A 286,158-nucleotide genomic window follows, 5' to 3' on the forward strand; every position below is an offset into this window, starting at 1 on the left:
CTATACCATACACAGCTCATGGCAACCCCAGATCCTTAAACCACTGAGGGAGGCCAGGGATCAAACCCGCATCCTCATGGATACTCATCGGATTTGGAACCTGCTGAGCCACAACGGAAACTCCTGGAAAGATCCCTTTGGCTCAGTGGAGGACACACTGCGGAGCCCAGGAGGGAAGCAGGAGACCCTAGGAGAGGAGATACTGGTACTTTGGACCAGAAGGAGGTAGTGGGTTGGAGACAAGGGGGTTGGCGATGGGTTGAGGCAGGGGAGGGGCCCCTGCCCCAGAGCCTTCCCCCAGCACTAAGGGCTGGGAGCAACTTCCTGGGCCCAGCAGGAGTCAGGTGGGGCTGGCAAAGAGCTGCTCAGTATATAAATATCTTTAATGAATAAATAGAAGTGCTTTTAGGGCTGGCGGAGTCGTATCATTTCCACCTGCCGTAAAATTTCATTAGAAGCAGGCGCTGCAGGGGGAGAGGAATGGCTGCAATAAATCTGCCCGCCCACCCTCAGGCCCTGCCTCCGCACTGAGCTGACGCAGCATCACTCCCGGGAGAGTCCAGACGCCCCTTCTTCCTGGGCCTTCCTGGGGCTCAGGGGCATCTGGTCCTTCCCTGCCCCGGCCCTACGGCCTGAACGGGCAAGAGGCAGCAGTGGGCAAGGACACGTGTCTTGCCGCTTGAAATCCAGGGGCCTCCATGTCCTTTGCTGGAAAATGGGCGCAATTCCTATCCCCCACGTTCACCCTTCCCCTGGCTGCAAGGACTTTACTCTCTCCTCATCAAACGCAGGTTAGATGGGTTTCAGAGGAAGCAGCAGCAGCACCGCTGAACTGCTGGAGCCACAGAGCTGGGGGAAAGCTGAACTTGGGGTCAATTTCACAAATGAGAGAACAGGCCCCAAGAGAGTCGGTGACTGTCATAAGGTCTTACAGGATCTGCGGACCCAGCCCTCCAAAACTACCCTCGTGTTGGCTACATTACTTAGCACCAACCAAATGTCTGACTCCTTGAGTGCTCCCTTCACGTCTGTGATGTAGTGACTGTCATTGTTCCATTTTGCAGATGAGAACACTGAGGCCTAAAGAGAGCTAGGACCCGGGTCCCCCCCATCAGTTAGTGACAGCCAGATGGGAGTCCTTGTCTCCAGCCTAAACAGTAGCCTTTTCCTGCTTTATTCAAGCAGGGTAGGGCTGGGATTGTTTTCCTGAGCTCTTCAAAGGGCTGGGCTGGAAATTTTGCCGAGCACCTGCTATATGCCAGGGGGTCTCTGAACTGGAGGCCACTGTCCCCACACCTTGCTGCATCCCTGTAGCATCTTCCAAGGTGCCATGCTCACCTCCAGTTTACAAATAAGAAAAGGAAGTATAGCCAGATCAAGGAATTTGCTCAAGGTCACACAGCTGTCACTGATGCTGGCCCTGGCTGCCACCGCCCAAGACCGGAGATCCTCAGACCCCTCCCTTGGCCCCACTGCCCCCTCCCCCAGCCAGTGGGTGTAAGGCCAAGAAGCCTGGCCAAACAGACAGACCCAGCTGGCACCTTGCCCATGTCCATGGTTATCAATTAAGCCCATTACATGGCCCTGGAAGGACACGTCCTGAGCCAGCTGCCTTCTCTCCCACCTGACTCCCGCCCTCTTGGGAACAAGGCCTGAGGGCAGATTCTTCCTTTTAGCAGCTGCAAGCAGAAGTCTCTGTAACTGGGGAAGATCAAAAGATGTACAAACAAGTTTCACCGCCTGGCCCCATGGACCCACCTGGGCAGCAAGCACAGGGTGTGGATGCGAGAGACAGGCTACCTGGATGCCAATCTAGCCCTGCTGCTCCTGAGCTGTGTGGCCCTGAGTGGGTCACTGCACCTCCCTGAGCCTCAGTTTGCTCATCTACAAAATGGGGCGGGAGAGCTAGACAACAGCACTCTGTCTCCACTGGCAACAAGCTGATCCTCAGAAAGTGCTTGAGCGACCATAGTGTGTTGATCAGCACGTCATCCTCCCCGAGTCCCTTATCTTCTTGGGTCTTCTTGTTCACCTTCCCCACTGGACTGTGAGCTGACTCATCTTTGTTGATACTTTCCAGAATGAAGGCGCAAACCCATGGGGGCGTCCATCCATCCATCGTGGATACCCAAGCCAAGGTCCTTTAGGAGCAGACAGTGAGCCCTGAGCCTACACAACAAGTTTCCCATTAAAGAGTTGGGGGCTTGAACCAAAGTGCTGTGGGTGGGCCTGAGCACGTGTCCAGCCACTGCTTACAGGCCGGCACTGATGCTCCGGCCCCCACCCTTCTTTCTCTGTGACCTGCCCCCCTCCCACTTCCCCAAAGCCCTGCTGATTCTACTCACTCCCGGAGACCAGCTCGCTCCCTGGGAAGCAGGAGCTCAAGCTCAGTAGGCTCCCAGACCCTGAGACACAGAGACAAAAAAGACAAGATGAGAGAGAGGGCGAGGCAGATACAACCTGAGCCCCATCAGCTAAAGTGTGACCAGCAATGGTGCCGAGAACCCCACACACTCTTCCTCCAGTCCTGAGGCCCCCAGCTCCTCTTCCATCCCCTTCCTGCCTTCCCCAGTCCCCCAGGGAGCCTCCCCAGAGCCCCCTCCTCTCCAGAGCTGTGATTCATCCATTTCTGCTCTGCTCTGCCCAGTGTGGGGCCTGCCACCCCGGAAGCGCTCCCATAATATTTCCTCGGCAGATATTTTCTGAGCACTTACTATATGCCAGAGCCCATGGAGAGAGAGAACCAACAAGGCAGGCTTTTGCCCTGCTGCCTTCCAAGAAGTAAGCAAGCAAGGCATAAACCAGCAAGGCAGCTTGAGATGGTGCGAGGAGCTGTAAAAATAAAAAATAGAAGAGTGCCTAGAAGGAAGGGCTTCTATTGTGGTCTGGATGCTCAGCCTTCTGAGGAGGTAATGTTGGAGTTGGGAGAGGATTGAGCAGAGCAGCTGCCAGGGGAAGTTGGGAATAAGATTCTAGACAGAGGAAATAGCAAGTGCAAAGGCCCTGGGGCAGGCTTGTGGTTTACCTATTGAGGAACAGCCAGATGCACCATATGAATGAGGAGGAGAGTGGGAGGAGATGAGCCTGCAGAGCGAGACAGGGACCAGACCATACAGGGCCTGGTCAGCCACAGTAAGGGGTTTGAATGGTTTCCCACATGAAATGGGAAGCTATTAGAGAATTTTGGGGGTTTTTTAGTTTTTTTTTTCTTTTTCTTTTTTCCTTTGTAGGGCCACGTCTATGGCATATGGAGGTTCCTAGCCTAGGGGTTGAATTGGAGCTGCAGCAGCCAGCCTGTGCCACAATCACAGCAAAGTCAGATCCGAGCTGAGTCTGCGACCTACACCATAACTCACGGCAATGCTGGCTCGTTAACCCACTGAGCGAGGCCAGGGATCAAACGCCCAACCTCATGGTTACTAGTCAAATTTGTGTCCGCTGCGCCACAGTGGGAACTCCACATTGGAGCGTTTTAAGCAGAGGAGGGGATTTTGGTTGACTGAGTCATGGAAGCAGGGAGGGGATGGGTGGGAGGATGAGAGGAGGAATGACGGGGTAAGGGCAGAGACTGGGGTTCTGGCCCCCTGCCTGGAGGAAGCACCACGTGTGGGGCAGGATCTGGGCCCTCCTGGTCCTCTGCGTCCCTCTGGCCCACTGTCTGGAGTGGCGCCACCCAGCCCGGGCTCACAACCATCAGAACAATCAAGCAGCAGACACAAAGGCCGTTTGAGTCAGGGCGGGCAGCCGTGGGAAGATCTGATCGGAGTTGTGTCTGGGAAGGTCCCTGCCACTTCCTGGAGGAGAGAGCGGAGGCCCAGGAATAAAAGGGAGTGGAATTTCCCCAGGTAAGAAGACAGGAGGGGCCTCCAGGAGCAGACTTGAGCGGGCAGTGGCGGGGAGGCCAGAAAGAGTCAGCTCTGAGCTGGGGGCCTGACAGACCCAAATCCAATTAGTTGTCACCACAGCCCTGTGAAGGGCCAGCTGCTGTCCCTGTTCTTGGGTTTTTTGTTTGGTTGTTTTTTGTTGTTTTTTTTTTTTGGTTTTTTATTGGCCGTACCTGTGGCATGAGGAAGTTCCCAGGCTAGGGATCAAACCTGCGCCACAGCAGCAACCCAAGCCACAGCAGTGATATCGCCCAATCATTATCCCACTGTGCCACCAGGGAACTCCTGTCCCCATGTTATAGATGGGAAAACCCAAGCTCAGAAAAGGCTGGACAGTCACAGGCTATTCCAGGTGAGAGCTGAGACTTGCCCTCAGAGAATGGTCAGTAAAATACACCCCAACATTCTTATGGGAAACAAGGAGCCTACTTGGAAGGTGAGGGGGGAGTGGGAGGAGGGTACCATCTAAGATACACAAAAACACCCGTAAGTGGGCAGAGTAGCTCATTCTCCTTGAGGCATCATGCAGGGCATCGTGGAGGAGGTGGCATTTGAACTCAACTGTGAAAGGTGGGGAGTTGGGTGGAGAAGAGGAAGGGGCAGGAGAGGAGAGGTGGCAGAGGGATGAGCAGGGCAAAGGCCCAGAGGGTGAAAAGCATTGGAGGAAGTGCAACTGCTCCAGGGTGGCCGGGCTGGGAGGCAGGCAGGAGCCAGATTAGGACTGCGCCAATGCCAAGGCCAAGTGTTTTTACTCTTCTTGGATGGCCTGGAAGGGCCCTGGGAGGGTTTGGAACCAGAGAGAGGCAGGTCATGCACTGCAGGATTCTGAAAGCCTCTCCTGTTTTGTGCACAGGTCAGGAGGCTGGAGGCGCAGGGGAGAGGCTGGACTGGTTCTGTAGTCCAGGCAGACGTGCCGGTGGCTTCAGGCAGGGCGGTGACCTTGAGGGTGGAGAGGAGGAGACGGCCTGAGAGCTATTACGGAATTAGAGTGGGCGGGGCTTGAGGCTCGACTTGGGGGGGGGGGGGACGCCACAGCAGAGCTGGGTCCCTGGCCTGAGACTAAAGCCATTCATTTGTGCATCTACCCATCTCCAACCATCCAGCCACCCACCTGCCCACTTACCCTTCCCTCCGTCCAACACGCAGCAGTCCCATCTCTGGGCCAGTCCGGCTATGTTTTGCCGGGGATGGGGGGCTGGGATAAAATGGCTTGTCTAACGGGGAGCCCATCATAACAGGAGGCAGTCACAGCCCAGTGTGCGGAGCACCTGTGAAGAGGGAGACAAAGACAGAAGGAGGGGCGGGGGGGGGCGTGGGGAGAGGAGCAAGGGGCTCAGCACAGCCCAGCTCCACTTCAGGACGGTGGGTCTGCAATGTCATTGTCCCAGACAAAGGACAGTACATTATTAGTGTTATTAATTATCATTAATCTAATTAAACGGCAATTACAATTAAGAACACAGTGATAAAAATGCCACCTTGGATTTCAATGCCTCTTTTCCTCCGGCATCCGGGTGAGTGATGCTTCAGGAGCCTAGCCCCCCTCTCCCCTGCCCCCGTGGCACCATCTCCATTTCTTGGGCCACAAAGTCCCAACTGAGGGGTCACAGAGTCACACTCCCCTCCTTCTACAGGAGGCAGACAAACTGAGGACCAGGGAGGGGAAGCCAGGGCTGCCTGCAAATCTGTGGTGAAGGTGAATTTAAGCCAAAAAAAAAAACAAAACAAAAAACATTCCCGCTGCTGCCCAACTCAGCCCATCCCCATCAGCCTTCTTCCTTTTTTTTTTTTTTTTTTTCCGGGAAAAATAGCTGTCAGAGGCAGCCATCGTGTTACTGATTAAACAAGGCAAATTCTATCGGAACAGAATCAGAGACACCCCTGGACACCTAATTACACAGGCTGGAAGGAGGAGCGCGGTGGGGAAATAGAAATCTGAGCAAACGGGGCAGCAAGCCAGCGGAGGCGCCCTCCCCATCACCAGGGCGTCATCTCCCCCTCGGCCTTCTTGAATAATCCCCCTGCTCCCCAGGAAGGGGCTCCCCAGCTGGGGTTCACACACCGCCCCCAGAGAGCTAGAGACCACCTGGAGCTTGTGCGCTCTGGGCTGGAGCAGCAACGCCTCTCAGAGCCTCCTCCAGAACCCCACGGAAAACTGGTGTCCTTTCAGGTCTCCGGCTGGGGCCATCGGGGCTGGGCTGGAGCCCACACAGGCCTGGCCCCAGAGTTCTGGCCCAGACAGGACCCAGGGCTCTGTCTAGATGCCACCCCAGGGGTACCGCCCCTCCTCCAGCCACCCCCCCAAGAGGGCCCTCCGGGAGATGTTGTGCCATCAGCAGGGTTAGATGCAGAGGGCGGGCTTTCCTGAGATCCTGCAGTTAGAGATGGAGCAGGATTGTGAACACGTGAGGGCAGAGCCCTCGTCTAATTCCATATCCGGGTCCCCTGCATTGACAGGCACCAGGGCAGACCCTAAGGGGTGGGTGAATTCCAAGTTCATTCTGCCATCCTTAGCAGCCTCACCTGTGTCCCTGCTGGGCTCTGGGGAGACGGAAAGGGACCAAAGAAACATCTCTGATCCAGAGGAACCCGTGAGTGGGGGAGACAGGCGGGAAGCTAAACAACCCAAGGAAGAGGGTGGAGTGAGGTTATTTCAGATAGAAAGAGGTGCGATCAGAGATCCCGTGTGGCTCAGTGGGTTAAGGATCCAGTGTTGTCACTGCAATGGCTTGTGTTTGATCCCCGGCCTGGCCACTTCCACGTGCCACCAGAGCAACCAAAAAAAGAAAAGGAAAAGAAATAGGTGAGATGGAGAAGATAAGGTAGTAAGAGTAAAGAGTGAGTTAGAGGAGTTCCTACTGTGGCATAACAGGATCGGCAGCATCTTGGGAGCGCTGGGGCAAGGGTTCAATCCCCGGCCCGACCCATTGGGTTGGGGGTCCAGCTTTGCCAAAGCTGTGGCTTAGGTGGCGACTACAGCTTGGATCTGATCCCTGGCCCAGGAGCGCCCCATGCCGTGGGACAGCCGAAAATGAAGGAGGAAAAAAAAAAGAGCAAGCTAGAGTGTGTGTATCTGGGGTGGGGGAGTTCTACTTGAGATGAGACAGTTCTGGGGGGCCTCTCCGAGGAGGCGATATTCAAGCCGAGATCTGAAAGGGGAGCAGAGGTGGCCAAGGGCGGAACCAGAGGAAAGCTTTGGGCTGAAGGAGCAGCGAGTACGAACAGAATGAAGCAGGGGGTGGATGTAAATGAGTGGGAGAGGAGTTCCTGTCGTGGCGCAGTGGTTAACGAATCCGACTAGGAACCATGAGGTTGCGGGTTCGATCCCTGGCCTTGCTCAGTGGGTTAAGGATCCGGTGTTGCTGTGAGCTGTGGTGTAGGTTGCAGACGCGGCTCGGATCCTGCGTTGCTGTGGCTCTGGCGTAGGCCGGTGGCTACAGCTCCGATTGGACCCCTAGCCTGGGAACCTCCATATGCCGCGGGAGCGGCCCAAGAAATAGCAACAACAACAACAACAACAAAAAAGACAAAAAAAAAAAAACAAAAACAAATGAGTGGGAGAACCGAGAATGGGGCTGCCAGCTGGAGGGGGTCTCCTGAGAGAAGACAGGCCAGGAGCCCTGGCCTGGGGCCAAGCAGGTGTCCCCTCGCCCCCTGCATCCTTGATGGCCCACAGGCCCCAGCGTCGGCCTTCCCTCCACCTCCCCTCTCCCACCGCCCCCTCGAGAGGCTGCCTCCAAGGTGACTTGCTCATCAGATCCTGCAGGTGTTATCGGTGCACCATTAATAATCATTACCCCCCAGCTGCCTCCCCGGCTTTCACTTTCCACCTTAATGTAGGTCAAGGGGCCTAAGAAAAAACTCACTGGCCTTTTTCCGAGTCTCGGGTTCCCCTCCCGAGGGTTCTGCCTCTTCCAGGGCCCGGACTTCGGTCATCACACCTCGTCGTGACCTGGAACAAGCTACTCCTTCCCTTACTGACCTTGGCCTCCCCTTCTCGAGCACAGAAATGGGGCGCTATCCCCACCCCCGGGCACCACATCACTTCCCACCCATCACCCACAGCCACCCACAGCCACAGCAGGATGGAGAGGCCTCTTACCCCACCCCCACCTGTGCAGATGTAGAAACAGGGCCTAGGATGGGCCCTGCGGCTTGGCCTCGGCCGGAGTCACACAGCCAGTAAGTGATGCGGTGGGATTAAGACTCAGGCCCAGGCTGCGATTAGACAGTAGCGATGTTTCCACTGGAATTTCCCCATCCTTGTGGCTGCCCTGCGGTTATGTAAGAATATATCTTTGTTTTAGAAAATGCACACAATATTTGAAGGTAATGGTGTATTCCACACCATGCTTGCAACTTTTCTGTAAATTGGAGATTAGTTTAAAAATTAAAAATAACTCGAGTTCCCATTGTGGGTCAGTGGACTAAGAACTTGACTATTATCCATGAGGATGGGGCTTCAATCCCTGGCCTTAACTGTGGGTTAAGGATCTGGCGTTGCCATGAGCTGTGGTGTAGGTCACAGATGCGGCTTGGATCCTGCATGGCTGTGGTGTAGGCTGGCAGCTGTAGCTCCAATTTGACCCCCTAGCCTGGGTAGCTCCATATGCAGCAGGTGCAGCCCTAAAAAGAAAACAAATTTTTTTAATTTAAAACATTTAAAATGCATAAACAAAAATCAAACAAACAAAGCCTGTGTTCCTCCCACCCTGGGCTCGGTGTCCAGGCACAGCTGGCCAGGCTGCCGCTGTGGAAACAGAAGCTCACTTTGGAAACAGAAGCTCAGAGTTGTCCAGTCATTTTCTGAGGCCACACAGCCAGCAAGGGAAGTGATGCCTTCTGGGGGATGGGGGTGGGGGGCGCTCCCCCTCTAGTGAGGGGGAAGAACCAGAGAGAGGGGAGCACAAAGGTGGGGGGCGCTGGGGATTTGCAGCTTAAGGGAGCCAGCAGGCAAAGCCTCTGGGGGATGCGGGGTGGGTGGTGGATGCCAGGCTGCTGGCGACCAGGGTACGTGGTACCCCCACCCCTGCCCTTTAGAGCCCTCGGCCCTCACCAGGCTCCCACCATGGTCAAGGGCCGATTGATCCTCCACGGTCCCTGGAGCTGATCCCACACCCGCACCTTGAGCTGCTGCGTGTTTTCTTGTCTCTGATTGTAAACAGATTTGACTAAAGAGGTAAATTAGAAGTTAATTAGAGAGAACATGATTGATGAGGCAGTTTGCTGTGATTGGGAGGCGTGGAAAGGCTGGGGCTCCCTGCTCGGAGGCCAGGGAGGAGGGGGGCCGGGGGACAATTCACAGGCCCATGGATCCAGAGGGGGCACCTGGCATGGTGAGGCGCCCACCCAAGGCTGCCCTTTCTCCTAGGCTCCAGGGTCAAGGCCAAGGCTCCTCTGTGGCACAAGGGCCCAGGTAAGCACTCCGTGGACCCTGTCAGTGGGGGTCAGGCCCTCGCTGGACCCGGAAGCAGCTCACTTGTCCCAAGTGTGGCCTGAACTTGCATCTTCCAAGCATGGGCTGGGCTGGGGAAGATGCTGACGCTTCCCAAACACTTACAGGGCTCCAGGCTCTGCGCAGCTTCTCAGAGCCTTGCAAGGTCTAGGCTATATCTCTGTGTTCTACGCAAGGTTCTCTGGGAGATTCAGAGTTAAACCAACTTGCCCGAGCTCACACAGCTCATATGGATGGAGCTGAGACAAATTGACCTCTAGAGTCTGTATCTTTCCTAGGTCCCAGCTGTGTGTCTGGTCATTGTTCAACTTTCCAGGCCGTGCAGGGGTCCTCTCTACAGCACCCCCTGCTTACATACCTCTGGCAATGGTGAGCTCACTTCCTCCCAAGGCAGGCCGTCCAGCAGCAGGACAGCTCTGACTGTGGGAACATTTGTCCTTGTGTGGAGATTATCTAACTCCCTCCAGCTGCACCTCCAGGCCACAGCTCAGCCACTTGCCTGCTTCCTTCACAGAACAAACTCCCAGAATGAGAACTAACTTTAAAGTAGGAGTTCCCCAATGAGATTCGGGTAAAGCACAGGGAACTATGTCTAATCACTTGTGATGGAGCAGGATGGAGGATAATGTTAGAAAAAGAATGTATGTATATGTATGTATGTATGACTGGGGCACTTTGCTGTACAGCAGAAACTGCCAGAACATTGTAAATTAACTATAATAAAAAATAAACACATACATATATACATACGTAAAGGAGGAGTTCCCATTGTGGCTCAGTAGGTTAAGAAACCGGCATAGTGTCCCTGAGTATGCGGGACTGATACCTGGCCTCACTCAGTGGGTTAAGGAACCAGTGTTGCTGCAAGCTGCAGCTCAGGTCACAGAAGTGGCTCGGATCTGGCATTGCTGTGGCTGTGGTGTAAGCTGCTCCAATTCAAACCCCAGCCTGAGAACCTCCCTGTGCCATGGGTGTGGCCCTAAAAAGAAAAAAGTCACCTCACCCAATTTTCTCATTCTTCTGGGGAAACTGAGGCCCAGCCAGGGACCAAACCCCCAGAGTGATATAGTGAAGGGGTATCAATGCAGGACCTGGGTTCCCCTAAATACTGCCATCAGTCCCTCCCCCCATGCCCACCCCTTCTGCTCCCCAAGCCAAAGAGTCAACTCTTCATTCCTTTATCCATTGCTGCCTTGTCATTCATTCAATCTGCACGGTTCACTCTAGGCTCAGAGAATGTGAGGGAGGAGAACCAGACTGAGCCCTTGGGGTGCTCAAGCCCAGTTAGGGGTGGCAGGGCTGGCTGCAGAGGAGCGGGGTGAGGGGCTAGGAGAGGCTGAGGGGGACAGCGGGTCCCCGCAGGAAGTGGCACTAGAGCCCAGCTCTGGAGAAGGTGTGAGATCGGTTCCAGCAGTGGAGAACTCTGGTGGGAGGGAGCAGCGTGCATTCTAGAAACTGCCAGGTTGGACAGAAACTGCCAAGGGGCCTGTGGGCGAGTGGAAGTGAGGGAGAGCTGGTGGGAGGTGGGGTCACAGAAGGACGCAGTTAGGATTTAGTGTACGTGGTAGGGAGGTGGGAAGTGTTGAGAGTTTTAAGTAGGGGAGATTGACCGGATTTGCATTTGTAAAAGCAAAAACCTCTGGCTTTTGTGGGGAAAAAAAAAAAAAACCCTCTGGCTTGGTGAAGGGCGGAGGTGGTGGGCCTGGGAGAGTCTGGGGCTCCTGCAGCTGTGGGTGGGGTGAGTGAGCACAGAGAGAAGTGGGGGTTTGGGGGCAGGGCTTGGGGATGGAGCCCAGACTTGAGGGGAAGATGGGGCTTGGGACGGGGGTGGGGCTTGTCCTGGGTTTGAGGAACTTTTCCAGAGGAGGTGGGCTCTGGACAGGGGACGCCTGTGTCAGAGATGACCAGAGCCAGAGCCAGACTTGAGCGTCCCCCGAAGCTAATGAACCCACTCGGGTGAAAACACGTGGTCAGCAGGCCTGCCTCGTCCTGAAACCCTTTTCTGTTTTCAGTCAGTGTCCCTCCAAAAAGGGCCAGAAGAGGAGTTCCCATGGTGGCTCAGCAGGTTAAGAACCTGACAAGTATCCATGAGGACGTGGGTTTGATCCCTGGCCTCCCTCGGTGGGTTAAAAGATCCTGCATTGCTGTGGCTGTAGCGAAGGCTGGCAGCGGCAGCTCTGATTCAACACTTTGCCTGGGAACTTCATGCGCCTCAGGTGCGGCCCTCAAAGGAAAAAACAAAATAAATAAAAAATAGAAAGAGACAGAAGAGTCCAGGACAGGGCTAGGGGAGACCAGGGTTGGATGGAGCAGAGCAAACCATTCCCTACCCCAGTCTAGGCTTTCAGTGCCAGCTGGCTAGTGGCCACATGGCCTGGTCACTGGCCTCACCCTCCTTGTGTCAGTAGAGCTGGAAGCCTCCTGAGGACCTTGAGGTCTGTCACCCTTCCTCACTCCTCAGGCATCTCAGGACCTGAGCTGGAGCCCACCTGGGGAATGTCCACTGAATCAGACTGGCGACGTGGGAGAGCGGGCCTCACTGCTGCTGTTACTGAGTTGTGATCCACCAGATGCTGTAGTAAGTGATGGGTGTTTGGTTCACTAACAGCCCTTTGTGATAAGCTCTGTTTGTGTACCCATTCTACAGATGAGGAAACAGAGGTTCAGAGAGGGAAAGGGCCCGAGGTCACACAGCCCAAAAGAGGCAGAGTTGGGATCTAAACCCAGAGCCGGCTGCCTCTTGAGAGGTGGGCAGAGCCTTCCTAGCCTCGCTGGGGTTGGGTTGGGGAGTGAGATGGAACCCCTGCTTGGGGGCGGTGGGGCCTCACACACCTCACCGGGTTGAGGGGATGGGATCATGGGAGGAAGGACTGGGGATCCTTAGAAACCAACTTTCCAGGAACTGGAGAAGCAGGAACAGAGACTAACTCTTGGATGCAGGCAATGGCAAGGCCAAGGTGGAACCAAGGCCCCTAAGACACATGTTGTAGTCTGTGAACACAGGCTGGAAGAAGAATTTCCGGACTCATATCAGGATGAAAAGAAGAGTTTATTGAGAACAGAGGTGCTGCTGGCATAGCAGGACAACTTCCTGATGATCGCAGAGAGCTGATGCTGAGCGCCTGGTCATGTCGGTTTTTATAACCCAGGGAGGGAAGTCTCACGATACACCTGCTGACCTGCTGATTGGTTGGGGAAAGAGGGGTCTTATGATACACTTGCTGGTTGGTTGGGGGGGTATAAGGCCCTATAGAGGTGGGGTGAGGAGTGGGACACATACCTTTCCTAGTAGGGGCCAGGAAGGAGTAGGCCTGGTCGCTCAAGGTCGAGGAGGGGGCATTACAACGAGACAGGTGGGGTGATGATAGGATGTAGTAATTCTTGTCTTGGCCAGAGGCCCCTTGAAGGGGCCTTGAAGCCCAACAATACACCCCTGACCTGTGGCTAGAGGTGGCCTCCTTGAGGACACAGGCCTTCCAGCCTGGTCAATGCTGGGGCTTCTGCTTCCTCTGGCCGTGAATGGCCAGTGAGATGCAGGGTGAAAGTTGTGATGGAGGGGGCAGGGCCCTGGGAGTCCCTGCCTTCCCCTGGGGCTCAGTTTCCCCAGTGTACCATGGGACAGGGCAATGAGATGATGTCCAGAGTCCCTGACAGCCATGGTCATCCGAGAGAGAGCCAGGACAAGCAAATCGAGAACTAGCAGTTACTGAGCCTCTCTGTGCCAAGGGCTGAAGAAGGGTGTTTCATGCACATCTCACTTAATTTTCATGACACACAGTCAAACAGGGATCATCATCTCCACTTTATTTTTTTTAATCTTTTTCCAGGGCCGCACCCACAGCATATGGAGGTTCCCAGGCTAGGGGTCCAATCTGAGCTACAGCTGCCGGCCTATACCACAGCCACAGCAACTCAGGATCCGAGCCGCGTCTGCGACCTACACCACAGCTCACAGCAACACCGGATCCTTAACCCACTGAGCAAGGCCAGGGATCGAACCCGAAACCTTATGGTTCCTAGTTGGATTTATTAACCACTGAGCCACGACGGGAACTCCCATCTCCACTTTAGACAGGAGGAAATAGGCTCAGAAAGGTTGGGGAGCTTTCTCAGGATCACACAGCTGGGATGGGGTGAGACCGACTTCAAAGCTGCCTCTGTCTGACTTCAAATGAGGCCAGTGTCTATTCTGCTACAAATGGCCCTGCCCGTGGATATGAGCGTGGGTGTCCCACGGGAACTGCAGCTTCGAAGATGTTGGAGCAGGTGAGGCTCAGGGGAGAGGGGTAGATCGAGAGACGGAAGTAAAGCGTAGTGAATGTGGGTAGAATTCAGCAAGAATCAGCCAATGTCTGTCTCTGGCCAAGTTTCTTCATTATAAAATGGGGATCAGAGTCCCTGTTGTGGCTCAGTGGGCTAAGAACCCAACTAGTTTCCATGAGGGTGCAGGTTTGATCCCTGGTCTCGTTCCGTGGCTTAAGGATCCGGCATTGCTGCAAGCTGCGGTGCAAGTCTTGGATGCAGCTTGGATCAGGTATTGCTGTGGCTGTGGCATAGGACCAGCGGTTGCAGTTCCGTTTCAACCTCTAGCCTGGGAACTTCCATATGACGCAAGTATGGCCATAGAAAAAGAAAAAAATAAATATAATGGGGATTATCATAGCACCCTCTCTCTGGGTGGTTTAAATGAGATGATAAAGCCATAAGCACAATGCCTATTTGTTAAACAGATGCCAGGATATATCTCACCTGCTCTTGCAACAGCCCTAGGGAACCTTGGAAGGCTCTATAGCAAAGATCGAGTTATAGGCTCCCATCCTAGAGACAGCAAAAGCTGTGGTGCTGGGAGGAAGGCTGCCAGAGGTGACTGAAAATTCAGGGGACGAGGGCGTGATTAGCTGCCAGCATGCCTGACTCCCAGGTCCAACTGATGGGGGCTTCAAGTCCCCGCTGGGAAGGAGTGGGCCAGGCTGACCCTGTCCCCTGCAACCAACTGAGATTTTGGACCCAAATAATGACCTTGGAATTGAAGAGACCTTCTTGTGGTTGACAGCTCAGGCCCTAGAGACAGGTAACCCAGTGGCCACCAGCTGTGTCACCTTTAGCACACCTCTGATTCCTCTAAGTTTCAGGTTCCTCATCACTAAACAGGGGTGCCAGTGGTGTGACTTCATGAAGTCACTATGGCTTCGAGGAGGACAGTGAACTCTGCACTCAGCTCAGTGCCCAGCAGGGCCAACGCAGGGCATGTTCCTTCCTATCGGGAGTCAGGGAGAGCCAAGCTGGATCCCAGATCTGCACTTCCCAGCTAGAAGACTTCCGTGCCTCTCGGGCCTCAGTTTCCTCACCAGTAAAATGGGCATGCAGTACCTACTTCTCACTGTGGTGAGGATTTAATGAAAAAACAGGGTGAGCACATGGCATGCGAACTGGCACCTACTCTAGGCTCTCAGCCAACCACAGCTGTGGGTCATGATAACACAGAAGGAATAACCCCGCCCAGGTTGTGTGTACCCAGTTCCACTTTGCCCCTGAGAGCTGGGCCCTGCAGAGCAAAGTCATGAGCAAAACCAGCTTGGCCCCTCCCTTGAGGACGCCCCGGCCTGTGGGAAGACTGGCGCAAACAGGTTTGAGAAATCACATTTGTGTGTTTGTTCCATAGTTAGTTCTTGAGCACCAGCATCCTGGCTGGAGAATACATCAGTCACCGCCCTAGTTCTCATGGGGTTCCCCTTGCAGAGAGGATGACAGAGAGTCAAGAAGCATACACGTGATGTGGCAGATAATGGGCAGTGTTCAGAAACACAGAGAAAGGTGAGGGGCTCCAGAGTGGCGGGGACTGCAGTTTTAGATTTTAGACAATCGGGGGAATATTTGATTACAGGCTGGACGATCTGAGAAAACCATTCCAGGAAAATAGCAAGTGCAAAGGCCCTGAGGCAGGAGGGTTTCTAGAGTGTCTGAGGCCAGTGTGGCCAGAGCAGGGGAGGTGAGGGGGCAGCCCAATCACGAGGGATCCTGTGAAGTGTGGTGAGCGTCTGAGTGAGAAGATAGGTGCTGTGAAGAAAAGTCCCCAGCAGGGTCCTGGTCGTGGTCCCTGGGGTCCAACTCTGATGCAGAGCACATGGCAGGCACATTTGGAAAACAGCAAGGGAAGCAAACAAAGGCACTCTGGTGGCAGAGGGAGTGACCAGGGGCACAGACAGGAAAACATGGGGGGCGGGTTTCTGCCTTCAAATACCTGAAAGGCACAGGGTCCTCTTGTGACGTGATGTGCTAAGTCTCGCGATAATGACGGAGGCGTCCGTGGTAACTGACACACAGGGCAGAGAGCAAAGGCTTTCCATGTGCCTTCCCCTCTGGTCCTAAAATAGCCCCCTGAGACTGGCTCTTTCATTTCCACTTTACAAGTGAGGTCACTGAGACTCACAAGGCTTTGGTGACTGATCCAAAGCCACTTGTAAGTAAATGGCTGAGCTGGATCTTGAGCCAGACCTGGGGCTGCCTTTTCCAATAGACCGTGCCCTTCAGAGATGAAGGACCCACCTCTGGGGCTACCAGGCTCTCTGTGATGGAGGAGGTTCCAGAAGAGGTGAACCCAGAGCCTAGAGGGGGCAGCAGGCTGGGACAGGCTCTGTCGGCCTTGAGGATGCAGTGGGGACATGATCGCCGTCATTTCCCACGTATAAGAGCTCACAGTCGAGCAGGAGAGAGAGATACTAAATAGCAAGTTACACAACAAATTACTTAATTGAAATTGTGAGGAGTTCCTGTCGTGGCTCAGCTGTAATGAATCCGACTAGTATCCACAAGGACACAGGTTTGATCCCCGGCCTCACTCAGTGGGTTAAGGGTCCGGCGTTGCCATGAGCTGCGGTGTAGGTCGCTTATGCAGCTCGGATCTGCATTGCTATGCTGTAGGCTGGCAACTGCAGCTCTGATTTGACCCTTACCCTGGGAACGTCCATATGCCACAGATGTGGCCCTAAAAAGACAAAAGAAAAAAAAAAAGAAATTGTAATGTGTTCCATTTTTGCTGCCACTCTAGTGCTGGGGCCCTGCTTCATCTCCAAAGCCCAGGAGGAGGCTGGGCGACTCCCTCCCACGGGCTCCCTCTGCTCAGCAGCAGGAAATCTCAAAAATGCATCGTGACCTAGAGGAGGAAACTCAGAGGGAAATAACTGCTGAGGGTTCGGGCTCATGTGGGCAAGCCCAGCTCTTGCTGCCATCTGGCTGAGCCTCAGCAGAAGCCTGGGGCAGCGGACCTTGGCCCCAGCCACTGTGTGACTTCAGCCCAGTCGCTTCACCTCTCTGAGCCTCAGGGGTCTATAAGATGGGGTGAACACTGCCTGTCTCCCAGACCTGATGTGGGGATTTAATGAGATCAGTCGCAGCGCCTGGCATACCTTAAGCGCTCAATAGATGTCCTCCCCTCCCCCTGTGTGGCATCCATGGAAATATCAGCCCTAGACCTCCCCTTGGAGAGGTCCAGCTCCTCATGGGCTGCTAGGGTAGTCACGCATCACACAGGACTATTGAGCATCAGAAATGCGGCCAGTCGGAATTGAGGTGCCGCACCAGTGTGAAATAGACACTGGGCTCCAACGACTTATCCACAAGAGGAAGGTAAGATATCTCATGAATGTTTTATAGTGAAGTGACACTATTTGGGTGTTACATGAAACAGATCATTAAATTAATTTAGCCTTTTTTTTTTTTTTTTTTTTGTCCACTCTGTGGCATATGCAGTTCTGGGCCAGGGATCAGATCAGAGCTGTAGTTGTGACCTAAGCCACTGCTGTGGCAACGCCAGATCCTTAACCCACTGTACTGAGCTGGGTATTGAACCTGCACTCCAAGGCTCCCAAGATGCTGCCGATCCCACTGTGCCCCAGTGGGAACTCCCTACCTGTTTCTTTTTATTTTATTGCGGCTACTAGAACATTTAAATTTATACATGCAGCTCACATTTGATTTCTATTGGACAGCATTGGCCTAGCTAATTACTCACAGCCATGGAATATTTAGACTGGCATTCACCATGCCATTGAAGTCATTTAAGGATTTTTAAAAACACTCCCACAAGCAGAGCCTCGAAATTGGCAGAGACCCTGCTGTCCTGTCGTGTTTAATAAGCACCCGGTTTGCAGGGTGAAGGGCCCTAGGAACCCCGTCTCTCTGATGCAATTAATTGCCTTTGATGGAGATTATCATTAGGCTCCTTGCTGGGACAACACAGATCCGCATCTCATGCATGTTTCCTTGGCCTTGACAGAGTGCAGTTAATGGGCTTGGGTTCAAACTTGAGGACCAAGGCCTAGAAGGGTTCTCTGGCTCTCAGAGAAGCCCCTCCTTTGGGAAGACCCCAGAGTGGGATGTCTTTGGAGGAGCTGCTTGGCTGCAGAGGTGATGATGGATTTTGTCTGCCTGCCTCAGGCAGTGACACATGGAATAAAGGCCCTAGCTGGAGTCAGGAGCCCTGGGTCCCTGGCCTGCCTCTGCCATTTCCTCCCTGTGAGATCCTAGGCTTCTCCTCATCCCTCTCTGGACTTCAGCTCCCCCATTGATATAATGAAGCAATGGTGGTTGATCTTTTCCCTTTTTTTTGGCTGCGCCCAAGGCATAAGGAAGTTCCTAGGCCAGGGATTGAACTTGTGCCATAGCAGTGACCTGAACCACAGCAATGGCAATGCTGAATCCTTAACCCACTGAGCCACCAGGGGACTCCCAGTGGTGGTCCATTCTTGAGGACCCACCTCTGTTAAAAAACAAAAAAATGGAGATATTTTGGAGTTCCCTCATGGCTCAGAGGGTTAGGGATCTGGTATTTTCACTGCCATGGCTCTAGTTATAGCTGTGGTGCAGGTTCAGTTCCTGGCCTGGGAATTTCCACATGCTGTGGGCACAGCCCCCCCACCCCCCAAAAGGAGATATTTTAAATTCTAAGGTTTTTTTGGTCTTTTTAGGGCCACACCTGCGGCATAAGGCAGCCCAGCCACAGCAATGCCAGATCCAAGCTGCAGCTGCCACCTACGTCACGGCTTGCAGCAACACTGAGTGAAGACAGAGAAGTGAAGACCCACATCCTTACCGACACTATGTCAGGTTCTTAACCCACTGAGCCACAATAGGAACTCCACCTGGGGAATTTTCTAAAAGCCTGATAATGAGGCCTAGCCTCAATGAAACCAGTTGAGTCAGAATCTCTAGGGTGTGGTCAGAGCATTATTTTTTTAAAGCTCCTGAAGTCAACCCAGTGTACATTCAAGGGGTACCCCAGTCCCAAATCAACTCTAAAAGCCTCCAGATGGACATATGGGGGAAAAGGGAACTTGTGAGGCTCAGAGAAGGTGAGTAACTTGCCCAAGATCACACAGCAAGGTGACGGTAGAACCAGGCCCTGAACCCAGGCCTCTTTTCTGAGCCTGGGCCAATTTCTCTCCTGAGGCTGCATCTCCTTTTATAAACCAGAGCCCAGGCAGGCAATGCCTACAGTATTTCACTTTAATAATATTGGAAAATGGTACAGTCAGGGCCACCACCATGATGGGGTGGGAGCCGCGGTGGCGATTAGTAGAGCTGTAAGTCTTTTGCTTTATCCAAATCTTGGGCAGTAATTTAGGAAATTTAATTAAAGGGGGAGAAATGAGGACACCTCGAGCTCCTTGCCTCGTGTTATAATGAGTGAAATATACCGGGCTGTAAAAGGAAACGCTGTCTGAGACGCAGCTCCGATGGTTTATTGCCAAGTTTTATTCGCTGATGTAAACGTAGTCGCTGGAAACCGGAGCTCTATTAACGCACATATTTTCACCCATCCGGGGCCCCTCCTGCTCCCCCTTTCCCTCTGGGTTTGTTCACCCACCTCCTCGGGTCAGCCCTGGTGTTTCTGGGCATGTGTCTGCCAAGTCTGGCTTTCCCTGCCGGTTTCATAGCCTCCCATGGCAGATAAGAGTTTAATAGAATTCCATGGCTCCTCTGAGCTCAGTAATGCATTCTGGAAATTAGGCGGCTACATACTGAAGCCATTGTTCCCCCTTATAAATGGGCCCCTCCAAGCCAGTGACCGTGGGGGCTCTGATAAGCTCTCATGAAGCCGTGCTCCACATGTTATTGGTGTGTTAAAAGGTGCAACTCGGGGCTCAATTGCTCATTGTTAGGGGCTGATACATTCAAGTAGTTTCTCCATGAATCAGGCAGCTTAGGTATTTCCCCCGGACTGGCATTGATAGATGAGCAGAAGGAAGCCATTTAGACGGCACTATATAGGGCCCTGGCCCACACGGTGAATGATTTCCAATGCCTGGTTTAATTTATTTTTAAATGAAATTTGTTATTGATTCTGGATTAAAAGGACAAATCTTACGGCTGTTACCACTGACAAAGCCATGGTGCTCAAGTGACACCTCGCAAGGAGGAAAGGGAGGGTGGCCTCCCTGAGTCAAGGGGAGGGTGGGGACTCTCCAGGGAGCTTAGGTCAGAGGTGGGGGGCAGTGCCAGCTCCCCTGCCTTGGGCAGTGGCGGGGATGAGGGGGACTTTGAAAAGATCATCTTTCCTGGCTGAAATACTTAAGGTGATGTTTGCCTTCTGAGCTTCATTTGGGTAAAAGAACTCGCAGTGATATTTGCCTCCTGGCATCCACGTGACCACTAGATGCTTGTTTAATTGCCTCCAGGGATGGGAAGCGAACTACCTCCTGGAGCACTCCCAGAGTGAAAGGAATGACAACAGTCAACCCACCCTAGCGAATTCCTAGAGACGGTTTCCTGGAATAGTTTTCGTTTACCTTGTGCCACCACTAGGCTCTCAGCTTCCACAGTGTCTGCCATTGGCACTTGGTTTGCAGAGCAGAAAGGAGGCAGAATTACACAGAAGAGGAATGTGGGCTGAGGATGCATCCTTTCACATCCGGCCTCAGCCCTGCCTCCCTTTGCAACCTTGTATGGTTGCTTTATCTCTCTGCGCTTCAGTGTCCTTATCTGAAAAAGAAGGAAGGTAATAATAGTGGCTGGAAGGGTTGTTGCATGAATTCTATGAGATCATGGACGTAAATGCGATTTGTAAACTGTAAAGTTCAGTTCAGGTGCTGCAGGAAATACGAATAGGGGAGTATGGTATATTGGGAGAGCCCTGAGCTGCAAGACAGAGGTCCTGGATCCAGTTCTGTCATGGTTGACAGTGTGACTGAGGAATTCACTCATCCTCTCTGGGTCATAATTTCCTAAACTGGGTGGATCGAACTAGATGTTCATGGGTATTGTGCCAAGAGTGTCGGCTCTGGATTCAACCCGACTGTGGCTCAGCAATTGTCGTGTGAGACATTGGGGAAGATACTCTCTCTGAGCATCTGTATACCTATCTGTAAATAATAATAATAATAGCCAACACATATATGGCTAGGTATTTACTATATATCACTATTTACTAGGTACTACTATTTACTGTGCGCCAGGCAATGTTCTAATTTTCCATGAAGCAAGTCATTTAATCCTCACAATAATCTTGTGATGAAGGTATTATTATCTTTATTTTTCAGATGAGGAGGCTCAGGCACTGAAAGGCAAAGTAAATTATTTAAGGTCACATAGCTAGCAGGTGGCAGGAATCAAAACTACAGTTCACACTTATAACCACACGCTTCTATCCTATATGGATTTGGTAGTTCTGAGGATTAGGTGGGATAACTAAAGTTCTGATCACAGTGCTGGGTAGATAGTAATGAGGCAACAGGGTCAGGGATCGGGAGAAGGCAGCAGGCATTTCTTCCTGTGGGGGACTCAGACTGGACCTTGGCCAATGGAAGTCTCAGCTAGACAGAGGGGAAGGCATGCATGTGGAGAGGGAAGCACTGGGAAAGATATGATGGACATGATGAAGCTGGAGCATGCATGTTCGGGGCAGGGGGCGGGGGGACTTGGGGAGAATGATGCCTGGGGCAGAATGTACTGCAGGAAGTGAGGCTGGGACCTTGAATGCAAGCCAGAGATGTTAGGATTCTCTAAGAAACGGTCATTGGAGGGTTTTGAGCAAAGCCATTACAGCATGAACCTTTCAAATTCATAAAATCCTGGGAGGCCTGTCCTTGAAGGAACCTCAGAGATTAAGGGGTTTTATCCCATCCCAGACTATGAGAAGAAAGGATTCTTGAAGGTCAGCCAGTGGGCTAGTGACAGAGGCAGAAGGCACCCTGACCTTATTCCTCTGCAGCCCCCAAGCAAAGTCTCTTGTTTTCTCTCTTCTAATCTCTCTCTCTCCTTGTTGCCTTGCCTGTGTACCCTTCTCTCCAATCTGAGGTTTAAGAGGAGAAAGCCCTGGGTTTGAGCCCTATTTCTGCCATCACATTCTCCTGGGAAGGCCTCAGGCTGGGATTGAAAGAATCCTGGGTTTCAGTCTTGGCGTTGCTTTGTGATTTGAAGTTTCTGTTTCTCCATCTTTATAATGGGAACAATGGAGCCCATTTCACTGGGTCAAGTGAATTAAAGAATGAGGAAATGCTTTGGTAGAGTCCAAGATGCCTGGCCATCCCAGGATAGCCTAAATACCACTTCTGTGTGAGAAGGAAATGAGAAGAGGGTTAATTATGGGAAAAAAACAAAAACAAAAACAAAAACAAAAAAACCCTACCCTTCTTCCAGAGAACATGGGCCAGAAGGAGCTAGGATGACGACGGGGATTTGTCTGTGGTGTTGAAGGCAGTGGGAAGCCGCTGGTCCTTTGGGAGCTGACAGTTGTGCTCAAACAGTATTTGCAAGTGCGCTACATTTCGGAATGCTGTCCGTAGTTTCAAATAAACCACAGGCCGCATCTGGTGTGCTGCCGGCCATAATGTTGGAAAGAGATATGCGAGGACAAGAGTAAAGACGAGGGGTAGGAGGACTCTAACCTCGGGCTCTAACCTCATTCTCAAAGTTGGGGTGCTGCCCACAACGCTGGACCCACCTGTGGTCTGGAGAGAGATGTGGGCGGCCTTCGGCGCTGGCTCCCAAGCGGCGAGGGCGGGGGAGGAAGTCAGATCTGTCCATGGTGCTGAATCCTCGCCTCTAGGAGCCCGCGGAGATGCGGTCGGTGAGGTTGAGAAGATGGGTGTCGGAGTTGGCACTGTCCTCCTCCGTAGTGCTGAAACCTCGGCGGACAGGGCCGGGTCGGGAACGACACCTGGGGCAGCACAAGGGACGAGAGCAGGAGGGACCCTGCCCGGAAGTCAGGGACTTCGCCCCAGACTCGCTGTGGGGTCTCAGAGAAGCTCCTTTTTCTGATTTAATGTGGTTAATTTTCTTTTAAATGAGGTCACAGGTCCACCTTGTGTCTGTACTTAAGATTTGTCCCAACAGACCTGTAAAACATCCAGAGAAGGAAGTGGAGCCTCTTGGAATCCTGCTCTTGGGAATCAAAGTGGCTTCGTTCACCATCACCTCCTGCCCCCTCACCTCCCGCCCAACATCCCACTAGGCCCATCTGTCCGAGGAAGGGAGCCCTGCAGTCCAGAAGAGGGCGACCCAGTCCACTGCGCAGGGCCCAGCATCTCTAAGCTGGAAGGAGACTCAGCAACTGTCCTGCCTCACCCCACTACACAGACACGAAAGAAAACTGAGTCCCAGAGAGGAGAATAGCAGTAATAAATACTGAGCTCCTCCCAAGAGGTCGGCATTATGCTTAGCGCTTTACATACACGATTTCCTTAATCCTCACCAGGACCCTTGATTCCCATTTCTCAGATGAAGCCCTTGAAGCTCAGGCAGGGGTAGACTCCCGGACACGATCACACAGGGAGCCAAAGGCTGCGGCAGGGCTCTAACCAGGTCTCCTGGGCCTCAGCCCAGATTCCCACCCTATCTCACCCTCACCTCCACCCAGTTCTCAAGAGGCGACCGCCTGACCCCGGCAGCGCCCTGCTGGCAAAGTTGAGGAGACCCTCCTGAGCGCGCTGGGTCTGGCGGCTTGGTCAGTTGGTTTTTCTCTTAGCTCGCTGGAGGGCATTTCTGTTTCCGAAGTCAGTGGTATTATGCTTTGCCGGAACCGGGTCCCTGGTGTGGCTCCCTCCACCCCATCCCGCCCCCACCTGCGTTCCCTGACCGGGGAAGTTGCGGGTACCGCTTTAAAAATCCCAGCCTGGGCAAAACTTTGATGATAAATCAAGCGGCAGATCCCTCCGCCGCCGCCTCCTCTGGGCGGGCGGGAGGGAGTGGGAGGGAGGGGGTGCGGCGGCAGCGGCGCCGAGCGGAGTGGCCTTCCGCGGAAGGGAAGAGTCCCGCAGTCGGAGGCGGCCGGCTGGGCGTGCGCTCGCTACCCGCAGCCGAGGCTGGGCCGGAGCCGGGAGAGGACTGGGGCCAGGGCCGTGCCGGGTTCAGCGGGCGAGGGGCAGCGGCCGCAGCCGGGCAGCCAGGCCGCACCGGGCAGGGGACGGCGGGCGCAGGGTCTGCGGTTTCCTGAGCCCTGATGTGAGGCGGCGGCGCCCCCAGCCCGAGCGCGCACCATGGGGGCCCCGCTCGCCGTGGCGCTGGGCGCCCTCCACTACCTGGCACTTTTCCTGCAACTCGGCGGCGCCACGCGGCCCTCCGGCCACGCGCCGTGGGACAACCACGTCTCCGGCCACGGTGAGTTGGGTCATTGCCCCCGCGGACTTCCTCACCAAACCCCACCCTGGGCCGCGTCGCTCCAACTTGGCCGTCCCCAGGCTCGAACCCGCGCTGGCCGTGGCGGGAGTTCCGGGGCGCCCCCTGCCGGGTCTGTGGACCAGCCCTGGCCCTCTGGACACCCCTGCGGAGGAGGGGGCACCCCGGGTGCACCCTCGATCCCACTCTCACGGAGGGTTCCCTCCTCCCACCCTCGTGCCGATACACACACCTCCACGGCCATACAGATAACCACAGCCACCGCCACACGGCCACACTTACTGCTTTCTCACACTCACAACTCCTACTCTCACACATCTCAGACACCTTCTCAGATCCCCCTCCGCACTCATGTGCCCACTACACGCACACAGCAGGCACTCGGGCTGGAGGGCTCACACCCTGCCAGCTGGCACCCAGGCGCACAACTCTTGCCTGCCTGCCTGCCTGCAGACACACTGGCAGATACACTTATGAACACACTTTGCTCTCCCACCCCTCTCTGGCCATCTGCCTTTTCCCTTTGTAGGTTTAACCCCACAGCTATCCTTGCCCCCTCCCTCTCCACTGCTGCCCCTTATACCACTGGGAAAGGTCCTGGGGGACGGAAAACCTGCCTCTCAAGAACTAGCCTGGGCTGCAGCTGCCCCTGTCAGGTGGCTGGCATCTCAGGGACGAAGGCTTGGTGGGAGCCCCTTGAAGACACTGGAATAGTTGGCATTGCTGCTTTCAGACAGAGGCATGGAAGGGGAAGAGGGATGCCAAGGGCTTTTGTCTGCCTCTGGGGGTGGGCAGGAAGCCCCTGCTATCCTTCTGCAGGGTACCCACCCATCCTCATCTCTGACCCTGGAGGACTGAAAGGTGGGAAATCTCAACTCAGCCACCGTGGAAGCCAGAGAGCAAGCCAACATTCCCAGCACTGGTTGCCTGAGTGTCAGAAGCTCCTTCTAGCCCCAGAGGAGCCTAAGTTGGCAGTTGAGTTGGACTGTCTGAAGCTGGCAGCTGTGGGGGCTCTCCCTGCCCCTGTGAGCTAGGCTCCTTCCCGTACAGGCTCCTTCCTGAAAACAGAGACCCTTCTTCCATCCGTGTCTTCCCTGTAAGGGCTTCCAGTCTGGTAGGGGAGGTTGCAGCACCAGTGCTGGGCACTGTGTGCCCAGGGCTGGGGAAGAGGTTTTCACAAAGGGCAGAGAACTGGGTGGTTTATTCTGATGGAAAAGAGTGAGGGCTGGAGGGGGGTGGTGGTAGGTAATCAGAGAAGGCTTTGCTGGGGCGTGACGCATGTGCGGAGCTGCTCCAGAGAGTAGGGGGCTTCCAAAGCCCTTCTCAGGGTCTCCGCTTTGGGGGAACCATGACGCCTTGCACCCATATTCCTTACCATGATAGATAGTAACTGCTCCGTGTAGCATCTTTGCACCCTTCGTATCCCTTATCTCATTTCTTCCAACCTGGCTGGCGCTGTGGTAAATAGGGGAAGGGTTATTTTGATCCTGAGTTTACAGATAGAGAAACCAAGGCTCAGAGAGGTGAAGGCACTTGCCCAAGGTCACACAGCGAGTGAGTGCTTGAGCCAGGACTGGCCTCAGGGTCTGTCAGGCAAAGACAGTGCTTTTTCCAGGACATTCATCTCCCTGTCACATTCCCTCCCATTCAAGGGAAACTGGGAATTCCTCCTTCCGCTCCCCTCCTGGCTCCGCTCAGTTCCTTGGCACGGCTGGAACTTACACTGGGAGGGTTTTCCAAGGAAGGGCTTTCCTGAGTTTGCGGTCCCGAGAGATACGAGGACTGGGGCTCTGAGGTTTGTGGTCATCCTGTGCCTGGAGAATCGGACCCTGGGGGATTTGGGTGCCACTCTGTCATTCCTGAAGCCCCGAGGTGGCCCCTCCCCCTGCAGGGCAGCAGGGTTTGCCCTTTGTGTGGCAGTCTCCACCTCCCCCCTGGTGCCAGGGGTGCTTGGGGCACAGTTCTGCCCCACTGGCTGTAATGGCCCTGCTGAACCCTGGGGATGTACAGCCAAGGCCCAGGGGAGGGGCTGGATGGGAAGGACGCAGCACTGGCTGCATGGGAGCCTGGTTCCTCTGGCTGACCCACTGTGCAGTTCTGGGCAAGTGAGTCAACCCTCTAAGGCTCCTTCTGTCCCTCTAGGAATGAGGAGACCGGGCTGCTCTGCAGGGGCCAGGCGGCCATCTCCCAACACTGCCAGGTTCAAAGTCACCAAGTAGTAAATGCCGAGGAGCCCCCACTGCTGCCCCTCGGCCGGGCCATGTGCCCGCCACCACAGGAAGGGTTTGGAGCCACTCACTTAATCACAAAAAGAAACTGTTATTAATGATAGTGAGACACGGCGGATAAGTGGGTCATGTCTAATAAGCCGTTTGTGTTCAGGAGGAGAATACCAATTTGATAAAAGCTGTGTGTGCTGAAAAAGCCCAGAAATTGCTGTTTAGCAGATTGGAGCCTGATCGTTTCATTATTCCTGGGCTCCGCGTGTCCTCAGCTGATTCAGGATATGTGGCTGGGTTAGGGAGGTGTCTCCGTGTCTTGGGTGGGGGTGGGAAGCTGAAAGTGGGGACTCCCAGGGAGAGGCTCGCTGACCCCAGCGCTTGGCAGCCACTCGCCTCTCCAGCTCAGTCTGAACCCAGAACAGCCCAGCCCAGCCCAGCTTCTGGGCTTCTGCCTGCCCGCCTGCCCCAGGGCTTGTCACACGAAAAGCCCGTGGTCAGAGGCGTCCACAAGGACACCTGTCTCGCTTCCCATCTCCCTGCTACCGTTACTTGGCGCACTTCGCAAAGGGCTTTTTAAAGGAGTGAATGAGGAGTGAGTGGGTCCTGCCTCTTAGGGAGACAACAGGAAGTGGGCGACTGGGGTAGTGACGATCAGTGTCCGTGCCTGTTAGGTATTCGATTAATGGCAGCTCCTTTGATTTGTCCTTATCAGACAGGGTTAGTTGATTGCCATCAAGCGTGGGAGAAAAGGGAGCTGACGTTTATGAACTGCCTACTGTGTGCTGAATGCCACCAAATGCCTTGCTGTTGTTAACCCACTAAGGACAATGTTATTCATTCAAGGCTGGTGTTGGACATATGAGGAAAGTGAGGTTCAGGGAGGGTCAGTGACGTGCCCAAGGTCACTGAGCTTGTACAGAGAGCGGGGGTGCTGTGCCTACAATGAAGTGTGTCTGGCAGTTCTGGGCCAGGCTTGGCCAGTCATGTGAGGGGATTCCTTCCTCTGCCTAGCCCTGGCCAAGCGACTCCCTTCCAGCTGCCCAGAGAACTGGTAAGGCCATGGGTTCCACTAAAAGGAACCAGCAGCTCAGAAAGGTGATGGGGTCTTGCAGAGGCCACATGCAAATTAGAAATAGAAGCTGGATTAGACTCCTTCCCCCGGATCCTTTTCAGATCTTGTCCAGGGCAGGGGTCTGGAAGGTAGGGATCTTTTTGAGAATCTTGGTGGATCTCCTACACTGAAATCACCCAGATCCTGGGGGGCCTTTCCAGACACATTGGCCAAAATGATTATTGATGGTCTCCTGGAATCTGCATTTCCCGCCCCCCCCAATTTTTGGCTGCCCTGCAACGTATGGAGTTCCTGGGCCAGGGATCAGACCTGAGCCACAGTCATGACCTAAGCTACAGCTGTGGCAATGCCGGATTCTCAACCCACTGTGCCAGGCCAGGGATCAAACCCTCCAGCCGGTGCTCCCAAGAGGCCACCAATCCCATTGAACCTCAGTGGGAACTCTTGGAATCCACGTTTTAATAAGCTCCCTGGATGATTATCAAGCAGCCTGGAGTTAGGGAGCCCCTGCTTTAGGTATTCACCCCTCCCTGATGAGACCTGTAGGGATGGGAAGCTGTCTGGTGTCGAGGGCTGCTGGATTGGTCAGGTTTTGCAAGTGGGGAAGAGGTCCAGGCTGGAACAGGTACGTGGACCCTTAGAAGAGCCCCAGGAAGCCTCACACTGCAGCAAACATCCATCCTCCCGCCCCTGCCCTTACATCCACACTCGCACACACACCCCCCTGGCCAGCACCTTCAATTATTAATACACCTCAATGCAGACAAAGATCCCCGCTTGGCCCAGTGCTTTGTCCACTGAGTGATTCACTGTCCTGAGGTTTTTCTCTGTTGCCAGGAGGGAGCAGCAGGGCGCTGGGGGAGGGGGTGGGGGCCGGCGGGCCATTTGGCGAACAGCCTGGGCACTGAAAAATAACTGGCTTTCTCGCGTCCCTTACCGTACTGCTGGGTCCCTCCTCGTCAAGAAGCTGGCTGGGAGATGGGGACAATTGAGTGCTGTCTTCCGAAGGTTATGATGTTAAAAACGTGTTCGCCGTTGTCTCGGGTGTTGGTGATTATTCTATCAATTACGCCCGTAAACACTCCGCCTTGGGCTGAGGCTTCCCCGGCCTCCTGTGGGGAATCGGCCCTCGCAAGCGGTTTTCCCAGAGTCCTTCACACCAATTGCTTTTGACACTTTGCCTATCAGCGGCTCCCTCGGCCTTTTCCCCAAGCAAGGGGAGCCTCGGGCAGCCAGGAGGACGGGGAATTTGGCTCACTGCCACAGTGACAGCATGGGTATTCGGGGAAGTCTCTTGGCGACAAACAAGCGGGCAGGGTCTGGGGAGTGCCAGGAGAGTGGTCCCTTCTGAGCCACCAGGTGCTCAGGCCAAGCCAGCAGGGCCTCTGGGACCATCTCCTTCTACCCATCTCACAGAGGGGAAGACCAAAGCCACAGGTGAGGGACCATGTGCCCAAATTGCCCAGGAGCTTGGCACTAGGCTTTTGGGATTGTCTGACCCAACTTGGTCCAAGGAGAGCGGAACTTATGCAGAAGCAAATGTTTGTTGTCACACCAGGGCCTTAAATGGCATTGTCTCTTTTGATCCTCACAAGAATCCAAAGCGGGAGCTTCCCTTGTCGCTCAGCAGTAACAAACCCGACCAGTATCCATGAGGATGCGGGTTCGATCCCTGACCTTGCCCAGTGGGTTAAGCATTGGGCGTTGCCATGAGCTGTGGTGTAGGTTGCAGACGCAGGTCAGATCTAGCATTGCTGTGGCTGTGGCGTAGGCCGGCAGCTGTAGCTCCAATTAAACCCGTGGCCTGGGAACTTCCATATGGAAGGTGCAGCCCTAAAAAGCAAAAAAAAAAAAAAAAAAAAGAAAGAAATAAAAAAAGCAAAAAGCAAAAAAGAAAAGATCCCAAAAGGGAGGGGACTTTCCCTGGTCCCTTGTATTCTTGAGAAAACTGAGACTCCATCAGGTTAAGAGCCTTGCCCAAGGTCATGCACCTAGCAAGCAGTGGCGCCCAGACTGGAGCCGGAATGCGGCTCCAGGGCAAATGATCACGGTGCTCTTATGTCCTAGAGAGGAGGAGGGAGAGGCCTGAGGTCACACGCCTTGGCCCCGTGGTGGAAGGAGCGTGGTGACCTCTGTGTTCCTCGTCCGGCTGTGCAGCAGCAGACGTGGCAACCCCCAGACCAGGACCCTGCCTCAGTGCCTTTCCAGCTTCCTTTGGAGGCTGAGAAAATCAGATGGGACAGGAGAGGAAGTACGAGGTGTGAACAGTGACAGTGGCACCCGCATGAGAGGTAGGTGTCAGAGAGAGGGGGAAGTTATATGAAGCCAGCCCACCTCCTGGTGCTTAGCCATGACCTTGGACTTTAGGGACTAAACCAGCTGTTGAAGGGGCTGTCTCCCAGCCCCAAACGGAGTTCGGGACCAGCTGGGCTCACAGGGGGCCAGTGTCCCAGCACTCTCCCCACCCCCATTGGAATGACCAGGGATCCAGGGTGGGGGCAGGTCAGATTCCCTCGTGTTCTGGTACCCAGCACAGTGCCAGCCCAGGGAGGTGTCAGGAATGACTGAATGGGTGGCCAGGAGGATGAGGCAAAGGTCTAAAGTCTGAATTCTTAAACTTTTGTTCATTCCAAGTCAATGTAGTTTTAAACATTCACATAATTTTATTTTCATAAGAATTCCATGTTTTGGAGTTCCCGTCGTGGCTCAGTGGTTAATGAATCCGACTAGGAACCATTAGGTTGTGGGTTCGATCCCTGGCCTCACTCAGCGGGTTAAGGATCTGGGGTTGCCTTGAGCTGTGCTGTAGGTAGCAGATGCGGCTCAGATCCCACATTGCTGTGGCTCTGGCGTAGGCCGGTGGCTGCAGCTCCGATTAGACCCCTAACCTGGGAACCTCCATACGCAGCGGGAGCAGCCCTGGAAAAGACAAAAAGACAAAAAAAAAAAAAAAATTCCATGTTTTTGGTAGAAAAATCACGAAACTAGAGCCTTCCTCATCTTTACCAACCATAACAAGGACCTCCTGGGGTGGGTAAGTCTGATTTTACCTTGCCGTGCATGGACCTGGGCCCACCCCCCCTTGGGGTGCCCGTGAGATGCTGTGCCCCTGAGGTAATGGGGCCCCCGGTGTGTCCTCTTCTCCCGATGAGACCCTTCCAACAGTAAAGGGGCAGTGGTCTCACTGGGGCACGAAATCAACCCTGTAGCAGTTGGTAACCCTGGGAGCCCTCTGGTACCTGCTGCTGTGGAGAGAGGAGGTGGGGTGGGGGGGGGTAGGGGCTGCTGCTCCTTTAGGTCCCCCAGCCCACTGCTGTGTCCTCCCCCTCCCCCAATTCCTGAAGCCAGCAGCAGAATCTGCTCCTCCATCCCCAATAGAAAACTTTTTTCAGGAGTTTCCATTGTGGCTCAGTTGGTTAAGAACTTGACTAGTATCCATGAGGATGTGGGTTCGATCCCTGGCCTCACTCAGTGGGTTAAAGATCGGCATTGTCACAAGCTGCAGCATGGGTTGCAGATGTGGCTCAGATCTGGTGTTGTTGTGGTTGTGGTGTAGGTCGGCAGATGCAGCTCTGATTCACCCCCTAGCCGGGGAACTTACGTATGCTGAGGATGCGGCCCTAAAAAGACAAAACAAACAAACAAACAAACAAAAACAACAAAACAAATGCTTCTTCAAGAAACCCCAGGGGAGTTCCCTCTGTGGTGCAATGGGATCGATGGTGTCTCTGGAGTGCAGGTTCAATCCCTGGCCCAGCACAGTGGGTTAAGGATCCAGCATTGACACGGCTGAGGCACATGTCGCAGCATCGGCTTGGATCTGATTCCTGGCCCAGGAATTCATATGCCTCTGGTCAGCCAAAAGAGAAAAAAAGAAAGAAAGAAAGAAAGAAACAAACAAACCCAGGGCCCTCAGCAAGATTGGGTCGTACCTGAGAGATCATTTTAGGCAGAACCTAGGCAAACCTCTTACATTTTAATAGTTATGCATTTATTTTAATGTGGATTGGAAAAATATAAGCAGCACATCAAAACCGTGATTTCACAGATATGATTGCTTAGGATGAGGCTAACGGGGATATTAAAACACAGTGGGTTATTTTACAGAAACACATTATGGACATAATAGTGCGGGAGGCACACAGGTGTGCCTGTGTGTGGGGATGACTGGCCTTGGGGGCTGCTGGCCTCCTACAGGCCACCCCCTCCCATCTCAGACTGCCTACCTCCCTCCTGGGAGCCGCGGGCCTAACAGGGGCTGCTGCTCGTATTGGAAGCTTGATCATTCATTCATCCCTTCATTCCTTCAACACCTCTCTATTGAGAACAGGCTGTGTACCGGGCTCTTTTAGCCCCTGGGGACATGTCCATGAAAAAGACAGATAAGGTTCTTGTTCAGGCAACTAAGCTTATAAAATACCTATAAGTATAGATTGTGATAAGAGTTAAGAAGCAGAGACCATGTTCCGCCTAGAGAAGGGCACCCATTCCTGGAGCAGCGAAGGTATTGGAGAGTGAGCTCCTCATCACAAGAGGTATGCAAGCAGGACCTGGCCGCGTCTGAGCTGGGGATGTGACAGAGGGGGTTCCTGCCTTCTTTCCCAAAGGAGCAAAGACTGGTAAAGTGGGCAGAGAAGCCAGAACACAGTGGGTGGTTCGTAAGGATGTTTCACACAGCGGTTTAGTGGTGGTGCTGGGACAAGGGCCGAGATGGGAGGAGCCTGGCCCCACACAGGGGATGTGCCAGGGGTGGGGCCTTCCCTGCTGCCTGCGTTGAGGGGTGGGGATAGTGATCCCTTTGTCTTTCAGTGCCAGAGTTGGGGTGGGGAAACGACCCTGGGCTTTTATCTCCCCACCCCCTGCTTCCGCCTTCTGTGTGGTTTGGCAGATCCCTGTCCCTCTCTGGGCCTCAGTTTCCCCACCTGAACCATGCTGAGTTCTCCTAAGCTCTAAGCATCTAGAATTGCTCCATCCATATCCTCCCACATGCTGTCCTTTGTCCCCCAAGTAACAGGCAAACATGGAGCTGGGGGTGGCACTTAACTCTCACTGGCCTTTCAGGCTCAGATCCAAAACACCAGCCAGCGCTCGTCGGGGATTTTCTCTGTGGCTGCCACTTCCCCCACCTCCTCTCATCTGATCCTTGCCCCCTAAGCCCCGTGAGGACGGTGCTCTCATTTTACAGACAAGGATACTGAGGCTTGAGGGGTGATGTGACTTACGTGAGGACACACAGATGTTGGATGGCAGAGCCAAGCCTGAGCCCAGCTCGTGGAACTGCAGAAATGGGGTTCTTAACCCAGTCACCCATCGCCTCCTGGCTGCCAGGCAATCTGGGAGTGTGGGCAGGTGTCTTGTCCCACAGTGGTGTCCTGGCTTCATTGGATCCTCTCAAGGTCCATGATGCAAAATGCAGAGAAGGCCCGAGTCTGGAGGAAGGAGCCTGGGGCTGAAAGTCTAGGCTCCTGGACCCAAGTCCAGGATAGTCAGTGGAGAGCAGAGAGACCTGGGGGCACGCAGGGGATCCCGGGCACACCTGTCTGGGTGCTCCTCGAGGGGCTGCTGTTTTGGTCTAAGCCTGAGTCTGGAAGGAGCATTTGGGGTTTGATCACGTGTGGTTGGAGCTGCCATGGGGAGGGGGTGAAGGGGCCTGGTGGTCCTTTAGTAGACTGGCCTGAGGGGCCAGGCTGGACCCTCTGCCTTTGCTTCAGTACCAGCTCCCCCGCCCCTCCAGCTGCCCCACCCGCTCTGTGCTGGTGCCCTTGGGATGTGAGGTATAGAGGCTCTGGGAGCATCTGGAAGGTTTGAGCTGGAGCTGGGAGGGGGGGCCTCCCTCAGAGCCATCAACTGGGGGGCTGGCAGTGCCCATCTGTGGCAATACTCCGCCTGCCTTCTCCCTCTGAGTTTCTCTCGTCGGGTTTGTCTCTCTTGTTCGATCTCTATCTCTGTCTTTCCATCTCTCTCCATCTTTCTTTGTCTCTTTTCCCCTGTCCGCTATATCCCACTCCCTCCCTCTGCTCATCTCTCCCACCTCGGTCCTCCCTTTCCCTCTGTCTCCCTGCGCGCGCGCACACACACACACACACACACACACACACCTCTTCAGATGACATCTCAGGATTACACATACACGGATTCTGTGAATCATGACACCCACACAGAGCAGGTGCCCAAGAAATGTCAGTTGAATGAGTGAAGCGAATAAACGAATGAATGACCACGTGGGGAAGCTAAAAAGGACACTGGACCTTGTCTAGACTAGCAGTTCCTGATGTTTTGGGAGGTCACGATCCTCTTGAGGATTTGGCGCAAACTGGATTATTGCCTCAGAAAAATCCCACCTGATTTTGTCCGGTTTCAGAGGGTTTGTTGAGGCCGCTGAAGCCCAGCTGTGGCCCTCGGGGGGAGCAGACCTCATTTCACCAGGGGTGGGTAACCTAGGTCCAGAGAGGAGCCAGGGCTGGCCTTGGGACACAGGGCCTGGAGTCCTGCCCTCCCCCAGAAGGATACCCGGCGGAGCGGGCTGAAGCTGGGGGAGCTTGGTCTCCATCCGCAGGCAGGGGCAGCCTTGGAAGGTGCCTGAGTCGGGGAGGCACGGGGAGTGGCTGATGTTTGGGTGGCAACGGCCCTGGGAGTTGAAGGGGCTGAGTTTCTGGGCTTATAGGATGCTGGGGCTGGAGCGACCAGGGGATGATGGAGACGTGGGCGCTTAGGGAGATGGGAGCTGGTGTCTGTGCTTACGTGCATGCATGTGTGCGTGCGTGTGTGTGTGTGTGTGTGTGTGTGTGCGCGCGCGCGCAAGTACACAGGCTTCCCTGGCTTCCTTTCTCGTGCTTGAACACACCAGCTCCTTCCTCCTCAGAACCTTTCCCTGAGCGATTTCCCCCTTGGCAGCCTCACTTCCTGCCTCTCTGCCTTCGGGTTCCCTCTGCTGCATGAACCTCTTCAGAGAGGCCTGGGACCTCCAGTCAGAGCTTCGTCATGAGTGCCCAGCGGGCACCCCAACCACCCATCAATGTGCCCATCTGGCCCAGGAGGAGACTGGGGCTTAGAGAGGGCCTGGGCCCCCACTCCTAGTTCAAAGCGAGGGAGCAGTGCCCAAACTTTATTTCCTCCAGCCTGGCATGTTAAGGGTGTCTCTTGGGATCAGGGAGGGCCTGGACTGAACCCCTCCCCTCCTTCTCCAGAAACCTCAGGCTCGGTTCCTGGCTGAGAGCGAGGAGGACCAGAGAGAGCAGACGGCAGGGTGTCGGTTTTGCTTTGTGAGGTTTTAAAAAAATCATTTCCGACCTCAGAGGCGGCAGCAATTACGGCTGGCTCGCTGGGGAGCTGTTTGCCGCCTGTCATCGGCCCCAGGAAAGGGTCCCTAATGGAGGCCCGGCGGCCGGAGCACATGGTAGTGGAAATAGTGCTCAAAACAAAGCCACACTAATGGTCTCAGGCAGGCAGGGAGGGGGAGGGGGAGGGGGAGGGCAGGCCAGCAGACAGCTGATGGGAGGGACTCTGGGGCGGGAGCCCTGAGTCTCCGCAGAGGGTCTCATGTCCCCCCCTGGAGGCCCCAGCAGTGGTCCAGCCAGGTGCTAGGGGCCCAAACCCCACCCCAGCTCTGCTGCTTTCTGTTAAATCCCCTCGGGGCCCGGGGGAACAGTAAGTGCAAAGGCCCCGGGGTAGGGCAGAACCCCTTCAGCTAGGGATCATTTGGTTCTAGAATAGTCCTCGTGTTTGAAATTGTCAGGCCAAGGCTAGTGTTCTAGATGAGGGCAAGGGGGGCAGGAGCTGGAGCAAGACCTCCCTGAGAGGTAGCAGGAGTGGCGCCCTGACCACTGTCATGATAACGGCCCACGGAGCCCACCTTGGGCCAGACGTTTACAGATCTGTACGCTGGGGCCGAATCCCCACAATACCTATTTTACAGATGAGGGAACGGGCTCAGAGACTTGCCCACTTCAAGGAAGCGCAGCTGGGTTTCAAATCCAGGTCAGCCTGACTCTAGAGTCCACGTTTCTTGCTGTAGGTTTGGACTTCTCCAACACAATGGAGCAGGAGTAGGAGGGGCTGGGATGGGGACAGGAATGAGGTCCCCAGGGGGGCTGCATTTAACTCAGACCGGGTGCTGACCTGGGCGACAGGAGGAGGGGAGCTCTCTGCCCTGCTGGGTACCCCCAGAAGCTCTGCCCTGGAGCATCCCTGGGGGCTGCCTCAGTTTCTCGCCTCCTGTCGCTCCCTGCACCTGGCTTTCAGGTACCCTCATCTCTGCCTCTCGCCTTCTCTGTTCTGCGTGGCCCTGGCCCTCGCTGGCTCCACCCTTGGTACCTCCCAACACCTCTTACTTTTCTTTCCCCTTCTCAGTGGATCTGGGGATGCTGCTTTCCGAGGTTCTGGGGCAACCACCCCTCCTTATGGCTGATTCAGTCTCCCTCTGCTTCCTCCATTCACCCTCTCCTTGCCTCTGGCAGGCAACAGGGATGGGTACCTGCCTGGGCTTTGAGATCAGACACTCTTGGGCTCAAGTCCTGGCCCGCACTCGACCTCTCTGAGCCTTACTAGCCATCAGTGCAGTGGGCTCAGCCCACTGGCTTTGCAGGATGTGCAGGTGAGGACGGAAAAGAAGTGGTGCCTGCAGAAGCAGGGTTCGCCTCCTCCCATGTCTGGCTCCCCTACCCTGTCCCTGGATCCCTATTCCTCCCACACTTGCCTTTCTCTCTCCCAAACCCCTTCATCCCCTGTGGCCCAGACATGTGGGAAGAGGAGGTGGGAATTCCACTGGGGAAATCTGTTCAACTCCCACAATCCTGCAAGTGCCAGAATACTTTCGCTCTCCTTAAATCTCCCTAGATTTGTAATTCCACTGCTGTCCCCTTCAATATGTGCTGGTGGCCTTGGGAGGCACCCTGCCCCCAGCTGCAGGTGCCGGCACTGCCCGGCGGGCTGTGGCAGAGCTGCCTGGCAGGGGGACCTGGGCAAGTCCCCCCTTCCTGTGCCTCAGTTTCCTCATCTGTAAGCAGAGGAGGAGGCCAGCGGCTACTTCCCAGGTTGTGTTGGAAATTCAGGGAGGTATTTTATTAAAGAAATACCTCTATAAAAAGGAATGAAAGCTGATCTATGCTACAATGTGGATGAACCTTGCAAATATGCTAAGTGAAAAAGCCAGTCCCCAAAGACCGAATATCCGCTGATTCCATTTCTGTGAAATATGCGAAGTAGGCCAATCCTTAGAGACAGGATGTAGCTTGGTGGTTGCCAGGGGCTCGGGGCTGGGGAGTCAATGCTTAATGGGCACAGGGTTTCCTTTTGGGGTGATGAAAATGGGAGGCTAGATAGAAGTTGCGCCAATGCCACTGACTTGTACATTTTTATTTATTTATTTATTTATTTATTGTTCCTTCTTGGGCCACACCTGTGGCATATGGAGATTCCCAGGCTAGGGGTCTAATCAGAGCTGTAGCTGCTGGCTCATGCCACAGCCACAGCAACTCGGGATCCGAGCCACATCTGCAACCTATACCACAGCTCACGGCAATGCCGGATCCTTAACCCACTGAGCAAGGCCAGGGATCAAACCTGAAACCTCATGGTTCCTAGTCAGATTCGTTTCCACTGCGCCACCACGGGAACTCCCAAATGAACCTATTTATAAAACAGAAGCAGACTCACAAACTTAGAAAACAAACTTATGGTTACCAAAGGGGAAAGGTTGGGAGGAGGAATAAATTAGGAATTTGGGATTAACACACACACACACACACACACACACACACACACACACACTATATATATATATATATAAAATAGATAACCCACAAGGACCTGCTGTAGAGCACAGGGACCTCTACTCAGTATTCTGTAATAATCTATGTGGGAAAAGAATCTGAAAAAGAATGGATATGTGCATGTATATAACTGAATAACTTTGCTCTATACCTGAAACTAACACAACATTGTAAATCAAGTACATGCCAATATAAAATAGAAATTAATTGAAAAAAGTGTAAGGAAGAATATTTAAAAAAATAAAAATAAAACCCACCCACTTTACCGTTCTCACTTAAATATAAAATAAAATGGTTAATTTTATGCGAATTTCACTTCCATTATAAATAAATAAATAAATAAATAAAAACAGCTTTATGGAGTTCCCGTCACGGCTCAGTGGTTAACGAATCCGACTAGGAATCATGAGGTTGCGGGTTCGATCCCTGGCCTCGTTCAGTGGGTTGAGGATCCGGCGTTGCTGTGACCTGTGGTGTAGGTCGCAGACCGACCTGACCAGGATCCCGCGTTGCTGTGGCTCTGGCATAGGCCGGCGGCTACAGCTCTGATTAGACTCCTAGCCTGTGAATCTCCATATGCCGCAGGTGCAGCCCTAGAAAAGACAAAAAAATAAAAAAATAAAAAACACAACTTTATAAGCACATAGTTGATATCAGGCTGTTCACTTTATAAATGTTAAGGCCTTTAATCTTTGCAACAGTCCTTTGAGGTGGTCGTGATCATTATTCCCATTTTACAGATGAGGAAACTGAGGTATGGCATACTTAGCATATAGTGCTCGAAAGTGTTGGCGGGTCTAATTGTCATTGGATGGGCAATCAGCCTGGGCTGGGTAGAGACCCTACTGGGGTGATTGTGCTTTTGTGTCTCTAAAACTCAGCAGTGAGTGGGTGTTGAGGCCCTGCTGTGCCCTGAACACTGAAACAGGCTCCTCATCTTCATTAGTTCAGTTAATCCTTAAAATAAGCCTTTAAGCAATGACACGTGTGAGAACCGAAGCCCAGAGAAGTGAAGTGACTTATACAAAGCCACACAGCAAATCTGGGCGGAGCCCCAGCTTGCTTCCCCCACCCCCGCCCCCTCGCCACTCTGTAAATCCTGGGCTTCAGCCTTCCCCAGTCCCTCTCTCTCCTCGTGATCCCCCTCCCCTTTGGCTGACACATCCACACTCCAATGCGTGAGGTCTACGGAAGGAGCCTGAGGCTGCAGAGATGAAGGCATCTCCCATCAGAGCAGACGGAGGCCCTTGTCGAGGGGTTCTCCCCATGCAGGAGAGTAAACAGCTCCCCCACCAAAGGCAACATTTCTTTGATGTCTCCTCTTTCATTCAAAATGCATGAATTCTGTATTCTATGCCATAATATATTCATGTTTGTTTTAATACAAAAATAATGTTCTTCCCCATGTGGGGGGAGGGAAACGGATGCCTCGAGAAGTCACTTCCCGGCTTTGAGCAGCACAGCTGCAAGGAAGCCCTCTGTTCATCTCTTTCACTCTGTGAGCTCCAATTCATGTCTCCTCCATCCAGAAATGGGTCCTGTCCATGCACAAGGCACAGGGAACCTTGGGGCAAATCAGGATGCTGCTCGGAGCAGGTGAATGACAGGAAAGGCGTCTGGGTCTACAGGCCAGAGCGAGCAAGGTCTTGGAGGTGCCGACTAAAGATGAATTATGGGACTGGGCCAGTGGCCCAGGGAGCCAGAGCCAGCGATGGTGGTGGAGGTGACAGCCCACTGGTGTCCACACATCAGCTGGACCCGCCTCCCAAGCCCTTCTAATCAAGAAGAAAATCTGCTTGGGGAGTTCCTGGGGTGGCTTAGCAGTCACGAACCCAACTAATATCCATGAGGACGTGGGTTCGATCCCTGGCCTTGCTCAGTGGGTTAAAGATCCAGCATTGCTGTGAGCTATGGTGTAGGTCACAGGTGTGGCTCAGATCCCACGTTGCTGTGGCTGTGGCCTAGGCCAGCATCTGGAGCTGTGATTTGACCCCTAGCCTGGGAACCTCCATATGCCATAGGTGTGGCCCTGATAAGAAAAAAAAAGAAAGTCTGCTTGGTGCTGCTCTGAATTTAACGCCTAACTCTTACCAGTCTCCTCTGTTAATGAGAGGAAACGGGGACTGAGGCTTGTAGCCTTCAGCACACAGCCTTCCCTGGTTAGAATTTACGAAAAGCTGTTTGGTTTTCATAGTGTTTATTTTTACAGTTACCCTCTCTTTATGGCAAGTGATGCTGATTTTCCATTTATGGCAGTAATAAAGATCTCCTTTTAAGCCGAATTTATTTAAGTAAAAAGGGAAAGATGCTTTGAAAGTAAATACTAAATAATAGTGCAGGTGGTACAGGGATTCTGCAGAAATGGTAAAAGCGGTCCCAAAAGTTTGGAATTGGGAAATTCTTTGGTATGCCCTTTCCTGTCCTGAGACCCCTGGCTGTGCAGACTCCACTCAGTGTTCAAGTTCAATCATGTCTCCTCCTTCTAGAAGCCCTCCTGGATTCCCCAGGGAGACACAGGCCTGCCTTTTCCTCTCCTCACACATGCATGTCCATCCAGAGCTTCTGCATACAGCTATGCCCTGCACATCTCTTGGGAGCACTGTAATCCATGGCTACGTGAATGGTGCACAGCCTGAACAACTGTATGTGCCGAGCCAGGCCCAGTCCCAGCTGCTGTGCAAACAACAGTCACTGGTCTGTGTGTTTGCTGCTCCCGTGGAGTATGGGCCCTTTGAGGGTCAGGGCCTGGCTGAGCCTCTTGGGAAGCCCCTCACCAGACCTGGCCCAGGGTTGGGGTCCATGAAAGTTGATCTTTTTCATTCCTTCTGCCCAGAAAACTTGAGCCCCAACTGTATGCTCCGGCCCCCATCTTTCCAATAAGGCACACTGCCGTCCCTTAAGCTTTTGTACAAAATGCACACACACACTCTCTCTCTCTCTCTCTTTTTTTTTCTCCTGCTTGCAGCAGCTTGATGTGGGATCTCAGTTCCCAGACCAGGGATTGAATCTGGGCCGCAGTGGTGGAAGCACCAAGTCCTAGGGACTCCCCACCTTCCACTTGTTGCGAAGAGGAGAACTTGTCCACTCCAAGATGAAACAGCCTTATAACTCAGACCTCAATCCCTCTTGCTGCAGGTCGCCTGCCAGGGGCCCAGGGCTGCCCAGAGGGAACCCAGAGAACCCTGGGTGCCTCCCCTGGCCCATCTAGGGGCAGGCGCTCAGGGTTCCCTTTCACCGCCAGGCTTCCCGGTCCCCAGGGTCTTTCCCTCCCCACTTCCTTAGGTTTTCCTCTTCTGGACCTTTACATCGCCTATTTCGGGAGCTCTGAAATTCACCTATGAGCTGAGGCTTCCTTGTGAACACTCCCTGGGCAGCCCTTCCCCTATTCTGCCTCCCAGCTGGGAGTTCAGGTGGCCTCAAGCCTTCCTGACCCTGTGGCACACACCCTTTTGGCCCCAGCACCGTGCTGAGCTGGGCACAGAGCAGGCCTCCTGGAAATGGCCCCCAGCTCTTCATACTTTTGAGCTGAAGGGGAGAGGGAGCTCCGTGAGGACTCAGGTTTGGGTGAGGAAATTCTGCACTTGGCCTTGAGATTGAAATCTTTGTCTCTTCATGCTCTGTGATCTCAGGCAGTGACCCTGGGGACCTCCCTCTGTGAAAAGCGCTGCTAATAAATAGCACCACCTCGTCACGTCTCTGGGAGGATGCAGCGGGGTCCTGGGCACAGTGCCTGCCACATCGGGGGGTTTCCTTCAACACCAGGGCAGGGGACTGGCCCTGATGGCCCCCAGGTTCTCTGAGCTTCGGTTTCCCCACCTGTGATAAAGGGACAGTGACCCCTGCCCTGCAAGGTCACTGGGAGAATACTTGGGAACAGGCACTTCAACTTGCTGGCTCCTAGGGGGCCTCTAGTCGGAAAGATGATGCCGCAGCATTGATGGATGGTGCTGGTCCCCGGGCTTCAAGGGTGCAGGGTTGCTGCTGGTGAAGCAGCCACAGCCCTTCCTGGAATCGTCAGCCTTTCCTTATTGCCCTGTTCATTCTTGGTTGCATTTCTTTTCTTTCTTTTTTTTTTTTTTTCTTTTACTTTTTAGGGCAGCACCCAAGTCACATGAAGATTCCCAGGCTAGGGGTGGAATCAGAGCTACAGCTGCCAGCCTACACCACAGCCACAGCAATGCCAGATCCAAGCCACATCTGCAACCCATGCTGCAGCTTGTGGCAATGCTGGATCTTTAACCCACTGAGTGAGGCTGGGGATCGAACCCGTAACCTCATGGTTCCTAGCTGGATTCCTTTCCGCTGCGCCACGAGGAGAACTCCTCTTGGTCGCATTTCACATGAGAACTTTATTTCAGAGAGACTCCAGCCTGCCTGTCAGTTTGCTGGGCAGCCCCTCGGCTGGGCCCAGTGGGCCAGGCTGGCCTTGGGCACTGGTGATCCTGAGGACCTATGGGATCCAGAGGGAGGGAGAGAGGGGAAGGCTGCCCAGCTGGGGATCAAGACCTCCCTGGTTATGTTCATATGTCGACTCTTATGGGTGCAGCTCCCCACCCATAATCTGGCACACAGCAGGTGCCCAATAAATGTTGCATGAATGAATGACAGGGTGAATGAATGAATGATGCCCATGTCTCATTTTTTTTTCTTACGGTTTCCAACTTAAGTCCTTTGAGTTCTTGCCGAACCTTCCTTTCTCACTTTGTTCATTCATTCATTCATTCACTCATTCATTCATTCAGCACATGCCTGACAGCGTCTCCCATGTGCTGGCTCCATCCTGAGCAATGCAGGAGCCCTGCCCTGGGGGAGCTCCCAGGTGGGGGAGACATAGACACCCCAATACCTGCCATCTAACACTCCAGTGGGCCAGTGAGAGGAGGGCTCCCACCCCAGCCTAGTTCTCTGCCTTCCGCCTGAGCTGCTGCATGAGTCTTGTGTCATAACAGCAGAGTGTTCATGAACACCTACTAAGTGCCTGGTGTTGTTCTAGCTGCCAGGATGCGGCAGTAAACAAAACAGACCAAAATCTCCTACCTTCGAGGGGCTCCCCCTCTAGGTGGAAGATGGACAGTGAATGAGAGAAATAAGTGAGAATATAGTATGTTAATAAATGGTAAGGGAGAATACAAGGGAAAGGGGGATTGAGGGGAGCAGGGAAGACACAGGTGGTGATATTTGAAAGAGATGAGGGGGCCCCATGGATGTGGGGGCAGGGGGAGCATCCCAGGCACAAGTCCAGGGACATTTTTTTTGCATGAAAACCTCTGCTGCAGGGCTGGGAAGCCATGGGAGGCGGGCTTTTAAAATTGTGGTAAAATACCCATAATGAAAAATTTACCATTTTCATTTTTTTGTGTGTGTCTTTTTAGGGCCACCCCTGCAGCATATGGAGGTTTCCACGCTGGGGTCAAATCGGAGCTGGAGCCATCACCTATGCCACAGCCACAGCAACACCCGATTGCAGCTACGGCTGCAACCTACATCACAGCTCATGGCAACGCTGGATCCTTAACCCACTGAGCAAGGCCAGGGATGGAAACTGCCTCCTCATGGATGCTAGTCAGATTCGTTTCTGCTGAACCACAATGGGAACTCCCCATTTTAATTATTTTAAGTGTGCAGTTCAGAGGCATCCAATACATTCAGGTTGCTGTGCAACCATCACCACTATCCACTTCCAGTTTCATGGTCTCAAAGTGAAACTCTGTACGCATTAAACAATAGTTCTCCCTTTCTCCCTCCACCATCGGTTACCATTCTGCTTTCTGTCGCTGTGAATCTGACTTCTCTCAGAACCTCAGAGAAGTGGCATCATATAGTATTTATCCTTTTGTGACTGGCTTTTTTCACTTAGCGTAATGTCCTCAGGGGTCATCCATATTGGAGCATGTGTCAGAACTGCCTTCCTTTTTAAAGACTGAATAATAGTCCATTATATGGAGGCACTGATTTTGTTTATCCATTCATCATTGGCAGTTTTGAGCAGGCAGTGACAGCATGTCCTGGCAAGAGATGGGGCCAGGGCTAGAGGTGATCAAGGGGCCCTCTCTATCCTCTGACTAGATCCAGCTCTGCCTTGGTGCCCCTAACTAGGAGGTGCCCACTAGTCCCCAAGGGGAATCCGGCTTGCACTCTGACAAAGACTGATGGGTGGGCTGGGGTCCAGTCCCCAAAGGCTTCCTGGAAGAGGCCATCACCAATCAGAAAGATTGGAAGGGCAGTGAAGGACGTGCAGAGGGAGGAAGGAGATTTAGGGCTGGACCAGAGGGTCTGGGATGGGGAACCTGAGCTCAGAGATGGAGGGAGGTGGGGGCTGTGCTGTGGCTGCCTTGGTGGGCAAGCCCCTCCCCCACCCCGACCTGCATGAATCCCGCTGACTTGGCAGGGGTGGCTGTTGGGGACAAATGAGGAAAGAGAGGAGCTAAGTAAGGACTGATGGATGAGCGGCCTCGTGGTCCAGATGTGAGTGAAATACAGATGTTGCATCCACTGCATAATCTGATGCGGCTACAAAGAAGCACCTTTTAAAAATATTTCTGGAGATGTGGAATGTTGAGCTAGAGAGTGAGAGAAGGGAGGGCAATTTGTCGAGCACCTACTATGTGCTGGGCATGAGGTATGTGTTGCCTTGTGTAGCCCTGCCCTTCATCCTCTCATGCTTCCCTTCTTTCAGCAAAAGAAACTGAGGCTCAGAGAGGGAGAGGAGCTTGTCTAGGTCACACAGCTAGGGGCTAGAAGAAACAGGATTCCAATCTGGGCCTGAGGCCAAGCCCTGCAAGTTTATGCTGAACGAGGGCCTCAAAGGTCCGGAAAAAGGTCAGGGTCTTGCTCTTGAAGGGCAGGCAAGATCTTCTGGGTCATCTCCTGCGTCTCCCAGAAGCCAAACTCAGTGACTCAGGCCAGGGCCATGTGCTGTTTCCAGCAGATGATGCCCTGATAGCCAGGCCTGGGGTTAATTCACACATTGCTCCCCCAATTAAAAAGAAGAAGATGTTGCATTCAGTCAAGCCCCTTTTTCCTTCTCCTGCAGAAGCCTAATTTGTCGAAAGCCATTTTAATTGTCTGCCCAGTGAGCCCAGCCCTGCTCAGGCCCCGGGGCTGGAGAGCGCAATTGCATCCTTCTCAAAAATCTATAATTATACTGGCCTCCCTGGGGACAGCCTGTGAGGAGTTACCTGAACAGGGAGGGAGGGCTCAGAGGTGGGAGGAAGTCAAATAGGAGAGAGGATTTTCATGTCCCAGATTTAGTGGGGATGCTGACGGGGAGATGAGGGGGAAGGTTAGAGGTGCATGGTCTAGAAGTTATGGGCTCCCACTCCTGAGTCCTCTAGAACGGGGTTCAAATGTAATCACTTCCTCTGTGGCCTTGGGCAAGTCACTCCACTTCTCTGAGCCTCAGCTTCCCCATCTGAAAAATGGGGATGCTAATGACACCTACCCCATGGCCTCCTGGTGGGGGCATCAGAAAATGTGTGTGCAGAGCTTGGCACATACCCAACAGCTACTCCATATTTCTTAGAGACCATCCTCATTGTCATGGTTTCATCGAAATTAATGTGGATCAAGAGGTCCCGTCGTGGAAACGAATCTGACTAGTATTCACAAGGATGCAGGTTCAATCCCTGGCCTTGCTCAGCTGGTGAAGGATCTGGCATTGTCGTGAGCTGTGTGTAGGTCGCAGATGTGACTTGGATCTGGTGTTGCTGTGGCTGTGGTGTCGGCTGGCAGCTGCAGCTCCAATTCAGCCCCTAGCCTGGAAACTTCCACATGCCACAGGTACGGCCCTAAAAAGAAAAAAAAAAATTAACATGGATTTTGTGCTGATGCTGTGTCCTCATGACAGAATCTAGAGAGGGAGCAAGAACCTCTTGGCCATTAGAGCTGTGCACTTTGAGTGGAGGCGGGAGGAACGGAGCTCCCCATCTCTGGAGGTGTGCAAATGGGATGCAGACATGTGGAGCCTGGTGGCTGAAGTTTACATGATAATTCAGACCAAATTCTGATGGGGGCTGATGGATGCTGGGGTCTTCGTCACACCTGCTGGTCAGATCTAGGTTCAAAATTCAGCTCCATGTGAATGCTGGGCAAATTGTGTCACCTTTCTGAGCCTCATTTTCCTCGTCTGTCAAATGGGAAGTGAGTGGATTAGAAACTTAGAGTCAGTGTCTGCATAGCGCTAGGCATGCATTAGGCGCTCAATAAATGCTGTGGATTATTCTTATTTAAGCAAAGCTCCCTGGGTTTCCCTCCTCCTCCTTGGCTCACACCATCCCTCTTCTCCGCCTTGGCTTGTCAGTTTCCACCCATCCTTCAGGGCCTGGCTGACACGCCACCACCTCCTCACAGCTTGCCATCTTCTCCCAAGTGCAAGGGACCCCTCCCCTTCCCAATGGCTGAGGCACTTTCCCCCTTAGGATGTCTGAGCTGGTGGGGGTCTCAGACCATGAGGACTAACGCCCATTGTATAGAGGAGCAAACGGAGGCTCAGAGAGGGGGAGAACTTCTCTCAAGGTCACACAGCAAGTCTTGGCAGAAACAAGCTCAGTCCCTCCTCTCAGGCTCCCAGGCCTGCAGGCCTGTGTTTCTGGGTGGGGGAGGGGGAGAGGGGAGGGTTCCTTGGAGCAGAGCCTTCATGCTGCTCCCTCTGAACAGGGAGACTCAGGAATGCCATCAAATGCCAAGAGCCTCGGTTTTCCCACTTGTCCTGAGGACGCGTTGCCCCCTTGACCACCGAGGATGGAGCCAGTGGGATCTGAGGGGGTCTTCTCCCCACCCCCACCAAGCACCTTCTGGCAGGGTCTGAGGGGACCAGGGCCCACTATGGGGAGGGAGAGCTGGTGGCTGCACCTACAGCCAATTCTCCTGGCTCCGGATTCTCTCTCCATCCTCCCAGCCAATGCCCCTCTACCCTCCAGCTCAGGACCGTTTGGCCCACCTGGGACCAGGGGGAAGCAACACCTCCTCCTGGAAGCCTCCCGTGATTCCCTCTGTACCTGCCCAGGCCTTTGCACCCAGAATCACCCAGACTCCCTACCCAGGGCAGCTCCAGGGCAAGTTGGCTATTTGGGACTGTTCTTTTTAAAGAAAGAGCCCTACCACCAAAGAGAGTTTAAATTCTCTGGGAAGAGCATGGCCTTCAGAGACAGGCCTGGGTTCAAATCCAAGCTCTGCCATGTGGCCTTGGAAGGGTGTCCTATGCTGGGCCTGGGCTGCCTCCTCTGGGGCATGGGGACATGTGAGGGGGAGGGGAGCTGAGGCTGGCACAGAGTCACCACCTGCCACGATGCCCGCCGTATGTGGCAACTGAGCAGTGGGAATGTGGCTAGTCTAAATTGGGTTGTGTTGTAATCATGTAAAATACATGCTGGAGTTCCAAGACTTCGCACAAAAAGGAATGTAAAATATCTCATTAATAATTTTTATACATGTTAAAATAATTTTTTGATAGCTTGGGTTAAATAAAATAAATGATTAAAATTAATTTCACCTGTTAAAAAAATTTTTTTTAGTTCCTTTTTAAAATGTGGCTACAGAAAATTGAAAATTTCGCATGTCCCTTGCACGCACGGTTTGCATTTTGTCTGTCGAACGGCACCCTCTAGGTGACTGTTACTGGGGTTCAGGCATGGGGAGAGGTGCTGGCTGGGTGCTGGGGGCCTCCCCCAAGGCTGCTGGGGGCGGAGAGGGCCTGGCCGTGGACTCAGAGCCTGGAGCCTGACCTTGCAGACCCTGGGCTGCTGTGTAGCCCCAGGCCAGATATTGCCCTCTCTGAACCTCTCTTTCTGCATCAGTAAGAAGAGCTGGTGAGGTGTTCCCACTGTGGCGCAGGAGGCTAAGACTCTGACTGCATTGGCTCAGGTCTCTGTGGAGGCATGGCTTCAGTTCCTGGCCCGGTATAGTGGATTAAAAGATCTGGAGTTGCTGCAGCTGCAGCATAGGTCTTGGCTGTGACTTGGATTCAGTCCGTGGCCCAAGAACTTCCATATGCTGCAGGTGCAACCATTAGAAAAAACCAAAAGTCTGGTGGGCCCAGGTCAAGGGGGTTTCAGTCAGCTGGCCAGGGGCTGTGGGCAGGAGGAGGCTGAGTGTGGGTAGATGGAGGCCAGCACCACCCTAGGTCACCCCGATGAACCTCCCCCGCCACGACAGCCCCCCTCTGCCCTTCCTTTCACCCATGAGAGCCCCCTGTACCATTTCCCATCCTCCTGTTGGACAGATGTCCTTCCCTCACTCAACGCAACTCTGGGAGGAGAAGCGCTGTGGCCAAGTCACGGGCCACGTTCCAGGGCTGGCTCTGCCCCTCCTCGCTGGGTGATCCTGGGATGGGCAAGCCCTGCCCCCAGGAGCTCTGGAACCACTTTCTCCATTTGCAGGAGGGAAAATGGTGGGTACTTCCTGATTTCTGTGGCTCAGGCAGTGGCACCTGGAGGGGACAGCTGTGTCCCTCTTGGCCAGGAGGGTCACCCCACTGGTTACCTCTGATCCAACTAGGGGGCCTCGCCCCTCTCCTCCTTCCCCTCATTGCAAAGGGAGGCTTTGGGGGGGCAGGGGCCTGGATCAGAGCAGAAAACCCCTGTCTCAGAGCTGGGGGCCAATGGCTCACTCTGATCACCTCCTAGCCCCTCCTGGTGGCTCAGGTCCTCAGTGGCCCCCTTCAGTCCCACTCCAGCTGGCAAGTCAGCATCAGGAAAGGCACGGAGGGCTGGGCCTGGCCCAGGACACTCAGACCAGGACCCTCTTCCCTCTGGACCCTGCCCCATCACTTACCAGCCATGTCTCTTCATTCGTTTATCCAAGAAGGTGTTTATTGAGCACCTACTATGTGCCAAGCACTGTTCCTACTATGTGCCAAGACAAGACAGGCACAGCCTCTGCCTCCTGAAAGGGAGAGCAGACTATAAACATAAATAAAATAAGTGTATCAGCCATGCTGTCCAGCTTAGTAGCCATTATCTACAAATGGTCATTTCCACTTAAATTTAAATGAATTTAAATAAAGTAAAGCTGGAGTTCCTGTCGTGGCGCAGTGGTTAACGAATCCGACTAGGAACCATGAGGTTGTGGGTTCGATCCCTGGCCTTGCTCAGCGGGTTAAGGATCTGGCGTTGCCGTGAGCTGTGGTGTAGGTTGCAGACACGGCTCAGATCCTGCGCTGCTGTGGCTCTGGCGTAGGTGGGTGGCTACAGCTCCGATTAGACCCCTAGCCTGGGAACCTCCATATGCTGAGGGAGAGCGGCCCAAGAAAAGGCAAAAAGACCAAATAAATAAATAAATAAATAAAGCTTAAAATTCAGTTCCTCATTCACGCCAGCCATATTTCAGCTGTTCAACAGATAGATGTGGCTGGTGGCTACTCTCTGAGCTCAGTTATAGAACATTTTTCTCATTGCAGAAAGTTCTAGCAGTCAGCACTAATAGTTCGTTGGCAGAGAAGAGGGATTCGAAGCACTGGGTTGGGGTGAGAGATGCAGTTTTAAGTGAGGTGACAATTGAGCAGAGTCCTGAAGCAGGGGAGGGAGGGAGCCATGTGGGGATCTGGAGGAAGAGCGTTCGAGGCAGAGGAGACAGCAAGTGCAAAGGTCCTGGGGTAGGATCTCAGCTGGAATGTTCAAGGAACAGCGAGGAGGCCTTGGGTCAGGAATGGAGTGAGTGAGGGGGAAATAGAAGCTGACAAAACAGGGAGTGGCCTGCACACGGAGGGCCTGTCAGCCATGGGAAAGGCTTTGGTTTTTACTCTTAAGGCAAGGGCGCCATGAACGTTTTGAGGAAAGAGACAGAGATTAGTATTTTGCTGAATTCCCTCTGGCTGCTGTGTTGAAAATGGTCAAGAAGGACAGGTGGCGAGGGTGGGGGGGCAGTGAGGAGGGTACCCCGCTATTACGGGTGGAGCTGGTTGCGGCCGGCCCAGTGTGGGGCAGAGGAAGGGGGAGAGGGGGCCGGATTCCGGATCAGTTCTGGAGGCAGAACTCATGGGTTCCCCAGAGGCCGAACTGGGGGATAGAAGAGAAGGAAGGAGAGAGGGAAGTGTGACTCTACAGTTTGGGGCCTGGGCACCCGGAAGGCAAAGGGGGGATGGGCAGGTACCCTTCTCCAAGAGCCATTTGTCCCCCGCCCACTGGGAATAAGGACAGCCCCAGCTCTCAGATGACCGAACACCACACCTGGCACGGGTTCACGAACTCAAACAACATCCATTTTTCTTTTTCTTTTTCTTTTTTTTTTTTTGCCATTTCTTGGGCTGCTCCCATGGCATATGGAGGTTCCCAGGCTAGGGGTCTAATCAGAGCTGCAGCCACCAGCCTACGCCAGAGCCACAGCAACACCAGATCCCAGCAGCATCTGCAACCTACACCACAGCTCACAGCAATGCTGGATCCTTAACCCGCTGAGTGAGGCCAGGGATCGAACCCGCAACCTCATGGTTCCTAGTCGGATTTGCTAACCACTGCACCATGACGGGAACTCCAACATCCATTTTTCTTAAACGGGTTTGTTATGCAAGAGCAGCCAGTCCCTCCCAAACCTCAGAGACCGTGGGCCGCCTGAACCCGTGACCTTGGAGATCAGGGATGGTGCAGACTTTCTCGGAGCCCAGAAGCTGGAGTCAAGCTCCACTTGGAAACCCTAGATGGAGAGTAGAAAGAGCAGGAGCGGGTCGGTCGATCCCTCGGGATCTTGGGGAGGAGATGGAGGCAGGCGGCCCCCAGAGGAGGTTCTGCTTCCTCCTGCCCTGAGCCCAGCTGGGTCGGGAAGGGCTGGGAGGGACCCTTGGGGGCTGTGAGGTGGGCATGTCTGCCCGCGGGTGGGGGTACCTGGCAGGCTGTGGCTGCAAGGTGGGCATGTGGGGAACTGATGGAGGCACATTCTGTGGGTGACCTGCCGTTGCCAGGCGTCTTTCGGGGATGAGATAATCTCTCCTGAGAAGAGGAAGGAATTCTAATTACATCTCAGGACAGTATTTGTTTGGAGAGACAGAGACAGAACATATGGCGGGGAGCGGTGCTGGGCCGCGTTTACCTGGCCGCCTGGCAGGGGTGGCGGGGGTGGGGCTCCTGCTGGGTCTGGGGAACTGCCTGCTTGGGGATTTGGTGTAGAAACTGAACCCTGCTTGGGGGAAGGGAGGCCCATGTGGCTCCCACCGCTCCCTGGGGACCTGAGAAGATGAGGAATGTATCACTGGCTCAGGATACCTACCGGGTGCCGGGAAGTGTGTAGCCAGGGGGAGCTCTGGTCCCTGTTCTCATGCAGCTGTGACCAGCAGTGAATGCAGTGAAGAGATGCTGGGAGGTGGGGAGTTGCAGGAAACCCACCCAGAGGGCAGGGAAGGGCTCTCTGAGGGGCCAAGTTGAGCTGAGCTTTGAGTGACTTTCCAGACAAAGAGGGACCAAGGAAAGAACATTCCAGGCTTTGGGAATGGCTGGGGGCGGGGGCAAAAGCAAGGTGGGAAAGTGAGACACAGTCACAGGATAGATTGGAGATCCTGGGAGGAGGCGGGCAGGGCCACCAGCCTGGTCCGGAGGAGACCAGGGAGGGTTCTGGGTGGTGGTGGCCGGGTCTGATTTGGTTTTGCAAAGACAGTGATGAATGCTGTTCACTGGGGTTGGAATAACCCAGGGCGAGGACAGCTGGAAGGAATCTGGAAGAATGGATGAAAATGGCATTTTCCTCCCTGGCCTCCTGGCCTCCTTGTTCCCACCCTCCAACCAAGCCCTCCCTGACCAGTGATGTGTCCATGACTCCCTTCTCGAGAATTCTGTAGTGCCCGGGCTCCGGGATCAAGGCCCAGCTCTCGTGGGCCATACCACGCTCCAGGACCTACTCCTTCTTCTCCCAGTTGTGCCGGCTGCTGGCGCCCAGCCCCCTGCCCAGCCTTGTGGAGCTTGTCAAGATGCCCCTCTCGAAGCCAGGCCACCAGCCCTACCCGCAGGCCTGGCTGCTCCACTCTGTCCACCTCTGCACCCCTCGCCCGGCCCCGTGCCGCCCGCCTTCCTGTCTCCTGAGCCCCGACCTCTCCTCCCCTGGTTTCTCCGAACAGCGCTGTTCACAGAGACGCCCCACGACATGACGGCGCGGACGGGCGAGGATGTGGAGATGGCTTGCTCCTTCCGCGGCAGCGGCTCCCCCTCCTACTCGCTGGAGATCCAGTGGTGGTACGTGCGGAGCCACAGGGATTGGACGGACAAGCAGGCGTGGGCCTCGAACCAGGTACGGCCCCTGGGGAGACCTCCGGAGCTGGGCTGGGAGAATCCTGCCCATGCACCCCCTGGGGAGGGATGTGTCTGCCCCTCATCTCCTCTGAGGGGTACGGGCCCCAGCTCTTTGTCATCTGTGGCTCCAAGCTGTCCTTCTCCCTTCTTTCTGGAATGGAGGCCTGTAGGGAGAGGGGGACGGGGGCAGGGCTAGGCAGAGCACTTGGGGTGGGCGCATGGAGAAGGACCCTCCAAGGAGCACAGAGTCCCTCCCTTCATGTACAGGTGGGGAAACTGAGGCCAGATGGACAGAGGCTGGCTCCAGGTTACCAGGCCAGGCAGGTGTCCTGACTCGCCTTCCATTACTTCTCTGAGTCACGTGGGCAGTTGTTTCCCAAAGAGGCAGCATTCTTGCTGCGTTTTGTCACACACAAATGTGCACACATGCCCTTCCACGTACCTGCAGATATGCAAGGCAACCCAACCAGGGCACACGCATTCACCTCTACACACGTGCACACTCACGTGGACACAGCGCGGGGTGGGGGGCACGAGCTATCCGTGTCCCTGCCCACATGCCAGGCAAGCACCATCCCCTGCCACCAGCTCACTGCCAACTGCCACCCCCTGCAACACTGCCCGAGGGTTTTCTCTGGACAAGAGGCCCTGCAGGCCGGCAGGGCAGGCTGGAAAAGCGCTCCATCAATGATGGACGGGCATTGGAAGGTACATACCCAGCTCCCTCGCCCCTTGGCTGGGATAACTGAAGAGTATTCTACCCTCTTTCCCCCACGTGCCTGGCGGGAGTAATTTCCAGTTGCCCACGGTGGTAACTGGCTTGATGACATGTTACCATGATTGGCTTCCTTCCCTCTTTTGTTCCCCTCCCTCCCTCACTCTCCTCCTGATGTTTTTTTGGGTTCATCTCCCAGATAAACCACACACTTGAATCTTTGTCTTAAGGTCTGTTTCTGAGGGAACTCAAACGACGACACTCTCATTCTGACATTGACGTATGCACAAATAGCATGCAAATACGTATCTGTCTACCTCTTCACGTATGAACACACATGACACCTTCGTTTGCACTTATGAGCACGCTCACGTTCTTGCGTGTTGCGTGAAATGACATCGAACGTATTTGCAAATGCATATGAAGCTTCTCTGGCTCCTGGGGTGTCAACTTCCCAGCACACCGGCTTAGAGGACTTGGATGGTCGAGAAAACCTTAGGCAAAAAGTTACAGTCTTTACCGTTGAAAGCCTGTGGGGTCAGCCTGCAGGGGAGGGTATACGGGCAGGGCTCCGACAGCACCTGCTGCGAACATGCCAGGAAACATGGCACATTCACACACAGAGAGAGAGGCGCGAGTGTACCAACACATCAAGCTGACTCATTATTTTTGCCTGTTCACATGTGTGCACGCCATATATCCCCAAAGATCCTACATATATGAATGCATAGCACACGCACAGTCAGCTTGACAGGCATCTCCTTTATCTTTGCTCTGACTCTCCCCCATCCCCTGAGTGGACACAGAGTGGAGGGACCCCCAACTCCAGACCCTATGGTCCCCAGAGCATCACCTGCCGTCTTGAGAATCCTAGCTGTTGCTCGTATCCCCACCCAGTGATGCTAATGCCTTGTCTCTGCTTTCTCCACCCTCCTGCTCCCAACAGCTAAAAGCATCTCAGCAGGAAGACGCAGGGAAGGACGCAACCAAAATAAGTGTGAGTTTTGATAATGACTTCTCACAAGGGCTTTAATGGAGGACACAGCTGAAATTAAAAAAAAAAAAAAATTGGTCTAGTTCAGCGGGGAGCTTGGGCAAGAAGATGGAGAAAAAAAGGAAAAAAAGAAGGGGAAAAAATTGTCCTGGCTCTGTTTTTTAAAAGCCAGAGATTTTTCAAGTTCATTGAATGACAGCACAAACAAATGATGGGAGAGAAAAGATGCAGTCTCTCCTTCCAGGGCCAAGGCTGTGTGCCTCCCTGAAGCTTCGTGTCTGGCTTGGTGGCGTTTTTTATTTGGAGAACCGACAGGGTCTAATGTGACTGAGCCAGCTTTTTTCAGCCCATCACGAATGACTGCTGCGGCATCTCATGGCCATTTGGGTCATCTGGCTCCGGACGTGAGGTGGGACAGGGGAACTCCAGCCAAAGGACTGCAGGACTGGCCAGGCTTTCTAATGCCTTACTCATTTTAGCGTTGCTACGTGTCTCTAGGGAAGGGCAAGCATCTGCCCATTGTATAGGTGGGGCAACTGAGGCATAGAGGGGTCAAAGCCTGGCTAGAGGTCATGACTAGACTGAGCTGCCTTGAGCTTTTCATCTCCAGGCTCTGTTGGAGCCCAGTAAGATGGTCGGGGACACCCACGGGATGCTCAGAGAGCGACGGTTTTCGTGGGGCCTGGAAGAGGCAGGCAGGGTTGAGAAAAGAGATGAAAGGGACTGAGTAGAGGGGACTGGCCTAGCGACACGGGGACTGGGACCAGGCTGGGTTCGTGCGTGGGGCCTGCGGTCAGCCTGGCAGGAGGCTGAAAGTCCTCCACCCACACGCTCAGAAGACGCAGGTGCCCGAGAGGGTGTAGGTGTCCACGTGTGCAAGTGACCTCCAAATTCATGCTTTTCCTTATTTTTTTTTCAATACACATCCTCTCATATACTTTTTCTTTCTTCTTTTGACCACCCCGCGGCATATGGAGTTCCAGGGCCAGGGATCAGATCTGAGGCATAGTTGCGACCTAAGCCACAGTTGCGGCAACACCGGATCCTTAACCCACTACGCTGGGCCAGGGGATCAAACCTGCGTCCCAGTGCTCCCAAGACGCTGCCAATCCCATTGCGCTACAGTGAGAACTCTTCGTTTTGTTTTTATTTTATTTTATTTTATTTTATTTTATTTTACTTTACTTTATTTTAGTATTAGAGCCTTACCTGCAGCACATGGAAGTTCCCAGGCTAGGGGTCAGATCAGAGCTGCAGCTGCCAGCCTGCATCACAGCCATAGTAACACCAGATCCAAGGCGCATCTGGGACCTATGCTGAAACTCAAGGCAATGCTGGATCCTTAACCCACTGAGGCCAGGGATTGAACTCGCATCCTCATGGCTACTAATCGGATTCTTAACCTGCTGAGACACAACGGGAACTCCTTATTTTATTTTTTAAGCTTTATTATAGTTGATTTACAGTGCTCTGTCAATTTCAGCTGTACAGGAAAGTGACCCAGTTATATATATGTATACATTCTTCTTCTCGTATTATCTTCCATCCCGTTCTATCACAAGTGATCGAATATAGGTCCCTCTACTATACAGCAGGACCTCATTGCTTATCCATTCTCAATGTAATACTTTGCATCTCAAATTCACGCTTTTCTGCTGCTCTTTTCAAAGCCCTTCAAAGACTTGTGGGGCAGCTCAGGTCCCCAAGGCCAGTTAGACAGAGAAGGCCCCCAAGCAGAAGTCACAGTGTAAAGAGTGGGCAGCAGGAGGCATGAGGTGCCGTGCCAGGCTGTGGAAGTGGCAGAGTAGAGGCTCAGGCAGGAGGTGGGCAGATGACAGAAAGAGAGCCTTCAAAGCGCCGTTTGTGTAGCCTGCCCTGGACCTCTCTGAGTTGGGATCTGGAAATTTGAGCCATTTCCAGCTCAGGGCAGCTGCTGGTTCATCCCCTCTAAACCCCTGGCCCTTCATCCTCACCCTCATCCTCTGCCAAAGGCAGACCCGTACGTAATACCACGTTTCTTGCCCAAATACCCTTCAGTTAAGCCCTGGCAGGTAGAGCTCTGTGTGTATACACCCATTCATTGCAACTCTCTCGCCAAAGATTTTTGTTTGGGGTTTAAGGAGCGTCTCAGGCAAAGGATAGAATAATCTAATTGACTTAGAGGATTAGCATTCGAGGCTGCCGGGCCCCACGTGAGGGGAATGTGAAGATGCTAATTAGTTAAATAAAATAAATGTGCTCACCATGATGTGTGATCCGCACTCCCCCACCCCGCAGCCCCTGCGATGCCCCCACCAGCTGGGGTTCTGGGGCTCCCGTTAGGAAGCTCACAGATGGACAGACCCAGCTCCCCATGGTGAATGTGACTTCTTAAATACACGGATGCACAGTTAGTGTGCACCTGCCGCTTAGGAGAAGGCACAGACTCTTCTCCGTGGCCTTTGAGGTTCTGTGGGATTCATTCTGCTCACCATGTGGGCTATCTCGTCGTTCTTGACCTGGCTCCCCTTCCCCTCCCAACTCTGGCTTAGCAGCCTCCGCTCCCTTCCTACCTCCTGGCCTTTGCACAGGCCAGTCCCTCTGCCTGGAAAACCATTCCCCTCTCTTCCTTCAGGGCTCAGCTCATCAAGCCCCCCATGACCCCGAGACTCGGCCGGCACCCCTTGCTTCTCCCTGCTGGCCACATCTCTGTGTGTACTTAGCCATGCGTGTGAGCATTTGTTTCATGCCCGCCTTCCCTGGAGATCGTGGGACTGGGACAGTGCCTGCCTGCCTGAGTGTTACATTTCCAGAGCCTGGCACAGTGCCTGGCAGGTAGTCGGTGCCCAATAAATATTTATCGAACAACCATCTCTCTCTTTCTCACACACACACACACACACACACACACACACACACACACACAGCCAGGACAATGGCAGTGTAAAGCCAGATGCAGATTTCTGATACACGGACATGCCAACATGATGTGCGACGTGCCTGTGCAGAGGACTCATGTGGGATCAGGGGACCTGGGGAACACAGGCCCTGAATCTGCCGGAGCCAAAGAGAAAGGAGCTCCCGTCATGGCTCAGTGGAAACGAATCTGACTAGTATCCATGAGGATGCAGGACCGATCCCTGGCCTCACTCAGTGGGTTAAGGATCCGGTGTTGCTGTGAGCAGTGGTGTAGGTGGCAGGCTCGGCTCAGATCTGGCCTTGCTGTGGCTGTGGTGTAGGCCGGAGGCTACATCCGATTTGACCTCTGGCCTGGGAGCCTCCGTGTGCTGTGCAGTCCTAAAGAGACAAAAAACAAACAAACAAACAAACCCAACTCAGAGCCTCCTCACAGGCAGATCATTTATTTCAGAGAACAGGCATCTATGATGATGACGAAGATTATAATAATAATAAAAGCAGCTAACAATTTATTGAGTGCCTACCATATATCAGGAACCATGATGAGTCTTTACATGAATTATCTCATTTAACTTGGGGGCCTAGGGAAGAACCCCCCTGCCTTAAAAATATCTCTCTTAAGAACTCCCTTGGGAGCTTTTTTTTTTTTAAATCAATAGTTATTATTTTATATCATGCATCTTGCTGACAAGAAAATAAACAATGCTCATTGCAATAAAACCATCTCGAAATATTACCATACATAATTCTTAAACATTCCTGACAGCTGGTTCTTGGCATGTATGTAAAGTACTTAAAACAAATCATATAGTCAAATATTAGGCAAATAATTTAATGACAGAACATGAGAATTTCTTTAAACACAGTATTTCAAGTTTCTATTTTCTTTTGACTGTACCTGAAACATGCGGAAGTTCCCTGCTAGGCATCCAAGCTGCGCCACAGCAGTGCCCAAGCCACAGCAGTGACAAGGCCAGATCCTTAACCCACTGAACCACTGGGGAACTCCCAAGTTACTATATTTTTGTCTGGAGTACAGATCTGAAGTGGTACAAAAAGTATATGCTGAGGATTCCACCATCAGGGCCTCGTTCCTTCGGCTTGGGCAAATTCTGCTTACGTCCATTTTCAAGTTCTGGTAGTTCTTCTTTTGACATAACCGAAGGTTAACTTCCTTTAACTAGTTTTGCAAGTAGAGATGATTCTCCAACATCATAATTTTAAAAGAAGGTGAAATTCTCCACACACACTTTCTTTCCCAGGGGGCTCACCTGCCTTCATCACCGTTAGTCCCTCTTTTGATCTAACTGAAGTCCTTTATGCTGTAGATTCAGTTCATGTACCTGTTTCAGTTCAAAACAGCCATGGGTAGCCTGAGTCTTATATACATGTGGCCCTAGTGCTCCAGCTGACTTATCCTAACCCTTGCCTCTTCTCCAGCCAAGCCCTAAAAGCCAGGAACAGCCAAAGAGTCCTTAGGAAGCACACTGCAGCCCCATCCCCAAATCCCAATAAATAGTTAAAAGGCAGCATCATTTATCAGATCAACTGAAAGGCCGTGTAGGTTAAGCCCCTGCCTGCTCTGCCAGGCTGTCGCACACATGTGGCACACATATGGATCCTGCATGTTTTCAGGTGGAGGTGGGGTAGGGGCTGGGACCACGGGAGCAGCACACAAGGTCTGCATCCTTCATGAAGGAGTAACAGGCCAGGCAGTGGGTCATGATGTACTACAACTTTATTTTCTGCAGTAGACATTTCTGTATTTTCTTGAAATTCCTGCAGTGATCCACAGCATACATAGAGCGTGGAACTCTGAAGTCTGAAAGGGAGGCGGGATTCACGGGCAAAATCACTCCATTCACCTTAAAACATCCACAGAGCAGCCAGCCTTTGGCTGGGGGCTGCAAAGATTACTCTGTGAAGGCCGTGGTCACACACACCCAGTCCCTGCCCTCAGTGTTCTCCCAGTCAGTGTGGGGGATGGATGTTAACCAACTAATTGCACATGATAAAATATAAAATTACAACCGTGGCCATCGAAATGAGAAAGCGTGCAGCCAGTAACAGGGGATCGGACTTGGTCTAGGGGGTCTGGAGGGCTTCCTGGAAGAGGGGCTATTTGAAGTGAGCACTGAAGTGTAAAGGGGTTGACTAGGAGTGAGGGGAACTTCTCTGAGTATCTGTTGGAGGAACTGCTGGAGGCTGGTGTTGCCCAGGGGAGGTAAAGATGAGACCCCCTGGGTCCCCCCAGTCGCCCCTGCCAGGAGCCATCAAAGGGAGGGTTCTAAGTTGGGGGCATTTGGGAAAGATCTGTCTGGCTGTCCCGGGAGGATGGATTGGAAGGGGCCAGAGTGGCTTTGGAGAGATCGGAAAGGAGCTGGAGTGATGATGATCCAGATGAGAGGGGCTGAGAGTCACCCTGGCTGGTGCAGGGGGACCTGGATTTTGGAGAGAAGGGAAGGGGGCGCAGTGCCATTTAGAGGGAGGATCAGTGGGATTCCGAGATGGATTATGCCAGAGGTTGAAAAGAGCAGGGGGGTGATGCCTGGGAGGGTCTGGCTGGGGTGGGTGAGGCTTTCTGGGGCACAGATTTGGGGAGCCTCTGAGTTGGGTTCTGGACATACCAAGGGGCTGCTGAAGTGGCTGTGACTGATGCAGGCATGGGGGTGGCAGAGCTCCGAGCAGGCCCCGGCACGGGTGGGGACCATCTGACCCCTATTCCACACCCAGCAGCCTCCCCGGGCCACCACATCACCTTTAGGCTGAGGCCACACGTAGGAAAGGTCTGGCACCATGGATGCAAATGGGCCCATTTTTCCGGGCATAGCTCAGGAGAAAGATCCCAGCCTGCGCATCTGATGGTCTGTGGCCTCCTGCCGTGTCCAGAAAGGCTTGGGCCGTGGGCAAGTAGGGAGGTGGCTGAGCTTGGTCATGGCGTGGACTGGCCTTGTCTCTTTCAGCATAATTAGGTGCTTAATTGCACCGCTAAGGCCTGTCGATGCCTCTGCCGAAGTGATTATGATTTACAGCCAGGCCGCCACGTGGGGGTCTCTTGGCCTCAAAGCCTCTCTCTGGTTGTGGCTGGAGGGCTGGGCTGCAGGATTTTTCTGCCCAGTTTGTGAATGATGAAATCCAACAGGTTGCTCCACCACCCCCAAGAAGCGGGGGCAGGATGGTGGGCCCCCTCCCACAGAATATACTTCCGAGAGAGGCTAGGCTTCCTCATGATGTGGAGGGCTGGGGGAGTTAGGGAATAAGGGGGGAGGCATGGAAAAGACAGGCATGTAGTTTACTGGTTCTGGGGGGCTCCCTAGAGATGTGGTTAAGGTCCGGTCTCTTGTCATCAGCTGGGTGGCCTTGGGCAAACCACTTCATCTCTCTGGGCCTCCGTCTCCTGACCCATGCAATGGGTACCCTGGCAATGCTTCCATTGTGAGGTTATTGTGAGGTTTAGGTTATGATGCTTTAGTGTACCATCTCACAAGGGTCAAGCACTCCGTAAACACTAGCCACCAGCACTACTGCTACTGTCGTTACCGTTAGCCTTTGCGTTCTCTGGATGGCGCTTAAAAGCGCAGACCCCTGGGGCTGGGCGGAGCAGTGTCTAATGTGTGCCCTCGCCCTTTGTCCTATTGGAAACCAGCTCCCTGGGGTGCTTGATAATAGTTGTGAGGTCTGGGTTCTCCTGGAGCCCGTGTGGGCATTGCTGGGGTTCCGCTGGTTCACAGCGGAATCCCCAGTGCCCAGTTCAGAACGGGCATGCGGCTCACTAAGTGTGTGTTGAAAGACTGGATGAATCTAGCCCAAGCAAACCAAGGCCAGGCTGCTGGGGACTTATCAGGGTCAGAACCAGCCTCCCAGCACTGCCTGCCGTGCTCCCTGTCACTCTCCTCCTCTCCAAGTGGGGAAGGCCACAGGCTTTCTGGCAGAGGGGTGACAAGGTAGGAGAGAGCTTGAGCTCCAGGCCTTGGCCTCTAGGTTGGGGCTGGGAAGGGTGGGCCATGCTTGGTGCTCCCTCCCTAACGCTGCTCCCAGCGCTTCGCATTATTACTCCATTAGCGCCTTGTAGGGTTGACAAATGAAGGATAATTAATATCCGTGAGGGAAACAGATGTTGAGGTAATTCGCTCCCCGCTGCGCATTTGCAACAGCATCTCCTAACTCGCCTGAGAGCAGGGCAGGGCTGCAGGACCTCCCCGTGCACTTGGTCAGAGGTGGTGGAATGGGCTCTGATGGCCTCCAGCTGGGCTGGCCCCGTGCTGGGGAGGGGGTGTCCCAGCGGGGAGAGTCTCCCACTGCTGGCTCTCGGGAAAGTCTGCCTCTGTCCCACCTCCTGCCCCCTGGTGGGCCATGATCCCTGTCTGCCTGCTTCTCATGGGGGATGAGGACCAGGCAGGGAGACTCAGGATAAGGGAGGCTGGGCCAGGCTCGTTGCAGCTGCCCACCGCCCTCTTCCCTTCTGGAGCCTGGCAAGCCCCCTGCAGCCCTGCCAACTCTGGGTGACCCTCTGTGGGTCTGTCACAGCATTTGGAGGGTTAAAGTGCATGGAGGCAACCTGGGTTCAAGTCCCCTGCTCTGCCACTCACTGACTCAGTCAGTGCCCATGAGGAAGCCACTTCTTCTAGAGCCTTGGCTTCACCATCTGTAAAGTGGGTGTGGTCACGTATATGTGATCTAAAATTAGAGAGCATGAAAGCTGGGTAGCACTTCACTTGGAGAAAGGAGGGACTAAAGTAAGTCCTTTTGGTTTTTTTTTTTCTTCTTATTTTCTGGCTGCCCTGGGGCATATGGCATTCCCCAGCTAGGGATGATTCCAAGCCGCATTTTCGACCTATGCCGCAGCTGCAGCAAGCCTGGGTCCTGGCACTGGGCTGGGGATCGAACCTGCATCCTGGTGCTGTAGAGACACTTCCGATCCCATTGTACCACAGCAGGAACTCTGAGAGGGAGTTCATTCATTTAACAAATATTTTTGGAGTTCCCATTTGGCTCATTGTGTTGAGAACCTGAGTAGTATCCTTGAGGACTCAGGTTCAATCCCTGGACTCACTCAGTGGGTTAAGGATATGGCATTGCCGCAAGCTGCAGTGTAGGTCACAGATGTGGCTCAGACCTGGCATTGCTGTGACTGTAGCTGTGGCATAAGCCGGCAGCTGCAGCTGAGATTCAACCCCTAGCCTGGGAACTTCCAAGTGCCAAGGGTGTGGCCCGAAAAAGAAATTATCATTATTATTATTTACAGGATACCAGGCCCTGCGATGGTCACTAAGATGGAACAAAATAACTATCATCCCTGCCCTCATGGAGTTTATAGTTTAGCCAGAGAGAGAAACAAAAATCAAGTAAAGAGACAAATCATTCTCAAAATGTGATAATTGCTAGGAAAGAAATAAACAAGGAGTTGTGATCGAAGGCTTCTTGGAGGAGGTGATGTTTGAGAATGAATGGCAGTCAAGGAGGTGATGGGGGACAGTACCCAGATGGAGACCAGCAGAGTCCGCGAGGTCAGAGAGAGCTTGGCATCTGGGAAGAAAGGGCCAAGGAAGCCAGAGCAGATTAGAGGGGTGATTTTTTTTTTTTTTTTTTTTTTTTTGCCACAGCATGCGATGGTTTGATATGGGATCTCAGTTCCCAGACCAGCAACCAAATCCAGGGCCACAGTAGTGAAAGCACTGAGTCCTAACCACTAGACCACCAGGGAACTCCCCGGTGGGATGACTGGACACCATGTGTGTGGGTGCCCGGCTGCATGGTGACTGTCCTCTTTCTCGTCCTGTCCTCTTCACTGCAAGGGTGATCAGCAGGGGTGTCCTCCTCCAGAATTTGAGGTGTGGTAGGAATAGGCAGGCTGGTTGTCTGTCCCCATCACTTCCCCAGGGAGAGGGACTCGTAGGGTTCAGGACTAGGCCACAGGTCTGAGGCCCACTCAGCTCTGTCCTGGCCCTGGCGCACCTGCACTGACAGCTGGTGGTGAGATTGTTGGGCACAGTGGGCAGCAGCTGGCAGTTGGGGACTGTTCTCCCCTGTTCTGTCTAGGTGGGGTGAGGGCTGCGGGAGGTGAGGCAGAGTTTCTTTTGGCCCTAAGAAAGAAAAGGGGCCAGGGAATATGGAAGCCCCATCACGCCCCCCCCCCCCCCCAGTCCTTTGGCCTAACTCTTCCTTTTTTTTTTTGGCTGTGACTGCGGCATTCCCAAGTCGGGAATGGAACCCGTACCACAGCAACGACTCAAGCCACAGCAGTGATAGCACCAATCTTTACCCCCCTGGGCCACCAGAGAAACTCCAACTCCTTCCTAATTTTTTTTTAAAAGCTTTTTATTTGAATCACAAACCCATAGAAAGTTGCAAAAAAGAGATGACTCCCCTGTCCCCTTTACCCAGCTACCCTGGTGCTTGCTATATTTTATATGACTGGCCAACTGCCTTTTTGCTCTTAATTGAACAAAAACCTCAGGGTAGCTTTCTGTTTGTGGTAGATGTATTCCTAAGAGCTCTAATCTGAAAACTCCCCAAATGTCCATCAACTGATGGCTGGATAAACAAGCTGTGGGATGTCCACAGGATGGAATACTACACTGCAGTACAAAAGCGCAAACCGAGCCGAGAAACATGGAGAAGTCTCGCTGATACGATGTTGTGTGAAAGGAGCCACACACCAGGGAGTGCCAGAACAGGGACACTGATCTAGGGCAACAGATGGCAGCGTAGCGTGTAACCCTGTGGGTGTGAGCACTGACGAGGAAGGGCCACAAGGGTGTGAGTGCCCCAATGCCTTGCTTTGGATGGTGGTCACACCAGCATACACACGAGTAAAATTTTACGAAGCTGTGTGCACCTTTCTGCATATCAATTAAACTTCAATTTTAAGTAAAATTAAAAAAGAGACCTATCAAACACCCCAAAGCCAGAGTAGAGATAATAGCACACTCTTGCTTTCCCCCCAATGGAGTGGACAGCCTTTATTTTTTAAAAGAAATAAAGCTAAGGATTCACTTTGCAGTCTCCCCCAGGTCCATGGCCCTTCCCTGGTCCTCACCCTAGAAACAACCAGGGCTGTCAGGCCACTGTATTTTGTTTGCACACACACGTCTCCAAAGCCAGGGGAGAGGATTTTCATGTGTTTCTTTTTTCTTTTTTAATTTAATTAATGAATTTATTACATTTATAGTTGTACAGTGATCATCAGAACATGTATTTCTTTAGAGAAATGGCATCACACTGGAGGAGTTTTGCTATGAGATCTTTTCACTCCCTGCGTGTCCCTGAGCTCTAACAAGCCTGGTTTTGTTTGTTTGTTTATTTGTTTTGCCACACTCGCAGTGTATAGGAGTTCCAGGCCAGGGATAGAGTCCCAGCCGCAACATCGACTTAGCCAAGCTGCGGGGCAATGCGGGATCCTTAACCCACTGCACTGGGCCGGTGTTCCAACCCGTGCCTGCGCAGTGACCTGTAGCTTGTTCTTTTTAACTGCTGCGCAGTATTCCACTGAATGAACCAACTACCAGCCCATTTATCCAACCTGTTGATGGATATTGACCTTGCCGCTGCTTTTGTGCTGTTGAACTCCGTGTGCCCTCGTGAGTGTGTCTCTGGGACCCCCCCACCCACAAGGTGAGCCCTGGGGCACCCTGCCGACAGGTTACCGTCTCTCTGTCGCCCCCAGGTGGTCAAGGTCGTGGGTAGCAACATCTCCCACAAGCTGCGCCTGTCACGGGTGAAGCCCACCGACGAAGGCACCTATGAGTGTCGCGTCATCGACTTCAGCGATGGCAAGGCCCGGCACCACAAGGTCAAGGCCTACCTGCGGGTGCAGCCGGGAGAGAACTCTGTCCTGCACCTGCCCGAGGCCCCGCCTGCCGCGCCCGCCCCGCCGCCTCCCAAGCCGGGCAAGGAGCTGCGGAAGCGCTCGGTGGACGAGGAGGCCTGCAGCCTCTAAACTGATGCCCACCCCGCCACCAGCCTGCCCCGTGCCCCTACGCCAGTACCGAGTGCATGAGGAGCCGCTGGACCGCTGGGGACGGGACTGCCTGGGTCCAGCTGCCTCCCCATCCCCGAGACCGCCCGTGGCCCCCACTTCGGCCCTCCGCCCACCACCCCTTGGCTCAGCATGTAAGCCCCGCCCAACCCTTCCCCTTCAGACCCTTGCTGGTGACCTGGCTCGGAGAAGGTGGCCCCAGGGCACCTAGGGGACAACTGCCTTGAACGCTGAGGTGGGGCATCAGGCCGGGGCCAGGCTGCCCCTTTTCTGTCACCAGCTTCAGTAGAGTCCAGTGTTTCGCTTTGCTTGCTTGTCCTCCATCCCGTCCCAGCCGGGGCCTCCCAGCCTTACTCTCTCTCCCTCCTACCCTCCCCTGCTTGGACCTGGGGGTGTGGACAGTGACCCCTCCCCAAGTTTGGACTTCAGTCTTCTGACCAGAACTAGGGCCTCTTCTCTGGCAAAGACCTGGGGCCCCAAGCCCCCAAGACAACCATGGCTTGTTGGCAGGGTCGCTCATAGGTGACCTGGGAGCAGAGGGAGACCCCTCACTGCCTCCTGGTGGGTCCTCCGTGTTCAGCCTCCTTACACTGAGAAACAGCTCCCTGTCCCACTCCCTGGGACCAGGGATCAGCCCCTTCACATGGTAAGTTGGAAAGAGGGCCTTTCCGCCTCTGACCCCATGGCCCCACGCAGAGTTTCGCACCAGCAGGACCCCTTCACGGGTCTTTGAGGCTCTCCCAGGAGCCACCTCTGCCAGCTCCTAACATCCCAGCCCCCTCCTAGGACCCATGCCAAACCCACCCAAGGGCCTGGGGCTGTTGGGAGCCAAGCCCCCCCCCACCCATCCCCTCACAATTCCTGATGGGGGGCACCCACCCTCTGGTGATTTGTAAATATCTCTACTGGGCCCAACACCCCCTCAAAACTGGCTCAGAGCTCAGGCTGCCCCTCAGCGATGGAGTTGGGGGTGTGGGAGAGGCCGAGGGCTTTGCCTAGGGGTATTTGGGTAACCCTGTACACATGATCCATCCGTGACTACCAGCCAACCTGAATAAAGTGGTTTAAAAAACCTCCAGGCAGTGTCCTTCTGGAGCATTTGTGTCTGGGAGCAGTGCTGCTGGAGAGGGGGAGGCCAGGAGGGCTGGGCTGCCCACACCCACGCCTCGATCAGCATCTTCCTGCTTCTACTCTCCACCCCCCAAGCACAGAACAAGTGGGAATGGCGCAAGGATAAGGTGAAGGGAAACCAGACTTTGTCCAGCGCCAATCCAAGTATCAGGCACTTGACTCATTCTCAGATTCTGAAATAATTACACATACAGAAGAGAGCATGAGACATGTTTACAGTTTTGTGAGTACATAAACAACCAAGCAAGTAGGGGTGAGCCACCTTACCAAACAGCACCCCAGAACTGGACCCCCCTGCCCAGCCCGTGTGTCTTCTAGATCACCCCCCTCCTCCCTCTTGGAGGTCACCATCACCCTGATTTTTTTTTTTTTTTTTTTTTGCTTCTTAGGGACACACTGGCAGCATATGGAGGTTCCCAGGCTAGGCCAAATCAGAGCTGTAGGCGCTGGCCACAGCCACAGCCACAGCCGCAGCCACAGCAACGGGGGATCAGAGCTGCATCTGTGACATACATCACAGCTCACGCCACCCGGATTCTTAACCCACTGAGTGAGGCCAGGGATCGAACTCGAATTCTCACGGATACTAGTCAAGTTCTTAACCCACTGAGCCACATCAGGATCTCCCCACCCTGTTTTTTAAGGTCATCCCATTCGTAATGTTCCTTTTACCATTTTACGACCTATGTGTACATATATATGTCATCTTAAACAATATAGTTGAGTCTTGTTTACACTTTTGAACTTTATATTCACAGAATCATACGGTAGCTATTCCTGCACACACTGCTATAATCGTGAGATTCATCCATGTTGTTACATGTGTCTAATTTGTCCATTGTTATTACTGCCTGACTATCCTCCAACGTATCAACTTATTTATCCATTCTGCTGTTGACAAGAATTTGTGTTCCCATTTGGTTGCATGATAATCCATAACACTGCCCCAAGCACATGAGCATGATATTCTTAGTGGTGGACTGGCCAGGTCAGAGGTTTAGACACTGCCCTTTAGGGATCTCATTTTTCTCCCCTGAAATACCACCATTCCCATATTGCAGTTAAGGAAACAGGCTCAGAGAAGTTAAGTAGCTCCCCCAAGGTCACACAGCTATTGAAATTTGCTATGCCAATCCTGGCCCCCACTCCCATTGTGCCCTGGGCTCTGGACGCCCTTTGGCTCATCCCAGCCAAGAGTTCCACCTGCCACAGTCCTGCTGAGAATCTGCCTGAGGGCGTGTTGGTCTGGGATCAAGACTTTGGAGCCAGTATGGCCAGCTGGCGCCTCCTTTTGTGTCTCTCCAGAAACCACAGGCATCACTCATCCCAAGCCTGGGGCATCTGCCTGTCCTGGAGCTCCCCTGCCAGCCAGACGAACTAGCCTCTCTCAAGGGCAGGGACCAGGAACTGTTGAAATGGTGACTGACATTGGCTGAGCACTAAGTGTGCCCCAGGCACTGTGCCAGCCGCCATAGCGGTCCCAAAGGGAGGTGTGTATCCTCAGTTTTGAGATGAGGAAATTGAAGTTCAGAGAAGAGTGACTGGAGGCTGGCTGGCTGGATGAGGACATGAATAAACTGGGCTATGAAGCAGGCAGGGCTCTGGACTTGGTATAGAATCCAGGTATCCCTGAGGCTGTATGGCCTATGACCTGTGGTCCTCTCAGGCCAGCAGGCAGTCTTAATTCAATGAATATGGTCCTTCCAGAAACCCCCAAATGCAAGGCAGGCCCCGAAAATCCTAGGTCCCTCTGGGAAAGTCTGGGGGGTATAGGCTTCTGCTAGTGTGATAACAATACTTACAGGTCTGATAGATGCAACTACAGATTCTCATACTAACTGAAGTAAGTCAGAAAGAGAAAGACAAATACCCTAGGATATCACTTATATGTGGAATCTAAAATATGGCACAAATTAGAGTTCCCATTGTGGCTCAGAGGAAATGAATCTGTCTATCATCCATGAGGACTCAGGTTCGATCCCTGGCCTCGCTCAGTGGGTTAAGGATCTGGTGTTGCCATGAACTGTGATGTAGGTTGCAGATGCAGCTCAGATCTGGCATTGCTGTGGCTGTGGTGTAGGCCAGCAGCTACATCTCCAATTTGACCCCTAGCCTGGGAAACTCCATAAGCCACAGGTGTGGCCCTAAAAAGACAAAAATAAAATAAAATAAAATGAAATAAAATAAAATAAAATAAAATATAGCACAAATGAATCTATCTACAGAACAGAAACACGCACAGATATGGAGAACAGACTTGTGGTTGCCAAGGGGGAATGGGGGAGGGATTCGGATGGACTGGGAGTTTGGGACTAGCAGATGCAAACTATTATATTTAGAATGGATAAGGAATGAGGCCCTACCGTATAGCACAGGGAACTATATCCAATCTCTTGTGATAGACTACGATGGAAGATAACATGAGAAAAAGAATGTATATATATGTATGACCAGGTCACTTTGCCGTACAACAGAAATTTGCACAACACTGTAAGTCAACTATACATTAATTTATAAAAAAGTAAATAAAATAAATTAAAAAAATACTTATAGGTCCTGAGTACCTACTATGCACAAGTAAAGGGCTTTCCAGAGGTTCCACGGGATCTCATTTCACTCTCCCAAGGGCCTGTGTCTCATCTCTGGTCCCCTCCCCCTTTGGAGGGTTCCCCTACGGCTTGGAGGTATTTTTCTTGCTCCTTTGGGAATGCAGCCCAGGGGAGAGGACAGTGCATGGTTAGAATCCTGCCTCTGCCCACACTTGTTTCAGGACCCCAGGAAAGGCTCTTCCCCTCTCTGAGCCTCAGTTTCTCTTTCTGTAGAATGGGGGTGTTCCCAGGGAAATGCAAATCAAAATCATAATGAAATAACAGCTTCAGGCATTTGACTCTTCATTCAGATGGCAAGAATCAAAAAGACAGAAGAACAAGCATTGGCAAAGATGTGAAGAAATTACAACCCTCATACACCGTTGGTGGGATTGTAAAATGATGCAGCCGCTTGGGAAAAACAGTCTGACAGTTTCTCCGAATGTTAAACATAGAGTTACCACACGATCCAGCAATTCCACTCCTAGGTATATACACAAGAGAACTAAAAACGCATATCCACACAAAAACTCGTACATGAATATTCGTTCATAGCAGTGTTATTTCTTTTTTTTTTTTTTCTCTTTTGTCTTTTTTAGGGCCTCACCCGAGGCACATGGACGTTCCCAGGCTAGGGGTCTAAATTGGAGCTGTAGCTGCTGGCCTACACCACAGCCACAGCCATGCCAGATCCAAGCTGCATCTGCGACCTACACCACAGCTCACGGCAACGCCAGATCCTTAATCCACTGAGCAAGGTCAGGGATCAAACCCTCAACCTCATGGTTACTAGTTGGGTTTGCCAACCACTGAACCATGATGGGAACTGCATTTTTTTGTTTGTTTTTTGTCTTTTGTCTTCTTTAGCAGTGTTTTTTCTAAATAATAGCCTCGAAATGGAAAAAACCCAAATAGCCATCAACTGATGAATGGATGAATAAAACGTGGTGTATCCAGACAATGCAATATTGTTTGGCAATAAAAAAGAATGAAGTACTTATACATGCTATACCATGGATTATTCTAAGTGATAATCAAAACATTATTCTACGTGAACGAAGCCAGATACAAAAGGTTACATATGGTATGATTCCATTCATATGAAATGTCTAAGAATAGAAAAATCTATGGAAACAACAGATTGGTAGTTGCCAGGGCTGGCGGGGAAGGAAAGTGGGGAGTGACTGCTAATGGGTACGGGGTTCTTTTGAGGGTGACAGAAATGTTCTAAGATTGATTGGGGTGATGAACACACAACTCCCTAAATAAAAAAAAAAATCACTGAAATCTTAGTATCGTACACTTTGCCTGGGTGCATTGTACAGTATCTGAATTACATCTCAATAAAGCTGTCGAAGGAAACAAGATCCTCTTAACGATAGCACAGGGACCAAGTGCCCACAGCAGGCGCATGGCAGGCACTTGGAAAATTCTGGCTCCTATTGATATGATTTTTATGTGGAAGACAAAGCAGATTTGTGCTGGCCTCAGAGCAGAGCTGGGGGTAGCAGCCTGGGATGTGTGGCCAGGGAGAAGGAGAGAAACAGAGGACCTGGGAGAGGGAAGTTCCTGAAGGGAGTATCCAGGCCCTGTCCTGAAGACTCAGAATCTCCCCCCGCCCGCCCCCGCCGCTGCACCCCCAGTTAGTCGCTCTGCAGCATAAGAATAAGCCTGGGTGGCAGGGGAGAAGAGGTTCTCATTATAAATTCAGATGTCCAGCCCTCCTCGGCCTTCAGATCGGTCCCCACCCACATCTATGGCTAGTGACCCTGGTGACTCTCATGCTTGGGAATGACTCCAAGGCCTCCAGCTCCCTTGGTCCCCAAGGCCCTCTACCCAACCAGCCCAAGTCCTACCCACCCTGGCTGCTTGGGTGCCCTCAGGTGTGGTCCCTCACACTGTCAACCCTATCCCAGAACTTCCCTTTCCATCCACTGCTAGATGGGAATGGGGGGCACTGCAAGCATCAGGCCTCTGCTCCCCTGTTCTCAATCCTTCATTGTGGATTTAGCATGTGAGGCAAGGATACCCCATTTTAGATGGTGGGAGAATGTCCAGTAAGCTGTAACCCAGGGGCTGGACCCTCCAGTGCAGGGCAGGCCTGACCACACTCCAAGTCCCTAGTAAGCGCTGGCTCTGTGATTAGGTACTAGAAGGGCAGTGCAGAGCCATCCCAGCAGTTCCGTGAGAACCCAGCTTGGGGCAGGGGATGACAGGATCCGGTCCAGGAGGGGAGAGAAGGAACTCAGGAACTCCATCAGGGACCCCGGAAATGGGTGGGGTCCCCTGCCTTCTTGAGGCCCACACATCACCCAAACCCAGGGCCATCTGACTCACAGAAGCTTGTGAGCAACCCAGATATAGGGCTTTACCCATAAAGGTTCTGATTTGGTCATCTAGAGCCAAAAATCTCTCTGCCCAACAGGATTCTGATGGAGGTGGCCAGTGGAGTATAGTTAGAGAATTTTTTTCTTTTTAGGGCTGCACCTGCATCATATGGAAGTTCCCAGGCTAGGGGTTGAATTGGAGCTGTATCTGCGACCTATGCCATCGCTCATGGCAACATCAGATCCTTAATCTAGTGAGTGAGGCCAGGGATCGAACCTGCATCCTCATCCTCAGGTCAGGTTCGTGACTCACTGAGCCACAACGGAAACTCCCTAGTTAGAGGAATATTGCACTATATGATTCTTTAAAGAAGCAGACACACATAACTAAAAAATACATATACTTTTTATAAAAATGGGTGTTCATTTCACTTAACCACAGGCCTTGCTTCTTACCTGCTCTCATTTTCTATCTCATTTTTGCTGCTGACTTAAGAGCATTTCAGCACAATAACCCTAACCACTTACCTCCTGATGGACGTCTAAACTATTTCTAATGATTTGCTCTTACAGGTAATGATTATCTAAGTATGGCTCTAAGAACAGCTTGGCACTCTTGGGGTATTTCAAAGTGTGTGGAAAATTCTTAAGCACGGAATTGCTAGCACCAGATAGTCTATCAGATCACCCTCCCCAAACAAACTTGACTATCTTTTTTTTTTTTTTGCTTTTTAGGGCCATACCTGTGGCATATAAATGTTCCCAGGTGTTCCCGGGTTGAATCAGAGTCACAGCTGCCGGCCTGCAACACTGCCACAGCAACGCAGGATCCGAGTCACGTCTGTAGCCTATACCAGCGCTCATGGCAACACTGGATCCTAAACCCACTGAGTGAGGCCAGGGATCGAACCTGCAACCTCATGATTCCTAGTTGGATTTATTTCCACTGTGCCATGATGGGAACTCCCCAAACTTGACTATCTTAAAACTTTTTTGGAATAAGGAATCAGGGCACATGATATGAATTTTAAAAGTTCCAAAGAGTATGTATATACAGAGAACTGCATTCTGTTCGCACCTATCTATCCCAATTCCTCCTGGACACAATTACCCTTAAGAAGTTCTTAACTCTCCTTTCAGTTATAGTCTGTGTGCGTGTGTATATGTGTATGTGTGTGTATGTGTTTAAATACACGGATAATAGCGTGTGTGTGTGTTTCAATACATGGATAATAGCATGATATACACAGTTCTGCACCTTGCTTTTTCCACCTGCCTTGGCAATGGTTCTACATGGGTTTTTTATTGGCTGTAGAATAGCCAATGATATGGATGAACCACGATGTATGTAGCCATTCCCCTAGGGGTGAACATTGAGGCCATGTCCAATCTCATGCTGTTATAAACAATGTTTATTGTGAATTTCCTAGATTATAAATCTGTGAATACATATGCAAACATGTCTGTAGGATAAATATTTAAAAGTTTATCTAGAATTGCTGAGTCAAAGAGTTTGTGCATTTTAAATTTTCAAAAATATTGCACAATTGATCTCCACAGAAGTAGGATCAACTTATACCCTACAAGCTGTGTCTATGAGAGTGACCCTGTTTGCTGATTCCCCACTTTCGCCAATCCTGTTATCGAAGGTTTCGTTCCTGGTCAATCTGGTTGAAATGGGATCTCATGGTAGTTTCAATTTGGTTTTTCTTATGAGTGAAACTGAGCATCTTTTTGCTTATTTAAGAGCCATCTGTATTCCCTTTTCTGTGAACTGACAATTCATAGTCTTTGCGCATTTTCCTATTGATTGTCATTTTATTGATTAGTAGGAGCTCTTTGTGAGATGAATTGCAAATATTTTAATCAGTCGTTTGGCTTTGTTTTTGGTGTTTTTCCCCTCTCAAACTTTTTTAAAAATTGTAAAATTAATAGATTAATTATATCTGTTAATTGTAAAAATTGTATAATTAATAGATTAATTATATCTATTAATCTTTTATTTTCTCATTTCTGCATTAGGTTCGTTTCTTTCTTTCTTTTCTTTCTTCCTTTCTTTCTTTCTTCCTTTCTTTCTTTCTTTCTTTCTTCCTTTCTTTCTTATTTCCTCCTTTCTCTCTCTCTCTCTCTTTCTGGCTGCACCCAGGGCATATGAAAGTTCCCAGGCTAGGGGCCAAATAGGAGCTGCAACTACTGGCCTACTCCATGGCCACAGTGATGCCAGGTCATAGCCACGTCTGGGACCTACACCACAGTTCATGGCAATGCAGCTCATGGCAATGCTGGATCCTTAACCCACTGAGCGAGGCCAGGGATTGAACCCATGTCCACATGGATACTAGTTGGGTTCATTACCGCTGAGCCACAACAAAAACTCCAAGTGCCATAGGTTTCTGCGTATTAATTTTGTACCTAACCAACTTATTGAATTATTGCTTGTAATAGTTTTTCATTTGATATCTTCAAGTAAGATTATCTTCCTCATTTCTTTCTAATCTACATTCACTTTATTTATTTCTCTTGTCTAATTGCATTGGCCAATACCTCCAAGATAATGTTAAATTACAGAACTCATAGAGGACATCTTTGCCCTGCTTTTAGCTTTAAGGTGAGTGCTTCTCAGGTTTACAATGCTAGCTTTTAAATATGTCCAGAGTCTCCTGTGAATGATTTAGGAAACTCAAGCCTTATTAATGAAATACCCAAACACTTCAGGATGAATGCCTATTTCAAGTAGGCACTATCCAAGCCAGGTTCCAAGAACATGCCCATTCCACTTCTTGAAAAAAAAAAAAAAAGGAAAAAATTTCTGGACCTTCAGGTACAGCTCTGCAAAATCAACAGGTATGGCATTTAGAGCATGGACTTTGGGGTCTGATAGACATGGATTTGAATCTCAGCTCTACCACTTCTGAGGTATGTAGTGTTAGGGCCACCTCCTTTTCCTGAACCTCAAAGTTTCTTTGGGGAGCTTAAGGGGACACTGTGAGCTCAGCATTTAGCACACTAAGATTGTTCTCATTCACCAGCATGGAGGAGGGCAGGGCCTAGGAATCTGCATTACTAACGCAAGAAAGTCTATGAGCTGGTGGAATATCACACGTGCATAACAAGTTGTCTGAAAAGAGCTCCACCAAGCTGAGAGCTGTGGTCACTTCTAAGGAGTGGGATAGAAGGGATATACCCCAGTAGCCTGAATATTTGTAAAGGGCAAGTTTTATATCTGTAACTTGAAATTCATACAAATATTTAAAGAAAACCAACAACAACAACAACAAAGAAGTAAATAAAAGGGGGAATGTAAGATGCTAAGGTTGGCAGGAATCCTAGTATGTCTGAGTCCCCTTGACAAGGTCTCTTGCTCCAGTGATGAGAATTGCTCTCCCTCTGAAGGAAGCCCCACCGTGCACGGAGCAGACCCTAGAGTCAAGTTCACCCCACTCCTCCTCTATCCTACTCTCCAGCTCTCTTGCCACTCCTACTTCTTTTTTTTGCTTGTGTTAGTCCTGATTTAGTTTAGATATCCACACTCCTTTGAGGCCACTTATCTCAGTAAAGACTTGCCTACTCCCAGACTCAGTGTGTGCATCATAATTAATCTAAGCCAGGAGCTCTTCATGCGGAGTCTGTAGACTACCTCTAACAAAGGTCCGTGGATGGAATGCATGGAATTCACAAACTTGCATTGGGGACAAAAAACAAACAAACAAAAAAACACAACTATGTCTTTATTTTCACTAACCTCCAACTGAAAATTTAGCATTTCCTTCTATTATGAATGTAAGCAACAAACCACAGTATTATTAGCAGTAACTTGTGAAATCACAAGTCACCAATGGAAATCACAAATATTTTCATATCACAAAACAGTGTTTACAGATATCTCAGATTATTGTTTACACTCATCACTACTTAAAAATTATGGTTGTTATTAGATCCGCTGCAAGATTTTTGTTATTTAATGCACTAATATAGAAACAATTAATTCTATATCACTTAAATATATGTATTTTGAAAACTGCATTTCAGTATAATTGGTTTCTTTTGTAATTCTGTCATTTTGTTTTGTGCAGTTAAACAGAGTGTTCTGGGAAGGGGCTCGTAGGTTTCACCAGAATTTCCAAGGGGTCCATGGCACAGAAGAGGCGAATAAACCCTAGTCTAAGCTAACGCTGGCAATTCCATTATCCTAGCTGTAGATTACCTTAGGAAGTGTCATGTGACCTAGTGCATCATATTCACAATGAGATGCAAGGGGACATCTCTTGGAGGGAGAGTGGAGTCCCTCTTGAGAAAGGTTTCTTAAGTGGAGACATGAGGAAGTCATATGTTCTTCCTCTGTTACTTAGTGGCTAAGCATGTGAGCTGGGAATTCCTTCCACCATTGGGCAGCCATGTGGACAGCAGCTGATCCACTTGAGTTGCAGAAAAGACTGATGGGAGAAGCCTGAATCTTTGAGGATGCGGTTGATCTGATGAATTAGCCAGATAGGAACCTCCCTACCCTTACGATTTAAGCCATTGGGTCAATTGTCTTTCACTTGCAGACAAGAGCGCATTCTCTAATCCGCCACGCTACGTTTGTTCTCCCATGTTTCCCACACTTGGCCCTAAGCATTCCTGGAGAAAGGACCCAGCTCCTTCCTCCATCTGACCCTTATTTAGATTGGTCAGATCTTCTTTCTTCAAGGCTGAACATCTTCAGGTCCTTCAAATGGACTCATGTGACATGGTTTTGAGACCTTTAACTACCACTGACATGTATGTCTACCCAGGTCAGTGGTTCTCAAACTCTAGCATCCATTGGAATCATGTTAATGTTTGTTAACATCAGCTTGTTAAACCACCCTTTGAGTTTCAGATTGAGTAAGGCTGGAGTGGATCCCAATACTTGCCTGCCTACCTGCCTGCCTGCCATCCTTCCTTCCTTCCTTCCTTCCTTCCTTCCTTCCTTCTTTCCCTCCTTCCCTCCTTCCTTTCTTTCTGTTTTTATCTTTTGAGGGCCGACCCATGGCATATGGATGTTCCCAGGCTAGGGGTGGAATCTGAGCTGTGCCAGCCTATGCCACATCCACAGCAACGCTGGATCTGACCCTCATCTTTGATCTGCACCACAGCTCACGGCAACACCAGATCCTTAACCCACTAAGCAAGGCCAGGGATCGAACCCCCTCTTCATGGATACTAGTCAGGTTTGTTAACCACTGAGGAAACTCCTAGTTTGCATTTTCTAACAAATTCCCAGATGCTGCTGAGGCTGTTGGGAGCCAGAGTTTGAGAATCAACGGTCTAGGTCCCTATAAAAACACGGCTTTCAAAAATGAAACCACTACTCAAGGAGGGATCCAGCTAGTGCTAAGCAGAGCAAAATTAACACCTTGCTCAATTCCAATAGCATGCTCCTATTACTGCGGCCCAAATTACAAATTGCTTTTTCAGACTGTTGACCTCTATGTCACCCAAACTCTGAAAACTGTATCATACATGTGGCTCCTAAACTTTCTCCCTGTGTCTTCGTTTGTACTTATTATGTGCCAAGCGCTTTAAGGAGTTATCTCATTTAATTCTCAGGACAACTTTGAAGTGGGCAGCTATCTCTTTTGGGGAGACGGATGCCCAGAGAAATAAAGACAAACAATACTCAAGGTCACCTAGCTGGTAAATAAGTGAAGGACCCAGGATTTGGGGCTGATTATAGAACTCTTCGATTAAGAACGCTCCTCCTGCTTAACAGCACCAATTAGTCAGCTGCCCTTTGGGGCCAAGGCAAATTTACCTAATTGTACCTCATCCAGCTCATTTCTCTTCCTTGTCTACAAGGTCATCAAATGTGATTTCTGTCAAATTCCCCAGGTTTCTGAAGCCTCCAATATGTCTTTCACCCATAACTCAGCCCTTTCACTGCCTGCTCCTGCTGCCCCCAAGAGAAGGAGGTTAGGCTTGCTAACCTGAGCCACATGAGTTAGGTTTCTAAAAGTGTTAACTGTGGGCACATTTTAATAAAGGCCATTTTCTAGGCTACAGCTACATGAATGGTTCTAATTTAATATGCAAATGTACAACCAGTGATTTAGGATGTGCTGGGCCTTTATTGTTCTAGTTGCAGTTATGTTGATTTAGCCCACAGCTTTATAATTAATAATTTAATAAGCCACTTTATTTTTTAATCTCCCTTTGTCCTCATGCCTCATCCTTTTCTACTTTAAGGGACAGGTCTGTGTGAAGATTGAGTTTAATGAAGGATCAATCCTTGAATAAGTGTAGTGGCAAAAAGTCTCCCTTGAAATACTAGAAAAAGCTTTAAGTGCATGAGTTTTCATTTTCTTGATGCGATTCTTGGTTGCATCATAAATATGATGGCTCAGTTTATCCTCAGTAGTGCTTTTACCCTTCTGTTCTATATTTCTTGATATAAACATTGTTAGACAAGTTTTTTTTTTTTTGATGTGTATTTGCCTGGGATATCTTTTTCTATTTTCAACATTTCTGTGTCACTCTCTTAGGTACAAATCCTATACACAGCTTGTACTGAATTTTGATTTTTTAAAAATTTCATCTGGCGGTCTCTGTCTTTAACAGGTAAGTTTAATCCACTTACATTTATTGTGACTACTGATTTAATTGGACTTATTTTCTACCATCTTATTTTGAGTGTATGTTTGTGTTTTCTATTACCATGAGATTTTTTGAGGGGTGGAGAGGGAAGGACCATATATGATTACTTTAATTTTTTTTCTTTTCCTCTTTTTTTTTTTTTTTTTTTTTTTGGTCTTTTCTAGGGCCGTACTCTTGGCATATGGAGGTTCCCAGGCTAGGGATCTAGTCGGAGCTGTAGCCGCCGGCCTACACCACAGCCTCAGCAACGAGGGATCCAAGCCACAACTGCAACCTACACCACAGCTCACGGCAATGCTGGATCCTTAACCCACTGAGCTTAAGGGATAGAACCTGTAGCCTCATGGTTCCTAGTCAGATTTAACCACTGAGCCACAACAGGAACTCCTAATTTTTTTCTTTCTTGACTTTTGATATGTAGCATTCTTTAGTACCTCATCCGTTTTTCTTTCCACAGATCTGAAAGCTATGTATCACATTCCTTTCAGCAGTTTCATTTTAATTTTTAGCATACTTACTTATATATTTTCCTAACAGTATATAAAGTTTTCAGTGTCTCTATTTTCCTCTTGACAACACCAACTCTGTGTAACTACCAACTGAACTACCCTCCTCCCCGTCATCCTTGTTATTGTCTAGAATTTTAGTTCCACTGTTTATCATAAACATTGTTTATATTATCAGAAATTATTTAGAGTCATCAATACATGTAACCAATTTCTGTACTTAATGTTTTCCTTCTTTCACTTTCCCTTTTGCTGAAATACATGATTTAGTAATTTTTTCAGTGAGGGTACAGGTGGTGAACTCTCTTAAGCTATGAAAGCCTGAAAATATCTGTAATTTGATTTGTTTTTTCAGTGTTCATCTAGCTGTGTATTGAGGGAGGTTGATCGTTTTTTCCCTCTGCATGATAGGATATCATTTCATACACTGCTGTTGATGAGAAATCTGCCATCAGCTCAATTGGTTTTCTTTTGTAGGTAATTTGTCTTTATTCTCTGTAACTCTTTTTTTTTTTTTTTTTTTTTGGTCTATTCTAGGGCTGCACCTGTGGCATATGGAGGTTCCCAGGCTAGGAGTCGAATCAGAGCTGTAGCTGCTGGCCTATGCCACAGCCACAACAACACCAGATCCGAGCTGTGTCTGCGACCTACACCACGGCTCACGTCAATGCTGGATCCTTAACCCACCGAGCGAGGCCAGGGATTGAACCCAAAACCTCATGATTCCTAGTCGGATTTGTTAACCACTGAGTCATGATGGGAACTCCTATTCTTTGTAGCTTAAGATTTTTCTCTTTATTTTTGACATGCTACTCTATCATCACAATATTTCTGGTTGAGATTTATTTTTAAACATTCTAATTAGCACAGGGTATGCGTTTTTCATCTGAGGACTTTCTTTTTAATTCTGAAGCATTCTTAGTCACCATTTCTTAAATGCTGTATCTCCATTACATCCTTTATTCTATCCTTCTGGAATTTCTATTACACATATATTGGAATCTTTCTGTCTACTCATTATGTCTTAACTGCGCTTTCATATTTTCCATTTCTTTATCTCTCTGTGCTGCTTTCTGGGTGAATTACTCAGGAATATCTTTCAATTCACCAAATGTCTCTTCAACTGTGTTTTATGTATCCCATTTGAATGCACTTCAATAATGATACTTCTCATTTTTTTCAGATTTCTAATGGTTTCTTTTTCAGATCAAGAGCTAATTCTGTTTTTGTTTCATGACTTTTTCTTTTTATAAGGTATTCTTTCCTTTACCTTTGTTAGGATCCCAAACCCTTAACATAATTTACTGATTGCTTTACTATTTGCACTTATTATGAGCAAATTCATCTGTTAAGAGTTGGGTTTGTTGGCTGTCTCTATTAGTTTTCTTCAAGTGCTTTAGAACTTTCGTTTGCAAGACTATTTTTAAAAGGAACAATTCTGTCTATTTTCTTTCTCTGCATTTCTCTAAACCCAGAGCCTCAGGACCCTCATCCCAAACTGGGCTCCCTACTGGCAGCTGAGGATTCCCAGTTTTGGGTGCTATCAGAGATGTCCTGGATGCAGTAAATGAGTCAAGGTGGTATAGCTCAGGTCCCAATTACCAGACCTGCATCTGCGTCTCTCCATCACCCAAGCAGAGTTTTAAGCAATGAGTCTGATGCAAGACCTCCACTTCTTGAAGAACCCTTTTGGTTTTGAATTCCTGGTCATTTTTGCCTGTTTCCAGGTGAGCAGGTCTGAGGCTTTAGTCTCCATTTATCTCTGTATTTCTACTCCCTTAAGTTATCGTATTTGTGAGTGTGACTATGTAATTTTATTTAATTAAAAATATAATTCATAGGAGTTCCTGTTGTGGCTCAGTGGGTTAGGAACATGACTAGTATCCATGACAATGTGGGTTTGATTCCTTGGCCTTGCTCAGTGGATTAAGCATCTGGTGCTGCTGTGAGCTGTGGTGCAGGCTGCAGTCGCGGCTCAGATCCAGCGTTGCTGTGGCTGTGGTGTAGGCCAGCAGCTGCAGCTCTGATCCGACCCCTAGCCTGGGAACTTCCATATGCTGCAGGTGTGGCCCTAAAAAGTAAAATAAATATAATAAATATGTGTGTGTGTGTTTATGCGTATAACTTATTGCCATAGTGTATAAACAGATTATTTTTTCCACGCTAATTCATGGATGGTGTGGTTAAATTTCCTTACATTGGTTTTATTAAGGTAGATATGATTTATGTACAATAAAAGTACATACTTACAGTGTATCATATGGGCATTCCTGTTGTGGCTCAGTGAGTTTAGAACCCAACTAGTATCCAGGAGGATGCAGGTTTGATCCCTGGCCTCGTTCAGTGGGTTAAGGATCCAGCGTTGTCACAATCTGTGGTGTAGGTCACAGATGCAGTTCAAATCTGGCATTGCTGTGGCTGTGGTGTAGGCTGGCAGCTGCAGCTCTGATTTCACCCCTAGCCTGAGAACTTCCATATGCCACGGGTGTGGCCCTAAAAAAAGACCAAAAAATGTAAAATTTGAAACAGTCATATAATTGCAATTAAATGATAGATGCATAGTCATCACCATTATAACAAAGAAAAGAGTAATTTCATCACCCCTCAAGCTTCCTTTGTACCCCTTTGCTATCAATCGCCTTCCCCAAACCCCAGCCCCAGATAACCACTGATCTACCTTCTATGGTTAGTTTTGCCTTTCCAAAAATTTCATATAAATTGAATCAGACAGTATATACTCTTACGTTTGGCTTCTCTCACTAAGCATACTGATTCTGAGATTTATTCATATTGTGTATACCAGTACTTCATTTGTTTTTACTGTTGAGTATACTCTGTTACATGGATATATCACCATTTGTTGACCCATTCGTCTATTGACAGACATTTGGGTTGCTTCTAGTCAGGGCTATTATATACAAGCCTGCCGTGAACATTCCTACACAAATCTTTGTATAGATATGTTTTCACTTCTCTTGGGTAAATACGTAAGAGCGGGAATCCTGGTCAGTACGGTAAGTGTATGTTTAACATTATAAGAAACAACCAAACTGTTTTTCAAAGTGGCTGCACCATTTTTCATTCCCATCTGCAATGTATGAGAGTTCTGGTTGAGGAGCAGGTTATTTTTAAAGCATGAACTCAATGCCATCTTCACTGAAGGTGACTGTAAAAACACTTTAGAGTGTACACTGAGCTATAAAATGCCAGGAATGGTAATGAGTGCTCAGTGAGGGCACAGACTTTTACTGTCTGGTGTACTGCTGCATCCCCAGTGTCTAGCACCGGTCCTGGCTCATGGCATTCACTCAATAAATGAATCAATAAATAAAGATTTGTCCCTGACAGCATTAACAACTTTTTTTTTTTTTTGTCTTTTGTCTTTTTTTGTTGTTGTTGTTATTGTTGCTATTTCTTGGGCCGCTCCCACGGCATATGGAGGTTCCCAGGCTAGGGGTTGAATCGGAGCTGTAGCAACCGGCCTACGCCAGAGCCACAGCAACGCGGGATCCGAGCCGCGTCTGCAACCTATACCACAGCTCACGGCAACGCCGGATCGTTAACCCACTGAGCAAGGGCAGGGACCGAACCCGCAACCTCACGGTTCCTAGTCGGATTCATTAACCACTGCGCCACGACGGGAACTCCCTTTTTTTTTTTTGGCTGCACCCACGGCATGCAAAAGTTCCCAGACAGGGATCGAACCCAAGCCACAGCAGCGACAATGAGCCACAGCAGTGACAATGCCATATACTTAACCTCTAGATCACCAGGGAACACTCATTGACAGCTTTTAAGCATTGGGTCAAAGTTTGGACCAACTGCATCTTATTTAACGGAAGGAAGTTTTTTGGAATCATGTTTTCTCCTTCCTTAAATTTCACTTGTTTTGAACTAGTTAGCATTTCTCTCCCTTTCAATTCATTACACAAAAGGAAATCAGGCTGGTGGGTAAGGAGGTGTCTCACTCAGCCCTGCCACTCAGACCAGCCTCTTTGGCTTCTCCCTCAAGGCTTTCTTTTCCAGCTACCGAGGGTGGGGAGCAGTTGAAGGATGGTGCCTTCAGAGGAGGGGGAGTTAATGATGGAATCTGTAGATGGGCCCACACGGCTGACCTCCCTGGGACTTGAGGTGCTGCCTGCTGGTGACCTGCCTGAGTAAGAGCCGATGGGCCCGGTGACTGAGCTGGGTGAAAAGAGTTGGGTCCACTTGGCTGTCCTTCCCACCGTTCATCAGGTGTCCAAAAACTTGGCAGCCTATAGGGGTTAGGGCATGACCCAGAGCTGTGAGTCCAATACAGTAGTCACTAGCCACATGTATGTATTTAAAGCCAAACTAATAAACTAAAATATTTAGTTCCCCAGTTGTACCAGCCACATTGCAAGGGCTCAGTAGACACCCGTGGCCAGTGGCCATTATATTGGCTAGTGCAGACATAAAACGTTTCCATCACTGAAGGAAGTTCTATTAGACAGTGCTACCCCGCAAGAAAGACACCTCAGGTAGAAGTACACAGGCAGAGGACTAAGAAGAGGCAAGTGATGGGTTGATGTACATCAGACCAGGCAGACCCCAGCTGGGCCACCATGGTCCATGGGCCCCACACTCTGGGAGGGAAGCAAAGGAGAGAGAGGAAGGTGTCCAGGCAAGGGTGCAGTGGTGGGGGGAGAAACATATCTGTGTCTTGTTTAAAGGATGTTTTAGTATGGTTTCCTCCAGAAGCAAACGCTAGGAGGAAAACCTAAGGGCCAATAATTTACAGGGTTGGGGTGGGGGAGGTGATCCCAGAAAGTACCAGTGGGGAGTGAGGCAGTGAGATGGGGAAAGTGCATGGTCCAGCAAGTGTCCGCTGTGAGCAAGTGGGACTCCACCCTACTGGGAAACCCTGGCAGCTAGTGTAGAGCACACTCTGCAAAGTCATCCTACCCCAGGGCTGGGGAAGCTGTGGTTTTTGTACATTAACTTCCATCTGTCATTGGCTGAAGGCTGCTCCCAGGGTGTTAATTTGCCAGGACTTCTGGTCTGTCTTACCTGTAGAAGGTCCTCAGGCAAAGAGCTGCAAACAGGAGCAGCTGGAAGTTAGCTGGAGCACAGTGAGTGGGGAAGACCTGAAGGAAGTGGGCTAGGCACACCTATCTGCTACAAAGGAGAAAACCAACATCCTTAACCCCAGCCTCATCTCACACACACACACACACACAAGCTCTTTGCAACCGCTCACACTGGCCTCTTCCTTTTCCTCAGACTCATCCTGCTCCCTCCCACCACAGGACCTTTGCACATGCTGTTCTGGGGATGTCTGAAGCTCTCTGCTACTCTTTCCCATCCCCTTTCTTCTAGTCAAGTCCTAGTTATTCTTTAGACCTTGGCTCAAGCATCCCTTCCTCTAGGTAGCCTTCTATGAAGGACACCCCACCCCCAACCCAGGACAAGAACAAGTCTGCAATATCACACTGTTCCAGCTCCCTGTCCTATAAGTGTATCATTATATATTTGTTAGGTTAGTTGAATAAATCTGTCTTCCAATATGACACACAGTAGGTCCCCAAGAAATATATGTGGAGTGAATGAATGAAAAATAAAGGAATGAATGAATGAATTCCAGTTTGGCTGACTAAGACTCTCAGTAGCCAGAGAGAGAATTTACCAGCTAAAGACCCCAGAAAGAGAAGGAGGCTAATTAGCAATTCATTAGGATCCATTTTCACTTCTGTAGTCAATGCTAATCACTTGTTTGTTTAAAACAAGAAGTTCTGAACTCATTAAATCCATTAGTAAATGAAAATGTTTCTCAGGAAAGTCTGGCCTCCCACAACGGAGTGTAAATTCTAGGGCGCACCCTCTACTTGGTATAGATTTGCCAGAAGTCAGGAAAGCAGGTGCTCGACAATCTGGAATTACCCTGGGTGAGGACCTCCTTCACAGCAGGACCTTAGGAACCTGCTCTTTCAGCCCTCTGAGCTCAGTGTCCCCCTCTGTACAATGGGCACAACATTCAATCGCATGGCTAGTTGTGAAGATTACAGGGAGCCAGCCATGTAGCCAGGAATGTCAGCTCACACCTTGGTGTTTTCCTCCCTGATGGCCGGTAGAGGGTCTACTTTGAGGATGGAGCTACCAGGCAGCTCCACTGCACTGAACTCCTTCCATCTTCTTAACATACAGGCTCCTCTCTCTTCCTAAGTAGCCCACTTCAAGGTTCCCAGGCCATGTTGGGCTCACCCTGGCCTTGCATTATTAGCTCATTTAATCCTCACAGCAAGAAGGATTTGTGGATGTGAAAACTGAGCTTGGAGAGAAGAGGCAACTGCCCATAATTTATTCTCTCCAAGCTGAGCTGTCTCCTCCAGGAAGCCCATTTTTGATCCTCAAGGCAGAAATGGGCTCTCCCCAGTCCATGCTCCATCAGATGGGTCTGCCGGGCCTGAGTCTCACTCATCCTCATGTTCCCAGGGGTCTGGTATGCTGCAGAAGTGGAGCATCCACCTGTGTCTGAGTACCAGCCTCAGTGCTCAGTGCTTCTCCTGCGTTAAATCACTGAGTCCTCACAAAAACTGTATAGGGCAAGCTACTATTATCATACCCCATCTTACTGATGAGGAAATTGATGCTTTAGATGTCACCTGCCTAGAAGGTGCATAAACGGCAAAGGCAATCTGTCTTTGGAGACCATGCACGTCGCCACCTCAGAGGACTGTCTTGCCCCCACAACAGGTGTCAGGACTGCTGGAGGGGAGGACTTGGGGTGGCTGGCAACGGTGAGCCCTGCCCTCCATCCAGACAGAGCCTGCACAAATGCTAAAGAAAACCAGTTCTCTGGGGCAGTGCTACCAACGTACTCCTCAGGCACCTGCTGCGTGCCCGCTGGAAGTAGAGTTGGGTCTACCTTTGGGGTACTGAACCGACCTGCCTCCCTTCCCAGAGTTTCACCCTTTTGTTCAGCCTTATTGTTGATTGTTTCCACGTCCCATCCCCGTGAGCTGCACACTGTACCTGTGGTTCCCTCTGCTCAGAGGGGCTCTTTATTTTGTGTCCAAGGGGGAAATATTGCAAAGCAGCTTGGATGGCCTCTCCATGCAGCCTCCTAGCTTCCTTTCAGTTCAGCCTCTCTGCTGCCACTTACACCTCTAAGGTATCCTCATCGTGAGGACCAGCTCCTACACAGCACTGCCCAGGGGCCAGGCCCTGAGTCTATACTTCATTCTCACCATGCTCTAATTCTCACCATGCTCTCGGGGAGGTATTATCTTTATTCCATTTTGTCAAAGCTCAGAGCAATGAAGGGACTTGCCCAAGGCAGTAAGGTCAGGATTCAAATGTCTGTGTCCAGAGGCCATGCTCTTAACTGCTGCTTCCAACCTCTTCCTATCCAGACTTTATTGCTGCCTTCTCAAGATTGTCTTGTCTTCTCTGAGCCTGACTCCTAGGAGACAGCATTTATGTCTTTTTTTTGTGTGTGTCTTTTTAGGGCCACACCCACGGCATATGGAAATTTCCAGGCTGGGGGTCGAATCAGAGCTGTAGCCACCAGCCCACTCTACAGACACAGCATTTCGGGATCCAAGCTGAGTCTTCGACACACACCACAGCTCACGGCAATGCCGGATCCTTAATCCACCGAGCGAGGCCAGGGATTGAAGCTATGTCCTCACGGATACTGGTCGGGTTTGTTAACTGCTGAGCCACGATGGGAACTCCCAGCATTTATGTCTTTTTGTCTCTGGGCTGGCACATAAAAGCCTCAAAAGGAGTTCCCGTTGTGGCTCAGTGGGTTAGTAACCCAACTAGCATCCATGAGGATGTGGGTTCAGTCCCTGGCCTTGTTCAGTGGGTTAAGGATCTGGCGTTGCTGCAAGCTGCGGTGTAGGTCACAGATGCGGCTCAGATCTGCTATTGCTGTGGCTGTGATGTAAGCCAGCAGCTGCAGCTCTGATTCAACCCCCAACCTGGGAAGTTCCATATGCTGCAGGCAGGTATGGCCCTAAAAAAGAAAAAAAGCCTCAAAACGTGCTCGTTGAACTGAAGTTTCCAAGTTGCAGATTTTGGATTCTGTTGCAGAAATCTGATATAATTGATCACGTAACTCATTATGTGATGTTAGCAGTCTTAGGTTTGAATGAATCCTATCTTTGCCCTTTATTTGGTGCCTGTCTTCCTAACAGTGAGAGGAAGGCACAAGCCACAGCCCTGTCCAAGGTGCTGAAGATGCAGTCAAGCTTGTGAGTCCTCCCTGGTGGGGGTGGGGGTGGGGGCAGTGCTGGGGCAGAGAGCAACATGCAATGCCCAGAGAGTGCTGAGCGTGTCTCAAATTCTACCTGGGAAGTCAGGAAAAACTTTGAGGCTCAACCTGCTTCTCTTGGGGTTCTGAGGGGCTTAGATGAGCTGGGGCACAGAAGGGAGATGGTCTTCCTTCATGCACGCTGGGGCTGTGGGTGGCTGCCTACACAGCAAACAACCCATCCCCTGAAGATCCTCTCCAAGATCCCTTTCCTTATTTGGCTTAAGAAATGCCTCCTTAACCCCTAGCCTGTTTCCCCATGAGAAATGCAAAGCACAAGATAGGGAACCCAGATAATGTCAGGCTATCACCAAAATGTGAGTTTACCGTAGAATTATAGACACACAAATGTCTTATATTTTATTGCTTTTTAGGGCTGAATCTGTGGCATTGGAGGTTCCCAGACTAGGGGTGGAATTGGAGCTGCAGCTGATGGCCTACACCACCAGCCACAGTGACTCCAGATATAAGCTATGTCTATGACCTACACCACAGCTGACGGCAATGCCGGATCCTTAATCTACTGAGTGAGGCCAGGGATAGACCCCATGTCCTTATGGATACTGGTTGGGTTCATTACTGCTGAGCCACAACGGGAACTCCACAAAAGTCTTACATTTTAATAATAACTTTTTTTTTGGTGAATGAATAATTTACACATGTATATGGCTAAAAAATGTGAAGAGTTATAAAGGGGATGATGTAAAAGACTTCTCATCACTGATCCTGCTACCCTTCCTAGAGGTGGCCATTTGGGTGTTCGTTCAGAGAAATTCTGCACAAAAAGTACCCCTGACCCCCCATAAATAGTAGCATTGTTCTGCTTGCCTTTTTCTTTAATAATATATCTTGGAGATATACACAGAGAACTAGCTCTTTCTTTTTAAAGGCTACTTGGCACATTACATGTTAGTAAGGCACTGGTTTAGCCAGGACTCTCTGGATGGACCTCCAGGGTGTTTCCATTTTTCTTCTCTCTTTTTTTTTTCCCCCCGCTCCTGTGGCATGTGGAAGTTCCCAGGCCAGGGATCAAACCTGTGCCACAGCAGTGATCCAAGCTGCCTGCTGCAGTGACAATGCTGGATCCTTAACCTGCTGCGCCACAAGAGAATGCCTCTGATTTTTTTTTTTTTTTTTTTTTTTGTCTTTTTGTTGTTGTTGTTGCTATTTCTTGGGCCACTCCCGCGGCATATGGAGATTCCCAGGCTAGGGGTCCAATCGGAGCTGTAGCCACCGGCCTACGCCAGAGCTACAGCAACACGGGATCCGAGCCGCGTCTGCAACCTACACCACAGCTCACGGCAACGCCAGATCGTTAACCCACTGAGCAAGGGCAGGGACCGAACCCACAACCTCATGGTTCCTAGTCGGATTCGTTAACCACTGCGCCACGACGGGAACTCCTGATTTTTTTTTTATTAATGCAAACAGTGTTTCAATGAACAGTTTGTTCATCATCTTTGCATGTAGGCAAGGAAATTCCTTAAAACAGGATTGCTGAGTCAAAGGGTAGGTGCCTTTAAAATTCTGAAAGCCATTGTTGTTTCAATCATTCCATTATACGGATGCACCACAGTTCATTTAACCAGTCCATCCCTCCCCAACCTTCCCTCTCTCCGCAACCCCTTCTGCTTTCTTTTCAATTCTATATTTACTTTTAGAAAACAGTTAACAGTAACATCTTATGACTTCGGATGTACCATTGTTCAGAACAGTTCACTAGAATTTCTGTTTTGGGAGGGGGCGAGGGGGTGTTTTAGTTTCTTCTGGATGGACATTTAAGTCATATGATTAGGTTTTTCCCTATCTTTTGCTCCCAGTCTCTTGAAATATTAATATAAAGCATTAGGCATAATGCCTAGCACATGGCATAATACAGGGCACTCAGTATTTGTGAGTTTCTGGGAATCAGAAACAACCTTGCGGTGACCTGCCTGTGCATGCCTTACACATTTGTGCCCAAGCGTGAGTATTTAATTCTTAGGGGCAGAATTGCTGGTCAAAAGGGCTGTACATTTAAATTTGCAAGATACGGGCCAACTGACCTCCAGAGAACTTGCACCTCCAGAGAACGTATATTCCTGTTTTTCCACATATTTGCCAACCCTTTAGTATCAAATCACCGTTTAGGGGGTGGAGCAATGCTTGGAGACTGACTGCTTCAAACCCTCTACCAGGTAAAGGGAAACTGAGGCCCTGGGGAGGAAGAGGGACCGAGCAACGTCCCCTGTGAACTGTAGTGCAGTGAGAGCTCCATTTCCGTCCTCTTTGTCCTCTTCTAGGGGACTGGGTAGTGTCCTGGGTGGCATGTGTGAGAACGCCCGGTGGGGTCCCCAAGGTAAGAAAGGATGGGAAAATGGGGCAAAGAAGAGCTGGGGTGCACCAAGATCTGTGTCCACGGCTTGATGTGGGATCTCAGTTCCCGGACAAGGGACGGAACCCGGGCGACAGCGGTGAAAGCGCCAAGTTCTAACCCCTAGACCACCAGGGAACTCCCATGTTTTATTTCTTAAAAAAAAACTTCTGACTTTTTCCATGACTTCTCTCTGTTGCCAACGCCCCTCCCCCCACAAACATCCTTTCCCTTGGAAACGGCCTCTGAGACTCTGAAAAGTGCTCTCCTCACTTGTGAGCCCGTCTGTGTGGGAGGACGCCGAGGACGTGAGGGTACTGATTGAGAGAGCAGGTGGAGACCCGGGAGCTGCTGTGCAAAAAGAATGGCAAATTACATAAGGAGGGAAAGCGGAAGGGGGCGGTGGAGCCAGTGCTTTTTTAACCCTTTCGTGCTGCGAAAGCAGGCAGCCCTGGACGCTGGGAGATGGCTGCAGCCAGAGACATTCTCATAAAGGGCTTGTGCTGACGGCTTTGAAAAGAGGACAGCATGGCTCCCTCCTCGCCCTTTGCAGACAGGCTTTGTACTCTGGGTAAAAGTGTTGGAAAAGGTAGAACAGCGCCTAATCTAGGAGATGATTCCTGTGGGAAATCAGGCTGCTTTTCTGGTGTAATTTGAAAAGCCACTGCCTCGAAACTTGTGTGTGTGTGTGGGGGGGGGTGCGGAGGGGGTGCAGAGAGAAGAATGCCATTTATAAAGCAATCAGTGCTTCGACAGAGTCAGCCATCACTCAGAATTATTTTCCAAAATTTGGCCTCTCTTCCTTACTCTGGAGGAAAGGCAGCACAGGCACTGTGCTTCCAATCAAGGCCGACACAGAGGCTGGGGTAAGTCACACAAAGGGAGAGGAGCCCTGCTCTGTTCATCACAGCGGGAGCTGCAGAAAATCATTTCTAGGGCTTCTCAACTCCTCCGAACGAGCCAGAGGAAGCCTCATCAGAGGTTGCATTCATCTCACTTCTTACTTTTAAACTTTAAAGCACATATTTATGTGCCTCAGGTTGCCCATGAACCACGGCATGTCAAACAGTTTGGGGTTGATGGAAGAGGTACATTTTCTCGTCCTGGGACTTTCAGAAACACAATTTCATCACCAGGCTCTCTCCCTTCCAATTCCTCCTGTGCGCTGCCACGGGATGACTATTCCTAAAATGCTGCTTTCAGTACATTATTCACCCGTTCAAGAACTGTCCGAGGCCACCTCTTGATCTCTTAAGGCTGGGATTCCCCAGGTTGACAGTCAGGGCCTTTTATCCATGTGGCCACAGAGATCACCACTTCCCCCCTTCCCACCAAACCAGTGCACAAGGCAGGGAATGCCTTTTTTTTTTTTGCCCCCCCCCCCCCCTCCCGCCAGCTTGCATCTCTTCGTGGTAACCAAACACGGTGCTTCCTTTTAGGGGAAAGCCACTCCACCCCAACTCTCTCTACATATGGTTTGGGTCAAGTGACCTGACACCAGACCTGGCCATGAGAATGTAGATCAGGGCTTGGCAAACTAAAGCCCCAGGGCAAAAATAATGCCCCCACCCCGCCAGTCCGTCTTAAAAGGCTCTGGAGAATAATTTTTACATTTCTACAAGGTTATAAAAAAAATCAAATACTGATCATAAGTTCTCCTTGTGACTCAGTGGGTTAAGAACCCAGTTAGTATTCATGAGGATATGAGTTCAATCCCTGGCCTCGCTCAGTGCGTTAAGGATCTGGTGTTGCCATGAGCTGTGGTTGCAGTTGCAGCTCAGATCTGGGATTGCTGTGGTTGCGGCATAGGCCAGGCAGCTGCAGCTCCGATCGACCCCTAGCCTGGGAACTTCCATATGCTGTTGGTGCGGCCATAAAAAGAAAAAAAAAAAAAAAATCAAAGAACAGGATAATATAGAGAACCTATGCCCGCAAAGCTTAAAATATGCCACCTGGCCCTTTATAGATAAAGTTTGCCTACACCTGCTTGGCTGCACAATGCTGGGTTTGGTGGCGGAGGAATGGATGCGCTGAGGGGTCTGGAGCCAGCTAGGCCCATTGGTCATGAGAGCCCAGACTTTTTGCTCAAGCCAGTTTGAGTTGGGTCTGTCAGTTGCAAGGGAGGGGTTATGATGAGCACAGATACAGGCAGGTATGTCCCCATGCCTTTAGGCCTGTTATTTCCTTATCTGGAATGCCTTTATCCTCTTTGCCTGCCAAAAGCCTGGTGGTTGTATCAGGATCTTTTTTTTTTTTTTTCCTTTCCATTTTAGCGCCACACATGCAGCATATGGAAGTTCCCAGGCTAGGGGTCAAATTGAACCTGCAGCTGGCGGCCTACACCACAGCTCACGGTAACGCTGGATCCCCAACCCACTGGGTGAGACCAAGGATCGAACTTGCATCCTCATGGATACTAGTCAGGTTCTTATCCCAGTGAGCCACAAGAGGAACTCCTGTTTTACCAGGATCTTATCTCCTCCTCTGCTGCGGTCCCTTGTAGCTCCCGGGTAGTTCATTCTGAGACCTGGTCATCTGCTTCCTCAGCTATAACTGCATCCCTTGGAGGCATAAGTATTGCATCCTTAACAAAGCCACAAGCCATGGGATGGGTGCGGCGGGGGTGGGGGAAAGAAAAGCATGTTGTCCAGCCCTGGGCACTAAGCTAAAGACCACAGACAGCGCAGCAATTATTCCAAAAGAGGCATAGGCAATGGCTCCATTTTAGAGATGGGAAAATGAAGGAAAGCAACTCGCCTGAGGTCATGCCGTTTCTAAGAGGTAGTGTCAGAGATCACCCCCAGCTTGGACGAACTCTAGATCCACGTTTTTTCCACCATATGGTGCCTCCTGAGGGCCACATCCAACTCTTCCCTGGGAGCCATCTCTATACTTCCCTGCATCCTGCAGGACCGCCCCCCCCACCCATCTCAACCTGAAATGCAAGGCCTCTCAGGACCTGCCTGCTAATCCCTCACCTGCTACCCCTAATTCCAGCCACACCAGCCACTCAGAATACTCAGGGGCCACCCTGAATGAAGGCAGAAACCTCACTGCACCGGCGAGTTTTAATAGGGGGATATGATCACTTTGTGAAGCCTACGTTAACAAGGACTAGATGGAGTCTGCTGGACAGGTTCAAAATTAAAGTTGCCTGAATATAATAATAACTGCGGAGGCACTCTAATTAGTTTTTTTTTTTTTTTTTTTTGATCAAGTGCAACAATCTGCCTGCAGGAATTTGAAAGCAACTCAAGATGTCTTAACTCTTTGAGGAAGACACAGGGTTTTGGAACATTACGGCAAATCCTCCCACGCAGATGATCTCCTGGAGGGCTTCCCCAGAGCCCGAGTGGCACCGCGACACAGGGTGGGTGTGCATGTGACCCCTGCCCCTAGGCACACTGTCTCAGCCTGCCACACCCGGGCGCCCTGGGAAGGAAGGCAGGCCACTCGAATCTCACCGGGAGCCAGGTCATGCTCGACAAGTCACGCCACCTCTCTGACCCGTTTTCTCATTTGTCAGGACCTAGAGATTGAATTAGTCTATCACTTTGGGTCCCCAGTGGAATTAGGAAGAGCGCTCTGTGAATCTTCTCTACAATCCCCTCAATTAAAGGGCATTTCCTCCCTTTCCCAAAGGAAATCATCTCAGAATTTTAAAAGTGGAAGAGAGTTAAGTGATTATTTCTCTCTTTCAGGGTTCCTTAACCTGGAGTCCCTGCAGGGTCATAGGTGAAGTCTCTGAAATTGTACAGAGGATTTTGCGAGGTCAGCTAAGCGGACCAACCCAGTGGGAGATGGAGACGGTGTCTGACTTCAGTCTTGGAGGAGGCAGTGCCTTCCTGGGGGTGACAGGGGAGGAATGTGTCGAGGGAGTGGGTCCTCAGATTGCATCTGATTCCCAGAGGATCCCCAAATCCCCAAAGATGACAAGCAATCTCTCTGGTCCAGTCTCTCCACTTTACAGGTGGGAGGACTGAGGCCCAAAGAGAGGGGGGTACCCCTGATGACTCCATGACAGAGCCAGACCGTAAGAACCAGCTGGATGTCCCATTGCCCTTGCTGGGAAGGCCCCAAAAGGAAAGGAGTGGGGCCCCTCTGGAACTGGCTGAGGACACTTGTTCCAATATATCCCCATGCCAGCCATTTTCTGCTTCTGTTTTTGGGGTTTTTTTTTGAGAGCTTGGGGATTATCTATGTCACTGGAGGGAATTACTGAGTTACTGCCTCAGCACGCATTTGGTGGGAGTGTTCATCATTCTTGCTCGTGCATCCTTCAGCACGGGTGCGTGCGTGTGTGCGAGTGCGAGTGCGTGTGCATGTGCGTGTGTGTAGCTGTGTACCTAAATTTACATAACCGGTGGATTTTAAGTCTCCCAGCTAGAAAAATCAAGTGTTGATCTTGTCTTTTCTACACAAACTCCCTCAAGGTTATCGCGTGGTTAATGAAGGGACCCAAGTCAGTAGCTCCAGGCAAGCCAGCATGACGGGGCTGGAACAGCCCTGCTCTGCAATCCCTAATGAACAAGTGGGTCCAGGCGAGGCTCACCAACGGCTGCCAACATCCTAAGAAGAGATGAGACAAAATATACTTCCTGATGGAAGTAAATGATACCACCTATGGGGGAGCGATGCCAAAAAACAAAAACAAAAACATCAAACCTGATCAAGCCTTTAGTTCTGTCTCCTCATTTACAGGAAATACAGGTGACAGAAGGAGACTGTGAAATGACCCCCACAGGGATGTCATCAGTAAATCCAGACTGTGGGAAATGCTGTAGAATAAATGACCTTGTTTTCTCAACAAAAAACTTGCCGGAAAAAGAAGAGAGAGGTGGAGGGCAAATCTATAAATTAAGAGAGATTTATTAAGGGACATATCGATAATGGCAATGTACACAACTTGTTTGCATCCTGATTCAAACATACTGGGAAAATTTAAACACTGACTGAATACAGTATTAAAGGACTATTGTTACATTTTCTAGGTGTGATAATGCTAATCCGGTGGTACGTTTTAAAGACAGCTTTGGGGGGGTTCCTGCCGTGGCTCAGTGGAAATGAATCTGACTAGCATCCGTGAGGATGCAGGTTTGATCCCTGGCCTTGCTCAGTGGGTTGAGGATCCGGCGTTGCTGTGAGTTGTGGTATAGGTCGCAGATGCGGCTCGGATCTGGTGTTGCTGTGGCTGTGGCACACGCCGGCAACTACAGCTCTGATTGGATCCCTAGCCTGGGAACCTCCATGTGCCATGGGTGTGGGCCTAAAATTAAACAAGTTTAGATATGACACCTGGAACTTGCTTCAGAATAACCCAGGGGATGGCTGAGGGTGCAGGGGAAACAGAAGGGGCAGATGAAGGCTGGCTATACGCAGGTAACAGGTGCAGCTGGCTTATGGGCACACAGGGCTTCGATACACCATTAGCCATGATAGAAAGGTAAAAAATACCTGAGAGGTATCCAAAGAATTGTCATGTATATTTGCCTTTGGAGAGGGAAACTCGATGTTTCACGAATGAGGACAGGGAGACTGATTCTCCATTGTTTCGAATGGCTTGGATTTTGCATCATGACTTTGTATTTTGCATCATGACTTTTCATTCATGAACATAAGCATACTTCTCCCCCCACTGCCTTTTTGGGCACCCTGTGGCATATGGGCTTCCCAGGACAGGGATCGGATCCCAGCTGCAGTTGCAACCTAAACTGCAGCTGTAGCAACGTGGATCCTTAACCCACTGTGCCAGGCTGGGGATCAAACCTATGTCCCAGCGCTCCCAAGATGCCACTGATCCCGTTGTGCCATAACGGGAACTACTACTATAAACTTACCTAAAAAACAAACAAACAAACAAAACTCAATTTAAATAACAAACTTCAAAGTGAGATCGTGATCATACTTTTCCTCCAAGAAGTGCCTTTATTTCATTTTCTTCCAAAGCACAGGTGAGGTTCCAGCTCCTGATTTGAGAATGCAGTCTGTGCTGCAGGCCAGTGTTCTGAGATCTCCTGGATGTGTGATCCTTCCATGTGGTCCTCAGGCATTCAGAAGACACACAAGATGCGTGGTACAGGCCTCTGCCCCACGTGTCCTCAAGTTCTCGGGTGTGGGTGTGTATGTGGGGTGGCCTTTGAGGCAGCCAGGGCCGCAGAGATGGTAAGCGAAGGAGTTAAGCCCTTAGAGCTGCCAGACAATGTCATTTGAAAACACCAGGTATGAAATATAAATAAGTCAGCTACTTTCCTTCAATCCAATTTCTAAGCAGTTGTGTGATCGATCAATTTATAAATCGATCGGCTGTCTAATCCACCTTGGCAGTCTTCTCTGCTGCTGCTACCACCGCCCTCGGCCAGGGTGGGGTCGGCCCCATGTCTTTCGTCCTTGGCAGGGAGGAAGGGATGAGGTCACGGCAGCTGTTGGAGCAGGAGGAGCACATTGGCTGTGTATGGGTTCTGGGGGCTGGTGGACCCCCGCAGCTGCACCGGGTGGAGGCTGGGGTGGGGAGGTGTGAACTCCTCTGGGCAGTAAAGTTCGTTCAGGAGGAACCAGGTGGAGTCTGGGTCTACCTTCATCAAGTGGAGGAAAACGCTGTGGAGAGATGGAAGAAAAGGAGTGTGGGGGCACGCCGGGGGTGGCGGGGGGGCGCTGGTGCTCTTACCCAAGAGCTGCCTCTTGAGCTATTTGGGAAAAAGCTGATAATCGCATCACTAAGCACAGCAGCACAAACCCCACTTTGCATCGTAAGACAGGGCCATGAGGATGGTCCCAAAGCCTAACAGCAAGAGAGGTAAAGAGTTTCATATTTGTTGACATAGAGAAGGAAAGTAATTAGTCTGAGCAGAACAATATTGACATCAAACAAGCTCTTAGCAAATAAACTGGTTAAATTCTGGGCTGTAAGGCAGTTTCCAGAAGGATGAAAACAGGCAGGGCCCACCCCTCATTACAGGATGCACTCATCTCACAGACAAGCCCCGGGGCAGGGCCCCCCTGTCCTGCGTGGGGAGCCTGGACAAACCCTCAACTGCTGAGTCCAGGTCCTTCTCTCCGACCCACCAGCATGCTGCTGAATTTGGCAGCTGGCCCTTTTCTGGCCCCCGAGAGCCAAGGATTCCCGGTGGTCTGGATACGCTGGGACAGGGATCAGGCCCAGATGCTATCCTGTGGGAGGACCAGCTGAGCCCTGTCCTGTGACCTTTAGCAGAGGCAGAACACTGGTGCCCTATATACACATGAACAGAGCTGAAGGACCAGGGCCACCCTACACGTGCACCTGCCACAGGTGAGGTTCTTTATTTGTCTCAGCCTGAACTGCAGGATCACGGTCTTTTTTATCTTCTCACATCCATTTCTTTTTTTCTTTTTGTATTTTCTAGGGCTGCACCCACGGCATATGGAGGTTCCCAGGCTAGAGGTCTAATCGGAGCTGTAGCCATCGGCCTACACAAGAGCCACAGCAACATGGGCTCTAAGCCGCATCTGCAACCTACACCACAGCTCACGGCAACGCCGGATCCTTAACCCACTGAGCAAGGCCAGGGATCGAACCCGCAACCTCATGGTTCCTAGTCGGATTCGTTAACCACTGAGCCACGACAGGAACTTCATCACATCCATTTCTCAATGATGCCCAGGGTGACCACACCGGGCAATCCAAGTGTAAACATCACACACGTGTGATGCAGCAGTTCAGAGCCTGGCTTTTCAACCTCAGGAAGGCTGAGGCCCTCCCCTCGCTGGGCGGCTCTCTCGCCCCCCCTCCCCAAATCTTAGCTCACGCTGTCACCTGTGTAGAGGGCAGGCTTCTTGCACCACTTGGTCTAGGTGCCTGCCCTTTAATTTAATCTTTCAGGGCACCTTTCACTGCATTTATTACCTGCCTGTTTATTGACCACTTCCCTTCCTCACAAGAACAAGCCCGAAGGCAGGGACCACATCTGTGTGGTTCATTAGCACCTAGCACGGCACATGGTAAACACTCGACCAATACCTGACTGAACGGGTTTCATATTTTATTTATTTACTTATTGCTTTTTAGAGCCACACCCAGGGCACATGGAAGTTCCCAGGTGAAGGGCTGAATCGGAGCTGCAGGTGCCAGCCAACACCACAGCCACAGCCACTCGGGATCCGAGCCATGTCTGCGACCTACACCACAGCTCAGGGCAATGCCAGATCCTTAACCCACTGAGTGAAGCCAGGGATCCAACCTGTATCCTCATGGATACGAGTTGGGTTCGTTCCTGCGGAGCCACAACAGGAACTCCTCATATTTGAAAAGTGACTTATTACACTACACACGAATGGCTTCGGACGACGCCCCTCTTTGAAACAGCTCCATTCTGTAAAATAACCTAGTCCACTGCTTACCATCAAGGAAGGACCAAAACATGTTATGCTAGCAGGAGTCAGGTTACCGCAGACGGCACTAGCTGTGTGTCTTGTCTCCATCTCTCTTTCCTCATTTCTAAAAATGGGGGGTGCACTTCACCCAGGGTTCTGGGGAGTTTCAATGAGAAAACAGAGGTCCAGTCCTCCCCGGGGCCCACCACACAGCAAGCCCTGTGCACCCACGGACAGCAGACGGAATCTACTTGCTGGATCACACATTTCAGTCTGGATGACCATTCCTAGCAGCCTCTCTCATAGTGCTGGGCATCGAACAGGAACTTGAATGCTTGCTAAATGCAGCTAAATGCTGTTTTTTAATGTCATTCACTGAAAAGCCTGTGCCCACAGGGGATGTGGGTTTTACCCGGGTGAAGCCAGTTTTCCTTTCTTCCTTGGGTTTAGCAGACACATGCTAAGAAGGCGAGGGAGGCATTTTGAAAAATTTTCTGGTCTGCTTTGTGCCTGAACAATTTAAGTTTTCTTTACTTAGGATAATCTTGAGTTTACAACCTCAGCGGTGGTTGCTGGGGAAGTGATTAGAATATTCTAATTCACCGTTTCCACTTCACCGCAGAAAGGAGATGGGGCCTGCGTGGGAGACAATTTTTGTTTAAAAACAAAAATATCTTTGATAATTAGAGTGGCAGGGGAAATTATGAAAAAATGTACCCAAAATGGGAGATTTCTATTTACACGTGACACAGTTGAGAGTTTTCCCTGGTGCCAAAGACTGTTAGCATGCAAATGGTTTCATTTGATTTTTTTTTTTTTTTTCCTTTTCAAGAACTGGAACAATTCCTCAAGCTACAGCATGGGCGCACTCTCAGCTTCAAGGAGTATTTTGATCTAGGCAAGACCCAGCAAAGTGGTGCTACGGCCCAGTTCAGACACAGCTCTGCTCTGACTTATGAGGCACAGAAACGATGCCATGTTCATTTTCGGCGTCCTTTTTAACTGCTAGATGCGGGTGTTGTATTCTTTGGCAGGAAAGGAAAAGGAAGGAAGCCATTCTCTTTGCCCTTTGCGATGCCTAAATAAAATGCTAAGAGGGAGGCAAAGGAAAAATCACGTGCAAAGTTCGCCCTCTTTTAGTTAGCAAGAGCCAAACTCCCGGAGGAATTATTTTGGGTCTCATTTCTGGGCTCTTAGAGGGTCTTTCTGAGATTCTCCAGAATGGCAGGCGGCAACACAAGTTTCCTCCCCACCTCTGCGGCTGGGAGCAAATTATTTTGCCTCTGTGAACCTATTTCCTTTTTCTCCAAAGGAAAATGATCACACCCGCCCCACCTTCCTCACAGGTTTGTTCCGAGGCTCTAAGGAGATGAGGTGCAGGAAAACACTTTGAAGTGTATAATGAAAACACTGTTCCTTCCAGAAAGAGAGTGTGTCTGTGTCTAAGGAATAATTATCACTACCAACCCTGGCAGCACTGCCACACCATGGAAAATTCTCAGACGCTTCAAAAAGGGCAGAACATTTGTCTTTTGTTTCAGTCATAATTTCCTTCATACTGACTTGGTAGGGGTCCTAATTCTCAGCCATGGGGGTTGTAATTTGGCCCATTATTTTCAGGAAGAAACGAATGCAGTATGCTTTACCCTCTGCACGCCCGAGGTCGGGAGAAATGCCATGCCACGCGACCAGGTGGCCGGTAGGTGTATGCTCTTGCTTGGCAAAAGGCATGCGGCAGCAAACACCGACAAATTCCAAACCCGGGCCCTTGTTCACTCTGAGGCCCTGGGAGCTGAGCCTCTGGGAGCTGAGCTGAGCCTGGGCCCTAGGAGCTCCTCTCTGAGGACTCGGCAGCCCAGCTTCACTCCAAACTCCAGTACCACCTCGCACTTCGTTGTGGGGTCAGTTCCTGCCCTTCCCGAGCTGGGGAGATAGGGCTCCCAGAGAGCCAAGGACAGAAGGCTGCAGACCCAGAAAGCATCCTCTTGCATGATCAGAAGCCAGAAGACAAAGGCAGGACCTCCGCTTTGAAGTGACTGGAGTAACTGCCCGGAAAATGTTCCTCATACATCTTGAGATGTGGTTGAGATGGCTGCTGAACATGCCAAATGGCCAACTCCATCTTTTTTCAAACCCAAACAGAAACACTTAAAAAAAAAAAAAAAAAAAATATATATATATATGTGTGTGTGCATGTGTGTACACCATTTAACTCCTGAACAAAAATTTCTTTCTCCTTCCCCCAGGCCCAAATCAGTGGCTCCAGGGAGCAGAGTTATCAGGAGATTATCTGGTCCCCAGAGTTTCGGGAGGCACTCAGCTGTGCCTCTTGCCTCTGAGTGTCCTGAGGCGAGTGATTATCTCTCAATAACCTGTGGGGCCGTGTAGCTTAAATGATAACTTGACTTTAAAAAATTTAGAACTCGCCGTTAGGCAGTTTCTAAGCAACCTCTGTTTCCATGGCAAAGAAGCCTGGTGTTTATACTGATTTTTCACTTAAAATGCGGTTTTATTGAATTTCACTTCATGCAGGCAGCCATTTCCCCGCACTTCAGCCCTATCTACAATTGACGGGTATCAGTAAGTACCTAATAAACTCCAGACACCAAACCAACAGAAGCGACTCATTCCTTTACGATCAATATCAGGTGTGCCCGAGTGACAGAGCTGGAGGGGAGGGAGCCTGGGGAGCTGGGACACGCTGTGCTAGGATGTGGTTGGCCGGGTCTGGGACCATCTCTGCATGGTTCACCAAATGTTTCCTGGCACCTGGTCCCACCCAGGCACTGGGTTAGGTGTGTGGGACACAAAGGTGGGAAGCCGAGGCTCTGGCCTCAGGGCTCCCTGCCTGGTGGGGAGGAAAGCCTGTTCCCAGAGGCTCATGATGCATCGTGCAGATAGCCAGGCTCAAGTCACGAGTGGGCCAGAGCCGGGGAAGGGCTTTGAGGGACCACGGCAAGTCACTTCTCTGTGCATCAATCAGACTCGTTCTAAGCCCCTTCTAGCTCCCACACTCCTCAGCAGTTCTCAGGCATGGGGACCGGATCGTGGGCCCTTCCACCCAAATGTGGCAAAACCAAAAAGACACCCCTCTGCTGAAGAGGCACATATCACAGTGTGTCCTCACCATCTTGGGCTGGACAACGTCTGCTCAAGGGGAGCTCCCAAAAACCCAGCCAATCGAGGCCCAGCAAAGCTAAATAAACTGTAACTGAAATTCAGAGCCTCTAGCTCTCCTGGGTGACAGGCTATTCTTTCTCTGTCAATTACTTGCTTGAGGGAGCTGCTGCTCCTTGTCTCTTTCTGGATTTATAAAATGCTCTCATGAGCTGTCTTCGTAAATGCCAGGGGTAAGGGACTTGCGGCTTTGTGACGTTTATTTATTTATTTATTGGGGATATCTGAAGGAGTTATTCAGGGTGTCTCCTTAGGAACACGATACAGGTTGTCTCTGTATGGGCATGACTAAACGCAATCGGAGAATAAACTCACCTGTTGGAAAGCAGGCGCATCGGCAAAGCTGCTTTGGCTTCCCTGTCGTTCCCTTTCTGGGAGAACAGCCTCCACGCTCTTCTTTTCTCCGGCCATCCCTTCTCCCATGACTCCTACATGCTGATGCTACAAATGAGGCTGTGTGTTTCCTTTTAAATAAACGGATGCTCGGGGTGTCGACGTGTCCGAGCCAGCAAGCAGTGGGGCGATGCTTCCATACTCGGTAATTTACTCTAATGGGTCTCGGTTCATTGGGTAACCAGTATTTCAAGCCTGTCCTTTCTTGCTATTGAATTTAGCGATCTTCCTCTGCATGGAGGCCTTTTTTTTTTGTTGTTTCTAAATGTTGGAAATGGAGGATTATGACTTGAAGCAACAATTTACTCTCCAAATGAATACTGCCAATTACCTCTGCAGCTATACATACTTGTTCGACTCAACTATATTTACCTGTTCACAGACATCCATCTATAGATAGCCAACCTGCACACTTGCACAGAGACGAATATTAAAAATATTTAAATGCAACGGGGAAGGGTTTAAAACCATAAACACCAATGGAAGCTTGCGATGCTAATTGAGTCCCTAAAGTACCACAAGACAAAGTATCATAGATGCAGCGGAATGACTTCATTGCTTTGTGCATATTTAAAAAGATATGGCACTGAGAGGCCCAATCTGTTACTGACAATTCAAAAATAAGCCAGAACCGAGAAGGGTTTAAATCCCACTGGGGTAGGATTTAAAAGCAGCCCTTTCCATCTGGCCAGCTCTCCCCCTTCCAGGCCCCACCCCCAGCCTAGATCCTACGGCAGTGACAGTGACAACGCTGCTGGGTGCGGATCTCAAAGTGGCCCTGGCCGTCTGTGCGCTCAGGCCACGTGCCGAGTTTTCCGGTCCTCCCTGGAAGATTCACACCCTTGAAGATAAAGACATCTCGCGGCAGCCTACCTGTTTTGCACCCCCCACCTCACCCCCGGCCAACCCCAAACTGTTTTCCTGTAGCCCACACTTTGGCAATAAGCCAGCAGCCTCCACTGATGGAACCATACGAAATTGCTCTAGGAAATGTTACTTCTGTTTCTACTGCAAGGACATTAGGAATGATCAGCCACAATGGTACTCAGGGTTCCTCTAAGCTGACCCATGGGGAAGTTTCCTTAGGATTCAGTACCAAGGGAATTTCAGAGCTGTGGTTCCTTCTGAGAAGCTTTCTTACTCCAGTAATGACTGGAAGTTTCAGCAGATGTGTTTCTCTCTTTGCCTTGTCTGTTAGGAAGCCCAGAGCTATGCTGCAGGCTCATCTCTGGCAGAGGTGCGGAGTTCAAAGCCTGCATTTTGTGTATTAACCTCAATTCTGGCTTCACCTTGTTTTCTGTCTTATTTTTTTTTTCCTTAAAAAAAATCTTTACTTCCTATTTACCTTGTTGCAGACACTTCAGTTTATACGATGCTCTAGGTCTTTTCTGGAGTAAGGAGGAAGTTTAAATAATGAGAATGACTATTGCTGATTGACTTTTCACTCTGGGCTGACATTCTGTGCTAAAGACATATTCATGACTTTGTGATAATTTTATCAGGGGTTAAAAAGATATGCTTATTCTAGTCTTGTAGATGAGGAAATTGAGACTTTAAGAAGGAAATTAACTGACCCAAGGTGACACTACTACTGAGCAGTGATGTGAGGCCAACTCTACCTTGGTCTTTACCTCTGAACTCTCGACACAGTACCAGGCTTGTAATAAGAGGCTCTAATCATCTTTTACATAAATACACATAGAAGACAATTGAGGCTATGCCCCCAGCTGCTTTACTTGGCACTGAGATTGTCGCATTTCTCTCCTGCTTCTTAGGTATTCAGGTCAGCCCACAGACCCTGCCAAGGAATGAAATGGCCACCCTGTGGTCAGCCAAGGCTTTTGATATCTGAAATCCACTTTGCGCAGGTGGTCCCACTACCAGGCTTGATCTCCCATCAGAAGCATCCTGGTTCCCAACCCAGCACAGTACAAATAAGTGCATGCACGCCCCACTCCTGGCTTTCCCACTGGGTGGGAAAACTGATGACCCTGGCAGATTATCAGTCACATGACAACACCAAGGAAGCAGGGAAAGATTGGGAGCATTTAAGTAGCCAGAGGTCCTTGCCTTCAGATCCGAAACCCAACAACTCACTTGGTTTGTAATCTGCGTGGCAGATGTCTCTTATCTTTGACACCAGGAAATCATGCCTATACATGCATAGTGAACAGCTACAGATCTGCGTGTGTTTTTAGAACAATGAGCCTTGAAAAGAAAAGCAGCAATGCCTGTCAAAAGATGGATAATAGGAAAGCTAACTACGTGGGTCTGGATTTGTCAACTATTAATCAAATGTCAAAAGGGAAAATATTAGGAGTGCCCTCGTTTTCATGCTGGATGCAATCCGAAGGGGAAACAGCTTTGCAGCCCAAGCTGAAACAAACTGCCCACACCATTTAGGGGGATGAGCTACTAATTTCAAGCTCAGCTGAACTAACGGATCACCTCTGTGGCTCCTGATCCGTTCAAATATAATAGGCCCGTGTGTGGGTAAAGAGAGGAGTTGGGGCTCTGACGGGGATGAAATGAATGAGCCAAAGCCAGTCTGAGTTCGTCCAGAGTTTGAAGGCAGCGGCTGGGTCTTTGATGGGCTGGGATCCTACTGCTAGAAAGAAAGCCAGGAAGTCAGTCAGTAAATGAACCTTCAAACTTGGTCCTGACTTCTCATGCAAAAGGCGGTAGGAGAGGTGGAACGATTAACATGAAAAGGATCCTTCTGGGGTGAGAACCCGTGTTCACAGTTCGGTAAAGATGAAGCAGGCTTCCAACAGGAAATACCACGCCCAGGTGCATATGTGTACATGTCACATATGTACACAATATATTTGGCAAATTTATACGTCTCCCACATGGGTTTGTATACAAGTATAAATATATCTCCAAAAGGTAAGCATCATGAGGGCAGAGGCTTCCTCTCTCTTGCTCCCCTCTATTTTCGGTGCCTAGGACAGCGCTGGGCACACAGCAGCTCCTCAGCCAATCAGGAGAAGGAATGAACGCGAGTGGATTCTCTTACACATGAATGCAATTCATGTGCATGATGATTCTGGAGGAAGGTGTTATCACCAGGCCCAGTTTATAGAGGAAGGAAATGAGGCGCAAGGAAACCCAGCAATTTGCTCAATCAAGGTCACAGAATCAGTAAGAACCTAGGTTTGACCACTTCCAAGACTGGTGCCCTTTGGCCATGTATACAACGGCCAAGAGAGGAAGATGGGAGGGCCCTCTTCCTTCGCCACAGCACCCGGTACCTGCACAGCCAGCACTCCCTGCTGGCACCCTGCATGCCCACCTGGGTTCTGGGCTTGGCAGGTGGTGGCAGGACTAGGGGGTGGAGACCAATAGGCCTAAAAGCATTGTTTCTCCATCGTTGGCCATGGACTTCAACTTTTTAAAAGCAAGTACTGCCTAGTTTATTTCCTTTTAGCCCCAGGGTGGAAGGCTCACTGAATGATTTAAGACTCCATGCAAAACACGGAGAGCCTTAGAGGCTGCTCAAGAGAGAGGAGTGTGGTTTTAATGGAGTTGGGTTGAAGCAGGCTTGGAACGTGTACTGGTTTGAAGGGAAAACACAGAAACGTGGGGAATATGCTCTCATCTCAAATTCCTTTCATGTAAGGGAAGGAAAAGCTCCATGGCCAGAAAGGCACAGAACTGTGGAGGCCCGCAGCATGCTGGGAAGTATCTCAGAGGCTTCCAGGGCCACTGGAGAATTTACATCAGTTAAGTTTTCCTCTGCATGGTTGAGATGGGGGCATGCCTGATGTTTTGTAATCCAGTGCTTACTTTCAGGGACTTGGCCTTATTTGCTGACCCCTCTTCCCACACCCCAAATACGGTTTTCTCATTTGCTACCCACGGAAGTTATTCAACGAGGTGGACTCTGGGGGGAGCTGGCATTGTTTTCTTGCATAGCCAGTTAACAGTGACACCTGGTGGTAACAAACAGCAAGGTTATACCCTGCTTTTACCCTCCCCCCGCAACCCGCCCCCAACCAAGTTGCAAGATTTATGTCCCTCCTTACAAGGCACATTCACTAGATAAAAGCATTAAACTGGAATGGCATCTCCGTTCTTAGCATTTACAGCCTCAGTTATATCAACCACCCCCTGATCAATTTCCATTTCTAGAGTTTACAGCCTGGATGTAAAAGCCTGCCACAAAGGCTATATTTAATACGACAAATTAAAAAAGCAAACACAGGCTTGGTCATTCTTTGGAGCCAGGAGAAGCAAACAGGAGGAAGGAGAAAGCCAACCAGAATGCATACAAAGAGGAACCTTCACGAAGCTGTTGAAGAGTCTGCCTCCATTACCACGTGAAGGAGGCTGCCCCGCAGAGGTCACAGCCCTCACCTGCCAGGCCTCCAGACACATCTGCCCACCCGCCTCCTTTCAGATGCTGGAAGCCTCAGAGCTGCCACCTGCCCTCGAAGGTCTCCCACCAGCCCCACCACATCCAAGCAAGCCAGTCATCTATCTGCCCAAGGTCACTGGAGTCCCCGCCCCTGAGGGCGTTGGGGTGTCTCTGGGAGGCTCTGGCTTTTACTGGTTCTTCAGCTCTACGGAGCCGAAGCTTGAGTGTCTGTGACCCTCTGGGCTATAGAACCCCCTCTTGCACCCCAGCAAAGAACACCCAGCCTTCTCTTCTCCCATGAGTGGGTGGGGGGTGTCACTGAGGGCTGTGTGGGAAATGCTGAGGGGCAGGGGTGGGAGCAGGGCGCTGGGGAGGGGGCTTCTGCAGTGGTTCAGGTCAGAGATGAGGGTGGCCTGGCCCAGCAGTTTGGAGGTGAAGAGAAACGGACAGTCTGAAGAGAGATTTCGCAAGTTATGAGGACAGGCTTCACTTCTGGAGCGGATGTGGCACGTGCAGGAAAGAGGAGAATTCAGGACAAACACTTGGATGGATGTGCGTCCGTCGGCTGAGCTGGAGCCTCTGTCTCACCCGGGGCATCTCATTTCTTAGTCCCTGGAGGTCTGACTGTTTTAAAACTAATCGGCCCACCCATCTCCCTCTCTTCACTCGTAATGAGACTCACAAAGAGACCAGGTTTCCTATTGTCTCAGGTTTCTTCTCCCATTTGGAGAGCTTATTAATTTCTGAATCAAGATGCCAAATCAGCTCCTGATCAAGGACAACATGGATTTTTTTCCCCTGGACTTCAAAATAAGTTTGCCGATGATGTGTACGTGAAGCAATCAGCCTTATGCTCCCTCCTCGCCCAGCCCAGCAGCGTCAGAGGGAGGTCATCTGACTCAACCCCGAAAGGAAGGCGGTGGAGCAAACAAAGGGCGCTGCTGCTGTCAAGCAGTCAGACTGCGTTCTCCTCCTCCCCAGGCACCTGGAATTTCAACTCAAGAGTCAGCAAGGTCTAATTTGGGTTTCATTGCTTTCAGTGGCAAAAAAATAAATACATAAATAAAAATAAAAAGATAATGAATTCTGAATATTAGCTTGTTTGATGGGTCTAAACTTGAAGATGGGTGTGGGAAAAGTAGCACGGGCCAGGGAATGAGAAAATCAGATCTTCGGGGCTCTTCGGGCATCCAGAAGAACTGACCTCAGGATGGATTCGTCATGTTCGTGAGTGTGCCTAAAATCACAGCACAGTGAGCTCAGGGACACTGCTCGGGGGAGGACCACTTTCACCTGGAGTAAGAATGGGGACAAGAAGCTACTTGGGATGTGCTCTTATGCTCAAGAAAACATGACTGATTCTGGGCCTAGGGGATGTGACAAGAAAGAGACAGAAAGAAAAAAGGGAACTGGGCACATCAAGGGCCCAAAATTGCAAAGGACGATAAATCAATTCAAAGAGATATTTCCACGCTCCCAGAGAGTTGCAAGGTTTATAACGGAGCAAGTCGGCTGTCCTCCTTTCATAGATGGAGCAGCCCTTCAACCCTTCAGATGACGAGATGACACCCACCCCAGCAAGGAAGGGCGACTGGACCAAGTGGGCGGGACTGTTTCTCTGCCCAGGGATGTGGAGCTGCAGGGTCCAGAGCAGCAGGCAGGGCCAGGCTGGACGGGCCGGCTTCTGCCCCAGCTGCAGACAGCCAGGGACAGCAGTTCCAGGGCAGCAGGCTGCTCCTGGCTAGGAGAGTTGGGGATGGGGGGGACACGGTGCATTTGGGGGCTCAAGTCTGGGGAATGCTCCTATGCTCAGAGTTTTAGCTTTTGATAAGTATCCTTTAGGACTCAGGGAACCAGACATAGCTTCTTCTGTTAGAGGTGGTACAGCTATTCTTTGATAAGCAAAACCCTTGGAAATTGGAATCACATAATTTCAGAGTTGAAAAGGCCCTTTAAATCATTAGCCCAATGGTTTTGAATGTTTCCTGGTTCACAGATTCCTATAATAATCTGTGATAATTCCTCATTCATCATTGGATGAATGATGTAGACTCCGCCTGGAAAAAGACACGTATACGTCGGCTTGCACACACACAAGTCTGCACACAATCTGTGAGAGTTCACTGCATCTGATGCCCATTAAGATGCTCCGTGGAGCCAAGGCTTGCCAGATCTATAACCCAAATGCTTTCGCTTTGCAGATGAGGGAGCAGAGGCCCAGAGAGGTGCCAGGGTCATCTGGGCATTAGAAGAGTAGCAAGAGGGCCTAGGAGCAGATCACCCTCCACTCAGGAGAGTGTTTTGTCCTCTGCGCGACACCATCTTTCTGCTTTGTGCCCCTCTGGAAGTGCTGCTGATGCTGCAGCAGAAGAAAAGGTTACTTGCAAAGAGAAATGCGTCTTGTAAAAATACCATCTCTAGATGGTGGCACAGTTAAAGAAATCATCTTAACCTGGCAAGAAGAGAGAGAAGAGAAAAGAGATGCCTCAACTTGGCTCGCCATTAGCAAATCATCTATAATTTAGGACAAACGTAAAGAGATGCGAGTGATCAAGCAGACGTACCTCCTGGCAGCCTCTTGTAATTTCACGGGCTGTTTGGCGCTGAGGTAAATCAAGCAGGCATCCGCCACTTTATTCAGGTCACCCTCACCTGCAGAGAGGAAAAAACAAAACAAGCATTGGCCCTTGGACTTCATTGGGGATGAGCAGTAACCAACTGCTGTCTGATGAAACTGGAGCAGCTAGGCAAGATGCCATGGGCTCTGCCCTCCATCCCTGAGTCAAAACCCAGCAACGTAAAAGGATAAATGAGGCCAAAGTGAGACGGAAGGACGTGTACATGAAGGGAGATGAGAGGAGCTGGGCTAAGCAAAGAGGGCACGGGTGGGGGTGAGACAGAGTGCACAGTGTGTGTCCGGGTGAGACTGGCTGGTACCTACCTAGGTCCAGTCGCTCACAGAGGGGGCCCAGGCCCTGCAAGACGGCCAGCTGCAACTTGAAGGCCAGTGTGTGGGAGTAAACTGGTCCAGCCCTGGAACTGACGGGAGCCTGGCTGACTAAGGAGCCAGTCAGCCTTGGCAGGACATCTTTGCAGAACCGGCTCCTTAGAAAATCGCCACACTTGCCTCCCAGGGTTTGCAAAACCTGTGGAAACAGCCCCCAACCTGGTGACTGAACATTGCCAAGGCAGCGACTGCGTTAAAAGAATGTTTGGTAATTCAATTTCATCGAGGTCTCTGCTTGAAAAAAAAAAAAAAATAGAATTACTGCTGTTAATTCCTTGCCCATGGTTTGTGATTCTGACAGTTATGAATTTGGAGGTCTCTGCTCCCAAGGCATGGCTGCTTCTATCCATAAATACAGATTACATAAAGAATAATTCAGAGGAATCTTGGGTTGGATGAATAATCAGTTTAATACCTAGGTTTCCCTCCCTTTTTTGATAAAAAAGAAGAAGAGGAAGAAGAGCTTAACGCAGTTCGCATAGATCATCTCTTGAATCTTCCCAACATCCCGGGAGGAAAGACTGGCGCTTTTAGCTAGCTGAACACACATAATCAGGCCCAGCAGCTGAGGCCCAGCTCAGCGGCTGCCCTGTGCGGGCACCGGGAGGCAGTGGCTGGCCGAGGTCCTCAGCTGGGTCAGGGCAGGTCCCCGGTGGCAGAGCTGAGTCAGAGTTCCTGCGTTCCACGGCACAGTCTCTTACGTACATCACCCTCATTCCGTCTTTCACAACAGGCAGCTGCTTTGCATGTCTCATTTTAAACTTTCTCTAGCAGAACATATTGAAAGGTTTTGCCCCGCTGCACAAGACTGAGTATACATGATAATAGGAATTTCTTTAAAAATTGGTAAGCAAGGCATATCCAGCACAGAAGGCATTTGCCGACTTTGTGGAGAATAATGCACTTATTTCAGGACCCTCAGCTGGCACTATGGACTTCAAGGGTCACCAATGTGTTTGGGAGCAGAAAAGAGGCAAGAGTTACAGGGCACATATCTTTATATTTTCTCATTTTTTACACTTGCTGTCATTTCAGATAACCTACTAACTACGTGTGTGTGTGTGTCACTGTGTACTTTGCTTTGGAAAAAAATATTAACAATTTTATGTTTTATGCCAAGTATATAAGTTGCATTCTGGGCTTCATTTTATCTTTTCATTTCTGGCCACCCTGCAGCATATGGCGTTCCTGGGCCAGGGATCAGACCGAGCCACAATTGTGACCTATGCCACAGCTGTGCAACACCAGAGCCTTAACCCACTATGCTGGGCTGAGGACTGAACCTGCAACCCAGCACTCCCAAGACGTTGGCTGGTTCTGTGGCACCATAGCGGGAACTCCTGGGCTTCACTGTATATCCCTACATATCTCTTTTCTTTTTTTTTTTTTTTTTGCCTCATCTTGTTCACCCACTTCTAATTTATGTTAGCTTGCTTGCCACGGTAAATGTATCCCTGTAAGTTGCCTTAAATGCTTTTTAGAAGAAGGAAGGATATAAATAAATAAGCCAAAAGCTGTGTGCTGACGTAGGCCCAACTAAGTCAGGAAGAATACCTTCCACAGGCAGCTTCGAGCCTGTCAAAGCATTTCACCAAACGGTCCCATTTTATCTTTAACAACTCTGAGAAAGGTGGGACAGGTGTTCACGGGCTTTGCCCAGAGTCACCTGTCTGGGGAGAGGACGCCCCCACTGCCAGAACCATGACCTCTTCACCTTGAACATGGGTGTGGACTCACAGATTTGGGTTCTGTCACTTACTAGCTGTGTGATCTTGAGAAAGTTCCTTAACTTCTCTGGGCTTGTTTCCTCCCTGGTCAAAAACAGGGATAATAGGATCTACCTTGCAAGGCTGTTGTAAGGAAATGAGCTCATGTGTGGGGAAGTGCCAAGCATGCTGCCTGATGTATATTAGGTGCTCAATAAACACTGGCAGCTCTTTTTACCTGCTAGTTTCCTCTGCTTCAGATTCAAAAGGAAGCTGAATTTTTTTTTCCTCTTTGCACTTTTCTTATTTATTTTTTTATATTTTCTTTAAGGCATAGGACATCGCAATGAGATAAAAAGAGAGGCAAGACACTGCAAAGCTCGGTGCTCCCTCCCCTCCATCCCCATGACTGACGGTGGTGGGACATAATTGTGGTACCTTGAAAGCTCTGAGCACCGCCAGAGGGTCATCGTTTGTAAGTCGGTGCACGAGTGAGGGCCAGGCCCGATGAGCCAAGGGAAGGAGCTGGTTCTTGTGGGACTGCAGAACAACCACACACAGGTCCAGCACATCCATGACCTGAAAGAAAAGGGGACATGATTTCCTTTTCGTTTCAAGATTTCCTTCAAGACCATAAAGGCTTGAAATCAGATATCTGAGATTGACTCACCATTTTATTTTTTTGCTTTTTTTTTTGTCTTTTGTCTTTTTGTTGTTGTTGTTATTGTTGTTGTTGTTGTTGTTGCTATTTCTTGGGCCGCTCCCGTGGCATATGGAGGTTCCCAGGCTAGGGGTCCAATCGGAGCTGTAGCCACCGGCCTACGCCAGAGCCACAGCAACGCGGGATCCGAGCCGCGTCTTCAACCTACACCACAGCTCACGGCAACGCCGGATCGTTAACCCACTGAGCAAGAGCAGGGACCAAACCCGCAACCTCATGGTTCCTAGTTGGATTCGTTAACCGCTGTGCCACGACGGGAACTCCTATTTTTTTGCTTTTTAAGGCTGCACCCGTGGCATTTGGAGGTTCCCAGACTAGGGGCTGAATTGGAGCTACAGCTGCTGGCCTGAGCCAGAGCCACAGCCACGCCAGATCTGAGCTGCGTCTGCGACCTACACCACAGCTCACGGCAATGCCAGATCGTTAACCCACTGAGCAGGGCCAGGGACTGAACCTGCAACCTCATGGTTCCTAGTTGGATTTGTTTCCACTGTGCCACGACAGGAACTCCAAGTCACCATTTTAAAAGAATAAAACTTAAAAATTCATTAGCCAAATAAATACTTAGAGTCCAGACCATAAGCCAAGCCCTGGCTAGGTACTGAGCTGGGGACACACAGGGACAGAATACATGTTTCCTTGCCTTCACGGGGCTTATGGTCAACTGGGGAAAGACCTTAGATAACACTTAAGTAAAGGGATGCTTACCAGTTGTGACAAGTGGCAGGAAGGAGAGTAAAAGCAGAAACACAAAGAAACTGAAGGGAGGGATCTACAGCATACGGACCATTGGGAGGGTTTCTCTGAGGAAGTGACTTCTACACGGAGACGTACAGGATGAGTAGGATCTGGCCCCATGATGAGTGAGAGTGTTCCCAGGACTGAGCGTAACGAGGAAGGCCGAGAGGTGGGCGAGCTTGCGGTACCCAGGAAACTAAAGCAGGGCAGCGCCATGGAAATGACCAGGAAAAGTGACAGGATACAATTCCTGCTTTAAAAAGGTCATTCTGGCTGCTGAATGGAGAAGGGACTTGAGGTGGGAGCGAGAAGAGGTGAGGTGGTCCTTGAGGAAGCCACGGTGCACGTCCACGCGAGAAGGGGAGAGTTGAGCAGCCAGGGGGTGGTGGCAGAGGCAGCAGAGTGAGGGGTTTGAGATCTGATTCGGAGATGAAGTGGCTTAAACTGCTGAAGGACTCGCTCTTGGGGAGATGAAGAGAGATCTCAAAAGGCACTGCTGGGTTCAGGCTTAGCAACTGAATAGACGCAGGTGTGGCTTAAGGAGCCCGGAGCTACAACAGGAGGAGGAGGAGATGATCGGAGAGTGGGTGGCAGCGAGTTCCGGCACCTCTAAACGGGGCGGTCAGGAGGCAGCTGGGTTACCCATCAATCTCAGAAGAAAGGTCTGGGGTAGGCTGGATGTAAACTGGGTTTTTTTTACCTTCCCCGAAAATATGTTCCGCTCACCGAAGACAGACAGACGCCTGCCTCAGGGCAGTGATCACCATGTGACCAGTGCAGGCTTCCCGGAGCAGATGAGGGTGCCTGTCTGGGTCAGGAAGACAGGGAGGTCTGCGGTAAAGCCCTACTGCGTGTCTATATGTGCTGGTCACGTGGAGATGGGGAGAGACACAAAGAACAAAACAGGCCCTGCCCTTGAGGGCTGAACAGGTAGGCAGAGGAGTAAGAGGGACCTCAGGACACCGTGGGGAGCAGCACAGTATGGTGGGAGTGGCTTTGGTATCTCTGACTGGCTTTGGATTTGAGCTCTGTCCCTAACTGGGCAAGCTATGCTTCAGTGAATCAAGGACACACATTTGCCTCCTCTGCCTGGAATGTCCCCCCCCCCCCCCGCCCTTTGCCCCTGCATGGCTGGCTCCTTCTCAGCCTTTAAGTCTTGGCTTAAACATTATTACCCGACAACCTGGTCTCAACCAGAATGTAAGCTCCCTCTTATGTAACAGGGTTTGGTAGAGTAGTTTCCCAAAATATGTTAATTACATGGATGAATTTTCCATCACAGAACTTGCTTATGAGCTTCACAGCGTTTGTTCCATGCAGATGTGTGTATCTGTGTATCACCCCTTTGCCCTCAAGAGATAGGAAGTTTCACGAAGGCAGGGACAGGTCTGCTTTGCTTCCTTCTATGTACCGTCTGCCTGACCTGGAGCAGTCCTCAATAAGCACTTAATGAATACTAAATGAATGAGTGTGGATGCCAAGCCTCACGGCCGCTTTCTGTTTACAGTCAACAACCCTGTGAGATGTCATCATCCCATCTCCACCTTACAGAGGGAGAAGCTCACACTCAAAAAGGTGAACTCGGCTAGTAAAGGGCAGAGCCAGGATTTGAACTCAGGTGTGCAAGTCTGACTCCATTGTCGATGCTCTCAATAGCTACAGTGTGTACGTGGCTGCTACAAAGCTTCCACAAGAGGGAGGATACTTTGCCAGTGTATCAACTGGACACTGCCAAAGAAAGGCACCTGGAAAACGCCTCCTGAATGAAACAACAAAGCTAAGGAGTCTCTCTGGGAAGACTAAACAGACTCTGCGAAGCCCAGACACTGCGGTTTGAGGTAATCCTTGGATCGGGGTCTCCCAGCCCATCTCCCCTGCCCAGGGCAAAGTGCCCTGACCGTTATCAGTAAGGCACGAGGTGGCTGCTTTGCACTCCTGCTTGGGGGTAGGGAGGAGTGGCCAGGCTGTGCTTTCCTTTGGGTGTAAGATCTTCCCCCAGGTGATTCTGAGACCTGGGCCCCTTATACTCAAGCCCTCCCCACTGTCCTGTTATTAGAGTCACTAGCATATAGTTTAAGCCCTTGCTGATGGGGAAACTGCTTCAGAAACTGCCAGCAAACAAGAATGTAAAAGTATTGGTGTTTGGCCTCAGATGAAAATGGAAACAGAAACAGAGATGAGGGCTAGTGTCAGGCTTGGAAGAATGACCACTTTAAAGTATTAGAACCAGTGCCCCACATTAAGTCAGCTCAGAAAATGATATCCTTTCCAAAGCAGATGACTTTTTTTCCCCTTGGAGAGTCAATGAATCTCCAAAACTTTATGACTTTTAATTCCACAAAGGGGACTCGGCTCCCTTTGGGCATCTGGGCTGATACCAAAGACGTAAGACTGGCACCCCACAGGTAAATTCCTCCCGAGGGCTTCTCCTGGCCGCCACACATGCAGGGGGAGATAAGGGCAGCTACTTGCTCGTCCCTGCGGTCACTGCCGCCCAGACCCAACCTTGGTCCTGCTGCGCGGTGAAGGCAGGGGAAGGGCCGCACACTGACCTTCAAGCGGATTTTCAGGTTTTTATCTGACATCAAGTGGATGCAGCGCTCCATCACGTCCGTGGCTATCTGGATCTGCACTGGCAGTGGTGGCTCCACATGGGGACCAAGGTCATTTTCATCCACTTCGGGAGGGTCTGACTGCTCCTCTGGGGGAAAAAACATATGTGGAGGCAGGGTTTTATGGAAGATGCCCCACCTCAGTTATCTCTCAACCTCAGATCAGGAATAGGATGAGAAGGGAAAATGTCTAAGAACTGATTTGAAGGAAATCATATAAAATTTGGGTCAAGCTATTCACTAAAGCATTACCTGTAATAGCTAAAAACTGGGGGGAACCTCTCCAGGTCTACTCAACGGTGATATAAATTATGGCACACATATCCGTACAATGAAGGGCATGTTATGAGGCCCTGAAAATTTGTATCTGCCAAGGGCTTTAATGACAAGAAAGGCTTAGGAAATAACACTGTGATAGAAAGGCAGGATACGAAACTGCTACACAGTGTGAGCACTATTATATAAAGACTTATGTAAAGATGGGAGGAAGCACAAAATATCAACAGAGATGGGGTCATAAGAAAATAGTTTTTATTTTTTCCCCCACATCCTTGGTCTTTTCGAAGCTGCCATTAATAAATATTTAAAATAAAAACCTAAGAGGGCAAGGTTCTAACTTGAAGCCCTGGTTCCCTGGCTGGTCTTTGGCCCTCTACTCTCTTGCCTTTCCTCTTGACTCATCCTTTGACCAAAGGGGGTCCACGCCTGTCCTGTCCCTCAGCCCGTAAGACCTTGAGGGCCAGGACCCATGGATCAGGGTCTCCCAGCCTGCCACCCCTGACCAGGGCAAAGTCCCCTGGTCACTATCAGAAAGGCACGGAGGTCATCTTTGCATGAGAGGTAACGCAAGGGCAACTTGGTACAATACACAGAGATGGGGTTTGGTCAAAGGACCTAAGTCTTGCCTCCACCTCCTATTAGCAACTCCCCTCATCTCGTATCACCTCATCTGAAAAAAAGGGATAAGGCGTGTATACCTCATTTGTTTGTTGACAGAGTTAAATGACATGAATGTCATCAACTATTATCATTTTTTTCACTGTCTGGAGTGCTGCATGGCACAAGATAGGTGTAAGTTTGTAAATTAAAACAACAAAAAGACGTGAGTGTTGCATGAAACCCAGGCCCAAATCCCTCCCCTGAAATTTTGCCTCTATCTGCTAATAGCTTCCAGCCTCCCCCTCACCCCACTACCAGCTGTGCTCATCTCCACTGAGCTGAGCATTGCTCCCCTACCTTTTTCCCATTTCAGTTTCCTCTGCTGGAAAAAAAGAATCTTATAGTAGAGGACACACCTGTCTCTGACAGATGCTGAAAAGATAAATGAAAATGTGCTTGCAGAATGCTTGGATTTCTTGGAGAAAGGGACCTCAGATACATAAGGCGTATCTTTTATTGTAGTTAAAATAAAAAACCCGTGTCAAACCAATATCAATCCAAACATTCCTTATAATGCCAAGTGTGTGGTGTGTACTTGATGAATGATAATTATAAGAACGATAAGGCTTTGCTTTTCCTTCTAGAGGAGGATTTGTTTTTGAAATTCACCTACTGCGGAATGTTTGAGGGATGTGGATTTTGTTATTGGAAGAAAGATTTGATTCATTCAGTCTACTCCTAGCAAACATTAACTAGAACCAGAAGATCCTAATCGTGAAAGAATGGATTCAGTGACAGTGTTAGAATTTCAAATGAGAATGGCAAATCTGGATTACAGGGGATCAAGATGCTGCCTCTTCTTCGGGGTTTCTAGGCTTGGGTGAGGGGTGCAGTTTATGCAGAGGATTGGGTTGGCTCAAGAAACAAAACTAAGAAGAAAAAGTTTGATAGATTTCTGATCAGAAAATCCTGTTCTTGGAGAGAATAACAGCTTAGCTCTGTATAAGTCATTATTTGGGCCCTGTGACGCTTCCCTGCTATTTAGAAGGAATTTGTTGTAGTTAGTTGCACTGAACTATTTTCCGTTACCGTGGAAGTATTGGCTTCAGTTCACCAGAGTCTCAGAGTAGAGATCGCCAAAAAAAAAAAAAGGAAAAAAAAGAAAGGAAGAAATCTGCTCGATTCCAACCTAACAAACTAATTTGGGACTCAGTTCGATTTAGGATAGGTCTGAGACCACCAAGCTCATTATGACTTGGCATTTTATATTTGCAGAGGAGATTCTAATAATTTATTAATCCTTCCGTGACCTGAAGCTCCAGATTGAGCTTGTGAATAAAACAACAGGCCAGAGCTTCAACTAGCCTGAACTCCTTTCTCCTTTATCATATAAATTGGTAAGAAAAACACTGACATCTCCTTCTACCAATAAATAAAATAAATGACCAAAGCATAGGAGTAGACTATGGGCATGAGAAAAAATTGTTAGGGAAGATGCATATATAAAGAAATCTTCCTAGTAGTCAAAGAAATGCAAAGTAAAATAATAAGAACTATTTTAAATTAGCAAGAAGTAAAACTGGTAATAGCCAATGTTGGCAAGGTTGTGGTAAAACTAGTGTTAATCCTGCACGGCTGAAGGGAAGGTGTAAATGAGCACAACCTTTCCGGAAGGCAATTTGGCAAGCATAAGATATTGTTCATCTCCTTGACCTAGAAAATCCCACTTCTGGGATTTCTAACGAAATATGCAAAAGGAAAAGGTCACGTGCACAGATTCATCCACTGCGGCACTGTTTATTAGAGGGAAAAGCTAGAAGCAACCTAAACGTCCCACAAGGGAATAGATACTTAGTAGCAGCTATTAAAACATTAATTATGAAAGCTCCATAGCAACATGAAGAGTTCCTTATTATATAACTACATGCAGAAAGGGTATAATACATTTAAACGGTGGCTGCAACCACATAAAAATAGGTCTGCAATAGAAAAGACAGAAAAAGACTACATACAAAGTGAGAAGGCTTATGTTAGCACGGTGGGATTATGAGTGACCTTTTTTGTTTCCAAACTTTCTCTAATATTTGTTTTTACAAGAACTTGCTTCAAAAAGAAAAACACAGGAGTTCCTGTCGTGGCGCAGTGGTTAACGAATCCGACTAGGAACCATGAGGTTGCAGGTTCAATCCCTGGCCTTGCTCAGTGGGTTAAGGATCTGGCATTGCTGTGAGCTGTGGCGTAGGTTGCAGACGCGGCTCGGATCCCGAGTTGCTGTGGCTGTGGTGTAGGCCAGTGGCTACAGCTCTGATTGGACCCCTAGCCTGGGACCCTCCATATGCTGCGAGAGGGGCCCAAGAAATGGCAAAAAGACAAAAAGAAAAAAAAAAAAAAGAAAAACACAGCCGAAGCCACAATACATAATGGTTACCTTCTTCATTATCAAAATCCGAAACATTTCCTTCTGCCACATCCTTTTCCTTGAGGTAGTTCAGCACAAACTGTTCAATGCCTTCGGCTGTTGTGACGTCAAGTCCATTCTCAAGACGTGCTGGCCTTTGGCTCAAATGACTTCCCTCCTCTCCTAGACTTTGCTCTCGGAGATCACCTGCATCTGGGAACCACTGGGCTGTAAATAAAGTATTACAAGGATCACCACGGTCATTGCCAATAGGCACTGGTGCTTTCCAAGCAGAACAAGCTCTCTGCCATGGCCTGCATGGCCCCCACAGGAGCCTGTCCTCCCTGTCTCTCCAACCTCCTCTTCTAACCACCACCAGCTGCCTCTTAACGGGCCATCTTCCAGGTCCTCCGATGCGCCAGGTGTCCTGCCCCAGAACGTTTGCGTATGCTGTTCTCACTGTCTGGAACACTTTTGCCCCCTATGTCATATCTAGCCAATTCCAATCTACTTTTCACGTCTCAATACGCTTGGCCCAGTAAAGCTATCCCTTGACCACCCCCACCCCCCATCTAACTTAAGTCTCCTATATGGTGTCTCAAATAGTACCAAGTTCAAGCCTTTCATTTAAACTTACCACAGTTTATAATTACTATATTTACTTTGTACGTATTGTGTCTGAATCTCCCCATTAGACCCTGTGCTCAACTAATCACCGATGGAAAGCCAATATGCCCAGCATAGAGTGGGTGCTCAAAATATATGCTGAGTGAATAGACAGGCTAGACCGGAGAACAGCTACAAGTGACAAGATTCTGAGTGCAGGATACACACTGCTCATGAGCAGAAGAGAGACTCTGAGAGCCTTGAGAAAGGATAGTCTTACACAGGTATTTGATATAAAATGCTTCCAAAGGCTGGCATTTTCTCTCCAAAGCTTTTCCTTCTTCAGTGATGCGCCAAGACTTCTGATGTGTCACCACAGGATAAACCTTAAACATTACTGAACCAGGGGCTTTCAAACTGTGCCTTGAGGAGCCCCACTACTCTGCAGGAATGTCTCAGGGTCATGACAGGGAAGGCACCAAGAAACAGAAGGCTAAAGGGTGGGAAGAGGGTTTCTATGCCTTCTTTAACCAGCACTGCTTTAATTTTAACTCTTTTTGTATACTGGGGTCCCCGAGGGCTTCGTTTCAAAAGGGCTCTTAATACTTGGAAGCATTGAAGTTCCCGTCGTGGCGCAGTGGTTAACGAATCCAACTAGGAACTATGAGGTTTCGGGTTTGATCCCTGGCCTTGCTCAGTGTGTTAAGGATCTGGCGTTGCCGTGAGCTGTGGTGTGGGTCGCAGACGCGGCTCGGATCCTGTGGTGCTGTGGCTCTGGCGTAGGCCAGTGGCTACAGCTCTGATTAGACCCCTAGTCTGGGAACCTCCATATGCCGCAGGAGCGGCCCAAGAAATAGCAAAAAGACAAAAAAAAAAAAATTCTTGGAAGCATGAAACAACAAAAAAAACCCACAGCCTGAATCTTGGCCCTCCTTCTGCAGGCAGCAGGGGAAAAAGTCACTGATGACCTTTGGCACCTGCTAATCTCCTTTCTATCAAGGAGCATTTGCACAGAGCCAGAGCAAGAGCAGATGGGATATGTCAGGGTCAGCAAATGGGAGCAGCACAGAGCTAGCGCTGGACCTGAGAGCCTTCAGACCAGTATCTGGAGGTTCTTACATGAAGGGATCAATCAATCCGTTTCCTCAACGCCCCATCCCCAGAAGTAAATCTGTTCTAACTATCCTCTGAGGGATTGCACTTCCAATGGGTTAAAGCCAGAGCCCAGCATTTACTCCGCTACAAGTAGACACGCTGCAAAGGCTATTTTCTAGATTTAAGGCTAGTGTCAGACATTAAAAAGTCTCTGCTCACAAATGGCTTTTAAACATATGAAAAGAAGCTCAACCTCACTCTTACAGCAAATTAAACTATAATAAGGTGCAATTTTTCTCCTACTGGATTAGCAAAGATCAAAAAGCTAGGCAATATATACTGTGGGTGAGGGTACGGCAAAACTGGCACTCTCTTACATGGCTGAGGGGAGTTTAAATTGGTACAACCTCCTGGCAGAGCATTTTGAAACCAGCAAAGATTTAAACCTAAGACCATCTAAGCCAGCAATTATCTTAGGAATCTACCCTACTGATATTCTTAGATATGTTCAAAATGACCTACAAAACACTCACTGCAGCATTTTTTGGGGGGGGTGTGCAGAAGATTGGAAACAGGAGTTCCCACTGTGGCACAACAGGATCGGTGGAATCTCTGGAGCATCAGGACGCAGGTTTGATCCCTGGCCTGGCACAGTGGGTTAAGGATCCTGCATTGCTGCAGGTGCAGTGTAGGTTGCAACTGCAGCTCAGATCTGAGTCCTGGCCTAGGAACTCCATGTGCCAAGGAGAGGCCAACAAAGCAAAACAAATAAAATCCAGAATCAATCAAAATGCCCACCAAGAAAGGACTGCTTCAATTATGGTGCAGCCACAATAGAGGACACCACGTGGCCATCAAAACAATGTGGCGGCCCTGTATGCATGGATGCGGCACAATCTCTAAGTACTGAGGTAGGTGGCATAGACGCTTTCTCATTTTCAAAGCCACACAGTTTTTTTGTTATTATAAATAATCAGCCAAACAGAAGTTGGTGCTAAGGCAGTAATTCAACTGACGGTTCTTGCCTCATTGTGGTACCTAAGGCTTTTTTTAGTCAATGCTTGTGAAACAATGTATTTATGGTGACTCAATTTCCTAAAAGACATAGTGGGTTCTTTTAAAACCTTCTGGAAGTTATCTGAGACAACACTTCCACTTCCATCTTTTTTTTTTTTTTTTGTCTTTTTGCCTTTTCTAGGGCTGCTCCCTCGGCATATGGAGGTTTCCAGGCTAGGGGTCCAATCGGAGCTACAGCTGCCAGCCTACGCCAGAGCCACAGCAATGCGGGATCCGAGCCGCGTCTGCGACCCACACCACAGCTCACGGCAACACCAGATCCTTAACCCACTGAGCAAGGCCAGGGGTTGAACCTGCAACCTCATGGTTCCTAGTCAGATTCGTTAACCACTGCGCCACGACGGGAACTCCTCCACTTCCATCTTCAAAGAGCGACCATTAGCTAGACAACTTGATGACAAAGGAAATGCTAGCATACCGTGCTCCTTGGATTTGTACATGACTGATTAACCCTCCCCCGCAATCCCGTACTACTTATCATTCAAAATGCAAGTGCAATCTGGGTTATTTCAAAATTTTCAGAAAAGCTGTCTCCAATTTTGCCGCTTTTCCTAGGCTGCTCTTAAGTTAAGCTTAACCATCCTCAACTCCTTCTCTGTAATTTAAAGAAAAGGTGCTACACAGGACTCCCCCTTAGAGATGACTAAAGATGTTAGCAATCCAAGGCAATTCAATTTTCAAGGCCCAATCTGAGATAGCTCCTGAAAGGAAATATCTAACAGGCCTTTTCTTAATATTATTTTTTAAAAAACTCAAATTGATATGTAGTAGAGTTCTCCAAACCACTAACAGGGGAAGTCTGGGGTATATTTGGACCAAGGAAGCCATTCGTAGTCTAACACATATAAGGAATCAGCCAGTCTTAGGAGTTTCCCATAAGGGCAGGGACCAAGTTCCTCTTGGTCACTGCTGCCATGTTTGTGGCTAGTCTGTGCACAGGCTTCTGAGCGGTTTGCAAAATATACCCCAACTCTTTCCCTGGGTCTACGAGATCCGGTGGGATTCGTCCTCACCTTCCAATTTCATCTTGTATCTCTCTCCACAATGACCCCTCGTCCATTCTTCAAAGACCCCCACGCCCTTTCTTCCCACCAGGGCTTTGTACATGCTGTTCCCTTTGCTCAAATATTCCTAAAAACCATAAAAAGGACTTGACAACTCCATATGTACCGATGGGCCCTTCTCAGCCTTCGGCTCTAGTGTCACTTCCTTAGAGGGCCTCCCTGAACACTTCGTTACTGTCCCTGTTAGTCTCCTGCAGCAGCAAGCAAGTTCCTTGAGTTTATGCATCTTGATCTTGTTCACGGCTGTATCCTCAATACTGAGCACAGCCTGTGACATATGGCAGGCACTCTTAACTGAAAGGACGAATGTGTGAATGTTGATGAAGGAAGGAAAGAACACCGGAAGTGGTATCAGTTATAGGGCCGAGGGCTGTTCAGTCACCCTCTGTGAGAAACTTTCCTACATGCTCTTAGATTTTCAGCTGTCAAAATTTGGCCAGCAACCTTTCTACCTAATTTGGTGGTTGTTAGCAGTACTGAAATAGATACTGAAGATATGCTCTTTAGAGAAAAGGAACTGGGTACACAGCTTTATATATATATTTATATAATAATACATATAATATATTTTATTATTCAAGGACTGATTATCCCGCTGAGGGATTCTTTTCCTTATAGTCCAAAACTTTCCCTTTATTTGCGGGGGGTGGGGGGTGAGGTGCTGTGCCTGTGGCATATTCTAGGAAGTTCCCAGGCCAGGGATCTACAAATCTGCCATTTCAATGTGGCTAACACCTCCAACAGACACCCAACAGGGTCAAAGGAAAGGAGAGAAATTCAAACCATCTCATATAATTAAAAGGTTAAAAGAAAGTTTCTAGACCTACTCTGCCCAACATGGCATTCACTAGACACATGTGACTATTTAAACAAAAATAAAAAATTCAGTTCCTCAGCTGCACTAGCCACATGTGGCAGTTATAGTGGACAGAACAGATAAAGAACATTTCCATCATCACAGAAAGTTCTTTTGGACAGTACTTTTCTAGAGGACGTGTGGACTAAATAATTCTTGTTAGTCTGGTTTTCCATTAGCATAGATACCGCTAACTCTAAATAGCATCAGAAGCCAGTTTGTTATACTGAAAAGAACAAAATTGCCATAAATTCTGACTTACTCCTTACTAATTGTGTGACCCTGGCTAAATAGGAGTTCACAGAGCCTAGTTCGCCTTCGCCGAAAATTAAAATAATGCTTATATTTAGCCTGCAGGATTTATCTTCCTGGCATGGAGCAAGAGCTCAAAAAGTATTAAAATTACTAAAAGTTAAAAAAGCAATAAGCAGTGCAACCCTACCATAACATGTAGGACCAGACATTGACCTATTCAAATAATGCCCTCCATAGCATAACCACAAAAGAAGAAAAAAATAAGCTTAGGCAAACAAAGATACTAGTCCTATCCCCCAGTTAGCATTAAACAAAAAAAGGGGTCTCAAGGTACCTAATGCTGCCAGCAGGGCGTGCAGGACACTGACAAAGGAAGTAGCTCTCTTATCATAAAATTGGTCCAGAGTGGCCAAGACATCCTGAACCACATCTGCCACCAAAGGAAGCAGGCTAGCATCTGAGTTCTGCAGCATGACTTCCAAGACCTTCGGGGTGTGGGGGTGGAGAGACAGATGACGCAGATTTAAAGAGATGCCATTCACCAAATAGTCTGAATTCTGATTGATCAGGTGCTGCAGGGAGTCATAGTCACAAGCGTGGCAGATGTCCATCATGGCGCTGGTGGCCGCCTGACTGATGAGCAGGGTCTGGTCTCCAGCCTTCTCCAGTACTGGATAGAGGGCTGACATCAAGAGCAAACGGAAGTCTTTTCCTAGTGCATGTGCAAAGTGGCCGATCCCTTCCAACTGGATGCATATTTGCCAGATGTTGCTGTTCATGGAGCAGATCGTGGGACCTGGCTTTGAGAAGGCAGGAGAAGAGGTGGCCTGGCAGGTGTGTGCACCAGATGTGAGGGCCTGAAGGCCTGACTGCTTCACCATCAGCTCCTCCCCCACTTCTTCGGCCTCCATGCAAGTGACCAAATACCAGTTCTCCTGGCTCGTGTATTCTTCAAGTATCGATGTCACGATCTCTCTCAGTTCCTCTGGGCTTGTTTTAATGTGTTTTTCGTGAAGATTCTCCACCCCCAACCCAGCAGCCCCTGCAACCAGCTCGTTAAGGATCATGGCGGCCTGTTTCCGGTACGCCACGGACTCGCGGTACAGTTCCATAAAGTGATCCACAAGCAAGTAGAGGTCCCCATAGAAACCAAGAAGCTGACAAACCTGCCTCAGGAGCAGGAAAACCCGCTCGTCGGTGAAGAAGCGGAAGTATCTCCTCTGGATCGGAGTCCATTGCCCTGCAGCTGGAGTCTCTGGAGAAGCGTGCAGGTGCTCGGGGTTCCAACGCCGCTCTTCAACGATTTTGATGTCAGCCACGTCTAATTCTAGAACTTGGATAAGAGCTTTGGAAAGGCGCTGGAGATGGGCCACAGAGTTGAGGACAAAGTTCACCTTGGGGCCCAGGAGTTTCAGGTACCCCAATAACAAGGAGAGAGTGGAGACTCTGCCCTGGTCGTCTTGGGAGTTCATCAGGCGGGGGAGGGATGTGGCCAGGGAATGCAGGTTTTCTGACAAGATGTCAGCAAAGGCTCTGCTGCCCACCACGACCTTCGCATCGGCAAAACGTCTCAGCACTTTACTGCACTGGGCTTGGACGTCGGGACTCTCGTCGTTTAGCAGACTCACCAGGGCCTTCAGAAGGGGACCGGCCGACTCCACCAGTGACTGACTGCACTTCAAAAGAAGGGCCTCGACAAGGTCTATCAGCTCCAGCCTCACCTTCCAGTGTGGGTGAACGGAAACACACTCAGTTATCTTTTTAATAAGGACAGTCAACTTGTCACCGGTGTTTTTTACCCAGCTGGCTTCCCTGTGAACCATCAGCTCTGCAACTCTGTGCTCCGCAGCAGGCTTTGCTTGGACCTCTGACACTCTTGTGAGCTGTTCATCAGCCATAATGAAGCTCACGGTCTCGTAGAAGATCTTTAGGGAAGACATGACAATGCTGTGCCCTTGTTTAAAGTCTCCTGTGATGATCCTGGTCAGGGCAGTTGCGATTCCAGGTAGGAAAGAAGCAAACAAATCCCCCAGCTGCTTCTGCTCAAGCTCATCCCAGGACCTCGGATGGCCTTGACAGTCACACTGAAAGAGGAGAACCTGTAAACATTTCAGGGCAGCCATTTTAATCTGTCTGGATTTCTCCTGCTCTGCTAGGCCTAAGAGTAAAGATACAGCAAATCCTAAACGAGGCAGAACGGAGGGTTCATAAAAAGACAGAATGATGTCCCCGTAGGCCGCGTGCATTAATGTGCTAAGGCCCTGGATCACCGCCAGTTTCAACTCCTCTGACACAGCAGCGGGTTTTTGGGAGCTGGGCGAATACAGGCAAGCAGACAGCTCCGAAAAGAGTTCCTGGAGAAGTTCTTGCTCCTTCACACACGTCGAAGAGAGGACAAAGGTGATGCACTCCACCACGCTCTGGATCAAGCGTTCTCTTTTGGGACCTGGGGTCTTCAGGGTAAATCGCAAAGGGAAGAGGATGTACTGCTGAAGTTCCTGAAGGGCAGAGTCACTCACGGCTTGCAACTGTGCCTGCAGGTGCGCCACATTCTCCACGGTCTGCGCCTTTGTGAGCTGAACACAGACAGGACGCAAGACGCCGAAGGCCTCCTCCGGAGTATCAAAAACCGCCATGGTGCAACAGCCTTCCTTTCACTGAGGAAACATCCTGCAGGCTGGAGGAAGGAAACTTTTCAGTGAAGAAGGGCCAAGCTCAGAGCAAATACGGAGGGAACTCGCACACATTCATGCAACAGAGGGCTTATGTGCCGGTCACCACACAAGGTGCCAGGGGGCAATGGAACAGAACAGAGCTGGTTCCTAATCTCAGGGAGCCCCCAGTCCAAGGCGGGGAGCAAATGGACAGTTATAACAGTCTGTTAAGAATTAGGACAGGCCTGGAGTTCCTGTCATGGTTCAGTGGTTAACGAATCTGACTAGGAACCATGAGGTTGCGGGGTCAATCCCTGGCCTTGCTCAGTGGGTTAAGGATCCGGTGTTGCTGTGAGCTGTGGTGTAGGCTGCAGACACGGCTTGGATCCCACGCTGCTGTGGCTCTGGCGTAGGCCGGTGGCTACAGCTCCAACTGGACCCCTAGCTTGGGAACCTCCGTATGCCGCGGGAGCAGCCCAAGAGATGGCAAAAAGAAAAAAAAAAAAAAGAATTAGGACAGGCCTGTGCTTACGGTCCTACACGAGTGGAAGACCTAAGTGTCACAACCCTGGGAAAGCCAGCGTAGGTTTTGCAGGAGGAAGATGCTTGAGCAGGACTCAAGGGAGGAGTGACCAGGAACCTGTGGGCTATTCTACAGAGCATGGATTTTAACCTGTGGGAGTGATGGAGAGCCACTGAAGGTTCTGTCTCTTTTAACGTGAGGTATAAGAGACACAGAATGAAATGCGCTAGTCTTAACATACAGCTCAGTATATTTTAATGTATGCAGAGGCCCATGGAGCCACTGCCAAAGCAAGATAAAGAATACTTCCAGTGCCCTGGAAGGCTCCCTTGTGCCCTTCTGCAATCAATTCCCATTTCCCCTGCCCAGAGGTAACCAATACTCTGACTTTTACCACCATGGACTAGTCTTGCCTATTCTTGTCATGGAAAGGTTTTAAAAAAAGGGAGTGATAGGATTGACTTTATGCACTGAAAAGACCCCCTGGCAGCTAGTAATATGGGAGAAGACTCAGAACTGGGTGAGACTGAAAGCAAAACAAAATGAAAGAGAGGGGCCGGAGAAATGGGAAAATCAGGAGGGCATGCTATCACAGAAATCATGGGAGACGAGAGGTTTGAGCAGGATGGAGAGGTGGACGGCAGGCAGTGAAAGGTGACAGGTTTATAGGTAAGCGAAGGAATTGAGCAACTTTACACAAGAGAGGCTATTTTCTCTGTGAGGGGAAATGCAAAGTCATGGGCTGACAGTGAACAAGAAGGGGGGTAAACAGAGGGCTTGAGGAGAGAAATAAAAGTCTCAAATATTCCCTTTGGGGAAGCAAGGCATGCTGGGAAGACATAAAAGTATAGCCCAAGGGTACTAAGGACTGAGCTGAAGCTGGAGACCATAAATGTGAACAACTGTAAAACTGGCATTGGATGGAGGCTTAGCGTTCAACTGGTTTGGAAGTCTTTCTCTCTCTGCCTCTATTTACTGGGGGCTTCTGAACAGATGATAAGAAAGTTTTTGTTGCTTCTCCTTGTCCCTAGTAGGGCTGGGCAGCTGAGCGGTGGCTGGTGGGTGTGGCCAAGACCTGCCCAGCTCAGAGAGAGAGCTGGTGCTGGATTCCCCCTCTGGGTCAGGAGGAGGCTCCAAGTGCGACAATCAGGCTCTGATACCTTGGACAGAGTCTGGTTCAGAGAGCTTCACAAAAGCAAGGGGGATGCTGGTCTGTGAGGTTCCTTGGCGGTGGGGGGGACTATCTCCTGGTCTCTGTGACCCTCAAGAAGCCAGGGAAGAGATGAGGCTCAAATCTCCCCTACTCCAGGCTAGCAAAATGCCTGGGGTGGATGCCAGAAAGCTAGGCCAGAGAATTCTAACGCCCCATCAGCACTGGCTCACACACTGATGACTCAGAGGCTGCTGGGCCACCCCCCTGCCTGAGGTACTAGCAGTTGTAACAACAGAAGGAAAGGAAGTAACCACTTAACAGGACACTCAGCAGTCAGAAGCAAGAAAAGCAAACAGCGCAGCTTTGAGGTGGTGACTCTCAGACCAAAAGAACCACTAAAGGAGACAGATAAAAATTTGAAAAACAGTAAGACCAGTAAGGAAATTCAATTATGACAATAGATATATCTTAAAATTTTAAAAACATGTCTTTCCACACACACACACACACACACACACACACACACACACACACACACACACACACAAAGATGGTTAACTGCTGAGATCCAATTAGTGGCCTGGAAGATCTGGTAGAGCTATCTCACAACTCCGAGCAGAAATACAAAGAGACGGAAAAAGTGAGACTTGGAGGACAGATCTGGGAGAACCCATATATAAATAGCTGGGAATTCTGGAAGCAAAAAAAGGGAACAGATGGAGGAGCTAAAACAAATAAATAACTGAAACACCTTCCTGAGCTGCAAAAAGATTTACCTGTAGATTGAAAATACTGAAGGATACACACCTAGTCATGTTCTGGTAAAATTCCTGTACCCTAAAAGATAAAGGTGGGAATCATATATGCTTTCAGGCGGAAACAGCAAATAATTTAGAAAGACCAGCTTTGGCCTTCTCTTTGCAATAGAAGACCATGGAATACCATTTACTGACTGCGAATAAAGAACTGTGGTCCCCAACCCCCATGTACAAGAAGAGATTCGCCTGTCAGGGTGAGAGAGCCAAAGGCCAGGATTCAGAGAGGGTGGCACCACATGCCCTATCAGAGGACTCCATTTAAACAAGAAGCCGTTCAAAATAGACCTAAAATGGGAAGAGGAATAAAGGAAACATTGCTGAGTAACTTCTTTTTTTCATGTTAGCGAGGAAAACTTTCTTCAAATAAAACGTTGAAGTGGAAGCCCAGCATGTCAAATAGATAAAATCAGAGGGTCTGGTTAAAGCTGGGGTGAGGGCAACGGCCTGGGGCTCTCTTTCTCTCTTATTCATCTCAGGAGTTTCAAGAGGATAACCTGAACTATGTTCTTAGATTACATGACGAAAACTGTAATAGGGCTAATGAAGCGAGGACACCACAGCCTGTCCCAAACTGAACTTACCTGCTTGTTCTTCTGTATTCCCTTTGAGATTTATGGTCCTCCCCTGGCCTAGGAACCTTAGACTCTCTGCTTTCTTTCACCTCCCTCTTAATGACACTGTTAAGTGGCACTTCTGCCCTTCAGCATCTTATTGTTGATGACAATAATCATCTATTTAATACTGGACTGATTATAAGTTTCTTCTCTGGGCACCCCTGCCTTGTGTGCTTGTTTTTTTGTTTTTTTTTTTTTTTTTTTTTTTTTTTTTTTTGTGGCTGCGCCCACAGCATGCAGAAGTTCCTGGGCCAGGTATTGAACCTGTATCACAGCAGTGACTATGCCAGATCCTTAACCCACTGCACTGCCAGGGAACTCCTGCTTGCCCCTCTTGAATCCACATTTCACACTGACATCAAAGTAATTTTTTTAAAACAAAAATCTGGATCATTCTTCCCCATGCTTAAAATTCTTCAACGGCTCTTTGGAGCCTACGTAAAGTACAAACGTCTTTTTGTCACGGCATACAGGTCCCTTCACTATCAGGCCCCTGCCTATCTCATCAACCTCATTTCTCACTACTTCGCCTCTTGAACTTGAAACTGCAACCATGTGAAATGATAAAGCTTGGAATTTCCTAAACAGGTGGTGCGATTTCACATTCACCTCCTTTCTCCTTCCACTACATATACTGCTGTTACAGTATTTAGAATCCCGAATTATTTTGTGTATGCCTGTTTTACCTACTTTAGACTGGGCAGTCCTACGTGTGGAACCTACAAGGGCATCTAGCACATGACAAGCACTCAAAAACAGCTGCACAAGATTCTCCTTTCAAGCAGGATACAGTAGGGAATGGCAGCCAATACCGATGACAACTGGAGAAATCCAGATAAATTATAAATATCTTCTTAAAGCACCAAATAGTTGTAGAAGCAACAAGGACCAGACAAACTAACACTTAAGTAAAGGATGAGGGGTCACAGCAAGTCACCAATTCACAGCTGTTTTTGTATTTTTCCTTTGGTGTATTTGCTGATCTTGGACATGGCTCAGGATTACAGCTGAAGGCTGTCACTGAGGAAAAAGGAACCAAAATGCTTTTAATGTGGTCATATAGGACTGGAGTCCTAGATGCAAAACCAAAGTCTTCAGGGATCTCAAAATATAGGATTTCTGAGATAAGGCTGCTGCTGGGAGACAAATGGCTGAGAAATGTCCAAACAAATGAAATACATCAACCCACTAACTCAACCTCAAGTTGACAATACAAAGAGAAACACACACAGACACACCATAGTCGAACGGCTGAACACCCCAAAATAAAGAGAAAAATCAAAAGCAATGCAGCAACAGAATTGACAGACAACTTCTCTAAAGAAATGATGAAATCCGGGCAACAATAAAATGACATCTTTAGAGGACTGAAAGAAATAACTGCCAACCTTGAATTTTACACCCTACAAAAACATCTTTCAAAACTGAAGGTAAGAAGTTCCTGTCATGGCTCAGTGGAAACGGCATCCGAGAGGACGCAGTTGTGGCTGTGGGCTGTGGCACAGGCCAGCAGCTCTAGTTCCGATTTGACCCCTAACCTGGGAGCCTCCACATGCCATGGTTCGGCCCTAAAAAGACAAAGACAAAACAAAACAAAACAAAACAAACAAACTGAAAGTAAAATGCAAGACCGTAATGCACAAGAGGTGCATGGATGGTGTAAAAACAGTTAAATGTATTAGGAGTCTAGTGGTATCAAGAAATGGGAAAAAAAAATCTGTGTTAGACTCTAATATGTCAAGAATCATGTTGAAATCTATACAGTAAACTCCAAAAGAACTGTTTGAAAAAAAATCTACTTGACAAGTTAAGAGAGTAGTAAAAATGGGATAATAACTATTTTTGATTAATCCAAAAGAAGATGAAAAATGAGAAAAAAAGAAGCAAAACCAGTGGGTCAAACATAAAGCAAATATTTTATTTTATTTATTTTTATTTTTATTTTTTTTGTCTTTTTGCCATTTCTTGGGCTGCTCCCGCGGCATATGCAGGTTCCCAGGCTAGGGGTCTAATTGGAGCTGTAGCTGCCAGCCTATGCCAGAGCCATAGCAGCGTGGGATCCAAGCCATGTCTGCGACCTACACCACAGCTCATGGCAACGCCGGATCCTTAACCCACTGAGCAAGGGCAGGGATCGAACTCACAACCTCATGGTTTCTAGTCGGATTTGTTAACCACTGCGCCAAGACGGGAACTCCAAAGCAAATATTTTAGAAGATGGTAGACAGAAGCCCAACCAAAACACTGATGACATTAATTCAGAGTTTTCAGCACCGGCACTAATGACATTTAGGGCTGGATAATGACTGGTTCGTGGAGGGCTGTCCTGTGCACTCTAAGATCTTTAGCAGTATCTCTGGCCCCTGTCCCCAACATGCCAGTACCACTCCCCCAAGACTGGCAACCAAAAACGTCTAGAGATATTTCCAGATGTCCTGTGGAAGGCAAAAAATGCCCTGGATGAAAACTACTGCTACAGAGTTAACATAATCCCAATCAAAACCCCAGCTGTATTCTTGCAGAAAGTTACAAGATGATTCTAAAATTGATATGGGAGGAATTCCTGTCGTGGCTCAGTGGTTAACGAATCCGACTAGGAACCACTGGTTGCAGATTTGATCCCTGGCCTTGCTCAGTGGGTTAAGGATCTGGCGCTACAGCTCTGATTCCATCCCTAGCCTGGGTACCTCCATATGCCTTGGGTGTGGCCCTAGAAAAAGACAAAAAAAAAAAAAAAATTGCTATGGGAATACAAACCACTTCAAAAGAGCAAAGATCATCTTGAAGAAGAGGAATTAAATTGGTAAATTGTAGTAGTAGAAGTGATTTCAAAATGTACCATCATATTAAAATAATTAAAGGCAGTGTGTTATTGGCAAAAAGAAAGACAAAAGGAAGAGAATAGAGTCCAGAAATAGTCTCCACATACACAACAGAGATTCCATATGTAGGCTCATATACCTGACAAAAGTGACACCAAAATGAACTGGAGGAAAAGCATGGTCTATTCTATTTTTATGGCTGCAGCCATGAAATATGGAAGTTCCTGGGGCAGGGACTGAATCCAAGGCACAGTTGTGACCTACACCGCAGATCCTTAACCCACTGTGTTGGGCCAGGGATTGAACCTGCTCCTCTGCAGCAACCTGAGCTGCTAAAGTTGGATTCTTAACCCACTGCACCACAGTGGGAACTCCAAGAATGGTCTTTTCAATTACTATGCCACTTGGCTACCTACCTGAAAAAAATACATAGGTCTTGATTATATCACATACTAGATTTAAATGTGAAACGTCAAACAATAACACTTTCTGAAAAAAACAAAGAACATCTTGGTAATCTTGGAGTAGGCAAAGATTTCTTAAACAGGACACAGAAAAGAGCTAACCATAAAAAAAAAAAAAGATAAATTGGACTACACTGAAAATTAAGAACTTCTGTTCATCAAAAGACACCATTAAGAGTGGAGACAACCAAGATCTTCTACACATCATTAGGAAAAAGACAATCCAACAGAAACATGAACAAGAACTTGAACAAGCATACCACGATAATAAACACATGCAAAGACATTAGCACCATTAGTCAGTAAAATGCAATTTAAAACCGTAATAAAATACCACCACATACCCACCAGAAGGGCTAAGCCGAAAAAAAGGAAAAAAAAAGGAAAAAAATACTAGGCATTGGCAAGGGTATAAAGCAATTAGGACTCTTGTTCAGTGCTGGTAAGAGTGTAATTGGTACAACTACTTTGGAAAGTACTTCTGCAATATCTACTAAGGACATACGCTCTATGACCTATAACTCCGTTCTTTGATATATACCCAACAGAAACGCATAAATAAATTTACCAAAGGATGTGTTCTGGAGTACACTATCCATAGTGCCCCCGCAGAGAAACTCCCCAAACACGCATCTGTGGTAGAACGGATAAACTGCAGCAGTTTCCCAAAGGGACACTCTACAGATGAAGACTCACCACAATTGGAGATTTTCAAAAGAATGGGTTAGGGGTTCAGAAATATATAAACCAGCTCTCTGTAAGGAAGACAGTACAACAAATTGCTACTCTGGCATGACTATAAAAGGCAATCATATATCGTTATGGGATGGCCATGAAATCACGCCTGGGTGACAATACGTCAATTATAGAAGGAATTGTTTAGAGATTTAGAAGCTTAGGAGTCCCAGATTCTACTCTTATAAAATGCAACCCTAATTATTTAAACTGGCACTGCAGAGTTTGATGTTTATATAACTGACAGCAACAGGGCCATTCCAGCCCAGAAAGTGATACCAACAGGAGGCATTCAGAACAAGTTGATTCTCTAGGTGAACAGAGAAAACAACCCAGGTTTAGCTGTGGCAGGCGGTGACTGAATAAACCAGTTCTTGACTCTAAACCTTTCCTGGTTCAGCGTCCCCCTATGGTGGTCACAGAAAGCAGTCACTGGGGAGGTGGCAGACGACACCTGCAATTGGAGGGCTTTAAGTGAACCCATTCCCCTGGCACCCTCTTCACTTCCTCCCCTTCTCTTTCTGCCTTGTCACAGGGATGCGTAAGATCCCAGGGCCATGGCACACAGGTGGTGAAGACATGGGACATTCTGTATAAGACGAGGTTCTGTACTTTAAGACACTTAAAAGATAAGATGGTAGACACAAGGTACAATCAACAAGTGGAAAAGGGAGGGAAAAAACCCAGAGAAGGAGGACAGGAATTTAGAAAACGCATGAAGACCAACAGGGAAGTGTTCATGGAGGGAGGAGGCTTTGTGTTGAGGAGGGGGGACTGCATACTTGGGGTTGCGTGGGAAGACTGTTCAAGGTACAATGCCTGTCTCAAGCAAAGGTCGGAAGGCAGAAAAGTCATAGCACCTAATCTAGATGGAGATGAGAGGGAGATGCCATCACGGCAAATGAGCCAGGCCTCACACAGAGGTGACGTTCTGATGAGGCTGCCTATTTGGGGCCTTAGTACTTGATACATCATCAAGGCTCTCACCTTTCAGGGGTTTACTCCCAGGTGAATTCTGAGTGAGGCTTCCCTGATTAGCCCTCTTTAAAATTGCAACCCCTTCTCACTCCTTGCCCAGCCTTTAAAATTGTCCTCCATGGCACTGACAACCACCTGTCAAACCAGGTTATCCACCTCTTTGTTTACTGTCTCTGTCCTTTCACAAGAATATAGGCTCTATGAGGCCCAGTGATGTTTGACAAGTTTCTTCATTGCTTCTGGCAAAGAGCAGGTATTCAATAGACACTTATTGAATCGACAGTCAGAGACCAAGGTCTGGTTCTCTTATTTGGGGGAGCTTTGATATTGGCTACGTCTATTTGGGGGAGCTTTGGCATCGGCTACATCTGAACTGGATTCTGGGTAAAAACCACTATACTTGTCTCCTCTTGGAGATGAATTATTCCTTTAGGTAGTTGATCTCATCCTTCATGGAAGGATCTTGCTCAATTCCTTCTCAGGTGACAACTGCAGTTCTAGATTTTGGCTGTATGCCAGCCTATTTTTAGACTATTGCCAGGATAGGGACAGAAGGAGTATGAAAACAGGAATCTGACAGTCTGGCCTCTAGTCCTGGCTTTTACAGTATCTGGCTGTGTAGTTTCCATGTATTTCAGTTTCTTGAACATAAAATAAACTTGGTGGGTAAGATGACCTCTAAAACTTCTAACTTTGAATAACTGGCATATAGCAGGAAGACTGGGTTTAGATTCCAGAGACAGGAGTTTAGGTATAAGAATTACCAACCCAAGTTTTTTTAAATTTTATTTTCCCTTTTTTTTAAAACAATCGCACCTGTGGCACACGGAAATTCCTGGGCTAAGGGTTGAATTGGAGCTGCAACTGAGGCCTACATCACAGCCACAGCAATACCAGATGTGAACTGCATCTATGACCTAAGCTGCAGCTTGCGCCAATGCCAGATCATTAACCCACTGAGTGAGGCCAGGGATCGAACGTGCATCCTCACAGAGACAATGTTGGGTTCTTAACCTGCTGAGCCACAATAGCAACCCTGCCAACACAAGTTCTTGAATAGAAGGAAGAGAGCTAATACTTGTTGAAAGAAACCTACTATACACTGCGTAATGAGCTAGATATTTTATGTGCATAAGTTCCTCATCCACAAGCTGAGTAACACAAGGATCAGGGAGATTAAGTGATGCCCAAGGTCATATAGCAAGCAATGGCAGACCTGGGGTCAGACCTGGGACTCACCTCGGCCTGTGTGACTCCAAAGACTGTATGTACTCCTCTCACTATACCAGAGGTTTCCAACCCAATTGTTTATCAGAACCAAGGAGAAGCAATTTAAGTGCAGATTCCTGGGTTCCACACCAGATCTACTCAATCAGAATCTATATTGGGGGTGGGATGGGACAGGTTACTTTCGGGAATCTATTTTACAGGTTTGCAAGGTCAGGAGTTCCCGCTGTGGTTCAGCTGGTTAATGATCCGGCTTGTCTCTGTGGCATTGCTGGTTTGATACCCAGCCCAGCGCAGTGGGTTAAGGATCTGGCATTGCTACAGCTGTGGCATAAGTCCCAGATGTGGCTCAGGTTTGACCCCTGGCCCAGGAACTTCCATATGCTACAGGTGTTGCTGAAAAAGGAAAAAAAAAGTTTGCAAGGTCAGTCCAATGATCTATGAAATTGATGAGAGTACCATAGATCTCAAATATTCTTACCACACACACAAAAAGGGTAATTTTGTGAGGTGATGGGGGTGTTAACCAACCTTATTTTGTTAATCATTCTCAATATAAATGTGATTATGTGTATCAAATCATTATATTGTACATCTTAAATTTTCATAATGTTGTATGTCAATTCTATCTCAATAAAGATGGGGTGGGAGTTTCTGTTGTGGCTCAGCGGGTTAAGAATCCAATTAATATCCATGAGGATGTGAGTTCGATCCCTGGCCTGGATAAGTGGGTTAAGGATCTGGCACTGCTATAAGCTGCAGCATAGGCTGGCAGCTGCAGCTCCGATTCGATCCCCTAGCCCAGGAACTTCCATTAGCCACAGGTGTGGCCATAAAAAAACAAAAACAAAACCAGAACAAACAGAAAACAAAAATTAAACTGCAGACTTAAGCTCTAACATATCAATAATTACATGAAATGTAAAAGGTCTAAATACACCAATAAAAAACAGACTGTCAGAGTTGATCAAAAAATATAAACTAACCATATACTGTTTACAAGAAATTCACTTCAAACATAACTATATATCAGGTTGAAAGGAAAAAATATTACCTTGCCATCATCAATCAAAGGAAAAATAAGAGTATCTATATATATATATTTTTTTTTTTATAGAAAGTTTTTTTTTTTTGTCTTTTTTTGCTATTTCTTGGGCCGCTCCCACGGCATATGGAGGTTCCCAGGCTAGGGGTTGAATCGGAGCTGCAGCCACCAGCCTACGCCAGAGCCACAGCAACGCGGGATCCGAGCTGCGTCTGCAACCTACACCACAGCTCACGGCAATGCCGGATCCTTAACCCACTGAGCAAGGGCAGGGACCGAACCTGCAACCTCATGGTTCCTAGTCGGATTCGTTAACCACTGCGCCACGACGGGAACTCCCAAGAGTATCTATATTAATATCAGATAAAGTAGACTTCAGAGTAAAGAAAAAAAAATGCCACCACCAAGAAGGAACATATATAAGGATTAAGGGTAAATCTATCAGGAAGACATAAAAATTTTAAGTGTGTATGCACAAAAGGACAGAGACACAAAATGTGTGAAGCAAAAATGGATAAAATTGAAAGGAAAGGTATACCCTAGTATGGGTGGTGACTTCAACGTGACTCTCTAAACAACTGATAGAACTGGACAGAAAATCAGCAAGAATAACAGAAGAGCTCAGTAACAGCAGCTCATATTTACATAATCAACATTCACAGAATACTATGACCACAACAGCAGGATATACATTCTTTTCAAGTGTCCACGGAATCCACACCAAGGTATCTTGGGCCACAAAACAAACCTCAATAAATTTTAAAAGAACCAAAGTCCTACAGAGTTTGGTCCCAATCACAATGGAACCAAACTAGAAATTACTAACAGAGAAATAAAAGGAAAATCTCCACATACCTGGAAACAAAGCAACACATTTCTAAATAATCCATAGATCAAGGAAGAAATGTCATGCGAAATTTTAAAAAAATACATGGAAATGAATGAAAAGTTTAACATATCAAAATTTGTAGGACACAGATATAGCCAGGCTGAGAGGGAAATTTATAGTACTACATATTAGAAAAGAGGAAAGCTCTCAAATTAATAATCTAAACACTCACAGTAAGAAGCTAGAAAAAGATGAGCAAAATCCAGACCAAGCAGAAGGAAGATGTAATAAAGATTAGAGCAGAAATTGAATTTGAAAACAGAAAACAAAAGAGAAAAATCAATGAAACAAAGAATTGGTTCTTTGGAAAGATCAATAAAATTGATAGATTTCTAGCAAGACTGATGGGGGTGGGGGGAGGAAGAGGGAAAGAGAAAAAGGGAGAGGGAGGGGGCAGAGAGAAAGAGAGAGATTACCAATATCAGCAATGAGACAGCACTACGGACTGTAGACACCAAGGTATAATACAGGAGTACCACAAATAACATTACACGCTTACATTTGACAGATGAAATGATGAATTTCTCAAAACACAAATTATCACAATTCACACAATGTGAAATAGATTATTGAATGGCCTTATAAGGAAACCGTATTTATTGTTTAAAAACTCCCAGATTTAGGAAGGAAGGAAGGGAGGGAGGGGAAAGGGAGAAAGGAAGGAAGGAAGGAAAAAGGAAGGAAGGAAGGAAGAAGGAAGGAAGGAGGGGAAACCTTCAGGCTCAGATGAAAGAAAATTAACTGAAAGGCTCACTGAAAGAAAATTAACACCAATTCCACACAATCTTCTAGAAACGGAAGAGGAAGAAAGAAGAAACGCTTTCCAATCCATTTTATGAAGCTAGTATTACCTGAATAACGAAACCCACCAAAGATAATATCAAAAAAATTTAAAAACTACAGACCAATTTCCCTCATGAATACAGGTGCCAAAATCCTAAACAAAACATTAGGAATTTAATTTAGCAGTATATAAAAAGAATTATACACCATGACAAAGTAGGATTTACTCCAGGAATGTTAAGGCTGGCTCAATATTTGAAAATCAGCAGTGTAATAATATTAAGAGGCAAAAGAGGTTAAAAAAAAAAAAAATCACATGATTGTATCATCCTCACCTTTCTGAACCTTTTTTTTTTTTTTTTGTCTTTTTAGGGCCACACCCATGGCATATAGAAGTTTCCAGGCTAAGGGTCAATTTGGAGCTACAGCTGCTGGCCTATGCCACAGCCACAGCCACACCAGATTTGAGCTGCGTCTGCCACCTACACCACGGCTCATGGCAACACCAGATCCTTAAACGACTGAGTGAGCCCAGGGATGGAAGCTGTGTCCTCATGGATACTAGTCTAATTATTTCTGCTGAGCCACAAAGGGAACTCCCCGAACTCTAAATTTTGAAGTGTCCTAATTCTTAGTCACTGGGCCCCTTTTCTTTCTATACATAGTCCCCCTATGACTCCTACAAGTATATCTCCCTTCTAGATCTCTCCCTTCAATTTGAGACCCACAAACGCAATTGCCTATGAGACTTCTCTACTTGGATAGGCATTTCCAATTAGACATATACGAATCTAAATTCCTGCTCTTCCTCCCCAAACCAGCTCTTCCTGTAAATGCAAACTCCATTCTTATGGTTGTTTATGCTAAAACCCTTAGGGCCATATATGTTCTTGTTTCCTTTATGCCTCACATCTATCCTGTCAGCAAATCCTGTGATCGCTTCCTCTAAAATATCCCCAGAATCTGACCCTTTCTCATTAGGTCCACCCTGGTCTGAGTCTTCCTTACACCTGGCTCATCACAACAGCAGCTGAAATGGTCTTCCTGCTTCTACCCTTACACCATTACTGTCTATTCTTTACTTAAAGGCCATATGCCCCTCTTTGCTCAAAACCATCCAATGGGAGGGTCAGTTGTGGCGAAGTGGAAACGAATCCAACTAGTATTCATGAGGATGTGGGTTCAATCCTTGGCTTTGCAGAGTGGGTCTAGGATCTGGTGTTGCCGTGTGAGCTGTGGTGTAGGGCACAGATGAGACTTGGATCCCGCATTGCTGTGGCTGTGGCATAGGGTGGCAGCTGCAGCTCCAATTTGACCTCTAGCCTGGGAACCTCCATATGCTGCAAATGTGGCCCTGAAAAGCAAAAAAAACAAAACAAAACAAAACCCCCAAAACAAAAAATGAACCCCAACAACTATCCAATAAACTCTCATTTCAAGTAATAGCTGAAATCCTTACTGTTGTCCAGAGTTTCCCACATGATGTGGTCCCTGGCAAATTTTCTGATCTCACTTCCAGCCTTCTGGTTCACATCCCTCCAGCTGTCCACCTTGCTGGTCCTTGAAAATGCCAACAGTCTGACCTCAGGACTCTGCACTTGCCTTTCCCTCAGCCTGGAACAACATTCCACCACGCAGCACATGGCTGGTTCTCTCATGTCTTTCAAGGCTCTGATCAAATGTCACTATGGCAGCGAGGCCTTCTTTGACCAGCATATATAACAGATGCTTAGCTGCTTTTAATCATATGCCTCATCCCTTTCACTCTCCTTTAATTTTATTCAAGGTACTTATAACTTTCGGGCTTATTTTATACATGCGTGTTTATCTTCCCCTGAAGAAAGTAAGCTTCTGAGGGTTCTGTCTGTTGCCCTAGAACGGTGCTTTATATGTAGGTGCTCAAAAATTACTGGCTGAATGAATAAATGAACCACTCACTGCCTCACAGTGAAGAATTTGTGGATAAGATAAACTTGATTTGATTCCTGGTTCTGTCATTTCTTTTGTCCAGGTGACAGTGAGTTCTCACTCATGTATTACGTTTTCTCACCTATCAAATGTGATCACAGCCCCCTACCCCAAAAGGATTAAATAAAAGAATATATGCAATGTGCTTAATACACAGCAACCTGGTATAAAAGTACTCAGTATATAACACTATTACTTAATACAGAAAGATGGTCTAGATTTGGACTCAAAGGCCCTAGGTTATAATTATGACTGTGTGATTTTAGGCTATTCACTTCTTTTATACTAATTCACTCAATCAGCTATGAGTCAGCTGCTGGAGTAAAGAAGACAGTCCCTTCCCTCTAATCTTCATTACATGAACTTGGGTCGGTCACCTTAACCTTTTTCAGCCTCACTTTCCACATCTGTCAAATGGAAATAATATAATACCCATCTCATAGTTTTGTTGAGGATTAAGTGAGTTACTATGTAAAAAGAGCAGCTGCTCACTTATGTTGGCTTTGATTGTGATGATTCTAGTCTGGCGGAGTAAAAGCATCTAAGCAAAGGACTACAATACAGTGCAGTAAGAGCAACAACAGGCACCAACTAGAACAGTGTCTCCTAACTGGAATCTGCCCACAACAATCAGTTCCCCTAGGATCAAGACATTTTAAAACTCTGTTATGTCTACAAGAACCTAACTCCTGCCACCACCCTGCTGCAGTTTAGACAAATTTTTCTGATTTGACAACTGGGATTTAAAACTTTTTAAAAATAGGAAATGGGCTCAGTCTCAAATAGTGTTTCTGGAAGGTCAGTGAACCCACTGACTTCCTTACCTTCCTCTCCCCAAGTTAACATTTTACTTAAATTGAAGCAACAGTCCAAAGGACCCCCAGAGGGCAAAGACGGTTTGTAGTCCCCTGAAAACACCAGCCAAGAGCCTAGAGCCCCGAAGTGTATTTTATGGCGGTGCTCTCACAGACTAACATCAGAACTGGCCATTAAAGGCTGGTCCTGGAGGCCGAGCGGGAGCCCACAAGCTGAGGAGGGGGACGTCACCTTTGTAGAAAGAACAGCAAGAGCTAAAGAGTGAAGGCGTGAAAAGTGCACGTGGGTGGCGTGGAAGAACCAAAAAGCTTTTTGTGGGGGGCACCCAGAGAGCAAGACATGTATGGAGGAAAAGTGCGGGCTAGGGCCTGCCAGGTGAGGGAGAAATTCATCCCATCCCCAGGTCATGATCTCTCCACCTCAGGATTCCCCTCTAAGGGCTCCAGCTTGCGGGGCTCCCTCTAGATCGCGCCACTCTCTTCCCTTACCTCGTCTTCCAGCCTTTCCCTCACTCTCCCGCCTCCTCCGCCCCGCCGGAAGTGACGCGTAACTCGCGCGCCGCACCGCTCCGCGCCAGAAAGGTTCCGCGATAGCGGGAGAAAGGGTGCCAGGGCGACTCACTGCGCCTGTGTGCGGGCGCGAGCGGTCAAAGCGCTTTCCGGAGGCCGCCGAAGTGCTCTCGTTTCCCGGTCTGTCGCTTTTGGAGTGCCCCGAGCGAGATTTAGAGAGGTCTACACCACCGGAGCGGTGTTTTTCTACACTCTGACTCCTCTTGGTGCCCCGCCACTCCGGCGCTTGCCCTTTGACCCCGCTGTGGCGGTGGGGTGAGAGGTCGGTGGCCATCTTGTGGAGGCGGCGCGGGCGGCTGTTACTGCGGAGACCCATCCCCTCCCCCTCCTGGCACCCCCGCTGTCTCTCAGTCTGTAAAGAGTCGTGCAGGCCGTCAGGTGAGGCCCCGGCCTCGTGCCGTCACTCTTCCCGCCGCTCTGGGCGGCCTAGGCCGCTCCTTGCCGGGCCTCACCGCCGCCACCATGTCCTCCTTCTCCGAGTCTGCGTTAGAGAAGAAGCTCTCGGAGCTGAGCAACTCTCAGCAGAGCGTGCAGACCCTCTCCCTGTGGCTCATCCACCACCGCAAGCACGCAGGACCCATCGTCTCAGTGTGGCACCGTGAGCTCCGCAAAGGTAAACACCCCCTCCACCCATTTGGGTCCTCCCCACGGGCTGTCTTCTCCCCCACCCACTCCTTAGGCCCCTCTAGCTTTTTAGTTGAACCTGGCTTTCCGGGCCTGGGCCTCTGAGTGACTGCTCTTCTGAGGTTGAAAACTGTGTTATCCACATTTCTCGGAGAAGGAAATCAAGTCCGGGAAGGTACTTGTCTGAGGTTCCACCGACCAGAGCTCAGGACTCTCGGTTCACCCAGCCGTTTTTCCCTCCGGCTTCTCCTGACACTTGTGACTATTATTCTCTCGGCAGCGTTGAGCGCCTGGTGGAGGGTACAGGCCCTAGCCTGTCGTGTGCTAGACTCTTGCTGGGCATTTGGAGTAAGACCGCCTAGACAGAGTCCTGGCTCAGCCACTTGCGATCTGAGTGATATCGGGCAAGTTTCTTCTCCCTTTGCCTCTATTTTCTCATCTGTCAAAGGAGGACAAGGGTAGCTGCCACTTACAGAGACTTTGTTCTGTGCAAGTCACTATGCTAGGACCTTGCATATCTCCTGGCACTTAGTCCTCAGCACTGCCTTGGGAAGTGGGTACAATCACTGCCATTATAGAGAAGTTAAGGGGCCCCACCACCTAGACCTTGTCTCTCAGTTTCTCCTCTTCATTTCTCATGCAACTCTTCATTGGTTCGAGACCCTGCTCAGGATCTGACAGTCATTGATTGAGTTCAGCCTGTTATATGCCAGGCGCTGGTTTGGGAGCTTGATAGCATGTTGGCTGCAGAGGCCAACTGCCTGGAATCTGGGTCCAATTTTGCCATTTACTAAGCCCCCGAGGTTTAACCTCTCTCTTCCTCAGTTTCCTGATCTGTAAACTGGAGATGATGATAACTGCTATTTATGTGCCTTTGTTCTGTGCCAGGTGCAGTACTGATATCTTTACATATATTGTCATTTTTTATTTATTTTCTTTATTTTATTTTGTCTTTTTAGGGCCGCACCCGCAGCATATGGAGGTTCCCAGGCTAGGAGTCTAATTGGAGCGGTAGCTGGCCTATGCCATAGCCACAGCAACACTAGATCCAATCTGAGCCACATTTGCGACCTACACCGCAGCTCACAGCAACGCCCGATCCTTAACCCACTGAGCAAGGCCAGGGATCAAACCTGCAACCTTCTGGTTCTTAGTGGGATTCATTTCTGCTGCGCCATGATGGGAACTCCACATTGTCATCTTTTAAATTCTCAGAGTTGTATAAAGTAGGAGCTTGGCAGGTGAGAAAAAAATGGAGGCTCAATCAGCCTGTGGTGTGGAGTAAACAGATAATCCAAGTGAACGCCTAGCATGTGTCAGGCACAGTGTAGGCACTGGATTAATAAAAGCGAGGTGGGATACTGATTACTCAGTGTGGGGCATGTTTTTTGCCTCAAGTTGCTTGCAGTCTGGTCGGGGAGGATGGCCATCTACACGGCTATCTGAAACGCCAGTGAGTTCCGTAGCAGAAAGCTGAGAAGATGAAGCTTAGCGCTGTTTTGGACAGCCTGTGTGTGGTAGGCCCATGAGAGCTTAGGAAGTAACTTTACATGTGTTCTCTGCTATCCGTGAGGTTGGGGTGTCACTCTGTCTTACAGATGAGGAAACTCAAGTGACTAAGTGGTATTTTCAAGGCCTTAGAGCCACAGAGGCTCAGACTACATCAGATTGGCAGACCCAAAATCCAGTATTTTTTCAGTTCTAGTCCTCTGGCAGACATGCCTCAAATATTATATGCTTTACTGTGGTGAGGGTCCTTTCAAGCACTAGGTGGTTGGGGGATAGAGCCTGGGGCTCCCAGAACCTCCCTCATGTACCCCCTTGTGCCATTCAGATATTTCTGTCATCAGAGTTGTGGGGAAAATTTTTGAAGTGCCTCTACAGGATCCTCTGATAGGATCTCAGAGGCAGGTCAGAGGCTATCTCAAATGTCTTCTTTTGTGAGGTCTTCTTGATTCCCCACATCACCCTATTTGAGTTATCAAAAGTAGCAATTTAAAGAGTACTTTTGTTTATGAAGCTCCTTTAACCCTAATATCATCTCGGGGAACCTTATGTTGTAAATAGGCCAGCATTATTATTCCCATTTTATAGATGAGAAGATATGAGGAGATTAAATATTTTGTTAAGGAGTATATAGTTGGGACATAAGCCCAGAGTTCTCTGACGCCAAAACTTTTTTTTCAAGTATCCAGTGCATCAGTGCACTTAATACTTCAACTCTACCTGTAGTGCTTTTGTTTATTAGAATTAACCAGCATTTATTTCATTCATACTAGTTATGTCTCTTTCATAGAGGGAGAAACTAGACCCTCTAGTTGTAATGTGCACAGCATTTAACAGTGCCTGTTACAAAGTTAAAAAATAGGAGTGGAGTTCTCTTGTGGCACAGTAAGTTAAGTATCCAGCAATGTCACTGCAGTGCCCTGGGTTGCTGCCACTGCTGTGACGCAGGTTTGATCCCTGGCCCACGTGCCATGGGCATACCATTCCCCTCAAGAAAAAAAAAGTGCCTTAGGAGTTAAATTATGGTCTCTGACATTATTTGCTTGGCTGAGTAAAGGATCCAGGCAGCACTGTCTAATAGAGCTTTCTGTGTTGAGAGACGTGCTTTCTGTGTGTGCTGTTCAACAATGTCTCCTCTTCCCACGAGCACCTGAAATGTGACTAAGGAGGTAAAGTTTCAAATAAATACAATTGAAAATTCAGATCCTGGAGTTCCCGTTGTGGCTCAGTGGTTAACGAATCCCACTAGGAACCATGAGGTTTCGGGTTCGATCCCTGGCCTTGCTTAGTGGGTTAAGGATCCGGCGTTGCCATTAGCTATGGTGTAGGCTGGCACCTACAGCTCCGATTAGACCCCTAGCCTGGGAACCTCCATATGCTGCGGGTGCAGCCCTAGAAAAAAAAAAAGAAAAGAAAGAAAGAAAATTCAGATGCTGAGTTTTTTGTTAGCCACGAATTAAGTGTTCAGTCACCACATGTGGCTAGTGGCTACCAAGTTGGGCAGTGAGGAGCTGGAGGACAGTCTTCCAAGAATCGGTGTACAGTTGCCTGATACCCAGACGTCCTTCATGAAGTGAAAATGCCCCTGCACTAAAGTGGGAAAAAGATTCTGTGCTCTAATATTCGAATTGACCAGCCCCTTAGTTTCTAACCCACACTGTGTCTTTAAAAGTAGACATTTCTATCTATAGTCAAGTCATTTCCCTAAAGATGTTCACAGATGGTCTCTGATTTGCCTCCAAATATTTATGAGACTTTAGAATTTTTTCCTGCTTAAATACTACTGCTATTCCTGATGTGTTATTTTCTTTCTATTTCCTAGGAATAATTCTTAATTTATCCCTTTGGGCTCTATTCTAGGTAGAACTTCTCCCCTTCTTTTTAGAGCAGCTTGGTGTAAAATGGTCTTAGATGAACATTTTTTAGTAGTGTTTTTGTATCTTGGCTTGAATGCAGGTAAATAGGCCTTAAAAAACAACAACAGCAACAACAAAAACTTCTTTAAATGTCAAAACCAGCTGAACAAGTGAAAAATTTTGCTCAGATGGTTTTTTCAACTTTGCACAATAACTGTTTCAACCAGTTTAGAATGGGCCTGGGTAGGGAGTGAATGGATCTATACTGTCATATTGGAAAGACATTTGAACAAGTGAGTTATCACCCAGGACTGGAGTAGATAGAGGGCATGTGTGTTGTGCGTATTATGACTGTGTGTGTTCACGTGCTCTAGGACTTTGTCATATTACCCTTACACACACGGTGCTTATGTTGACTGTTCAGGATGCTGGATGTGGAGGGGATAAAGTTAACGTAAATAAATTCCTTTTGCTAAGTTAGAGAGTGATAAAAGTTAATTGGCGTTATCGATAGTGAAAACCTTGGCTCTCGGCTGTCACATTTGTACTACTGCAAAATGTATCAGGTCTTGAGTGGCCAAACTGATACTTTACAATATGGATTCTGGAGGTTGTTTTGTTTTTTTTATTTTTCTGGGGCTGGGGATGGAACCTGCCCCACAGCAGCAACACTAGCCACAGCAGTGGCAGTGCCTTAGTTGTTGAGCCACCAGGGAATTCTGGGTTCTGGGTTTCTAAACATAAAGTATAGCAATTATTTAAAGCTTTACTTAGTCTGATTTGCTTTTTTTGAAGTTTAGTTTTACTTTTGAATCTGCTAACTTTCATGGCATTATAGATTGGGTAGTGTAACTTGCTGTACCATCCTAGAACAAGGTTTGCTTTTAAAAAAAGCTTTTTGCAATAATCATACCTCTACAGCAACAGTAGGATATTGTAGCTATTGTTCTGCTTTTGACTAATAATTAGAATAGTTAAAGATAGCTCCAGGTTTTCAGCATTCTTATCAGTTGGCCATCTAAACTAGGTTATTACCAGAAGGTTAATACAATTCAAGATATCTATATTTAATTTTATGAGCACTTTAAGTCATCAGTTTAAACTATAACATGCTTTAAAAATCTTGTTTTTAACTTGAATTATCCTCCTATAGCTACATTTTAAAATGTCAGCTCTTATGCCTGCTGTGTCAGAATTTATACTGCTGTGTGCATTTCAAAAGAAACAGAAATGGAGAAAGCAATGGAGTAAGGACTAGTAATTCAGATGTGTAAAGGTTGACATAAGGCTTGATGAGTTTTTCGGGTACTTTAGCATTGGAGGAAACTTAATGTTTTGAACTACCTGGTTGTGTTCTTATTTATATTTTTTAAAAGAAAACTGGGACCAAAAATAGTGATGTAAGTTATGGTTGAGAAGTTATATGCATAGAAGTCAAGAAATTCAGTGGTGTTCCCCTAAGCAACTGTAACTCAGACATATTGCATGAGGTTTTTATGGTTTAATATATGATATCATCTAGAGTAATAGGAAATACTATGTTTAGTAAGTATAAGAGAGAAGAATTATGGTTTTTGTGGGAGCCATAATTTTGCATATCCAGGTTTCAGAGGGGTGTAAATTTCAGTGATCATGTAGCATTAATATATGTTTGTGTTTGAGATAAATATCCATTGGTGCATCTAGAGATTCCTCTGGGTTGTAGAGTTGGTATCATTGACTGATTATGATTATTGGAATGTTCAAAGAGAAATTATTGGTCTAGAAGCATGAATTACAAGAATCTTTTTTAAAATTAAAACCTAGCTCAGCCTTTTAGTATGTGGTATTTGATAATTAACAGTGAGTTAGAAATGTTCATCTTTGCGATAGAATAAATGAAAACCGTGGTCTTAACATGTCTTCTGGAGAATATTGACTGCTTATCCTTTAGGAGTTTTCTTTGGATTATCTTCGTTTTTACTGCCAATTTATTACCCTGGTTAAAATAACAGAGAAATTAAAATGGCTCATGCTTGTTTTTTGTTTTTTCGAAATTGTATTCTCAGACTTGTTTTATTAGAGACCTCCAGGAGTTCCTTAAATTGTTTTTTCAAACATAGCAGTCTTGACCTCAAGTAGATAATGTTATCTCAGTGTTCTTTAGGAATAGCTTAGGGCAAAAGAATTGTGGGTTGAGAATTTCTTTGGTATAAGTTAAATTATCTTTTCTTTTTTTCCAGCCAAATCAAATAGAAAGCTTACTTTTCTGTACTTAGCCAACGATGTCATCCAGAACAGTAAAAGGAAAGGACCTGAATTCACTAGAGAATTTGAATCTGTCCTTGTGGATGCTTTTTCTCATGTTGCCAGGTATGTTTTTTCGTTTTTTTGTTGTTGTCAAATGCATTATTTTTTCCTCTTTTTTATTCTTTGTGGTTTTTTGAGTTTTTTGCGTGTATGTGAGTGAAAGCCTTTGTAACTTGACAACTTCATACTTTAAAAAGATATGCCCTATCGAGAGTGTTGCAGAGGCCAAATTATGGGTTTATATTTTGCCTGGGCCCTTGAGAACTATCTCAGATATGTACATATTTTGATGTGTTGAAGGAACTCAGTCTAGCACTTGAAATACATCTTTTCTCCTAGATGTACACAGTATTGAATTTATTTCTTGAATATGGTATTTTTCTTGGTTTGGCTAAGTTGTCTCATTAGCTTATAGTCAGAAAACAAAGCTAAATAGTACAAAAGAACTTTGCAGTTACAAAACCTTAATAGCAGGAAATTAGTTGCTTATGCTTTCGTTTCTTACTTAATTCCTTCTGGATGTCTGGAAGTCTAACTTAAAATAGTCATCATTACTGTAGCCGCAAAGGTAGTAATTATTAATGTGCAAAGTAGGTATTTGGCTCTGTCATATTAAGTCTCTGCTACTATTGTGTTTTGTGACAGAGAGCATGGGAGCATAGAGCATACATATAGCTGATATCACAGTGTATGCATTTGATTTAAAGTTTTATAAATCATTTTTACTCATTTAAAAACAAATTGCTTTTTGTAGACATAAGTTAGTTGTCCAGAAGGAGCAAAGAGAAATTATTTTTTACTGGAATATTACTAAATGAGCATATAAAACTAAACATCTTTGCCAAAGAAAACTGGAAGAGTGAGAAGGAGACTAGTGGGTTAAAGAAAAATTGTTAGGGCTACAGTGTGAGTGAAAGACCTTGAATGTGAAAATAAGCCTGGCATTCCATGAAAGCTTTGGGAAAGTTTGAAGGAATGAAATGAGAAATGCAAAAGATTTTTAAGAAATGACATTTAGCTTTATAGAGATGGAAAAAAGATTTTTGTCAGTGTGCTCTAGTCCCCCCCCCCTTTTTTTTGGTGAACATAGATAATAAAAAAGCAGGTGTGTTAAGAACTTGAAAAAAATACTGAATCCTCATAATAGAAAGTAAGCTTAGAACAGATACTAGAGTTGCCACCTGAAATTGGAGACGGGCTTTGTCTTGTTTTGAGGAGATTTAGTTCACAGTTTCTCAGATGTTGGCTGTAGTTCTGCCTCCGACATGGTCTGAGTAGCCTTGGAAGTGTTACTTAGCTTTTTGGGCCCAAGTTTCCTAATTGGTTAAAAGTGAATGTCACCACCTGTCTCATTAGAGTTGCTGTGAGGCTAAAGTAAAACACCAGTGCCCAAGCTCCAGTCTTCACTCATTCATGGACTCAGTATACTAAATTATAAACTGTGAAGAGAAGGACCATTTCTTTTTTGTTCTTTGCTGTATCCCGGGCACCTCGTAGAGTATCTGGCACAGAGCTGCTGGGTTACTTAGCTTAGGGAACACCATTTTTTTTTTTTTTTTTTTTAGTCTTTTTGTCTTTTTTGTTGTTGTTGTTGCTATCTCTTGGGCCGCTTCTGCGGCATATGGAGGTTCCCAGGCTAGGGGTTGAATCGGAGCTGTAGCCACCGGCCTACGCCAGAGCCACAGCAACGCGGGATCCGAGCCGTGTCTGCAACCTACACCACAGCTCACGGCAACGCCGGATCGTTAACCCACTGAGCAAGGGCAGGGACCGAACGCGAGACCTCATGGTTCCTAGTCGGATTCGTTAACCACTGCGCCACGACGGGAACTCCTGGGAACACCATTTAAATAGTCTTGATGTGACTGATGTCCCAGGAGCTGAGCAACATTGTGGTCTGCCCTGGTACCGAGTAAGAAGTGGTTGTTGAATGAGTTCATTAATTTAGGGTATAGGAAATTGAGTAAAATAATTTCCTATAAGGATAGTAAATATAATATTTTTACTTAAATACTGAACAATAATTACTAGCTGCACCCAAACCAAAAAAGCGTAAGTAGAAAGGGGTAGGAAAAAGAGGATGAGCAATATGAGGATTAAAAATTCTTTTTCTATTTGGTTTTATCTTAAAACCTTGGGAGGCATGACAAAAGTGGCAAATTCTGTGGCATTGTGGGCAAAATAGACCTGGTCCCTTTAAATTAAAAGAAAAAAATAGCCCTGGAGTTCCCGTTGTGGCTCAGTGGTTAACGAATCTGACTAGGAACCATGAGGTTGCAGGTTCGATCCCCGGCCTTGCTCAGTGGGTTGAGGATCCAGCGTTGCTGTGAGCTGTGTTATTATGCATAGATAAAATTTTCACAAATTTTCTCCTTTCATAAATGTAGCAATATGACATCTTTCTAGCTCTCATTTCATGTAACCTTTGGAATATATCTCAACTTAGAAAAATAAAGTCAGTTTAAAAGCTATATTTTCATACTAGGCTTATATTCTAGTTGTAGACACGGCTTGAATCTGGTGTTGCTGTGGCTCTGGTGTAGGCGGGTGGCTACAGTTCCAATTGGACCCCTAGCCTGGGAACCTCCATATGCCGTGGGAGCGGCCCTAGAAGAGGCAAAAAAAAAAAAAAAAAAAAATAGCCCTGCTACCTTTCGTTTTTGCATTTTTCTTATTCTTTTAAAATCCTGTTTGGGTATTGTATTCAAGATCCCCATGTTTCTGAGCTCCCTCCCCATCCCCACCCCCATTATTAGAATAGAAAGTCCATCCACACCATTTCAATCCTGATGACCTTATCAGCAGTAAGAAGTACTCTTTGTACAGTTTTTCTGTGGCCAACTGATGAACAAAGATAGCGGACCCATTAGTATTGACCAAAATTGACTAGGAATCTCTACAATAATTTCCTCCTAACTCCTCTCTCAAACCTTATGCCCCTTAGGAAAAAACAACAAACTTCTCAAGTCAGAGAATGCTGCCAAGCTCATAGGGTGGACTTAATTTGAACAGCAGTTTAAATAACCAGACTTTAAACTTACTTTCCACACAAAGGTCTTCTTGTTTGTTTTCTCAGTTGGGAGATAGTTGTACATTTCATTTTTCCTTCAAGATGTTATTGAGTGCCTTTTTTGTTGTGAAGTACTGATCTACACACTAGGAGGGCAGCAGTGAACACGGCTGGCAAGGACAGAATGAACAAGCTACTTTGAGAGGGTGATAATGTGGACATAATAAAATAGAGTAATGTTCTGGAGTGGGATTTCTTCTAGTGTGGTGAAGGAAGGAAGTGACATTTGAGGTAATCATGCGAAGTAGGAACAGCTATTAAAAAGAACCTAAGGTAGACATAATCTTGGCATGTTACGAAGATCAGGATGAAAGCCATTGTGGTTAGAACACAGTGAGCAAAGGGGAAAGTGGCATCCAGATGAGATCAGAGAGGTGGGCAGGTGGCAGTCACATATGCCTTGAAAACCTTGGGAGAGAGTTAGGATTTGTTTTGATGGGATGACAGTGAGGGGTTTTAAATATAGGGAATGATATATTCCAAATAGCTTGTCAAAAGATCCTTCCAGCTTGGGGTAGAGAATGGATTATAAAGGCCAAGGGGCATGAGTCTGGAGGGTATGGCTCTAATTTAGGCTGGAAATGACATTGGCTATAATCTGAAACAAGATAATAGCTTTATTGAATGTTTATTTTATGGGTAGATTTGTGTGTCTCCTTCCCACCGCATCTACCATGTAAAACTGATATGATTCCTTGGAATTGAATGGGAGCTGATAGTGAGGGAAAGGAGAAATCAAAGACTATTTCTAGGTTTTTGACATAAATAAGTGGATGGCTGATGGTCCTGTTTACTGAGATGGAGATTGGGGAAAAGATGTGGTAGAAGAAATAAAGACTTTTTTTGGCCATATTAGGTTGAGGTGGTTAATGGATATTCTAAGGGGTGATGCCAGATAGCCAGATGAATGAAATAGTCTGAAGCTCAGTAGGAAATAAATTTCTGAAGACATAAATTTGGAGTTATCACCATATACATATTTATTTCCTGTGATGTCATGGGTCCTCAAGACCACTGCCAGGTTTGGTGACTTGCTAGGAGGACTCACAGGACTCAGTGTATAGATACAGTACAGTGAACGGATACAAAGCAGAATTAGCGAAGGGAAAAGGTACAAGGGCTGAAGTCCCAAGGAGACCAGCGTAAACTTCCAAGAGTCCTCTCAGAGTGGAGTCACACAAGACACATAATACCCCCCCAATTTCTTTTCTTTTCTTTTCTTTTATCTTCTTGTCTTTTTAGGGCCAGCGTAAACTTCCAAGAGTCCTCTCAGAGTGGAGTCACACAAGACACATAATACCCCCCCCAATTTCTTTTCTTTTCTTTTCTTTTCTTTTCTTTTCTTTTATCTTCTTGTCTTTTTAGGGCCGCACTTGTGGCATGCAGAGGTTCCCAGGCTAGGGGTTGAATCGGAGCTGTAGCTGCCACAACAGCCACAACAATGCATGAACTGAGCCACGTCTCTGACCTGCACCACAGCTCACAGCAGCACCGGCTTCTTAACCCACTGAGAGAGGCCATGGATTGAACCTGCATCCACATGGCTACTAGTCAGGTTTGTTAACCACTGAGCCACAACGGGAACTCCTCTTTTTAGGGCCACACCTGCAGCATATGGAAGTTTCTAGGCTAGGGGTCAAATCAGAGCAGCAGCTGCTGGCCTGCACTACAGCCACAGCTGCAGCCACACCAGATCTGAGCTGCATCTCCAGCCTACACTGCATCTTGTGGTAATGCCAGATCCTTAACCCACTGAGCGAAGCCAGGGATCGAATCCATGTCCTCATGGATACTAGTCAGGTTCTTAACCTGCTGAGCCACAGTGGGAACTCCAGTTCCTCCCCCATTGAATTATGACAACACGTGAAGTCTTAGCTACCTGAGAAGCCCATTAGAGTTTAGTACATAGGGGTTTTATTGGGGTTGGTTAGTTAGGAAATGGTGGGAACACTCCTGAAATCCACATTCCCAGATACCAGTCAAGGGCCAACCTTGTAAAGCAGGCCTTTCTCAGGCCAGCAGTCTCAGGCCTGCTCTGCTAACTCTTTTCTGCACAATTGCAAAAGACTGTTTCTGCTCCACCTTTACATGAGGTACCGTTGGAAATGGTGAGGATGCTTAGAATTTCTGCCCTGAGTAGGCCTGCTGTGCCCAGAATGAGAGAAACAAACAAATCATAGTGGGTATACCAAGGCAGTGCCATTAGAGCTGCAGAGGAAGAAAAAGTCCTTTAGCCAGCTCAGCCTTCAGGTATCCAGTTGACACCCCAGGCAGCAGCTCTATGTGTATATAATACACACGTTTTGCTTTTTAGATCAATTTTAAGTGATCAAATTTATAATTAATTAGAATCAAGGCACATACTGAGTTGTGTTCCATGTAACACGTTATATATGTACTTTCACTTTATTCATTGGTAAGTGACAAAGAATTTTTTTTGGTGTTTTTTCATTTAAAGAGATGTTAATTTAGAATGGAGTTAGTACAACTTGAAAAGATAGCTCCTTCTGTCATAAAATGACTTAACTGCTTTAGCAGTATCCAGTTCCAGGTGCTAAAGTGACTTCCACTTCATTGGAGCTACTTTATGACAAAACCTCACCAGTGAAAGGATTGCTTGACTATTGTGTCTATATCTTTGGAACTTAGCTGGCAAACTTTGATTTACTGTAGTGCTGAAAGAATTAGCTTATCATGGTTAGTTATTTTCACTAAACTAGAGCTCCCCTTTTGGCTTTAGCCTTTAGTGGTGAATGTCTTCTGGTCATAGCAGGTTTGAGCATCAGTATCCACTGTCAGTAATATGGCTGCAGCTCTACTCACAGTCAGGTCTGTCCGTCCGTGTCCTGTGTCCTGTGTGTCGTACACCCCCCCACCCCCGTCAGTCTTAAGCCCCAAATAGTCTCAGGGATGGTAGTTGGTGGTTGGTGTATGGTGCTTGGGTAGGTGTTGTGCCCCTCCCAACCCTTTTCTTTTTTCTTTTTTTTTCTTTTTTTTGTCTTTTTGCCATTTCTTGCGCCGCTCCCGTGGCATATGGAGGTTCCCAGGTTAGGGGTCCAATCAGAGCTGTAGCCGCCGGCCTACGCCAGAGCCACAGCAACGCTGGATCCTTAACCCACTGAGTAAGGCCAGGGATCAAACCCGAAACCTCATGGTTCCTAGTCCGATTCTGTTAACTGCTGAGCCACGACGGGAACTCCCTTCCCAACCCTTTTAACTAAGTACTTGATTAGAGTTTGTTGTCATAATTGGTTTCTCTTTTAAGAGAATTTGCAGAGAACTGATTTTATGCTAAAGGTACCAACCAGTTCTGATTAGTTGTGATTTTGTTACTGTAGTTACAACAAACTACTTTGTTTTATTTTTTCTGAAGGTACATTTGATCACATTAGGGACTTCCCAGTGCCTTCAGGATAAAGGCCACACACTTAATATGACATTCAGGGTCCTCTATAATCTAATTCCACTCTGTCCCTTCAGATTCTTCTGCTCTTTCCACACACTCCCCATATACTTCAGCCACTTGAATGACTCACAGCTTCTTCCTCCTCCCTTGTTCTGGGGGTTCCATTCATAGGCATATGCCCCAGTGGCAGGAAGTGCTGAGTAGAAAATACTTAGGGATGAGATTGTGAGATGGAAAGGTGAGGGGCTGCTGGGTCAAGCCCTAGAGGTTAGGACCTAGCCCTTGTTCTTTGTATTCCAAGCACAGTAGTTGATAAACCTCAATAAATGAGGTGAGTACTTAGTTGATATCTGACATGATTGACCTTGATGTAGTAAAATGACTGTTGAAAATTAATTGTATGGCCTACTGAAACCTATCTGAGAATTTAAACAAAAAAAAAATCATGGGAGTTCCCGTCTGGCGCAGCGGTTGACGAATCCGACTGGGAACCATGAGGTTGCGGGTTCGATCCCTGCCCCTGCTCAGTGGGTTAACGATCCGGCGTTGCCGTGGGCTGTGGTGTAGGTTGCAGATGCGGCTCGGATCCCGTGTTGCTGTGGCTCTGGCGTAGGCCAGCGGCTACAGCTCCGATTAGACCCCTAGCCTGGGAACCTCCATATGCCACGAGAGTGGCCCAAAGAAATAGCAAAATGACAAAAAAAAAAAAAAAAAAATCATGATTAAATATTTGTTGGCTTGTTCTAGGGCATGTTGCATTGAGGGGAAAAAGACAAATCCCTGCCCTTGTGGAAATTACATTCAAATGGAAAGAGAAGGAGATCCCGTTGTGGCTCAGCGGAAACGAATCTGACTAGGAACCATGAGGTTTTGGGTTCGATCCCTGGCCTTGCTCAGTGGGCTTAGAATCCGGCATTGCCATGAGCTGTGGTGTAGGTCACAGATGCGGCTTGGATCTGACATTGCTGTGGCTCTGGCGTAGGCCAGTGGCTACAGCTCTAATTTGACCCCTAGCCTGGGAACCTCCATATGCTGTGGGTGTGGCCCTAAAAAGAAAAGAAAAAAAAATGGAAAGAGAGTATAAACAACAGCTACCTGTGTAGTGTATCAGAAGAGAAATTATATGGAGACAAATTAAGTAATAGTGTGATTTTAAGTAGCAAGATTAGAAAAGGAGTCACTGAAAAGGTGCTGTGTGAATAAATATAGATCTGAAGGAGAGCAAAGAAGCCTTGCCTGGCCTAAGCCTTTAGCTGTCTGGGGAAATTTGTGGTTCCTGGCGAAGTGAACAATGGCAAAGTGAACTATAAGTGCAAAGGCCCTGAGGCAGGAGGGCCAGGAAGCTGTTGTGGAGGGAGTGAGGGTAGGAAGTGAGGTCAGAGAAATAATGGGCTGGGTTGAGAATCGCTTTTTAGGCTTTATTGGGACTTTGATTTTATTCTGAGGGAGAAGGGGAAGAGTCTTTGGATGTTTTGAGCAAAGGAGTGACATGATCTACCTTAAACAGACAGAGTAGTTAGAATTGTATTTTCCAGACTTGGGAAGAGATGGGTGGAATACAGGGTATAAACAGGGAGACCAGTAATAAGGCTATTGCAGTAATCAGGCAAGAGATGATAGTGGCTTGGATCAAGCACTTAGCAGAGAAAGAGGTGAGAAGTAATTTGTTTCTAGGTATTTTTGAAGGTGGAATAAAGGTTGTTTTTATTTTTTGTTTTTTTGCTTTTTAGGGCTGCACTTGTGGCATATGGAGGTTCCCAGGCTGAGGGTCAAATTAGAACTGTCGCTGCCGGCCTACACCACAGCCACAGCAACGGGGGATCCGAGCTGCCTCTGTGACCTATACCACAGCACATGGCAACGCTGGATCCTTAACCCACTGAGCGAGGCTGGAGATCGAACCCGAGTACTCATGGATACTTGTCAGGTTCGTTATCCACTGAGCCACAACGGGAACTTCAAGGTTTTTTTGTTGTTGTTGTTGTTGTTTTTTTTGTTTTTTTTTTTTTAATCATGAATATTAGGGTTATCTCTTTTTAAGTTTTATAAACTATCAGTGGACATTTTTTCCCTTTTTTCATCACCCTGACCTCTGACTTTTAAAAAAAGATTTAACGAAAGGATAACTCATTTGTATGTACCCTGATTTACTTAGTACTTTGGCCCCAAACAATTTAGTGAAATTTGCCACTAGTAATTCAGAAGTAATAGTTTGCCACTAATAATTCATAAGTCATACAGTCTGACCAGATTAGGCAGAAACCTCAGCTCATCCTGAGTGTTAACATAAGTTTTATTTATTTATTTATTTATTTTTTTGTCTTTTTGCTATTTCTTGGGCCGCTCCTGCGGCATATGGAGGTTCCCAGGCTAGGGGTCGAATCGGAGGTGTAGCCACCGGCCTACGCCAGAGCCACAGCAACGCGGGATCCGAGCCGCGTCTGCAACCTACACCACAGCTCACGGCAACGCAGGATCCTTAACCCACTGAGCAAGGGCAGGGACCAAACCCGCAACTTCATGGTTCCTAGTCGAATTCGTTAACCACTGCGCCACAACGGGAACTCCTAACATAAGTTTTAGAAAAGTGCTGTCAGGGCTGGGGTGGATGAAACTCCCATTTGAGTTGCATTTGGTATGGTTTCTTGTTGAATGAAGTTCCTATTAAAGGTATTGCCTTAGATACTAAATGTTAGGGTAGCCCTTCCTGTCTCAGCTCCCTCACTGTAAGATCATTGACATCTAGACGGTCTCACAAAACCCGAGCAATTCATAGTAGCACAGTGGAGGTGAGGGAAGAATTCTTTTTCCTTTCGGAAAGTTCCCCCATGCTTCTACTTGTGATCTGACATTTTATGTAAGCAACTGTTTCACACTGAGCTCAAGTTATGGTCATATCACTGAAAAATATCCTGTTTTAAGAGGGTAATGTCAGGGGGAAAAACCCTTCTAGCTTCTTTCAGATATAAATTCTAAAGGACTGTATTATGCCTGGTGTGTTCTAAGATTATCTGCTAGATGCCTTTATGTGAACCTAGAATATAGAGAACCTGGAATATAGACCTAGCCCTGAATTAATTATGAAGTAATGAGTTTGAAGTTGAGATCAGTCTTGACATACATGTGTGTACGATTATATTTATACCTGTTAGAGATGTTGTTGTTTAAGCATTGATGAGTTATTGTGAATTTATCCCCCATTTTAAATATTTGGTTTTAATCTTTTTTTTTCTATCCTTAAGTTTTGGCCTACTTCAGTTTCCAGCAGTGTGTCTGGCACTAGATTTTAATTAATGCCTTCTAAAAAGCAAGCTGTCGCTATTGAAATGATTGATTTTTGAGAATTCTGTTGATAAAAGTCAACCTTTGGCTTTTTGCCCTATTTGCCCCATCTTTCAAGGAGGATAAAAGACATGGATTACTTTTATAACATAATTCTTCTCTCTTCTGTAAATACCACAGGAAGAACGTAGTGTCTGGTTAAGTTTTGAATATCTATTAATTACAGTATGTACCTTACGCTTCCTTCTGTTTTTAAATATGTAAATCATTTAGTCAGTTGTTGATTTCTTTTTTTTTTTTCTTAAGTAAATCTGTCCTAATTAAAAACAAAAAATCTTAAGCTTATATATATCTTTTCATCTTTTCTGGGCAGAGAGGCAGATGAAGGCTGTAAAAAACCTTTAGAAAGATTGCTGAACATCTGGCAAGAAAGAAGTGTGTATGGCGGCGAGTTCATACAGCAGCTGAAGCTGTCTATGGAGGACTCCAAGAGCCCTCCCCCCAAAGGTAGAAACATCACCACATGTTTACAGCTCTTGGTCTTTGCCTACTTTCGAATCACATTTGAAAAGCTGCAGTGGGGGTTGCTGTGAACCACCAGCGATTGTATGATTCTTCAGAGAAAGATGATCATAAATGATGGTGAGAATTTATGTAGTGCTTGCAGCGTGAAAGCCTGGTTCTAGTATTCATGCTCTTCATCATTTCATACCCTGCCTTCTGCTCTGTATTCTCCTTGGTTCGCTTCTGCCTTTCGGAGACTTTCCCTGCACAGGGGAAAGGAACAACAACATTGTTTAGCGTTCTGGGAAACTAGAAGGACCTAGGCTAAGGTTTGGTCCTAGCCTTGCCACTACTACAGGATCTTGGATAAGCCCTTTCGCCCTTGCAAAACCTGGTTCTATTAGATACTGATGTAGTTTGAGGACATACTTTTGATGGTTGCTAGCTTGCTGTCTAAAATTGATTTTGGTCTTTGCTGAACCCACAATATCCTCAAGTAGTGTGGACATGTATGTGTATAAATTTTTTTCCTTCTTGAGAGCTGTCTTATTTTTTTCTTTAAAGAGGAAAAAGATCAAATGTTATTTGGTCCTTTGGCTTCTGGTTAGTTGTGGTTTAATTCTAGGTGGCATGACATGTTTCTAAGCTGCAGGTCTGATCTGACTACACACATATTCATTGCCTGGAGGATCAAGTCCAAGTACTTACATAGTATTTAAGACCCTTTGTACTGTGAACTACTTTACTTTTCTGGGTTCTTCTGCCATTTCCTCACCTGTACCATATTCTTTGGCCATTCCCAACAATTTTCCCTCTGAATGTTCTGTTGGTACCCCTTCCTTTGCACCTGTGTTGCCTCTGCCTAAAATGTCCTTCTGTCCCCTTTGTGTGGTGAACTCATTTTTAAAGAATGCTGCTCTCATTCTGACTTCTCTGTTTGCTTGTCTGGGCACATGTAGCCATTCCCTCTATGTTCCTCTGATACTTTGCACACACCTCTGCAGTAGAGTATAACCATAATTAGCACAGTGATAATGTCATTCATTCATAAGTCTTTATTGTATACCTTTCATGATCTCTTCCAGGTCTGAGTATATAGGCATCTTAAGGTCAGGTAAATTTCCTGTGAAACTAGAGGTTTCTAAGAACGATATAACTGCTTTCAGACTGCAGATCATTATTGTTTTACTTGGAGTTGATAGAAAACAATTTTGAGGTCACTCTGGAAAGCAGCATGTTTCCTACCTTGGATTCTGGCAGTGTTTGTTTTGTGTCTTTTGGAGGTATTCTGCACAGTGTTGGGGAATTACCCAGTATTCTTTTCTTTCCTCTGACTTCAAGTTCATTGGTAAACAGTGCTGATTTTTTTAAAAACACCTTTGGGCAAGTAGGAGAGTTCTGAAGGACGACATTTGAAGCTAAGTGTTGAATTTCAATTAAACAAGCATTTGCCAGACATGTGCTTTGGGTTAACAGCTATGCTAGATGGGATAGGAAAGAGCAGGAGAGGAGTGAGAATTGTTCTACACTCAGGGAGCAGTCAGACAAATTAGTAGATTCAAAAAGAGCTCTGTTGAGTCTCTTTTTTTTTTCTTTTTTTTTTTTTTTTTTTGATGAGCATCTAGATTTGTTAACAACAGTAGAGGCAGTATTCTTCTAATGTGGAGGATAATGCTGATCTAGAGATAATTTTTCTTTCTCTAGTTTATAACGATGAAAACACGTATCAAAAGGTTCCAATGTGTGTATTAGTCTCAGCTAACTCGTTCTGTCTTCTTTGGACCTGAGTTATCAGAATATTTCACACAGTCCTTTCAAAATATTGATGAGTTTTCCAGAAGTTTATTTCCAAATTTAAATAGTCCTTTTATATTTCAGCCTTAATTCACGGGTAATTTTTTGTCTTTGGACAACTTTCGGAGAGTATGAACTGAGGAATTTTGTTTTAGAATTGGAGTTTTCTTGAGTTTGTATACCCATCTCCCTAGGTACAAGACCCAGGTGTTCTAAAGTTGTCTCTGTTCTGGGAATACTTAAGCTGTTGATTGTCTGAGTGGAACTTCATTATTGACTTGAGTCCCACATAAATTACACAGTATCCTGTAGTTGTGGCCTTGAGAAAGGAAAGGTAGATACAAAAGAAATAACATCTACTGAGCACCTATTCAACACCAGCCTCTCTGCTAGCTGCTTTTCATGTTATTTTAGATCCTTACAACTACTCTGTATTTGGTATTTTTTCAGATGAAGATATTAAGGCTCAAGGATTTCCCTTAACCTGTTGGTGATGCAGTGGCTTAAGAATCCAACCGCAGCATCTCTGGTTGCTGTGGAGATGCAGGTTTGATCCCCGGTGCAGTGGGTTAAGGATCTGACATTGCTGCAAGTGTGGTGGAAGCTTATAGCTGTGGCTCGGATTTTGATCCCTGGCCTGGGAATTTCCATATGCCGCTAGTGCAGCCAAAAAAAAAAAAAAGATATTAAAGCTCAAAAGGGTTTAGTAATTTTTTCCAAGATATAATTGATAAGTAGAGAATTCAAATCCAGGTCTGTATAACTTAAAAGCCTATATCCTTTCTTTTTTTTTTTTTTTCATTTTTTAAAGTTTTATTGAAATATAGTTGATTTACAATGTTGTGATAATTTCTGCTGTACAACAAAGTGATCAGTTATGTTTACACATGTCCATTCTTTTTCATATTCTTTTCCCATATAGATTATCACAGAATATTGGATAGAGTTCTCTGTGCTGTACAGCAGGTCCTCTTTGGCCAGTCATTCCATGTACCAGAGTGTGCATGTGCCAATCCAAGCCCCTAGTCCAACCTCCCCTCCTCCAAGCTGTCCCCCTTTGGTAACAGTAAGTTTGTTTTCAAAGTCTGTGAATCTCTTTGTCTTCTGCAAATTAAGTTCGTTAGTATCTTTTAAAAGCCTGTTCTCTTCCTACACAGTATTCCTTGATAATCTAAATGGAAGAAGAATCAGAGAGAATGGATGTGTATATATGTATGACTGAATCACTTTGTTGTAGAGCAGAAATTATCACAGCCTTTTAAATTAACTATACTTCAATAAAACTTTGAAAAAATAAAGCCTGTGTTCTCTACACCATATTTTTTCCTTGAAAGCACAGAGAGTCAGTAGACTTGAATTCGGGCATCAACTCATGAGCAGTTCACTCAGCTTTCCTGGCCCTTGGTATAGTTAGATTAGCTATTCAGAGCAAGGGTTTGAAATTGGACTTCCAAGGTATGAAACCCAATTCTGTCACTTCCAAGCTGTGTGAGCTTGGGCATGGCATTTGACCTCTCTGAGCCTCAAGTTTCTTACTGTACAGTATGACTGTTATAGTAATACCTCATAGGGCTATGTGAGGATTACTTGAGATAACGTAGGTAAGATGGTATTAGTGTGATCATATGACTTCTATTTGGCAGCCCCCCTCCCAGTTCTAATATCTAATCTCCTTTTCTAAATATAAATAGCAAAAGTCAGAGGAGACTTGTTGGTCTTTTCAGCCCCCCGGGTTTTATGCAAGGGCAGAGAGCATGGTGGTTAGCAGCAAAGGCTCTTGGCCCAGCTTCCCGGGTTGAGGTGGCCATTCAGTTCAGTGAGATGATAAATATGTACAAGTAGATGCTTTCAGAACTGTCCCTTAAGTGCCAGCCGTTTCTTTGTTGCAGATCTTTTTCTCTCTACAAGTAAAGGTTAATGTGCTTTTTTAAAAAAACTTCCCATATTTTGAGGGAGGGAACAAAGAATGAGGGAACTTTTGCAAACAATATGTCTTTAGTCTTTTTTCATTATAAAAGTAATATAAAATCTATGAGTTTTGTTTTGTTTTGTTTTCCCTTCAATCGTGGAAATTTCAGTTGGCTCCTTTGGAAGATCCAGTTTTACAAATAGATGACTATGTTTTGTAACATGATTTGGGATCTTTCAGTCTAACTTTTTACCTTAAAATTGGTTTCACAGTCTGCCACAGTGTCTGAAATTCACCAAGGTCGTGTCTCTAAGGGGCATACCATAAACCCTTAGGTAACCAGATTACTTGAAGATTAACTGGGTACAAGGCCCCTTGGAGACACAGGGACATGTTGGAAGATAGAACAGAATGTGTGCAGTATGAGGACAGAAGGATTTTGGCCCCTGTAGTGTTTGCCCTGCCTGTTAATACAGTGATTGAGGGAGTAAGCAAGGGGGTGTAGCTCCTGTGGTCAGAGCGGAAGGTACCTGATCTGAAATCCAGACACAGCAATGGGACTGGTAGATTTTCTCAGTCATTTTAACGGCTGTCTGACTAGACTGAGAATCCTGGATATCCTCACTGCTAACTCTGTACAGACATGCAGGAGAGAGTCACCAGCCCACGTGGGTGAAGGGAAGCAGGGATGGTCATTTCTGGCACAGCACTAGGGCTTTCCAAGTGCCTTGCTTCTTCTGCTTTCAAGAGGTTTCAGAGTCAGATGTGTTGACACCTTGTTGGGTATTAGAGGGATATAAAGGAACAAGTCACTTAATGTTTGCATCAGAGAGGTAAGGCCAGTGGCCATGCAAAATGGCAAGGGCCAAGTGTGCTTAGAGAGGCCCATGCACTTGCGGGAGTCCAGGGAGGTGATGATTGCAAGAGGGAGTACTCAAGGTGATTCTACCATAACCATTACCCAGTAGGCTTTGAACTTAGGTGGCCTTTCCAGGATTTTGAATAGAGGCATGATGGAGTGAGAGCTCTGCTTTAGGAAGATAGAAGAGTGTAGTCTAAGTTGGAAAAAAGTGACTGGTGGCAGGGAGCCCAATTGGGACAGTGGTTTGGACAAGGCATGAGAAAGGATAGGTGGCTGATAAGCTTTGGGAAGGAGCAGAAGGAGGAGATGGGGGAGAATTCCTTATAGGTGTGGAACTGCTGGAATTTGGGACTTGGGAAGAGATTCTGGCTCCAAGACACTGTACTTAGAAGATGGGACCAGTGAAAGTGTTCATAATGGAGTAGGGCTAGGAGAGACCTGGAAAAGTAAGACGATAAAGGTTACTTCCTATTGTACCCTTATGGAAGACATCAGGATGGCAGAGGACAGAAATGCCCTCCAATTATTTTTGTCAGTTTGATTTCAGACTTGTATTGCTTCAGGTGAGTGACAGTGTGAATTGGTAAAAAGAACTGCAGGTTAGGAGGCAGAAGACTTTTGCTGTGGGACCCACACTTAGACTAACGAGCCCTCTGACTTTGAACAAACCACAGCCTGTGGGCTTTGACATTCTCATGAAAAATGAGGTGGGAAACAGTGGGAAAAGCAAAGACATGGGTCTGTCTCAGGCCCTCCGCTGCTGAAATTCAGTGATTCTGAGTGTCTGAGGTCTTTAGTGATGTGTGGTTTTCATGTATAATAATTTCTCTCTGAGAGTTTAAAATCTGCAGGATTCAAGTTTTATAATTTTTTCTACCTTCTTTAGTGTATTTAAAAATTACATTTTTTGAGCATTCTTCTAGGTGTTTGGAAGTGAGCAAAACTATATACGTGTGTGTGTGTGTGTATATTATTATCTTTTTCTCTTGTGCTTACATTCTAGTGGCCCCTCATCAGACATGGCTGCTTTCATTAGTGTCATACCACACACTACACATGAATTAGGCAGCCACTGTGTGCAAAGTACTTCAAGATGTTTCTTATGCAAATTATATCCTTATAGAGTTTCTCTTTGAAGAATACAACAGTCCTTGCTTTGCATAGTAGTACAGGACTGTAAAAATGACCATTCAAGCTGAAACTGCAAAATGATCTTAATAATCAGTGGGAAGAATTACAGTTATTCTGTGACTTAGAAAATTTTTTGTCAAAGAATTAAAAACTCACTGTTCATTACAGTTGTATAGAGAAACAACTGTAAAGTTCAGACTTATTTAGCATGCTTTAGCATAAATTAGAAACATGGTGAATTAAAGTATTTCTGTTACAAACTTGTCAAGAGCAGTTTGAACAAAGCTTGTTGCATCTTCTCCATCTTTGTCATACTCCTTCCTAAGTTGTGGATCAGCTTCTAACATTTTATCCTTTGCTTTCAGTGTTGTGATGTATCTCTGTTAGTTCCTTAAAAGTGAAGTTTTGGGTCAGCACCACTTCTTCCAGGACACTGTCATCCTTTTCATCACAGCCACTTGCTTCATTTAGGGTGATAAGTTGGCCTTCACTCAGTTCCTCTGGCTCCAGTCTCAAGAAGTCATGGCATGAGATTCCTGGAGTGGCACAGTGGAAACGAATCTGACTAGGAACCATGAGGTTGCGGGTTCGATCCCTGCCCTTGCTCAGTGGGTTAAGGATCCAGCATTGCTGTGAGCTGTGGTGTAGGTTGCAGACGCTCCTTTGGATCTGGTGTGGCTGTGGCTGTGGCATAGGCGAGCGGCTACAGCTCCAATTAGACCCCTAGGGTGGGAACTTCCATATGCCGCAGGTGTGGGCCTAAAAAGACAAAAAATAAAAATAAAATAAAATAAAATAAAATAGAAGTCATGGCAGTGCCAGTATCCCCACAGCCAGCTGTTTCTTCTACAGCTCCATTTATGTTACTTTTGAATTTCATTTCCAGCATTAATTTTGGTTTTAGTTTCTTTGTTGCTCTCTCATCTCTGATAGTCAATTCCCTGTTTTGATTATTCAGTTTCATAGAATGTCATGTGGATTTGTCACTGGGAGGCAAACAACACAACTAGTTTGCTGTCTGTGTATGAACTGAATAACAGAGGTGCAGTGACCAATTACTGACCTTGAAAGAAGTGATGTGGTCACTAATCTTGATGCGCTTCTATCATTTACGTAATGATTTGTGGGCTGAAGTTAGCAGCGAAGTTTGTTTTCTATGCAGTTACTTAGAGTAAATATGCCGTGGTAAATTTGAACTTTGTTGTTGGGGGAATGGTGGTGTTTAACCAAACCATGGTAATAAATCTGTGCATAATAGAGTAGCACAAAGACAGGACTGCCAGTAATGCAAGTGCTACTGTTTCTTTTCTTTAGTAGAACAGACGAACAAAAACATTAAGAAAAAAATAAAGCCCTCAGTATTGACTTGGTTTTCATGTCAAACAACGTTTGGTCAGTTAATGTGTAAGGTAGAAAACAGGAACTACATCCTTGGCTCCAGAAGAAAACATTTCGTTAAGCGGGAAGTGTACATTATTCTGTTTATAACTCAGAGTTCTGAGGCAGGTGGACGGTGTCCCCTCATTTGACAGATGAAAAGAAAACTGTGCTGCTGAGTAAGTTAAGAGCAGTGGAAAGAGCACAGATTTTGAAGTCATACCTTTACATGAGGTATTTAGCTTCTCTGGGTCTTCATTTTCTTACCTATAACATGGAGATACTACATCTTAGGATTGTTGGGAGGATCAAATGTAAAGAAACTATTGCAGTGCTTTCCCATATTAGGTGTCCAGTAGTTTCTTACTTTTCAAACCTGTATTTCTCATTTGGTTTTATGTCCCTCATTTGTTTGACATTTATTTTATATTGTCCAATTTAATGCAAAAGGAATGATTTTGGAATTATCACTCTGTCATAACAGTTTAAAATTACACGGTACAGATAATTTAAAAACTGTAACCTGTTAGCCTCAAAAGTGGTCAATTTAAATAAAAATGGTGCCTTAGTTTCTCCTGTGGCACAGCAGGTTAAGGATCCATCTTCGTTACTGCAGTGGCTTGGGTGATTGCTGAGGGGCAGGTTTGATCCCTGGCCCAGGAACTTCCACATGCCACTAGTGTGTCACCCCCCCCCGCCCCCAAAAAATGACTTAAGTAATTTCTGTCAGTAGTATGTCCTAATGCCCGATAATGGTTATTTTAAAATTCAAGGTAATACTTTGTTTTGTTTATAGATCAATAGTTTAAACTGGTTTTTTTTTTAGGGCCACACTAGGGGTATGTGGAGGTTCCTAGGCTAGGGGTTGAATCCAAGCTACAGCTCCCGGGCTACGCCACAGCCACAGCAATGCAGGATCCAAGCCATGTCTTCGACCTACACCATAGCTCATGGCAATGCCGGATCCTTCACCCACTGAGTGAGGGGATCAAACCCTCAACCTCATGGTTCCTAGTCAGACTTGTTTCTGCTGTGCCATGATGGGGACTCCTGTTTTTAGAGTTTTTGATACGGTTTTATTGTTGGGCTTCTCTCTACTACTTGTTTTCTGAAATGATCCTGGAAAGCTTAAAGTATCTCATTTTATACATGGTACATTTCCTACAAACCATCAGCTTACTTCATTATATTCTGATGTTGTTTCTTACCATTTTACTTCTCCTGTTAACTCTTTTTGAAGATAATAAGCTTTTTAATGAAATGCATTAGTTAGGTAAGTTTCACTTCTAAATTTTTTTTTCAGTAGTAGTTTTCCAGTGAGTCAGTATGAAATGACAGACTAAGGCCATTTTGATTCTTTTCAGTAATGTGGGGAACAACCACTGATTCAAAGTAACTGTTGTAATGGTTAACATTAAGCCGTCTCTGGAAATGTGTACACCCCTTCTACCCTTTTTTGCATGTGACCCATTGTGCATAGCATTTGACTCTTAGCTATACAGGCTGTAGTGACCCATATTTGTCACTTTTTTCTTTGCTTTAGCAACGGAGGAGAAGAAATCTCTGAAGCGAACTTTTCAGCAGATACAAGAGGAAGAGGATGACGACTATCCTGGAAGCTACTCTCCCCAAGATCCTTCTGCAGGACCCCTCTTGGTATGTCCTGACCCCAGAGAGTAGGGCAGAGTGGCTTGACTTGACCACTAGTTGAAGATGCTGGCCACAAGGTGGCGCCAGTAACCAATAGTGTGGACTCACCAGAGTCTGGCACTGGGTGCAAGATCCATCTAGTGGCGCGTGCCAGATAGCAGGCTTGATTTTGTCTTTGCATACCCTGACTCTGGGATGGATTTGTGTTTTACAGAGTATTTGGAAGGCAGCCATGCTCACCACTATACCGCCAGTGTGTACAGAGTACTTGGATTTGGCTTTTCTTAATTTCTGGAAGTTGAAAATATTCTTAAAAAAATAGACTCTTGTAAAGGGATAGATAATGTCACAAAGACATTCAAAAGCCCTCCATGTGGCTTATCTCCAATAGCGTGATTGTTTCTAAGTAAACAACAAATTAGTTTCTTTTTTTTTTTTTTTAATATATATTTTTTTTATTTTCCCACTGTACAGCAAGGGGGTCAGGTTATCCTTACATGTATACATTACAATTACATTTTTCCCCCCACCCTTTCTTCTGTTGCAACATGAGTATCTAGACAAAGTTCTCAATGCTATTCAGCAGGATCTCCTTGTAAATCTATTCTAAGTTATATCTGATAAGCCCAAGCTCCCAATCCCTCCCACTCCCCCCCCTCTCCCATCAGGCAGCCACAAGTCTCTTCTCCAAGTCCATGATTTTCTTTTCTGAGGAGATGTTCATTTGTGCTGGATATTAGATTCCAGTTATAAGTGATATCATATGGTGTTTGTCTTTGTCTTTCTGGCTCATTTCACTCAGTATGAGGTTCTCTAGTTCCATCCATGTTGCTGCAAATGGCATTATGTCATTCTTTTTTATGGCTGAGTAGTATTCCATTGTGTATATATACCACCTCTTCCGAATCCAATCATCTGTCGATGGACATTTGGGTTGTTTCCATGTCCTGGCTATTGTGAATAGTGCTGCAATGAACATGCGGGTGCACGTGTCTCTTTTAAGTAGAGCTTTGTCCGGATAGATGCCCAAGAGTGGGATTGCGGGGTCATATGGAAGTTCTATGTATAGATTTCTAAGGTATCTCCAAACTGTTCTCCATAGTGGCTGTACCAGTTTCCATTCCCACCAACAGTGCAAGAGGGTTCCCTTTTCTCCACAGCCCCTCCAGCACTTGTTATTTGTGGATTTATTAATGATGGCCATTCTGACTGGTGTGAGGTGATATCTCATGGTAGTTTTGATTTGCATTTCTCTTATAATCAGTGATGTTGAGCATTTTTTCACGTGTTTGTTGGCCATCTGACAAATTAGTTTCTAAGGACAGTCTGTTTAGCAGTGACAAATTTGCTATGCTGTAATGTATTTAAATATTAAAATAGGAAGCTAGCATTTACTGAGTTTTTAGCCATATATTTTGGGTTTTTTTTTTTTTTTTCTCCTTTTTTCCCCCCTTCATTTTTGGCCGCCCCAGGCATATGAAGTTCTTGGACCAGGGATCAGATCCAAGCCGCAGTTGTGGTCTAAGCTGCAGCTGGGGCAGTACTGGGTCTTTAACCTGTTGCGCCAGGCTGAGGATCGAACCTGCATCCCAGTGCTCCCAGGATACCGCCAGTGCCAATCCCATTGTGCCATAGCAGGGACTCCATGTATTTGTTTTGTTTGACCCTTCCTATAAATTAGCTCGTGTACTCTGTGGCTGTTTGTTTTAGCTGTTATGTATTCATTTGCAGTCAAAGAAAGTGGGGCTCAAGGAGACAGATAAGTAACTTGCCCAGTGTCTTAATTGAATATAGGTCCGATTTCAGAGCCCATGTTTTCACTGAGTGATACTGCCTCTTATTTTGCCTAAAACAGCTTTACTTCATTACACATGGGTGTATTTAAGGCCTGTGTAAACAGGAAGCATGTCTGACTTGTGTTATGTTAAAATGTTGAAAGCAGTGTTAGGCCTTATATCTTTGCATTTTAAAACTTCCTCAAGAAAACAGCCTGAATTACCAGCTTTCAGGATAACAGACTAGTGCCTACATGGTATTGTTTGGGTCATTATGGACGAGCTAACCTGTCAGCATTGTATGTTTCCTGACAATTAAAAACCCCTTTTTTGGTATACACAGAATATACATTCTTGGTTTGCTTTTCTTAAGTTTTCTTTCCTCTGTTTGTCATTAGTAAGTTTGCCGCATTTAATTTTGGGAGAGGCTGCCAGAATTGAAAATGTCATCTTTGTGACAATCATTTTGTAGAAAAAAATCCAAAAAAGAATTTACTCAGTCAACACACAGTTGCTAAGCATCTGATGCATTTACCTTTATTCTATATTGGAGGCCATTCTACAGTAGAAAGGCATCCTTTGAAACTAAGCAATGTGAACCAGACTCCATTTTCTTAAGCTGCTGAAAACATGTTCTTTAAAAAAAAGTTTTAACGGTTACGTGGAATTTCAATTCTGTTCTACTATGGATTTAGAAAAATCAACTCTGCATTCTCTTAGAATTCGTATCATTGACTTCAGTATATGCTCTGGGATAAGAACAAATGATTTTTTTTTTAATGTCAAGGATGATCATTTTTAGAATTTGCCTCTACTTTGTTTAACTATTTCTTTAAACCCCATGCCCCCATATATCTTAATGCATAGTGTTGTTTGTGTTTTCATTTAGACCGAAGAACTAATCAAGGCTTTGCAGGACCTGGAAAATGCTGCATCAGGGGATGCTACTGTCCGACAGAAAATTGCTTCTTTACCCCAGGAAGTACAAGACGTTTCTCTTTTGGAAAAAATAACAGGTGAGAAGGTAGTTTGGGTGAAAGATGAGGGAAGGGGGACATATCTCCAGTGCATCAAACCCCAGGACATGCTTATGTCTGCAGGTACAGACTTTCCGTGTGGCATTGGGTTCTCTGTCATCTTGGGATTTGCAAACATAACTCACATGCTGAACAAAGAAGCTGCTGGAATAGTCCAAGCTTGAATAGTGACTCTAGGAATTATTGCAGAAATGCTAGCGTGCCACAACCTGTGGTACTCAATACAACAAGTAAGGTCTGTTGAAAACACAGTGCAAATTGTGTGCGTGGGGGGCTGAGGAGGGGGAAGACGTTAAACTCATGATCCTCTTACCAGAAAAAACCTCAGTGCTGTGATTTATACACTGTACACTGACACACCCACAGAAGATAGTGCCTTCGGTGCCAAGAACTCCAGGTTTGTATTGTTAGTCATGTCATTTTTGCCCTCTTGATGATCACCCCCAATTAAACAGTTGGTATTATTCCTGCTTTATGTGAGGGCAGTTGAAAGGAAGGAATGAGGCATGAACTCATAGAGAGTGTGCTCTGTGCCAGATGCCTCTTCAGCCTAGGCTGCAGAGCCTGTGTTCTTTCCACTGCAGAAGCTTGGACCACTCCTGTCTGAGGTCCACCGTTTCTTTCCTCTAGTCTCTTGACTTGGCTCTTCACTCATTTCCTCTCTAGCCATTTAAAGGAAGTCAAGGTTTCTTATGAAATGTTTCCTTCATTCGGCAGATGTTTGAGGTGCATTGTATAGCAAGCATCTGCCCTTGGTGCCCTGCCCACATCCCCTTACAGGTTAAGTGCACCAAAGAAAATAAGGCAGAGGTGGGGTAGGTGGGCAGAGGATTACTGAAGGAGGTAGTGTTCCAAAGGTGCTCAGGGAAGGTCTTCCTGGTGAGGTGGTTCTTGATCAGAGGCCCCCTCCCCCCCAAATTAGGAAGCAGGAAGTGAGGATCGGGGAGGGAAGGAAGTGCCACTTAGGCAGAGAGAGCTGTGCGCGTGAAGACCTTCAGGCAGGGCTGTGCTTCATTGCAGAACAGCACAGAGGCCTTCTCAGTCGCGCAAGAAGCGTATTGGCTCACTCTCTGCTCCCCACCCCCGCAACAGTTACACCCACTGGATGTAACAGCTCATTGGTCCCATAGTCTGTTGATCCGTCCACCTTTTACCAGCCTTTACTCCCCTTAAGGTCTTGTTTTCTTCGTTCTTCAGCTTGGAGTCTTTATAATCACTCTCTCACACACCCTCAGTCCCTTTCGCTCTCCTTCCCCTTCACTCTGGTCTTCTGGCAAAAACCCAACTTACCTCCTGGTTAAATCCAACTTTTTTGTGGTTTCCGGGGCCACCTCATTTATTCTGTCAGTCACAATCTGCAAAATTGGAAGCAAATTAATATAAAATTAGCAGTGTACATGGTTTCATTTATCTGTTTTCACTGGCTTATATGGCTTTTAAAAATTATTTATTCATTTTTATTGTATTTTATTTTTTTTGGTCTTTTTAGGGCTGCACCCCACAGTTTATGGAGGTTCCCAGGCTAGGGGCCCAATCAGAGCTGTTGTCTCCAGCCTACACCAGAGCCACAGCAAGGATCCGAGCCTCATCTGCGACCTACACCACAGCTCATGGCAACGCCAGATCCTTAACCCACTGAGTGAGGCCAGGGATTGAACCCACATCCTCATGGATACTAGTTGGGTTTGTTAACCGCTGAGCCACAACAGGAACTCTTCATTTTTATTTTTAGTTACGGTGAAATACACCTAATAAAATTTACCATTTTAACCAGTTTTAAGTGTGCATTAAGAAATGTTTAGTACATTCATGTTGTGTAGTCAATTTCCACAACTCTTCGTCTTGCAGAACTGAGGCGCTATAACATTAAATAGCAACTAATTTCCCCACCCCCAGCTCCTAGCGGTCACCATTCTTTTTTTTTTTTTGTCTTTCTAGGGCCACACCCACGGCATATGGAGGTTCCCAGGCTAGGGGTCTAATTGGAGCTGTTGCCACCAGCCTACACCATACCACAACCACAGCAACGCCAGATCCGAGCCATGCCTGCAACCTATACCACAGCTCAGGGCAATGCCAGATCCTTAACCCACTGAGCGAGACCAGGGGTTGTGTTGCTTTAAGCCACCAGGTTTTCAATTCTCTTGCTGGTTTCTCCTCTTCCCCTTCACCTCTTAATTTTGAGTACTTAGTCTTCTTTCCTAGTTAGTTTCACTGACAGGTCCTTATCCTGTTTGATGACTTTAAACAACAGTTTTTATGCTAATGATTCCTTAATTTACATATCTAGTGTTGACTTCCCTTGGACGTGAGACCAATACATCTAGCCTCTTGCTTAATATTACTAGTAACCAAACTTATCTTCCCTCCAGAATTTCTCTCGTAGTCTTCCCCATCTCAGTAAATGACCCCCTCATAATTCCTGTTGGTCTGAACTAAAGCTGGTGTCTGACTCCTTGTTACCACCTCCACTGCTACTACCTCGTGCGCGTCAGCACCGCCTTCACTTGAGTTATTGCAACGGCTCCTATCTGGTCTTGCTGCTGCCTTCTAGTCCCCGAGCCATCCGTGTGTCCTCATCATAGTAACCAGAGTGATGTGTTAAAGTGGAAGTTCAGTCATGTCTCCTCTGCTCAGAACGCTCTAGTCCTATTGGCTCCTTGCCAGGCACTTTCCTCTCTAAGGGCCTTTGCACTTAGTTCTTTCTTCTGCCTGGAATGATCTTCTCACATTGACACAGGCCGTATTCTCTCAGTGAAGCCTACCCTGACCTCCTTATTTTAAAATGTCCTAATTTTTTCGCTTTTGCCTTGTTTTTCTCTAGAGTTCTTTAAGTGAGTAAAATATCATCTATTATTTCTTTTCTTCCCTGAGAATGAGAACTTGGAGGGAGAGAGTTTTTGTCCTTTGTGTTTCCTGTTGGCTTAGGGCCTAAAACGGTGTTGGACACCCACTGGGAATCCATGTATTTGTCAGACTAATGGGAAGGTTTGGGGTGTAAAAGTCTGGTGAGAGTGAGTTTAGTGACAGTGACAGGAGAGGAGGTGAGTACCGGGAGGATAGACGGGTCTCTCGAGAAGTTCTGCTGGAAGAGCAGCAGGGATCTGGGGCAGTAGCTGGAGAGTGACACATGGTCAGAAGATAGAGCAGTGTGTGTACATGCTGGTGGGAGTGCTTCACGAGTGAGAGACATTGATGAGGCGTGGAGAGATGCAGGGGACAGTCCCAGAAACTGAATCTTGGAGCAAGCGGGAGGGAGTGGGCCACCCCTACACAAGTGAAGGGCTGGGCAAAGACACTCACGGCCACTGTCTGTAACGGGGCCGTGTGAGGCCAGCCACAGGTGAGTTCTCCCAAGTGAGCATCTTCCTACTACATTTTTACTGCACTTTTTCTATAGCTTGTAAAGTGATTATTGATGCTTTATCTGGGTTATATCTCCCTTGTACAGTTTCTTAGAGTATGAGAATTGATTTTTTTAATCTCAAAAATTAGTGTTTTCCTTGCCATTTTCTGCCACAGGCACCAAAACATTTTAATGAATTAACTATTACAAAAAAATAGTGAGGCGGTGACAAAGCTAAAGCAACCACAACCCCAGCAGCTTGTTCCCATACCTCCCACCAATCTTGAAGAATGAGTTTCGCTGTCCTCTTTACTCTCAGTGCTGACGTTGTCTCTTTGCTTCGTGTTCCCTTTGGCTTACCCTTCCTTCACCAAGAACATTCTTTTGTTTCCCTGTCCCTGCGGAGCCTAGAAGTACCTGATCTTTGGCATCAGACCTAATTGGGAACCTGTCTAGAGTTCATCTTCCAGTATGTGTATTGAGAAGGCATCCTAAAGTCTAAAAGACTGTTTGCCCGAGAAGCTGTGGTGGGAATTCTTAAATCCCATTACCTACAGTAACGCTGAGGCTCTCACCTTGACGACCTGTATCCGTAGGAGCAGTGGATCTGTATTGCTGTGTAACTCACTTTAGCTTGTCCAAAGAACTACTGGAGTCTCTAGTGCCTTGTTTTAAAGCACTGATCTCACTTGATCATTAAAGGCCTTTTTAAAATGAGGTATATACACACTTAAAAGTTCTAGTCTCACCATACTCACACCTAATTAATTCTGTCAGTTCTCTGAAATACATTGTCTTCTCATTTTCTGATGTTGAGCCTTGTTCACCATTTCTTTCCAAGGGTACTCTTTTACACTTTGATTCTTTTTTTTTTTTTTTTTTTTTTTGCCATTTCTTGGGCCGCTCCTGCGGCATATGGAGGTTCCTAGGCTAAGGGTCTAATCGGAGCTGTAGCTGCCAGCCTACGCCAGAGCCACAGCAACTTGGGATCCGAGCCTCGTCTGCGACCCATACCAGAGCTCATGGCAACACCAGATCGTCAACCCACTGAGCAAGGCCAGGGATCGAACCCGCAACCCCATGGTTCCTAGTCGGATTCGTTAACCACTGCGCCACAACGGGAACTCCCTATTTTGATTCTTTAGCGCAGTTTTTTCCCCCATACAATTTGAGGTGCAACCCATTAATTGGACCTGAAATCAGTCTAGTATGTAATGACCAACATTTTTTACTTTTTTAATGGGATAGAAGATAAAACACTCTACATTCACTTAGGAAAGTATGTCTTATAAAACTTTTGCTTTTATTTTTATGATGTTTATATCAAGTGTATTTCTTAGCACAGGTCACATTCAGAATCATCTGAGAGCCTCTATTCTTATCAGACCTTTTATTTTGCTGAGCGGAAGGAGGTTCAAGGCTTGTGTAGTATAAGAGGTAGAATCAAAAGGGTCCATTTTAGAGACATGGTTTGAGTCCTACTCCTCAGAAGAACACATGATACCAATCCTGTCATGTAGCTTTAGTCTTAATTTCCACACCCAAGAAATGAGTGCTTGCTTTTGTATTTCAGAGGGCTATGCAGAGAATACTTAATGAAACAACAATTGGAAGTACTTTTGAAATTTTCTGAGGCAGGCGAATATTATTTCACATGTGATCTTAAATATCTCTATTTATTTTAGAGCTTTTGTAGGAATAGACATTGAGAAATCCTTTGCCAGATTCCCCTTTGAACAGTTGCCTCACTTAAGGGAATTCAGAAATGTCCTGTCTTCTTGACAGGAGCGATCTTTGGATTTTGGGCCAGTCCATTGTTTGTCTACAGGTTCTGGCTTATTCTTGGACTTGTATGTCAGAGGAGAAACTGCTTACTCCCCCAAAAATGTTTGCACTTACGCCTGTGTAATATGTATATTGTCTCTCTTTTTTGGTCTCATTTGTGCTTAGACAAAGAGGCAGCTGAACGTCTTTCAAAAACAGTAGATGAAGCGTGTCTGTTACTAGCTGAATATAACGGGCGCCTGGCGGCAGAACTGGAAGACCGACGCCAGCTGGCTCGGATGTTGGTGGAATACACCCAGAACCAGAAAGATGTTTTGTCAGAAAAGGAGAAAAAACTAGAAGTGAGTACCTTGCAAGGCAGACCCAGACTTCCCAAGTTTCCTTTCCTATAGCCTACATTAGGAGGTTTTTATTATGCCTTAATAACATCTTTTTTTCTTTAAAAAAAAAAAAAAAGATTCACGAGATGAGAATATCCATCAGATGTTGTAATTACTTGAATGTAGTTGAAAATTGAGGTCATGTTTTTATATATCCAGGAAAGAACAAATGGAAATATAGAAAACAATGAAGTCTGAAATCACAGCATTGAGGGTCTTATTGTTGCTTTAATTTGAAATTTTTTTAAAACAAAAAACAAAAAAAAGTTGTGGATTGAGGTAAAGAGACATTCAGCAAAGCCAAAGAATGATTGTTTGGTAATATTCAGGAAATGGGTAAAATGTTCTTTCTTTTGGCTTATATCGAGATTTATATCCATCTTGTATCCCTGCTAAGACCAATAAGTAGTCTGCCTCCAAGCTCTGTCTGCAGTCTGTTCTAAAATTCCACATAAACATAATAATGCTCACGGAGCCCAATTCTCCAACTGTTGAGAAAGAACAAATTTCTACCCTGAGTTGACATTGTCTGAGTGCCCTTGAGGAGGGGCTTCAGAACTAGTTTCTCTCCATGCATTTTTCTTGGCTTCTTAATTAATTACATGGTGGTTTATCTTCAGTGCTTAGTCCTCTGCCATAACTGAATCTTCAGGGTGGACATTGGGGAACTTTTACTTGCTTCAAGCTGCTAGGCTTCCTTTTTAGGAGTGTCTACTCTTCTTTTTTTCAAAGAGACATGGAGAAGAGTTGCAGCCAGTGGTACAGGAAGGGAAAACAGGTTTGAGTTGGAGAATCAGTCACCTATTACAAGAAACAGCAGAGTAAACCAGGGAGGGGAGGGGAATGCAGCTCGCTCAGGGGCTGACAGGATTGTATTTGCCTTTCCTCTGACTTGTGCAGGGAAATGAAGGATGGGCACTTTTTACCACGTCATTACCTGCAATGATTACAGGAGCTGTGATGGGTAGTGGTAGTGGGAACTTCATATTCCTAGCCAGCTTGAAAGTGGAAGCTGGGAAACGGCTGTAAAAATAGTACGGCTCAGATTTAGAAATCGACACTGACCAGAAATCCTAAAGGGAGTTTCACAGGCAGTACCAGACGGTCATTTATCTGAAATGCCCGTCTTTCACTGAGGAAGCATTTTCAGCACTGTGCCCTGGGACTAATAAGAGAGTGTAATTAATGATTCTGGTTGTAAGTCACCATGCCATCTGTTGAACTGCCCCTTGGCGACACATTAAGGGCTTTCTCTGATCTGTCAGACATTGATTATCATGAGCAGCTGCTGTTGGGTGGAACGTGGCAAGCTACCATAGAGGACAGAGACTTTGAGAAGGAGATTGGGTTGGCAGAGTGAATTAACTCTTTGTCTCCCTTTCTCCAAGTTGCACTTTCCTCCATCTTTTTCTTGGGGGATCTTTCTGGTGTCTGTAGAACCGGTGGTCTGCTAGATTGCCACAAGAGGTCATTGATACGGGTCAGAGATTCAAGTCTGTTTTACCGCTTTCCAACCCAAATTTCTTTACTCATCTGGGTATTGGAATTCCATTGCTTTAATTTCAGAACAGGTGTGTCCCACCACTGCAAAGGCCAGATTCTGAATGGTTCTTATCCCAAACCATGTCTTATCGCCACTCAAGCAAAACTGTTCATTGTAAAATTGGAGCTAAATTTGCTGCATTTAAAAAATCATCCTCTAGATATAAGATGTTAAGAGATGGCTTTAATTCTTTCTTTATCCATGTATGCTAAAAGTATGAACGGTCTGTTCCCTAGAATCTAAGATTTTTCTCTCACTTTCCATAATAGAGTGGTCTTAATTCCATTATATCTTTATGGTGCTGATAAAACTTGCTAAGTTGGTGCCACTTGAAAGTTGCATTATTACTGTGAATTCTTCTAAATCTTCCAAAAGTCTCTTATTGATGAAGACAGTGTATAAAGTATACTATCAACATATCTTTATTTTTTAACACTTCCAATCCTTGTTTTAAAACTGATACATCAGAATGTTAGTGAAATCTGCTTTTATTTTTTAATCTTTTCACTACTGTTAGTGTATAAATATGGAACTCTCAGAACTCTGGAAGTGTAGTTATTTACTTGAGAGTCTCTTTTCTTCCCAAAGTTCTAATTTGTTAACACTTGAGGTTTTTTTGTTCGTTTTTGTCAAGTCTATGTCTTCCTTATTTAACAAGCATACCTTTTCGTTCTTTCCCTTGAGAGTTTTTTGTTAGATCTTTCGGTAGCGTCTAAATTTTGTGGAAAGGAGTATAATGATTCAAAGAGTCTAGGATGATTCAGACCCTGGGATGTAGAAGACAGTTATGGCTCACAGAGAGATTGTGTTTCTGCCCTCAAGGAAGTCATATTCTTGAATAAAGAGCATGGGTGAACATAAAACCAAACCAAGCGATTGTACATAATACGGATCAAGGAGACAATTGGCAATTATGATTGTGGTTTAAGGTTAAGTCCGAACTTCCTGGCAGGCAGTAAAGCCATTTTGTGAAAGGAGGTAGCAGTTGAGGGAGAGAGATATGTTTGTAAATGGGAAACAGCCAGACTGGAGCAGACAAACGTGTGAAAGAAGACTGAAGCAATGGGAGTGGGGTGCCAGAGCCCCTCTCTGGGAGTTAGGCTCCGTACTCTATAAGGAGTTGAGTTGTTTATTCATCCATCACTTCAGCAAAGCTCATGCCAGGCAGGAGGCAGACAAAGCAGGATGTGCGCCCTCTTTCAGTGAGCTTCCACTCTAGTTGGGGGAGGGAGGGGACAGCAGCCAAAAAAGAGTTAAAGTAGAGTGTGAGAAATGGTATAAGTAAGGGACTGTTCTAACTCATTGTGTTTAAGTTAGAATAGACCAAGAAAAAATGAAGTGTTAATAGTTTAACATATTAAGTTGGTCAGAAGTTTATTTAAAACATAAGAGAATTATAGAGCACACAGTCCATTTTTTAACAATGTAATGCCTTCAGTGGGTCTTCCAAAGTTCACTGGAATATGTGCTCTTTGGTTGCTCTTACAATGTCAGAAACATAACTACTCCTCAGTAGACATTTGTTCTGTGAGTGATATTCATCATCTGATGTAAGCTTATTCTATAAAGAAGAGGGGTTTTTATTTTAGGTCGCATTAAAAAATTAATTCTTGGTTGTAAAGAATACATTAGTAAAGAAAGGTGAGTATTTGATGGAAACCAGGTTTCTTCCTTTGTGTTACTTTTCTTTTTTTTTCCTTTAAGTAGAATCGTGATTCGTTTTGAGATGGTTGACATTGGCCTTAAACTCTAGGCAAGGTTAGAAGGAAAGCTGCTTAATATTTGTCATGCACATGAGAAAACAGAAGTGGGAAAGAAGGCATGTAGAAGGAAGCATAAATAGCAGCACAGAAGTGAGGATGAGGAATGAGGATATAAAAGAAGATGAATTCAAAAAGGAAAAGACCAAAGGTACCAGAAAAGCCTCTAAACTTCAGCTGTTGTTTTTGTTTGGTTTTTTTTGGGGGGGGGGTAATTTTAGGGCCTCCCCTGTTGCATATGGAAGTTTCCAGGCTAGAGGTTGAATCAGAGCTGCAGCTGCCAGCCTACACCACAGCCACAGCAGCGCCAGATCCAAGCTGTGTCTGCAACTTATACCCACAGCTCATAGCAACGCTGGATGCTTTAATCAGTGAGCTAGGCCAGGGATCAAACCCAAGTCCCTCAAGGATACTAGTTGGGTTTGTTAGTGCTGAGCCACAACGAAAACTCCCTAAACTTCAGTTTTTAGAGCAAAGGGAAGATTTGTTTCTGGGTAACAGTCACCATTATCCCAAGTGACTGATGGAAGCTCACAAACCATAGATAGAGTAGGATGGACAGAATTTCTGTCTTGTCAGTTTGAAGAATGCATGATAGGGGTATGTTCTGTCTGGTTGGGGCTTGTGAAAGGGAGAGAGAGAGGAAGAAATTATTTGTACAAGCATTGAAGAAAAAAGGGGGGGGCAGGCACCCATAATTTTACCTCCTTAACATATCTCCACACAAAAACTTTTACACAGCTGTTTATAACATCATTACTCATAATGGCACTTCTGTCAAAAATCAGTTGGCCATAAATGTATGGGTTTATTTCTGGACTCTTCCACTAATCTATATGTCCTATGCCAGTAGCACAACTGTTTTGATCACTGTAGCTTCATAGTTAGTTTTCGAATCAGAAAATGTGAGTCCTCAAACTTTGTTCTTTTTCAGTATTGTTTGACTGGGGCCTCTTGCAGTTCTCTGTGAATTTGAGGATCATCCTTTCCATTTCTGCAATAAAGGTTGTTGGAATTTTAATAGGAATTGTATTGAATTGGAGACTGTTTTGGGCACTGTTGCCATCTTAACAATCTTAAGTCTTTCAGTCTGTGAACATGGGATATCTTCCCATTTATTTTATTTAGTTACTCCTCTTTTTTTTTAATTTTTTTTAAGGGCTGCACCTGTGGCATATGGAGGTTCCCAGGCTGGGGGTCCAATTGGAGCTGTAGATGCCAGCCTGCACCAGAACCACAGCAGTGTGGAATCTGAGCCGCATCTGCCACCTACACCACAGCTCACGGCAACGCCGGATCCCCAACCCACTGAAGCGAGGCAAGGGATCAAACCCGTGTCCTCATGGATGCTAGTTGGGTTCCTTGACCACTGAGCCATAATGGGAACTCCCTATTTAGATACTCTTTAATTTCTTCCGTAGAATTTTAAAAGCCATGCTGGAGTATCACTTACTGATATTTGACATTAGAAAGGACCTATTTAGGTGCCATTGATAACAGGGACCATGGTAGAGGATAGTATGTGCCTCCTTTCAGTCGGCAGTGTTTACCCATGTATAGAAGGCATGCATATGTATGTGTGGGCACTCCCCAAAGTCACCAGGGCACAGTCAAGTCAGCCAGCTTCACTCTGCAAAATAAAGGAGGCCTGGATGTCTAGCTGAGGTCCTTAACGGGGTTGTTGAGCTGGACAGAACCTTAGAGATAGTATATGTAGTTAAACTTCTGAATTGGTGAAGAAACTTGAACCCAGAATTAGCCACAGATGAGGAATACAATTCAAAGCAGACATTTTGTAGTTTTCCTATCAGGTGTGTGTTTTTGTTTATTTGGTTGGTTCTTTAATTATTTCGTAAGGTTGGGTCACAGCAGAAGGACACTAAACAGAAGAATAGCCAGAGTTGAGGCATTTCAGCAATCCCAAGAATCTCGTTTTAGAGACATGACATTTTATGTAGGAGGATTAAAATGGTTGCATGAAAGCATTCTAGAGTGGCCCCTGAGAAGACCTTTCTGAGTTTGAGCGAGCCCACTCTGCTGCCAAGGTTCTAAGTAAGTTCCCTCCTGCTGTCACCATGCCTGCTCTTGCTTTTAGAGAAAGGGAGAAATTGCTCATTGAACTTGGGCCTGCTGCTCTTTCGTCCTAGCTTGGCACCTCCCCCTTGGCTCTAATGAATACTCAGGAGTACAGCCTTCTACTTTAGACAGCACAGCTGGGAAGGGGGAAAGGGCCCAGAATCCAGCATTGTCTTGTGACTCTTTGTATATCTGTTTGTAATTTGGTTGTAACAACTTGAGAAATTCTTTGGCTGTAGCTGAGTGGGTACTAAACCAAACTGATGGCCGTCTGTTGTTTTTGGCAGCATCCCCCACCTCCCTGCAGGGTGCAGATGGTTAGAAGTGTTCATTTCAGTAATGGGATAGGCAATAGGTGGAGATAGAGAGCTCTCTGTTTGTCAGCTTTGGAGTAAATTCTTCCCCTTCCCTGTGGTGATGAAAGCCAGTATCTCATTGTCCATTACAGTAAGGGCAGATGGGAGCAGGTGATCTAACCCTCATGTTAGATGAGAAAACAAAGCCTAGCATTTACATCAGCAGTTTAAGGTCACAGGAAGACAGTGACCAGAGCCCCATTCTCCTAAATCCTGACTCCAGTAATCATCTCCTGTGTTCCCCGGCTGCTGAGAGGCCCTGCCTGGCCCACCTGCTGACTGGTCCTCTCCACTCACTGCTATTCCTTAGTTGTCATTCTTTCCTCCCTGGACGAGCAGCACTGGCAGCACCACAGGCTGTTACCACAGTCGCTGGAGCAGGTCCGTCTGCTCACCCTAGTCAAGTGGATCGTGGGGTTGTAACTGCATAGGAGGCATTGGCTTGCTCACTCCTTTTTTGCATCCTTGCTTTGATGTGGGATTTTTTTCTTTTTAAAATAGGTTTCCCTCCAATAGGTGAGGACTTTTCTTGAGTTGTATGTTTTGAGTAATTTGGTGTTTGGAGGTGGTGTCTTGCTTCCTTGGATTCCTTCCCTTCATTTCAGGGGCTGCTGACCCTTCTAGCTCAGGCCATATTTGCAGCTGGAGCCTCTATCGGTCTGTGTGCACATAGATGCATGCGTGTTCTTTCTGTATTAATCTGTCACTTCAGGAAGAAAACTGCCCCATATAATGTACATCATGTACTTGATGACCTTAAGGATGTAGTTCATTGACATTTGAGACTTCAGGTTGTAAAAAGTGTCATGATTTCAGAGCTCTCCCAACTCAAATTCCATAATTCCATAGCATTGTTTTCATATGTGTAGTTCAGCTTTTTTTTTTTGGTCTTTTTAGGGCTGCACAAGAGGCATATGGAGGTTCTCAGGCTAGGGGTTGAATCAGCTGCAACTGCTGGCCCATGCTATAGTCATAGCAACGTGGGATCTGAGCCATGTCTGCAACCTACACCACAGCTCACGGCAACACCGGATTCCTAACCCACTGAGCAAGGCTGGGGATCAAACCCGCCTCCTCATTGATGCTAGTCAGATTCATTTTTTCTGCACCACAGCAACTCCAAAACATTCATTCTTATTCAGCTAATATTTGGGTTTTTTTTTTTTTTTTCGTTTGTTTTTTTCTGATGATAAAAGCACATCATAGGAAACTTATAAAATAATTTCACTACCCAGAGATAACTGCTTTTAATTTGAGTATATTTCCTTTATTTTGTCCCTCTTATTTCAGATTTTAAATAATCATAATGTCATGCTTTTTTAAACTTTACATCATCATCTTTCCTTATTGACGCAACTTTATAAGCATTTTAAATGGCTACTGGAATACCTGTGGTTGGATATTCAGTGTTTATTTTTATTGAACATTTGTTTTTTGTGGGTTTTGGGGGGTGGCTAACTTTCATTATCTGGATTATTTCCTTCCTATACATTTCAAAAAAAGGATTTCATATATGTGCAGATGATTGCTTGTTTTTAAGTACGCTGCAAGTCATACACATTTCAAGGTCTTTTCCCCTAGTATGCATTTATATCTTAGGGGTTTTTGCTTTTTCAAAGCGTCTTAAGCAGTCCAGAGCTTCATTGTGCTTTATAGACAGGCAGACAGATAAAAGATATATATGTGCATACATCTCCAAGTTAAGGATTAATCTTTGTTTTATGGAGGAATGAACACTGAATAATTAAACAAATGGGGCTCTCTTCTGGGTTTTAAATTGTGTTTACATTTGAAACAGCTGTGGGAAAATAGCAGGTACTTATTATAACACTGACTTTGTGAACATAACTTTGAGAGCAGAGTTCAGATTACAGGAATTTGAGCTCTTGTGTCTAAGTGTCTGTTTGACCCAATGGATACATGTTATTTTAAGCAAATAGCTATTTTAGTCTTTATGAATGTTCCTACTCCTGTTAAGGCCTTGAAGTAGGGCCTTCTACTCCCACTTCAAGTCGGGGGAAGAAAATTGGATTGTGTCATATTCTGCTATCTTGTAAATTACATCTCTGACTTTGTTTTTCCCTATAAAATGTAGGACTTGAAATACACCATCAGGAAGAGTCTTTTTTCCATGATTAAGGCAAAAAATGTGCATGGTTATAATGAAATAACAGTCAGAATGAAACCTTTGCAAACAAAGTCCCTGAGCTCCCCAGAAGTATGACATGCTTCATGTGGAGAAGTGATGTACCAGCCAACTGTCATCATGACTTTGCAGGCCTCATTTTTTTCTCTTCCTTATTCAGATTCTTCGAATATTTTTAGGAAAGTGTGGACATCTCTCTTGCTTACTCTAGTCATTAGGTACTTTCAGAATTTTAAGCTGAGTAACTTTGCAGATTTCACCTCAACAAAAATTTGCCGGTGGCATGCTAAGCGTTCTTGGGGTTTGGATAGTGATTATAAATAGACATCCCACTTTTTTGTCTTAAGGACTGGTATGATGTGTTTGGTGTTTTTCCGAGTCCACGGTGTTGCTGCTCCATAGGACGTAGACTCTCACTGGGAGTTATTCCTAGAAAGATACCATTTATCCCAGTTAGGATTTGGTGGTGAAGATCTGCAGTGCCCATTCCAAGCTCTTTCTGGGTTCCTCTACTAAAGTCAATGGTCTTTGCAGCCTCTTATCTTTGATGTGGTTTTTCATTTTATAAAATAACAATTTTACCCTCACCTGGGGCAAACAGGTTCAAACTCTTGTCTAACCTAAGTTGTTAGTGTTTGCTATTCCTTATCACATAGGACCTTTAGAACCAATTTATTTTCCTTGCAGACCCAGTAGGCTGGCTGAAGGGGTCCTTCTCAGCAGGTAGCATGCTTTGCTTCTCTGATTTGTTTTTCTAATCACATTCATATGAGCACAGCCCTGCACCACCACCACCATCCCTCTGTATGTACTGCCATGTCCTGTTTTCCCTTGTTGCCTCTGCCTGCCCCATTGCAGCTTTGCAGGCGTATCTCCATGACTGTCCTCAAAATCCCTCACCAGTAGTTTAATCTTGAAAGCCAAAAGACATTTCTCATTGTTTCTCATCTCCTTTACTCTTTTTGGCCCTCTCTGTAGCATTTAATACTATTTATTACTTTTTATGTGTTTTCCTTATTTGGTTTCTGTACCCACCTCTCCACCAATTTTAGGTTTTTTCCCCCTTTTTTGGGGCCATGCCTGTGGCATGTGGAAGTTCCCAGGCCAGGGACTGAACCCTTACCAGTGTAGCAACTCAAGTCACTGGAATGACAGTGCCAGATCCTTAAACCGCAAGAGAATTCCTAGTTTTTTTGTTCTGTAGTAAACTTCTCCATCCTCACCCTTTAAATGTATTCCTTTAGAGTTTTTTGTTGTTGTTGTTGTTGTTGTTTTTTCATTCTAGACCTTTCTTTGTGTGCTGATGGCTCAAATCTAGATCTTTTTCTAGGCCTTTCCTCGTACTTGAGACCCCTGTGTCTTATTTCCACAAACACTTCATACTTACTATAGGCACAGCATACCATGTTCTCCCTTCCAACCTTTCCTTTCTTCCTCTTTCCCTGTCTTGGAGAATAGCATTGCCATTCATCAGAATCAGACACTGGACCTCATCTGGTGTTTCTCCCACTATTTTTCCCATCTCCCAAATCAGTCAGATCGCCTTCCTCCTGTCCTAGCTTCTCCTGTCCTCAGCTTCTCTGCTGCGCCTTTCTGTCACCCGTTTTCCATATTGGAGTAGTCGCCGAGCCATTGTGATTTTCATCTCCTTGATTTTTCTTGTATTTGTCCCCATCTCTTCATCTCTGTCTCCACTTCCACTTCCTTAGTCTAGACTGCCCCCATCTCACACCTGGTCCCCTCAGTACTTATTACTGATTCATCTGCATTTGTTCTTATGCCCTGTGATCCATTCTTCATGTGGTAGCCTGTGATGTTTTCAGAATGCAGCTCTGAGCATGTCATTCTCCACTCAGACATTTAAATGGCTTCCCATTGCTCCTAGAATATATCCCCAATCCTTGTATGTCCCCATCCCCCTACCTCCACCCCAGGACGTGATCCTTGCTGACCTCTTCAGCTCATATCTCTTGCCATGTTCTGTTGCACTTTGTCCATGCCTGCCTTCTTTTATCTCTGTCCTCATGTGTGCTGTTCTCTCTGCCTAGAACACTCTTCCTCCTTTACTTCCCATGAATTACCCTTACTTGGTCGATCCCCAGTCATCATTATATCCCAAATCAAACAGTATTTCCCTGACACCCCACTCCCATCTCCACCCTGTAAAGCCAGGTCTTTCCCCGCTGCCGCCCCCTATATGTACTCTTACAGCTCTCTGTCATTTTCCTTCAAAGCACCATGTAGTTCATCATTCTGTTTCCAGATTGCTTGAGATCATAAAATGATCATAAAATCCTCTCCATGCTGTCATTCTTCCATCCCAGCCCCATCCCGGTGCTTGGCTCAGCGTCTTGACCTGAGGTGGCAGATAGTTGCAGCTCGGTTCATCTCTAGGCTAGATCAGAGGATATCTTTGACAGGGACTCCTTCCGGTGGAGGGCGAGATCTAGGCTTTACTCCTGAGACAGATTCTTTCCCTTCTCTCAAATGGTGCCATCTAATTACATAGTTCTGTGACTTTTTCCCCCCTTGTCTTGGAGGTCAAAGGTCTTTTCATTTTCTCAAGCCAGCTTCTAGAAAATGTGCTAAATTTTCAGGGCATACTCAAATGGTTTGTAGAAAGAAAGATTTTGTACCCTATTAGTAATTCTCTCTCTCTTTTTTTTTTTCAATTCTGCAACTTTTTTTTTTGGCTTTTTAGGGATGAGACAGCATATGCAAGTTCCCAGGCTAGGAGTCAAATTGGAGCTGTAGCCACTGGCCTACACCACAGCCACAGCAGTGCCAGATCCAAGCCACATCTGTGGCTTACACCACAGCTCATGGCAACGCCGGATCCTCAACCCACTGAGTGAGGCCAGGGATCAAACCTGTGTCCTCGTGGATCCTAGTCAGATTCATTTCCATCAAGCTACAATGGGAACTCCTTGCACATCTTTTCTTAACATAGAAATCAGGAAGAGTAAGTATTACCTATAAAATAATAAGCATGAGAGGAGCGATTGTTCTTTACCCCCTCAGATCTGCTCATCAACTTTGAACAGTTTAACAAGTGCTTGGTCTCATTCAGATCTCACCTTCACCCCTCAACCCAGGTTATAGGCATTATTTCCATTCCCATCTCAGCTAGGAGGACGCTAAGCCCAGCAAAGTAGAGTCAAGTGTCACACCTACTCAAGGGTAGAGTAGGATCTGAACCTGGATTTTCTGCAAGTTTGTTCTGTTCTACCACAGAGACCTCCCTCTAGTGGGAGGGAAGTGATACGCCCCCAGCCTTTTTTGGAGAAGCTAGGAAATGCATTTTCTTTATTTTGTTTGATAATGGGAAGGAATTGAAGTCTTTTTACTGCTTGTATAGAGAGCTGTATCCAAATGCAGTGCAATAACCTGCAGGCTACTTTGTTCCAAGCAGACCTTTTAGCACTTAAAAATATAATAAACATTGCTTAAAATTATTCTGTGTTAAAGATGTCCTTTTCCTTTCTACCCTTTGCTTTTAACTGCCCGCCAGGAATACTTGACTCCACCAGTATTTGGCTCAAAAGGAGAAACAATGGAAAGGCCTGCACTTGGGTGTTGTCACAGCATTAATAACCTGAGGGGTTTTGGTTAAAAATGGTCATTGAGGAAGTCAGTTTGTGAGGGCATTATTTGCATAAAGCTTATGTTCTTGAAGATTAACTTTAAAAAAGAAGAATTATATTATAAATCTTCTTGTAAGCTAGTATTTTGGCTTTACTTGGTTTTGTATAAAGAGGGACCCATTACATAAATGATGTAGCATTTTTGAAGGACCCAGGTGAGTTTTTTTTAATAAGTCTCTCTTTAAAGCACTTTTATGGACATCTGTTAAATTGTACCTTTTAGCCTTACATTAAAGTTTGAAAATTTTCCCAGTCTTAAAATTGATTTTATTTTTGTTAGTCTCATTTTTATTAGTTTAGTTACATTTATACAGTAATTTTTCATTCTTCTTCCCATGCTTTTGCAAATCTCTGTCAGAAGTCAGTTTTTGTTGTGATAGTAGAAGCTCCTTAAAGCCTTTTGTGTAGATGATCCTCTGGGAAGAAATACCCTGAAAATATTTTATGGTATGATTTCAAGCTTAAGAAGCCTGTTCCATTTGATTCCTACACTAGATGGTTGGATTGCTCTGAGAATGCTCCTCTAATTGTAGTCATTTTTGTCATTTTCCCTCCTGGGAAATACTTTATGTGCCATTGAGGGGTCAGAGAGGCGTTTACCCCCTCTGCTTCTCTTTTCTTTTCTTTTCTTTCTTTCTTTCTTTTTTTTTTTTTTTTTTTTGCCACACCCAAGGCATGTAGAAGTTCCTGGGTCGTAGATCAAACCCATGCCACAGCAGTGACAGCTACTAGACCCTTAAACCTCTGCACCTCAAGAGAACTCCTCCCCTCTGCCCCTCTTGAGCTCTTGTGGCTGGACTCATGATAAAAGTGACAGAGGCAGATGAAGAGGAGAAGCAGAAGCACATTTTTAGTCATGCACACAGAGATCTCATAGAAGTAGGACCTATGAAGTGGCTGAGACAGGCAGCTTTTTTAGACTTTAGACAGGCAATAAATTTGTGAAGAATTGACAGCAGCAGGAAACTTGGGTTTGAAGTGCTTAATTAGAAAATAAACAGTTTGGGCTTGGGGTAGTAAATTTAAAAAGTAACAGTGTTTGTTTATACAGACTCCTTGACTCTGAATTCTGTCTCTGACAATAAGGGGGTCCTCACCTCTAGCTGCAGAGAGTAAGCCATTCACATTAGATTTATTTCCTGCTTTTTAGGGAAACAGGAGGGTCAGATTTTTTTTTTTTTTTTTCTTGCATCTTTCTCAGAAAACATCAGTTCAGAATAATCAATATGCTATTGTGGCCATAGATGGGGGTGGCCCATTCTGAGCCCAGCAGTACTTTTATTACCACTTTTGGTGATGGAGCTGAGAGGCCCTGAGTACTGGAATTGGAGCCACAACTTCCTCTTTTCCTTATATCTTCCCCAGCATCTTACTCAGCAGCTCCAGCCCTGCTGTGACACCCAGAATGTATCATTTTGAAATGTCGCAGCTGCCACTAAGTCATATGGAGCATGGAGCTGGCTGGGAGAGAGGTACAGGTCAGTAATGGTTTTGTTTTGTTTTGTTTTGTTGTTAATGTTCTGCATAGATCCTTGGAGAAGAATTAAAAGCAGCATTCTTATTTTCAGTCGGAAGAGTTACATATTGTATTTTCCCTTTTAAAAAAATGAATGAAAGAGAGAATTAATTCATTGTGGTTTAAGTAAAATCTGTGATTTCTAAGTGTAGCTCCTGTGAACCTCGGTGGCAAGAGCTAAGCGTCCTGGCAGGATGAGGGGGCTGAGTGAGCCTGTTCAGTAATATTAGGGCAGGGGTCAGCATCCCCGTCCTGCCTGGCTCTCGCCCTTCATGTGATGAAGCTGTTCTTTGCCTTAAATGCAGTGTGGCAGGTCACCTTTAAAGCAGGGCCCTTCATAAACTTCTTTGTGCACAGTAACCCTTTATGACTCTAAACTGGGAGTAGCTGAGCAGTGGGTGATTTTTATATACCGTATGTCCTATAGCACAACAGGGCAAGAAAAAGAAAAACGGGAGTCTTGTTACTAGAAATCAAATCCCTTGTTTCTTGTTACTAGAAATCAAATCCCTGCCTGTGGTGTTATTTCTAACATAAATTTTCTCATGTAAATACTTCTTTGCAAGAAAACTCTAGGTTTGACAGTGTTTACATTTTAATTGGTGTTTATTAACATGAGTTGCTAGAAGAAATGCTTATAATTTTGTTTTTGAAAATGAAATTCCTGTAGAAAGGTCGTTGCAGTGTCAACCCCTGTCATTTCTGACCATCTTGTCCCCAGCTCATCTACAGCGCGGCAGGTTGTGTCTGCCTTGCTTCCTTCAGCCAGTTGTCTTGGTGCTCTGGGCCGGTCTGTGTTCCCATAGTATCAGCTGGATCCACACGTCTTCCCTTGCAAGTTCGGAGAGTATGAGGCAAGATTCCAGATCTTTGCTTGGAGCATAAATCATAGGCATTATCTTAGAACTGCACATAGGGCCTATACTGTCTATATTTTAAACATTTTTTCGCTGTTCATCACAGGTGCCCACTTTCCCCTCTACCCCCTCTCCTCAAGGGTTTGAAACTGGGCAGTGGTAACAGCAGATCTGGTAGAACCCTGACCTGTTTTCTGGCTCCCTGTGACCTCGTCAGGGGGCGGGGGGTTGCTGCAGTAGGTGCATGTAGCCCAGGGGAGGATTCGGCTCAACCCTTCACCTCTGCCCACCACCCTGGTATAAATTATGCATGAGCCGGGGAAGAAAAGCAGCAGAGCTACCTGGGTTTGCCTTGCCTTTTCTTGTTTAAGATTGGTAGTGAGGGAAAAGGCAAGTGTCTGAAGAGTGCAAAAAAGAGCCATGGGGATCGTGGGTGAGGTGACCCAGCGGTGGGGAGAGAAGAATGATGAGCAGGATCGGTGCATCAGTGTCATCTGCTTGTGTAAATGGTGCAGGTCTTGATCTCTCAAATTCCTGTACCAGGCAGGGTAGCATGAGCCTTAGATTAAAGGCTAAATCCTCTATTACACACCAGTGTAAGGTATTTTAAACGAAGAGCACGTGATCCCCTTGATACATCATTTCTCTGAGCAGTACTTGGCAGAGATTGTGGGATGCAGCACACTCAGTAACTCACAAGAATTTGAATGGGTTTCAGTACTTTAAAGTTGTTTTCGTGTTGTCATGAAAAGAAGCTTGGGTCTCTGCTGAGCACAGGAGTTGCTGTGGGCTTGGTTTGGAACCTCATAGTAGCAGAGCTTGTGGACCACACTTGTTAGAAGGCAGGCTAGTAGGTTGAGGAAAAAAAGACTCTTGGATTCTCCTAAGGTCTGTCTCCCCTGCCTCTTCAAAACCTAAGAGAATAACTAGGAAGGCAGTGCCATTACCTGACCGAGGAGCATAACAAGAGAGACAACTGGGAGGCAAGTGAAGGCCAGATTTGTATTTGGGAGGTAGTTTGGTTTAGATTCATTCTTTGTGTTGGTCCATGGCAGCATTTATAGATGGCTATATTTGGAAAAGATTGTATCTAATTAAAAAAAAAAGTGGGGGGGGGTTAGGAGATCATAGAGTTAGTTTCTACTAAATTTGTTTAGGGGACTGTAAAATTACTATAGCCTCAGTTTGACCTAATCAGAGCTTGCTGTGAATTCTTTTTTTTTTTTTTTTTTATTTTCCCACTGTACAAGGAAAATAAAAAAAAAAGCAAGGGGGTCAGGTTATCCTTACATGTATACATTACAATTACAGTTTTTCCCCCACCCTTTGTTCTGTTGCAACATGAGTATCTAGACATAGTTCTCAATGCTATTCAGCAGGATCTCCTTGTAAATCTATTCTAAGTTGTGTCTGATAAGCTCAAGCTCCCAATCCCTCCCATCAGGCAGCCACAAGTCTCTTCTCCAAGTCCATGATTTTCTTTTCTGAGGAGATGTTCATTTGTGCTGGATATTAGATTCCAGTTATAATGCTGTGAATTCTAATCTGCTTATCTCTCCTCAAGGTATTAAGCTGAGTCATTAAATGGTCCCAGTTAAGCAGGTACATGTTTTAACAGTTTTAAAGGCAGTCTTTACCTGTATGTGGATATTCAGGGTGTATGCCTTGTCACTCTGGCTGATAGATTTTAACCTCTTGGCCCTTAGGTCTTTTTTTTTTTTTTTTTTTTTTTTTTTTTTTTTAAGGCTATTTTTAAAAACAGTTTTAGGTTCACAGCAAAATTAAGAGAAAGGTACAAAGATTTCCCATATTCTTACTGTCCCCATACATGTATAGTTGCCCCCAATATTAGCATCCTCCAGAAATGGTACATTTGTTACTGATAATGAACCTACATTGACACATGTTAATCATCTAAAGTCTTTAGTTTTCATTAGGGTTCACATTGGTGTTGCCCATTCTATGAGTTTGGGCAAATGTATGATTCATCATTATAGTATTATCACTATTCTAAAGGTCGTTTCTGCTTCACCTGTTCATCCCTGCATCCCTCCAACCTTGTCTCCATGGTTTTGCCTTTCCCAGAATGTCTCTTCAGATTGGCTTTTCACTAAATATGTGTTTAAGGTTTCTCTGTGTCTTTTCATGGCTTCATAGCTCATTTCTTTTTAGTGCTGAATAATACTCTGTTGTTTGGATGTACCAAACTTTATCCATTCACCTACCGAAAGGACATCTTAGTTGCTTCCATCTTTTGCCAGTTGTGAATAAGGCTGCTCTAACATCATGTGCAGGTATTTGTGGGCAGATGTATTCAACTCTTTTGAGTAAATACCAACAAGTGTGATTGTTGGATCATATGCTAAGTGTACGTTTAGTTTTGTAAGAAACTGCCAAGCAGTCAGTCTTTCAACGTTGCTGTACATTTTGCATTCCCATTAGCAGTGTACTTGAGCATTCCTCTTGCTCCCCATCTTTACCAACATGTGCTATTGTCAGTGTTCTGGACTTCCAGCTTTTCTAACCGGTGTGTGGTGGTATCTCAGTGTTCTTTCAGTTTGCATTTTCCTAGTGACATGTGATGTCTTTCACAGACATTTTCTCCTAGTCTCTGGCTTATCTTTTCAGAGTAGAAATTTTTCATTTTAATGAAGTCCAGCTTATCAGTTCTTTCATGGATTATGCCATTGGTGTTGTATCTAAAAAGTCATCACCAAACCGAAGATCATCTAGATTTTCTTCTGTTATCTTCTAAGAGTTTATAGTTTTGTGTTTTACATTTAGGTCTACGATTTGTTTTAGTTTTTATAAAGGATGTGAGATTTGTTATCTAGATTTAGCCTTTTGCATGTGCAATTGTTTCAGCACCATTGTTGAAAAATACTGACTTTTCTCCACTGTATTGCCTTTGTTCCTTTGTCAAAGATCAATTGACTATTTACATGGGTCTATTTCTGGGCTCTGTTCTGTTGTGCATTGATCTGTTTGTCTATTCTTTTGCCAGTACTCTATTGTCTTGATTATCACAGCTTAGCACAGTACGTCTTAAGAGTCAGGTAGTGTCTAACTTTGTTGTTCTCTTGTAATATTTGCTGACTCTTAAGAATCTTTTGCCTCTCCATATCAACTTTAAAATTAGTTTGTTTACATCTACATAATAACTTGTTGTGGTTTTTATTGAGATTGCCTTGGATCTATGGGTCAAGTTGGGGAGAACTGACATCTTTTAGTATTGAATCTTCTTATCCATGAACATGAAATACCTCTCCATTTATTTTCTTCTTCTTTGTTCAGTCATCAGAATTTTGTAGTTTTCCTCCTATAAATCATATAAATATTTTTTAGATTTATACTTAAGTATTTCATTGTTTTAAGTGCTAATATAAATGGTATTGAATTTTAATTTCAAATTCCACTAGTTCATTGTTTGTATGTAGGAAAAGTGATTGACTTCTGTATATTACCTTGTATCTTGCAAGTCTGTGTTTTTTAATCCTTTTCAGTGAGTACCACTTTCATCCTTTCTCAGGCTCATGAACCTGCTCTTAAAATAGAAATCTGTATGGGAAGAGGATGAGAAGAAATCTCTGTGACACAAGCAGGTGTAGGCAGGATCTATTCACTTTTAGGCCTGGCCAGGGGAGCATATTTTCTTTTATTAAAATGAAGTTTCTTTGATGATGTCTAGAATATAATAGCCTAAGCATGATGAGATACCACACACACAAACCCTTAATTAAGAACAAATGAGGTTTTTGTTTGTTTTTATTTTTGTTTTTAAAGATTGCCTTTAGGAGTTCCTGTCGTGGCTCAGCGGTTAATGAATCTGACTAGGAACCACGAGGTTGCAAGTTCGATCCCTGGCCTTGCTCAGTGGGTTAAGGATCCAATGTTGCTGTGAGCTGTGGTGTAGGTCGCAGACGTGGCTCAGATCCCGTGTTGCTGTGGCTCTGGCGTAGGCCTGTGGCTGCAGCTCCGATTAGACCCCTAGCCTGGGAACCTCCATATGCCTCAGGAGCGGCTCTAGAAAAAAGGCATAAAGACAAAAAATAAAAATAAAATAAAAGATTGCCTTTAAAGAGAGTTATTTGAGCTTATGGTGCTGTGGGGTGTTAGATCAGCCACCTTTCCTTTTGACCTCAGGTGGACTTGCTAAGTTAACCTGAGGATCACCCAAGAGTGAGGAACCTTGGATTCTGATCCCAAGAGGGCTCAATACAGACTTGCTGGTTTTCAGACTGTTCTTGAGGAATTCCTTCAACTGTCTTGTAGCTGCCAGGAGTGGATGCCAAGAGTTGAGGTGGCTTTCATTTGTTAGCTTTGGTCAGAGGAGCTGGGCAGGGAGCAAGGATCTTCCTGTTGTTTATGCACTGGGCAGCTCATTAGATACCTGTTTATAGGATCTTCTGGGCATGTGGACACTGGGTGAAGCAGGTGGGTCCCATCCTAGCCTTCTGGTGCTTACTGGTTTGATGGGGGAGTCACTATTAATAATGTACTTATTAAGGCATTTTTTAGTTGTATTAAGTCTACAAAGGAAAGAAATGGGATGCCAGGACTTGTCCCTTGTCTCTGCATTTGATGGCTTGTGTGAGCAGCTTTCAGTTCAGGGTTCAGGTGGAAGGCTGACTGCCTGCAGTCATGTGGGGAACAGAGCCTCCCTGCCCATTTCCCCAATTCCCCTCTCTCACTCCTTGCTTGGAATTTGTCTTTACAACTTGAACTCATTGCTCTTCATTTAACCCATTTCCTGTCTTCTCACTCTTCCTAGGAGTGTTTACGTTTATGCCCTCAGACTCTGCTTCTCTAAGTACGCTATGAAGGAATCTGGAACTTGAATACAAATCTTATGGGTGGTACAGTTTCTTCATTTTCAGATAAGGAAGGATGAGGGAAGAGGGAACGTGTCCACAGTCACGCAGCCACTTAGAGTCAGAGCCAGAACTAAACCCAGGGCTTTGTGTCTCAGCCCAGTGCTTTCTGTTACATTCCTACAGGAGAGGCTTTAGTCAGCAAAGGCGCAGCCTCAGGAGCCTCCTTGTCGCTGCAGAAACATGGAGCAGGGTGAAACAGCTGGAGGAGAAAAGTCAGGCCCCAAGGGGGCCATAAACCACAGATCTCACGTGGCCCAGGGTTGTTATTCTGTACAGATTTACCAGGAGGGCCTTTAGCTGGGAGCTGAAGAAAGAAAATAGTATATTCAGTTTCTGTCACCAGGGGAGTCATATTTTAGAGGAACATAGAAGTCTAACATGGAGAGAGCACGTAAGGCAGCCTGTTAGGGACGCAGTGCTCAGGAAGCCCAGTGGAGATGGAGACCAATCTCTTGGATGAGGAGGAAAGATTTTTCTGGAGAGGGTGGGACTCAGCAAGTAGGCAGAGGAGTGGAGTCAGGAGTTTGTGGGGAGCAAGAAAAGAAAGGGATTCTTTCAGGCTCGAGGGAATCCTGAACAGATAGCCTGTGCACGAGGGTTGGGAAGTTGTGAGAAGTACACTTGGGCAGGAGCTAATTTTAGAAGACCTTGAGCTCAGAGCAGTCCTGGCGATAGAACGGTGCCAGGCTTCGCTTTCTCAGAGGAATGACTTGATGGAAGCTGTGCTTCTGCAAGATAAGTCTGGCATGTTTAGGGAAGACTCCTAGAAGGCCTCAGCAGGGCCTTGCTGCAGTCACTCCGGTGTGGAATGAGGAAGTTCTGGACACAGCTAATGGCAGTGGGACTTTTGATTTTCTATAGTCCTTGTCTACGAAAATGATCATCTCAGTTAATCGAAGTTTAACACAGAAAATAGAGCTTTATAAAGTGATTTTCCTAGCCACGTCAAGGTGGAACCTTCAAAATAATTGTAAAGCTCAGGCTTTATTTTATAAAGTATTTTGAAATGGATAAGAACCAAAGACACTACACATATAAAATGTCACATCTTTTTACTTTCAGATCTCAAGTGCTAAGTTAAATACCATTTAATCTGCTATTACTGAACTCCAGAACTTTTCTTTTTTATATAAAGTTTTGACTTTTGAGAGTTTGAAAACCCGAATGTTATAGTTTAGCTGAATTGGGGGTGGGGGGGGCGAGGGAGCACAGGGGCAATCTGGTGAGGAGCACGTAGAGCAAGAGGGTAGAGTATCTGTATCAGTTCCTTAAACCTAAATCTCAGTGCGCACCCACACTTAACTGCGTTGTCTTCTCTCTGTCTCCTTAGGAGTATAAACAGAAGCTTGCTCGGGTAACCCAGGTCCGCAAGGAGCTGAAGTCCCATATTCAGAGTTTGCCAGACCTCTCCTTGCTGCCCAACGTCACAGGGGGCTTGGCCCCCCTGCCCTCTGCTGGTGACCTGTTTTCAACTGACTAGGGCAGGTGTTGTGCCCCAGATTCCCATCTCTACCAGCAGAACGAAGAGGGAAAGTCATGGTTGGAAGTAACCTAGTAGCCCCCGATTCTGTCCCTCCTTCCACTTGGCCCCCCCAGCCTCAAGAAAGAACCACAGACTGACTCCTCTCCGGCCTCTTCTATTGAGCACAATTCAGAACAGTGGCGAGTGGAATCCAATTTAGATTTACATTTGGAAAGAATACAAACTGTCACACTTCATGTTTCCATGCCCCTGTTGGTTTCCATTCTTAGCTCTCTCTTTACACCTAAGAAGTTATGAAAATCATGTGTACTCCTGTAAGCTTTCAGAAGAATCTTATCCCTCATGACAGCATTGTGTTGTGAAAGCAGCTTCTCCTTTCTGAGCTGGGCTTGTTCAAGTTCAGTACAAGCTTCCACTGAGGGGCTCAGTCTGGAGTCGTTGGCTTTCCTGGCTGCCGTTCACCCCAGAGGTTGGAGGCACGACTGTGGAACAGCTTCGCCATAAAGAGTTTGCCAAATCTCTGAGTCTCTCTTCCCATGCGTGGCTTCTAGCAGTGCGCCGTCAGAGGTCAGGTGCATTTGTTCTCTGAGCAGACTAGAGACTCTAGCAGTAAGATTCAAAGCTGATCTGGGACATGAAGTCCCAGTTCAGAGACAGACTAACGGGGATAAGTTATTTGCTCTAGGTTCCCACCAGTAACCTTTCCAGGCTGCACTTCTCAACAGTCCCACTGCCAGAGAGCATGTTCCTAGAAACATGATCTTTGCTTCAATTGGTTGTGAAGGTAGGTGTTAGAAATGGCACTGGTGGACCCCAAAATCTATAGGCATACTGGGCATCTGGGCTCTGCCTGGAAATTGTTTTGAGCCTTTATTTTGGGGAGTAGGGCACACACTAACATTTAATGCACTGCGTGGGTACATGTGCACAGCATGGTGACTGAGCTTGAATATCTCCCCTGCAGATGTGACACGCTGTGCATGTTTGTCTGTCTTTCAGTTCACACCACTGCACGTGTCCATATGCCCCCAGGAGGAGGCATACTTTGCATCGGATGTTATTGAATAGCTCATCTCTGGAAGGGGGAAAGTGAGGGGTATTAATTGGGGATTTTAATTCCATTATCATGCCAGCTGACATTATGACTATATAATGTAGTTAGAATTTTTATCTTGCTTTTAGTAAAGATTAGGTCTGCTGACTGTAAATCATTCTAATTTGGCAGGCTTATTTTTGACATTGGAAAGGGCAGAAAACAATTTGCCCCAATAGTGTAATAGGAAGTATAGCCCAGAGGCTGAAATCCAAAAGCTGTAAAAAGGAATTCAGTGGAGGGGGCTTCAGAATCCCCATTATTTTGAGTTGCTGTATTCAGGATTACCAAAAAGCCAATTACATGTAATTTTACATGTTCAGCGTGTTAGAACATAACCTCTGTTTTAAAAAGCGTAACAGGCTTCCCGTCAAGAAGCTCTCCTGCCTGCCATGAAGTAAAAATGATGAAAAGTCATAGCAGGTATGCAGTTTAACTGTGTAGAATCTAGTAGCATTTAAGCTATTTTTCAGATTGAATATGGACTGTGTGTTTGCATATTGACACTGCCTGTTGTCCTGTAATTATTAAATTAATGCGTCTATATAGTTGTTCTCCCAGAGGCTGTAGGGCAGTAAATTACCAAAACTGCGAAATAAATTCCAGTCTTTGCTGTTTCTGCACATAAGCCCCCTCCCCACATGATGTGCTGCTTTAGTCCTGCATATGAGCTTGCTTCTCAACAGACCCATCTTGGACATTCTCTATGCTTTCTTTTACCAGGGAAGCCAAATCCAGCCATAAACCACCAAAAAGGTGTGGTAGACATTTGCTCTGATCAGCTAGATGAAAGTGTTACAGTGGATTTCGCTCACTGCTGTGTTTTATCTGATTGAGTCTTTGACCAGCAATTGGTGCATAATTATTATAGCAAGAGCAAGAAATGAAACCGTAGCAATTATGTAAATGAATGTGTTGGCCTCGTAACACCTGTTACTAGTAGACTTCCTGTGAGGAAGTTAGTTCTTTTTTTTGTTTGTTTTTCAATGAAATGCTTTTGTTTTGAATCTTAATTCTCCAGCATCCTCCCCAAGTGTGCTTATTACTTCATTTGTTTAATTTAAATGACCCTTTCTCCTTGTATGTATGAGGTGATCTGGCGGGGTGGGGTAGGTGGTTGTTTTGTGTTTTCCTTACCTATAGGGCATCCATCGGCCTCAGAGACCTTTCCTTTAGGTCATATTCCTCAGAAAGTCTTCAATCTTCTTTTTGTTTTTTGTTTTTGTTTTTTTTCTTAAAGAATATTTTTAAAGCTTAAATTTGTATATTAATTTAGGACTTTATTTAGAAGTATAGGCTGCCATTGGTGGTAGCAGTATATTCTGAAATGTCTCATAGATATATATTTTTGAATAAAGATGGTGTTGTTGAACGATATTGTGTGATTTTTTTTTTTTTTTCTTTCTCCCATTAGGGAACACCCAAGGCTTCCTTTGTAATCAGTGGGTAATGAGTAATCACCAATGGAGATTGTGCTGTCCGCACAGAATCTTGTCTCAGGAATTTTTGTGACTGCTCGTGGCCCATAAACACTCAGCACTTAGATAGTATTTTTTGGTTCTTTCTAGGGGTGTAATTAGCTTTAATTAGCCAGTCCACACAGTACCCAGGAGAGGTATTGCCAGTTTTATCTTCCTTGTGCAGAAGTAGGACTGGTGGAGAGAGGTTAAACCACTCTTTCCCTAGTACCACACAGTCTCTGACAGATTAAAACTTGGAAGTTCTTTGATTTCAGCACTTCTGTTCGCACCACTAGGCCTCCTGAGAGAGATTTGATTTTGGCAGTTCAGTGAAAGCCACTCTGAATAGTAAAAAAAAATGCAAGATAATTGCAAACCCAAGTGGTATATCATTTTAAAACATTTTTGTGGGGTTTTTTTCCTTTGAAATTCCGTGAGAGCATATTGACTGAGCATTATTGGTTAAAACACAAAGTAATAAAAGTGGTTTGAAATTGGTTCCTTTGAAGTAATTGAGATGTTTAGAAGGATGGTTTTAACCTTTCTTGCTGGATGAGGACAGCATTCACCCAAAGGAGTGCGGTTACTCATTTATCCCATTTGTCTCACGGTGCAGAAAACTGCTGCAGCCATGGTCCTTTGAGGAGAAAGGCAACTCAGGTTGAAGTCCAGATTTGAGGAGCTGAGACTATGCATTAACCAGGTTCTGTCTTAAAATATCAAGGTTGAATGTAATATGTGAATCTCAGGAGACAAGATCTCCTTCTGTGTCCCCAGGTTTCATGGCCTAGTTAATGTCTTCCCTCCTACCTATAAATAGTAAGTCTATAATTCCTCTGGTTTAATTAGCACTTCAGGCTACAAAATGTGACTCTGAGGTCCTCAGAGCTGAAGATAGAACTACCCAAGAGTTCATGAATCTGTCAAAATGCTTAACTTTTGTGATGAGAGCCATTAACTCTGTGTGACCTTCCTAGGCAAAGGCACTTTTCTCTCTCAGCCTCAGTTTTCTTATCTTTGCAGTGTATCGGACTAAATTATTTCTAGGCACCCTGCCAGCCCTAAAGCATGTGATGGTTATGTTACAGGAGAAGAATGCTGGATGGCATGTCCTAGGTTCCCAATAAATAGTATTTGATAGGTTAATAGTATCATCATTGTACTGTATATGCTTTTTTAAAAATATATATGAAGTCCTGGAGACTAGCCGACAAGAGGAAGAACATAAGAGACAGTGCCAGGTCTAGGAAGAGCACTGGGCACAAACAGTCAGCCTTTGGTTTATTTGAGACCTTGAAAGAAAAGGCCACTCTCAGACAAATACTGTCTGATATCAGTTATATGTGGAATCTAAAAAATAAACTAGTGAATATTAACAAAAACGAAGCTGACTCACAGAGCAAAACTAGTGGTTACCAGTGGGGAGGGACAGTACGGGTGTGGAAAAGTGGGAGGCACACACTGCTGGGTATAAGATGGGTAAGAGCAGAGTTCCTGCTGTGGTTCAGCAGTAATGAACCCAACTAGTATCCATGAGGATGTGGGTTCAGTCCCTGGCCTCGTTCAGTGGGTTAAGGATCCAGCGTTACCATGAGCTGTGGTGTAGGTCACAGATATGGCTCAGACCCTGCGTGGCTGTGGTTGTGGTGGAGGCTGGGAGCTGCAGCTCCGATTTGACCCCTAACCTGTTAACTTCCATGTGTCACATGTGCAGCCCTAAAAAAAAAAAAAAACGGGCTCAAGGGTGTGCTGTACAGCACAAGGAATATAAACAATATTTTGTGTTAACTATAAATGGAAGGGAACCTTTAAAAATTACATAACTAATAAAAGGAAATTTTAAGAAAAAAATAAATTGACTTATCTAAAAAAAAAGCCACTCTCCAACCTGGTTTGCCATCTTATTTTCTCTTAAGATCATTCATCTGGCTAAACTCATTTCTCATTGCCACCTCTGTGGGATTTTCCATTTAAAAATCATTCTTCCACTCTGAGGCACAGATTCAATTAAGAATCCATTATTCTCCTGTACAGTAGATTGGGATTCACACAGCTTTATCTAATGTTGAAAGCCCAGTTTGTTCGATTTTTTTTTAAGACGCTGAAATAGTTATTTCACATTAAGAACTCACTTCTACCACTGGTTTGATAAATATTAAAATTAGCAGTGTGAATCAGAATTTAATTCTTTTTACGAATAAGAGGCAGCTAGCTGTAACAAATAATAACCCCCATCCTTCTGATCTCCTCTCACTGTGATGACCATGGGCAAGTCCCTCAGCCTTTTGGGACCTCAGCTGCTGCTTAAAGGACATGAAGGAGGTTGACCTCTGAAATCCTTCCCAGATCTAAAATCCTGCAACTAGTCTTTCAGAATATTTCTTCCTACTGAGAATCTTATTAATAATACCTCACTCTGTAGATTTTTAAAAACCAATTATCTGTATGAACTCTTGAAATCAATGAGTCAAAGTGGTTACAAACATACCTATTAATAACTTTAAATGAGATATTTGTAAAAAGGGCCTAGTACCATCTCTGAGACAAATTAGAAGCTCAATAGTAGCTGTTAACTGTATTTAATAAAGATTGTAGGTATTTAAATGCACATATAACAAGAGGTTAAAATAAATGTTTTTTGGAAGGCAGCAATAGACAGCACATACCTAGACTATATGCTGTATTTATACAATGGAGATGATAAAACCTGTAGCCCTCTCAAACTTCCTCAGCCACATTGAGGGTATAAAAGCAAAGTTAGAGTTGAAAGAGGAGAATTTTTGGTGGGGCTTTCTTTGAAGAGAGACATTTGTGTGTGTGGAGCCTCCTAAGGGAGGGTAGTAGGTGCCAGTTGCCCCTCACCTCAAGGCTGGGGAAAAGGGCCTTGGGGGAACTTAATGCGTGTCCCCCGTAGGGTGACAATCCCGTGGACTACACAGACCTTGGCCTGGAAAAATCTAAAGGATGAGATACCAGTGAGTGGCAGGGTGCTTTGATGATGGCCCAAAGAAGAGGTGGCAGGGGTGGGTCTAACTTCCCCTCCTGGAGCTGGCGGGGGCAGGGGGTGCGTGCAGGCCTCCGCAGGACCAGATGTGGGCTGCATGCAAGAGCGCTGGCATGCGGTCATCTCGGAGGCTGACCAAGAGGTGAGGGTTCCGACTTCCAGTGCTGGCAGAGGAGCAGAAAGCAGAGCCACGGGGGAAGGTATCACCCCGAGAGATCCCTGGGGCATGAAGATGGAATGACTGGGAGGAAGGAGAGGATGGATGAACCACCCTGACGAGCGTCAGAGGGGCCCGCATGAAATAGACGCAGTTAAACGCTTGCCAAGCCTGTGCCCGGTCACCACAATGCCTCAACTAAGGATTTTTTTCCTGGCTTTACCCTCCTTTCCTCAGCCCTGTCCTGAAAGGGTCAGAAACCTCTTAATGCACAAGCAAGGCCTCACCTCCCGGATGCAGTCTTCAGTCTGCAGTTGGCAGCAAGCCCAGAGAAGCCTCAACCTCAAATGATAAGCCAGTTTGGGACTTCCCTGGTGGCTCAGCGGGTTAAGGACCTGGCATTTTCACCGCTGTGGCTTGGGTCACTGCTTTGCCACAGGTTTGATCCCTGGTCCAGGAACTTCCACATGCCACGGGAGAGTGCCCCTTCCCCCCCCCAAAAAAAAGAAAAAAATGATAAGCCGTTTTGATTATAACACATATTGGACATTTAAATTTCTGAACTGAGGCTGTTTTGCCCCTTAAGTGTGACTACAGGATGATATTGTTATTATTGTTGTTAAATAAGATTGACTAGAGAAGTTGTAGAGGCCTGACCTTTCTTCTCGAGTTAAGGGATAAGCTAATCCCATAAATAGAGTTTCAAGGGATGGTAGGAGACAAAAATAAAGTTGCTTTGTGATTGTAATTTCACAAGCCTACTTGTTCATTTTGTTCATTGTAATGGTTACATACATGATTTTTTTTTTTTTTTTTTTTTTTTTTGCTTTTTTTAGGGCCGCACCCACAGCATATGGAGGTTCCCAGGCTAGGGGTCTAATCAGAGCTACAGCTGCCGGCCTATACCACAGTCACAACAACGCCAGATCCGAGCCACATCTGCAACCTACACCACAGCTCACCGCAACGATGGATCCTTAACCCACTGAGCGAGGCCAGGGATTGAACCCACAACTTCCTGGTTCCTAGTGGGATTCATTTCCGCTGTTCCACAACGGGAACTCCCTACACATGATTTATTTTATGACCTTTAATTCTTGATTCACTATTTTAGTTTCGCTAACTTAGTTCATTTCCACAACTTCAATTTGTTTCTTAATTAGTAAATTCAAAAATTATCCTTCTGGGAGTTCCTGTTGTGGCTCAGTGGAAACGAATGCTTAATGGGCACTTAATAGGCACTCCCAAGCCCCTAGCAACCACTTATCTGCTTTTTGTCTTGATGAAATTGCCTATGCTGGATATATAATATAAATGGAATTATACAACATGTGAACTTTGTGTCTGGCTTTGTCTACTCATCATAGTGTTTCAATGTTTATTCATGTTATAGCACTTAGCAATATTTTATTTTTTTTAATAAAAAATGGTTGAATAATATTCCATTGTGTGGACATGCCACATATCCATCAATATTTATCAATCAGTTGACAGGCATTTGAGTTGTTTTTACCTTTTGGCTATTTTCAATAGTGTTGCTATGAACATTCTTATACACATTTTTGTTTGAACACCGGTCTTCAATTCTTTTAGATATATACCTTGGAGTGGAAATGTTGGGCCATATGGTAATTCTACATGTAACTAATTGAGGAGCCGCCAAATGATTTTCTGCAGAGGCTGTGCCATTTACATTTCCATCAGCAATGTCTGAGGGTTCCAATTTCTCCACGTCCTTGCTTATTAGTCATGGTTTTCCAAAGACATGGAATCAATAGGATGTTAATATATGTAGATAGGTAGATAGATGATAGATAGATAGATAGATAGATAGATAGATAGATAGATAGATAGATGGATGGATAGGGATTTATTTTAAGGAATTTGCTCATCCAATTCTGGAGGCTCAGTAAGCAAAACCTGCAGGATAGGCCAGCACCTGGAGATCCAAGAAAGACATGCAGAGTCCAAAGACAGTCTGCTGGAAGAATTCCTTCTTTCTCAAGGGGGAGGTCAGTCAGTCTTTTTTTTAATTGAGACCTTCAACTGATTGGATGCGGCCCACCCTCATTGTGGAAGGTAGGATTTTCTCAAAAGTCCAACAGTTTAAATGTTAATCTCATCCTAAAAACACCTTCACAGAAATATCCAAAATAAAGTTTGACCAAATATATAGGCACTATGGCTAAGCCACATACAATTAACCATCACATTTACCAACCCTTGTTATTTTCCATTTCTAAAATTATAGCTGTATTGGTGTGCTAGGGCTCCCTAAGAAATTACTACAAACTGGGCAGCTTAAAATAGAAAATTTATTATCTCCCAACTCTTGAGGCTAGAAATCCAAAATAAAGGTGTTCACAGGGCCATGCTGCCCCCAAATCCCTAGGAGAGGTTTCTTCCTTGCCTTTCCAGGTTCTGGTAGCCCCAGGCATCCCATAGCTTATGGTACCATAACTCTAATCTCTGCCTCCCTCTCCACGTGGCTATCTTCCTTTGTCCAAATTTCCCCCTTTTATAAATACATCCGTCATATTGGGTTAAGGCCCACCTTAATGACCTCATCTTAACTGGATTACATTTGTAAAGACCTTTTCCCAAATAAGGTCATATTCACAGACAGTGGGGGGTTAGTACTTCAACATATTTGGTGGGAGGAGAGGACGCAATTCAACCCATAACAATAGCTATCCCAGTGGGTAGGAAGTGATATCTCACTGTGGTTTTGGTGTGTATTTTCCTAATGACTAATGACATTGTGCATCTTTTCATGTGCCTCTTGCACATTTGTGTGTCTTTGGAGAAGTGTTTGTTCAGGTCCTATGCCCATTTTTGACTTGGGTTTTCTCTGCTGTTGTTGGGTTGTAAGAATTATTTCTATATTTGGGATACTAAATTTTATCAGATATATGATTTGCAGATATTTTATCCTATCTTATTTAGATGCCTTTTCAATCTCTTGATAGTGTCCTTTGATGTACCCTTGTCAAAATCTTGAACAATTTATTTTATTTTTGTAAATAAATATGTTAGTTCCCAGGCTAAGGGTCGAATTGAAGCTGCAGCTGTGGCCTACATGACAGCCACAATAAGACCAGATCCAGGCCACATCTGCAGCAACATCAGATCCTTAACCCCCTGAGCGAGGCCAAGGATCAAACCCATATCCTCACAGAGACAGAGTCAGGTCCTTAATCCACTGAGCCAAAGTGGGAACTCGTTGAACACTTTAAAAAGTGAATTTTGGAGTTTCTGTTGTGGCTCAGCAGGTTAAGAACCTGACGTAGTCTCCATGAGGATGTGCATTTGATCACTAGCCTTGCTCAGCAGGTTAAGGATCCATTGTTGCCACAACTGAAAACATAAAGGACTACAAGATGGGTAGGATGAGTGAAGATGCATCCAGGACCCACACTCCTGGGTAGGTGACCCATAAGTGAGGGGATAATCACAATTGCAGAGGTTCTTCCCAAGAAGCAAGAGGTCTGAACCCCACATCAGGCTCTGCAGCCTAGAGGTCTTGCACCAAGAAGATAAGCTCCTAGAATGTCTGACTCTGAAGGCCAGCAGGCTTGAATACAGGAGAGCTGGAGGACTGTAGGAAATAGTCCACCCTTAAGTGGCCTTGCAAAATCTGACATGTTCCAAATCCCAGCACAGAGGCAGCAGTTTTAATGGAGCCTGGATCAGACCCACTTGCTGACTTCAGAGAGCATCTTGCAGAGGCAGGATGCAGTTGGGACTCTCGCGGGGAGATCAGCACTGGAGGCAGCCATTTTGGGGAGATTACTCTACCGTGAGGACACTGGTGCTGGCAAGGACCATTCTGGAGTCTTCTCTCTAGCCCATTAGTGCCAGAGTTTTACTCAGCCACCAGCAGGAAAGCACCAGTCCCAAGAACCCCAACCAAGCAGCCAACTGCTCTAGGACCCAACCCTGACCATCAGTGGACCAGCAGCCACCACAAAAGGCACAGTCTGGCATTCAGACAGGCCAGGGCCAAGCCCTACTACTAGCACATCCGTCGTAGTAGCCTACATAGGGAACACTCCTAGAGTATATAGGAGTGACCAGAGGGGAGTGTGCTGCTGGGCCCATGGGGCATCTCCTACATAAGGCACTTAGTGAAGATAAGAAAACATAACCAGCCCATCTAGCATACAGAAATAAACACAGAAAACTAGGCAAAATGAGAAGACAGATATGTTTCAAATGAAGGAACAAGACAAAACCCAGAAGAACTAAGCGAAGTAGAAATAAGCAATCTACACAATAAAGTGTTCAAAGTAATAATCATAAAGGCACTCAGTGAACTCAGGAGAAGAATGAATGAACATATGAGAAGATTAATGAAGCGTTAGGAAATATAAACCAAACGGGGCCGAAGAATGCAATACCTGAAGTTTAAAAAGATGCTAGAAGGAAGCAACAGTAGATTAGATGATACAGAGGAACAGATCAGCAAGCTGGTAGTCAGAGTGAAATCACTCAAGCTAAAGAGAAAAAAGTATTTTTAAAAATGAGGATAGTTGAAAAGACCTCTGGACAACATCAAGCATACTAACATTTGCATTACAGGGGTCCCAGAAGGAAAAGAGAGAAAGGGGCAGAGAACTTACTCAAAGAGGTAATAGCTGAAAATTTCCTTAATTTGGAAAAGGAAACAGACATCTAAGCTCAGGAAACACAGAGTCCCAAACCAGATGAACCCAAAAAGGTCCACACCAAGACACATTGTAATTAAATAGGCCAAAAAAAAAAAAAAAATCAATGATAGATAATCTTAGAGCAGCAAGAGAAAAGCAACTAGTTATATAGAAGGGAAGCCCCATTAGATTATCAGCTGATTTTCAGCAGAAACTGCTCAGGTCAAAAGGGAGTAGTAGTAGCATGATATAATTTAAGTGATGAAAGGAAAAAAAGCCTACAGCCAAGATTACTCTACCTAGCAAGGCTGTTACTTCAGTTTGAAAGAGAGATCAAGCATTTTACACATAAGCACAAGCTAAAATTGTTCAGCACCACCTAACTGTCTTGACAAGAAATGTTAAAAGGATTTCTCTAAGCAGAAAAGAAAAGACAACAACTAGACATCGGAAAATTACAAGAGGAAAAATCTCATTTGTAAAGGCAGACATGAAAAGTACAAAAGGAAAAATCTCATTGGTAAAGGCAAACATATAATAAAATCGCTTATAAAGTTAGGTGGAAGGTTAAAGGTCAAAAGTAGTAAAATCACCTATATGCACAATAATAGCTAAAGGATACACAAAACAGAAAGATGTAAACTATGACACAAAACAAAAAGATGTATAAACTGTGATGTTAAAAACTTTAAAATGGAAGTTCCTTCATGACTCAGCAGGATCTGGCAGTGCTCCAGCTGAGGCTCAAGTCATAGCTGTGGTGCAGGTTTGATCGCTGGCTTGGGAAATTCCACATACTGCAGATGCAGCCAAAGGGGGGGGAATAAAAAAAAGCACAAGGAAAGATAGCAAAAGAAGAAGAAAGGGGGAAAAAACTATAAAAACAACCAGAAAATAGTAAATGGCAATAAATACATACCCATTGATAATTATTTTAAGAGTAAATAGACTAAATGCTCCAATGAAAGACATAGAGTAGCTGAATGAATAATAATTTAAAGAAAAAGGGGGGGGGGAGTTCCCGTCATGATACAGCGGAAACAAATCTGACTATGAACCACGAGGTTGCGGGTTTGATCCCTGGCCTCGCTCAGTGGGTCAAGGATCTGGCGTTGCCGTGAGCTGTGGCGTAGGTTGCAGATGCGGCTTGGATGGTGAGGCTGTTGCTGTGGTGTAGGCCGGTGGCTATAGCTCCAATTAGACCCCTGGCCTGGGAACCTCCATATGCTGAGGGTGCGGCCTTAAAAAGACAAAAGACAAAAGACAAAAAAAAAAAAAAAAAAAAAAGACCCATGTAGGGAGTTCCCATTGAGGCTCAGCAGAAACAAATTTGACTAGCATCCATGAGGACTCAGGTTTGGTCCCTGGCCTCGCTCAGTGGGTTAAGGATCTGGCATTGCTATGAGCTGTGGTGTATGTGGCTACAGCTCTGATTCGACCCCTAGCCTGGGAACGTCCATATGCCACAAGTGCGGCCCTAAAAAAAGATCCATGGGAGTTCCCGCCGTAGCGCAGTGGTTAACGAATCCGACTAGGAACCATGAGGTTGCGGGTTCCATCCCTGGCCTTGCTCAGTGGGTTAAGGATCCGGCGTTGCCGTGAGCTGTGGTGTAGGTTGCAGACGCGGCTCGGATCCCGCATTGCTGCGGCTCTGGCGTAGGCCAGAGGCTACAGTTCCGATTTGACCCCTAGCCTGGGAACGTCCATATGCCGCGGGAGCGGCCCAAGAAATAGCAACAACAACAACAAAAGACAAAAGACCAAAAAAAAAAAAGACAAAAAAAAATATGATTTGGGGGATGGATTGGGAGCTTGGGGTTAATAGATGCAGACTATTGCCTTTGGAATGGATTAGTAATGGGATCTTGCTGTGTGCCACTGGGAACTAGGTCTAGTCACTTATGATGGAGCAGGATAATGGGAGAAAAAAGAACGTATACATGTATGTGTAACTGGGTCACCATGCGGCCTAAGAAATAGCAAAAAGACAAAAAAGAAAAAAAAAAAAAAAAGATCCATGTATATGATGCCAAAAGACTAACTTTAGATCTAGACACACAAGAAAGCTGGAATAGCAATGATTAGATAAAACAGACTTTAAAGCAAAGACTATAATAAGAGACAAGGAAGGACATTACCTAAAGATAAAGGGATCAATCCAACAAAAAGATATAACAATTTTGAATATATATGCACCCAGCATAGGAACACCAAAATATGTACCACAAATAGTAACAAACATAAAGGGAGAAATTTACAGAAACACAGAAATAATAGGGAATTTAACATCCCATCAGATCATTCACATAAAAATCAATAAGAAAACACTGGTTTTGACCAACACATTAAACCAGGTTAACTTAATAGATATATATAGAACTTTCCATCCCAAAGCAGCAAAGTACATATTCTTTTCAAGTGCTCATGAAATATTCTCCAGAATATATCACATTCTGGGCCACAAAACAAGTCTCAGTAAATTTAAGACGACTGAAATCATATCAAGCACCTTTGCTCACCATGATGGCATGAGACTAGAAATCTAGACAAGGAAAAAAAAGGCACACAAAACACAAACACATGGGTGCTGAACAATATGCTACTAAAAGGCAGTGGATTGCTGAAGAAATCAAAGAGGAAATTAAAAACAAAAGTGAGTGGGAGAATATATGTACAAATAATATAGCCAAAAAGAGGTTAATATACACAATATACGGCTCAACATTAAAAAAAAAAAAAAACACCATTTTTTAATGGGGAGGAAAAAAGGGCAGAGAACCTGAATAGATCTTTTTTCCAAGAAAGACACACAAATAAATGGCCAATAGACACATGAAAACATGCTCAGCATCACCAATTATCAGGAAAATGCAAATCAAACCACAATGAGTATCACCTCACATCTGTCAGAATGGCTGTTATCAATAATACAGCAAATAACAAGGGCTGGTGAGGGATTGGAGAAAAGGGAACCCTGTGCACTGTTGGTAGGAATGTAAGTTGGTGCAGCCGCCGCAGAAAACAACATGGAGTTTCCTCAAAAAGTTAACAATAGAACTGCCATGTGATCCAACAATTCCACTTCTGGGCATTTTTCTGAAGAAAACAAAAACACTAATTCAGAAAGATATATATGCCTTACATTCATTGTGATGTTATTTATAATAGCCACAATATGGAAACAGCCTAAGTGCTCATCAGTGAATGGTAAAAAAAAATGTGGCATATATATAAACACAATGGAATACTACTCAGCTATATTAAAAAAAAGAAAGAAATCTTGCCATTTGTTACAACACAGATAGACCTAAAGGGTATTATGCTAAGTGAAATAAGTTGTAGAAAGACAAATACCATATGATTTCACTTATATGTGGAATCTAAAAAACAAATAAACATAACAAAACAGAAACAGATACATAGATATAGAGGTCAAACCAGTGGTTGCCAGAGGGGAACGGGGGAGTGAATGAAATAGGTGAGGGAGATTAAGAGGCACAAACTTTCAATTATAAAATAATAAGTCATGAGATGTTATTATGTACTATATAGGCAATATAGTCAATAACATTAGAATAACTTTGGGAGTTCCCTTTGTGGCTCAGGGGTTAACGAATCCGACTAGGAACCATGAGGTTGCGGGTTCAATCCCTGGCCTCGCTCAGTGGGTTAAGGATCTGGTGTTGCCATGAGCTGTGGTGTAGGTCGCAGACGTGGCTCAGATCCCGCGTTGCTGTGGCTCTGGCGTAGGCCGCTGGCGACAGCTCCAATTAGACCTCTAGCCTGGGAACCTCCATGTGCTATGGGTGAGGCCCCAGAAAAAGACAAAAATTAAAAATTAAAAAAAATTTAAAAAAAGAATAACTTTCTAAGGTTTCAGATGGTAACTACACTTATCATGATGATCATTTTGCAATGTATAAAATATTGAATCACTATGTTATACCCCTGAAACTAATTTAATATCGTAAGTCAGTTTTACTTTATTTTTTAAAAAGAGAAAAAATGAAGGTGAAAGAAAAACTTTTTCAAAACAACAGAAGCGGAACTAATTCATCACCGATAAAACAGAACCATAAGAAATGTTAGAAAATTTTTGGACTGAAGAAAAATGATACCAGATGGAAATCTGGATCTACACAGCAGAATAGAGAACACTGAAAATGTAACTCCATGGGGAAGTATATTTTTTTTCTCATAGTTTAAATGCCTTTAAAAGATAATTGACTGCTTAAACAAAAATAATAATGTACCTTGGGGTTTTATAATATACAAAAAAGCAGAATATATGACAACAGTAGCATAAAGTCAGAAGGGGAGAAATGGAAGTATTATTATAAGGATCTTATGGTAGTTATGACATGTTATAATGTCACTTGAGGGTAGAATGTGATAAGGTAAGATATACACTAAAAAGTCTAAAACAACCACAAAAAATAACAAAGAGTTGTAGCTAATAAGCAAATAAAAAAGATACAATGAACTCATAAAAATTATTCAGTTATTGTAAAAGGGAGGCAGAAAAAAGAAAAAGCAGAGCAAAGAAGAGATGAGACCTATAGAAAACAAGTAGCATGGTGATATTCTAAAATCTGATCGTATCAGTAATCATATTAAATGTGAATAGTCTAAATACCTCAATTAAAAGGCAGAGATAGTAAGAAATTTAAAGTTCATAGTTTCAGATATCGGAGTCACCAAGAGAGACATGACACATAGGCACTGAATTGAATTATGCTTTACTCGCAGAAGAGACAGAGCAAGATCTGCTTTAATGGGGATCATTGATTCCATAGGACCAGTGATCCAGTCCTGCAGCTGATGCAGGAAGATGGTCTGCCTGTGCCCCTCTTGTGCTGTAGGAGGAGAACCCTGTTTCCTCCCACTAGGAACAGATATAAGCAGTGGGATTAGCCAGGTGCCATATGATGCACACGCTTAAGCAGAAGAAAAACACATTAAGCCTGTTAGCAAGGGAAAGATATTTGCAAACAAGGCACTGGCTCTGAGGGCTCTGTATTTTCCTGTAAAGAAGTGATTCAGGCCCCAGAACACTTTCCTACAACTGCACAAGAGTCACCAGACTGTGTATGACTGCCTTTCCAGCATATTTACTATCTGGCCCTTTACAAAAGTTTGCCCATCTGGGATTAATATGATGTGGACTTCAGTCTAGCAGGGACCATGATGACTTCTGAATTATTGGGCTATGAATTTTAATGAGGTCTCTATATATTTCTTTTGGGGGGGGGAATATATATCAGAGATTCCTATTTCTTTTTATTTATGTATTTATTTAAATTTTTTATTAAAGTGTAGTTGATTTACAATATTGTGCCAATTTCTGCTATACAGCAAAGTGACTCAGTCATATATATATATATACGTTCTTGTTTTTATATTATTTTTCATCATGGTCTGTCCCAGGAGATTGGATGTAGTTCCCTGTGCTATACAGTAGGACCTTATTTGTGTGTATCTTTTTGTATTGGGTTTATTTTTTTAAAGCTATAATTTATTTATTTAAAGTTTTTATTATAGTTTATTTACAATGTTCTGTCAATTTCTACTGTACAGCAAAGTGACCCAGTTGTACATACACATACATTCTTTTTCTGATTGTCCTCCATCATGTTCCATTACAAGAGATTAGATTTAGTTCCCTGTGCTATACAGCAGGATCCCATGGCTTGTCCACTCCAAATGCAATAATTTGCATCTACTAACCCCAAACTCACAGTCCATCCCACTCCCTCCCCCTCCCCCTTGGCAACCACAGGTTTGTTCTCCATGTCCATGAGTTGGTTTGTTTGTTTCTGTGGATAGATTCACTTGTGCCATATTATTAGATTCCAGTCATAAGTGATATCATGTGGCATTTGTCTTTCTCTTTCTGACTTACTTCACTTAGTATGAGGGTCTCTAGTTCCATCCATGTTGCTGCAAATGGCATTATTTTGTTCTTTTTATGGCTCAGTAGTATTCCATTGTGTATTTATACCATATCTTAATCCATTCACCTGTTGATGGACATTTAGGTTGTTTCCATGTCTTGAATATTGTGAATAGTGCTGCAGTGAACATAGGGGTGCATGTTTCTTTTTGAATGTTTTTTCCTGATATATACCCAGGAGTGGGATTGCTGGATCATATGGTAATTCTACATTTAGTTTTCTGAGGTGCCTCCATACTGTTTTCCATAGTGGTTGTACCAATTTACATTCCCGCTAACAGTGTAGGAGGGTTCCCTTTTCTCCACACCCTCTCTAGCATGTGTTATTTATAGACTTACTAATGACGGCCATTCTCACCGGTGTGAAGTGGTACCTCATTGTAGTTTTGATTTGCATTTCTCTAATAATTCGTGATGTCGAGCATTTTTTCAAGTGCCCATTGCCCATCCATCTGTCTTGCTTGAAGAAATGTCTATTTTTTGATTGGATGGGTTTATTTTTATTTTTTATTTTTATATTTTTGCTGTTGGGTTTTATGAATTGTTTTATATATTTTGGAGATTAAGCCCGTGTGAATTTTCAAAATACCAGATGCCTAGGTTGAGTAGTTCTCTTCTCCCTGCCCCAGGAACCCAGTGGGTAACTGTGGCCTATTAGATATGCAAGTGGGCTCACAGGTTAGAATGCATTTCACTTCCCTGGGTAGAATCTTTGTGATGTTGCTACCTTGGAGGATTCTTCTTCGGTTAAATCTGATTAGTTGACGTGGCATGCTCTAGGCTGGAGCAAAGAGCCCTGAATTTGAAACACAGTTGAAGTCCCAACTCCATCACTGCAGAATGGAATGACTTTAGACAAGTCACTTCACATCTCAGGGTGATGCTGACTTCTCAGTAATACTTAGTATTTCCAGATCTCCTTGGAGATCTTCACCCCCGTGTTTAACGGTAACAAAAGCTGCACGGAGACACAGCACAGGGAGGTTAGGGCACCGGCCCCAGACTCCAATGAGCTGATTTTAAGTCCTAGTCTCCCCACTTAACCGGCACATTGGCCGAGTGACTTTACCTCCCTGTGTCTTGCTTTCATCATCTGTATGCTGGGGGATAATAATAGACTCTAAAGGTTATGGGGATTTAATGACTATTACTAAAGTAAACTGAGCTACATGAGTATTTGCTAAATAAATAAAGCTGTTTACTGATAAGGATCAGCCCAAGCAAACTCTGGGCGTGTGAGCCTAGGCTGTGGTACAGCTGAATTCAGGCGTTCTTCTCTGGAGGTCATAGAGCAGGCACTGTGCCCTCTTAAACTCACAGCTGTTGTGAAAAAATGCTGAAGAGAGACACCGGCCAATTGCAGAAGAACAGCTAGGCCACAAAATCAAGGCCACCAGGAAGGATGGCCTGGAACCATTTAGCCTGCAGATGAGAGGCCAAATACAGTGGTGCTCAGTGTATGTAGATGAAGACAGGCATAAAAATGGTTCTTACTTTGAGGATAAGCTGGGGCAGGAGTCGGATGTTTCCGTGGGGAGAGCCTCTGACCTATTATCAGGAAGATATTGCCCCTCCAAAGTTGGCTGACTCTTCTTGTCTGGGGTGCTGTTGGGAGCTTCTCAGCTAAGGTAGAGAGAAGAGATGAAACCTACAAAGACCCTCCCATATCTAATAGTCCTGGACTCTAATATTTCTCTTGGCTTTGAGATTTGACTACCGATAAGCGTGGTTGGAACCAAGCCATTGCTTTTAGAGTTCCAAAGTTTGAAGCTTGCCAAGAACTCTAATAGGGTCTGCCCAGATTCCTTAGGCCACCTCTTGATGAAGGGTTCAGTGGCCTGACAATACTATAAGCCCCCCCCACCCCCATGGATGAGGAAACACGGGTTAGTGGTGACAGCTCCTGGCAGGGTCATAGAAAGGTAATTTATCTTAGCACTGTCATTGTTCAGGAACTCAAAAGCAGACCTCCAAACCCTCTTTGATATCAGCACTGATTGCCTTTGAAACTTCAAAAGGGCCTTTCAGACCTGGGCCCTAGTTTGCCCGGAATGCTGTGGCATCTGGATTTCATTTTGATGGCCTGAAGGACTGTGAAGTCATTCCCAAGAGCAGCTTTCTTATCTGCCTCAGCCAAAACAAGCATGGACAGTCCCGGTTCTGAGGTCATTAAAGTTCATTAGATTTTGAAAGTACATCATGGCACATTATGCACAGATTCAGATAAGCCACAGTTCAAATCAAGCTCCCACTCCCCCCCACCATCTACTTGACCAGCCATGGAACAGACTGGAAGAAAACGCCCTGTCCCTGGAGGCCAAAAAGAGTGCCTAGGAGACCCCTTATCTGGGGAATAGTTGCAGATGGGATTCTCAAATCCCAAGAGAACAGAGGCTGCAAACTCAAATGACTTCAAGACCTGGGATGGCAAGAGAAAGGAAGCAGTCTGGCCAGCTGTGGACCGGCGCGTGTGTGTGTGTGTGACAGCCGCTACGCAGTTCAGCCAAGTGTCGCATGCTGGAAGGGAAGATCAGTGTTACCAGATTGTCTGATTTTTCTAAGAGTATGTGGAAACCTGGATTTGCATGTAAAAATATATTCGTTTTTGGCAATGAATTTGAAGAGCAGTTTGGAACCTTTTTTGTGGATGTCAGTTTGTTTGTTCTGGGAATGCCAGTGTGTTCTGGAGTGCCGTCCTGTTCTCTGTGCATGTCGAAAGTTACTCTCTGCTGAGGACCTGGAGTCTGCCCAGCTGACCACAGTCTGAGGAAGAATCTCTGTTCAAAGAAGACTCTGTTAGCCTCAGATCAGAGCCTGCCATACCTGCATGTTAATCCAGTCCTGCTACTTGCAGCCTGCTGCAGAGACAGGATTACTGGCCAGAGAGTGGAGAGGCCCAGGTTCTTCTTGTCCAGACCCTGTCACCAATTCCCTGTGTGACCTTGGGAAAGTCTCTGTCCTTCTCTGGCCTCAGTTTTCCCTTCCGGAATCGGCCCAGAACCTCTCCGGGCCCCACCTACTCAGATGGTCTAAGGGCTCCAGTTAGGAGGAACCCAAAATGGAGAATTTTCAAAAGCAGGGCTTGTTCTGGATTTGGGGTGAAACGGCTATTTTTAGGACTGGTTGTGTGTTTTTGGAACTGGTGGTTCCAGAGCTAAGAAAATAATTTGCCAGAAAGGAGGCTTTACCAGCAGCTTCTGGAACTTTTGAGCCAAGGTCTTAGGGCTGATAGCGAGGATCTGTTAACATTCACCTAGTGTTAATGGTGACATTTAGGCGGTTAGAGAAGGTGAGCGGGGTGTATGACAGATGGGAAATGGCAGGTGAGCGGTCATCCAGAGGCCTGGCTTCTTGTCCTGTTCTCACTGCGGTCGGCAAGTCCTTCCCCATCTCTGGGCCTCTTTCCTTTGAGGAGGGCAGCTGGCTGGTTTCTGAGCCCCCTTTGAGCCCTGGAGTTCTGTGACTCTTAATGAATTATGCTTCAAAGTTGTAGTTTCATCATCTGGCCAAGGACTTTAATTTTTTAAAAATTCAGCAGATGTTTCTTAAGCCCCCACTGAAGATAGGCACTGTGGATGCAGCTGGCAAAACCAAATGCAGTCCCTGCCCTCATGGCACATGCCATCTTACAGGGAGACAGACGGTGACCAATCAGATAAAAGCACAGTGGGCTTGGCAAAGTGCTATGACAGGAGGGTGAGTTTTTTGTTTTGTTTTTAATTTTATGGCCACACCCACAGCATATTGAAGTTCCTGGGCCAGGCATTGAATCTGAGCCGCAGCTATAGCAATGCTGGGTCCTTTAACCCACTGCACTGGGCTGGGGATGGAATCCACACCTCTACAGCCACCTGAGCCACTGCAGTCGGATTCTTAACTCACTGCACCACCGAGGGACTCTGAGGATGAGTTTTCAACAGGTGACTTGAACTTAGGGCCAGATGGGAACAACTTCAAGGAAGTGACTCTTGAGCTGAGACCTCAAGGGTAATGAGTGAGGGGTTAGCTGGGTGAAGGGGATGAGAAAAGTGTTCCTGGAAGAGGAACAGCATATGCAAAGCCTGTGCCAGGAGGGCACAGGGCATGTTCAAGGCACCAAAAGGAGCCGGCATTGCTGTGAGCTGGGGATGTTGAGGTTCAGGGTGAGCCAGACCCTGCAGAATCTTCTCATCCATGGAGAAGACTTAGGTCTTTGTGCTGAGAATCGTGGGAAGCCTCTGAAGGATTTCCAGCCAAGACAGACAGCATCAGATTTCGTTTTGAATAGACTCCCCTGAATACTATGAAGAAGGGACAGGTGATGGTGGACCAGAGGGTGGAGGCCAAGGGGAACAGAATTGAGGCAGGGGGACCAGTAAGGAGATGGTGATGGAGTGATGCCATCTGGTAAGACATGATGGGGGCCAGGCCAGAGCCATGCTAGTCAAGAGAACATAAGTGGTCAGACTTGAGAGCCAGTTAGGATTTTGAATCAACAGGGTTTGGCAATAGATGGAATGAGTTGGGCCAACCCCCAGCTCTCTGGGCAGGTGTTCTGAAGGTAAGCCAGCCTCAGATCTATGAGTATGTGTCCCAGCAGCAGCCCCCTGATGTAGGAAGCCTGTGAAATGATCCATCCCACCTCCCCGCCCCCGTGGTCTCTGGCTTTCCAGGTTTCCCACCCTTGTGTAATTACCCCTTGAGTGTGGCTGGACTTACTGACATACAGCTAACCTAAATAGAGAATGTCAGAAGGGATAGGTAAAGAGGTTGGGTTTTAAAAAGACTGTGCCTTCCATCTCAGATGCTTTCTCTTGCTCTGTCTTCATCCTTCATACTGGGGAATGTTTGACATGAGGCAGCCCTATGGACAGGCCTAGGTAAGTGAGCTTGGACATGGCTCTTTGGAGGCCTGCCAACAACTATGCAAGTTAAGTTTGGAAGTTTGTAATTTGATCCTCCCTGAATCAAGTCTCAACATGATTGCCCCAAGGCCAATACCTTGATTACTGCTTTGTTAAAAATCTTGACTTAGAGCCACTTAAGCCACAGCTGTAGCAACACCGGATCCTTAACCCACTGTGCCAGAGTGGGAACTCCCAGATTCTTGACCCACAGGAACTGAAAGTTAATAGTTATTATTTCCAGTGGCTAAATTTGGGGATAATTCACTAGGCAGCAATAGATAATCAATACAGTCCTCCCTCACACAAACTGTGCTCTCTCAACTTCCCTGGGCCTGGGAAGGGAAGAGTTAACCCCAGGACCCAGGCAGCAAGGTTAATGCCTCCAGCTTGAGGGACAGTTTATTACAGAGTTATCTACTGGCTCAGCCAACACTTGGGTCTGCTGCCAGCTGGGCCTCAGCCCTCCTGTGGTGCCTGTCCGAGGAGGCGCCCGGAGGGCAGGGGTGGGGTTGGGGGGATGGAATCCTGGCAAAGGGACAGACTTACTAACAGCGTCACTTCTCTGCCTTGGTCTGTGATGCTCCAGATGCCGTAGTGCCAGTAAGGCTCTATGGCCCTGTCCCCAGCACGGGTCAGGGCTGCCTCAACTCCTGGGTCACAGCATCTTCCGGAGCTCGTTTCCCACCCCACACCTCATCCCACCCAACCCCACCCCCTCCTTCGTCTGCAATGTTGAGAGTCTCAAGGGAGGTGCTGAGAAGCTACCCCATGCCCCAGAGACTGCCCTTAACCACAGACAACAAGTACGCAGCACCTCCTGGGCGATGAGCCCTCACATTCACCATCTCATTGAAGCCTCAGGATAACCCTGCGCAAGGGGGAAGGCCTGTCAGCCCCATGTTGCAGGTGAGAAAACCAAAGCCCAAGGTCAGGGGACCAGAAAGCACAGGACTGACTCCAAAGTGCATGCTTATGTGCTCTGCCTCCCGGGCCCTCTGGTGAGGACGATGGATTTGGTGGCTTAGCGGTGTGGCGGAGCAGCTGGAGGGGCTGAGGTGGGAGGGTTGAGGAGTCCAAGCCCTCCATCCCTGCCCCTGTGAAGGCAGCCCTACGACTCTGTGTTGTTATGCCTTTAAGGGACCATGTCAAATCACTTACAAAAACCAAAACAAACCAAACCGGATAGCATGGTGTTTCAGGACACATGGCCTGAACCGAGAACGCTGTCCCAGTCCCAAGTCCCCACTTAGAGACCTGGGGAGCTAGTAATAGGTGTGACTTCATGGGGGCTTAGAGGGGATTCACTGAAGTCAAGCCTGAAAAGCCTTAGCACAGTGCTGGGCACAGGGAAGATACTCAGTGGGGTGCTGTTTGCAAGGAAAGATTTGTCTTTATCAAAAGGGTCTGTGGTATTTAAAAAAAAAAAAAATGACTCTGGGCAGCAGGGAGCCTTTGAAAGCTTTGAACAGGGTGAACAAGTTTGTGCTTGTGTAGAAGCCCTTAGGCTGACACCCACACCCCTCGGGGACCTGTGTACTTTGCCACAGAGCTTAAACTTGTGGGATGGGGGCAGGGGCAGGGGGTGGCAGGAGACAGGACAGGAGAAATTCCGTTGGGGGTTTTCTCTGAAAAGAGAGCCCAGGAGAGGGGAGTGCCCAGCGATAAGATTAGGGCTTGCTGCAAACATGCTTTGGAGCTGTCAATCCTGGCTCCTTTTACCCACTTGACCAGGAGGATTAAATTGATTTTGAGAGGAGCCGAAAGAAAGAAAAGAGGTCGTATATGTATGACTGAAACACTTTGTTGTACCAAAGAAATGATCACAACGTTGTAAATCAACTACACTTCAATTATCCTAAAAATAAAAAAATTAAGTAAGGGAGAGAAAAAAAAAAAAAAAGAAAGAAAGAAAGGAAGAAGAGAGGTTGCCTCGTGGGGCCAATGGTGAGAAGTGCTGAGGTCCAGCCTGGGGAGGACAAGCCTCTCACGCTGAGCCCAGGCAGCACCCCTGGGTCCAGCCCATCCTGTCCCTGCTTGAACCCTTCCAGTTACGGGACGTTCACTCACACACGAAATAACCTGTTCCCACACATTTATCTCTGAATGTTCAGAGGACCTTGCCCTCCAAGGGCAAATCTTCCTCCCAGCAAGCTTCAGTCAATCATTCAGTAGGTTGTTTTATCAAAATCATATTGGTTCATTTCCTTTTTAAAAATGTTTTTAATTTCCCCAATACATTATTTTTTTTCTACTGTACAGCATGGTGACCCAGTTACACATACATGTATACGTTCTTTTTTCTCCCATTATCCTGCTCCATCATAAGTGACTAGACCTAGTTCCCAGTGGCACACAGCAAGATCCCATTGCTAATCCATTCCAAAGGCAATAGTCTGCATCTATTAACCCCAAGCTCCCAATCCATCCCCCAAATCATATTTTTTTTTTTTTTGTCTTTTGTCTTTTGTTGTTGTTGTTGTTGTTGCTATTTCTTGGGCCGCTCCTGTGGCACATGGAGGTTCCCAGGCTAGGGGCCGAATCGGAGCTGTAGCCACCGGCCTACGCCAGAGCCACAGCAACGCGGGATCCGAGCCGCGTCTGCAACCTACACCACAGTTCACAGCAACGCCGGATCGTTAACCCACTGAGCAAGGGCAGGGACCGAACCCGCAACCTCATGGTTCCTAGTCGGATTCGTTAACCACTGCGCCACGACGGGAACTCCCAAATCATATTTTTAATATGGTTATTTTGTATTCAATAAGAATGCTACATTTTCTTGTTAATTTAAATAACATAGTTGTAGATCATCTTGGGGTTTCTCTATGCATACTAAATATAGCACCTTTGAAAGATGACTTTTATTTCTTTTCCAGATCTTACATCTTTTATCTCTTTTGCTCACCTCACTGCACTGGATAAGACCGCCAATAGTGTTGAACAAAACGGATGCAGTGGGCATCTTTGACTTTCTGCTCTCAAAGGGAAAAGCTTGCAGTAAATATTTTATCATTAATTATGGGAGCTTACAGACACACTCTTTATCAAATTATGGAAATCCTTCCTGTTCGTAATTTCATAGATGATTGTTTTTTAGTTTTAAAATCATGAATAAATATTAATTTATTATCAAGCAGTTTTCTGCATGTAGTTTTTGTCCTTTAACCAGTTTATGTGCTGAATTGCATGAATAGATTTTCAAATGTTAAATCAAATTTGTGTTCTTGGGATTAGCCCGCTTGGCTTGTGGTATGCTTCTTCTTTTTTTTTAAATCAATAAAGCAGTTGTTTTACTTATAACATTGTACATGTTCATTTGAGTTCCAATTTTTGAGATATTGTTACTTTTAGCAAAAAGAATTTTTTATTTATTTTTATAAAAGTGTAGTTGATTTGCAGTGCTGTGTCAATTTCTGCTGTACAGTATAGTGACCCGGTCACACATATTTATACATTCTTTTTCTCATACGACCTTCCATTATGTTCTATCCCGAGAGACTGGACACAGTCCCCTGTGCTCTACAGCAGGACCTCATTGCTTATCCATTCTAAATGGAATAGTTTGCATCTACCAACCCCCAACTCCCTGTCCATCCCTAAGTAAGTGAAAAAGAGAAAGACAAACACCATATGATATCTCTCATATGTGGAATCTAAAATGTGGCATAAATGAACCTATTTACAGAACAGGAACAGAGTCATAGAGAATAGCCTTGTGGTATCCTTTTATACACCGATGGATTGTTGTGCCTAACACTTTATTAAGGATTTTTATTTATATTTAGGAGTAAAATTGGCCTGTAAATTTCTTTTCTTGTCATATCTTTGTGCTGTTTGGGTATGCAGTTTACTTTAGCCTCATAAAATGAATTAGGGATTATTTATTCTTTTCCTCTTCTCTGGAAGACTAAAATTGTTTCTTCTTTGAATGTTGGATAGAACTTGCCAGTGAAGCCATCTGGACTTGAAGGTTTTTTTTCTTTTCTTTTTTTTGCCTTTTCTAGGCATATGGAGGTTCCCAGGTTAGGGGTCTAATCAGAGCTACAGCTGCCGGCCTACGCCAGAGCCACAGCAACTCGGGATCCGAGCCACATCTGCAACCTACACCACAGCTCACAGCAACACCGGATCCTTAACCCACTGAGCAAGGCCAGGGATTGAACCCGCAACCTCATGGTTCCTAGTTGGATTCGTAAACCACTGAGCCACGAGGGGAACTCCCCTTGAAGTTTTCTTAACGGAAAAGATTTTCAATGTTCTTAATGCTCTCTCTTGGACTTTGTTCTCCACTGCACTTTGTGTGAGTGAGAAATAAACCTTTGTTGTATTAAACCACTGAGACTTCAACTTTTTTTGTTACTATGGCATAACCTATCTCTACCTGATAAATGCATCTTCTATATCCATACTGACTTTTTGTCTCCATGTGCTGTCATATATTAAGAGAGATGTACTTTTTTTTCCTTTTTTTTTCTTTTTTAGGGCTGCACTCATGGCATATGGAAATTCCCAGGCTTACTAGGGGTCAAATCATACCTGCAGCTGCAGACCTACACTGAAGCCACAGCAACACGGTATCTGAGCCATGTCTGTGACCTACACCACAGCTCACCACAACGCCAGCTCCTTAATCCACTGAGCAAGGCCAGCAGGGATCGAATGCACATCCTCATGGACACTAGTCAGGTTGTTTCCACGGAGCTACAATGGAAACTCCCAAGAGAGATGTATTTAAATCTTACATTATAATTTGAATTTCTGTATTTCTCCTTATCATTCTATCAGGTTTTGTTTTGTGTATTTTGAAACTATGTCATTAGATGTGTATAAAATTAAAATAGTTACCTATTCTTATAAATCAAAATCATTACCATTATACAGCACCCTTATCTCCAGTAATACTTTTACTAATAAAGTCTCTTTCATCGTATACTAATCCAGTCACATCACCATTCTTTTATAAGTGATATTCTATTACACACTTTTACTCTCAATCTCTTTATATCCTTATGTTTCCCATATTCCTCTTATAAACCACATATAGCTGGATTTTTCCAAATTCAAACTAAATATCAATCTTTATATTTTAACTGGAGCATTTAGTCTTTTGATATTTAACATAACTATCGATGTATATGGGCATAAATTCGCTAGCTTATTTTGTGCTTTCTCTTTTTCTCTTCCTATGTTATTTTCTATTCTTTGTGTACTATTTTGGCTTATGTTTTTATTCTCTTTCCCCTCTCCATTGGTTGGAGATTATGCATTGTCTCTATTTTTTAAAATGTTATCCTTGAAATTATAACATGAATATTTACCTTTATATAATCAGTATCTTTGATTTTTTTCCCCAGCCACTGCAATGTTGCTTTGACATATATGTCATAGTTTTCATGTCTTATAATTCTAACATATAAAAAGAGAAAGAGAGAGGAGTTCCCATGGTGGTTCAGCAGAAATGAATCTAACTAGTATCCATGAGGGTGGTGCCTTGTTCAGTGGTTAAGGATCTGGCGTTGCTGTGGCTCTGGCATAGACCAGTAGCTACGGCTCCAGTTTGACCCCTAGCCTGGAAACTTCCATATGCCCCAGTTGCAGCCCTAAAAAAAAAGGGGGGCAGAGAGAAAGATAGAAATTCTACAAGACATTAATATTATTATTTATAGTGAATATTTTAGCAGTATTTATCGGTGTCTTTGCTCTTTCTTTCCACTTTCATCTTAAGCGTTCTTTCATTCAGGGTTCATATTGCTTCTGCGTGAAGTATATTCTTTAGAATCTTCTTTAATGAGGTTATACAAGCATAAAGCTCTGATTTTGTCTGAAAATATCTTTATTTAAGCATTGTTTTTGTAGTATATTTTGGTGGATGTAGAATTTTAGTTGGGTAGCTATTTTCTTTCAGCACATCAAAGATAGCATTTCATCATCATCTGGTTTCCATTTTTGCTATTTAGAAGTCAGCATCACTCTATCATTCTTTTGAAAATAATTTATCCTCTAGGTGCTCATTAGATTTTTCTTTTTGTCTCTGATGTTCTTCAGCTTTGCCATTATGTGTTTAGTAGACTTGCATTTATTTTTATTATATAGCCTGGGGCTTGTTGGGATTCTTGAATTAGTGGATTATTAGCTCTCCTCACTTTTGTAAAATGCTCAGTCATCTCTTCAATTATTGCATTTGCCTCTTTTTCTCTCTTTTAGCCTTCTGGAACTCCTAAAAAAGGACTTTAGACTCTCTTACTATGTCTCCTATACCTTTCAATTTCTTTGCTATGTTTTATTTATTTTTTGTCCTTTTTTTTTTGTCTTTTTTTTTTTTTTTTTTTTAGGGCTGCACCTGGGGCATATGGAAGTTCCCAGGCTAGGGGTCTAATTGGAGCTGTAGCCACTGGTCTATGCCAGAACCACAGCAACACCAGATCCTTAACCTAATGAGCAAGGCCAGGGATTGAACCTGCAACCTCATGGTTCCTAGTCGGATTCGTTAACCACTACGCCACAACAGCAACTCCTGTTATGTTTTACACCTATCCATTTCTCTGTGCTATATTCTAGATCATTTATCTTCTGCCTAACTAATTCTCTCTCTAACTCTATCTAACCTTCTCTCAAGTTCAGTCATTGAGTTTTAAGTTTAAAAGTTATCATATTTTTTATTTCTACAAGTTCTGTTTGGTTCCCTTTTAATTCTTCCAGGTGCCTCTTATGGTTTCCTGTTCTATGCAGATATTTGCAAGATCACATTCCTTCCTTCTTGCTATTTCCCATCTGGATCGCAGATTCTCAGTTTTCCCAACCCATCCTCCACACCCAGAGGCAAGTCTCACCTCCCTGCAGAAACCTTGGCTGGACAGTTGTGAGGGAAACTAAAGCCGTCGTCATCATTTAATCATTTTGTTTGTACTCAACAGAGAAACCTATGGAGTTCTAGGTGTTTATATGGAGGATACAATGATGCATCAGGCCTGGAACCTACCATTGAGAAGCTATGTCCGGGGAGGAGGCTGATATGAGAAAAGGGAAGACAGAATGAATTCTACATACCTTCCTTGAATGCCTTTTGTGAGCCAGTCCTATGCTGGGTTCTGAGTACACAGAAGGGAGCAAGATGTAATCTTCTCCCTCCAAACGCTTACAGAAAAGTAGCAGAGATGAAATCAGGTCTTAAATAATCATGCGAAATGTAGTAAGTGCCAGACACAGGAGAGATGCCTTATAAATCATTTCTGAGTGAATAAGGAATAAATGTGGGAGTTCAGAGAGAGAAATTACTTTTGATGGGAGTGGATCAATGGCATCTTTGTAATGGCATTTGAGTTGGGCCTTAGGAATCAGCTGTGTTCAGAGTTCCCGTCGTGGCTCAGTGTTTAACGAATCCAACTAGGAACCATGAGGTTGCGGGTTCGATTCCTGACCTTGCTCAGTGGGTTAAGGATCTGGCGTTGCTGTGGCTCTGGCGTAGGCTGACAGCTGTAGCTCTGATTCGACCCCAAGCCTGGGAACCTCCATGTGCCATGGATGCAGCCCTAGAAAAGACAAAAAGACCAAAAAAAAAAAAAAAAAAAGAAAAAAGAAATCAGCTGTGTTTGTGGCATTCAGATAACTAGGAGACGGTAAGAGCAATCCAGGTATAGAAACAGCTTGAAAAAAGGCATGGAATGTCTTTTTATTTTTAGCCAGTTTTATCGAGATATGATTTATGTCCCTTAAAGCTTATCTTAAGTTTACAATTCAATGGTTTTAAGTATATTTAAGATTTGTGCAACCACTATCATGATATAATTCTAGAACATTTTCATCATCCCCAAAAGAAAATACTCATTAGCAGTTACTCCCTAACCTCTTGACCCCACCCCACCCCACCCCTTCACCTGGCTCTAAGCAACCACTGATCTGTTTTCTGTCAATCTGTCTACTCTGGACATGTCACATTAATGGCGTGATAGAATACATGGTCTTTTCATTTAGAATACGTTTTCAGGTTTCATCCATGGTGTGGCATGCATCAGGACATTATTCCTTTTCACTGCTGGATAATATTCCATTGTAAAGATATACTGCATTTTATGTATCCATTCATAAGATGGTGGACATTTAAGTTGGTTCTCCTTTTTGAAACTATGAATAATGTTGCTGTGAGTATTTGTGTTCAATTTTTTGTGGACATATTTTTTCATTTTTTCCTCTAATTCCTCTAGGAGTGGAATTGATGAATCAAACGGTAACTCTACATTTAAACCTTTTGAGAACCTGTCAAACTGTTTTCTAAAGCAGCTGCATCACTTTATGTCTCCAGCAGCCATGTATGAGGTTTCCAATTTCCCCACATCCTTGCTCACACGTGTTATTATCTGTCTTCTTGATAATAGCCATCTGGTTGCTATGAATTGGCATCTCTTTGTGATTTTTATTTTCATTTTAATGGCTAATGATGTTGGACATCATTTCATTTATTTACTAGCATCTGTATATCTTTTTTTGGAGAAATGTCTATTCAAGTCCTTTGCCTATTTTAATGCTTTGTTATTTGCTTTTTTATTATTGAGTTGTAAGAGTCTTATATATGTTCTGGATACTAGACTCTTATCAAATAGATGACTTCAAATATCTTCCCCATCCTGTGTGTTGTCTTTTCATTTTCTGGATAGTAGCGTTTGAAACACAAAAGTTTTAAATGTTTATGTAGTCCAGTTTGTCAGTCTTTTCTTTTTATCACTTGTGCTTTTTGGTATTGGATCAATGGCTCTATTTTTTAACCTAGGTTCTGGTTTCATGGGTGAGTTCAGTTTGTGGAAACTCATCAAGCTGTTATGGTTTGTAGATTTTACTGCATATGTATGTAAGTCTTCAGTAGTTTTTTTAAGGGGGTAATAAAGATTGCAGCTTCCTCTACTAAAGCATTGTGGGGACTAAACGGGAGGATGCATATGAGAAACTGTCACCCCTTAGTGCTATATGTGGCAGTTGTTATTGCTGCTCTTGTTAAAATTTAGCTCTGCCTCTTATTGAGTGGGTGATAGCCCCAAATCCTTTCATCTCATACAACCTCACTTACCTCATCTGTAAAATGGGTTAGTACCACTCACCTCATCAGGGCCACCAGGCAACAAGATACAATATCATTGAGCTTCACGTCTGCCCCCAAGGAGGCCCTTACAAAGGTTTGGGTCAATAAAACAGGGAAGAGGAAAAAATAAAAACTTAATGGAATGTCCATTGTGGCTCAGTGGTAATGAACCCAGCTAGTTATCCATGAGGATGTGGGTTCGATCCCTGGCCTCGCTCAGTGGGTTAAGGATCTGGCATTGCCATGAGCTGTGGTGTAGGTCGCAGATGTGGCTCAGATCCCACGTTGCCGTGGCTGTGGCATAGACTGGCAGCTGTAGCTCCGAGTCAACCCCCAGTCTGGGAACTTCCATATGCCACAGGTGTGTCCCTAAAAAACAAAACAAAACCAAAAAAGTCATGACTGAGGAGAGACAAATCGTCAGCCCTGAAAGGGTCTGGGTAGCCGCCAAGAGCTGGCTGTGGGGCCCTCAGAGTTTCCGTGGGCAGAGCTGGCCAAACCTGGGAAGGAATGAAGGGGAGTTGGCTGAGAGAGAGCTGGCTTCCAATTGGAGCCAGGATGCCAGGGTGCCGGGCTGGAGGTCAGGCCAGGCCAGGCAGGGAGACAGAGAAGCTCGCCGTGGAAGAGTTGGAGACCAGATCTCCCTTTACTCCTCAGCGCCCCCTGCTACACGGTTGCTCCTGTTCTATTTCAGCCTCCTAGTCTTTGCCCAAACAATCCGCTCCCCACCCGCCTCAACTCCACTTCTTCCTTGCCTGTCTTACCTCTGAGGTCCTGCCAAGGAAGACCTCTCTGCCCTTCCCCCTTCCCTAGGCCACTCTGCGGCCCCTTATAAGTCTCCCACCGGCACCCCAGAGCTATCACTCCCTCCCTCGGGTAGCTGGAGGGAGCTTCCTAAAGCAACAAGGAGATGGTATCAGCTGCTGCTTACAACCCTCCAGTGGGAACCATGGCACAGTGATCTCAAGGTCAAGTCAAGGTATTGGAGTGGGTGTTATTTTTATTTTCATTTCTTTTTTGTCTTTTTAGGGCCGCACTCATGGCGTATGGAAGTTCCCTGGCTAGGGGTCTAATTGGAGCTGTAACTGCCGGGCTACGCCACAGCCACAGCAACGCCGGACCCAATTCACATCTGCAGCCTATACCAAAGCTCACAGCCATGCTGGATCCTTAAGCCACTGAGTGAGGCCAGGGATCGAACCCACATCCTCAAGGATACTATTTGGGTTCATTACCGCTGAGTCATGATGGTAACTCCTGGAGGGGGTTGTTATTCCCGTACAATATGCATACAGAAAGGACATATGTCATAAGCATACTGCAGGATGAATTCCCCCAGACTGAACACACCCATGTGAACCAGCCTCCAGCTCAAGAATCAGCCCATCACCAGCACCCCAGACACCTCCCTGGGGCTCTTCCCCATACCTACTCGGCCCCTAAAGGTAACCACTATCTGACTTCCAACAAAATAGATGAGTTTTGCCAGGGGTTGAACTTCACACGAATGAAATCATTCAGTGTGTACCGTGCGTCTGGCAGCTTTTGCTTAACATACTTAGGAGATTCCACTAAGTGGTGGCACGTGGCGTCATTTATTCTTTCTCCCTCATCCCTGTAGGGTGACTTTGAACGACTCTCCCCAGGTACACATCCATTCTGCTAGTGTTGAACTTTTAGGCTGTTTTCAGCTTTGGGATATTATGGGGGTGAGAGGAAGCTGCTAGGAACATCCTTGCATGTGTCTTTCGGAGAATATGTGGACTCACTTCTGTTGGGTAAACATTCGTGAGAGGAATTGCTGCCTCATAAAGATAAATGAAGGTACCTTTAGAAGATACTGCAAATAGTTTCGCAAAGTGGTCACACCTCTTTACGCTCCCTTTACAGTCACAAAGGAAAGTTCTTAGTGTCTCATATCTTCACTGACCATTTGAATTTTTTTCTTTGGCTTGGTTTTAGCCATTCGGGTGAGAAGGCAGCGATATTGCATTGTGGATTTAGTTTTAATTTGGGGGGACCGTGGGAGGAGGGACAAATTAGGAGTTTGGGATTAACATATATACACTTGTATATATAAAATAGATCATCAACGAGGACCTGCTGTACAGCACAGGGAACTCTACTCGGTATTCTGTTAATAACCTATATGGGAAAAAAACCTGCAGAAGACGAGGTGTCCGCCTATGTATCACTGCAGCACTCTGCTGCACACCTGAAACCAACACAACATTGTCCACCAACTGTACTCCAATATCATTTTTTAAAAAAAGAATAGAAGATCAAATTATGAAGATCAAATTGGACTCAAAAGTGATGACTTCCAAAGAATGGGAAAAGCAGTCATAACAACTTGCTGGCAAATTTTAGGCTTCAGATTCTCTCCTTCTGAGAGTTTTGGAGGCTATTTCCCAGAAATGTTTACATTGAAATACTTTCTGATAGCAACCTGGCTCCCCTCCCTGCCTGAAATACTCCACAGCTGCCTATGATCCTTGTGTGAACAAGGCCCCAGACAAGTGAGGGTCCCAGAACCTAGACACTGACTTTCTGGGAACTAGTCCCTGGTCCCCCCACCCCCCACCCCTGCCGCTTCCCGGCCTGGCTCCTCCTCCCCAGGGCCTCAGCTTGCACACGAGCTTCTCAGAGGGCCCTCCCTGCCCTCCTCGCCGAAGACCCTCTGGCTTTGTAAGCCCACATCCCAAGACAGATGACAACAGAGCAGGATAGGCGCCCTTGCTGTGGACCCTGCCTGCTCGGCATCCTGGTTCCACCGCTTTCTAGCTGTGTGACCTTGGACATGGTGTGGAACCTCCCTGGGCCTCAGTTTCCCTGCATGGAGACGGCAAGTCTCGCTCCAGCCCCACAGGGTGCTATGATGGCCCCGGAAGTTAATGTATGCGACACGCTGAAAGGCTGCCTGGCACCCTTGCTCTCATGATTGTCCCCAGGGCCCCGTTATCCCAAGCCTTGGCCTTTTTTTCCGGCACATCCCCCTTCCCACTGGCGAGCTGTTTGGTTGGTCTGGAGCATAGGCCTGCCGTGGTGACGCTGTATCCCCAGGGCATGATGCAGCACCTGGCCCACCCTCGGGGCAAAAAAAGACATTGAATGAATGACGTGCCTCTGTGTGCCTCAAACTCATTCAGAGGAGGCCAAGACGGCTGCACCCTGTCCAGGTCACCCCCATCCCTTCCCTGCAGGGAGCAAGCTCCCCTGGTGACCCTGTAGCAGGTGCTGGTTCAGCAAACAAGCCCCAGCCACGTACCTGATCTTGCCCTTCTCAGGCATGGCCGGGGTTCCTATTGGCTTCCATGTCGACAGCACGTTACAGTTTACAGGGCCTCTTCTCTTCCGTAATCACATCCCTGGGTTGGGTAACAGGGCAGTAACTCGGAGCTCCAAAGTGGCAAAGGCCTGGAGAGGGAGTGGCTTCCTCAAAGTCACACAGCAAGAGAGAGGGGGGCGCTGGGACACAGGTCCAGGATCCCCCCGGGGAGGAGCTGCCCACCCTCGCTCCCTGAGCTCTCTCATCCTTCTTGCTGAGCACTTGGGCCAAGCACATAGTAGGCACTTAGGCTCGTCCAAGGCAAGTGGGAAGAGGAAAATCTTAAGGCACCTTCATTTTTGCCATCCCTTCTGCTTTCAGTGGAACCCTTCAGATTTTGCCTCTTGAAATAAACAAAATATAGGGCTTCACGGTCTCGTGGTTGTGTGTCTCTGCATGTGCTCAGGTCTGTCAGGGAGGGAAGGAGGGCTGGGAATGGATGTGCTGACCCCATTTGGCCCCAGGGCACACGTGTTCCTAGGAAGCCCCTTCCTGGCCCTCCCGCTTAAGCCTCTCCTCTTGGACTCCATCAAATTCTGTTATTCCAGGCCTGACTTGAAGCCGAGGGGTGAGCTGGCAGGCGTCCCAGGTAAATAAGAGCAGCTGGAGAGGAGAGGGACTTTTTGGGGTGGAAAGATGGACCCGATCAGACCCCTACCCCACGGGGGCTTTTGTGGAGGCCTCTGCCTCGTGCGCCCTGGAACATGGTGGGAAGGGAGGGTCCAGGTGGAAATCGGGCTTTCTCTGGGCTAGGCCAAGCACTGGAGGGCAGGCTGCCTGGGTTCAAGTCCCTGCTTGGCACCTTACCTACTGTGTGACTATCAAATCTATAAAAGAGGGGAACAGCCTGATGGGATTGTTTGAGGAATAAATAACTCAGTGCATGTAAAGGTTCCTGACCCAGAGGAAAGTTGGCTGTTATGATTAGCATGTGCCAGGAGCCAGTTAAATATTTTATGTGCACTGTTTTATTGAACTTGCACACCTGTTATGGAAGTAGACACCAAACCATCCCCATTTGATAGATAAAGAAGCTGAGACAGAGAATTCCCGTTGTGGCACAGCGGAAACAAATCTGACTAGTATCTATGAGGACGTGGGTTCGATCCTTGGCTTCGCTCAGTGGGTTAAGGATCTGGCATTGCTGTGAGCTGTGGTGTAGGTTGCAGACACAGCTCAGATCCAGCATTACTGTGGCTGTGGCGTAGGCTGGCACATTCCAATTCGACCCTGAGCCTGGAAACTTCCATATACCATGGGTGCGGCCCTAAAAAGCAAAAAAATAATAAGAAGAAGCAAAGACACAGAGAGGCTGAGAACCTACCTGACACCACATTGTGAATCCGTGGCAGAGCCAGGGTTTGATTCCAGGTATGCTTAGCTCCAGAATCCAGACCCCAGACATCTGGGCTCTAAGCCGAGCTTGGGTGGGGACCCTGTAGCGCTGAGCTGCCCTGGAGCAGTGCACAGAGCTGTCAGGTAAGGCCCCAGACTCAACCCTGGCCACTAGTTTGGGGAGAAGGATCTCTGGCTCATTCTCGCTGTCTGTAAAATGGGTCTGTGTGAACCAGCATGGCCTCCTTCTGTCCTGGGTTCCTGCCAGTGGGCTCTCAGTGGTGGGACAGGCCTAAGGGCTGGTCAGGAGGGGCCTCCAAATCCATCCAGCATTGGCATGGCCAGGGCTGTCCCCTCCCCCTGCCCGTTAATGGGGAGGCAGTCAGGCCTGGGAGCTAGAGCTGACTGTCCTGCATCCACTTGGGGATCCCCCTGTGGGGGGCTGAACCCCAACCCTTCTCTTGGGGTGCTCCAGAGTCTGGGTCAGGCACAAAACAGCTGGTCCTGAACCAGGCTAATTAGAGTGTTATGAAGATTCTCTACGAGATGCAGAAGGGACCAGAGCTTGAAGCAGCTGGTTGCAGTCCAGGAAGCCTTCACAGAGGAGGTCTCCCTGGAGCAGGGTTTTGAAAGCGAGTAAGAGTTCCTAGGGTGGAGATGATGGTAAAAGATGTTCTTAGCAGAGAGAGCAGCAAAAGGTATAGCTACTCAATTCCATCACCCCCACCCTTGCCGTGCCATCTCTGTTTTTCAGGGGCTGGAAGTCCAAAAATGATACTTGTCAGAGCCCCTAGCCAGCTAGTTTCTGGTTAGGGATCTGCCAGTGGGGAGCAGGCAGGAGGATCAGAGAGGCCAGCCTGCCTGCCTCTGGCTCCTGCCAAGGCTGACTTCAGCAGGATTTGTAGATTCAGCAGCTTTGGTGGCTCAAGGATTGCAGTGCCTCCAGCCACTGGGTGGTGGGGACCAGGTCCTGGGCTCCTGATCACCCTAGGCAGCTGCTTCCTGATTTTTGGGTACCAAACCTACTCCGTCTGCTCTTCTAGCCCCCTCAGATACCTGCGGAGTTAATTTCCCTTATAAACTCCCCCTCCACCTGAAATAGTCGAGTGGCTTCTATTTCCTTGCTGGTCACAAGTTGATAAAATGTTCAGGTCATCCAGGCCAGAACCAGGCGTAGCTTTTAAGGAACAGAAGGACCAGCACCCCGAAAATGGGGTGTCCTGCTTTGATTTTGATTTATTTTTACATGCATGTCAGATATCTCAGCATAAGTTCCCTGAGGGCAGAGATTGTCTTCCATCATCTATTCAATCAACCAACATTGGTTAGTGCGTCATCGGTAGGGAATGAGATGAATGATAGTCTCCGCACTCCTGGAATCAGTGTAGATCTGGTGTCCTCCAGTTGAAACTGAGTCTCCCTAAACCGGGTTCCCCTGCTGACTTTATGATTAATCTCTTTATCCAAAACTGTATTCCCTTTCTTGTCCCACCTCGGCTGCCCTCAAGACTGAGGAGTATCAAAGGAGAGAGGGGATTGAAACGAAGCAGGACTCTGTGGGGACCCCCCCAGGTACAAAAGCCCCTCTGTGTCCCCTGCTTCTTGTTTGTAAATTTTTTTTTCTTTTTAGGGCTGAACCTGTGGCATATGGAAGTTCCCAGGCAAGGAGTAGAATCGGAGCTGCAGCTGCCAGCCTGCACCGTAGCTGCAGAAACGCAGGGATCTGAGCTGAGTTTTCAACCTCCACCACAGCTCATGGCAACACCAGATCCCCGACCCACTGAGTGAGGCCAGGCATTGAACCCGCATCCTCATGGATACTAGTCGGACTCATTTCCGTTGCGCCACAACAGGAACTCCGACTTGTTCATAATTTTTTTAAAAGGCTTTAGTTTCCTAGGCCTTCCTAAGTTCCAAAGAGTAGATCCAAGTGGTTAATGGTGAGGACAACAGAGGCACAGGACTCCTACTTCCTCCTGAAGGGTGTAGATAACAATCTGATGAGTATCTTTGAGTTATTCTGTAGAAACTAAGACCCCCCCCGCCCCGGGTGGGGGGGGGGGAATGGTGGCTACGTGCTGACCACAAGCACGTACCCCATCCTGGTTTGAAATGGAAGACTGAGATTCCAGAAACATCACCTGTTACCTCACTACCAACTAATCAGAAGACGGTCCATGAGCTGATCACATCCCATGACCCTCTCCCCTCATACCATCTTTAAAAACCATTGCCTTGGAGTTCCCGCTGTGGCTCGGTGATAACGAACCCAATTGGTATCCATGAGGACGCCAGTTCTATCCCTGGCCTTGCTTAAGGATCCAGCATTGTCGTGAGCTGGTGTAGGTTGCAGATACAGCCCAGATCCTGCATTGCTGTGGCTGTGGTTCAGGCTGGCAGCTCCAATTTGATCCCTAGCCTGGGAATTTCCATATGCTGCGAATTTGGCTCTAAAAAGAAACAACAAAACAAAACAAAACAAAACAACACTTGTCTGAAAGCCATCAAGAAGTTTGGGTCTTTTGAGCATGAACTGCCCGTTCTCGTTGCTTGGCACCCTGCAAATAAACCCTTCCTTTGCTGCAAATACCCACTCTCTCAGTCTGGCTTTCTGTACTGCGGGCACACGAGCCCTTGTTCTTTCTCACAATGTAGCCAATAGCCACCTGTGGCCATGGAGCACTTGAAATGCAGCTAGTCCAAAATGAAGCTGACTCTCACTGTAAAATAGACAACGGCATCTCAAAGATTATGTGTGAAAATAAGAATGTAAGGAAATTCAAATTATACATGTGGCCTGCATTTGCGACTCACATTATATTTCTACTGGACAGCACTGGTCTTATGGGAGCTGAGTTGAAACACATTGATTTACCAATTCAGCATTTATTAGAATCTGTTTAGGAGATACTTGTTTTCTGCCCTTGAGAACTTCAGACAGGATGGGGAGGGGGACAGGTATATCAACATGGACCCAAAAGTCACTGTGATAAATGTTTGAGTTGGCCCATGTGCTATGGCTCTGGGGGCCTGAGAAGAAATCTGGGCAGGCTTCACAGAAGAGGTGACTTTGGTGTTAAGCACTTTTGTTATTATTATTATTATTATTATTATTATTATTAGTCTTTTTCTCCTTTTAGGGCCACATCCATGGCACATGGAGGTTCCCAGACTAGGGGTCTAATCGGAGATGTAGCTGCCAGCCTACACCAGAGCCACAGCAACACCAGATCTGAGCCTCGTCTAAGACCTACACCACAGCTCATGGCAACGCCAGATCCTTAACCCGCTGAGCAAGGCCAGGGATCGAACCGGAAACCTCATGTTTCCTAGTTGGATTTGTTTCCACGGCGCCACGACAGGAACTCCTGGTGTTAAGCATTTTAGGATGAGTAGAATTTCACAAGATGGGTAAAGAAGAAGAGGGCACTCCAAGCTCAGGGAACTACACATGCAAAAGCTGAGAGGTTGACAGGTGCACAGGATGTTAAAAGGGATACAGGAAACTCATTCTGGCCTGAACACAGTTTGTTCAAACAAGGGCCTGGAGATGGAGCTGGACAGTATAGCGCCTTGAATGGCAGTAAAGTCTGGGTCTGAAGGAGGCACTGAAACTTGGGAAAAGCTCTTGGGTAGCAAGTGGTTGGTCCAGATGGAAGTGAGCTCACCCACCCACCCTCCTCCAAAGCGTGCAGAGGAACAGACCAGACCTTGTTTGAATGTGAAAAATAAACTCTTTTATTTCAGTGCTCGCTCCTCAAAAGCACATCTACTGCTTGCTTGGAACCCCAACGTGTTTATAAAACCATGGAGAAATAGAGCAATATTTATATAGAACATATACATGTTGGCTCATTTTGTGCTTCTTCCTGTGCAAAGCAGAAAGTCGTAAGTGCATCAGCGTGACGTTCCCCAAGTCCCTCTCTGGGATTTGGGAGGCCCTGGAGGCTGTGACCCCACCCCAGCTATAGAATCCTGTCCCCGCTCTTCCCTCTTCCAGGTTGAGGGAGGCCCAGTCATACGGAGAGAAGGCGGGGTAAAGTAAGAGGTGGCAACTTGTGCGGGCCCCAAGGTTAACCAGGGACAAGGGCTGTGCTCCAGGGCCTTGGCGCTTCAAAGAGACAGTGGCTGAGATGCCAACCTAGCTGGCAGCTAAGGCTCTCGTGACATCTAGGCATTGCGGTGGGTAGGCTTGCAGGGAAGACAGGGGCCTCTGGGGCTCTTTCTCCCTAAAACTGGGCTCTGAAGGGCGGTGCCTGGGCAAAAGCGGGGGACCTAGTCGATACTGGGGGCAGGAAGGTGGTCATGGTCATGTACTCTGAAACACCCTGGGCCTGTGACCCAAGGCTCTGGGAATCCAGGGAGTCGGACTCACTGTCATTGGCAAGGCTGGAGCATATAAGGCACCGGAGTGCAGAGCCGAGAAGGCCTTAGAGATGAGCTGGTCCAGCTTCTCCTGTGACCAGGAGGAAACTGAGGCCCAGAGAGGGGAAGGCCAGACTTGGGACTCAAACTCAGAGCTCTGATCCCTCTGATTCCCTCCCTGCCTTCTTGCCCCAGCTGGATCCTTTCTCGATCAGGTCCCAGATGGCCTCTCTGACATGAGTCAGGTCAGGCTGGCATCGTGACAAGGTGCCGGACTCAGAGTCAGAAGGCCGGGGCTCCATTCCTGCACCTTTACATACACAGCCTTGCAAAATCCAGGAGCCCACGAGTGCAGAGTGGGCCGCCTCACTTCTCCAAGCTGCAGTCTCCTCATCGGGAAAGCAGTTCCCACTCTGCTGTTTCCCATTGCGATTAAATGGGTTGGCGGCCATGTGAACACCAGAGAGCCCAGGAAGTGCCTGGCACTCAGTAGGTGCCTCACAACTGTGGAGGGGACGGGGGGGGGGGGTGTACTATTGGGCCAGGGCTGCTAGGATGTGGGGGGATCCTGGGTCTGGCCTATTCCTGGGACCCTCCCCATCTGCACGTGTTTGGCTCTGCCAAGGGCCCCCGGAGCCTGGGCACAACCTGGGGAAGGGGTTCAGGACATGCCAGGGAGTTGAATTCCTTGATCTGGTCGTTGGGCACACTTTTTTGGGGGTGGCACACTTTGTTTTTTGGCTGCTCCAAGGGGCTCTGGAGTAGATCAAACGATATGGCGGGTGTCAGTGGTTTTCCAAATGGCATCTGGGCTGGGAAGGGAGGCAGGAGGTCCACTCCCAGGCCCAGTCAGCCAAGATCAGGGCTCTGGCGGTGGAGGCACAGAATAGTCCTCATAGGTGAGGGGGCTGGGGAGCCAGGCTCAGGGGGACAAGATGGCCAGAAGTACATTCGAGTCCAGATACCCCCCCGCCCCTCACAAAGGCAGCCCAGCCCTGCCCTGGGGTGTGGGGCCCAAGAAGGCACAAAGGTTACTCAATGGCTTGGAATAAAGATTGGGGTCAAGGTGGGGGCCCTCGGCTGGCGGAGGTGAGGCTGGCACGGGGACCCCTTAGGAGGGGCCGACGATGACGTTCCTAAAGCCCTTCACGGCCTTCAGCCTGTTGCTGTTGAAGTTCACCACCAGCTTGTGGCGGCCCACGAGCAGGGGCAGTAGGTCCACCCTCACCTTGACTTCCTCCCCCGCTCCCACGGGGTCCGGGCTGTGGAGAGAGAGAGAGAGAGAGAAGGGGTGAGGTGGGAGGGTGGGGGGTGGCCCTGGCCTGGTCCCCACGATGGGGATGACTGAGAACGCAGAACCTAATCTTTCTTTTTTCTTTTTTTTTTTTTTTTTCCTAAAGGGCCACACCTGCGGCATTTGGAGGTTCCCAGGCTAGGGGTTGAATCAGAGCTGCAGATGCTGGCCTATGCCCCAGCCACAGCAACACGGGATCCAAACCCACGTCTGCGACCTACACCACAGCTCACCGCCACACCAGATCCTGAACCCACTAAGCAGGGGTAGGGATCAAACCCGCAACCTCATGGATACTAGATGGATTCTTAACCCACTGAGCCACAATGAGAACTCCTGAACACTTAATCTTAATGCCGATGGAAATAAAATGGGCCCTGCTCATCACTCTCTGAGGGCCTGGGCCATCTGCCCTCCTGTGTGCAGAGGGGCCAGTGTGCATGTGTGTGTGTGTGTGTGTGTGTGTGTGTGCACAGAAGTGGATGGTGTGCTCCAGGGTAAGTATCGACGCTCACATGACTGCACGTATGAAAATGCACTGAGCTGTATATACATGATGTGTATTTTTTTTTTTTTTTTTTTTTTTTTTTGGCTGCAACGTGCAACAGCTTGATGTGGGCTCTCAATTCCCAGACCAGGAATTGAACCTGGGCCTCAGCAGTGAAGGCACTGAGTCCTAATCGCTGCGCCACCAGGGAGCTCCCTGTGTTCTTTACGTAAATTACATTACAATTAAAAAGTGAAAAATCAGATGTGTGTATGCTTGTAAGCGTGTGTGTATGGAAATACATAACCGTGAGGTTACACCGCACAGGCACACGTGTACACCTGTATGTATGTGAGGACTTGTGTGTTCAGCGGCAGGTACTTTGTGATGGAGTGTGTAACTGATCAGGATGGAGGAGACATGTACGTGGAATGCAGTTAACATGTGGGTATTTGGGAGTGGACGCGGCGGGGGTATTAGGCAGGGGTGTGGGTGGGCGGGTGGCGATGAGACGAGGGGCTTATGGGAGCCCTTCCCCCGCGAGCCTCTGCCCTCTGCCCCCAGGTCCCCAAGCAGGACGGAAAAGACTTACATCTCCACGGTCTTCTGCTCCTCGGTCAGGCCCGCCCCCTCCACGGTGAAGGTGCAGCCTGACAGCGGCGTGGTGAGCGGGTTCCGCAGAGACACCTCAGCCACCAGCTTGCGGTTCTGCTTGGGCTCTCCCAGGATCTGGAGGAGGCACGGGGCAGACATCAAGGGCAGCCTCGAGGGAGAGGGGCCCAGAGCCCCTCGGGGACAGGCAGAGTCCTGACTGGGCCATCTCGGTCTTGGCTGCTATGTGGCCCAGGGTCTGCCTGGCTCTACCACTGTTGCTCCTTGCCTCGTCCAGAAAACAGAGGATGACACCCTCCCAGCCTCCTCATGGAGCTGCAGTGAGGTTCCATGCGACCCACAGGAGGTGGAAAGGTTCTAGGGTCTGGGGTGGAAAGATCAGAGGCTTTGGAGCCAGGCTGATCACTGCCTCTTCCTCGCTGTGTGACTTCAGGAAGGGATGGACCCTCTCTGAGCCTTGGTTTCTTCATAGTAGAGAGCTGCCTGACCGCAGGCTTCTCATGAGCATTGACTGGGCTGATATGTGCAAGCTTTTAGCAAACCGTCCTGTACACAGAGGTCACTCCCGTCCCCTTTGCCCTTTACCATTTATTGGTAACAGAGCCTTTGGGATTCTGGGGCTGTGGCTCCTCATGGTGAACCGTTATGATGACCATGACAATGGTGAGAAGAAGAGTCAGTTTTTATCGAGCCCCTATAATGCTCTGGATATGGTTCTATGTGCTTCCTGTAGATGCACATTTAATCCTTACAACACCCATTTTACAGATGAATAAACTGAGAACGAGGGGCCAAGTAACATTCCCAAGGTCACCAGGGCATAAAACCCAGCAGTCGGACTCTAGAGGCCATGTCTTTAACTCCCCCACCCCTTTCTGCCTCACCGGGTCCCTGGGGTCTGGGTGTCTGACTTTAGAAGTTTAACGTTTTAGGGTCTATGATTCTGAGATCCCTAAATGCCATGAACCTTCCACTCTGGGATTCCAGGATTCATTCCTAGAGGCTCCAAGTCCCAAATTCTTTGGGTTTCATGATGCTTTTCTTTGATGAGGCTAGGATTCCAGAAACCCTGGGGCATCAGAGAGCTTGAAGTGGAAGGGAGCCGGGTGCATGGATGTGCGGGGGCCCGTCCTGGGACCTGGCTCTTACCCGGATCTTGATTTCTGGATTCTCCAGGTAGATGTCCCTCTCGGCCAGCAGGTAGCTGTTGGCAGCCGGCTCAATGAGGAGGCCCCGCACCTTGATGAGGTTGGATTCGGTCAGGCAGTCACAGTACTTTTCGTAGAGGATGCGAAGGGGAACGCTCTTCTCTGCAGGTGGAGAGAGGCGAGAGCGCTCAGGAGACATGAATCGTGATCCCCACCTCTCCTATGGTGTGTTCGCAAGGCACAGAGAGGGCAAGGAATGGGCTGGAGGTCACACAGCTGGTGAATGGATGGGCAAGTCCCAGAACTTTCCCCCACCTGCCCTGGCTCCAGGGTTCCCAGGGAGAAAGCCGGGAGGGGATGCTGGAGCTTCAACAGGCTGGGCTTTAGGTCTGCCTCTGCCCTTTGCTAACTGGAGATGCTGGACACTTCACTCCACCTCTCAGGCCCTCCATTTCTCCCCCTGAGGTAGGTGAAACTGTACCCATTTTATAGATGAAGAATTACTCCTGCCAGTAAGTGTTCAGATCAGGAGAGCTGGCCCTGCTTGGCCACTGACTGGCTGTGTGAGTCTGGGAAGATGCCCTCCCACTCTCTGTTTCTCCTCTGTTCCCTGGGACTTCTGGTACCCACTGGGCAGAGCTGATGCCAGAGATCATTTGGGAGCAGAAGCCACACAGTGATGAGGGTGACAAAGAAGCTGGCATGACCAACCCTTCCCACTGCGAAGAAGCAAAGTGTGGATTTTTGCCCCATTTTTCTGATGAGAACACTGAAGTCCTAGGGCCCTAGGGGTGAGCTTAGAGGAGGCAGGAAGGAGCAGCAGAAAGGACTGAGAAGCCACAGGCCTGTGCCAGGCCCTGCTTGTCCACGTGGTCATGGAGAACTCTGGGCAAACCCCCTTCTGCTCTTGGGCTTTGCCTGTCAAATAAGAATGTTGGGGGAGTTCCCTTCGTGGCTCAGTGGTTAACAAACCCGACAAGGATCCATGAGGATGCGGGTTTGATCCCGGACCTCACTCAATGGGTTAAGGATCCAGAGTTGCTGTGAGCTGTGGTGTAGGTTGTAGGCACAGCTCGGATCTGGTGTTGCTGTGGCTCTGGCGTAGGCCAGTGGCTACAGCTCCGATTGGACCTGTAGCCTGGGAACCTCCATATGCTGTGGGTGTGGCCCTAAAAAGCAAAAAAAAAAAAAAGAAGAAGAAGAATGTTGGAGGGACAGTCTCGGGGCTCCGTGGAACCCAGCCAACCTCTCCTCACCGTCCCAGTGTCATGAAGGTCGATGCCATTGCCTCTTTTCCTGCCCTCTGTCCCCTCCCTCCCCCGGCTAGACCCGCATGTCTCAAACTCCAGCTGTTCATGTGATTTTCACACATCTGAATAAATCCTCATTATCTACCCATCATTTTATACTTTTTTTTTTTTTTTTTGCTTGGGGAAACTTTTCGTCATTATGTGCAGCAAACCCATCTCACTTACTGGATTAGGGAGCTGGTAAAAACAAATACCAGCAAACCAGTCATGTTTACTCAGTTCTGGCTAGACATTCTCATCTGCTGAGGAGCTCTGAGGCTGAGACCTGCATGTACTGCTAAAGAGAGAGGTGAGCAAGGGTGGGGGTGCCTAGGCCACTGGGTGCCCGCTAGGACCCTCTGTTAGGTGGCGGAGGCCTGAGTAGATGGTCTGTTTCTCTCTGTGTGAGTCAAGGGCTAGGTCCTGGCCGTGCGCACCGGTGTTCCCCGTCCCACTCTCTGGAAAATGTGTGCCCAGCCCTCTAAGTCATTCATTCCTGGGGTGGATCTGCCTCAACCTCTGCTCAGATGACGTGGGGGCGGGGGTGGGGGCCGGAAAACCACGGCTTCTGCCAAAAAGGACAAAAAGGAGTGAAAAGTCCTGGGTCAGGACCTGGTGGAGCAGCGTGGAAACGCTGACCAGCTCCGCAGGAAAGAAGGAAAACACGGTCCTCCAGGAGCTGGGAGGAGGGGCCCTGACTCTTAACTTTTCTGGGAAGCTGAGGCCAGGGTGGGGCTGGACCTTTGCGAACTGCAGTCCACAGGCTGGGGATCCTGGCCCTGGCCTTGGGCCAGACGCTGGCCGAAAGAAGGAAACGTTGTGCGGTGACTGTCACTCCTTCCTTAGATGCTCACGGGGATCACACTGGCTGCATTCCTCACCTGGAAGGCGAGGCCGTGGAGAGAGAGAAGGGGGTGGGGGCAGGAAGGGAGAGAGCCGCGGAACAAGGAGGCAGGGGTGGGGGGCGCTGGATTCAGTTCAGCTGTCCTAGGCCTGGCTTCCTGTTCCCTAGCACATGGAAATCCCCCAGATCTTATCATCAAAGAATAACCAGCAACTCAGCCAAAGTGCGGGGTCTCTGAGGATGGGAGAGTTCATCTCAGGTTGGCCTTGGCCTTGGGGGCTTCCGTAGGGCATCCTGGACTAGCTCCACTTTCCAGCACAGCACCTGGGCCCTCCTCTGCCATCTCCTGGCAGGCTGTGCCCCTCACGGGTCTCGGTAGCAGGAGGGACCCCCTCGGCTGGGAACACATCCCCAAGAAGATGAGAAACCCTGGTGGGCGTGTCTGAAGCCTCTCAGAACAATGCTCTCAAGGGCCCAAGGCTATCTGGAGGCACAGGGTGAATCAGCAGAGGCCTGGGAGGAAGTTATTCTGGCATCCCTGGAGTTCACCCTGTGAGACACATTCCTGCAAAGACACTTCCTCCCTTTGAAGGGTTCTGAGCCTGAGAAGGAACGACACAAAGGGGCTGGAAGGGCTCTTCAAAGACACACAGATGGGGAACCGAGGCCTGGAAGGGAGAAGAGAAATTCCCCAGAGCCCACAGTCTGTAGGCAGAATTGTAGGAACTGGCACCTGGGTGTCCTGTCCACCCCACACACCTGTAGGGAGGGACCCCTGCCCTGACTCGGGACCTAACTGCAGAGCTGAGCGCTGCATCCTCGGCTCGCTGTCAAGGTTGGCAGGGACTCGGGATCCACTGAGCCCGGCCCTGGGACCCTTGTCTGCTGTTCAGGAAAGTGCGTCTCGGCCTCCCCACACCTGTCTGCCCTTCTGCTCATTGAGGAGTGAAGGGCCCCACCGTGTCCAGGCACCATGTTACACTTTCCAGATATTTCCTGAGCACGTATCCCCTTTGTCCTCACAACGGTCCATCAGGGGCATGCTACTGCTGCATTTGATGGATGAATGTGATTTGAGGCCGTACCCCTAGAAGGTGGGAGAGGCCAGATTCAAAGCCAAGGCTGGCTTCTAAACACGTCTTTTAATAAGTGTTGAAGAGTTCCCGTTGTGGCTCAGTGGGTTAAGAACCCGACATAGTGTCCATGAGGATGTGAATTCCATCCCTGGCCTTGCTCAGTTGGTTAAGGATCTGGTGTTGCCACAAGCTGTGGTGTAGGTTGTGGATGTGGCTTGGATCTGGTATTGCTGCATCTATGGGGCAGGCCAAGGACTTCTGACCCCCAAAAATTCCATATGCCACAGGTTCAGCTATAAAAAGAAACAAACAAAAAAAACCAGGTGTTGGGGCCCCAGCCTCTAGTGTCCAATGGCTCTGCCCTGAGAGCTTCATCCCTGCTCAGCGACCCTGACAGAAGGTCTGCTCTGGTCGTGTGGCTCCAGCAGTGCCCATGGTGGGCCCGAAACAGAGGCCCCAGGATTGACTGATATTCTGCTCAGATCATGCTGTCCCCAGGTCCTCTCCAACTCCTAGACCCCTGCCCCCCCCGGGCCCACAGGCTCCAAATGCAAAAACAAAAAAAAAACAAAAAAAAACAGGAATGGGTGGCGGGGGTGGGGGGGTGGGGGCAGGGACCAGGCTCTGTGCTGCCTCACTAAGCGACCTCGGCAGCCAAAACCCCTCTGAGGGCCTCCAGCTTATTTTTGGGAGATAACCAGGCGTGGTGACAAAGCCGGCAGTGAGGAGGATCAAGGGGACAATGACTGTGCAAGCATCCGACCAGAAAGCCAGAGTGACAGAGGCTCTGCCCAGGGCTGAGGGCTGGATTAGCTACTGACATTATTTCAGCCCCAACAGAGAAGGGGATCGGCCTGCAGGGAGGCCAGGCCGGAGGCTGGAGCCATTTAAGAGGAGACGATCAGGGCTGGGAGGAAAACCCTTTCCCTCGCCTACAGTGTCTAATACGGCAGCTTTCGGCCACATGCGGCTGTTGAAGTGAACTTAAAGCTTTAGCTCTGCCATTGCACCAGCCTCGTTTCAAGTGCTCAACAACCACATGGAGCTCGTGGCCACCGCACTGGACAAAGCAGATACAGGACAGCCTCATATCTCAGAAAGTCTACGGGCAGAGCTGATCTAGAACCTCTTCTCTCTGAGCCTGAGAACCTCCAGAGGAACAGAAGAGGTTCTCAGAGGGGCTCTGGGGAGAGACACCTTGCGGTATGAGTTGCTGGAGACAGAGGATAGGAATTTGCTGGAAGGGGCAGCAGAGGGTCTGGAAAAGCAGTCAGGGGTCATGTGAAGATGAGGTGAAACAAGAGAGTATAGTTGCTGAGAATATAAGTTCAAGTCTCAATCCTTTCACTTCCTAACTGTGTGGCCTTGGGAAAGTGACTTAACCTCTCTGTGCTCAGTCTTCTCATCTGGAAAATGGGGGCCAGAGAAGAATCCACCTCCTACTTTTGTTATAAAAATGCCGAGGACAGGGCCTGAACCAGGGTGAGGGCCACAAGAGTGTCTGTGAGGTTGATGGCACACGCTCAGCTTAGGGCACGACTTCACGTGTGGTCAGCTGCTCCTAGAACTCGGGGCCTTACCGGAGTAGGGCTCCAGGGAGAAGTTGAGCAGGTCCTTGGTGCCACACTCAGGTCCCAGGACACCGTTGTAGCTGACAGTGCGGGCGCAGAGCAGGAGGCGGCCGGTGTGCTCCTCGGCGGTGTTGTTGGTGATGTGGGCAAAGACGTCGAAGTCGCTGCCCATGTTCATGCCCTCCCCCACACGGATCCGCATGGCCACCTCTGACTCCTCTTTATCAGCCAGTTTGTTCAAGTGGTTGGCCTTCGTGAAGGCCTCCCTCTCTTCTGGGGACCCTGTGGGGACAGGGAGGAACGTTTCATCACAGCTGGAAGGGGAATCAGTGACAAGGAGGCTGGAGGCAGAGGCAACACCGGATCCTTAACCCACTGAGCGAGGCCAGGGATCGAACCCGTGTCCTCATGGATACTAGTTGAGTTCATTAACTGCTGAGCCGCGATGGAAACTCCCCTTTCAGTTTTGTTTTTTTTTTTTTTTTTAATTATTATTATTATTTTTTTGGTCTTTTTGCCATTTCTTGGGCCGCTCCTGTGGCATATGGAGGTTCCCAGGCCAGGGGTCTAATCGGAGCTGTAGCCGCTGGCCTACGCCAGAGCCACAGCAACTCGGGATCCGAGCTATGTCTGCGACCTACACCACAGCTCACGGCAATGCCGGATCGTTAACCCACTGAGCAAGGCCAGGGATCGAACCCGCAACCTCATGGTTCCTAGTCAGATTCGTTAACCACTGTGCCACGATGGGAACTCCCCCTTTCAGTTTTATTTAAGAGTCAAACCAACAAAGAAAGGAGGCTTAAAAACAAAATAAAACCCTTTTATGGAATATAGAATTCTTTTCCTAAATAATCTTGGAATTCCTGCTGTGGCGCCACAGGATCAGTGGCAGTGGCGTCTTAGGAGCGATGGGATGCAGGTTCCATCCCTGGCCTCGCTCAGTGGGTTAAGCATCTGGGGTTGCCGCAGCCGTGGCTTAGGTCACAACTGCGGCTCGAATCTGATCCCTGGCCTGGGAACTCCATTTGCCAAGGGGCAGCCAAAAAAGAAAGATAAATACATGAATAACCCTTTCCCACTATTCCCCTCTCCTCCCCCAATGTTTTTGTCAAGTTTGCACTTGTTTCTAAGGAATTTCTTGAAAGAGAGAGTAACCTGCAGGTCACTGATGTATGTATGCAGGCTGCCAGATAAAACACAAAAACACAGACAGCACATACACACGTACACCCCCTGGGCTGGTAAAACCGGCTGCTTATCTGCAAGGCAGTAAAGAAGGCTTGGAGCGCACACACATGGGCGGGCACCCACCCTCGGGGTACTTGTAGGTGTGGGTGATGTCCTCCCGCTCATCTCTGCCCACGCTCTTCGTGCTGATCTTCAGCCCCACAACCAGGGAGCGGTTGATGGACTTGTACACGGACCCATCGTCCCGCCGGATCCAGTCCACCACGTCGGCGTTGACCTCGGCAAAGACGAAAGGGGCGTCGTACTTGGTGCTCAGGTCGCCCTCCTTGATGGCACGAACAGGAACCGGGCCACAGCAGTACGTCCCTGGTTGCAGGAAGGAGGAGGGAGAGATGGGTCCGGGGTGAGGGGAGGGTGGCAACTCCAAAAGCTTCCGCAAGTCAACCACACGTAGCAAAATCCCTCGAGATCATACAGCACTTGACCCAGGGACTCCACGTCTAAGAAGGCAGCATAAGGCAAGAATTACGAATTCCAGGGGACCCAGGGCCCCATCTTCTGGAGTTCACAGCTCAGCCTCTTATTAGCTATGTGACCTTGAGGAAATCACTTAAATTCTCTGAGTCCTGGCTTCCTGTGGGGGCTATTTGTACTTACTTAGTGAGGATTCTCAAATACTAAATGCTATGCATTTGCTAAATAAAATAGAAATGTAGCCCCAGGCACTTAAGGAAATGAGGGAGCCAAGTGGAAGCAATACTTTGCAAGGGCGTGTGTCTGCCTGGTTTCCTGCCCAGACTGAGCACAGCCCTCAGTGCCCAATACAGACCCGGGGAGTATGTGCCGACTGAACGAACTCGAGAGCTAGATCTTTATCTCCGTGTGGTTCCCAGCTGCCTCAAACTGGTCACCCACCGGAATGTAGGCTCAGTCGCTACATTACAGTGCATTCACTTGATGGAATGTGGTGACTTTAAAATTCATATCACGGAAAAGTATCTGCTAAAGAAATGCTCAAGATATACGGAGAAGCCACAGGGCGGGGATGAAAGACCTTGTGCAGCCAGAGTTCTCGACCTGGGATCCATGGACACCCCACCCCACCCCCCACCAAAGCGAAGCCAATACAATTCATGGACTTGGCTGGGAAAAAATTACATCGTTATGTTCACTGTAACACTGGAACGCGTGGATAACACTTCCTTCAATAGTGAAAGACCACAAACCACAGGCTTAGGTGCACCTGTGTGTGGTAACTCATAAGAGCCACAGATATATTCATATCTCCTTACAGTTGTCACCGATAACTGGAAATAGAGCTTATGCTCATCTCCACCACAAAGTTATGGAACTTACTGACTCTACCACTAGATCTTGTTGTATAAAGTATATACATCACAAATTTATTAAAATTATTTGCTAGCTGTATTTCAATGTAATTGAACCCTCAATATTATATCCTGTGCCTTTAAAAATATTACTCTGTGGCGTTCCCATTGTAGCCCAGTGGTAACAAACCCGACCAGTATCCATGAGGACATGGGTTCGAGTTAAGGGTTAAGGATCCGGCGTTGCCGCAAGCTGTGGTGTAGTCACAGAGGCGGCTCGGATCCTGCGTTGCTGTGGCTGTGGGCTAGGCTGGCAGCTGCAGCTCCGATCTGACCCCTCGCCTGGGAACCTCCATGACCGCACCTGCGGCATATTAAAAAAAAATTATTCTGAGAAAGGATTCTTTTGAAATTACTGGAATCTGTGTGTGAATGCTTTGTTTGTTTTGGCCATGCCTGCAGCCTGCGGAAGGTCCCAGGCCAGAGCTGCACCTGCACCACAGCTGCGACCTGAGCCACTGCAGTGACAATGCTGAATCCTTGGCCCACTGAGCCACCAGGGAGCTCTGTATATGAACATTAATGATACTTCTCTTGGGAGGAAGAGCAAAAACTTGCTATTTGATTTCTGTCTCTGAGCGTCTCCATTTTTTCTGTTTTTCCATAACGTGCATGAATTACTTTTCAAATCATAAAGGAGGCATACTACAAATTATCAGTGGGGTCCACCCGCACTGCCGTGGGCCAGTCATTGGCCTGTGGAGTCAGCCAGACCTGGGTTAGAATCCCCCTCTGCCCCTCTCTGCTGTGAGTGCCCATTTCCTCAACTCGGTAATGGGGCCACAGCTGCCCACCCACCTTCACTCTTCTCCTGGGGTGTGGGGTCGAGTGCCTGCCACCCCTCGTAGCCCGGCTGCAGGTCTGGCCTGGTCATCCATGACTCCACCCAGCAGTGGAAGTTCCTGTTGGGGAAACGAAGCAGAGCATGGGCCAGGGCTCACACTCAGATGTTCACTGTCACCCCTTGCCGGCTGTCCACACTCGCCTTGTCCTACGCTGAGCCCAGCACGTCCCCCCAACACTCTTCTATTCTTCCTTGGGGGGCACCTGGCCCAGGTGCCCCCTCCTACCCTGGGAGTCGCCCTCTCTCCAGTCCTCTCACCACTGCCCTACCCCTTTCAGCGGCTCTGCAAGCCCAGCTGACCTGACCTCCAGCCTGGATTCAGGCCCCATCACCCTTCGCCTGGACCGCCCCCCAGCCCCCTGCTTCAATCTGGCCCCACTGTGGTCAGCACACCCCGCTCCAGTTTGAAGCCTTGGGAATCAAGCCCAGGCCCCCAACCTGGCCGTGCAGAACGTGGGCAGCACGTTCCCCCAGACGCCCATTCCTGCGTCCTGCGTCGCCTGGCCTTCCTCTTGGCCTCTGCTCCTGCCACTGCCCGTCCCGGGGAGCTACCCCAAGCCTGGTTTCCTTTTATCCCCAAGCTGCTCAACGTTTAAACCCAATTCAAACATGGCCTTTGAGAAATCAGTCCAAGTTTCCTCTCCTGGGGACCCTCCCCCCTTCCCCCTCCCCCCTTCCCCCTCCCCCCTCACCAGATCATCTCGCTCTTGTCACTCTGGATCTCCCCAAACTCGTTGCGGAAGTACTCGATGAGCAGGTTGCTGTTCTGGTCGTGGGCCGAGTTATAGTTGGTCACCACTCGGGTGGGGATGCCGAGGCACCGCAGCACTGGGGGTGGAGGGGGGACAGTGGAGAGAGCTTAGGGGTTTGGCTGAGGCCCTAGAGACCTCTGCTCTGCTGGGGCCTCCACGTGCCCATCTGGACCAGGGAGCGATGCACCCATCGCACAGGTGGTAAGGGGGCGTGCCATCCCCTTGTCCGGACAATGGCGCCCACCTCACTGGTGCCCTTTGTCCACTCTTTCCTCTTCACATCCTAACTCACAAAGGAAGACTCTAAATGCGAATCAGACATTAGCAGTCCCCTGCTAAACTTCCAGGGGCTCCCCATGGCCCTCGAGGTCAAGGCCAGACCTCCACTGCGGACCCTGGCTCTGACTCCGACCACTTTCTGCACACTGTGCTCCAGCCACACGGCCTCGCTGCTCCTCCAGCGCTCCATGCCCCCACCAGCCCCAGGACATTGGCGTGTGCTGTTCGCTTGGCCAGGGAGGCTACCCGCCAGGTTTCGATGACCCCATCATTTGCATTCACAGCAAGACCGGGGATTTGTCACCCTTCTCGATGTACGCCTATGGGAGGGAGTCTCTGATTAGCCTTCGAGGGCAGTGAGGGATCTGTCTTATTTTCTATCCCCAGAGCCCAGCACAGGCCTGTCACAGACTAACTTGTGAAATGGGATGAAGGAGGGGGTGAAGCAGGAGGAAGAGGAGGAAGGAAAGGAGTGAAGGAACGACAGAGACTCAGAGCGAGGAAGGAACAATGGGGCAGGCAGAAGCGGGAACAAAGTCAGGAGCCCTTCCGTTCCAGCCCCAGCTGCAGCTGCTTTGGGCTGTGTGGCCTGGGGCCGGTCCCTCCACCTCTCTGTGCCTGATTTCCTCCTCCCTGCCATGGGGGTCTTCAAGTGTGTTGGGACTCCATCGTGGACGAGGAGGGCCTGTCTTTGTGCCCTGGCACAGTTTACAGAGAGGCCGGAGTAACTGGGAAAGGGCCTGGTGTTGCAATGATAGGTGACAAAGAGGCAGGATGTCAGGCGGCATCTGTTGACTGAAGAGGATGGAGGAAGACCCGGGCATGGATCCTGCCTGAACGGTGGTGCCAGGTGCTCCTGACAGAGGGAATTCGGGGTGCCTTTACACTCCCATCTTTTTATGGGCTTTTTTACGTGTAATGTAAAAGTAACATATTCTCAGAGTAAGATAAGAAAGTAAAATCTTAAAAAAAAAAAAAAAAAAAAAAGCGAAACAGAAAGACCTAAATGCAACCTGTGGGACTTGCGTCTTACTTTTAGTTTTGATTGAGGTTGTGTCTCTGAGATGGGGGAGGGGTGGGAATGTGACCTTTGCCCTGTGCCCGCCAGCAACCAGGGCAGAGAGCTTCCCGGATGGCCCTGGATTCTGACCAAGAGACGTGAGGGCCTCAGGAGAAGGGAGGAAGGCACAGCTGTGACCCTCCACCTCTTGCCTGGTTCCAGTGCCCCTTGGCCTGGGTAGGAGCCAGACTCTGCTCTCGGTGAGGAAGGCCGGTATCCTATTCTCACCACGACGGGCTGCAGAGTATCGACCCGAGGCTTGGGGAGGCCCGTCCCCGCTGCCCAAGGAGCAAGGCTCAGCTCCTGTTCCACCGACGGTGTCCCAGGAGCCTCATCATGACAGCCTAGGGCCAGGAAGCCACTCCAGAATCAGGCCCACCTGGTTCCAAGCCTGGTGGTGCCGCTCGCCAGCTGTGTGACCTTGGCCAAGCCACTTCTCCTCTCTGAGCGTCCATTTCCTCCTCTAAGAGGAGCTAATAATAGCAGCTTATTGGGATGTTGTGATGATTCAGAGAGATGCTGGGCGTGGGCAGTCTAGCAGCAAAGTGTGTCACTGTGCCCCGTCCCTGCAAATGTCTAGCCGGTCCCTGTCAGCCAACTTGTGGACACAGAGGACGTGTCCTGGGATCCAGCCAAGAAATCGCAACATCTCCCTGGAAACCCACACACGCAGCCTGACTTGAACCAGAGTCCGTGCTAGGTGACATCTCCCTGGGTCCTACGGGCTTCCTGTGACTCAGGCAGTCACACTGCCTCCATTGTACAGGTGAGAAAACTGAGACTTGGAGAAACCAATTCTCTTGCTCAAGTCTACCCAGGGGTCAGAGGCAGAGCTGGGATTCAAACCAGGCCGTCTGACTCGAGTCCCTGGGCCGACCCACCGTTTGGCTCCCCGCAGAAACCCATGGCCACTGGGGTCAGCCAGCCCACTATTTGACCAAGTTTTCCCTGCTTCGGTTACCCATCAGGCCTGGGAGACGTTGCAGGGACCCTGACTCAGCTCTGGCCTTGGAGAAAGGACAGTCAAGGGCAAGACCTGCAGCTAAACCTTCGGAAGGTCATACACAGCCCAGGGCAAAGAAGGCATCTGCTCTTTGCTGTACTGTAGAAAAGTGACAGACCACTGTAAACCAGCTGTAATGGAAAAAATTAAAATCATTAAAAAAAAAAAAAAAAAGAAGGCATCTTCAAGTGAGCTTGGGGACCACAGAGAGTGGGGTTCCTCTAGAAAACTCACAGGGTTTTAGGCCCCTCAGAGGGAAGATCTGGGATGAGGGAGTTTCCATCAGAAAGAGGAATTCAGAGGTTACAGGGACAGCAGAGACAGCGTAGCTGGGGAACAAGGCCAGGCTGCCCCTAAGAGACTGCTGGCATAGAGGACAGTGCTATTGGCTCCTGAGGACCCTTCTCTGGGCCTGAGCACTGGCCTTGGAGTCAGAAAAGCTGGGAACCTGAGATCAGCCTCTCAGATTTCCTGAGCTGAGAAATGATGTTATTATTATTATTATTATAAGCAGTACTATCTAAGTATTTGCTGTTAAGTACTCGAAATCATTTTAAGCACTTTCATGTAGCGCAGTTAATCCTCACAACCATCCCGGGATAAAGGCACTATTGTGTCCACTTTATATATAACGCAACTGAGGCACAGAGGAGTTAAGTGATTTATCCAAGGACACAGAGCAGGTAAGAAGCCGAGCTGGGATCTGAATTCAGGCCTTGACTCCATACTCTGTGTCCTTAACTGGTTTATGACACTAACCTGTCCTCACAAGCACCACCATCAACCTGGGAATGAGCTTCAACATTTTCTGGGCTCAAATTGTCAAGGTTGGTTTTTTTTTTTTTAAAGATTTGTTTTACCTTTTTGGATTTCAATTGCCTTATCTTTCCTTTCCTACATTTTAGAAAGGGCTTTCTCTTTCTTGACATCAACAGGTGATATTACTGTTGTTACCAAGTCCTTAATAGCTAATATTTCCTGGGAGCTGTGTGGGGCCAAGTTCTGTGTGAGCACTTTTATGTCTAGTCACCCTAAGAGGGAGGCTGTGTTGTTATCCCCATTTTACAGATGAGGAAACTGAGATTCAGACAGACGTCTTTTGTTCAAGGTCAAAGGGCAAATGCGTGTAACTGGGATTTTTCATTCAGCTGTGTCTGGCTCCAAAGACTATTTTCTCAACACTGAGCCCATGCTGCCTCCCAATACCCCTAAGATCCTAACAACCATCTAAGGGGGTAGTTGTTGGAAAAAGGACCAGAGAGGGGCAGCCACTGACTCCAGGCCACGAGCACAGTGCATGGGTGGCATGGAGGGCAGAGGCAGGACCAGTCTTGGGGTCTCCCGATTCCCACTCCCAGGGCTCACGGAAGCCGAGGGCAGATTCCAGGCGCCCTCAACCCGGGCGTGGCACTCACCGGTACAGGCCACAGCAGCAAAGACCCAGCATTGGCCGTACTTGACACGCTGGCAGCCGTGGTTCTTCCAGCGCCGCAGGATGTCCACGCTGCCGATCCAGAACATGGGGCTGACGCCATCCCCGTAGTTGTTGTCCCAGCGTCCCAGCAGGACACCCTGGTCATCATTGCAGTTGACCTGCAACCAGTGGGGGCATCAGAGGGGCCAAGGCTTGGGAGAGGGTGATGGGTGGGCTAGGGAGGGGCATTCCAGGATGAGGGACCCGCAGGTGTGAAGATACCAAGGTGTGACAGCCTGGGAGGGTTGGCGCAGGAGAGAGCGGGAGCAGGAGGTGGTGGAGAGGGGTCAAGGTTGTGAAGGTGACACTGGAGATGTCCAAGGAGTGGCAGGGGAGGGATTCGGCGTGTTTGGAGTTTTGCAAAGACCGGTTCCTGCCCAGATTGGGTCGTTGCCCCCAAATTCCCATAACCTTGACCTGGCCGTGAGACCTGCATGCTCTGGCCGTAGCCCTCGCACATGCACTTGGCTCCAGCCACACTAGCTTCCTTCTGCTCCTCAAACCCCTCCTCAGGGGGGAGCCTTTGCATAAACTTCCCCTCTGGCTGGGCTGCTCCTCTCCTCCCACTTAGCATTTCAGCTCAGGAATCAGCCCTTAGGGAGGTTCCCCAGGCCCTTGCCCCTCAGGCACTCTCACACTTCTGGCTCCTTCAGCAAGTGCATCATAATTTGTGTGCTCACTCATGTGACCCCCTGGTTAACATCTGTCTCCTCCCACACACACCCCCAGAACTGCAGCTCTGTGAAGTTAGAGACCATTCATTCATGTTCCTGGTGCCTAGGACGTGGGTGGCACTGGATAAATATTTGCTGGATGAGTGAGTGAATGAGTAAATGAACGAATGAATGAGTGAATGAATGAATGGCTTTGAGGGTCCGCATGGCATAAACTTCCTATGTCTTCCAAATACAAGGTCTCCTCGCTGACACTCATTTCCTGGTCCCCCCACCAGGACCAGCCCGGGGCCTGGCCTCCACTATCACGGGAAGGGAGGGCCCCTGGGACGGGCCTGGCTCACTCACCATGCCACTCACCACCCGGCCCACGTAGACCGGGCTGCTTCGGCGGGAGCAGTCACGGCCGGCGTCCCTCATGAACTTGGGGTTGACGTCCAGGAGCATCAGGCAGCTGTCCAGGATCCCGTCTTCAAACTGGGTCAGAGGAAACAAGAAGAGGATGAGGGAGCTGAGACGTCACCTCCTCCAGGAAGCCTGTCTTGATGTCCAGCAGCTGGGTGACCCCTCTGTTCTGCCTCACACACCAGACCAGGGGGCTGAGCTTAGGTATGTCACATCTCTGTGATGCTGCCAGCTTTTCCTGACCTAGGGAAAGGGGGGTGGGGTGGGACAATGACTGGGTGTGTAAGAAAGGGGGGAGAAGTGTGTCCGCACAAGGCTCGGGGGCCCTGAGCATGTGGAGTGAAGACCCCGGAGCGAAAAGCCTCGTGTCCTTGGGGACTTCCTCCCCTTAGAGTCCCCTTAGTCCCTGCACTGCGCCCCCACCCCCCGCCCAAAATCTCCACTTCTTAAAGCCCAACTCAGCCGGCAGAGCTGATGACGGTCCCCGACCCCCCAGGCCCTGCTCCGATTGGATTCAAAGTAGATTGAAAAGACGTAAGTCTAATCTCATGGCTCTGGTTTCCACTGCACCCGGAGTAAAATCTAGGCTTTTCCCCACAAGGCCCTCTGTGGTCTGTGTCCCACCCCTCTCTGACCCCCTGGAACTGAAGCTCTGTGAAGTTGGTGCCGTCACCCATACGTTCCTCTGCACTCGTTCTGCCCTGAGCAGCTGCCCCAGGGCCCATGCACTTGCCATGTGCTTTGCCTGGGATGCTCCTCCCGGCCTCTCTCTGTGTGACTCACACCTTCTCATGCTTGTGACTCAGAGGTTATCTTCATCCAAACCTCTCCTTGTCACCTTCCACTGGACCACCCGTCTGTCCCATTCAAAGGCTCTCCTGTCTGCCCCCTGCTCCCCAGCTCTGTGGTCTTGTCCTCAACCAGGCCTCGTCACAGGTTTCTCTCCACGCCATGGAACAGCCCTCTCTGGCTCAAACCATTCATTCGGTGGCTCCACATTGCCATCAGCCTGACATCCAGGGCTGTTCACAACCTGGACACAGCTGACTTCTCCCACATCATCTCCCAGGGCCCCCTTCTCATATAAAGTGATCCACGGGGAGTTCCCTGGCGGTCTAGTGGTTAGGATTTTGCCCTTTCACTGCTGCGGCCTGGGTTCAATCCCTGGTTTGGGAACCAAGATCCCACATCAAGCTGCTGCCCGCTGTGGCCAAAAAAAAAAAGCTTCCCAATCGGCAACATGCTTCTTCTCCACAATATAAACTTCCTGACCTCTGGGCTTCTGTTTGTGCTGTTCCCTTTTGCCTAGTATACTGGGCACCCACCTCCTTTAAAGCCCAGCTCAGATGTTGCCTATTCCAGGAACTGCCCTGATGCCCATGGGCAGTTATTCCCTTCCTTCCTTTAGGTCTTATCATCCTGGGTTGTGATGACTTCAGGAAGCTTTGCAAGGCCATGTCCCATGGCCCCACACTGCCTGGACGCAGAACAGGAACTCAGGAAATGAAAGGGTGGACTTGGCTTTGCTCTGTTTCTCAGGGGAGAATACAGAGCCCTGAGAAATAAGAGCCGGCCATGTTTTATGTATCACAGTCATATCACCATTTCATTTCTGGTGATCCTGATGTATTTTCAAGTTTGAGAACCACTGATCTAGATAATGGTTTAAAGCCCCTCTCAGCACATGCCAGGCACATAATAAGCATTCTATTATTCTGATACATGGCCTTGAATGTCCCCCCCCACCCCTCCTCACCACCTGGGGGCATCTGCCAGCCCCACAGCTCCCCAAGGTTCTCCTGATTCCTTCCCACCTTGAATCCAGGGCCGCTGTTCCCACAGTGGGTAGGGCCACCCTTTGCTGTGTGACCTTGGGCCTGGCTTGGGCCCTCTCTGAGCCTCCAGATATTTCAGGACCCTTGAATCCTAGCATTGGGTGGGTGACTCTGAGACCTGTTTACACTTCTGAATTTGGCGCCTTTTTTTTTTTTTTTTTTTTTTTTTTTTTACTAATTTTTAGGGCTACGCCTGTGGCATATGGAGGTTCCCAGGCTAGGGGTCGAATTGGAGCTGCAGCTGCTGGCCTACGCCACAGCCACAGGAACATGGGATCCGAGCTGCATCTGTGACCTACACCACAGCTCACAGCAACACCGGATCCTTCACCCACTGAGCGAACCCGCATCCTCATGGTTACTAGTGGGGTTCATTACCGCTGAGTCACAATGGGAACTCCCTGACTTCGACTTTGACGGCCTCGGCCCTAGCAGCCTGAGATGGTTGGAAGGGGCAGGGTGTGGCCCTACCTGCCCAAAATTCCATGGTATGCTCTTGATGAACTTGGCCGAGCCCTGGTAGACGAAGCCCTGCTGGGTGAGGACATACTCCTGCCGCTCCTCATCTGAGTCCAGGTACACGTCGTCCGCTGTGGGTGAGAAGGAAAGGGGCTCAACTCTGGGTCTGGCAAGGCCCAGGGTTGCTGCAGACATGGCAGCTAGGGTGCCAGCTCCCAGGACCAGGCCAGCTTCTCAGAGGCCTTTCTTTGAATCAGAAAAACTAGTGATTAATAATAATCCCATGTCAATGAGATAAGGTATTATCAGTTAGCGACAGCAATGGCTGTCTTTCATCTGACACTTGCCACGTGCCAGGACCTGTGATAAACCTGTTTAATCTCTATCAAAGCCCCATGTGGAAGGGATCCTTAGAAGCTCCATTTTACAGATGGTAAGACTGAGACTCAGGCATATTTTACAGATGCGAAAACTGATGCCAAAACAAGAGACAGAGGAGCACTGACTAGCTAGGGGTCAGGAACCCCTACCTCTTTCTTTTCTTCTTTTATTTTGGCTGCTCCCAAGGTGTGTGGAAGTTCCCAGGCCAGGGATCAAACCCTAGCCCCAGCAGGGATGACGCTGGCTCCTTAACCCACTGAGCCACCAGGGAACTCCTAGCTCTGAGCTGCCTTTGTTGCGTGGCCCTGGGCAGATCACGTCTTCTCCTGCCACCTGACTGTGTCCCCTGAGAGTAAACTGTGATCCCAGTTCTGAAAGGTGCCTGGCACCCTAAAGCCCTGAGGCAGCACGAGGAAGCAGGATGATTGAGGGTGGAGAGAAAGCCAAGAGAGGGTCCCTGTGACTCGGGGGAGGTGAGGTCCTGTCCACCTTGGAGGTCAGCTGGCATCTGAAGCTTGCTTGATGATATTCTAAGCAGAGGACCAGAGAGAACCAAAGTGCAGCTACGGGAAGGTGCAGAGAACTTAGTTCCCCACAGTAGGTGATGACAGAAAAGAGCCGGGGCAGTGGGGCCAGGAGGCAGGAGGGCAAAGGTCAGGCTGGCTTTTCCCATCCCTACTTCACAGGTGAAGAAACTGAGGCTGGGGAGTTCCCATTATGGCTCAGCCAGTTAAGAGCCTGACATAGTGTCCATGAGGAGGTGAGTTCGATCCCTGGCCTTGCTCAATGGGTTAAGGATCTGGCGATGTCGCAAGCTTCAGCGCTGTAGGTCACAGATGCGGCTTAGATCCCGCGTTGCTTTGCTGTGACATAGGCCGGCAGCTACAGCTCTGATTTGACCCCTAGACTGGGAAATTCCACATGCCGCAAGTGTGGGCATAAAAAGGAAAAAAAAAATAGAAATTAAGCCTGAGAAGGGGAAATCCAGAGCCACACTGTGATTTTGGTGAGTGAGCCTCGGGGAATTTTTGACTCCATGGGCCCCTTCCTTCACCCCCAAAAAATTTTTTAAAAATATATTTATGATGACATTGGTATAATGATGAATATATTAATGATATATTTTAAAATATATTCTGGCCTAAATGTTCACTTCTTTTCTTCTGATTTTAAAAGAAATTAACACTGGGAGTTCCCATTGTGGCACAGTGGGTTAGTGGTCCAGCTTGTCTCTGCAGTGTTGACGGTTAAGGATCTGGCATAGGTTGCAGAGGCAGCTCAGATTTGATCCCTGGCCCGGGAACTTCCATGTGCCACAGGTACAGCTGAAAAAGGAAAAAAAAAAAAAAAGAAATGAACACATTTTTCCTGGTTCCCTAAAAGTATGATGGGCCTTAGGTAGTGCACCTGCTGAAGTTACTCTGGGGCACAGGTCCAGTCCCCGTTGGAGCTGGGCCTGAATGTGGCTGCCCCAGCCCCTCGGACCCTGGGCTCAGTCAGGCTCCTCTACAATGACTGGCAACCCCCACTTTTGCTGCCTGAAGGAAGCACATGTGAAAGTGGCCAAGTGTCTCACGCACCCCGCCCTGTGACTTTGGAGACTGCGCAACAAGAATCAGCCTTCAGATAAATGATCTCTAAATCAGCTGGCAGCGTGGGAGAAAGAATTTAAGAGGAGGAAAAGCCCCATCGAATGAAAGTGTCAGCACATGTGGAACTGTCCCCACCGCAGCCCAGGAAGCCCAGGTCTCTGCCTGGTAAGGGAAGGAGGCCTTGGGGATGAGAAGCCTCACACGTAACTGGTGCTCCATCCTATGCTTGTGGGAGTTCAGGGACAGGAGGCTCCCAGGTCACAGGCAGACCCCACCCTCTCCCCCAAGAGGGAGAGCCATTTCCTCCCCCAGTGCCCCCACTGAGCCCAACTTCCTGCCTCCGCCTCACCAGCTCCCGCCCTGGGATGTGGGTCCCTTTAGTCACTGTGCAGCTTGGCTGACTGCCACCCCAACCCGCTGGGTGGGGAGGGAACAAGGCCACAGGAAGGGGACATCCCCTAGAACCTGGCTCCCCCGTTCCTTGAACTCTGAAGCCCGGCAGCGTCGAGTGGGGGAGGGGCACTGCCATGTTCCTGCCCTGCGGGCAGGGTCACCGACTAGCTGTAAAATCATAGTGACTAAAACCCAAGAGAGCAAAAAATCAAAATGACCAGCGGCTCCAGCAAGGCCACTTCTGTCCTGAGAAAACATTCCGGGTGGCCACGGGGCACGTGAGCAAGGGCGCGCTGCCCTAGGAGAAGCCTCGGGGGACCACTTCATGTCCAGGGATGGGAGCCGGATGAAGATGAATGCACCGGCCCGCCGCCGCCCCCACTCCCACCCCCGGCCCCGCCAAGACCCGAGGCCCGCCCAGCTCTTAAAAAGGAGGAGCAGCTGTATGTAGACAGATGCATAAAGAACCTCAAGACTACAGTAGAGAGAAAAAAAGCCAAGCTGTAGGTTGCTGTATATTGTGGGACCCTCTTATGTTTAAGAAGGCAACAAGATAAATGGAATTAACACTGTCATATGTTATGCATGAAAGCTGTTAAGGGAATAAATCCTGAGTTCTCGCCACAAGGAAAAATATTTTCTTTTCTACTTGGTGTATCTGTAAGAAACGATGGATGTTCACTAAACTTCTTGTGATCATCATTTCATAATGTAAGTCAAATCGTGATGCCATATATCTTAAACTTACATAGGGCTGGATGTCAACTGCATCTCAGTAAAACTGGAATTAAAAAAAAAAAAATACAATGATGGAGTTCCCGTTGTGGCATAGTGGAAACGAATCCAACTAGGAACCATGAGGTTGTGGGTTTGATCCCTGGCCTCGCTCAGTGGGTTAAGGATCCAGTGTAGCCATGAGCTGTGGTGTAGGTCACAGACCCGGTTCGGGTCTGGTGTTGCTGTGGCTGTGGTGTAGGCTGGCAGCACTGATTAGACCCCTAGCCTGGGAACCTCCATATGCCATGGGTGTGGGCCTAAAAAAGACAAAAAAAATAATAATAATAATGATAAAAATGATTTCCCCACACACTCGGATCTAAGGAGACGAGCCTCCCTCAAAGACAGCTAATAATGACGTTTCCCAAGGAGAGTCAGGGGTGGGGATGGGGGGGAGCGGAGGGGGGGTGGGGGGTGAGGCTTGAAGCTTTTATAAAGACGATGTTTGTTCTCATGTCTAACTATTATTAGAAATAAAAGCCAGAGCATGTAAAAGAGAAGAAAAAATTGTGTTCAAATGTGTTATAAAATGCCCCAAAATGGAGAAGAAAAAAATAAATAAATAAAGCAGTTGCCCAGTAGATAGCTGGTTGTCTGCTGCTAGAGAGGCCAGAATTTCAGCCCCGGACCCTGAGTTTGAAGAGGGACAGCCCTGTTCCCAGGCTGGGCCCGCCCACAAGGACTCCCTTTCTGCCTTGTCCTGGAGGAGCTGGGCCGAAAGGGATCCCACTGCCTTGTAAGTCAGGTGGGGAAACTGAGGCCCACGAAGTGAGGGAGCAGCCCCGCCTCCTTCCTGCTGCTCCAGACTCCACTCTTTCTCTGTCTCTGGTCTTGCCCAGCATCGACCACTTGCTTCTTGAAGGATCTGCCAAAAGCCACTTATCTCTGAGCCTCAGTTTCCTGTCGGTAAAACAAGAATGCCGATCTCTCCCCAAGGGACTGTTGAGAGGAATCTTGAAAGATGTTGAAGGAGGCACAGAGGTGACCTTCTGCCGCCTCTCCTGGCTACCCCACCCCCTCTACCTCCCTCTGTTTCCCTTCCCCCAAGCCAGGCCGGGGCGGTTTATTTATTTATTTTTTATTGTTTATTTTTTGCTTTTTAGGGCCACATCCAGGGCATATGGAGGTTCCCAGGCTAGGGGTCAAATCGGAGCTGTAGCCGCCAGCCTATGCCAGAGCCACAGCAGCGCCAGATCCCAGCTGCATCTGTGACCCACATCACAGCTCATGGCAACGCTGGATCCTTAACCCACAGATTGAGGCCAGGAATCGAACCTGCATCCTCATGGATACTAGTTGGATTCTTAACACGCTGAGCCACAATGGCAACTCCAGTCTGAAGCGATATAAAGCAGAGCTCCAGGAAACAGAGCAGGGCAGAAGCCCAAGCATGGCCCTGGGCATCTGCCGCGCAGCCCTTTCCTGAAAGGAGCTTCTGAACCCAGGCCGCCTCCAGGCCCCATTTCCCCACCCTCAGTGGGCCCTGGGTTGGGGGGCGTCCTAGCCCTGCCCATCTCCCCGCCCTGCCTCCTGGATGAGCCTGGCTTACCTGGGCACCAAGCGTTGAAGAGCAGGGTGAAGTGACCCAGAAGGAAGCTGGAGCCCTCGTAGCCGGTGGAGGCCTCCAGGTTGAGGCGGTACAGGCCGATGGGGGCGCTGGCCGGGGTGCTGAGCTGCAGCGAGAGGGTGTTGTCCTGCTGGTCCACCACCTCGGCTCTCCAGGCACCTTCCTCCGCAGCATCAGACAGCCTGAAGCGGGCCTTGGTCCCGGCCTCCTCGCTGGGGGCTGGGCCTGCAGAAGGAGAAAGCAGAGGCGGTGAGCAGAGTCTGTGAGCATCCGGGTGGTAGGGCTGGGCTAGAGCCCAGGCGGCAGCGGCCACGGGGGAGGAGCACACGCCCGGAGGCCTAGTTCTGCCCTTAACCATTGAGGGAACTTGGCGAGAGGTTTTTATCTCTCTGAGCCTTGGCTTCCTCATCGTAAAATGTGGATCAGACCCCACAATGTGCAGAGTGGTTCTGTGGGAATGAAGGAAAAACTGTAGGCACACAGCACATCCTTATCCTCCTGGGAGGTTCCTGCTGGGAGAGGGGACAGCGTGGCCTGGGGCAGGATCACAGTGACACAGGTCTAGACTGGCGTGACTTTGGACAAGACCATCCTCCTCGCCGGGCTCGGTAGGGCCATCAGTTTTTGTTTGTTTGTTTGTTTGTTTTGCTTTTTAGGGCCACACCGGCGGCATATGGAAGTTCCCAGGATAGGGGTTGAATCGGAGCTACAGCTGCCAGCCTACACCACAGCCACAGCGACGCCAGATCTGAGCCACATCTGTGACCTACATCACAGCTCACAGCAATGCCAGACCTTTAACCCACCGGATGAGGCTAGGGATCAAACCCGCATCCTCATGGATACTAGTTGGGTTTGTAACCTGCTGAGCCACAACGGGAACTCCCTCAGTCTGCCCGTCTGTAACATGGACAGAAGTTAGGCAAGATACTCCCAAGGGTCCTCCTTTCCTGCCTAAACCCCTTCCCTGCTAGCATCCTGCTTTCCCTTTCAGAAAAAAAGAAGCCCAGCCTCTGAGTAAAGTGGGACCTTGGTCCTCTGACGTGCCCAGTGGAGCCTGTCTGCAAGCCCGCTGGCTACTGGCTAGCAGAGGGTACTGGTCAAGGCAGGTCTGGGTGTCTGTCTTCCCAGGGTCCCCTCCAGCTTTCGGCCTCTATGTCTCCTTCAGCAGCACCTAAGAGCCATCCCTCACCTTCCTACAGCCTTTTACACTTTATGAAGTGCCTTGGCCCTTCCTGCTTCTCCTGAGACCCATTGTACAGGAGGGAAAACTGAGGCTCAGAGAGAAGGGTTCTTCTAGGGATAACCCAGGGGGCTGCAGCAAGGCCAGCATCTGAGCCCAGGTCCCTAGCTCTGGGCTGCCTCCCCAAGAGGATGCTCCCTAGGGAGGGTCTCAGGGCTCAGTGTGGTGACAGCCTGCCTTGAACTGGTCCCTTTTCAGGTGGAGGGGAGGGCCCGGAGCATGCAGGCAGGGCTGAGTCATGGGGAGGAGGAGGAGGGCCTGGTCACCCTTTCTGGACTTGGGCGGAGGAAAGAAGAAACAGAATCTTCTCTGCCTGCTTGGGCGGCTGCCTGGGGACAGTTTCTGTTTATTCTTCCATCTCCCTCCCTGCAGCTCTGCCCACCCACCTCTGATAATATGGGGGCCTGCTTACTAGGGGCCACCTGCCAGCCTCTCCCACACCCAGGCCCAAATATAACCATGAACTCATAGGCATGACATAGGCCTCGGGAGCCCTGAGTGTCAAGAGCCAGCTGTAAGCCTTTAAATGCTCCCCGTCTCCCAGAGTCAGTATTTAGAGGCGGCGTCAGGCAGCACTGGCGCCTGAGAGCCAGCCTGGGTCTGGTTCCCCGACTCAGGCCTTGAGCTGTGTAACCTGGGCTAAGTTACAAGGCCTCTCTGATCTGCACTTTTCTCATCGAAGAAGAAAACAGGCTTAGATTACATGCCTGGAAAGGTCTGATTCCAGGTCTGAAATGGGCTCTATGACTTTGGATGGGCTGGTTCTCTGTGCCTCATCTATGAAAGGCAGTCAATTGCGATACCTCCTCCTAAGGTCAACGGGAGGCTTAAAGAAGGTGAGGCTTGCCAGGAATATTGCAAGGTGCCTGGCTCATAGCACGTTATCAATAAATAATGGTTCTTGTTTACTCTTTTTTTTTTTTTTTAATCTTTTTGCCTTTTCTAGGGCCGCTTCTGAGGCATATGGAGGTTCCTAGGCTAGGGGTCGAATTGGAGCTGTATTCCCTGGCCTACACCAGGGCTGCAGCAACACTGGATCCGAGCCATGTCTGCAAACTACACCACAGCTCACGGCAATGCCAGATCCTTAACCCACTGAGCAAGGCCGGGGATCGAACCCGAAACCTCAAGGTTCCAAGTCAGACTCGTTAACCACTGTGCCACGACGGGAACTCCTCTTGTTTACTCTTGTCACCACCACCTCCTCACACAGTTTAGAGGAATCAGGGAGAGTTCATAGAAAGCATTTAAAGCAGTGACTAGCACACAGTCATTACGTGGTGAACATGAGCTACCCTCAGTCTCATCAAAAGAGACCATGACGCATCAGAGTTCTCAGGACCAAATAACAGATTTTGAGACTGGAGTGGAATATAGAGATTGTCTAGCGCCACCGAATCACTTCACAGATAATGGAAACTGAGGCCGAGGCGGGTGTGACCACATGTCCCAGTGTGCCCAGGAGAGTCCCACTCCATGCCCGTGGTCCTGGCACAATTCTTAACGGCACCCCTTTCATCCTCAGAAAAGACTCTGTTTGGATGATCAATGATCTGGTCGCCATGGTAACGGCCTGGGCCACGTCCCAGCACCACCATCACTGTTGACACACCACCCTCGGGACAGGCCAGGAAACACATTTCCCTTTCTCTCTGTCCCAGGACAGCCGTGTACACACACACATACACACCCCTTTCTTCTGAGGGGTTCCAGTGGGTGGAATGAAGATGGGCTGTCGCCTGGCCTCACCGCTGCTCACGTAAATGGGCTTAGAAAACTCCCTGGCGGTGGCTCCACACAGTACTCTTTGTGGGACCAGGGGCACCGCAGAGACCCCTCTGGGCCTAAGTGACCCTGGAGACCCGAGGGCTCCTGGTCACTATCCTGACCACAGGATAAGGTGGAGTGGATAAGGGGAACCTTCCAGAGTCAGACCTTCTATTAGCTGCATAAAGGTTCTTTTCACTGCTGCAGGCTGACCTCGCTCTCACCCCATCCACCCTCCAAACCCTGGGCCCCCTTGGATGGAAGCAGAGCTTTACTCTGTAATAAGGATGGGGCTTGTCTGCTGTGGTCCAGACCCCACAACGGAGCCTGTGCCGTCTCGAACCGGCTGGGTGAAATGCACCCTTGGAATGGGAGGTGGGGGCAGCCAGGCCACACACTCCACTGGCTGAGGGGTCTTCGCTGGCCCTCTCCCCTCTTTGGGCCTCAGTTTCCCTGAAGAGGTAGGACAGGCTGATCACAGCTAGAACAGTCTAACATCAGAGCAGGGCACTCTGGCCAGGCTGAGGGCCAGGACTGACCCGAACCAGGCCTTGGGGTGGGAGGCCTGGCTTCCTGGTATTGTCCCTCAGCTTCCCCAGCCCTGGGGAGGGTCTTGGTGGCTCAGAGAGGGAGGCCGTGTGTACCCAGAGATACAGGGCCTTCCATGGCTGCCCCTGGGGCTGTGGAAGTTACCCGGGCAGGTCGGCTATGGTTTGAGATAAGTCAGCGGAGACTGGAGAACAGAGATTAGTTGCTGGGGTAAGGAGGGCAGCTGCCTGCCTCCCCCGCGGCCCCAACGCTGAACTGGGAGCCTCATGACCTAGTGCCAGGCTGCATAGACAAGTGGAGAAGAAGGAGCACCTTGCGAGTGAAAGAAGGAAGAAAAAAAAAAAAGATGGGAAATCCCAGGTTGCCCAAGCCAGCAGCGTGTCCACCATCCATTTCACAGAGGAACAAACTGAGCTGCCAGGCACGTGTGGTGAGCAGGTAAATATCCCTGCTCTCAGGTCACAGCAATGAAAAGCCTTGACACTGGGGTCAGGTTGAATTCTGCTCTGTCCCTAATTGACAGTGTGACTTGGGCCAACAACTTGACCTTTCTGAGCCTTGGTGTTTCTACCTGTAAAATGGGGGCTTGTTATGCTTCCAGAACAAAAGGATTCAGGATAAGCATGCATATACCTACATAAATGATGTGATTTTCCTTTTTCCTTTTTCGTCTTTTCTGGGGCTACACCCGCAGTATATGGAGGTTCCCAGGCTAGGGTTCAAATCAGAGCTGTAGCCACTGGCCTACACCAGAGCCTCAGCAATGCCAGATCCGAGCTGCGTCTGCGACCTACACCACAGCTCATGGCAATGCCGGATCCTTAACCCACTGAGCAAGGCCAGGGAAGGAACCCGAAACCTCATGGTTCCTAGTCGGATTCGTTAACCACTGAGCCATGACGGGAACTCCCCAGATATTCATCAGCCCAAGCCTGAGCCTTCTCAGGGCCCCACAGCCAGCCCTGAATTGCCAGGGACTCAGCCTTCCACTTTACAGAGGGGGAAACTGAGGCAGGAAAGATCGGAGACTTGCCGGAGGCCCCTCAGTTCTGTTAGAAAGGACCCCAAGAATGCTGAGTGTGTGTGTGTGTTGGGGGGGTGCCCCTGGCTAGCAGGTATGTCCCTGCCAGAAGGGAAGGGGGAGGGAGGGAAGCCATGGAGGGGATATCCGAGGCCAGTCTGCAGGCGCTGTGATAAGCCTTATCAAACGGCTTCCCAGGTAAATACGGGCCTCACCCCGCTTCCTCTCTGGGCTTGGAGACCTCGGAAAGAGCTAGAGCTGCCCTTTCCCACCCTTGGGTCTGAGTCCCAGCCAGGTGGCCCCTCGCTGACCTTCAGGTTCCCACCAGAAGCCAAACCCGGGGTTCTGTCATCGAAGGCCACCTTCCCGGGAACGGCAAACAAAGAAGACAGGACACCGGGCCTCTGGGGATGGCACAACCTCAATATCCCTTCATCTACTGCTGGAGTCCCCGGAGCAAGACGAGCACCAACTGGGCACTCCCCCACGCCAGGGCTCCTCTCCTAATGACCTTCTACCAGGAGCGCTTTTGCTCAGAGACGCTAAACAACTTGCCCAAAGTCACACAGTGGGTAGGCGGTCCTGTCCACATCAGAACCTGAGTCTGGCTGTCCAGCCCCTGAGCCCTAGAGAACCTTCCAAGGCTTAAAGAACTACGGGGACATAAAACCGCCCACCCAGAGGGCTGGAGCCAGCTGGGTTCTCTCCACACCAGACCCAATTTGGGCCTGATCCTAGGGGCTGGGTCAAGTTTCCTGGGTTCCAGGAAACAGCTGCGGAGAAGAATCGGAACGTTGTTTTGCTGTGGGGAAAGGCGGCCGGGACCCTGATGTACCTGCGTGGTAGGAAATGTCCCCTGAACCGTGGCGATAACAGGCTGTCAGGAACCCAGGCGTCCAGAAGTGCAGGCTTGTCTACAAGGCTGAGCAGCCTTTGGTGACCCCACTCCCCTTTCAGGGCCTCAGTTCCCTCATCTGTAAAATGGGGTAGTGACTGGCGGGAATTTCTCAGGGGGGGACCTGTGTCACCCGCCCCATGGTCAGTCAGGGGACAATGGAATCACGGAACGGGGAGGTCAGGGGGAGGGTTTGGGACTCACCGGTCACGGCACTGAAGGTGAGCCTGTCCACACTGGGCTCGTAGTTTCGGCCCTCGAAGTGCAGCGTCAGCCGGAAGGCCTGGCCCCGCCGGACCACCAGCCTCTCCCGGCACAGGTCAGCTGTGTGGTGGTCACGGCCATTGGCCTCCAGCTCCAGGTCGCATCTCTCTAGAATCAGATCTGTGGAGACAGGGAGGGGCTTGAGCCATGGTTCCATCCCTCAGCCACCTGGGGCTCTTAGGCTCCCTGCATGGGGGGCGTTCAGGGTCCCCCCAGGAGCTAGCCGTCCCAACCCCCACCCAAGCTGTCACCCAGGGATCAATCAGGCCTGACTCTCTCTGCCTTTTTTTCTTTTTTCTTTTTCTTTTTCTTTTCTTTCTTTCTTTTTTTTTTTTTTTTTTACAGCTGCCCCCGTGGCATATGGAAGTTCCTGGGCTGGGGGTCAAACTGGAGCTATAGCCGTCGGCCTAGGTCACAGCTACAGTAACACTGGATCCAAGTCCCGTCTATGACCTACACCGAGGCTTGTGGCAGTAAGAGATCCTTAACCCACTGAGCAAGGCCAGCAACCAAACCCGCATCCTATGGATACTAGTTGGGTTCTTAACCTGCTTGCTGAGCCATGATGGTAATGCCTGAATCTCCCTGCCTCTTTTTTTTTTTTTTTTTAATTTTTTTAGGGCCACACCCTTGGCATATGGAGTTTCCCAGGCTGGGGGTCAAATCAGAGCTATAGCTGCTGGCCTACGCCAGAGCCACAGCAATGCAGGATCCAAGCCGCATGTGCGACCTACACCACAGCTCACAGCGACACTGAATCCTTAACCCACTGAGAAAGGCCAGGGATGGAACCAGCAACCTCATGGTTACTAGTCAGGTTCACTACTGCTGAGCCACGATGGGAACTCCCTCCCTGCCTCTTAATCACAGATTGTGTGCACTCTGCCTGCTCCCAGCCATGGGCCCTCAGGCAACTCAGTTTTTCTGGGCCTCACTTTCCCCACGTGTCCACTTTATCTAAGTGCCTGCACATAATAAATGCCTATTAAACACAAGCTAGTCTATCAAGATTGGAGGGTTCTTTTGGTAAAAACAGGGGCGGTATTTGTTATCGGTTAATTACACAGGCGCTGCCTTTTAGGTTCAATCTCCAATTTCCAGGAAATACAGAGGATTGAGGACAAATTAAACTCAGAACCAGGACACAATCAACAAAATTCATGCTCTGGGAAACGACGGGCAAAGTATTTGGTTTCTTTAACCAATAAATTGCAGGGAAAAAATAAAGTTGAAGAGAGAACCTACAGACCAAGAAAAACCTAAGACATTTCAACCCATTGTGCTGTGTTACCCTTACCTGGATTTAGATTCCAAAAACTATTTTAAAACATTTGTGACATGCCTGAGACAATGGACAATTTGAGTACTGATGGAATAACGGTGATCATTAGGAAATTTTAATTTGTTTATGTCAAAAGGGCCCTTATTCTTTAGAGAGATATATATATCTATACACATTCCATACATATATACATTACGTCATTTCATCTGCACATATATACATTTACAAATGAAAGGAGGTAATGTCTGGGATTTGCTTTGCCTTCTAAATAATGGGGAGGGGGTGAGAGGGGCAGGAAGCAGCAGCAGCCATGGGTTAGCTGAGGTTGGGACTGGGTGATGAGAATGTTGGTATTTATTATACTACTCTCTCTCCTTTTATGTATGTCTAATACTCTCTACAATAACAAAAAAATTTACTGACAGAGGTTTTGGGAGTCTTCTGGACCTGAGTTTCAGTTTTGCTGTGCTGCTGTGTGATGCTGGGCAGGTGTCTCTCCCTCTCTGTGCTTCCTTTTCTGAAGATTCAAAGGACTGCTGTGACGTCTAGAAGAGGAAACCCTTTTTCCAGGACCTGGTCCAGGACAAAGGTTTGATACGTGAAAGTCCTCTTTACAGTTTCAAAGGAGGCTGAAGACTGGGGTAGGGATCAGGGTGGGGGGCGGATGGGAGCATGAAGGTCTAAGAGAAGCACAAATCACACAGACCTTGGCAAACTCTATCTGACCCGTTCAAGGTCAAGATTGGGGGACCGCATAGGGTGGGAGAAGTGGGCAGAATAGAGTCTCAGAGATCTGGGACTCTGGAGAGTCTGCGGTCCCACTGAGGCCCAGGGGTGGGGATTTGCCAAAGATGCCCAGCAAGTGAGCCCTCCCACTGGGACATCCACGCGGGTCACCTCTGTGTCCTTATGGAAGACCCCCTCGAGAGGTGTAAACAAATTGCCTAGGGACTGCCAAGGGCTTCGACGTGGATTACCTCCCCTTAAACCTCACGACTACCCCACTACCACAGTGTCATCACAACCTCCACTTGGTAGAGAGAGACATCCCAGGGCCCCAGGTCTCATGGCAGGTGCCAGCCGCAGCTTTGGGGTCTGAATCCAGGGATATGGATTCTGGAGCCCGCGCTGGTAAACACGGCACTCACAGCTCAGGCTTTGCTGCGTACCCCGCCCCCGCTCCACTCCTCCCATCCCCCGCCCTCCTCCTGTGTTGTTTCAAGCCTCGGAGGAGACCCGGGAAGTTGAGCCCCCACCCCCAGCAGGAGAGACCTCCACTAGCCACAAGGAAGAACTGCCCGCTGGTCTGCAGGGGTGAAGAAACACAGTTTGGGGCAACTTCAACTCCAGAGAGCTTAAGTAGGAAAGAGGCCATTGTCATCTCCCCGGGGAGACCGCAGAGAGATGGTCAGACCGAGGTCTAGGGTAGATGGGGCGCTTTTCTTTCACTGTCTGAAGGAGTTCCAGAAATTGTGCCCAGTCCCAGAGGTGCAGAAAAAACTGGGGTCTAGGATCCCAGGAGTTCTGCACTGAGAAAAGCCCCGAGGTCTTCCAGGCCACTGGGACCCCTGTAGGAAGTGGCCACTCTGGTAACGGGGTAGAGGGCTCATCATAAAGGGCATCTCTAGGGTCCCCCAGCCCTACCGAGGCCCAACCTTTGGGGAGGGGATGGGAAACGGCATGGGGCACAAGTGGTCACCTAGGTGACACATCACAGTCGGCCGTGAGCTGGCTTTCGATCACATGGGTTGGGGACCTGGGTCCCAGGGAGGGGCAGAATGGGTCCGAGATCACACAGCAGGCAGGGAGGCAGGCCTATGTTCCTCCTGCTCGTTCCTGCTCCATCATCTGCCCCGTGTGCCCATCCACATTCGCTCTGCCCACCCTCCTTCCTGGGGCTGCGGTGGTACAGAGGTCATCTCCAAATGCACTTGACCCAAGAGTCAGCCAGGATGAGTCAGTCCAGCAGCATTAGTGCAGGTGCATCTCCCATCATTGAAATCCCTCCTCCAGGATGGTAGCCCTACCTGTGTGTGTGTGTGTGTGTGTGTGTGTGTGTGTGTGCCCACATGGGGACAGGTAGGAAATGAATTGAGCCCCTTCCTCATTCTTCTCAGGCCTCACAGACACACCAAGGGCGGGCATTACTGTCCCTGTTTTACAAGAGGGGAAACTGAGACTCAACAAGTGACCAAGGAAGGACAAGGGTTGCAGAACTTGAGGGCAAGGAGGGACCTGGGAGAACAAGTCTGCACTCAGTCTCTTACCTCAAAGGATGCTGAAAGCTCCTCTCCAGCCCCCCAGGCTTGGCGGGTACATCTCCAGGGGTAAGTATCTGAGGCCAGGCCAGCACCCTCTGCACAGCTTCATGCCTGGCACACAGCAGGGAGCCAGCCCCCACTCACTGACTAAGGATGAGTGACAACAGTCCCTATCAGAGTACCTTGGGGTTTTCAACACGCCTTCGTGTTGCATTGTCTCAGCTGATCCAAGGAAGCAGGGGTTAATGCCTGTGCCCTGGGGATGGGGAAACTGAGGCCCCAGCAGACCTGGGAGCCAGGCACCTCTCACCCAGCCCAGCCCTCCTGCTATGCTCCAAATCCAGGACTTGGGGACTGAGCCCAGCCTGCCCCGGTGGGACCATCGGAGGAGGGATGGTCAGACCTGGGGCCCCTGAGCAGAGGCGGCGGCGCTGGCCCTAATACTCACCCTCGGCCATGGTCAGGTGGTGGACGTGCTCCTCGAACTGGTGGCAGGACCCTCCAAGTGCAGACCACTAGCAGCGGGCAATGCAGGGGCCGGGAGCGCGGGGAACTTATAGCCCGCTTAGGGGCGGGCCAGGGGCGGGGCCGCGCGGGAAGGCGGGACCTGGGGAGGCGGCGGGGCCCCGGCTGGGCTCCGGCTGACTCTCCACCAGCCGGCGGGGGCGCACCGGGGGCAGGAGCCCAGGGATTTAGGGAGGGTTGGGCAAGGGCGCCCCCTGCGGAAGCAGTCAGAGCACGGAGCGGAATGGCAGCCACAGGGACACAGAGGCCAGAACACCGGACACACCTGGATACACAGACTCAGACCTTGGGTAACAGAGACACCTGGACACAGAAACACATGAGCAGAAAGAGACTCGCGATTGTACCAGGAGGTACAGATATACTTGGATACAAAGACATGGACCGGTAGTCAGGGCAGACCGGGATCCAGAAGACACACACACACACACACACACACACACACACACACACACACACACACACACACAATCAGATACAGAGACATATGGAGCAGGCACAGACACACAGTCAGAGACAGAGGGGTTGGACACGTAGAGACACAGATACCCTCCAACAGATACAGCACATAAACCTGGACACACAAACACGATGACATGGACAGAAAATCAGATTAAAATCAGAGCCAGCCAGACACACACGGACGGGTATCCACCCACCAAGAACCACATACAAATAAGCAGAGGTCCAGATGCACCCAACTCACCATCACACACGACGGCACGCCATCAGAGGCAGACACAAAAGCAGAGTGGGGCACCTACAGACACCCAAAGGTTCACATACTGGGAGATGGACACACACGCAGACATGGATTCATGTACAGACATGCAGACACACCGGCAAAGACAGACACACCACACCTGTGCCTGTGGCACAGCCCCGACAATTTCCCTATCTCACCCATCCCTCTAGCCATCTAATCATTCATTCATCCATCCACTCACCCCCCATCCATCCACCCACTTACCCCTCCCGCCCTTCACTGATGGTGTCCTTCACAGGCCCAGCCCATTCCAGAAGGGAAGAAAGCCACCGTCTCAGGGACTTGACCTCTGACCTCTCGCTCCTAGCACCCTGGGGGGGTGGGGGTCCATTGCCCAGTCTTCTCCCTCTCATCCCCTGGCATCTTATGCTTCTTACCCACCATGAGTTCTGGGCAGGGAAGGTCCTTGGAGAGGCAGGGGCCTGTGAGGTGCCCCTGCCCCCCCAACCCTTTTTCCAGAATAAATTCCATATCTATTGATAGCTTTGGGTTACAAAATCAGCCCCAGTTTCTGTTCCTATGACACAGCACAGGGAATAAACCTGTGTCGTTTTTAGTGGATGTTTGTCCCTGAGTCAAATGGGCCCCTGTCTGGGGTCTTAGTGAACAAACTCAGGGCCCCGCTGACCCCTAAAATAGCTCCAGGATGATTAGCGCCCCATTTTACAGGGGATGTTGTTGCAGAAAATGTTCCCTGCAGCTGGCAAGGGCTCAGAGGAAGGAGCAGGGTGAGTGAACTTCAGTCAAAAAGCCAGGGTTTGGGTTCCCACTGTGTAGCCAAGGGCAGGTATTTCAGCTCTCCAGGTCTCAGTTTCTCCCTCTGCAAAATGGGGGCAAGAATCCTTCCCTGAGAGGCCTGGGGTAAGACTCAACCAAAGTGACTAAGGTTGGGTCCATAGCATGTAGTGAGTGCTCAATAACTGGGGTCTCTGAGTTTTGGAGCTAAAATGCCACCTGTCCCAGAACTTGGCCCTGAGGCACAGGGACCTCAAAGAGGAACAGGAGGCCTGGGGACAGTCAGGCTTTGCAGAAGGAAGGCTGCAGGCTCCGTGTGGCTGTAAGAGTCAGCCCTGCCCTAGAGGAAAGGATGGGGTTTTGTCTTTGTCCCTTCTGTCCCATTTGAAAATGACATGCTACCATCTCCCTTTAGAACCCCACCCGGGAACTCCCTGGAGGCCAGGTATCCACTGAAGTCTTTTTAGAAAACCCAGCAGGTTTTTCCTGGTGCCTGGCTTGGGGCTTGCTTGGCAGCAAGCCCCGGACCAGTCCCCGACCTAGTCAGCTTCCTCCTCTTTCTTCCTCTCCCCGTTTCTGTGGAACTGTGACCACCTAAGTGATGCAGGGCCCTGCGCAAGGCCAGGACAGGGCAGCTCAGCGTCAGAACGGGTTTCCAAGAAGTGGCTGGTAGAGCTCGGGCCCCAGGCTGGAAGACTTGGATTTCAGGCTCAAGGACCGGCGGGCCTTTGCCTCACTCTGGCCTCAGTTTTCCTATCTGCTGCTATATGTTACCTCACTGGGAAAGTGAGGCCTCAAAACCCTTTCCTGAGTGGGAAACAGAGGCCCAGGGAGGGTGATCCTGGGCGCAAGGTCCCCAGAGAGTACAGGAAGGCCCTCATCCCCCCGTGCTGGAGAAGTGCGGTGCGGAGCACGGCTGAGGTCACTCTTGGCTCTGTGATCCTGGGCAAGTGACTAGATCTCTCTAAGCCTCAATATCCTCATCTACAAAATGGGTATAGTAAGAGTGCCCACCTCTGGGAATTAGAGATAATGGCTGTGCAGTGGGGGAGGGGGCACACAGTATGTGCTCAATAAATGCACCTATAATTTTTCAGTGCTGGCGTCATCAGGAGTCAGAACTCCCCCTCCCCGACTAAAGGGAGCTTCTTACTTGTGTAGGTAGCCTTGAAGCAGGTTGCAAACAATGTAGAATATTTGGCGGCGGGGTTGCTTAGAAGAACTCTCTGTCTCCCAAAGAAGTCTTGGACCCAGGAGCACTGACTAATGCCTATGGGCCCCCCGTTAGTGGGATTAGTCCTTCATCCCACCAGGATTTTCAAGACCTCGAGGTAAAGGCAAAGGTGAATTTTCAGAACTTAGGAATAACCCATTACCAGCCAGAGGTCCCATTGAAATCTCACAAAATGATTTTTGACATGTATTAAATGAGGAAACTGGGGCTCAGAGAGGCGAAGGGACTTGCCTGAGGCCACACAGTAAGGGAGTGGGGGCATGGAACCTGGGTTGGTTTGAAAGCTTGTGCTGGCTCTTCCAGGGTTCAGAGGTCAGTCCTACCCACCTCCCCCATTTGCCAGCCACCTAGGGGTGGGGCCTCAGGGGCCTAGGTCCTGTCTGGTCTTACAGCCTTTGGCAAGTGAGGCCTCCAATGGCAGTGGTCCATGCTTGTGATCCGTGGTGTCTGGTGATAGATGTCTAAGGCATGAGAGAGGGAGGGGTGAGTCAGAGAGAGTCGAAGGAAGATGGAAAGAAGGAAGGATGGGAAGGAAAGGAAAAGGGTTAAGGTTCAGAGAGGTTGGGGAAACTGCCTGAGGTCACACAGCACAGCTGAGCTCCCAGGCCCTGACTGGCCTCAGCTCTTCCCTAAAGACCAAGGACCCTCAACCAGGGGTGGCCCTGGAGGGCTGAGCTGGGAGGGGAGGGAAGGCCAAGCAGTAGTGGGTGGGACCGTGAGAGGACATGGCCTCAGCTTCTCTACCAGCTGGTGACTAATGGCGGATGAGCAGCGTCCAGCATGAAGCGCAGGGTCGGCAGGGCCAGACTCCCTGGAGGTGGGAGAGGCTGAGGTAGGAGCGTTAGGACAGGGGACTTGGGGAAAATGTCAAGGGCCCGGCATGACCTTTTAGGCCCTTTGAGAGGGAGTGTGATGGGTGGCTTGTCTGGGGCAGGCCGTGGGGAGCAGAGAGCAGGGAACCCTCCCAATGTGTCCATTTGGCAGATGGAAAAACTGACCTGGCCCTGGTGTCCTCAGCTCCGCCCTTATCATGTGTCACCCCCCCGCCTCCACTGCCTCTGCCCCCAGCCTAGGGTCTCAGCCCACACACTCTGCCACTGAAGCCCTGAGGATGTTGGGCATTTTGGTTCACTTCTCTGAAACTTCAGTTTCTGTTTCTGTAAAAGCCGAAAGCATGACCCAGACCTCGCAGGGCTGATGTGAGGATGAGACGGGGCGATGGGGCCAAAGAGAGCCTCTGAGAAGCCATCTGAGCTCGTCCTTCTCCTGCCGAAACCCCCAGGGGAGCTCTTTAGCCTGGCCTTCAAGTCCCTGCAGCTCTGGCCCAACTTACCTTCCAATGAGATCTCCCCCATTTGCACCCTCCAGCCTCACCAGACACTCTTCGAGCCCCCAGTGCATCTGCATTTATCTACCTCCAGGCCTTTGCTCAAGCCGCACCTTCTAAATGCCTTCCCCTGCTCACCTATCAAAGTTTCACCCAGGCTTGGAGCTCCCATTGTGGCTCAGTGAGTTAAGAACCTGACTAGTATCCATGAGGATGAGGGTTCCATCCCTGGCCTCACTCAGTGGATTAAGGATCTGGTGTTGCTGTGAGCTGTGGTGTAGGTCACAGATGTGGCTCGGATCCCATGTTACTGTGGCTGCGGCACAGGCCGGCAGTTGCAGCTCCAATTTGACCTCTAGTCTGGGAATTTCCACATGCCACAGGGTGGCCCTGAAAAAAAAGTTTCGTCCCAGCTTAATGCCCCTCCAAAGGCCACCTCCTCCCAGCACTCACCCAAAGCAGGATTTCCCTTCCCTCATGCCCAGCACCCACAGAACGTTGTCACAGTGTGCCTTGTATAAGGTCCAATGTGTGTGTGTGTGTGTGTGTGTGTGTGTGTGTGTGTGTGTGTGTGTCTCCACCTACCTGGCTCTTAGTGGCTGCTCAATAAATGTTTGTTGAATGAATAAGTGACCTGTGGTAGAGAGAGAGAGAGAGAGAGAGAGAGAGAGAAAGAGGCTTATTCAAGGCTAGACTAGATCAACAAGATTTGTGGTGCCAATTGCCTGGGGCAGGACCAGGAGCCAGGGCGTGGAGCTGGAGCATCTTTTAATTCTTGTTGCCTCCACCAGAGGTCTGGGCCCAACTTACTTTCTTTTCTTTTTTCTTTTTTCTTTCTTTCTTTTTTTTTTTTTGCTTTTTAGGGCCACACCCGCAGCACATGAAGTTCCTAGGCTAGGGGTCAGATCCGAGCTACACCTGCCAGCCTACACCACAGCCACAGCAACACATCATCTGAGCTGCATCTGCAGCCTACACCACAGCTCACAGCAATGCCGGATCCCCAACCTACTGAGTGAGGCGAGGGATTGAACCTGCATCCTCTCAGATACTAGTTGGATGTGTTTCTGCTGTGCCATGACGTCTCCTACAATCCCAGGAATAGGAAGACCTGCTGCTGAGCCTCAGAGAGGGCAAACAACTTTCTCCAGATCACACAGCAAGTTAGGGCAGAGTCAGGGTGGGGCTCCAAACACCATAGAAAAAGAAGTACTGACCTGTACCTCTCCTCCCAATTTTGAAAAAGTAGAAGGCTGCTTTTATTTATGGCACTGTAACTGGGAATGGGGTGGGACACGAGATTTGCATGATGCAACCAGGCTGTGTTGGTGTGGCAGGGCCTGACACGGGGTCCGAGAATGCCAGGCTCCACCCCTGACCCCCCTCTTACTGGCCGTGTGGCCACGGGTCTTAGTCTCCTATTTTAAGGGACTAAGTCGCCCCCTCCCCAGCCCACTGGGCTCAGAGGAGGAGAGCCAAAGAAATGAAATCCCATCCAGAGGAAAGCTGATACTATTATTGTTGTCACCATGAAATGGTTACAGTTTCCAGACACCCCAGGGAATGGGGAGTTTGGGGACTTTTGGAGAGTGGAGTTCTGACTGTTTCAGGCAGCAAGATTTAGTTTGCTCCTAGGAAAACCCACTTCAGACCCTTACAACCAATGATCACTTCCTTGGCCTACAATCCCAACAGGGATGTAACACCCCAACCGATGTAACCACCCCTAAAGGTTAGAAGTTAAGACGTGAGTATTGGGGAAAAGAAACACAGACCTGGGAGGTGCTGAGAGAGAGGGAGACGTCAGAAAAACTGACCTTGGTAAGATCTGGGGCATCAGGAGCTGAGCCAATAATCCAGCCTCACAGGGCTGTCATCAGCATCATGACAGTGACCCAGAGGCGTCGTGGGAGTAAAAGGGACTTCGAGATCTTCACATTAAACCCTGCGACACTCTCCATTCTCCTCCTGCTTCTTCCAGCAGCAGTGGTTCAGCTACATGGACACAGGGGCTCAACGCACCAGAGTTTAGACCCAGCTCTGCCATTTGCTTTCTTGTATGATCTTGGCTAAACATGTCCAGGCCCCAGTTTCCTCCTCTGAAAAATGGGTATGATAATAATAATGCCTACTTCTCAGGCTTTTTGTGAGGATTAACACCAGGCCTGATAGAGAACAAACACTCAAAAATGGGTGATTATTTTTGAAAACGAAGTAGTGGGAGTTCCCGTTGTGGCTCAGCGGGTTAAGAGCCAGACATAGTGTCTGTGAGGATGTGGGTTCAATCCCTGGCCTCGTTCAATGGGTAAAGGATCCAACATTGCTGCAAGCTGTGGTGTAGGCTGCAGAGGTGGCTTGGGGCCAGTGTTGCTGTGGCTGTGGTGGAGGCCACGGCTGCAGCTCTGATACAGCCCCCAGCCTGGGAACTTCCATATGCCGCAGGTGCATATGGAATCTTTAAAAAAGATTTTTAAAAAATGAAGCAGTGATTAGGAGTTCCCGTTGTGGCTCAGTGATTACCGCATCTGTCTAGGAACCATGAGGTTGCAGGTTCGATCCCTGGCCTTGCTCAGCAGGTTAAGGATCCGGCATTGCCATGAGCTGTGGTGTAGGTTGCAGATGTGGCTCGGATCCCGTGCTGCTCTGGCTGTGGTGTAGGCTGGTGGCTACAGCTCTGATTAGACCCCTAGCCTGGGAACCTCCATATGCCACGGGAGCAGCCCTAGAAAAGGCAAAAAGACCAAAAAAAAAAAAAAAAAAAAAAAAAAACCAACCAACCAAACAAACAAACAAAACGTGAAGCAGTGATGCATGCTACAGCATGAATGACCTTCCAAACCGTTACACTCAATGAAGCCAATCACAGAAGATCCCATAGAGTATGATTGAATTTATATGAAATGCCCAGAATAGGCAAATCCATAGAAACAGACAGAAAGTAGGTAAGGGATTGTCAGGGACTGAAGGGGGGGGGATGGGGAGCGATTACTCATGGGTACGGGGTTTCTTTGGGGGAGTGAAGAAAATATTCTAAACTTCGACTGTGTTGATGGCTGCACAAATCTGTGAATATGCTAAAAACCAATGACCTGAATTTTATGAATGGATGAATTTTATGGGGTGTAAGTTATGTATTTCAATAACATAGTTTTTTTTTTTTTAAATTGCAGTTGATAAAAAAAAAGCAGGAATAAAGCTCTGGAAGCCTTGGTAAATATTGGTCCATTTTCTTTTCCTTTTTTGCTTTTTTAGGGCCACACCTGCAGCATATGGAGATTCCCAGGCTAGGGGTCCAATTGGAGATACAGCTGCCACCTACACCACAGTCACAGCAACATTAGATCCGAACCCCGTCTGCGACCTACACCACAGCTCATGGCAATCCCAGATCCTTAACCCCCTGAGCGAGGCCAGGGATCAAACCCTCAATCTTATGGTTTTTTAGTCGGATTCATTTCTACTGTGCCATGACAGGAACTTCCCATTTTCATATTAAACCTAAGAGAAATACTTGCATGTCTGCCCAGAGTGTCTATACAGGGAGGGTCTTTACAGCATTATCCATTATGGAGAAAACTGGCCACAACTTAAGGGCCCAGCCAAGGGGGAATGAATAAATAAACCATGCCTGGGAATATTACACAGCAATTAAAAACCAGAAGAGGTAGTCCTCTGTGTATGGACCTGGAAACAATTCCAAGTCAAAATGCTAAGCAAAGAAAGCCGATAGCAGGACAGTACCGCAGCCTATGATCCCACAAGACTTCTCGTTTCCTATGAGAACAAGTAAGTAAATATATGTAAAATATGTAAATGAAAATATACAGAAGTAGGTTCGGAAAAATTCATTCCAGATTGCTGACAGTGAGGGGAGGAGTACGGAGGCCATAAATTAAGGAATGAGTAGTGTGATTTTTTTTTTTTTTGTCTTTTCTAGGGCCGCTCCCGCAGCATATGGAGGTTCCCAGGCTAGGGGTCTAATCAGAGATGTAGCCCCTGGCCTACACCAGAGCCACAGCAGTGCGGGATCCGAGCCACATCTGCAACCTACACCACAGGTCATGGCAACGCCAGATCCTTAACCCACTGAGCAAGGCCAGGGATCAAACCCACAACCTCATGGTTCCTAGTCGGATTTGTTAACCACTGCACCACGACGGGAACTCCACGAGTAGTGTGATTAACAGTGGTTTCAGGATTCCCTGGAAGGTGGGAAGATTTTTAAGTGGGGAAATATTTTGTTTTGTTTTGTTTTTTCCTTCTTACAGCCTCACCTGTAGCATATGGAGGTTCCCAGTCTAGGGGTCAAACTGGAGCTGCAGCTGCCGGCCTACACCACAGCCATAGCAACACTGGATCCCAGTCACATCAGTGACCTACCCCACAGCTCACGGCAACACGGGATCCTTAACCCACTGAGCGAGGCCAGGGATCGAACCCACATCTTCATGGATACTAGTTGGGTTCGTTTCCACTGAGCCACAACAGGAACTCCGGGTGAAATATTTTTATGTATTGCTTCAGTAATCAAAGATTAATTTTCCAAGAGAGAAGGAATAACCTGTTTACATTTAGAAGTGAGCTTTTATAAAACAGAAATATTCCAAAATAAATAAATTCTGGCAAAGTTGTTAGAAAAAATGTAAACTGAGGATAAAAAGAAAATAAATCTGCCAAAAAAAAAAATCCATAATCAGCCCCAAAAAGCTGTTGTCAGTATTGGCACAACCTGACAAAACTAAACCCATAAGCACAGCACATGAATAAAGAAGAAATTCACAAGTATTCCCACGTCTGGAGTTTGGAATTGAGGATGGTACACTGAGTTTCTGTTTACTTCACCATCCTATTTTTGTCTTTAAATGCTTCTGGAGCACTTAATCCCAGTGAAATTCAAGACAGTGCTTGAAGAATCTTTTACTGCTTTAAAAGGAGGGCCAGAGAGGGGAAGTGACTTGCCCAAGGTCACATGACTCCAAAGGGGCAGAGCGAGAGCTCTGAAGTCCATATTTGTGTGTTTTTTTGGGGTTTGTTTTTTTTTTTTTTTTTTTTTTTTGCTTTTTAGGGCTGCACCCACAGCATATGGAGGTTCTCAGGCTAGGAGTCCAATCGGAGCTACAGCTGCCGGCCTACACCAGAGCCACAGCAACGCCAGATCTGAGCCTCATCTTCACCCTACACCACAGCTCACAGCAACACTGGATCCTTAACCCTCTGAGCGAGGCCAGGGATCGAACCCACAACCTCCTGGTTCCTCATCAGACCCGTTTCTGCTGCACTACAGCAGGAACTCCTGACGTCCATACTCTTGTAATGGAGACTGCTGGGACTTCATGTGAGGGGACTTAAGCCTTGTCATGGCCGCCCTGCTAAGCCCCCATGGCCATGTGGGGCTGCCGGAGACACAGGGGATGAACCACTGGATTCTGTAGCATTGCCTGGCATCACCCCTTAGGCTGAATCCTTGGTTCTGTCTGCTTGTCACACTCCAGTCAATAAGAATCAAACACACTTTCTTTCATGGATATAAACGACCCTCTAGGGCAGGGCTGATCTTGTCCAGCTAAACTGAATATGTATGTGGCTGAACTAACCACTCGTTTCTCCTGCATGTTTCATGAGCCACTCGAATGACTGTCTGAATCCAGCTTCCATACCTGAGGGGTGTCTGCCATCACCAGCCCATCTTCACAGGAGATGGACGTTTCAGCCTTATTCTTGCAAAGGCAGAACTCAGTGTCCAGGATAATAAATCCCAAGGCTACAGGCCTTTGCACCTGATGGAGGCCTCTTTGTAGACACAGCTTGTCCACAGATTTGCTTCTGGGTAAACTGCCCTTTTCTACAAGGTTTTTTTTTTCTTTTTCCTTTTTAGGGCCGCACCCACAGCCTATGCAGGTTCCCAGGCTAGGGGTCCAATCAGAGCTACAGCTGCTGGCCTACACCACAGTCACAGCAACACAGCAGTGCAGGCTCCAAGCCATGTCTATGACCCACCCACTGTTCACAGTAACACCAGATCCTTAACCCACTGAGCGAGGCTTAGGATCTAACCCCAATTCTCATGGATACTCATGGGGTTAACCCACTGAGCCGCAATGGGAACTCCCCTTTTCTACAGTTTTGACAGGGCTGTCAATCAAATGGCCTTGCCCAACTCTAGTTAAGGGTGGGCCTGAGTTTCAACCAATCAGACCCTCTCCTGGGACTTTGACTCTTCCAGCTCCAGTCCAAGTTCTAAAGGATGGTTGAGGTTCACTGGTTCACTCCTGAAAGTACTTCACGTCTTGTCTTTTTTGAAACTAAGCTCTTTAGTTTTGTTTGACTTTTTTTGGGTCAGATTTATTGCGTTCCAATTTACATGCAATCCATTTCACCCTTTTGGGGTGTACCGTTCAATCAGCTGACAAACATATACTGTCCTGTTACTACATCACGATCCTGATATAGAACATTTTCATCACCCCTAAAATTTCCCTCTTGCCCTTTTCCTGGCAATTCTCTCACGACTCCCTCTGCCCCTGGCAACCACTGACTGATTGCTGTTCCTGCTGTTGTGTCTTTTCCAGAATGTCGTATAAATGGAATCATACAATACGTAGCTTTTCAAATCTGGCTTCTCTCATGTAGCATAATGCATTTGAGATTCATCCCATTGTTACAAGTATCAGCCGTTCCTTCCCTCCTGCTGCTGCGTAGTAAGTAGTCCATTGATTGAATACATCACGGTTTATTTCTACATTAACCAGTTGAAGGACATTTGGGTTGTTCTGGGAAATTATGGATAGAGCCGCTATAAACAGAGAGGCACAGTCCTTTGGGTGGACATACATTTTCATTTCTTTTGAGTAAATACCTGTAAGCCACCCCCCTGTCCTTCCACCTGATTTTTGGGGAAGTTATTATGCCACCCTGACTCTGTGCCTGTTCATGTAACCAAAGACCAGAATAGACTTTTCTCTCATTTCATTCTCCCCACTCTATGGGATTTAGGGAACATTGTCCTAATTTTCCCAAGGAAACAGAAGCTCAGAGACATTAGCCAGCCTGCCCAGGACCACACAGCAGGCACTTGAATCCAAATCCAAATCATGAAGGGAGCCACAGCTGCCTTTCTAAACCCCTGGTCCCCTTGGTGGGAGGGGAGCAGCTTCATAATGCGGGTTCTAACCCATGTTGACGGACGGTCGGTAGAATACATGCTTTACTCCCTCTGTCCAGCCTCAGTTTGCCCATGTGAGAAGGGACAAGGTCAGACCAGTCATGAATTTTGAATGCTTTGAATTCTGTGATGTGGACAGGCTGTGACTAAGATGGAGTCATCCGATAAACAATTCCCAGGAAAGGGAACTCGTGGGGGAGGGGAGCCCAGCGCTCACCCCCCCAGTGGCCCCCACAGATGGATTCCTGAGAGTGCACCCTGGCTGGTTGACCCCCAGAAGAGCAATTTGCCCTCTCTGCCGTTCTGGCCGAAGAAAAAAAAATCCCCCTGTCACATTAGATTAACGTCACCTCTCTGGCTGAGAATCTTGTGGATGCAGCCCCCTCTCTTCATCAATATTTTCAGAATGTTTGGGTTTCTAAACAAGACCTGACAGGTTGAATTCTTTTTTTTTTTTTTTTAAGCTTTTTAAAATAAAACAAATCACCTTGTGCACATTCTGGAGGCTCAAATTGGATTAACCCTGTCCTTTCCTCAGGGGCTGCCAGCCTTGCCGGGAGCTGCAAAGGTGGAAAGAGGGAAGGAGCTGATGCCTCTGATCAGGACAAGTCCTGCATCAGGACCCACATTCTTCCCAGATTCCCACCCTCCCTGGTGGTGCCCAGGCTTACAGGAAGCCGGCAGGCAGAGGGATGGAGCGTTTCCACGGCACCACAGCTCCCAGCTGCCCAACCTCATGCAAGTAACTTCATGTCTCTGCACCTCAATTTTCTCACCCAAATAATGGGATAACAAGAATACGGGCCTCTTAGACTTGAGAATAAATGTGTTATTGTGTGGGATAGTGTAGGGCACAGTGGGAGCTTCACAAATGATGGCTGTTTTAATGACTCATTATTTTCTTGTTTTGTTTGTTTGTTTTTTGGCTTTTTGTCTTTTTGGGGCCACACCGGTGACGTGGAGGTTCCCAGGTTAGGGGGTCCAATCAGAGCTATAGCTGCTGGCCTACGCTACAGCCACAGCCACGCCAGATCTGAGCTACGTCTGTGACCTACACCATAGCTCATGGCAACGCCAGATCTTTAACCCACTGAGCAAGGCCAGGGATCGAACCCACAACCTTACGGGTCCTAGTCGGATTTGTTAACCACTTCGCCATGATGAGAACTCCAATGACTCATTATTTTCAAGGGCCTCAAGCACCTGGATTCCACTGGCTCCCTCATGTCAGTTCTGGGGCTGGGGTGAGAGGGAGCACTAGCTCTGTGTGCACCTACTGTGTGCCAACTCTGTGTGGAGAAGACTTAGGCATGTCCTTGCTTTTCGTTGGTTGGTTTACAGCCCCGTCTGGCCCTACCATGACCCTAAGTTGTCGTTCTCTCCAGTAATTCTCTGTCCCTGTGATGAATGGCTCTATCCTCCAATTTCCGACGAGAAGAGTGAGGTTGAGAGGAAGCCAGAAGCCTGCCCTCAGTCACCGGGTGGAAATTCTGGAGCTGGGCTGGGCTCTGAGCCTGTTGGGTGGCTTCACACTTGGTCTGCTTCTTCCCAGTAGGTCACTGTCCCGTGTTCTGACACATCCCACTGGCTGAACACAAAAGGCCACCCCCACCCCACTCTTTCAGCTGCCATCAGGCAACCCTGGGAACAGCGCATCTTTCTTTTTTGTTTTGTTTTTTTGTTTTGTTTTGTTTTGTGGTTTGTTTTGTCTTTTTAGGGCCACACCCGCGGCATATGGAAGTTCCCAGGCTAGGGGTAGAATCAGAGCTATAGCCGCCAGTCTACACCACAGCCACAGCAACTCCAGATCCAAGCCCAGCCAAGTCTGCGACCCACACCACAGCTTGCAGCAATGCCAGATCCTTAACCCACTGAGTAGGGCTAGGGATTGAACCCACATCCTCAGGGATACTAGTCAGGTTTGTTACCGCTGAGCCATACCGGGAACTCCAAAGTGTATCTTTCCAGACCAGCGGCTCCAAGACCCCCTAGGACTGCCTTGCTGAAGCTCAGGCAGGGCATCCACAGGACTTTGACCTTCATGAACCCTCCCTCCCAGTTCACAGGGAACAGCAAACACCAGCTCAGCCACCTACAATGGCTTTTGCTAAAGCCTTTCAGTGCCCTCCCACCCCACCTTTTACAGATGGGGAAACTGACCCACTTGCCCAGGAGCAGGTCTGCCTGGTTCCAAAATGCATGCTTTTTGCAAAATACCTTTTTCCTAAAAGGGGCCAGTTGCTCACTGGGGTAGGAGTAAGGCCATGGGCACACCCGAGAGCAGGCTGGTGTTGGGAGTCTAGGGAGAGAGGATGGAGACCCAGGCTAGGGAGTTGGTGGGACCTGTTCATGCCTTCATGCCTTCGCCCTCTGTTCTTTGTGGGGTTTTTTTTTTTTTTTTTTTTGGTCTTTTTGCCTTTTCTAGGGCCGCTCCCACAGCATATGGAGGTTCCCAGGCTAGGGGTCTAATCCGAGCTGTAGCCACCGGCCTATGCCAGAGTCACAGCAATGCGGGATCCGAGCCGTGTCTGCAACCTACCCCACAGCTCACGGCAACGCTGAATCCTTAACCCATTGAGCAAGGCCAGGGATCGAACCCGCAATCTCATGGTTCCTAGTCGGCTTCATTAACCACTGCACCACGACAGGAACTCCTGTTGTTTGTGTTCATTTTCCTCACATCTTAACCCCAGGGTCACATGTCCTGACCATGGCTGCCCATCCACATCTGCATGGCTCACTGTGTGACGGGACCTGCATTTTCCATCCGCCATCTCCTTTGCCATCCTGCTCGCTCAGCTCCCACCATGCTGGCCTCCTGTCACTCCTTCAGTTCACCACGCATGCTCCCAGCTAAGAGATTTTGCCCAGGCTATTCCCTCTGCCTGAGATGCTGTTCCCTGATGTGGTGACCTGGGCACAATATGGGTGCCCGAGAAGTGTGTGCTGCATCTGAATGGCAGGCTGCGGTAAGCTTGGAGGAAACTCAGGGAAAGAATGGGTGAAGGGTTGGCTCAGACACATTAGATACTCTGTGACCTTGGAGATTGCTTAACTTTCTTCTGTCTCAATTTTCTCTTTAGTTTTTAAGTGAGCTGACAGCGTCCCTGGGGTCTTTGGCTTGTCACAGCTTGTGGGGAGAGAGAGGTCATGCCCTTAGAAGCCAGTCTGTTCAACCCTGTCATTTTATGGCCAGGGACACTGAGATCCAGAGAGGGTTCACATTGTCTCAAGACCCATGAAGCATTAGCGACAAAACTGTGGGCTTTTGTATGAAGAGATTACTTTGTTGAATAGTTTATTTACTGAACGCTTAATGAGCACCTACTATGGGGTGAATCATGAAAAAGAAACAGGGAGTTCCTGTTGTGGCAGAATGGAAACGAATCCCACTAGGAACTGTGAGGTTGTGAGTTCGATCCCTGGCCTCGCTCAGTAGGTTAAGGATCCAGCGTTGACGTGAGCTGTGGTGTAGGTCGCAGACGTGGCTTGGATCTGGAGTTGCTGTGGCTGGGGTATAGGTCAGCAGCTGCAGCTCCAATTTGACCCCTAGCCTGGGAACCTCCATGGATGCAGTCCTAAAAAAAAAAAAGAAAAAAAGAAGAAAAAAAAAGATACAGTCTCTGCTGTCAAGGAGCTCTCAGGTCAGTGGGGGGACCAGGTCACAAGGCACTCACTATATAAACACTAACTCTCACATACTGTGTTCAAGGCTGTGGTGGAAGAAAGCTTGGGGCCTGAGGGAACCCAGATGAGAGGAGGACTCTGTGTGGCAGACCTGGGCACACTTCATGGAAGAGGTCACACAATCTGGGTTTTGCAGTATGAGTATGGGTTTGTCAGGCAAATACTGCAAAGAACACTATTTCTTGAGAAGGGACTTATCTGTGGATCCGGGATGAAGTCATAAGGATGAGAAAGAGTGTGGAAAAGTCATGGGAAGGGGATGTCAGACAGTGTGGCTGGAGTTTAGGGGTGCTTGGAAGGATGGTTAAGGCTGGAAACAGTGGAACCCAGACCACAACAGGCCTTGAATTCCAAGCTTGGGTTAGGCCATAGGGAGCCTTGGGAAATCTTTTAAATGGGGGAGTCATGTGGCCAGGGGTAAATTTTAGGAAGAGAATTGTGTAATCACTAACCATGGAATTTTAGAACTTAAATTTAGTGATTGCCGTGATCCTTGGGCCCTATCTTGAAGATGAGCAAATTGAGGCCAAAATATGGCCCATACGGCTGATCAGGGCAGAAGCATTTTCTCCCACCTGGTTCCCATGGGTGGGCTGACCCTGAGCCTTGGGTATGTTTGCATGTCCTGTGAGATAAGCTGTGCCCAACTAGGACCAATGCCCATCCTTATGTGATGTCCTTCTCTCTGTTCTCTTCTTTGGTTCTGCCCTGGAGTCTCCAAAGAGCATCCTGGATATGAGAGCCTTCTTCTTACACATCCCTCTTCTGCTTGTGTGACCCTGACCCTGTCCCTTGCCCCCTGGAGCTTCAGCTTTTCCATCTGGCTAATGGGTGTGATAAATGAAGTGATGGCTAATGCTGACTATCGAACATTCTGGGGCCTCCCCCAACCCTCATTAAGGCCCGAGGAGGGAGAAGGCTGCTGATGCCAGGTTTCCTGACCACTGGCAAGAAGTGAGAGGCAGAAGGTTGCTCTTAGTAAGATGGGGAAAACAAGATTGAAAATTTTCCTGATTAGCTCAGCATGACTGTGAGTGGCCCAGAGTCAACTGGACTTTTTTTCTTTAAACTTCAGCTATTATTTATTTCTGGAATTTTCCATTCATGGATGTCCTCTTCTCATTCTGGTCCCTGTACTTCTTCTTCTTTCTTTTTTTTTTTTTTTTTTTCCTGTCTTTTTAGCGCCAAACCATGGCATATGGAAGTTCCCAGGCTAGGGGTAGAATCAGAGCTATAGCTGCTGGCCTACACCTCAGCCCCAGCAACACCAGATCTGAGCCACATCTGTGACCTACACCATAGCTCACGGCAATGCTATATCCCAGACCAACTGGCCAGGGATCGAACTCATGTCCTCATAGTTACTAGTCAGATTTGTCTCCATGGAGTCATGATGGGAACTCCCTCCCTGCACTTCATTTAATGTACCCTAAGACTGCAATAGCTGAGTAGGTGAAAGTGGTAAAAAAAAAAAAAAAAAAAAAAAATCCCACTGAGGTACTCCTCACAATTTCAAGGGACAGTCCTAGAGAAAGACAAACACCTCTCTTCCAATCCCCCCAGAGCTTGCCTGGCTGAGCCAAACTGGTAGCAGTGATGACAGGCCTGCTTGCTGGCTTGGCAAGCCAAAGCATCAATGGTTCTAGGGCCTGATGGGTACATGGGAGGGGTAGGACTGAGTCATTCATCTAGCTCTTTAAAGCCCTTGAACATGACCTCACTCTGGCACAGCCTCTTCAACACTCAGGACTGGTACTTGGGGAGAGTCTGTGGCTTTGGCACTTGGCTGGTTTTAGCTGGGAGAAGCATACTGAATTAGGATTAGGTCATAATGAATTAGGATTAGGTCAGAATTAGGATTATCCTAAAAGCTCAACTGTACCCTCGGGCTGCTTGAATACAACCCAGGAATCCCTCAGGTACCAAATGGAGATGGAGTCACCACACATTGATTGACCCAACCCCGTGCCAGGCACTTTGTGAGACAGAAATTAGGCGGGCATGTTTTCTTCCTGTGGCTTTAACAGAGCATTTGTGGAGTTTTTTCCTAATTGATAATAATTCATGTTTACAGTTTATAAAATACAGAAAAGCCAAAAGAGGAAAGAAAAAGTCACAACAAATATTATTACCAAGGAGAAGAACTGTTAACATCTGGCCATATTTCTTTCAGACTTGCTATATCATATTGAAGTATACGTGCATGGGAAAAAATCTTTGCAAATGAATCAACTGACAAGGAATTAATCTCCAAAATTTATAAACACCTTCTGCAGCTCAATACCAAAAAAAAAACCACAAAAATCCCCATCAAAAAATGGGCAGAATGGAGTTCCCCTCGTGGTGCAGTGGTTAACGAATCCGACTAGGAACCATGAGGTTGAGGGTTCGGTCCCTGCCCTTGCTCAGTGGGTTAAGGATCTGGCGTTGCCGTGAGCTGTGGTGTAGGTTGCAGACGCGGCTCGGATCCCGTGTTGCTGTGGCTCTGGCGTAGGCCGGTGCTATAGCTCCGATTCAACCCCTGGCGTGGGAATCTCCATATGCCGCGGGAGCGGCCCAAGAAATAGCAACAACAACAAACAACAACAACAAAAAAATGACAAAAGACAAAAAAAAAAAAAAAAATGGGCAGAAGATCTAAACAGACAGTTCTCCAAAGAAGACATACAGATGACCAAAAAACACATGAAAATATGTTCAACATCACTCATTATTATAGAAATGCAAATCAAAACCACTATGAGGTACCACCTTACACCAGCCAGAATGACCATCACCCAAAAGTCTACAAACAATAAGTGCTGGAGAGGGTGTGGAGAAAAAGGAACACTAGTACACTGTTGGTGGGATTGTAAATTGGTGCAACCACTGTGGAAAACAGTATGGAGATTCCCCAGAAAACTAAAAATAGAATTACCATTTGATCCACCAATCCCACTCCTGGGCATCTATCCAGAGAAAACCGTGACTCGCAAAGACACATGTACTCCAATGTTCATTGCAGCACTCTTTTCAATAGCCAAGACATGGAAACAACCTAAATGTCCATCGACAGAGGAGTGGATCCAGAAGAGGTGGTACATATACACAATGGAATATTACTCAGCCATCAAAAAGAACGAAATACCAGAATTTTTAGCAACATGGATGGACCTAGAAACTATCATGCTAAGTGAAGTCAGCCATACAATGAGACACCAACATCAAATGCTTTCACTGACATGTGGAATCTGAAAAAAAGATAGACGGAACTTCTTTGCAGAACAGATGCTGACTCACAGACATTGAAAAACTTATGGTCTCTGGAGGATACAGTTTGGGGGGTGGGGGGATGTGCTTAGGTTGTGGGATGGAAATCCTGTGAAATTGGATTGTTATGATCATTGTACAACTACAGGTGTGATAAATTCATTGAGTAATTTCTAAAAAGCATATGTGTATATATAAATGCACATAAATATGTATTCAACTTCTAAAAAATTAAATTACTTTCGATCATCCAATAAATGTTTACTGAACACCTACTCTGTTCCAACCATGTGCAGTCAGCAAGATACATAGGACAAGACAGATGTGGTTCCTAATATCCTGAAAGTTGTCTTTAAGTACTACTCTACCACCTGACTTTCTCACAGTGTGTCTAACACGTTTCAAGTCACATGTATTTCTACAACACATGTTTTTAGTTATCTAGAATTTCATCAGGTAGATGAAGCCGAATTTATCAAACTCCTTTGGTTGCGCATTTAAATTTTTCTTATGGGAGTTTCCTTGTGGATCAGTGGGTTAAGAGCCTGATATGGTAACCATGAGGATGTGGGTTCAATCCCTAGCCTCACTCAGGATCCAGGGTTGCCACAAGCTGTGGTGTAGGTCACAGATGCAGTTCAGATCCTGTGTTGTGTGGCTGTGGTGTAGGCCGGCAGCCGTAACTCCCATTCAGCCCCTAGCCTGGGAACTTCCATAAGCACAGGTATGGCCATAAAAAGAAAAACAAAATGCTTCTCATATTTTCACTGTTGCAAACAGTGGTCATCCTGGCAGCCATTTGTTATGGTAGATTGGCTCATTCAGCGTCCACTTCAACCCTTTTGATGTGCCTTCTTGTATTACACAAGGGACTGACAGGGTGAAGATTGCATTTCCCAGACTCCCTTGCAGCTAGGGTTTAGAGAACAATTTGGTCATGCTCATTAAAGGCACATGCTTGAGATTTTAAAGGTGTTGGAGACCACTGAGCAGTTGAACTCTGCAGAAGGCAAATATCTGTGGACCAAGAGTTCTAAAGTACAGGGTCTCCTTCAAAGACAAGATAAGGGACTTATGCATTAACCATGTTATGCTATAAGCAGCTGCACTATGTCTATGTCCTAAGGGCACCCCCTTTGATATCACTAGGAAGAGAACCTCATCATTGCCTTTGCCTATTCTTGCCCACTGGTCTTGGCGCCTTCCTTGAGCCCGCTAATACTAATCCCGTCACCTTCCTTAATAAATGTCATGTGGGCTAAAGCCTAGGCGCTTTTGTTCTGTGGAACAGAGTGCCTCCTGGGCCCCCACTGCCTAAGTGTAAGAGTTTGTATGTTTTGTTATACTTCGCCCCCCACCTCCACCCCCACTGTCGCTCAGAATCTCCTGTTGCCCTGCAGCGCTGGACGCAGCATAAAAGCAAAGTAAGGTGGAGACCCTCTTCCTGGTTTGGCTGTTTCCTGCTTTGTTTTGTTTTTTTTTTCCAGTGCAATTTTATTACTTCACATAATGCTTTAATTACTCTGTGAACCATGTAGGAGTTTTATAGGGAAAGTGAAGGCATTAAGATTTTCCGCAGCCATGGTCTCCACATTAAGGCCCCAGCTCAGGGGTGTCCAGAGATGGGAGCATCAGCAACATCTGATCCCAAGATAAAAGCTAAAGGGGCAAATCTTTTTTTGGGGGCGGGGGGTGGAG

At 47.8% G+C, this 286,158-nt stretch overlaps 4 protein-coding genes and 1 long non-coding RNA gene across 15 annotated transcripts; 2 read left to right on the plus strand and 3 right to left on the minus strand.

The window, feature by feature from the left end:
- Positions 1–362: 362 nt before the first annotated feature.
- LOC102161460 (uncharacterized) lies at positions 363–23,506 on the minus strand. Of its 2 annotated transcripts, XR_014832309.1 has the most exons (8): positions 23,185–23,491; positions 22,280–22,673; positions 20,127–20,319; positions 7,987–8,158; positions 5,008–5,152; positions 2,715–2,832; positions 2,346–2,405; positions 363–2,141 (listed from the first exon to the last, which is right to left on the minus strand). It is a non-coding gene; the product is annotated as an uncharacterized LOC102161460 (long non-coding RNA). The 2 variants fall into 2 exon arrangements; XR_308768.4 differs by lacking the exons at positions 363–2,141; positions 2,346–2,405; positions 2,715–2,832; positions 5,008–5,152; positions 7,987–8,158 and having other exon boundaries at positions 18,826–20,319; positions 23,185–23,506.
- A 66-nt stretch (positions 23,507–23,572) lies between these two features.
- Positions 23,573–64,889, plus strand: VSTM2L (V-set and transmembrane domain containing 2 like). The gene is made up of 4 exons (XM_003483954.5): positions 23,573–23,934; positions 51,055–51,224; positions 52,888–52,938; positions 63,500–64,889. The coding sequence occupies exons 1-4, from the start codon at positions 23,814–23,816 to the stop codon at positions 63,770–63,772; spliced, it is 615 nt and encodes a 204-aa protein (XP_003484002.3). The 5' UTR covers positions 23,573–23,813; the 3' UTR covers positions 63,773–64,889.
- A 27,571-nt stretch (positions 64,890–92,460) lies between these two features.
- TTI1 (TELO2 interacting protein 1) lies at positions 92,461–139,276 on the minus strand. Of its 3 annotated transcripts, XM_085003865.1 has the most exons (9): positions 127,455–127,684; positions 126,632–126,717; positions 121,237–123,579; positions 115,980–116,177; positions 112,613–112,761; positions 109,040–109,180; positions 106,830–107,034; positions 106,453–106,540; positions 92,461–94,203 (listed from the first exon to the last, which is right to left on the minus strand). In XM_085003865.1, exons 3-9 carry the CDS (start codon positions 123,536–123,538, stop codon positions 94,020–94,022), a joined length of 3,267 nt encoding a protein of 1,088 aa, XP_084859991.1. In that variant the 5' UTR covers positions 123,539–123,579; positions 126,632–126,717; positions 127,455–127,684; the 3' UTR covers positions 92,461–94,019. The 3 variants fall into 3 exon arrangements, with proteins under 3 accessions (XP_084859991.1, XP_001925792.4, XP_084859992.1); XM_001925757.6 differs by lacking the exons at positions 126,632–126,717; positions 127,455–127,684 and adding an exon at positions 138,880–138,932; XM_085003866.1 differs by lacking the exons at positions 121,237–123,579; positions 126,632–126,717; positions 127,455–127,684 and adding an exon at positions 138,880–139,276.
- Positions 138,967–222,617, plus strand: RPRD1B (regulation of nuclear pre-mRNA domain containing 1B). Of its 8 annotated transcripts, none has more exons than XR_014832302.1 (8): positions 138,967–139,573; positions 145,169–145,298; positions 155,367–155,500; positions 164,114–164,226; positions 166,885–167,011; positions 172,329–172,504; positions 216,877–217,382; positions 221,474–222,617. XR_014832302.1 is itself a non-coding variant. In XM_085003872.1 (8 exons), exons 1-8 carry the CDS (start codon positions 139,423–139,425, stop codon positions 221,014–221,016), a joined length of 1,053 nt encoding a protein of 350 aa, XP_084859998.1. In that variant the 5' UTR covers positions 138,967–139,422; the 3' UTR covers positions 221,017–222,617. The 8 variants fall into 8 exon arrangements, 4 of the variants coding, with proteins under 4 accessions (XP_084859998.1, XP_001925742.2, XP_084859999.1 ...); XR_308771.4 differs by lacking the exons at positions 216,877–217,382; positions 221,474–222,617 and adding exons at positions 185,434–185,546; positions 192,646–195,266; XM_085003872.1 differs by lacking the exon at positions 216,877–217,382 and adding an exon at positions 220,700–220,819 and having other exon boundaries at positions 220,915–222,617.
- An 8,830-nt stretch (positions 222,618–231,447) lies between these two features.
- Positions 231,448–266,305, minus strand: TGM2 (transglutaminase 2). The gene is made up of 13 exons (XM_003359989.6): positions 266,224–266,305; positions 262,173–262,352; positions 256,476–256,718; positions 251,796–251,914; positions 249,433–249,561; positions 248,352–248,529; positions 244,535–244,670; positions 243,797–243,900; positions 241,734–241,976; positions 240,429–240,701; positions 235,641–235,801; positions 234,472–234,608; positions 231,448–233,360 (listed from the first exon to the last, which is right to left on the minus strand). Exons 1-13 carry the CDS (start codon positions 266,231–266,233, stop codon positions 233,210–233,212), a joined length of 2,064 nt encoding a protein of 687 aa, XP_003360037.3. The 5' UTR covers positions 266,234–266,305; the 3' UTR covers positions 231,448–233,209.
- Between the last annotated feature and the right edge of the window lie 19,853 nt (positions 266,306–286,158).

The sequence above is a fragment of the Sus scrofa genome, chromosome 17 (genome assembly GCF_054392235.1).
Source record: "Sus scrofa isolate SSC_HxYL_T2T_F1_AM1 chromosome 17, Sscrofa_HxYL_maternal_Yorkshire_Landrace_v2.0, whole genome shotgun sequence".
Taxonomy (NCBI): domain Eukaryota; kingdom Metazoa; phylum Chordata; class Mammalia; order Artiodactyla; family Suidae; genus Sus; species Sus scrofa.

Excerpts from the sequence above, each read along its gene's own strand:
- RPRD1B (XM_085003872.1), top strand. The coding sequence starts at position 139,423 with ATGTCCTCCTTCTCCGAGTCTGCGTTAGAGAAGAAGCTCTCGGAGCTG. Across the intron at positions 155,501-164,113 it reads CAAGAGCCCTCCCCCCAAAG|CAACGGAGGAGAAGAAATCT; the intron begins GTAGAAACATCA and ends TCTTTGCTTTAG. Across the intron at positions 172,505-220,699 it reads AAAAGGAGAAAAAACTAGAA|GTGCCTCTTATGGTTTCCTG; the intron begins GTGAGTACCTTG and ends TAATTCTTCCAG.
- VSTM2L (XM_003483954.5), top strand. The coding sequence starts at position 23,814 with ATGGGGGCCCCGCTCGCCGTGGCGCTGGGCGCCCTCCACTACCTGGCA. Across the intron at positions 23,935-51,054 it reads CAACCACGTCTCCGGCCACG|CGCTGTTCACAGAGACGCCC; the intron begins GTGAGTTGGGTC and ends TTCTCCGAACAG. Across the intron at positions 52,939-63,499 it reads AGGACGCAACCAAAATAAGT|GTGGTCAAGGTCGTGGGTAG; the intron begins GTGAGTTTTGAT and ends TGTCGCCCCCAG.
- TTI1 (XM_001925757.6), bottom strand. The coding sequence starts at position 123,538 with ATGGCGGTTTTTGATACTCCGGAGGAGGCCTTCGGCGTCTTGCGTCCT. Across the intron at positions 109,181-112,612 it reads ACCTGAAAATCCGCTTGAAG|GTCATGGATGTGCTGGACCT; the intron begins GTCAGTGTGCGG and ends CTTTTCTTTCAG. Across the intron at positions 107,035-109,039 it reads CGGTGCTCAGAGCTTTCAAG|GTTTTGCAAACCCTGGGAGG; the intron begins GTACCACAATTA and ends CTGTTTCCACAG.
- TGM2 (XM_003359989.6), bottom strand. Across the intron at positions 241,977-243,796 it reads ACCCCAGGAGAAGAGTGAAG|GGACGTACTGCTGTGGCCCG; the intron begins GTGGGTGGGCAG and ends TCCTGCAACCAG. Across the intron at positions 233,361-234,471 it reads GAGCAGAAGACCGTGGAGAT|CCCGGACCCCGTGGGAGCGG; the intron begins GTAAGTCTTTTC and ends CTCTCTCCACAG.